Source organism: Pseudophryne corroboree, chromosome 4, assembly GCF_028390025.1.
Source record: "Pseudophryne corroboree isolate aPseCor3 chromosome 4, aPseCor3.hap2, whole genome shotgun sequence".
Lineage (NCBI taxonomy): Eukaryota > Metazoa > Chordata > Amphibia > Anura > Myobatrachidae > Pseudophryne > Pseudophryne corroboree.
The window spans coordinates 225,251,349-225,539,706 of NC_086447.1; the positions used below are offsets into that span (position 1 = coordinate 225,251,349).

The following is a 288,358-nucleotide window of genomic DNA, read 5'->3' on the forward strand; positions in this document are numbered from 1 at the left end:
CTAAACACCTTGGGCCTTATTCTGAGTTGCAAAAGCGCAGGCAGCAGCGTCTATTGGTGGTGGCCCATCTGTGAGTTTATGCAAATGACCTACAACCTCCTTCCCTTGTGTGCATCCGTATGGCCGAATGTGCAAGGCCTGAGACGACCACTCTTAGTGCCCATGGATGCTGGAATACCGATTAGTGCGTCCTTATACGAAACCACAGGTCGCACCGTCGAAACTTGCACCAGCCTCATTGCAGGAGCAGTTTTTCAGTCTGACCACAGGCTACTATGCCTGCGGCTGTGAGTCTGGGAATGAAGCCGCTTGCATTGACAGGCCTGCGACACTTTCACAACACGCCCACTGAATGGACCATGTTTGTGTGAACTAATAGCCACCTCCCAGTTACCGCCCAGAAACGGCACTTGTCTGATACCTCCAGAATCAATCGCAACAGCACCTTTGTGCATTTACTCTGTGTAACGCATGCGCTGTAGGGTTTTTTAGGAAGTGTTTGTGCATGCGCAGTTGCAAAGCAATCTCTCAACTACGTGATCATCGGCAGTACATGCAGATTAACTAACTAGAGACTTAAATATCTTAAACCATAATGGTATGTGCATTTTACTACAGATTTTTCAAAAGACTATATAATAACTCTGTAACGGCTGCCTGTCTCCAGCATGCGTGCGCACAGGGACGTAACTAGGGGTGCGCGACTGGTGCCAGGATCACTGCTGCAGAACCGCAGGACGCTCCCTTTACTAGAAAAATCTAATTAAGTATAATCATTTTACCACACCAGTGTCTTAGAAATTCTATTTTTACTTATAATTTACAAACAATTAAATGTAAACTACAGAAGTCTTTATTTGAATAAGCTACTACAATACAAAAGTGAAAGTGTATATTAGAAATTAGAACAGATATATGAGAGATGGCTATCATTAAAGAAAGTTGTTTTTCCTATATATATATATATATATATATATCTATATATCTAGCTATATATCAGCCTTATGGTCATCCCTGCCAGTTACCATTCTGAACATGAAATTGCTGATTAAAGGACAGTACAGTACTTCAATAAGGTGTCATACAACTCCAGTATGAAGACAAAAGTGATTGGACACTGACAACATATAGATCAGCTAGATTTTATTGACGTCAGTATTTTGTAGGTCCACCACGTGCAGTGATTAATGCAGACACCCTTCTTGGCAAACTGTCCAAAAGTTCCTGGACAACAGCAGGTGGTATGTTTTCGCATTTATGTCTTAAGTTCATTGGTTAACCAGACACTGAAGAAGGTCAAGTTGGATTAGAATGCACCCATCGCTCTAATTTGTCCCAGAGTTTCTCAGTTGGGTTAAGATCTGGACTCTGAGCTGGCTGTACATCCGGGTTACCAAATTTTCTGTACACCAGTCCAGTGTCGCCCTGAAAACATTACATTACATTACACAGCTTGCCATGATCCCCTTTTCAAACTCGTTTAGCTCCTTCCGGCAAGCCATTTCCATAGCAAATGACCTAATTAGTGCCCCTGTACCTATTGTATACCTTTACGAACACTTCTGCTGCAGGAGCACACCAATTTACTTGTGTGCATGTGTGTGTGTGTATGTGAGTACGTGTGTTTGTACGTGTGTGTGTGTGTGGGGGGGGTGGTGGTTTTGAGATATCTTTGCATTTTGATTAGCTTATATTTTAGGTTTCGCTGCCTTTTAAATGACTATGAGTATAGAATTTCGTGTCCTGTATCAATTCTTCTATGCAAACACAACTCTCACCTTGTGGAGTGTTTGTTTTATTATTTATTTATTTTTTTCTTTGTATAAATCAATGTTTTACAGTAAATGTCTCCATGTCTGCAGTACATTGATATTATTACAATACATGTCTCCATAAGCACAAACCTTGAAGACTCATTTGCATAGCTTTAACAGTACTTACAGTTCCAGCACTCTAGGTGGCACTGCTGTTATAGGGACTTAGGGGTATCATTACTATTTTTTAAAATGTTATTTTAAAATGATGAAAGTCCATCTAAACTGATGTTTTTTCCCCAGGGTTAAAACATTACTAACATTTAAAAATGAATATAAAAAAAAATCTGTTAGTAAATATCGATTTATTTTAAATTTCATTGATAGGAAATTGATAAAAATCAATGAAAATCTACCTTTAGTAAATATGTGTCCCCTACCCTAGCCAAGTTTGCTTTAGTCTAATACAAATTTGGATTTTGAGAATACACTACATAATATATCTGAAAATATTATGCTGATATATAGTACATATTTATTTTTCATCTTGTAAAATAGGCTAAATACAGTAATCTGCAATAGGGGAGAGTGGGATAGGAGGGGACAAGTTTTACCTATGTTGTCCCCTAGGGAAGTTGAAATGAGACAGCTGTAAAATGAAAACATCTATCTTTATCAGGATGTCTCCTGACAATCAAAGTGATAAGAATGTCTCTATAACACAGGGCTGTGCAAATATGACTTTCTTTTCTTCTTTGAAGTGGTCTTGTGGCTCAACTTAGTGTTAAGTAGATCTGAGTCATTGGACAAATTGAGCCATCTTGGGGCAAATTGACCAATGTACTTTTTCAAGTTTATATTAGCATAATGAAAATTTACTGTATCTGTATAAGTATATATATGTATGTATGTATATATATATATATATATATATACTGTACATACCTCTCAACTTTCTTCTTTATGAAAGAGGGACACGCGCAGCGAAGCCGGGTGTGCTCCCAAAAAGGGGGCATGGCCTATGAAAAGGGGGCGTGGCTTTACGGGAGGACCCGCAATTGCGAGCCACGCCCCGTTTTCATCACTGAGGGGGCATGCCCAGCGCTCCGTGAGCTGCTGGCATGCCCCCTCTCCTCTTGTCTCCACTGAATAGATGCTGCTCGCAGCGAGTGCAGGAGCCTCCCAGCTGCCCCCCCCCACCACCACCGTGGGACACTGCGGCCCGCCGGTGGGACAGCGGGACAGTCCCAAAAAAATGGGACTGTCCCGCGAAAATCAGGACAGTAGGGAGGTACGTGTGTGTGTATGTATATATATATATATATATATATATATACTGTATATACAGTACTATTCCTTCTGCTTTTCCAAATAGTCTTATTTCTTTTCTTAAAGGTATAATACCAACCAAATAAAGTTTATCATTCAACAATGAAACAATTTTCATAAATCATCTGTTCGGCATTTCAATGAAAATTCAACAATCCACCCATCTAAAATTAGGCGATTTACTTGGTGAGCGACATTGCCTAGTGTGTCCTCCTCCCAGGCCGTCCGACGCTAGCGATATCGCACAGTGACGTCATGCTGCAGCTGGCCAGAACATACAGCTTTGGATGATGAGTCCAAATCGAGCTGCATGCACGGCCGAGACCGAGGGTCATTAATGACCCACAGGGCCGCGCATCGCTCATCATTTAACGCGTACACACTGGTCGAGATAGTAAACAACGTCACTCATTAGGGGTAAAAATTAGCAACATTATTTACTTTATTGACTAGGGTGTACGGGCCTTACGTTGCAGGGAAATATGAAATGTTGCTCCCTTCTTGTCGTTCCTCCAGCCTATTAAGGTTGAGGCAGCTTTTAGGCAAATCACAAAGCTGGAGATTTATCAAAACTCTGGAGAGAGATAAAGTTGACTGTCTGTAATATGGCTGATTGGTTGGTTCTTTATCTCCATCCACTTTATCACCCTCCAAGGCTTAGTACATAGACCCCTTAAGCTTTCTCCAAGTTTGATAAACCTACCCTTTGTGGGAAAAATGCCACATAATTCTTTTTAAATGCAAAATTGGGTTTCTCTTGCCAGTGCTCCCCTGGATTCTTCTGGGAATTCCTGCACTCACGGTGTCACCCTTAATTTCAAACTGGCTCAATTTACCCCACAGCCACCATTTTGAAAAAAAAACTGCTTAGTTTAGTGATTCAGGCTAATCTTTAGCTAAATGATTTACATGGTTTTATACATTGACAAAAATCACCAACATGTATGATACTGTATATATTTTTAGACCTGGATAAATTTGCTTTGACATAACAGTCATGATACCTGACATGTAGAAAATTTACTTTGACAAGCAAAAATCTGTTTTTTTGTGAAAAAACACACACACCACTTTACCATCTCCATCACAGCCAGATAGAAATGACAAGTGCTTCCTGAATTTATGATCACATGACAATAAAAGTGTATAATTGCCTAGATACAGGGGGTGAGTCAACTGACCCCACTCTACCCAAACATGACTAGTGCAAGTCAGTAGTAAAAGGAACTGCCACTGTGCTGATGTACAGAAAGGTGAAAAGTTGCAGATGTCTGCATATGCATACCTCCCAACATTGGGGGTCATTCCGAGTTGTTCGCTTGTTGCCGATTTTCGCAACGGAGCGATTAAGGCGAAAATGCGCATGGTATGCAGTAGTACGCATGCGCTAAGTATTTTAGCTCAAAACTTAGTAGATTTACTCATGACTGAACAAAGAATTTCCATCGTTGAAGTAATCGGAGTGTGATTGACAGGAAGTGGGTATTTCTGGGCGGAAACTGGCCGTTTTCTGAGTGTGCTGAAAAACGCAGGCGTGCCAGGATAAAACACGGGAATTAGCAATTCTGCTAATCTTTCGTTCGCAATTCTGCTAAGCTAAGATACACTCCCAGAAGGCGGCGGCCTAGCGTGTGCAATGCTGCTAAAATCTGCTAGCGAGCGAACAACTCGGAATGACCCCCATTGGGAGAAGAGGAAGAGGGACACTATGGCACGGCTTTGCCGCCAGAAAAGGGGCATGGCCTATAGAAAAGGGGGCATGGCTTCACGGGAGTCCCATGACCGCGAGCCACGCCCCTGTTTTTCAGCACTATGGGGGCATGGCCAATGCTCTGTGAGCTGCTGGCATGCCCCTGTCCCTCCATCTCTAATGAATAACCGCTGTGCGCATGCGCACAACGTCTATTCACTGCTGCTCTGCTACAGGAGCCTCCCAACTGCCCCCCCACCACGGGACACTGCTGGCTGTGCCCAGTCCCCCCAAAACGGGACTGTCCTATGAAAATCCGGACAGTTGGGAGGTATGCATATGTAATGTTTAATGGTCAGGTCATTCTAAAGTAATTGTCAAGTGAACAGTGTGATTTTTATTTTAAGGCAATGTATAATCATCTTTTTATTAGCACTTTCTAATGATGGCAAATGTATGTATACTTGTATGGGACTTTTAGGTCTACCTGCGCTTACTATCTGGAGGGATTGCATTGCAACAGCAGACCCTCCAACGTGCAGTGGTGCCGAGAGGGGGTGGGGGCAGGTCTGTTGGAGGGGCCCCCAGGTCCCCCCCCCCCCGTTTCCCAATGTAGACAGCGCCGTCATGGAGCCGGAAGAGAGAGGACACTGCTACAGTGGCAGCCTCTCTCTCCACCACACATGCTACTGTGTGATACGCTGGGGAGAGAGGCAGAGAGACAGCATTTTGTGCCTAATGGAATGTGTCATGTTGGAGGATATGCAGCTTAGCTTCATACTTCAGTGAATTTGGCTGCAGCAAAATAGGTGGTGTGCAAGAGACACCTGCCTCCACAGTGTGCAGCACTGCAACACCTCCCAACCTATTCAGGGATTGTAAAACAAGTCCTTATAACAGAAGAGACCCCCAAAAGGGAATGGTTGTGGATATGTTGCAAGTGATTACAAAGATACCAGCACACTGAAATCTGAGTCTTGCACTGTCCATCATAAATGAGACACCCAGGTAAGTTGGTGGCACTAGCAGACCAGCACACTTAAATCGGAGCCTTGCATTCTGAGACAAACTGTCAAAAAAAAATAAGAATTTACTTACCGATAATTCTATTTCTCGGAGTCCGTAGTGGATGCTGGGGTTCCTGAAAGGACCATGGGGAATAGCGGCTCCGCAGGAGACAGGGCACAAAAAGTAAAGCTTTCCGATCAGGTGGTGTGCACTGGCTCCTCCCCCTATGACCCTCCTCCAAGCCTCAGTTAGGTACTGTGCCCGGACGAGCGTACACAATAAGGGAGGAATTTTGAATCCCGGGTAAGACTCATACCAGCCACACCAATCACACCGTACAACTTGTGATCAAACCCAGTTAACAGTATGATAACAGAGGAGCCTCTGAAAGATGGCTTCCTAAACAATAACCCGAATTAGTTAACAATAACTATGTACAATTATTGCAGATAATCCGCACTTGGGATGGGCGCCCAGCATCCACTACGGACTCCGAGAAATAGAATTATCGGTAAGTAAATTCTTATTTTCTCTATCGTCCTAGTGGATGCTGGGGTTCCTGAAAGGACCATGGGGATTATACCAAAGCTCCCAAACGGGCGGGAGAGTGCGGATGACTCTGCAGCACCGAATGAGAGAACTCCAGGTCCTCCTTAGCCAGAGTATCAAATTTGTAAAATTTTACAAACGTGTTCTCCCCTGACCACGTAGCTGCTCGGCAAAGTTGTAATGCCGAGACCCCTCGGGCAGCCGCCCAAAATGAGCCCACCTTCCTTGTGGAGTGGGCCTTTACAGATTTAGGCTGTGGCAGGCCTGCCACAGAATGTGCAAGTTGGATTGTGCTACAGATCCAACGAGCAATCGTCTGCTTAGACGCAGGAGCACCCATCTTGTTGGGTGCATACAATATAAACAACGAGTCAGATTTTCTGACTCCAGCTGTCCTTGCAATATATATTTTTAATGCTCTGACAACGTCCAGTAACTTGGAGTCCTCCAAGTCACTTGTAGCCGCAGGCACTACAATAGGCTGGTTCAGATGAAATGCTGACACCACCTTAGGGAGAAAATGCGGACGAGTCCGCAGTTCTGCCCTGTCCGAATGGAAAATCAGATATGGGCTTTTGTAAGATAAAGCTGCCAGTTCTGACACTCTCCTGGCCGAAGCCAGGGCTAGTAACATGGTCACTTTCCATGTGAGATATTTTAAATCCACCTTTTTTAGTGGTTCAAACCAATGAGATTTTAGAAATTCCAAAACCACATTGAGATCCCACGGTGCCACTGGAGGCACCACAGGAGGCTGTATATGCAGCACTCCCTTAACAAAAGTCTGGACTTCAGGAACTGAAGCCAATTCTTTTTGAAAGAAAATCGACAGGGCCGAAATTTGAACCTTAATAGATCCCAATTTGAGACCCATAGACAATCCTGATTGCAGGAAATGTAGGAATCGACCCAGTTGAAATTCCTCCGTCGGAGCACTCCGATCCTCGCACCACGCAACATATCTTCGCCAAATGCGGTGATAGTGTTGCACGGTTACTTCCTTCCTTGCTTTAATCAAAGTAGGAATGACTTCTTCCGGCATGCCTTTTTCCTTTAGGATCCGGCGTTCAACCGCCATGCCGTCAAACGCAGCCGCGGTAAGTCTTGAAACAGACAGGGACCCTGCTGAAGCAAGTCCCTCCTTAGAGGTAGAGGCCACGGATCTTCCGTGATCATCTCTTGAAGTTCCGGGTACCAAGTCCTTCTTGGCCAATCCGGAACCACTAGTATCGTTCTTACGCCTCTTTGCCGTATAATTCTCAATACTTTTGGTATGAGAGGCAGAGGAGGAAACACATACACCGACTGGTACACCCAAGGCGTTACCAGCGCGTCCACAGCTATTGCCTGCGGATCTCTTGACCTGGCGCAATACCTGTCCAGTTTTTTGTTGAGGCGAGACGCCATCATGTCCACCATTGGTCTTTCCCAACGGGTTACCAGCATGTGGAAGACTTCCGGATGAAGTCCCCACTCTCCCGGGTGAAGGTCGTGTCTGCTGAGGAAGTCTGCTTCCCAGTTGTCCACTCCCGGGATGAACACTGCTGACAGTGCTATCACATGATTCTCTGCCCAGCGAAGAATCCTTGCAGCTTCTGCCATTGCACTCCTGCTTCTTGTGCCGCCCTGTCTGTTTACATGGGCGACTGCCGTGATGTTGTCCGACTGGATCAACACCGGTTTTCCTTGAAGCAGAGGTTCTGCCTGGCTTAGAGCATTGTAGATTGCTCTTAGTTCCAGAATGTTTATGTGAAGAGACGTTTCCAGGCTCGTCCACACTCCCTGGAAGTTTCTTCCTTGTGTGACTGCTCCCCAGCCTCTCAGGCTGGCGTCCGTGGTCACCAGGATCCAATCCTGTATGCCGAATCTGCGGCCCTCCAATAGATGAGCACTCTGCAACCACCACAGAAGAGATACCCTTGTCCTTGGAGACAGGGTTATCCGCTGGTGCATCTGAAGATGCGACCCTGACCATTTGTCCAACAGATCCCTCTGGAAAATTCGTGCATGGAATCTGCCGAATGGAATTGCTTCGTAAGAAGCCACCATTTTTCCCAGGACTCTTGTGCATTGATGTACAGACACCTTTCCTGGTTTTAGGAGGTTCCTGACAAGCTCGGATAACTCCTTGGCTTTTTCCTCCGGGAGAAAAACCTTTTTCTGAACCGTGTCCAGAATCATCCCTAGGAACAGCAGACGAGTTGTCGGCATTAACTGGGATTTTGGAATATTCAGAATCCAGCCGTGCTGTTTTAGCACTTCTTGAGACAGTGCTAATCCCCTCTCTAGCTGTTCTCTGGACCTTGCCCTTATTAGGAGATCGTCCAAGTATGGGATAATTAATACGCCTTTTCTTCGAAGAAGAATCATCATCTCGGCCATTACCTTTGTAAAGACCCGAGGTGCCGTGGACAATCCGAACGGCAGCGTCTGAAACTGATAGTGACAGTTTTGTACAACGAACCTGAGGTACCCCTGGTGTGAGGGGTAAATTGGAACGTGGAGGTACGCATCCTTGATGTCCAAGGACACCATAAAGTCCCCTTCTTCCAGGTTCGCTATCACTGCTCTGAGTGACTCCATTTTGAACTTGAACTTCTTTATGTACAGGTTCAAGGACTTCAGATTTAGAATAGGTCTTACCGAGCCGTCCGGCTTCGGTACCACAAATAGAGTGGAATAATACCCCTTTCCCTGTTGTAGAAGAGGTACCTTGACTATCACCTGCTGAGAGTACAGCTTGTGAATGGCTTCCAAAACCGTCTCCCTTTCGGAGGGGGACGTTGGTAAAGCAGACTTCAGGAAACGGCGAGGCGGATCTGTCTCTAGTTCCAACCTGTACCCCTGAGATATTATCTGCAGGATCCAGGGATCTACCTGCGAGTGAGCCCACTGCGCGCTGAAATTCTTGAGACGACCGCCCACCGCCCCCGAGTCCGCTTGAGAAGCCCCAGCGTCATGCTGAGGCTTTTGTAGAAGCGGGGGAGGGCTTCTGTTCCTGGGAAGGAGCTGCCTGTTGGTGTCTCTTCCCCCTTCCTCTGCCTCGTGGCAGATATGAATATCCCTTTGCTCTCTTGTTTTTAAAGGAACGAAAGGGCTGCGGTTGAAAAGTCGGTGTCTTTTTCTGTTGGGGAGTAGCTTGAGGTAAAAAGGTGGATTTCCCGGCTGTAGCCGTGGCCACCAAATCTGATAGACCGACTCCAAATAACTCCTCCCCTTTATACGGCAAAACTTCCATATGCCGTTTTGAGTCCGCATCGCCTGACCACTGTCGCGTCCATAAACTTCTTCTGGCCGAAATGGACATAGCACTTACCCGTGATGCCAGTGTGCAGATATCCCTCTGTGCATCACGCATATAAAGAAATGCATCCTTTATTTGCTCTAAAGACAGTAAAACATTGTCCCTATCCAGGGTATCAATATTTTCAATCAGGGACTCTGACCAAGCTACTCCAGCACTGCACATCCAGGCTGTCGCTATAGCTGGTCGTAGTATAACACCTGTATGTGTGTATATACTTTTTTGGATATTTTCCATCCTCCTATCTGCTGGATCTTTAAGTGCGGCCGTCTCAGGAGAGGGTAACGCCACTTGTTTAGATAAGCGTGTGAGCGCCTTGTCCACCCTAGGAGGTGTTTCCCAGCGCGCCCTAACCTCTGACGGGAAAGGGTATAAAGCTAATAACTTCTTTGAAATTAGCATCTTTTTATCGGGGGCAACCCACGCTTCATCACATACATCATTTAGTTCTTCTGATTCAGGAAAAACTATAGGTAGTTTTTTCACACCCCACATAATACCCTGTTTAGTGGTACCTGTAGTATCAGCTAAATGTAACGCCTCCTTCATTGCCAAAATCATATAACGTGTGGCCCTACTGGAAAATACGGTTGATTCGTCACCGTCGCCACTGGAATCAGTGCCTGTGTCTGGGTCTGTGTCGACCGACTGAGGCAAAGGGCGTTTTACAGCCCCTGACGGTGTTTGAGGCGCCTGGACAGGCACTAACTGATTGTCCGGCCGTCTCATGTCGTCAAACGACTGCTTTAGCGTGTTGACACTATCCCGTAATTCCATAAATAAAGGCATCCATTCTGGTGTCGACCCCCTAGGAGGTGACATCCCCATATTTGGCAATTGCTCTGCCTCCACACCAATATCGTCCTCATACATGTCGACACACACGTACCGACACACAGCAGACACACAGGGAATGCTCTTAACGAAGACAGGACCCCACTAGCCCTTTGGGGAGACAGAGGGAGAGTTTGCCAGCACACACCAAAAGCGCTATATATGACAGGGATAGCCTTATAATAAGTGCTCCCTGTATAGCTGCTTTTATAATATAATTTTTGCCACTATTTTGCCCCCCCTCTCTTGTTTTACCCTGTTTCTGTAGTGCAGTGCAGGGGAGAGACCTGGGAGCCGTCCTGACCAGCGGAGCTGTGTAAGGAAAATGGCGCTGTGTGCTGAGGAGATAGGCCCCGCCCCTTTTCCGGCGGGCTCGTCTCCCGCTCTTTAGTGTATTCTGGCAGGGGTTAAATATCTCCATATAGCCCCCGGAGGCTATATGTGAGGTATTTTTTTAGCCAAATAGGTTTTCATTTGCCTCCCAGGGCGCTCCCCTCCCAGCGCCCTGCACCCTCAGTGACTGCCGTGTGAAGTGTGCTGAGAGGAAAATGGCGCACAGCTGCAGTGCTGTGCGCTACCTTTAGAAGACTGAGGAGTCTTCTGCCGCCGATTCTGGACCTCTTCATGTTTCAGCATCTGCAAGGGGGCCGGCGGCGAGGCTCCGGTGACCATCCAGGCTGTACCTGTGATCGTCCCTCTGGAGCTGATGTCCAGTAGCCAAGAAGCCAATCCATCCTGCACGCAGGTGAGTTCACTTCTTCTCCCCTAAGTCCCTCGTTGCAGTGATCCTGTTGCCAGCAGGACTCACTGTAAAATAAAAAACCTAAGCTAAACTTTCTCTAAGCAGCTCTTTAGGAGAGCCACCTAGATTGCACCCTTCTCGGCCGGGCACAAAAATCTAACTGAGGCTTGGAGGAGGGTCATAGGGGGAGGAGCCAGTGCACACCACCTGATCGGAAAGCTTTACTTTTTGTGCCCTGTCTCCTGCGGAGCCGCTATTCCCCATGGTCCTTTCAGGAACCCCAGCATCCACTAGGACGATAGAGAAAACATGTTTAATGACTGTTATGCTTGTTGTGTCTCTTTTTTGTTGTTGCAAAAACTGTGTTACCATTTCCTCAATAAGAATTAGTAACTGTCAGAGGTGTAACACAGTATGGTTTTGTCTCATAGGAATATTTGGTGGTGGTGGTGACACTGGTAGTCTACCTTACCCAGTTCATGCTCTACTCTTCTGAGCTCATGCAGGACTGGCCCTTGAACATGTTTAGAAGATCAGAGAGTGGAACTGCATGGCACATCCGTATGGGCCACAGCTCCTGTACTGACGGTAGTTTTGCCATTGGTAATTAGAAGCATTCCATTTTCTCATTGGATTACCTATTGTAAATATCACATCATCATCCACAAAACATATGGTATATAGTTTAGAGAGTGAAAGTCAGTCTCACATAAGTATGCTGAACTGCTCATATTCTTTGTATTTACAAATCTCTACAGTAGAAAATAATGGAAATTATTAGGAGCCTATTGTTTTACTCCTTAAACCATATGGAAATTGTTTTTCCACATGTTTAAGGTATCAGACTATAATATCTTACAAATGATAATTGTAGGGGGTATCACAGACAATCTAACTGTGAATACTGCAATGCCCCGGTCCTGCATAGCTCCTGGTCTGGAGTAATTTTGGGATAACCTTTTCACCAGTGACGTGCAGTGAGGTAAATGGCTCAGGAGGCACTGGCTAGTACCAGAGCCAGATTTACACACAATATAGGAGCCCAAGGGTTCACGTGGGCATTATACACAGGTGCAGCAGTACAGTATATACTGCTGGAAATTTGGTGAGTTTTGATCAGAGATGTGCGGAAAGGACCTGTCATAGCCTTTTTACTACAGAGTTTTCACTATAGAAATGATAAGAATAATACAAAGAAGATATTTCTAATATATTCTTTGTATTTTTCATATACCTTATATAGCCAAAACTCTGGATTATACTGGAGCATTACAGGAAAGGCTCTTCCTCACCTGCCTCACCTCAATGCACGTCACTGGTTTTCAGAGCTTGTCCCAGTTAGCTAACACCATCTCAGGGTGGTATAAGCACATCTATCCTGTGTGGACAGCATTGCCACAGAAGGGTCTTGCCGGGCGTAGCTACCATAGGTGCAAGCAGTGGGGCATGGGACCCAGAGCTGAGAGGGGCCCACCTTCCCTGTCAAAGTTACATGTGTTATTTACATTTTTCGCCATTGGGTGGTACGTAGGGTTCCTTTCAGACTTTTTCCTTGGGGCCTGCAATATATCTAGGTATGCCCCTGGACCTGCTGATTATAGTGTGGTATGAAATGAACTGTAGGGCATTTTAATGTTTTATAATATGAACCGGGGCTCTGTAATGATGTACAATATGAATGGGGAGCACTATATAGTAAATAATAATGTGAATTGGGGTACTGTGTGGCATAATGTGTACTGGCAGCTCTGAAATGTGACATAGGGTGAACTTAATCACTACTACGATTCATAAAAAAAATAGGGCACTACTATGGGGCATAACATTAAATAAGGCTCTACTATGGTTCAGAAAATGAACTACTAAAGGACACTATTATATGGCATAAAATGAACAACTGCTGCAGAGAAGTGTCTCTCTAGAAGCATTGGGATGGGACCCCTTCAAAATGTTGCTATGGGGCCCACAAAGTTCTGGCTACACGCATGGTCTTGGGGTTCCTTCACAGCAGGCTGGACTGTGTACATACTCTGCAATGACTGCACATGCACATTAAAGACACTGGATCAGAATCTGACATTTCGCTTTATTGCCTCTCAGATAAATAAGTGATAACAAACTGGGGCAGCCTCTTATCGGATGTGGTGTACTGACATGACATTATTTATAAATTGGTCTTTTACACCATCTCTTATCACTGCAAATAGTTCATACTTAACAGGTAATTTAGGCTAACCTACATAAATGTCCTTGAGAAAAAAAGTAGCTTGTTAGTGCCTCTACCTTCATATACTATATAGATATATAAAAAAAAAACAAATAAATATTATTCAAACATTAGGGGACTTTTTAAAGGGGAAGTATATCCATAATATAATATAGACACTTGTTCCCAAATGTAAGAGTAAGACTGAAAAAAAGATGCAAACTTTGTTAACCTGGGTAATGTATATTATATATTATATATAATTTATAACACAGGGTGAACAAGCCACGTATTTACAGTAGAGGCAGTCATTTTGTGGGCTAAACTAACATACTTGAGACTGCAGCCTCCAAATTCCTTACAAGACACTGACATCATTGAAATACTTTGCTTTGATGTCCCGCTTCCTCACGGACATTGGCTCTGCTCACAAAATGGCTGCCTGCACCTTGAATAAAGGACAGGTGCAATTTAGTGTGGACAGTGATTAAATCATATTTATATCAGTCTACGGAAAGGCATGATATATAAAGTGATGTATCTAAAGTGAAGTCTTATTCCGCTGCGTATGCTAATAAATATTATAAAGCATGGAAACATATATTTTAAAACCCATGTGTATTAACAAATACTGTGTCAGCCATGTGTGGGGGCGTGGCAGAGGTGGGTGATACTAGGAGTTCCTCAAATGTTACTTTGTTAAAGAGTTATATACACAAGATAATCGATTTAGTCAGAGCTGTGACCAGACCCTTCATCCTTAAACGTCCTGCGTTAGCGGTATCCACCAGGGAATCTCCCTTAGAAGGTAATGAACATCAGGTGCTACACTGGTCCATCACCCTGCATGAAAAAAAAGAGATTATTATAAAAATGTTATATGTATATACACTACATTGTTATTTACTCTTGAACAACTCTACATGAAGCTCCATCCCCATATACATTGCTATGGTGGTCTATCTATTTTTACAAATACTGCATGTCCGTTGCCACAAATTAACCTTGTATAATCCATGATTAGACCATTGTGGACCCAAGTTCAATAGGATCTTCACTCACAGCCTGAAGCTAGCTAAACGGCGGTAAGGTGGGTGGGACAGGTATGATAACCAGACAATCTCTCTTTTGTGAACGATAATCGTTTGGAACCATACACAGATCGATGTTTGTTTTAGTTGACTGGCTTGCAGAATTATCTTGCAGCATATGTTCCTCTTAAGTGTCCTTTTCAAATTTTAAAATGGAAAATTATAGAGCAATAAATTCTACATTGACTTGGAGTTAACATCTATAATAATGTCCATTTGTCTGTAACAAAACTGTATATCAAGCAGTGCAGTAACTGGGTGGCACTATGCCCTGTGTCGGCTACTCCCCTGACTAAATGACGTCATGGTGTCATGCCAAGAGGACAGGGCCACAGCAGCGATACTAGCTGCAGGGTGCGTTAAAGGCTGTGGGTCAGCGATAATGCGGTCTCTATAGCCTAGTGCTTTATGGGACAACACAGCTCTAACACTCCTTGTTACGGCTTGATAGCAAGATACTTATTAACATTATCCTCTTGACCTTATTCCCTCTCAGCACCTCCAGTTACTGCCTTCCAATGCCTACTACCATATTGCCAGTACAGTCAACCTATGCCTCTTCCATGTCTCCTTCAACTGAGCCCTGGTCTCCTCCATCTTTCAGAAACCCTGTCTTGACCTCATCTCGACCTCCAATTGCCTCCCCATCTCTTTCCTTCCCTATACTTCCAAGCTCCTTGAGGGGGGATGCACAAGAACCTCACTTCCTTTTTCTAAATCCACTCCCTCTTTGGCCCATTCCAATCAGGTTATAATTCTTCTTACTCCACTGAAAATGCCCTCATCAAAGTAATTGATGATCTCCTCACAGCCAAATCCAAAAGCCACCTCTCTGTTTTTGTACTCCTTGACTCCACAGCAGCTTTCAAACCCATTGACCACCCCTTATCCCTGCAACCCCTTCAGATTCTTTGACTGCTCTATCCCATTTATCTAACCACTCCTTTTCTCCACCTTTACCTCTCCTCTACTTCTCCTTCCCATCAGGGTCCTGAAAGCTCTGTCCTTGGCCAACTATATACCTCCTCCTCTGTGAACATGAAGAATGAGGGTTCAACCTACCCCACAACATCCGGAGCACTTGCAGTCCCCACAGAATGTCCCGATGAGACCATTGATGACTTGAACAGCACAGAGAACAGCCTGGACAGCGCTCATTATGAGAAGCAAGCTGAAAAGTGTCAGATTCCAGGGCACAATGTCAGTGGGTGCTTGACATTTAGTCCACACAGATGGGTTCCCCAGGTAGTTTCTTTAATGAGTTATTTAAAAAAAAAAAGCAAGAAAACAAACAGAAAAAAAACATTAAGATACTTAAAACAATAACTAAATACACTGTAGTAAGAATCTAAAAAAGTAAAACATAACTGAAAATTCAGTGATTACTTATTATTTTATTTATTCAAGTTTCAGTTATAACTTGAGTAAAATGGAAAAACATAATATTATGCATGAGTAAAATACAGATATGTACCATATATATATATATATATATATATATATACACAATTTAGAATGCCAACCCATACATGGCCCTCACATATACCACAACCACAGGTGCCGATTTAGATTTTTGCTGGTGGGTGCTTGGCGGGAGGTGGCAGCGGGAATGAACGGGCAGCCGCAGCAGTGACTAATGCCCATTACACAACATGCAACACACCGTAATGACCATTACACATATGCAACACACCGTAATGCCCATTACACATTATGCAACACACCATAATGCCCATTACACAATATGCCACACACCGTAATGCCTATTACACGTTATGCCACACACCGTAATGTCTATTACACATTATGCCACACACCGTAATGCCCATTACACATTGTGAAACACACCGTAATGCCCATTACACAATATGCCACACACTGTAATGCCCATTACACATTATGCAACACACCATAATGCCCATTACACAATATGCCACACACCGTAATGCCTATTACACGTTATGCCACACACCGTAATGTCTATTACACATTATGCCACACACCGTAATGCCCATTACACATTGTGAAACACACCGTAATGCCCATTACACAATATGCCACATACTGTAATGCCCATTACACATTATGCAACACACCGTTGCATAATTATGCCACACACCGTATTGCCCATTACACATTATGCCACACACCGTATTGCCCATTACACATTATGCAACACACCGTAATGCCCATTAAACATATGCAACACACCGTAATGCCTATTACACATTATGCCACACACCGTAATGCCCATTACGCAATATGCCACACACCGTAATTTCCATTACGCAATATGCCACACACATCGTAATGCCCATTATGCATTATGCCACACACTGTAATGTCAATTACATATTATGCCCCACACAGTTATGGCCTTGACACCATTTTATGCCCCACACACAATAATGACCTTACAAATTATACAACACAGTAAGGCTTCTAATTACTTTTAAATTAATTGCCTGTTGTCAGGGGTCTCATGCTTGTTGCCAAGGGTTTCATGCACGTTATCAGGGGTTTCATGCTCTGGGTTCAATGCTCACAGGGGTCTCCTGTGCATTGTCAGGGATCTCCAGCACATTGCCAGGGGTTTCATGTACGTTGCTAACAAAGTGTGGGAGGGTGGGTGGAGGCATCACTAAGTATACTGCTAGCCAGTAGCGGAACTAACAAGTGGTTGTCCCACATGCAAAAATATGCTTAGGGACTCCACGACACACCTCAGGGAGGGAGGACACACACTGGGTTCTGGGTGGATGACATGGTGACACACACATTGGGGCCCGGGGGGGGGGACAACATGGTGATACACATAACATGGCTTGGGGGGGCATGGTGACACACATACACACACACTGGGTCCTGGGGGGATGACATGGTGATATATACTAGGGCCTGGGGGAGGGGGATGGTGATACACATAGTAGAGCTTGGGGTGGGGGCATGGTGACACACACACACACACACACACACACACACTGGTTCCTGGGGATGACAAGGTGACACACATACTAGGGCCGGGGTGGGGGTCACTGTGACACACACATACAGTGGGTCCAAGGGGAGGGGGGGGGGGCATTGTGATATACATACTGGGGGGAGGTGCATGGTGACACACACAAACACACACATATACAGTGGTTCCCATGGGAGTGGGGAGCATGGTGAAACACATACTGGGGAAGGGGTCATGGTGACACACACACACATACAGTGGGTCATGGGGGAGGGGGGGGGCATAGTGATTAACATATGCAGGGTTTTCCATGGTAACACACACACTGCATCCTGGGGGAGGGGGGGGGGGGGACTTGGTGATAGTTCTGCCACCGTGCCAGGGGATATGAACAAGAATCTGCCCATCACATCACTGCCTGCAGAACGCCTGACTACTAGTTCACTGAGCCAGTGTGCATATGTGTCATAAGTGGAAAATCCTTTCTCAATGACATTAGTAAGCCAGGTTCAAAACACAAGGTACTACAAGATTTACTGCTGCCAGACTCAGAAGTCTAAAAATCACAAGCTACAGTCTACAGGGCTGAAGCTGGATACACACTATATACAGTAACTCAGAGAAGCTCTGAAGATTCCATGAAATTACACATATAAGGAGAATATTTTGTGATAGTCTGAATGTATTATTTGCAGCATCTCACAAACACTGTGCGTACTACCAGCCGCCGCAGCCCCCGCAGTGGATTAAGACACGCTGGGGGCTGCGTAAAGCGCTTCCGTACAGTGCAGTGTAACCTCTTAAAATGCCCGCCGCCAGGGAGACAAGCGCTAGAGGTCAAATGTGACCTTTAGTATCTATCTCCTCCTTGGCGGCGGCCATTTTTGGTGTGTTTCTTTTAAAACTGCACTGCACGGAAGCGCTTCCGCAGCCCACAGAGCATCTCAACCCACTGCGGGGGCTGCGGCTAGCGGTAACTGAGGCAGCGGCTGGTTCTGTGGGTTCTCTTGATTGTCCGTGGGTGCTCGGGCCTGTAATCGGCGCCTATTACCACAACACGTTTCACATGACTCATTACACATGACTCGTGGAATGTATCAATCAGTTAAGACAAAACATGATTCTTTTGAAACCTTGGCCAGTTCTAACGCAATGAGGTTTCTCTCATCACTACAATTAGATATGAGAATCAACTGATGCAAGACAACCCAATTATATTGGATTCAAAGCAATTGCATCAAAGCAGAAATTTATGTTTTGTGTTTTGTGATTAAATTCCTCTGATCTAACACATTTCATATATTGCACATTGATTTATAATGTCTCTAATAATACAAACAATAGTATATATGGGAAGATTTTACTTTGCATTTTATGTTTTTAAAGTCTGACTAAAATGTTATCTTTTTTTCAAAACATATGATGGCACCGTGTGTGACCCAAACATCAGGGCCGTAACTAGGGGTCAGTGCCATAACAGGGCTCAAGTGCACCCTATGCCGGCCCTGCCCCCCCGAGCACACAACATCATAATGTCACACAGAAGGCGCGGGGCTGCCAGCACTTGTAAGTGTTTCGCTGACCAGAGCATCCAGAGGACGCACTGATCGGCTGCACAGATTGCAGGGTGCCTGTCTGGAGCTCCGGTGGCACTGCACCAGCGATCCTGGCTGCAGGGTGCTGTTGAAGGCACCCTGCTAGCTAGAATCAAGGGCTTTGGGGCAGTGACAGTGGCAACCACAAAGCCCTGCGCTCTGTAAACCTCACCGGTCGCACACCCCTACTTACAGCCCTGCTAGCAGTGGCGCACCCAGGGGGGGTTTCCGAGTACCCAGGAAACCCCCCTCCACTTAAAAAAAAAATTTTTTTTTTTTTTTTTTTTAAAGCTGCATGAGTATTATTAATGACTGTCTAGCGTCCTCTGCAGCCTGCTGTCTTCCTGGTGGCACTTGCAAGTGCAATAAAAGTTTACTTTATTTTAATTATAGTACATATATATCCATGTGCATACATATATACACATGTATATACATACATACATACATACATATAAACACACACACACACATGATATATATATAAATGTGTATATATATGTGTACTGTATGTGTGTGTACATATATATATATATATATATATGTATGCTTGTTTAATATGCTATGTATATGTGTATATGTATGTGTGTGTGTATGTATATATATATTTCTCTAACGTCCTAGTGGATGCTGGGAACTCCGTAAGGGCCATGGGGAATAGCGGGCTCCGAAGGAGGCTGGGCACTCTAGAAAGATCTTAGACTACCTGGTGTGCACTGGCTCCTCCCACTATGACCCTCCTCCAAGCCTCAGTTAGATTTCGTGCCCGGCCGAGGTTGGATGCACACTAGGGGCTCTCCTGAGCTCTTAGAAAGTTATAGTCTTAGAATTTGTTCTTTTCAGTGAGACCTGCTGGCAACAGGCTCACTGCAGCGAGGGACTAAGGGGAGAAGAAGCGAACTCGCCTGCTTGCAGCCGGATTGGGCTTCTTAGGCTACTGGACACCATTAGCTCCAGAGGGATCGACCGCAGGCCCAGCTTACAGAGCCAGAAGCAAGAAGATGGTCCGGAAAATCGGCGGCATGAAGACTCAGTCTTCACCAAGGTAGCGCACAGCACTGCAGCTGTGCGCCATTGCTCCTCTCACACACTTCATACTCCGGTCACTGAGGGTGCAGGGCGCTGGGGGGGGGCGCCCTGAGGCAGCAATAAAAACACCTTGGCTGGCAAAAATACCTCAATATATAGCCCCAGGGGCTATATATGAGGTAAATACCCCTGCCAGAAGTCCATAAAAAACGGGAGAATAGGCCGCGAAAAAGGGGCGGAGCCTATCTCCTCAGCACACTGGCGCCATTTTCCCTCACAGCTCCGTTGGAGGGAAGCTCCCTGGCTCTCCCCTGCAGTCTACAAGGGTTAAAAAAAGAGAGAGGGGGCACTAAATTTAGGCGCAGTATACATTATATATATATAGATATAAAGCTATAGGGGACATAACTCAGTTAGTCCCTGCAGTATATAGCGCTCTGGTGTGTGCTGGCATACTCTCACTCTGTCCCCCCAAAGGGCTTTTGTGGGTCCTGTCCTCGTTTAGAGCATTCCCTGTGTGTCTGCGGTGTGTCGGTACGGCTGTGTCGACATGTTGAATGAGGAGGCTTATATGGTGACGGAACAGAGGCCGATATATGTGATGTCGCCCCCTGTGGGGCCGACACCAGAGTGGATAGAGAGGTAAAAGGTATTAACCGACAGTGTCAACTCCTTACATAAAAGGGTGGATGACGTAACAGCTGTGGGACAGCCGGCTTCGCAGCCCGCGCCTGCCCAGGCGTCTCAAAGGCCATCAGGGGCTCAAAAACGCCCGCTCTCTCAGATGGCAGACACAGATGTCGACACGGAGTCTGACTCCAGTGTCGACAAGGTGGAGACATATACACAATCCAATCCGTGACTTGATCCCGGCAATAAAAAATGTGTTATACATTTCTGACTTTAACCTCTATAAATGGGTTTTAGGTTTGGGGAGAAAAAACAGGCAGTGTTTTGTTCCCCCATCAGATGAATAAATGAAGTGTGTGAAAAGCGTGGGTTCCCCCGTTAAGAAACTGGTAATTTATAAAAAGTTACTGATGGCGTACCCTTTCCCGCCAGGAGGATAAGTTACGCTGGGAGATATCCCCTAGGGTGGATAAGGCGCTCACACGTTTGTCAAAAAAGGTGGCACTGCCGTCTTAGGATACGGCCACTTTAATAGGTACCTGTTGATAAAAAAAAAAAAAACAGGAGGCTATCCTGAAGTCTGTATTTACACACTCAGGTACTAGACTGAGACCTGCAGATAGTGCTGCTGCAGCGTGGTTGGTGACCCTGTCAAACAGGGATAATAGTTGGCAAACATAAAAACATATTAAAGACGTTGTCTTATATATGGGGGATGCACAGAGGGATATTTTGCCGGCTGGCATCCAAAATAAATGTAATGTCCATTCTGTCAGGAGGGTATTAGAGACCTGTCACTGGACAGGTGATGCTGACTTAAAAAGCGCATAGAGAGCCTTATAAGAGTGAGGAATTATTTGGGGATGGTCTCTGGGACCTCGTATCCACAGCAACTGCTGGGAAGAAATAATTTTACCTCAGGTTTCCTTACAGAAAAAGGTACAGTCCTTTCGGCTTCAGAAAAGCAAGCGGGTCAAATGGCGCTTCCTTTCTGTACAGAGACAAGGGTAGAGGGAAAAAGCTGCACCAGTCAGCCTGTTCCCAGAATCAAGATTCTTCCCCCGCCTCCTGTGAGTACACACCATGACGCGGGTGCTCCACAGGTGTAGCCAGGTACGGTGGGGGGCCGCCTCAAAAATTTCAGCAATTAGTGGGCTCGCTCACAGGTGGATCCCTGTTTCTTCCAAGTAGTATTTCAGGGGTACAAGCTGGAATTAGAGATGTCTCCCCCCAGCCGTTTCCTAAAATATGCCTTGCTGATAACTCCCTCAAGCAGGGAGGCTGTGCTAGAGGCAATTAATAAGCGGTATTCCCAGCAGGTAATACTCAAGGTGCCCCTACTTCAACAAGGACGGGGTTACTATTCCACACGGGTTGGGGTACCGAAACCGCATGGTTCGGTGTGACCCATTTTATATTTAAAATCCTTGAACATAAAAAAATTCAAGTTCAAGATGGAATCGCTCAGGGCGGTTATTGCAAGCCTGGACGAGGGGGATTACATGGTATCCCGGGACATCAAGGATGCTTACCTGCATGTCCCCATTTACCATCCTCGCCAGGAGTACCTCAGATTTGTGGTACAGGATTACCATTACCAAGTCCAGACACTGCCGTTTGGACTGTACATGGCACCGAGGGTGTTTTATCAAGGTAATGGCCGAAATGATGATACTCCTTCAAAAAAAAGGGAGTTGTAATTATCCCGTAATTGGACAATCTCGTTATAAGGGCGAGGTCCAAGGAGCAGTTGGTAGTCGGGGTAGCACTATTTTGGAAAGTGCTACAACAGCATAGGTGGATTCTAAACAGTCCAAAGTCACAGCTGGTTCCTATGACACGTCTACTGTTCCTGGGGATGGTTCTGGACATAAACCAGAAATAGTGTTTCTCCCGGAGGAGAAAGCCAAGGAGTTGTCATCTCTAGTCAGAGACCTCCTGAAACCAAAATAGGTAGCGGTGCATCATTGCACGCGAGTCCTGGGAAAAATGGTAGCTTCTTACGAAGCAATCCCATTAGGCAGGTTCCATACAAGAACTTTTCAGAGGGACCTGTTGGACAAGTGGTCCGGATCGCATCTTCCGATGCATAGGCTGATAACCCTGTCTCCAAGGACCAGGGTATCTCTACTGTGGTGGCTGCAGAGTGCCCATCTTCAAGAGGGCCGCAGGTTCGGCATACAGGAGTAGGTCCTAGTGACCATGGATTCCAGCCTTTGAGGCTGGGGGGGCAGTCGCATAGGGAAGAAACTTCCAGGGACTTTGGTCAAGTCAGGTTATTTCCCTACACATAAATATTCTGGATCTGAGGGCCATTTACAATGCCCTGAGGCCAGCAAGGCCTCGGCTTCAAAACCAGCCGGTACTGATCCAATCAGACAACATCACGGCAGTCGCCCATGTAATCAACAGGGCGGCACAAAAAGCAGGATGGCGATGGCAGAAGCCACAAGGATTCTCCGATAGGCGGAAAATCATGTGTTAGCACTGTCAGCAGTGTTCATTCCCGGAGTGGACAACTGGGAAGCAGATCTTCTCAACAGACACGACCTCCACCCGGGAGAATGGGGACTTCCTCCAGAAGTCTTCCAATAGGATTGTACACCATTGGGAAAGGCCACAGGTGGACATGATGGCGTCCCGCCTTAACAAAAAGCTAAAAAAGATATTGCTCCTGGTCAAGGGACCCTCAGGCGATAGCTATGGACGCTCTGGTAACACCGTGGGTGTACCAGTCGGTTTAGGTGTTCTCCCCTCTGCCTCTCATACCAAAGGTACTGAGAATAATAAGAAGGCGAGGAGTAAGAACGATACTCGTGGATGGCCAAGAAGAGCTTGGTACCCAGAACTTCAAGAATTTATATCAGAGGACCAATGGCCTCTGCCACTCAGTCAGGACCTGCGGCAGCAGGGGCCCTGTCTGTTCCAAGACTTACCGCGGCTGCGTTTGACGGCATGGCGGTTGAACGCCGGATCCTGAAGGAAAAGGGTATTCCGGAGGAAGTAATTCCTACGCTTACTAAAGCCAGGAAAGTGGTTACAGCAACTCATTATCAACGCATATGGCGAAAATATGTTGCATGGTGTGAGGCCGAAAGGGCCCCAACAGAGGAATTTCAACTAGGTCGATTTCTGCATTTCCTGCAAGCAGGAGTGACTATGGGCCTTAAATTGGGTTCCATTAAGGTACAGATCTCGGCTCTGTCGATTTTCTTTCAAAAAAGAACTAGCTTCAGTACCTGAAGTTCAGACATTTATAAAAGGAGTGCTGCATAGTCAGCCCCCGTTTGTGCCTCCTGTGGCACCTTGGGATCTCAACGTGGTGTTGAGTTTTCTTAAAATCACTTTGGTTTGAACCACTAAAAACCGTGGATCTGAAATATCTCACATGGAAGGTGGTTATGTTATTGGCCTTGGCTTCTGCCAGGCGAGTATCAGAATTGGCGGCTTTGTCTTGTAAAAGCCCTTATTTGATTTTCCATATGGATAGGGCAGAATTGAGGACTCGTCCCCAGTTTCTCCCTAAGGTGGTGTCAGCGTTTCACCTGAACCAGCCTATTGTGGTGCCTGCGGCTACTAAGGATTTGGAGGACTCCAAGTTGCTAGACGTTGTCAGGGCCCTGAAAATATATGTTTCCAGGACGGCTGGAGTCAGAAAATCTGACTCGCTGTTTATCCTATATGCACCCAACAAGCTGGGTGCTCCTGCTTCTAAGCAGACTATTGCTCGTTGGATTTGTAGTACAATTCAGCTTGCACATACTGTGGCAGGCCTGCCACAGCCAAAATCTGTCAATGCCCATTCCACAAGGAAGGTGGGCTCATCTTGGGCGGCTGCCCGAGGGGTCTCGGCTTTACAACTTTGCCGAGCAGCTACTTGGTCAGGGGCAAACACGTTTGCAAAATTCTACAAATTTGATACCCTGGCTGAGGAGGACCTGGAGTTCTCTCATTCGGTGCTGCAGAGTCATCCGCACTCTCCCGCCCGTTTGGGAGCTTTGGTATAATCCCCATGGTCCTTACGGAGTTCCCAGCATCCACTAGGACGTTAGAGAAAATAAGAATTTACTCACCGGTAATTCTATTTCTCGTAGTCCGTAGTGGATGCTGGGCGCCCATCCCAAGTACGGTTTATCTGCATTACTTGTACATAGTTATTGTTAACTAAATCGGGTTATTGTTGAGCCATCTGTTGAGAGGCTCTATTGTTTCATACTGTTAACTGTGTTTCATATCACGAGTTGTACGGTGTGATTGGTGTGGCTGGTATGAGTCTTACCCGGGATTCAAAATCCTTCCTTATTGTGTACGCTCGTCCGGGCACAGTACCTAACTGAGGCTTGGAGGAGGGTCATAGTGGGAGGAGCCAGTGCACACCAGGTAGTCTAAGATCTTTCTAGAGTGCCCAGCCTCCTTCGGAGCCCGCTATTCCCCATGGTCCTTACGGAGTTCCCAGCATCCACTACGGACTACGAGAAATAGAATTACCGGTGAGTAAATTCTTATTATATATGTGTATATATATATATATGTGTAGATATATGTGTGTGTGTGTATATATATATATATATATATATATATATACACACACAGACACACTAGTTTTACGGACCCAGCATATACTGGGTCACCTCAGTCCCCACCACCGTGATTGGCTCCGCCCAGTTCTGGAAACCCCCCCATGCAAATCCTGCGTTTGCCACTGGCTAGGGGTGTGCGAGTGGTGAAAATGCACAGGGCCCTAAGGGTGGCACCTGATTGTGGCTTGCATGGTTTCTGGAACGGCCCCCTGCAGTCAGTAGCAGCCTGGACACCTGCACCCTGTGCGCAACATAATTATGTCACGGGTTTAGGGGCGGGGCGAGCACAGGGAACACTTTCCCTATTAAGGTGATTCCAAATATACTGTATAATACTAATTATACAGAAATTAGAATTCTTTCAGACGTGGAATCTTAATTTATACATTTGGCTAAGATTTACAATGTAAGAAAATTAATACAATACCAGAGTTGCGCAGTGAAACAGAAAAAGCTGCCCAGACACACTGCTCAGTTGGGGGAAAAAACACCAATTCCCACTATTACAGAGAGAAAAGAATGGTGAACAGAGTACCACTGGCGCTGGATCCGTAAGGATGTATATGGATCCCCAATAACGGGATCCTGTACCCCTGTATTAGGATTCAATCCTTAAGGTGGTAAACAGTAACTCAATAACCATTAAAGTAAAATCACATATGAATTTATTATTAAAAACATATTAAAAACATACAATACGTGAACACTGAAAGTGCAAGGTGACCATGGGTAATCCAGAAAAAGTGACTTGTGCTTTTTTCTTTTTAAACCCAAAAAGATGCTCTCACCCTCTTACTGTGGTGCGGTGGACTAGCTTATGAATAAGCTGGTGTGGTCCTAGGCTGAGTTAGCCAAGCACCACCGCAGAAGGATTATCAGCAAGGATTCACTTCCAGTTCACCTGTATTTCTCCTCAGTCCAAAGCAACGCGTTTCGGTTCCACAGAACCTTTCTCAAGTGCATCTTTTTGGGTTTAAAAAGAAAAAAGCACAAGTCACTTTTTCTGGATTACCCATGGTCACCTTGCACTTTCAGTGTTCACGTATTGTATGTTTTTAATATGTTTTTAATAATAAATTCATATGTGATTTTACTTTAATGGTTATTGAGTTACTGTTTACCACCTTAAGGATTGAATCCTAATACAGGGGTACAGGATCCCGTTATTGGGGATCCATATACATCCTTACGGATCCAGCGCCAGTGGTACTCTGTTCACCATTCTTTTCTCTCTGTAAGACTTACAATGTGAAAGGGAAGCTAAGTCAAATATGAGCAGATATTTAAAGCATAATTCCTCCAACAACAGAAAATTAAGTTTTTGGTCCTAAAATATTATTCACCTAGAGTCAAGCTTTCCCATGTGGCAGATGTGGCTAAGCCTTATTCAGAATGGCTTGATATACTCATACTTATGTGCGCTTAGCTCCTGAGCACTGATGCAGTACAACAACATGCAAGAATACAGTATGCGCTGCAAACAGGCATACTGTACGTTCAACCAGTGATGTGTGGTGAGGTCAATGGCTGGGGAGGCACTGGTTAGTATCAGAGCCAGATTTAGACACATTCTGTATATGAGCCCGATGGGTCATGTGGGCATTATACATAGGTGAAGCAGTATCTAATGTGTATTCTATCAGTATCTCTCACACACACACGCACAGTACTGTGCAAAAAGTTTAAGGCAGGTGTGGAAAAAATGCTGCAAATTAAGAATGCTTTCGAAAATAGAAGTGTTAATAGTTTATTTTATATCAATTAACATAATGCAAAGTGGATGAAATTAAGATAAATCTAAATTAAATCAAAATTTGGTGTGAACACTCTTTGCCTTCAAAACAGCATCAATTCCTCTAGGTACACTTGCACACAGTTTTTGAAGGAACTATGCAGGGAGGTTGTTCCAAACATCTTGGAGAGCTAACCACAGATCTTCTGTGGATGTAGGCTTGCTCAAGCCTTCTGTCTCTTCATGTAATCCCTGACATACTCGATGATGTTGAGATCAACTTGTTCTCCTTTATGCTGAAGATAGTTCTTAATGACAATGTCTGTATGTTTGGTGTCATTGATCTTCTACAGAATAAATTTGGAGCCAATCAGATGCCTCCCTGATGGTACTGCATGGTGGATAACTACCTGCCTGTATTTCTTAGCATTGAGCATACCATTAATCCTGACCACATGACTAACTCCATGTGCTGAAATGTAGCCCCAAACTTGCAAGGAACCTCCACCATACTTCACTGTTGCCTGCAGACACTCATTATTGTACCGCTCTCCATCCCTATGGCAAATAAATTGCCTTCTGTTACAACCAAATATTTCACATTTTGACTGATCAGTCCAGAGCACCTGCTGCCATTTTTCTGCACCCTAGTTCCTATGTTTTCATGCATAGTTGAGTTGCTTGGCCTTGTTTCCACATAGAAGGTATGGCTTTTTGGCCGCAATTCTTCCTCTGGTTTCTGGCAGTTCTGAGCAGATGGTACTGAGGGACATTTTCCGATTTTGAAGGGAAGTAAGCATGATGTGTCTTTCATCTGATGCACTAAATTTCCTTAATCGATCACTACATCTATGGTTCTCAACATCGCTCTTTCTTTGTGCTTTGATGCTGAGACATAGGCAGGTACTTATCCATCATGCAGTACCATCAAGGAGGCATCTGATTGGCTCCAAATTTATTTTGCAGCAGGACAATGACCTCAAGCATACAGCCAATGTCATTAACTATCTTCAGCCTATAGAAGAACAAGCGGTCCTGGAAATGACGATATGGCCCCCACAGAGTCCTGATCTCAACATCATTGAGTCTGTCTAGGATTACATGAAGAGCCAGAAAGATTTAAGCAAGCCTAGATCCACAGAAGATCTGTGGTTAGTTCTCCAAATTGTTTGGAACAACCTCTCTGCATAGTTCCTTCAAAAACTGTGCAAGTGTACCTAGAAGAATTGAAGGCAAAGGGTAGTCACACCAAATATTGATTTAATTTAGATTTCTCTTCTGTACATTCACTTTGCATTATGCTAATTGATTAAAATAAACCATTAACACCTCTATTTTTGAAAGCACTTACTTTGTAGCATTTTTCCACACCCGCTTAGAACGTTTGCACAGTAATATATATATATATATATATATATATATGTATATATACACACACACACACATACAGGTTGAGTATCCCATATCCAAATATTCCGAAATACGGAATATTCCGAAATACAGAATTTTTTGAGTGAGACTGAGATAGTGAAACCTTTGTTTTCTGATGGCTCAATGTACTCAAACCTTGTTTAATACACGAAATAATTAAAAATATTGTATTAAATGACCTTCAGGCTGTGTGTATAAGGTGTATATGAAACATAAATGAATTGTGTGAATGTACACACACTTTGTTTAATGCACAAAGTTGTTAAAAATATTGGCTAAAATGACCTTCAGGCTGTGTGTATAAGGTGTATATGAACCATAAATGCATTCTGTGCTTAGACTTGGGTCCCATCACCATGATATCCCATTATGGTATGCAATTATTCCAAAATACGGAATAATTCGATATCCAAAATACCTCTGGTCCCAAGCATTTTGGATAAGGGATACTCAACCTGTATATATATATATATATATATATATATAAAACATAATCCATTTTTTTACCATCTAATAACATGCTAATATAGAATAATGGGTTAATGATATTGGGCAGGGATATGGGCATGCTGTATTGATGGGAAAGGTGTTTTTAAGCTTACAGGTGGGGTCGACACCAGAGTGGGGTATTAACCGACAGTGTCAACTCCTTTACATAAAAGGCTAGATGACGTACAGCAGTGGGACAGCCGGCTTCTCAGCTCGTGCCTGCCCAGGCGTCTCAAAAGCCATCAGGGGCTCAAAAACGCCCGCTACCTCAGATGGCAGACACAGATGTCGACACGGAGTCTGACTCCAGTGTAGACGACGATGAGACAAATGTAAAATCCACAAGGGCCATCCGTTGTATGATTACGGCAATGAAAAATGTGTTGCACATTTCTGACATTAACCCAGTTACCACAAAAAAAGGGTATTATAGTTGGGGAGAAAAAGCATCCAGTGGTTCTTCCCCCATCAGATGAATTGAATAAAGTGTGTGAAGTGGGGTTCCCCCGATAAGAAAATAGTAATTTCTAAAACGTTACTGATGGCGTACCCTGTCCCGCCAAGGGACAGGTTACGTTGGGAGACGTCCCCTAGGGTGGAGAAGGCGCTCACACGCTTGGCAAAAAAGGTGGCACTGGCGTCTCAGGATACGGCCGCCTTAAAGGAGCCTGCTGATAAAAAGCAGGAAGCTATCCTGAAGTCTGTATATACACACTCAGGTATTATACTGAGACCTGCAATTGCTTCAGTGTGTAGTGCTGCAGCAGCTTGGTCCGATACCCTGTCAGATAATATGGATACTAGACAGGGATACTATTTTGCTAACCATAGAGCATTTTAAAGACGTGGTCTTATATATGAGAGATGCACAGAGGGATATTTGCTGGCTGGCATCTAAAATTAATGCAATGTCCATTTCTGCCAGAAGAGTATTATGGACTCGGCAGTGGACAGGTGTTGCTGATTCTAAAAGGCACATGGAGGTTTTGCCTTATAAGAGTGAGGAATTGTTTGGGGAGGGTCTCTCGGACCTAGTATCCACAGCAACAGCTGGGAAGTCGACATTTTTACCTCAGGTTTCCTCACAGCCTAAGAAAGCACCGTATTATCAGGTACAGTCCTTTCGGCCACAAAAAGGCAAGCGGGTCAGAGGCGCTTCCTTTCGGCCCAGAGGCAGGGGAAGAGGGAAAAAGCTGCACCAGACAGCCAGTTCCCTGGAACCAAAATCCTCCCCCGCTTCCTCTAAAGTCCACCGCATGACGCTGGGGCTCCACAGGCGGAGCCAGGTGCGGTGGGAGCGCGTCTCCGGAACTTCAGCGACCAGTGGGTTCGCTCACAGGTAGATCTCTGGGTTCTACAAGGGTATCTCAGGGATACAAGCTGGAGTTAGAGGCCACTCCCCCTCGCCGTTACCTCAAATCTGCCTTGCCGGCTGCTCCCAAAGAAAGGGAGGTAGTACTGGACGCTATTCACAAGCTGTACTTCCAGCAGGTGATAATCAAGGTACACCCCCCCCTTCAACAGGGGCGGGGTTACTATTCCATAATGTTGTGGTACCGAAACCAGATGGTTCGGTGAGACCCATCCTAAATTTAAAATTCTTGAACACTTATATAAGGAAGTTCAAGTTCAAGATGGAATCGCTCAGGGCGATTATACAAGCCTGGAAGAGGGTGTCCCCATGTACCCACCTCACCAGGAGTACCTCAGGTTTGTGGTACAGGACTGTCATTACCAATGCCAGACGTTGCCGTTTGGTCTGTCCACGGCACCGAGGGTATTTACCAAGGTAATGGCCAAAATGATGATACTACTTAGAAAGAAGGGAGTTATAATTATCCCATACTTGGACGATCTCCTGAAAAGGCGAGGTCCAAGGAGCAGTTGCTAGTCAGCGTAGCACTATCTCAGGAAGTGCTGCATCAGCACGGCTGGATCCTGAATATCCCAAAGTCGCAGCTGATTCCCGCGACGCGTCTGCTGTTCCTGGGTATGATTCTGGACACAGAACAGAAGAAGGTTTTTCTCCCGGAGGAGAAGGCCCAGGAATTATCATCTCTGGTCAGGGACCTCCTGCAACCAAAACAGGTGTCGGTGCATCACTGCACGTGAATCCTGGGAAAGATGGTAGCTCTTACGAAGCGTTTCCCTTTGGCAGGTTCCATGCGAGGATCTTCCAGTGGGATCTCTTGGACAAGTGGTCCGAATCGCATCTTCAGATGCATCGGTGGATCACCCTGTCACCAAGGGCCAGGGTGTCTCTGCTGTGGTGGCTGCAGAGTGCTCATCTTTGTGAAGGCCGCAGATTCGGCATACAGGACTGGGTCCTGGTGACCTCGAATGCAAGCCTCCGAGGGTGGGGGGCAGTCACTCAGGGAAGAAAACGTCCAAGGACAAAAACTTCCTTGCATATAAATATTCTGGAACTACGGGTCATTTACAATGCCCTGAGTAAAACAGAATCCCTGCTTCAAAAACAACCGGTGCTGATTCAGTCAGACAACATCATGGCTGTCGCCCATGTAAATCGACAGGGCGGCACAAGATGCAGGATAGCAATGGCAGAAGCCACAAGGATTCTTGGATGGGCGGAGAATCACGTGATAGCACTGTCAGCAGTGTTCATTCCGAGAGTGGAAAACTGGGAAGCAGACTTCCTCAGCAGACACAACCTCCACCCGGGAGAGTGGGGACTTCATCCAGAAGTCTTCAAGCTGATTGTACACCGGTGGGAACGACCACAGGTGGACATGATGGCATCCCGCCTTCATAAAAAGCTAAAAAGATATTGCGCCAGGTCAAGGGACCCTCAGGCGATAGCTGTGGATGCTCTAGTGACACCGTGGGTGTACCAGTCGGTTTATGTGTTCCCTCCTCTTCCTCTCATACCCAAGGTACTGAGGAGAATAAAAAAGAGAGGAGTAAGAACTATACTCATCGTTCCGGATTGGCCAAGAAGAACTTGGTACCCAGAACTTTAAGAAATTATCTCAGAGGACCCATGGCCTCTGCCGCTCAGACAGGACCTGCTGCAGCAGGGGCCCTGACTGTTCCAAGACTTACCGCGGCTGCGTTTGACGGCATGGCGGTTGAACACCGGATCCTAAAAGAAAAGGGCATTCCGGAGGAAGTCATTCCTACGCTGATTAAAGCTAGGAAAGATGTGACCGTAAGACATTATCACCGCATATGGCGAAAATATGTTGCTTGATGTCAGGCCAGAAAGGCCCCAACGGAGGAATTTCAACTCGGTCGATTTCTGCACTTCCTACAGTCAGGAGTGACTATGGGCCTAAAATTGGGTTCCATTAAGGTCCAGATCTCGGCTCTGTCGATTTTCTTCCAAAAAGAACTGGCTTCACTGCCTGAAGTTCAGACTTTTGTTAAAGGAGTGCTGCATATTCAGCCCCTTTTGTGCCTCCAGTGGCACCGTGGGATCTCAACGTGGTGTTGGATTTCCTAAAGTCACATTGGTTTGAGCCACTTAAAACCGTGGAGCTAAAATACCTCACCTGGAAAGTGGTCATGCTGTTGGCTTTGGTGTCGGCCAGACGTGTATCAGAATTGGCGGCTTTGTCTTGTAAAAGCCCTTATCTGATTTTTCATATGGATAGGGCGGAATTGAGGACTCGTTCCCAATTCCTTCCTAAGGTGGTTTCAGCTTTTCATGTGAACCAACCTATTGTGGAGCCTGCGGCTACTCGGGACTTGGAGGATTCCAAGTTACTGGACGTAGTCAGGGCCCTGAAAATATATGTTTCCAGGACGGCTGGAGTCAGGAAAACTGACTCGCTATTTATCCTGTATGCACCCAACAAGCTGGGTGCTCCTGCTTCTAAGCAGACTATTGCTCGCTGGATCTGTAGCACGATTCAACTTGCACGTTCTGCGGCTGGACTGCCGCATCCTAAATCTATAAAAGCCCATTCCACGAGGAAAGTGGGCTCTTCTTGGGCGGCTGCCCAAGGGGTCTCGGCTTTACAACTTTGCCGAGCTGCTACTTGGTCGGGTTCAAACACATTTACAAAATTCTACAAGTTTGATACCCTGGCTGAGGAGGACCTTGAGTTTGCTCATTCGGTGCTGCAGAGTCATCCGCACTCTCCCGCCCGTTTGGGAGCTTTGGTATAATCCCCATGGTCCTTACGGAGTTCTCAGCATCCACTAGGACGTCAGAGAAAATAAGAATTTACTCACCGGTAATTCTATTTCTCGTAGTCCGTAGTGGATGCTGGGCGCCCATCCCAAGTGCGGATTGTCTGCAATACCTGTATATAGTTATTGCTTAACTAAAGGGTTATTGTTTGGAGCCATCGGTTGAGAGGCTCAGTTGTTATTCATACTGTTAACTGGGTATAGTATCACGAGTTGTACGGTGTGATTGGTGTGGCTGGTATGAGTCTTACCCGGGATTCCAAATCCTTTCCTTATTGTGTCAGCTCTTCCGGGCACAGTTTCCTAACTGAGGTCTGGAGGAGGGGCATAGAGGGAGGAGCCAGTGCACACCAGGTAGTCCTAATTCTTTCTTAGATGTGCCCAGTCTCCTTCGGAGCCCGCTATTCCCCATGGTCCTTACGGAGTTCCCAGCATCCACTACGGACTACGAGAAATAGAATTACCGGTGAGTAAATTCTTATTATAACACAGGCTAAAACTTCTGCTAATTCCAAATTGCTTGTGTGTTATACAAACGTTCATGTTTGTTGTTATACACAATTCTATTTAAACAGACATGTAAATGTATACGTGACAAGTGCTGTGCATGTATAGAGATGCACCTGCTCATTTGGAAACAAAAATGATACATATAGTACAGTATGTGTCCAATTTAGATATATGGAACCTGCTGTCACAATAGTCCGCAATCAGCAGTGTGCCACGTATGAGTTATCCCTGTGGAAATGTTCATCTTTCTCTATAACAAATCACATTATTTTGTATGTACTTACTCCCCATCAAAAGCATATGTCCAGTTTCCATTGCCGATGTCACATTTTGGGCCTTTTTGTATTCCAACTATAGAGATGATGAAGCTGTAGCCAGCCCCAACAAACCCAATGGCAGCAAACAGCATAGAAGAAAACATCTGTAACAACAAGAAGAGACAGAAAGAAAAGTTATAGTGAATAACCCATATTACACTGCTTACTGTACATAACATACAGTACTCTCTGCAGCAGAATACATTGTCATCTTCAGCTACATTTTAATAGCAGATAGAATAAACCAAAAAAACAGGTAATACACAAAATATTTAATTGTGTCTTTATGGAAGACTGCCTGGAGGCCCACCTCCGACTCTAGGGATCAGGTTCCAGACTGTGCTGTTACTACTCTAGTACATTATCTTGCATGCACTACAGTATTTACTGTATATATTTATCTAGAGGACCAACACTTGCAAAATGGTTAGGCAAACCAATGTGGTGGCTGGGCACACCCACTCTAGAGACTGGCCACACCCCCAAACATGGGCCCCTACCACTGCATTCCCCCGGTGGGCCCTACATGCCCCAGTCCAACATTGGGTATATCTACTAAAGTGTGGGTTTACAGAAATGGAGATGTTGCCCATAGCAACCAATCAGATTCTATCCATTATCTTCTAGAAGGTGCTAGATGAACAATAAGTAGAATCTGATTGGTTGCTATCGGCAACAGCTCCACTTCTGAAAACCCCCTCTTTAGTAAATATACCCCTGAGACTGGCATCTCTCCCCTCCCTATACAGGCTTTAGCCCTGCGCTGGCCTGGCTGTTCCTGTATGACAGCCAGCATGTATAACCTATTTAAGTTTCCACTGTAGCATGAAATCTCATGCTCATCAGTGTCTATATTTTAATGGAAACCATCCACATTATACTGAGCACTGGGTTTGGTTAGGGAGCTATTTATCATCCATACTGTATATGACGATTTCCAATACATGTCCTATACATTTTAATTGCACATTAATTTCATCTGGGTTTTGTATGTAGCACGCATTCTAAAAATCCCACTGAAATGAGTTGGCAAATCTGCTGATCTGTAAAATGCCAGTGGTGAAATCCTTTTGTATAAGTCAATCAAAATCACAACAATTTGCATGATTTAGGATTTTTTTTAGTTATTACACTAGCAAATGTGGTCAGCATACAGTATGTTCACAATCATGAATGCAAAATGGTGTTGTTGTTTTTTTGCAAGTTGAATTACTGAACAAAATTGATCATTACTAGGTAAATGCCTCACTGTGTTGTTTTTTCTAAATAAGCATGTAACCTTTTGATATAGGACCTTGTGCCATTTCCAAAATTGTCTAATTAATTACACTAAAGAAAATAATATTACAAGCATCTCCGAAATGCAAAGAGAAGACACGGCAAGTAAGAGTATTTAAACTGTTTAAAAAAAATGTAAAATTAAAAATGGATTTTTATCATTCATGAATAACTTTTATTTGGCCATAGACATAGTGGGGATTCAATTGTCCGTGAAAAGTTTTTATATGATAGCCCTGTTAACGGCTGTTAAATGAGCATGTTAATGGGCTGCAGCACGGGTTAATGGGTGTTAACACACAGAATCTGTGAAAAGTTAATGGATTCATGTGTCAACAGGGTCACATTACCTGTACCCGCAACCCAATTATCCCCATTTGGGGCTAATTGGATAGCCCCAGGGGATCAATCACCCCATGGTAATTTACCGTGGCTAGTTGAATTTACCCCATAGGTAGTTTCATGATGAGAGGATAGCCTCTGTGAATCAAGTCTACTCATATACATTTTTTTATAAGGACTAAAGGTGCAAACACACAGTGAGATATTGACTATCTCCGATGTTGACTATGCGATTTCCCTTGAACTCCCCTAGAGCCCAGAAACACCGATTTTGACTATCTGTTCTTTCGATTTTGACTATGTGCGGTTTTAACTAAGTGCCAATTTTGACTATACTTTGTACTCGATTGTACACAATATAGTCAGGATTGACTTGCCTGCACAGTCTTTCCTTGCGATACCTACTCGCGTGAGTGTGCATCGATATCGCAGCTAGCTAAACACAGTGCGATTTGCACTAACTTTCCTTGCGATTTTGACTATATAGTTAAATACGAAAGGATAAATCTGACCGTATGTACACAGCTTAAGTAAGGCATTAAGACTTTGACGACACCTCAAATCACTATTTAAAAAACAACTTTTTTTTATAACACTAGATTTTTAGCCTTGTTTAGTTGGTCATTCTAAAATGTCTCTTTTCTACTTGACATGTTCTGTTACCATTAGGGTTTTGTACACACAAGTAATAAAATCACTAATTAAAGGCGTGGACAAAACCTTGTACTTTGTCCTTCCTCTTTACAGACTGTGACATAGTGTATTATGTACTTAATGAGTGTTCCCATTAAACTCCATTGTGTTTTAAATAGCATCAATCAATGCTTCTTAACTGCAGGCTACGTCGAAATTGATGGTAGTGAGTCAGAGTCATACAGCGGGTGCGGACAACCCCGTCTTCTTAAGTTATTGTTTGTACTGTTAGCATCACCACAATATAAATAGGATTATGTGCCAGAATACAGTATGTGTTAGAATGTGCTAGGATAGAGGCGTACAATGTTCATATAAACATGTCATTAGGGCAATTTGTGGAAGGGTAAATGTAGGTGTGCTATGCATTATGCACAATCTGACTATTCACAGACGTGGATGCACACTCACATTCCAGTTCTGGAAACTCACCCCATAAAGTCGCGGTGTTCTAACATTTTTGAGTTTGTGCCGGGGAGAGGAGACTCATTTTTGGTGTAAATTAACAGTGATCAGCCATCTAGGCTGCCTTTCTTACATGTATTCTAGCAAACATTTTTCTTTTTTAACTTACAGCAAATCTCTGCCCACATTTTTCATTCCCGCAACATCCACAGCAGTCATTGTTCTTCAGCCCAAGAAACACCAGTGCTGGGAAGACCATCTACCAAAGAAACAAATGCTATAAATGAGTTACACACGTAGGCGCACACTCTAAATATGTATACAGGGCCGCCGAGAGCTGAGTGGGGCCGGGGTATTGGTAGAGGGAGTGTGGTAGGGCGCTGGCATGGCCAAATTTTAGAAGCATGGCCACGCCCCCTCTCCAGAAAAAAATATATTTGCCCCCATCAGTAGCACTGCAAAGGGGGACATGTATCCCCCTCAGCAGCTGACCTGGTCCCGCCAACAAGCCCAGGCCCAGATTATCAGTACCTGCTCCCCCCCCCCCCCCACTGTATGTATATTCTGTGCATACATGAAATAAATGTGTATATTATGTACATAGGCGATCACTCTAAATAAATGTCTATATTATGTACATAGGCGATCACTCTAAATAAATGTGTATATTATGTACATAGGCGCTAACTCTAAATAAATGTCTATATTATGTACATAGGCGAACAGAGGAACATGCTAAATAATAATAAATATATTATGCTACATAATTGTTAAATATAATTGTTAAATGTGTTGTTTACATTTATACAAAATGTCATATAGGATATCAGTTCAGTACATAAGTAGTTATAGTTGTATATAAACATTACTACCTTCTAATGAGAGCGTTCATAAAATTACATGATACATAGCTTACAGTAAGTGCAGTGTCGGGGTGGGGCATGAAGGGCCCACCGGGAGAATGCAGTGGTAGATTATTAGACTATTAGAGAGTGCATGGTCTGGGCCTCTTGATAAATACAGTAACATATATATATATATATATATATGTATTACTATATACAGCAATTTGCATTCGGCACTCATGTCCATAATAATCAGCTTGCCCGGTGCCCTCTAAAACAACTGGCAGGTTGTAGATATATCCACAGATAAGCGGCACTCACGGGTTTTGTATAACTAAACGGGTCCAACAGCCCCTAATTTGCTACGTTTTGGTTTTTATTCCAAACCTTCATCAGGCATATATGCCTGACGAAGGATTGGAATAAAAACCGAAACGTAGCAAAGTAGGGGATGTTGGACCCGTTTATTTATACTAGACCTGTGAGTGCCGCTTATCTGTGGATATAAATGTCTATATATATATATACATATATAGTATACATTATACTGCTGGTCCATGTATGATGATATAGTGATGTATCAGATTGATAACAGCAATGCGCTATAGAAAATACACTATAGTCCTGTTCAGTATAGTGTAACATATGTATAATGTATAATTCAAGAGCAGTCTTGAACCTGAGGAGGAGTAGGCCTTTGGGCAGTGGGGCCCACCGGGGGATTCCCCTGTGCTGCTATGGGCCAGCCAGACCCTGAGTAAATTCAATTATGTCCAAGTAATTGCTGATCAACCACAAAAAAGGGAATGGAGTGCTGCATCAGGACAGCTTGGGTAGTTGCGAGTTTATTCAGGAAAACATGATTACAAACAGAAATTGTTACACTGACATAAGAAAATGAATGGAGTGAACAAGCAATGATAACAGGTACAAGTAGGCAGAAAAAACAAACAGATATTTATTATTCTCTTACTACTCCACATGGCACCACTATACAAATCTCTATACTGACTCTCACTCCTAATAGACTTGCTCATGGAGCCTAATTCAGACCTGATCGTAGCATCAAGTTTGTTAGCAGATGGGCAAAACCATGTGCACTGCAGGGCAGGGACGTGCAGTCAGGGGAGGCAGTGCCTCCCCTGTCATTAATGACTAAAATAATATAAAGAAGATACTTATGACACATATTCTGTGTCATAAGTATCTCCTTTATATTAATGTAATCATTATCCCTGTCTAAATGGGGTTAGAGCCCATTGAAAATGCATTGGAAAGCGGCACCATTAGAGGTGCCGCTTTCATACAGGGACGTGCTTTCAACCCATGAAAGCATGCACCTGTCAGTGAGGCCACAGTGATTGGCCAGCAGATCCGTCACTGGATCCGCTGTCAATCACTGTGTGGGCGCGGCGGAGTTGCGGGCGTCGGTGGTGGCGGAGGTGCGGGCGGCGGTGGTGGCGGGATGCAGTGGAGGTGAGAGTATTAGCAGAGTTTGTCAGTGGAGCGGTACCAATTTCAAAAATGGCGCCTCAGCGTCATTTTTTAAATTCAAGATGGCCACCACGAGCCAATCACAGCTCGCTGCGTCATCGCCCCACCCCCTCCGGCTGACTTATATAAGTAAGTGTGAGGCAGCGGTGCATCAGTCCGACGGCGGAGGAGGAGCAGTGAAGAGCTCCTTAAGACAGAAGACGCCGAAAGTCCTGGATGGGCGGCGGCTATGGAAAAGAGCTTAACAGCTGCCGCCCACCAGGTGAAGATGCCGGAAGCCCTGGGGAAGGTGGCTGCCATGCAAAAGAGCTTAAAGGCCGCCTCCCAGGTGAAGACGCCGGAGGAAGACGCTGGAAGCCCTGGGGAGGCAGCAGCCATGCAAAAGAGCTTAAAGGCCGCCGCCCCCAGGTAAAGACCCTGACAAATAAACTAATTTGTTAAAGATAGTGTGGTGTTTTTATTTTAATATTTTCTTTACAGGTGGACTACAGGTGCCAGCGGGCCCATTATGTCCGGGCATGCTGGCACTTGTGGTTCTCCAATTGCCAGCATGCTGGGGCAGGCTTGCTGTGACCTGTAGGCCACCTGCAAAGAACAATATTACTATTCTTTACAGGTGGACTACTGGTGTCAGCGGGCCCATTTTGTCCGGGCATGCTGGCACTTTTGGTTCTCCAAGTGCCAGCATGCTGGGGCAGGCTTGCTGGGACCTGTAGGCCACCTGTAAAGAACAATATTAACAATGAACCCCGCACCCACCGCCACCAGGGGTGCGGGGCATAGCACTGAAGCTATCAGCCCAGTGCTGGTTATTGCTTGGGAGGGGGACCCCATTGTTTAATGTTATGGCAGGGGGACCCCATACCGAGTGTCTCCCCTGCTATGGCATTATCCCCCCTGGCTTGTTCTGCCTGGTGCTGGTTTTAGCAATGTATGGGGGACTACCCCCCCCCCCACTGTATGGGGGGGGGGGTTGGTTAGCTATTGTGTGTTTGTGACTCTGAGAAGGGGGGTCCGGGGCTGGCTCAGCTGTCATGTCATGCAATATATACAGAAAGGGATTATTCTCTGAAGAACAGTGTACGAGCCTTGTATGTTTTGCAATAATACCATATATAAATAGCTATATAAATAAAATGAAGACAATACAATTTATTTATTTTAAAATGTTGATCTGTTGTTTTATGAATGGACTGGCACCACTGGGGCCATATGTGTATCTCGCACCACTGGGAGCATTGTGTAAGGGGCACCGCTAGGGGCATATGTGTATCTGGCACCGCCAAGGGCATATGCGTATCTTGCACTACTGGGAGCATTGTGTAAGGGGCACCACTGGGGGCATATGTGTATCTGGCACCGCTGAGGGCATATGTGTATCTGGCACCACTGGGGGCATATGTGTATCTGGCACCGCCGAGGGCATATGTGTATCTGGCACCACTGGGGGCATATGTGTATCTGGCACTATAGGTGCATATGTGTATCTGGCACTATGGGGGCAGCATGTTTATTTTGATTGTATTTTTTTTTTAAGTTATGTTAACGTGTTACTTAGGTTTGATGCTTTTGGACAAAATATTAAACTAAAGGACTCTTGATCACTTTAAAATATTAGCATCCTTCCGTAAGGATCTGATACTTAATTGCCCATTTAGTTTTCATGGTTAGTGACCATGAAAATAATAAAAAAAAAGGGTTTATTTAATGAGGGTGGTTAGGTACCTGCCTAAAGAATCCACCTTGATGAGGTGGCAGGCTTGATAACTTTTGGCCAAAATATCTGCATAAAATATTTTTTTTGCAAAAGTGTGTGTGTGTGTGGGGGGGGGGGGGGGGGGTGCCTGCCTATTTTGTCAGTCCCGGGCCCCACAATTTCTTGTGGCAGCCCTGGCTATTACTGATAACTAGGTGCACCAGGGCAAATGAAAAGACATGGGGTCACAAAAAAAATTGCACTGCACCTTGCCCATTTCCAGTGACCTCCTAAGAGCTAAGGTCAACATATCTCAGCCACAAATGGAGATGCATCTGAGATGGATACATCTCCAAATCACCCATAGATGCGTACGATCATCTTTGAAGCATGCGCAATGCAAACACATGCAAGATCCCTCCGTAAAACTGACTTGCATTTAACTGGGTGTGGTATTGAAGATCCCAATGTATGTTGACCATATGGTGTCGACCTAGACACTGTCGACCTATCTATTGGAACTCCAACTGTGCATCAGCAGATTTTTGTTTTTACAGATGATGCACAGGGGAGAACGGGTTGGGTATGCGTAACAACGATTGGGAATAATCCCTGCTAGTCGACATGCCTACTGTCGGGATTCTCAGGGGGCGGGGTGTAGGGGGAAGTGTTGTGACCGGCAGGCTCCTGACCAACGGTTACATAACTACATCCCGGGAGAACCTAGGGGCTATTTACTGTTGATTCAGTTTTGTGAATTTTGTGGTTACTATTCCACCAGTTGAAAACACGTTCCGACAATAAGAACTTTGGCAAGTCTCTTTTTATAATATTCTCGCGGATGAAAACCAGGCAACAGTAGAGTGAGGCCATTCGGGTAGGGCTCCATCACTTCATGGCCATACAGTATATTGCTGAATTAGGTGGATCTTAAAGAATAAAACATTTGCCTTGTTGAATATATATATTTTTTTTAATTGGTGTTAATGGTTTTACATTGTGTCAGTAAGGGGGTTGTGTTGGGGGCAAAGCCTAATTCCCTGGAGAGCTCATCCCCACCCCTAAATCTGTCAGTTGCATCTCCTCTCCGGGCTACTCCCAGAACGGAGAAGAACAAAATCAGCAAGTACTGTCTTTAGCATTCCAGAGTCCCGCGTCGCCAGCAGCAGCAGCACTGCACAAATCACTGTAAAAATGGCACAAAGGCCATTTCGCTGGCGATTTTCTCATGCGCCGTAGACTCTAGAGCTGCACCAGAATCTATTCCCTTCACTTTGCACCGCCAGCTAGAGAGGAAGGGGCCCGGATGGAGACTGTCCCTTCTCTCTTAACACACTCCTGAAATATGTCTGATATCTGTGAATACTATAGACCTTCTTTAGACTATGCACTCAATGCACTTAGTTGTTGTACTCATGCTCCTAAATGGTATATCCTGAGTTTCATTCCTGAATCCTGACCAAGTAATATTTGTGGAGTTTGTGTGTTCTCTGCATGTTTGTGTTGGTTTTCTCTGGGTGTTGCAGGTTCCTCCTAAACTTCAAAAACATACTTGAAGGTTAATCAGTTTCTGGTAAAACTAAATAAATAAACATAGTGTGTATGTGTGTTTATGTGGTAAGGAATTGGCACAGTTGGGTAAATGTATTAAGCCTGGGATGTGATAAAGTGGAAGGTGATAATGCACCAGTCAGTCAGCTCCTGTCACGTTACAGGCTACCATTATACAGTTATAGACATGTGACATTTGCTGATGGATGCTACTTTGTTTATATTCAAGCATAGTGATTGGCCTGATTTTCCAGTTACTTTGAACCAACTTGCAGATCACCAAATCTTTACAATTTGTCCAATCTTTTGAATTCAGTCAATTTATTCTAGGGGGTTATTTACAAAGTGTCGGGTTGTAAAACCCGGTGATTCTAATTGTGTTTATGCCAGATATTTAAAAGGGCAATGCTTTTACTTGGCATGTCTTGCTACTAAAAGCATTGCTTTATTAAATAGCAGGCATAAACACGATCAGAATTGTTGGGTTGGGGCTGAAATACCAGCTGTCAGGATGCTGGCGGACAAAATACCGGCTGTGGCATTCCGATGTTTAGAATCCCGACAGGGGTCAAGTCAGTATGCTAACCCCCCAACCTCCTAACCCTCCCTTCCCGCAGCCTAAACCTAACCCTGGCAGTCTAACCCTAATCCTCCCTGGTGGTGCCTAAATCTAACCCCCTTCCCGCTGCCTAAACCTAACCTCCCCCCCCCCATCCCGGCAGCCTAAGCCTAAGCTTCGCTGCCACGTTTTTTAAAGACTTGTCCTGGAAATGACCACCAGGTTTGTTTTGCCTTTAAATTATTCCTTTTTTAAAAAAAAACATTTGGCAGACTTGCCAGGAACTCAGCGTTGCCTGTAAGTCTCAGGTTTTACATTTATCCTATAGTCTCTTCATTTTACTGAAGCCAGTCTGTAGTAAATTCACAGCATATGCAATGAAAAAATTATGACGAAAGATACATTAACACTGAAAGATAAATAAAAATGAAAACGAGAAAAGTCAAAACTATCCATTTTCAGTTGTAACATATTAAAATATTTCAAGTTTAATCTTAGAATGCAGTAAAAAGGGAAATAAAGAATGATAATTTGAAAATGTATGAAACCATTAATTACATATACTGTTACTCACCAAAACTCCGGAACCCAGTATTCCCCCAAAATACCAAACTTCATCTGAGATATGTCCATTGTTAGCAGCAACCTTTCCTCCGGGGAAAAACAGCAATATGTTAGCCAGAATGCATAGGATAGCTAGGGGAATTAGGGCAATGCCCAAGCATTTTGCGCAGCTCCCAGTACACATTATGGCAATAAATGTTTCCTGGAGTGTTTTAAAGAATAGAATCCAAAGAAAAAAGTAATCCTAGGGAGCTACAGTGTAGCTAGACGTATAATGGTCTTCTGGCTTTGATTTCACAATGACCTGCCAATTTATATGGCTACAGCCAACGGAACCCCATTAATTAGATTACGTATGTAACAACCTCAAGTTTTACCATGACAACTAATGTTATCTGTTAATATTCTACTTAAAAGGACAGGATACTTTCATTGATCTGCCTTTCCCTTTCTGAAACAAATACTGAAATGCCAGCACAAAATTTCAACATTCATAACCTTTTCCTACTGCCCATAACCTTTATAAATAATTAACTCTTGGATGGAATCTGTGAGGCACTATTCTCTTTCACTGTTCTGGCTGACTCTGAGAGTATTTTGGTAACTATTTTGTTTATGGATACTTAAGGGTATATTTACTAATGTGCGTTTTTTTTAGATGTTGGCCATAGCAATAAATCCGATTCTAGCTATTATCTTCTGCTATAGAATAGAAGGTGCTATATAAATGATAAGTAGACTCTGGTTGGTTGCTAGGGCCAACATCTTCACTTCCAAAAACCCGTCCTTCCCCCTCCCCTATAATTTGTGCCATCCAAGTAACAGGAAAAAAAAAATATCACTAGCACCCACAGGCTACACTGCTGTGCTACACAATTTAGAATTTCGACCAATTATTATGGAACAGAACACGCAACAAAAAAAGAAAAGAACAAATAATTTGTATTTTGCCCCCATGTTGAGAAATGCTGCTTTTCACGGGTGTAGCATGACTATTCAACCGTCATCAGATCGACATGAGGATGTCAAAAGACAAACTGTCATCATGCAGCATGTCGTCGATAGATATCATGTCAACATTCATCATGTCTACCTGGATGATATGTCAACATGATGAGCTGCTGGCAAACCATACCTGGTTGTCTAGTGATATTTTACCTTCTCCTGGAGGTAGTAGCAGCAACAGTGTCTTCTTCCAGTGGTGTAGTAAGAGCAAAGTATGAGCAACTTCTGTCACGGACCTATGATGCTCCTGCATTCCGGTGAGTATTTCTACCCCTAACCCCCCACCTACTGCCTAGCCCTAGCCTTCCCCTTGCAGCCTAACCCTCACTCTCCACTAGTGCTTAACTCTGGCCTTCAATCTGCAGCCTAACTTTAACCATCCCAGTTGTGCCTAACTCTAACCATCGGCATCCTCAGAATGTTGACATTTCACATGGCGACATTCCAGTTGTTGACCTGTGTCTGTGGACAGTTTGAACATGTCAATATTCATATTATGGTGTCGATATTATCAACATCGACGTGGTTATTGTCTACTGTACTACGGTGGGTCTTTTTGCAGGACCTAGTGCCCACCTAACCAAGGGGGCAAGCTATGCAGGGTCTAGTGTCCAATATACCACAGGCCCAGTGCCTGCCTATCTAGGAAATACTGTATATATGGTACCTAGTGCCCAATATGCCATGGATCTAGTCAGGGCTGGTGCTAAGGTGTTTGGGCTCCCCCTGCAAACTATACATTTACACCATCCCATAACTCATAAAGGGACAGCACATGTCGAAGGCACGTATCACAAAAATGGGTGTGGTCTCACAAGGAAGGGGCGTGGTTACACAATAGTACCACCAATTCAAATTATTCCATATAGCAGCACAATCTTATTCACATTATATTGCATGTACTGCCCCTGATTCATATTACACCACATAGTAGTGCCCATTATTCATGTTATGACAAAAAGCAGTGGCCCTTATTCACAATTTGCTACACAGTAGTACCCCTTATACACATTACGCCACACAGTATTGCCCTTTTACACATTACACTACACAGAAGTGCCCCTTAAGCACATTACGCTATACAGTGTGAACCTTATATATGTTGCACTATGTGGAAGTACTCCTTATACTCATCATGCCACACAGATGTGCTCATTATACAGAATGCCCACAGCAGTGCCCCTTATACCCAATACCCAAAGTAGTACTGCCTCTTACATATAATGCCCACAGTTGTAGTGCCCCTAATACGTATAATGCCCACAGTAGTAGTGCCCATTACACATAAATCCCACCGTAGTGCCGCTTACACACAAAATGCCCACAGTAGTAGTACCCATTACACATAATGCCCACAATAGTTATGCCCCTTACACCTAATGCCCACAGTAGTAGTGCCACTTCCTCCCATAATGCCCACAGTATTCCCTACTATGCATGTACAAAATGGTTGGAAAATTCCACCACACAATTTTCTTAGAGATTTTGCAGAGCAACCACTGCCAATGCTGGACTCTGGAAAGGTAACTATTGAAGAAATGGGTGGGACGCCCTATCAGGGGCCCATGGGCACTGCACACTGTGCACCCATTTTAGATGTACTACTGCTTTTCACATTCTGTGTCTATTGCAGACTGAAGAGGGGTTTCCTCCAAAATGTATCTATATTATTCTCATTCTATATTGCCTTCTATTTTGAGTTTTCCAGTCACTGAAGCAAAGACGCATCCCCTTACTATTACCAGCCAGTATGATTTACACAGTATATATAGTGGTCTTGGAATAATACACAATATGTTTGACTTATGCTGGTGCTGAGGCAAAAAAGTTAACTATTGGGATTATCGTATCCTAGATGATTCCTCCATTCCATACAGGGGACTCCTGCATTCACTAGTCAAATGTTTGGTTCTGGTTAGTACCAGAACCAAACAGTCTTGTAAATAACTATTGGGTAATGGCAAACAAATGGTGACTGTGTCCTATCTTCGGGAGAGACACCCAATCAGGACAAGTACAAGAATAATTGGCATACTTAAAGGGCAGGATATTAATAGAGGTAAGGACCAGAGGCAGAACTCTGGGAGGCAACGGAGTCATCTGCCGCCGGGCTCCTGCTCTGAATTAAGTTAATTGATAGCTGCCGCTGTCTTTTCAGTGGCCGACTTCCTCACTGGTCCCTGCACCTTACAAATCACACCCTCTTTATTATACACATTTTACAAGTGTCACACCCAGGATTAGAAACCACAACCTGTTACACTGGAAGCAGACACCTTACTGATGAAGCTATTTGCTCCTGTATAGGAAATATGAGAATTTTAACTATATGAAGATACTTCTCTGACAATTACACTTAACTTCATATAGTTATCATTCTCATGCTTCCTCTACAGGAGCAAATAGCTCCATTAGTAAAGTGTCTGCTGTTAGTGTAACAGGTCATGGGTTCTAATCCTGGGTATGACTGCTAAGAAATGTGTGATTTAAAATAAAAGACAATTAAATGTATAAATACAGTATATACATTTTTTTCAGAACACTACACACACACACACACACACACACACACACACACACACACACACACACACACACACACACACACTTATCTTGATATAGGAAATAGGGGGGCACCAATATTTATCTTGCCTCCGGGCAACTGGGACGAACTTACGCCACTGGTAAGGACAATTACTTGACTTTTTTGTAAGTTCAAATTTAAATTAATTTCCACACTTTTTCTCTGATTTTGACTTGATTTAGTGCAACATATGAGGAAAAGATACCCATAAACAGTGGTACGTGATCAGAGAAGAGCTCCTAAAATCAAAAAGAAGTGATGCCTCAGAAGAGAGATGACCTAATGGAATGATAGAAGACACTGAAAGACAGAAGAAGGAAAAAGATGCTGGAAAGAAGTCACTCAGACTTTATCTGAAGTCTCCTAGATATCTAAGCCCTGACAGGGGGCTCTTGCAAAAGAGCCTATACTGGCCCCCTTGATCTCTAGGTGAAGTTCATGAAGAGTCAGCCAGAAAAGATCTAGAACTTAGCAAGTTGAGGAGCAGTGCTGATCCCTGTGGGATAGGGCCAAGGCAGAGGATTCTGCAAGGTAAAAGCTCAGTGGGGCACTGCCACCTCAACCATACCATAAACCACCAGGGTTTTACTCCGTGGTTACAGGGTAATAGACAGAGGGCTGACACAACACACTCAACGGAATATACAAAGCAGGGAGGGAGGCGCCAGGCTGGTGAGATGCTCTCCCTGCTCTGCTACCCTGCTGCTGTCAAACTGTATGAAAGGCAGCAGTATAGATATTCTTCAGGTGAGAAATAGGAAAACTACTTAATTACAATTCTAATAAATCTCCCCTTAGGGGGATGAAAAGGGGGATGACATAATGATGTCATTACCGAAGCGCGGCTTGCATTACAGGGAACGATAACGCTCAAATGGACAATCGTATCAAAAATTGGATTGCACCTCCAGTGTGTAGAATTTAATAAACTGCAAAAATGCAAAAGCCCTCACTCACTCACTCACTCACTCACTCACTCACTCACTCACTCACTCACTCATTCTCTTACTGCCCGATATGTTAGGAAGATGAAATGCAACATAGGTATTCTGCAGGTGGGAAATGGGAAAACTACGTCATTAGAATTCTAATAAACCTCCCCTAAGGGGATGAAAAGGGAGATGACATAATGACTTCATTACCGATGTGTGGCTTGCGTTGCGCAAACAATAACACCCAAACAGAAAATCGGATCAAAATTTGGACTGCACCTCCAGTATGTAGAATTAAATAAACTACAAATATGGTCCTGTCACTTTTTTACCATATCTGCGCTGGGTGCTCCTCGGGTAACGCGAAGAACCATGGATTAATATTTACTTACATTAAGATGTCTCAAATTTACATCTCTGCTGATTTACCACATTTTTAACACTCATTTATATTTACAACCGTCAAAAACAAACTCCTGTACGAAGAACCATCAGCGAGCATATGGTCTTTATACTCATGCCTTAGGTTCTCAAGGAGCTGACACCAGAGCTCTTCCCGTACCCTGTTCTTCTTTGTCTAGCGATGCACCACTTGTTGGACCACTTTGGTGATCTCCTCAGGGGACATCCCAGGGACACTTGTGGGCAAAGTGTCCCTGTAATTGAAATTTTCAGCAAGGGGTTGTCCTCTTTTAGCACCCCTTTACTGTGTGCTGTGGCAACTACTGCAGAAATTGGCCTATGTTATCTGATAACCAATCCTCCCAGTCCTGTCCAGCGTCCATGTTGTTCTTCCATGGGTGCACTGCTGCTGTACCCTTGATCATGGGGCAGTGATCCATATTGGCAGTCTTACTGCCCTTGGTCATCACCATATCCATCATGTTGGTCCTGCAAAATACCTAAAAATATGAGAGGTGGCAGAGGGTGTGGTGTGGTGTAGCTGTGCACTTACCTCTCTCCACCCGTGTTCTCCTCCAGGTTGGCAATTTTTTGCCGCCGGTCCTGGATCGAAGGTCAAATTATTCTTTAGTTGGAAGCAGGGCGGTAGCAGAAAATGTGAAAATGGAGGCGTGTCACCACCGTTTAGGCAGTGGGAAGAGGTCAGGGATTTCTGTTATAGGATAGAGATTTCCTGGCCTCTGCGACTGGCAGATGATGGGAGAGTGATCTGATGCGGTGTCCTAGGACGCAGCTCAGATCACTACTGCAGCAGGAGGCATCTACTTGGTATCCGGACTCCAGGTCGACAACAAAAAGGTTGACACACCTTAGGTCGATACCAATTGGTCGACACACCTTAGGTCGACATGGACAAAAGGTCGACAGGAACAAGGTCGACATGGAAAAAGGTCGACATGAGTTTTTCACAATTTTTTTTCTTTTTTGGAACCTTTTCATACTTAACGATCTACGTGAACTATGATTGGAATGGTAATCTGTGCCGAGCGAAGCGAAGGCACCATGCGAGGGGACGCGGTGCACTAATTGGGGTTCCCGGTCACTCTACGAAGAAAACAACACCAAAAAAACATAAAAAACTCATGTCGACCTTTTTCCATGTCTACCTTGTTCCTGTCGACCCTTTGTCCATGTCGACCTAAGGTGTGTCGACCAATTGGCAGCGACCTAAGGTGTGTCGACCTTTTTGTTGTCGACCTGGAGTCCCAGACCCGTCTACTTGTAATAGACACTTACTGTTGCATCACCATACAACGCTATCACTGCTGCTCCCAAGAAAGCAGCAGTGATAGGAACTCCAACCACATCTGAATGAGCCTCACTGTCTGACCCGAAAGCCACAGCGCCATTGTGCGTACACTCTGGGTAAAGCATGCATCACAGGGATTTTCAGAACATTTCATGCATGCGCAGTTCCAAATTATCGCTCAGCTACAGAACATCTGCACTGCATGCAGACTGTGCATGAGTCAGAATCAGGCCTTGTCTAAAGCTGGCCATAAACCTAAAGATGTATTGTCCGATCTGGCTGGTTGGAATGAAAATCTGGTAATGGATGAAAACAAATGACAATTGACCATTCGCTTCAAAATTCCGTAAAACTGATAAAACAGTCGTTCAGACAAAGTAGTTAAATCAAATGAATGTAACCAATTTGTCTGACCATTTTGGTCTGTTTTCCAGTGTGTGGGAGCAAATGGTCAATTGTCATTTGATCTCATCTAAAAAATTACATTATAATATATATATATATATATAATGAAGAAAATCTGGCGGCACTCAGGAGACTTTTCAACCAGTAGTAAATTTAATGGAGTAACATGTTACTCCATTAAATTTACTACTGGTTGAAAAGTCTCCTGAGTGCCGCCAGATTCTCTTCATTATTTCTGGATGTTTTCATCTCATGGAGGGCACCAGAGCAGATGTTACACCAGCAAGGGGAGTGCCGGCTGCTTTGATGCTTTATATATATACACATATATATATATATATATATATATATATATATGAAAAACGACACTCAGGGATCACAACATAATTAACTTATTGTATATATATATATATATGTGTATATATATATATATATATATATATATACACACACAAAGACAAGCGCTGGCACTTCAAAGGCATAAATGTTGAGTACTTGCGTCTGGTGCCCTACAGGTGTATTTGGCCCTGCAAGGTCATTCACCATAGATACAGCAAATAGGCGGCACTCAAGACCACTTGTAAAAGAAGTCACGAACCCCGTGGTTAAAAAATATCAACGTTTCAATCTATATTTCAAGTTTTTCGCCAGGATAAATGACATGCACAGATTCGCACCTTATAAAGGAACACCACGTGAAACACGCCCTGAGCCGGTCGCAGACGCAGCTTCAGTGACGACATATTAATTAGTGCACCTTTCACCAAGGTGGTCAATATCGATCAAAAAAGTACTTTAAGTTACATACAAAATGCACCTTATACAGCAGACATAGGGGCCAATTCAGTAAGGACAGCAAATTCTGCTAATCAACAGAATTTGCAATCCTTTTGCACGCATGGGCCAGTATTTACTAAAAATCCGAGTTTGGCCGATTTGTGTTTTTTTTTCTAAGTCCCAATCCGGGAATTCACTAAGCACCAATCTCGGCAGTGTCTGGTCTGTTCGTAATGGTTTGAATGACAACGTTCCGAAATACGAATGACTAGACCATCGGTCAAATGCGGCTGTTATTTCATACAATACGGGCATTCACTATTCATTCGTATTTGGGTGTTAGTCTCTGAGTGCTCAAGTGCGGGTCTATTTTTTTTCGATTCGTTAAAAAAAGCTGCAAAAAAATAGACCTGCTTTTTCCAGTCGAGTTTGGATAACTATGCACGGATCAGTGAGATCTGTGCATGGTTATCTATGGGAAAGTGTCTGTTTAGTGTAAAAACTGAAAAAAAAATTGCGTGGGGTCCCCCCTCCTAAGCATAACCAGCCTCGGGCTCTTTGAGCCGGTCCTGGTTGAAAAAATATGGGGGGAAAAATGACAGGGGTTCCCCCATATTTAATCAACCAGCACCAGGCTCTGCGCCTGGTCCTGGTTCCAAAAATACGGGGGACAAAAAGCGTAGGGGTCCCCCGTATTTTTGAAACCAGCACCGGGCTCCACTAGCAAGGTACATAATGCCACAGCCGGGAGACACTTTTATAGTGGTCCCTGCGGCCCTGGCATTACATACCCAACTAGTCACCCCTGGCCGGGGTACCCTGGAGGAGTGGGAACCCCTTAAATCAAGGGGTCCCCCCTCCAGCCACCCAAGGGCCAGGGGTGAAGCCCGAGGCTGTCCCCCCCATCCAAGGGCGGCAGATGGGGGGCTGATAGCCTTTTGAAAAAATGTGAATATTGTTTTTAGTAGCAGTACTACAAGTCCCAGCAAACCTCCCCCGCAAGCTGGTACTTGGAGAACCACAAGTACCAGCATGCGGTGGAAAACCGGGCCCGCTGGTACCTGTAGTACTACTACTAAAAAAATACCCCCAAAAAAACAGGACACACACACCGTGAAAGTATAATTTTATTACATACATGCACACCTCCATACATACATACTTACCTATGTTCACACGAGGCTCTGTCCTCTTTTGACCGAAAGTAACCTCACCGCTGACCGCAAAGTTCCCACCATTGGATACAATGGAGCGCATAGGCGCTACATTGTATCTCTGCCGTGTGCTGCCTGACAGACTCTATAGGAGCACACAGCCAATCAGGAGAGTGCCACGACGTGGCGCTCCCTGATTGGCTGAAGGGACCCTCTTTGACAGGAGTCAGGGGGGGTCCTGGCAGTCGGGTAAAGGGGTCCCATGTGTAAACATGGGACCCCTTTCAGTGCGTGGTCGGGTTTCCGTTTTATTATTTTGCCAAGTACGTGGATTATACAAAGGTCTCATTCTACACTGGATTATGTGAGTATAATTTTTTTCACAGGTACCCCAAGGATTCTACAGGGACAAGAGGACAGAGCCTCGTGTGAACATAGGTAAGTATGTATGTTTGGAGGTGTGCATGTATGTAATAAAATTATACTTTCACGGTGTGTGTGTCCTGTTTTTTTGTGGGTATTTTTTAGTAGTAGTACTACAGGTACCAGCGGGCCCGGTTTTCCACCGCATGCTGGTACTTGTGGTTCTCCAAGTACCAGCTTGCGGGGGAGGCTTGCTGGGACTTGTAGTACTGCTACTAAAAACAATATTCACATTTTTTCAAAAGGCTATCAGCCCCCCATCCGCCGCCCTTGGATGGGGGGGGGACAGCCTCGGGCTTCACCCCTGGCCCTTGGGTGGCTGGAGGGGGGGACCCCTTGATTTAAGGGGTTCCCACTCCTCCAGGGTACCCCGGCCAGGGGTGACTAGTTGGGTATGTAATGCCAGGGCCGCAGGGACCACTATAAAAGTGTCCCCCGGCTGTGGCATTATGTACCTGGCTAGTGGAGCCCGGTGCTGGTTTCAAAAATACGGGGGACCCCTACGCTTTTTGTCCCCTGTATTTTTGGAACCAGGACCAGGCGCAGAGCCCGATGCTGGTTGATTAAATATGGGGGAACCCCTGTCATTCCCCCCCCCCCATATTTTTTCAACCAGGACCGGCTCAAAGAGCCCGAGGCTGGTTGTGCTTAGGAGGGGGGACCCCACGCAATTTTTTTCAGATTTTTTAAGACTTTAATCAACTTTTTAAGGTACAAAATGAAGCCCTGCACGGATCTCACAGATCCGGCCGGGATTCCTTGTGTTTTGTCAGGCAGTGTTTTACTCATCACTCCAGTAAAACACTGCCTGATATTACGAATCACATCGACATCGGAAAAAAACGAATGTGCAAAACTCGGCAGCTTAGTGAATGATCGTATCAGGATTCAAAAAGTTGCAGTAAAATGCACCCGATACCATTCGAGTTCAAACACCCTTCAAAACGGCCAAAACACAAATCTTTGTAAATATACCCCATGCTTGGGGCCGCCCAGCGCTGGGCAAGGCCGCCCAGCACGCTGACCGGCACCTCCCCCCCTGCTACAAGCAGAAATTGCGATCGCCTCACAATTTCTGCTTGTCAGCAGAAACTAAGGATGACTCCTGCCAACACAGCTTAGCTGCGGCCGCAGGAGTCCAGCGCCATCTTACCTGTCGTGGTGGCTGTGTGTGACGTCACGCAGCAACCGCGGCCGAGCCCCAGACACGTCCCTATCCGCGCCCCGTCCGTGCCGCAGAGCCCATCGTTCAGGTTGCCCCGCTCCCGCAGCGCTCCGTTTCCTCCCTGAAAATGGAGCATTTCCAGCCACTTCCCGCCCCACGACCACCTTTGCCTGATTGACAGGCAGAGGTGACCGCATTTTTTATGTGGGCCACCCGCAGAAAATGTGGATGCATGCGCAGTAGGGTTCGCTGCGCATGCGCCTGCGGAACCCTCGCAAAAATTCCGTCCGGATCGCGATTTGCGATCCGACCTGAATTCGCCCCATAATTTCAAATTTTTACATACAGAATTATGGATAATAAAACATTGTGTGTGCAGGGCCGTAACTAGGGGGGGCTAAGGGGGCATGCGCCTCGGATGCAGGATTTCAGGGGGTGCCAAGTAGTTAGAGGAGCAAGGGTTTTTGTTTTTTTAAATCGGCAGTGCTGTGCTGCTCCAGTGAGAGAGCAGACAGCTTCCAGGGCAATGTATCTGACCCATCTGTCTGCCCGCAGCTGGCTCCAACACTGTGCGGGCGGTCTCGTGTACCTGTGATCTCTCCTATGTTGGCTACTGTCTTAAACTCTCTTATTTTCCATGCAGTGCTGCGACTAGCGTGCGGTGCACCGTACAAGCTATAGAAGTGCACTGTGCTCCCAGTTGGCAGTATCAACCTCCGCTTTGCCTCCCAGATGGGGGAATTTGGTGTAGCTTATAATGGGGTGTAATGCAGTGATGTAGTGTACCATATAGGGTATGTAGTGTAATAATGTATTGCAGTATATAGGGGCATGTAGTGCATTGATGTGTTGTAACATATAAGGGGATGTAGTGTAGGGATGTAGTGTAGCATATAGGGTATGTAGTGCAGTGGATAGGGGCATGTAGTGTAGTGATGTAGTTCAGGGTGTAGAGGATGTAGTATAGTGATGTAGGACAGTGGATAGGGGAATGTAGTGCAGTGATGAAGTGTTATAATATAGGGGGTGATTCCGAGTTGTTCGCTCGCTAGCTGCTTTTAGCAGCATTGCACACGCTAAGCCGCCGCCCTCTGGGAGTGTATCTTAGCTTAGCAGAATAGCGAATGAAAGATTAGCAGAATGGAGCCATTCCAGCTCAGTCCTTTTCGTTCCTGGTTTGACGTCACAAACACACCCAGCGTTTGCCCAACCACTCCCCCGTTTCTCCAGCCACTCCTGCGTTTTGCAACTCGAACGCCTGCAGTTTTCGCCCAGAAACACCCACTTCCTGTCAATCACACGACGATCAGCACAGCGATGAAAAAGCTTTGTTATGCCGTGAGTAAAATACCTAACTTTTGTGTAAAATAACTAAGCGCATGCGCTCTGCGAACCTTGCGCATGCGCAGTAAGCGACTAATCGCAGTATAGCGAAAATCGGCAACGAGCGAACAACTCGGAATGACCCCCCTAGTGCAATGTATGAGGACACACAGAGGAGCATGTCCTGCCGCATTCGGCATTTGAGGCACATAGGGGAATATTGTCCAGTAGTATCTCCTTTTTAATTTTTTTTTAGCTAATCTAATTATTTTAGTCTGATAGGGCTTCTTTGTTTTGTTTTTTTTGGTTTTTTTATTATTATATATTTATTTATTTCTATATTTATTTTTTATTATTATTATTATTATTATTATTATTATATAAGTATATATATATTATTTTTTATTTTATTTTATTTAATTATTATTATTTATTTATTTATTTATTTTGGGGGGGGGGCGCGCCAAATTACTGCCTTGCCCTGGGTGACGAATATCCTAGTTTCGACCCTGGTGTATGATGTACAACCAATATCAAGGTAATAAAGACAAAAAAGACTATGAAAATGAAAAAACATTCACATCCCTGACTCTGATAACTAATCAACAGAGAACTATGGGCCATAAAGTACACGCTTCACCAGAAGATAGTTATGACACAATGTATCAACGCGATTTGGAATCTGTGTATGTCATTTATCCTGAAATATAGAATGAAACGTTTCTATTTCTAACCACCGGGTTCGTGTCTTCTTTTACAAGTCATCTTGAGTGCGACTATTTGCTGTATATATATATATATATATATATATATATATATATATATATATATATATATAAAAGATCCGTAAAAGGCGGCACTCCAAGTGACTTTCAAATAAGACAATAAGTCAGTGTTGTTTTGTCAACATTTCAGAAGTTATTTATTTCAGTTCTTTTGTCAGGATCCTGACAAAAGAACTGAAGCAAATGACTTCTGAAACGTTGACAAAACAACGCTGACTTTTTGTCTTATTTGAAAGTCACTGGGAGTGCCGCCTTTACAGATCTTTACACTGTATTTACCATTATCCGGCAGAATCATGGTTTGAGGATGGCACTGGCGCACATTGGCCCTCATTCCGAGTTGATCGCTCGCTAGCTATTTTTTGCAGAGCAGCGATCAGATAGTCGCCGCCTCTAGGGGAGTGTATTTTCACTTTGCAAGTGTGCGAACGCTTGTGTAGCCGAGCGGGACGAAAACGTTTTTTGCAGTTTCTGAGTAGGTCTGAACTTACTCAGCCCTTGCGATCACTTCAGCCTGTCCGGTGCCGGAATTGACGTCAGACACCCGCCCTGCAAATGCTTGGACACACCTGCATTTTCCCTACCACTCCCAGAAAATGGTCAGTTGACACCCATAAATGCTCTCTTCCTGTCAATCTCCTTGCGATCAGTTGTGCGAATGGATTAGTCGCTAGAAGCATTGCACAGCAACGATGCTGTTTGTACCCGTACGATGCGTGTGCGCATTGCGGTGCATACGCATGCGCAGTAGTAACCTGATCGCTGTGCTGTGAAAATCTACAGCGTGCGATCAACTCGGAATGACCCCCATTGTCTGAAAGGCAAGTAGGAGTGCCGGCTTCCTGCATACTATGGGGTAAATTTACTAAGATTCGTAATTTCCGAAAAAAGGTCAAAGTTCAATCACGAATGACATCGACAGTGTAAAACTGCAACTTTTTGAATTGATTACGATGGATTTACTAAGCTGTCGTATTCGGGTTTTTCTTTTCTTCCGATGTCGATGTCATTCGTGGTTTTTTACCTATTTTTACGGCAGTGATTAGCAAAACACTGCCGACTTTTTTTACAATCAATCTCGGCCGGATCTGTGTGATCCGTGCTGGGGTTTATTTTTTTTTATTTTTTTTATTAAACACTGTAAAATAATAAAAAAAAATGCGTGGGGTCCCCCCTCCTAAGCATAACCAGCCTCGGGCTCTTTGAGCCGATCCTGGTTGCAAAAATATGGGGGGGAAAATGACAGGGTTCCCCCATATTTAAGCAACCAGCATCGGGCTCTGCGCCTGGTCCTGGTCCCAAAAATACGGGGGACAAAAAGAGTAGGGGTCCCCCGTATTTTTAAAACCAGCACCGGGCTCCACTAGCTGGACAGATAATGCCACAGCCGGGGGTCACTTTTATATAGTGCCCTGCGGCCGTGGCATCAAAAATCCAACTAGTCACTCCTGGCCGGGGTACCCTGGGGGAGTGGGGACCCCTTCAATCAAGGGGTCCCCCCCCCCAGCCACCCAAGGGCCAGGGGTGAAGCCCGAGGCTGTCCCCCCCCATCCAATGGGCTGCGGATGGGAGGGCTGATAGCCTTTGTTGTAAAAGAAAAGATATTGTTTTTAGTAGCAGTACTACAAGGCCCAGCAAGCCTCCCCCGCATGCTGGTACTTGGAGAACCACAAGTACCAGCATGCGACGGAAAAACAGGCCCGCTGGTACCTGTAGTACTACTACTAAAAAAATACCCAAAAAAAGACAAGACACACACACCGTAAAAGTATAATTTTATTACATACATACACACATACATACATACTTACCTTAAGTTCCCACGCAGGTCGGTCCTCTTCTCCAGTAGAATCCAAGGGGTACCTGTTGAAGAAATTATACTCACGAGATCCAGGGGTCCAGGCTCCTCGGGAAATCCAGGGGTAATCCACGTACTTGCATAAAATAAGAAAACGGAAAGCCGAGCCACGAACTGAAAGGGGCCCCATGTTTTCACATGGGACTCCTTTCCACGAATGCCAGAAACCCACTCTGACTGATGTCTAAGTGGGTTTCTTCAGCCAATCAGGGAGTGCCACGTTGTAGCACTCTCCTGATCGGCTGTGTGCTCTTGTCCTCACTGACAGGCAGCACACGGCAGTGTTACAATGTAGTGCCTATGCGCTACATTGTAACCAATGATGGGAACTTTCTGCCCTGCGGTTGACCTAAAGTGACGTCACCGCTGAGCTGAAAGTTCCCATCATTGGTTACAATGTAGCGCATAGGCGCTACATTGTAACACTGCCGTGTGCTGCCTGTCAGTGAGGACAGGACCACACAGCTGATCAGGAGAGTGCTACAACGTGGCGCTCCCTGATTGGCTGCAGAAACCCACTTAGACAGAAGTCAAAGTGGGTTTCTGGCATTCGTGGAAAGGTGACCCATGTGCAAACATGGGTCCCCTTTCAGTTCGTGGTCGGGACACCGTTTTTTTTTTTTTTTCAAGTACGTGGATTAACCCTGGATTCCCCGAGGACCCTGGACCCCTGGATCTTGTGAGTATAATTTCTTCAACAGGTACCCCTTGGATTCTACTGGAGAAGAGGACCGACCTGCGTGGGAACTTAAGGTAAGTATGTATGTATGTATGTGTGTATGTATGTAATAAAATTATACTTTCACGGTGTGTGTGTCTTGTCTTTTTTTGGGTATTTTTTTAGTAGTAGTACTACAGGTACCAGCGGGCCCGTTTTTCCGTCGCATGCTGGTACTTGTGGTTCTCCAAGTACCAGCATGCGGGGGAGGCTTGCTGGGCCTTGTAGTACTGCTACTAAAAACAATATCTTTTCTTTTACAACAAAGGCTATCAGCCTCCCCATCCGCAGCCCATTGGATGGGGGGGGGACAGCCTCGGGCTTCACCCCTGGCCCTTGGGTGGCTGGGGGGGGGGACCCCTTGATTGAAGGGGTCCCCACTCCCCCAGGGTACCCCGGCCAGGAGTGACTAGTTGGATTTTTGATGCCACGGCCGCAGGGCACTATATAAAAGTGACCCCCGGCTGTGGCATTATCTGTCCAGCTAGTGGAGCCCGGTGCTGGTTTTAAAAATACGGGGGACCCCTACTCTTTTTGTCCCCCGTATTTTTGGGACCAGGACCAGGCGCAGAGCCCGATGCTGGTTGCTTAAATATGGGGGAACCCCTGTCATTTTTTTTCCCATATTTCTGCAACCAGGATCGGCTCAAAGAGCCCGAGGCTGGTTATGCTTAGGAGGGGGGACCCCACGCAATTTTTTTTGTAAAAATAAGCACTTTCCCACCCCTTCCAACTGATATACATGCACGGATCTCATGGATCCCTGCATGCCTATCAAATCACGGAAAAAAAAAGCAGGTCTGTTTTTTTTTAGCACTTTTTTACGAGTTGTAATTTTTCACGGCAGTGTTTTGTGTTTTTTTGCTTTGCACTTCTTAGTAAATGACCGAGATTCATACTTAAACAGCCGCGTTTTGACCGATGGTGTATTCATTCGTAATTTTTTACCTGAACTTGGAAAAAATTACGAATGCCCTCATCACTGCCGTGATTAGTGCTTAGTAAATTACCGAGATGACACTTTGATGAAAAAACGCCATCTCGGTCAAAATCGGGAGCTTAGTAAATTTACCCCTATGTACAGTATATGTGTGTGTGTGTATGTATATATATATATATATATATATATCTATCTTTCTCTGCACCCTAACCTCACCCACCTCCTCCTGAGCTCTCTCTCTGCGCCCTAACCTCACCCACCTCCTCTGGGCTCTCTCTCTGCACCCTAACCTCACCCACCTTAAACTGATCTCTCTATCACTTACAGTACATCATACAGTGCTCACCCAGCCCGGTACATCCAGGTAGGCACCAGTGACATGACACGAACAGTAACAAAAAGAACACGGTAAGAACATTACATACATCTCTTTAATGATTCTTATTACACTTTCACAACATATTATTGTTATTTATACACTGGTTACAAAAATTTTAAACACATAATAGTTGAGTGCCGGAAGCCAGCACCCTACCCAGCATTTATCATAGTGTGCATTTGTAATGTAGACGTGATCAGGGCCAGCCAGACGCATATGCCAAGTACGTGGGTGCATAGAGCGCCAGAATGAAGAGGGTGCTGCCAGTGGCGAAACTATCATGTTCTCACGGACCGCTACTTCTACCCCATCTCAAAGCTCTAGTACAGAAGGGGGCACTTCTCCTTTGCTGCAGTACCCCAATCCCCCGCTTACTAATCTGACAATGGTGCTCCATTCCGTGTTAACAACAACTGCCGCTGTGTATTTGGTTCTTATGTAGGTGTCGGGGCTTGCGGTATAACAAGATGGCTTAGTGAGTGTTTAGAGGATATGTGCCCTGAGCGTCGCTGGTGAGGAGGGGGAGCTGTGGCATAATAAAAAGACATGGAAAAGTTTTTTCTTTCTTTAAAAAAACCCCAAGTATTAATTTATTTAAAACATGCAGAAGTAGGCAGACCCTCCTACTTTTATGACATCACAAGTTGGCTGGCCTACTGAAAAAAGTGTGGTCTTCAGTTTGCCAGCTGTCGGGATCCTGGCGCACAGTATACCGGCGCCGGAATACCGACACCCGACATGCTGACACCTTTTCTCCCTCTCGGGGTCCATGACCACCCCCCCCCCCCCCCCCTCGGAGGGAGAATAGATAGCGTGGCGAGCGTAGCGCACCACCGTGCCCGCAAGGGGCTTATTTGCGCTTGCCCAGCTGTCGGCATGCCGGCGGTCGAGATTCCGGCGCCGGTATGCTGGCCGCCGGGAGCCCGGCAGCCGGCATACCATACCACACCCCTGAAAAAGTTGGCTGGTTGGCTGGTCTGATGAAAAAGTTGGTAAGGTATGTGGAGCACTGTTTTAGTTGGACAGACAAGTTGGATGGTTGGAAGTTTGGAGAGTTGGAGGAAGTTGGTCTGATGTATGGCTAGCATAAGCAATTGCACTCAATCTCAACAGTTTTCAGTTTAGAAATAAAATATTACAATTTCAATATCTTTTACAGAGGACAGAGGGAGTTATTCAGGTCACATTGCTAAGTGATGCGACCGCAATAACCCCATTCACGGCGCCAATGTGCATGCGCTGGTCACATCCTGCACATGCAGTAGTAGCCAATGCGATCTGATCACATTGGCTGCTAACGCCTATGCCTGATTGACAGGCAGAGGCATTTGCGGGGTGGGCGGGGGCGCAACAGAGCATTGCGGGGGTGGCACGGGGAAAACGGGGGCGAGTTGGCTGCATTTTCAGAGCAGCTGCGTGTAACATGCGTGTTACACGCAGCCGCTCCAATGAGAAATATGGCAGCTGACCGCCTGCATACGCAGCTTACCTGCGGCTGCAGGGGGTCATCTACAGTTGCTATGACCACAATTAAATTGCGGTTGCGACAGTGGGCGAAAAGGGGGTGGAGCTTTGAGTAGAGGGGTGGGGCCTCTCGGTAAGGCGTGTGGCCTATTGCTGCGACCTCCGTTTTCGTCATTTTGGGGGCGTGTCCATTGCTCCATGTGCTGCTGGACAGTCCCCGGCTCTCCTCCTTGTGCTGATAGATGCCGTGCGCAGCATCTATTCAGTGTGATCACCGGCTGCTTTGCAAAGCAGAGCAATGGTGATCACTACCTCTCCCAACTGCCCTCCCGCCCGCGGGACACTGCCATCCGCAGGAGTGACAGGGGACAGTGTCCAATTAGCGGGACTGTCCCGCTGAAATCGGGACAGTTGGGAGGTATGTTTTTAGTCTACGGTTAATAATCAGTAAAGGTGCACAAGTGTGGATTTCCCTGCTTGTCAGAGCTGATGTGTCCCTTGTAGCTCTTAGCCGGACAGAACTGTTATGGGCCCTACACACATATTGATCCGCCGCCGAGGTGCCCGATGGCGGATACGGCCGACAGGCGACCTGGCGGCGGGGGGAGGTGACGGGGGAGTGAAGTTTCTTCAATCCTCACGTCACCCGGCTCCATAGCACTGCACACTAATATGGACAATATTGTCCATATTGGCCTGCATGCATAAGCGACGGGGCACCAACGATTAACGAGCACGGGGCCGCGCATCGTTAATCATTGGTGCCTACACACAGAATGATATGAACGAGTTCTCGTTAATTTATGAACGAGAACGCTAAAATTGTTCTGTTTTATCTGCCAGTGTGTAGGGCCCATTACTTTACAACTTTCCAGGTAATTGGTGGCACAAAAGTATCTCTTATTGAGCTCTAAAAGTATCTATTCTTGACTGTAAAGTTTACTCTAGGACTGACTTAAGGTGAATACAAACTAGGTGATATGCTCCATGAGCGACATCGCCTGGTGTGTCCCCCTCCCGGCCCAGGCCCCCCGACATGGGCATACACACTGTGCAATATCGCACAATGACATTGTGCCACAGCCAGGCAGTGCATGAAGCTTTGGATGATGAGTCCATATTGAGCTGCATGCACAGCCGACACTGAGGGTAGTTAACAACCTGCGTGGCCGCGCATCAGCCGCCGTCAGCAGCATACACACTAGGCAATATAGTATCGCTCAGGTGGGTACAAATTTGCAATATCTTTTACTATATCACCTAGTGTGTATGGGCCTTTAGGCTTGGTACACACTTGATGATATTAACTTCTCACTGCTCTTGTCACCGGGGACACGGCCACCACCCACAGCACAGCTCTCATTCCACTAAGATGGCCGCCTCAGCTCACAGCAATGGTTTCTATTTTTCTAACCTGGCAGGTAACCGACCCAGCACATACCAGCTTCCTCCCATGTGACTTTCACTAAGTCAGGCATGTCATTGTGCTAGCTGCAACACGGGATATGAATTCAACCCTTTCCCTGCTATAAGTCACAAAGCGTTCAGCCAGGCTATTTTTTTTGTAGAGGGGGAAAATGGCAAAAAAAGTCCATAACACATCCGTGGCAGCCCTCCTAACTTTATACACTTGGAGGCGGGACCTGCGGCACCGAACAGGGGACAGGGCTTCAGAGGAAGGGGTGGGGCATCAAGAGAAGGGGGAAGGGCCTTGCCACATGACCTCCGATTATGAAATTTTGGGGGCATGCACAGCATCCCCTGAGCAGTTGGGCAGTCCCCTACTCACCTAACCGCACTGTTTAGATTCCGTGTGGCATCTAGTCAGTGATGATTGGCGGCTATGCAGAGCAGCGGTGATCACTGGCTCTGCTAACCCCCCCACCCCTCCATACCAGCAGGATACTGCGACCCACTGGTGGGACAGCGGGACAGTGTCCAAATAGCATTGCCTGTATTGCTTGGAAACAGGGCTACAATAGGACACTGAATATCGATAATCTCTATATATTGGTAGCCATCCCTGCTGCAATAAGGAATGCCAGGAAGCTTACCCCTATCTGATGAGAAACCATGTTTGTATAATACGGCTCATACTGTACGGGGTCAATCCAATTAGCTGCGACGGGTGCGATGTGCCGTTTCAATGGCATTTAAATATCGGCAACGGCACCTGATCTCGCACAATTCGCAGGCTCGAATCAGTTCCAATTTGCACAAAATTGCTCGGACCTCTATGGGGTGGCAAGCAATTTTGTGCAAATTTGGCCCGCCGTAAAGTGCGGCCCCTGCCGCGATGATTTGCAGCCACAATGTCGCAGCTAATTGGACTGAACCCAAAGTGTCTCCTAGCGGCTACTCTCTACCCCCTGCAGTGAGTCACTAGAGCTCACACAGCCCTAACACAACGCCAATGAGTTCAGTTACATTATCAAATGAATTTTTGTTATAGTTTAATAATTAACAATTTAAAGGTTAAACATGAGAAAAGATAACAGGATGCTTAAACCATTTATTACACCTGATAGATTGGTAATGTCACATACTTTATTATCATATTTTGAATGTTCACAGTATTTGCTTTGCAATGAGATAAACTCTAACAATCTGCTTTATATAAATATTGTCTATCACCTGGTTTCATACACACACAGCACCCCAAATATTTGGATTTGATGCAATAGATAATGTAAGTGTTAGATGGCACCAATATTAAAACAAGATTGTCACTGAAGTCCCTACCAGTTTTTCCTTCTTATTTCATTTTGTATTACAAAGCACAATGTTGACCATAAACACACTCCACCCCACTCCACCCCTGCTGATGACAGTTATAGGGACATATGTAGGGGCAAATGCAGGATTTCCAGGAGGGGGGGAGTGTTCAAAATATATGTTGTTGTTATTATTATTATTATTATTATTATTAATAATAATAATAATAATAATAACTTTTATTAATATGGAGCCACATGGTATCCACAGCACCCAATTACAGAGTACATAAAGAAAAAAGTAAAACAAGAAAACGGTGACTTACAGTTCAATACAATATAAGACAAGAATAGGGTATATTAACATAGCTGTGTCAGCAGATTACACAGAAATAATTATCAGGGCGGCAAAAAAAACGAGGGATTTGGTGCCGTCGAAGGGAGTATGGAGTACAAGATAGTTTAATTAAGAGAAGGAAAAACACATGTTTGAAAGAAGGCCCTGCTCATGAGAGCTTACATTCTAAAGGGGAGGGGCTTACCGACAGGAGTGACATAGATGTGGTAGACAGTGAGCATGGGACGGTATGAGTGTTTGCTGGGTTTGGTGAAGAAGTGGGTATTGAGAGCCCATTTGAAGTTTTGTAGAGAGGGGGAGAGTTTCAGGGAGAGAGGTAGAGAATTCCAGAGAAAGGGAGTATCACGTGCAAAATCTTGGTAGTAGGAGTGGGTAATCAGAAAGCAGGAGGGGTGTCGTGCATTAGCGGAATGAAGAGGATGAGCAGGAGTGTAGAAGGAGATAAGGTCAGATATGTAAATGGGAGAGGAGTGGGTGAGGGATTTGTAAGTGAGTGTGAGAAGCTTGAATTGCTTTCCGAAGGGGAGCCAGTGAAAGGCTTGTAAGAGAGAAGAGGTGGACGTAGTACGTTTAGTGAAAAAGATGAGCCGGGCAGCAGCATTGAGGATAGATTGGAGTGGAGAAAGGCGTTAGTCAGGGATGTCAGATAGTAGAAGATTATGGTAGTCCAGTCTGGACATGACCAGTGGGTGGATAAAGGTCATCCTGGGTGAGAAGGGGTCTGATCCTGCAAATATTTTTGAGACAAAAACGGCTGGATTGTAAGGTACTGAATGTGTGGTTTGAAGGAGACATTGCTCTTGGGGGCTAGAGGAGATAGTAGTGCTATCAATAGATAATGAATTGTGGGAGGTGAGCTTGTGCGGGAGGGTGGGAAGATGATCAGCTCAGTCTTAGGCATGTTAAATTTAAGATAGTGATGTGACATCCACGAAGAAATAGCAGTGACACAGTTGGAGATACGAGTGAGGAGAGCGGGGAAGAGGTCAGGTGTAGGTTTGAGTATCATCACCATAGAGATGATATTGTAAGTCAAAAGAGTGAATGAGCTCACCTAAAGAGGACGTTTAGAGAGAGAAAAGAAGAGTACCAAGAATACCTTGGGGGATACCAACGGTTAATGGAAGTGGGGGGAGGTGAAATGGGATGTTGAAATTGCCTAAGATAATAGAGGGAATGTCAGAAGAGAGGAAGTGAGAAAGCCAGGAAGCAAAGTTGCTGAGGAATTTTGTGGGACTTGGAGGAAATGCCAGTGGGATGGTAAATGACAGCCACTCATATGTGAACAGGTTGGAAGAGGCGATAGCATGGACCTTAAATGTAGATAATGTAAGGGATGGTTCTAGGGGTATAAGTTGGTAGGAGTAGCTAGAGGGTAAAAGAACCCCAACACCACTGCCTTCGCGACCCCTGGGTTTGGGTGTGTGTGAGAATGTGAGGCCCCCAGCAGAGAGAACAGCAGGGGAAGTGGTGGCAGGGAGGGGTAATCCAGGTTTATGTAATGGCTAGGAGATGTATGGAGTTGGAGATGAAAAGGTCATGGGTGAGGACCAGTTTGCTACAAACAGATCTGGGATTCCAGACGGCACAGGATAATACATACGTGTGACTGTGTATATATATATATATATATATATATATATATACACTGTACACTTTATATATACACTGTACATACATGCTAATATAAAACCATATACAATTTATATGTGTATTCATTTAGGATTGCTTAGCGCCATCGATCCTCCACACTCTCTATAGTTTACATAAGGGGGGACCCTTCAATTTGGATCAGTTTTGGAACAGCGCAGTTAGAAATATATCTTTCACGCACACATGTAGTGTCAGTGGTTGGGATACCGGCGTCTGTATCCTGACCGCCTGGATCCCGACTGCCAGCAATGCAACTGCATCCCATCTATGTATATATAAATGTGAAAGCCCACACTCACTCACTCACTCACTCACTCACTCACTCACTCACCACTGATTCTCTTACTTCCCGATATGTTAGGAAGATGAAATGTAACATAGGTATTCTGCAGGTGGGAAATAGGAAAACTATATAATTAGAATTTTAATAACCCTCCCCTAAGGGGATGAACAGAGGGTTGACATAATGATGTCATTACCGATGCGTGGCTTGCTTTGCATGAACGAAAACGCCTAAACGGACAATTCAGATCAAAATTTGGATTGCACCTCCAGTGTGTAGAACTTAATAAACTACAAAAATGGTCCTGACACTTTTTACTGCATCTCCTACAGGTGCTCCTCGGGTAACGCCAAGAACCATGGATTAATATTTACTTACATTAACACGTTTCAAATTTGCATCTCTATAGATTTACCAAATTATTATCATTTATATGTACAACCGTGAAAATCAGAAACTCCCATGCGAGGTACTGGTAGAACAGCTAGTATATCTATCTATCTATCTATCTATCTATAGAACACAATTCCCAAGAGCGCTATGTTAGACGTATTTACAACAATCCTTCCAAGGAAACCCAAGTGGATGTACAATATGCACTGGAGAATAATATTTCCTGGGGACCTGAAACTGACAACCCCTCACCAGATAATCATCCAAACAAGAGGCCCGAGGCCAATTAGTAGAAAATATTGGTTTAATATCACAAATTAAACACATTAAGAATAATTTTTTACACAGTCTTTACATATAAACTATATAAAATCTAAATGCCAATAAGTTGTATCCAGTAAGTTCAATATACGATGTTAACTTTAAATACTCCCTCACCTTTTTCAAGGTGTGAGCTCAAAAGGAAGTATTTTCACAAACTGGTTTGATAACTTATGACTGACAGACCCAACGCGTTTCGTCTATACAACTTCATCAGGGGTAACTTGTTTGGGGGTAAATGAAAGAAAAGAAAATAATTTACTTTGTTGAAAGACAACACCGAATATAATATAGGAAACTTTAATTGAGGCGGGTACATACCGATGTAGAAATCGGACCTATTTAAGTACTAAAAGGTTTATACGTAAGGGATCAGACCTACAATAAAAAAGGAACACATTATTTAAATGTGTTCATAGACGGGAATTGAATGTCAGAAGACTTTTTCTAAACAAGGGGACAAACCTTGAGAATGAGTAAGTTCATCTCCTATGTCGCTCCTAGCAATGACTTACATAAAGCTCTTCTAGGGAATGGTGACAGCCATATTCCGGTGTCTATCAAGCCACCTGGCAAAAAAGAAAACCAAATATAGGCAAGGACCAAACTGGAATATCCCACTGGAAAGGGGTGGCAGATTTAAAAGCACATACCTGAATACATTGCACGACTCCTACAATCATAAATTGTCTGGCTCAGACTTTGGTACAAAGATATATAAATCTATAAGGATCAAAGTTAACTCATTAGGTGACGTGGGGTATGTCAGTAATTGTAAACTACACCAAAAAATGCATGAACATAAATACCAGAATAATATAGCTGATTTAACAGACATAAAGGTATGAACACTGAAACTTCCCCAGTAAGGCTCACAAATAGATCTTTAAAAATAAAAAACAATATTCAAATTAAATTAAATACACGTAATTTAACAATCATGCCAAGAAGTAAAAGAGGGCAATGAGGTAGCTGTATGACTAAGCTAAGCGACACAAGTGTGCGACACAAACACCTGGCCCATCTAGGGTTGGCACTGCAGTCCAACTGCACTAATGGTGGATACCGGACGCACGTCTAACACCAGCATAGTTGTTATGGCCTCAGTAATCGGCTTTGCAACAGGGTATATATATATACGGCAGTGTCACTGGACTGGATTTATACGCCAGTACCACTGTAATTATACGGCAGGATCACTGGACTTATACGGCAGGATCATTGGATTTATACGGCAGGATCACTGTCATTATACGCCAGTAGCACTGTAATAATACGGCAGGATTACTGGAATTATACGGCAGGATTAATGGAATTAAATGGCAAATTCACTGGAATTATACGTCCAGATCACTAGTATTAAATGGCAAAATCACTGGAATTATACATCCAAATCACTGGAATTAAATACGTCCAAATCACTGGAATTATATGGCAAAATAACTGGAATTATATGTCAAAATCACTGGAATTACACGTCTAAATCACTGGAATTATACTGCAAAATCACTGGAATTATACTGCAAAATCACTGGAATTATATGTCCAAATCACTGGAATTAAATCGCAAAATCACTGGAATTATATGTCCAAATCACTGGAATTAATTGGCAAAATGGAGGTTGAGGGCTTCCATCGTCATGTGAAGCTGAACCACTAATCATGAACATAGGCCAGGGCCTTAGCCGTTTCTTGCCGTGTCGTAAATGGCATATTGGCAAGTTTACGTTTCTCCTCAGACCATTTAAATTTATTTTTTTGGGCCTTTTTACTGAACTTTGGCTTTTTGGATTTTACATGCCCTCTACTATCACATTGGGCATCTGCCTTGGCAGACGACTTTGATGGAATTTCATCATCTATGTCATGACTAGTGGCAGCAGCTTCAGCACTAGGAGGAAGTGGTTCTTGATCTTTCCCTATTTTATCTTCCAAATTTTTGTTCTCCATTATTTTTCTGGCGTTATATAACACAATATGCGGCACAGGAGAGCGTACCCCTACACCTCACAGGGCAAACCCTGTAAAAAATTATTTGGATTAAATATTAATAACCCCTTTATTTGGAGTAAATAATATACAGCACAGGACAGCACCACTGAACTTATATGGCAGCACCACCGGACTGGATTTATATGGAATTATATGGATTTATATGGAATTATACGACAGGACAACTGGAATTATATGCCAGTATCACGGGAATTATATTGCAATATCACTGGAATTATACGGCAATATCACAGGAATTATACGGCAATATCACAGGAATTATATGCCAGTATTCCGAGAATTATATGGCAATATCACAGGAATTATACGATAGTATCACGGGAATTATATGGCAATATCACTGGAATTATTCGGCAATATCACAGGAATTATACGCCAGTATCCCGAGCATTATACTGCAATATCACTGTAATTATATGCCAGTATCACGGGAATTATACGGCAATATCACGGGAATTATACGGCAATATCACAGGTATTATACGCCAGTAACACTGGATATATGGCAGCAGAGGACACCACCACTGTGACTGGTGACTGGACTGATGCTGCACAAGAGAGACACTACCCCTGGTCTGATGCAAGACAACACAGTAAAACTGCAAGGGACTTAAACAGCAGCACTGGGGACATATAGCAGCAGAGGACACCAACACTGTGACTGGCTGGACTGATGCATCATAAGACACTGACTACACTGGACTGAGCAGCACAAGATAGCACTAGAATCACCACCCCACTTTCCCGCCCCCACACAGACACTGAGGAAAGAGACACGTCCTCTCACTACACTCTCCGAGACTGGAGTGAAAATGGGCGCGATGCGCGGCTCCTTATATGGAATCCAAATCCTGCGAGAATCCGACAGCGGGATGATATAGTTTTGCCTCGTTCTGTTTTCCGAGTCAGACGGGAAAACCCGAGCCTGACTTGGAAACGGACTCGAATGGTAAAGTCCGGTAGGATTCGGTTCTCAGAGAACCAAACCCGCTCATCTCTAATAGCTGCACGTTGCCCAGGCAACGAAAACATTGCGGATGTTGTGTAGACAAAAAGCTTGCACCCTGACTCTGAACTTTGGAACTAGACTCGTTAATATAAGTCTAAACAACATAATCACGAATATTCTTGCCGCGTTTGTAAGCCGGCATATGTCGTGTTTTAGATAGACTAATAAGAGATTTGTCTGTCTGGATGATGGGCCAGAAGGTCTTACTAATATGATTCACTTTATTACTGTGTTCATTAAACTGATTTACCCACACTAATCTGTCCTGTGATGTATCACGATTAGTTGTTTGTAAAGTATCTTGTCTCGGGGTATTCAAAATGGGTGTGGCTCATCAAATCGACAGTGTCTAGGTCGACAATGTTTAGGTCGACCACTATAGGTCGACAGTCACTAGGTCGACATGGATGGAAGGTCGACAGGGTTTCTAGGTCGACATGTGCTAGGTCTAAAGGTCGACATGAGGATTTTTTTTTTGGTGTCGTTTTCTTCGTAGAGTGACCGGGATCCCAAATTAGTGCACCGCGTCCCCTCGCATGGCTCGCTTCGCTCGCCATGCTTTGGGCATGGTGCCTTCGCTCCGCTACCGCTTAGCTCGGCACACTTTACCCTTCCAATCGTAGTCCACGTGGATCGTTAAGTATGAAAAAATTCAAAAAAAGAAAAAAAATGTGAAAAACTCATGTCGACCTTTAGACCTGTCGACCTAGCACATGTCGACCTAGAAACCCTGTCGACCTTCCATCCATGTCGACCTAGTGACTGTCGACCTATAGTGGTCGACCTAAACATTGTCGACCTAGACACTGTCGATCTTCAGACCGGATCCCATTCAAAATCATCTGTTTGAGATTCACCAAGACATCCTCCCTATAGCCCATTTCCAGAAACGTATTCACTACTTCATCTAAAGCAGATGGTAATTTAGAATCATCACTTATTATGCCCCTTATGCGTAGCATTTGGGAGTAAGGTAACCCCTTCCGAAGGGACATAGGGTGGTGACTTGACGCAATCAGAAGATTATTTCGGTCTGTACTTTTAGTAAATAAATCAATGGTAATTCTATCATTCTCTATTTTGATAGTTAACACATAAAGAATCGATATGATATGTGAATTTCACCGGTAATTTCGATTCATTAGATTCTCTAGAGCCTGTCCACAGTAGGAGGAGATTGTCTATATATCATTGGTACAACAGTACCTTAGATCTAATCTCTGTATTCTTAAAGAACAGATCCTCCTCCACTTTGAACATTAAACAACTAGCAAAAGAAGGTGAAACGTTACTGCCTATAGAGCATCCTTGCAATTGCAAGTAATATTCATTATTAAAAAATAAATAATTCCGCTGCATAAGCAACTGTAGCAACTGAATAAAGAAGTTAACATCTGGACCCCTATATAAAGTGTTTCCCTCAATCAGAGACCTAACCGCAGCCAGGCCTTCTGCATGAGGGATACGGTTCTTCACATTAATAGTCGCTAATAAACAATTAGCAGGTACATGCTCAATTTCAGACAATCTATTTAGCAATGACGTAGTATCCTTCAAGTAACTCAATTTGCCTTGAACACACGGCTGCAAAAAATGATCACAAAAGATACTCTGGTACAGCAACCCTCTAGCCCAGGCTTTTTCAACCAGTGTGCCGTGGCACACTAGTGTGCCGCGACCAGTTGTAAAGTGTGCCGCGGAGCCAGAGTAGCTTCCTGCACCTTCAGAGTGAACTGTTGGCCCAGGCTCTTTTTAGAGGATCATTCATGCTCTGGCTGTGACCTGTGCCTTGATGAAGCGGCGGTGTCATATCATAGGTCACGGCCATTGCAACTCACCACCCAGCCAGCCCACCCGCCTGCATACACATCTTCCAGTTCCTGCCTGCATATACAGCTTTCCTTACCCACCCACATCCACACCTGCCTGACCACCCGCTGCTCAGTATTCGCAGCAATCCACTATGAACAAACCCCGCCTCTGACGGACAGGGAGGAGGACAGCTTACCGGTAGGGGCTAATATTTGTTATGTTATTTCTCCTGTGGGGAGCAATAGGATTTATGGGGGGAACAATATGAATAATTCATGTGGGGAGCAATAGGATTTATGTGGGGAGCAACGTGATTGTTTTTTCTGTGTAGGCCAATGTATGTGTGGATTTTTTATTACTGTGAGGGCCAATGTGTGTTTTTAGGTTTGTTTCTTCTGTGGGGAGAATATTTGGTGTGCCTTGGCAATTTTAATATATTGTTTGGTGTGCCGCGAGTAAAAAAGGTTGAAAATCACTGCTCTAGCCGAAATAATCGGTCGTGCTGGAGGGTGCTTACTATCTTTGTGAATCTTTGGCAACGAGTACAATAAAGGAACAATAGGGTATGCCAGAGGTTCCCAAACTGTGTGCCGTGGCTCCCTGGGGTGCCTCGGGACACTTGCAGGGGTGCCCTGGGTTGGTGGTCCAGGACCAATTCAAATTATTCATTGTCAATATAATAGGCAAAACCAGTGCTGGTGGTTGCCAGTCATAAAATATGTGGTCAAACAGAAGCAAATCTTGTCCCTCACCAGATAACTGACCCTAAGGATGACATATAAACGTGAGCTACTTAATGTAATATTTCTTTCTACTTTTCTCAATAAGAAATTTTTGGCCTAGGGGTGCCGTGAAAAAAATTCTGATATTCTAGGCCGCCGTGATTCAAAAAAGTTTGGAAACCACTGGGGTATGCTGTTATTGTTGTCTCCATTGTAGATTGCGAGATGGTGTTAATCAATAATGCCTTTCCCCAAAAATCATCAAGTTCCTTTTTGTACTACACTGTCGAATCACAGGGCAATTTTCAGTACGTATTACCATCACTTAATTGGTTATTCAATTCACTAATATAATCAAATTTGTTTTGTACCGCAATCACTCCTCCTTTGTCTGCAGAACGAAATACCACATCATCATAATTACTAAGACACATAAGGCGTTCCATTCCACTTTGAACAAATTGGATCGATGATGTAAGGATTTGCTAACTGCAGACTGGACCTGTGAATCAAGGGTCCTACTATATGATTTTATTGATTAATTGTGCAAGATCGGATCAAATGTTGACTTCTTCAGAACAGCAGGAAAGTTCTCAGAAGGAGGAGGATCTGAAGTTTTGGAACCAAAGTATTCTTTTAAACGCAGTTGCCTTTCCAATTTATATTGCTCAATTTTCCATTCGAAAGGATCCCGCCTATTAGTTGGAACGAAATGTAACCCTTTGGAGAGTACTCTTAACTCAACGGGAGTAAATGTACTATTAGAAAGATTGAATATCACCTCCGTTTCTGATATGGATGATGACCTGTGCCGCGACCTCTGATTTTGGCAACCCCGCCTTGTTCTGCCAACTGTACTCTTGTGCGTACTCCTAAAGGGGGGAGACCCGAGATGGCATCTTGGTTCTCTCCTTCACTAGCACTTGCCATTACCTCAGTTGAAGAATCAGTGTCAAAATGTGTTGTATTATATTGGTTAAGCGGACGTTTCCTAGAATATTTGCTATTAGTGGGGGCACCAGTCAGCCATGGGTATACCTGTTTTTTGCATAATCATTATCCACATTCTCCCGCTTATTCCGTTTGTACTGGATAAGTCTTTGCGATATCTGTCAATCTGATCTGACAATTTCTCATAACAATTGTGTGCAGGATCATTAGATAGGGAGGTTTTATGTGATTCTTCAAAGCTCACAATTTGTGACCTTATTGTAGACAGTTCACGTGTGACCTCTTCGATGACTAGCAAAATAAGGTCATATGAACACTTATTTAGGATTGCAATCCATTTTTTACAGAATGAAGCATTAACTCTACCTATAGTTGGGACGTTTTTTATCTGAAAGCAGTGAGGGATTTTTCCATTGCGGTGATAGACAACGTGACTCCATGGTAAAAAAAAGTCTTGTTCTTTCCTTTTTAATTTAAACATTTCTCTGAATAACTGAATATTGTCACAGCCACCAGCTGTTGCATAAAGATTCTCTTTAAATAGGATTCCTTCTGCATCCGTGTCTGAGTAGCTAAAAGTTTCCGTTTGAGTTAATTTCAAAGTAGATAATAGCACTTCTATATCGCTTTCTGTAGGGTTAACCATCTCACAAGATATACAGCAGTACAAATGTTCCTCTCAGTGCATAAGACAATCACCAAAGGATAACAACCAGGGAAAAAATATATGTATAAGTGCTCATTAAAATACGATCCCAACCAGGAGTTTCATAAAAAATGCAGGATGGGTGCCCACGTAATGTCAAATGTTACAAAGAGCAAATGAACATAAATATGGAAATTCAGTCAGTGGCACTCCTATCTCATATACAGGTATACAAAAAATGACCAGTGCCCTCCAACTACAGCAAAGCTGTCATGCATATATCCCCAATCGGTAGCACTCACGGTACAGCATGAAAGAACGACAGACCATTCAGTGTCTTGTGTCAACATTTCAAAGCTCTTTAAAACATTTTCGTCAGGACAAGTGAACATTATGGGGTATATTTACTAAAATTCGTATTTGTGTCGATTTGGAGGGAGATTAAACACGAATGACATTGAATGTGTGAATTTGCAACTTTTTGAATTTTTTTACGCCACATTTACTATGCTGTCGTATTCTGCATTTTCGTTTTTTCCGATGTTGATGTCATTCGTAATTTCGGCCAGTGTTTTACGGGAGTGAATAGTAAAACACTGCCGACATTAACACAATGAATCGCGACTGGATCTGTGAGATCCATGCAGGGCTTCATTGTGCACCTTTAAAAAAATAATAATAAAGTGTTAAAAATCAAGAAAAAAATTGCGTGGGGTTCCCCCTCCTAAGCAAAACCAGCCTTGGGCTCTTCGAGCCGGTCCTGGTTGTAAAAATATGGGGGTAAAATTGACAGGGGTTCCCCCATATTTGAACAACCAGCACCGGGCGCTGCACCTGGTCCTGGTGCCAAAAATACGGGGGACAAAAAGCGTAGGGGTCCCCCGTATTTTTAACACCAACACCGAGCTTTACTAGTCAGAGAGATAATGCCACAGCCGGGGGACACTTTTATATAGGTCCCTGCAGCCCTGGCATTAAATCACTAGCTAGTCACCCCTGGCCGGGGTACCCTGGAGGAGTGGGGACCCCTTAAATCAAGGGGTCCCTCCCCCCCAGCCATCCCAGGGCCAGGGGTGAGCCCGAGGCTGTCCCCCCTATCCAAGGGCGGCAGATGGGGGGCTGATAGCCAAGTGCAAAAATAAGAATATTGTTTTTTGTAGCAGTACTACAAGTCCCAGCAAGCCTCCCCCACAAGCTGGTACTTGGAGAACCACAAGTACCAGCATGCGGTGGAAAAACTGGCCCGCTGGTACCTGTAGTACTACTACAAAAAAAAATACCCAACAAAAAACAGAACACACACACCGTGATAGTAAAACTTTATTACATACATACACACCTACATACATACATACTTACCTATGTTCACACGAGGCTCGGTCCACTTCTCCATGTAGAATCCATGGGGTACCTGTGAATAAAATTATACTCACACAATCCAGTGTAGCTTCTGTCCTCTCCTACTTGTAATCCACGTACTTGGCAAAAAAACAAACCGAAAAACCCGAACCACGCACTGAAAGGGGTCCCATGTTTACACATGGGACCCCTTTCCCCGACTGCCGGGACCCCCCGTGACTCCTGTCAAACAGGGTCCCTTCAGCCAATCAGGGAGCGCCACGTCTTGGCACTCTCCTGATTGGCTGTGCGCTCCTGAGCTGTCAGTCAGGCTGTGCACGGCAGAGATACAATGTAGCGCATAGGCGCTTCATTGCATCCAATGGTGGGAACTTTGCGGTCAACGGTTGAGGTTACTCGCGGTCAACCGCTGACAAAATTTTGTACTTGTGCAGGATCCGTAGTTTTGACAGCGCCTGCAGGCTTTGTTGTTGGTCACCATGGAAACCTCCCTGCCGCACCGAGCGTCGTTACGTCATGGCCCGGCGACACGGAAGTGAGTTGCGGAGGCTGGTGGGCGGTCGAGCCGTGCGGACAGGGGAGAGTAGTTAGAGCACTGATGTCTTTATCCTTGTATTGTATAAATGTTCTGTTTGTTTCACACCCTGTTTGTTAAGGGTGTGGTTCGTTTTATCGACAGTGTCTAGGTCGACAATGTTTAGGTCGACCACTATAGGTCGACATGGATGGAAGGTCGACAGGGTTTCTAGGTCGACATGTGCTATGTCGACAGGTCTAAAGGTCGACATGAGGATTTTTTTTGTGTGTGTCGTTTTCTTCGTAAAGTGACCGGGATCCCAAATTAGTGCACCGCGTCCCCTCGCATGGCTCGCTTCGCTCGCCATGCTTCGGGCATGGTGCCTTCACTCCGCTACCGCTTCGCTCGGCACACTTTACCGTTCCAATCGTAGTCCACGTGGATCGTTAAGTATGAAAAAAAAAAAATGTGAAAAACTCATGTCGACCTTTAGACCTGTCGACCTAGCACATGTCGACCTAGAAACCCTGTCGACCTTCCATCCATGTCGACCTAGTGACTGTCGACCTATAGTGGTCGACCTAAACATTGTCGACCTAGACACTGTCGATCTTCAGACCGGATCCCGTTTGTTAAGCCCTGAGGACGGGGAGATTCCCCGAAACATGTTGGCATTAAAGGGATACCTATTCTCTTACATTTGAGTCAGTCTGCGTGAGTGCCGCCATACACCCTTTATCCATATTGTTAGCTTACGCCAAGCTAACTAGGAAGGCACCGCAACACAGTTTAATTTGATTATTGGAGTGCCGGAAATACCTTTTGCAACATATTAGGAAGGTCACTACGCTGTGACCATCTTCTTCATGGCACCCAATTATTAACGGTACTCAGGACTGGGATATACAGTGCAGCTGGGTTCCATGCTGCTTTTTAAACAATTTGGTCATCAGATTAGTGCATCAGGAGGACTCCTTATATAATCAAGCACCAAGCCGTATATCAGCTATGGAAGCCAGTACAGATATGGATATGACATTGGAATTGGTGCACCAGGATGCACGTGAACGGTTGAGTTTTTCTGATGTGGAGGCTAAGGCCATCTTGGTAGAAAGAAGACTAATTGATGAATCTGTTACCAACACCAATGAAGAATTATTCCGGATGTGGTCTAAACTGAAACAAAGGGAATGTGATTACACATATCACGGAATCACATTGTCGAATTACTACCGTAGTAATATGATCCCGAGGGGTTTTAGGATTGCTAACTCGCCGACGATCGGCCGTTACAATGCCCAATTCTGCCGTCGGTGGGTAGCAATCCTAAATAAATGCTCTATGGACTTAATTTTATTAGTGGTGGAGGAGTCCACCAGAGAATTGGGTTTAGTGAAGGAGCAGATCCAGTCCTTTGAGCAACAACATAAAGCAGATCTGAGTGCTGATACACCGAATGATTGGATTAATAAACTTAATGTCCAAATTGAGCAGTATCGGCAAGATCTAATGAGATTTAAAAAGGATAAATTAAATAAAGTTAAAAGGGACTATGAACAAAGATAAGTGTACTCCTGGCTGGGTAGCTCCATGCCTAATAAAACGCAACAGGCATATAGACGTCAACAGCAGACGTGGCGACGTAGAGAGCGATCAGGAATGACCTCCTCAGCCAGTGATTCCGATACAACATCAGCTCCCTCGACATCAACAGAAGGGGCTGTCCCTTTAGGGCCACACCAAACAGGTGTACGCACACGTTCCAACCGTACTCCAATAAGCGGACGAGGCAGAGGACGCGGAGGTCGCGGCAGAATCAAAGGATCCTACGTGCCAAGACCACAACGTCCCTAAAAGAACTTGTCTTCAACCTTTCATCAACACCGCTTACTGACCACGAATATGGACTTTTAGCCAAAGGACTTTCTTTTGTCCCCACAACGATCACTGATCCTTTGGAATGGAAAACTGAAGTTTATCATCTTAATAGGACATTAAAACACAAGGAATACTTTAACAATAGACCATCTGTACCAGCACCTTTGGAGACGCCAGTAGCTGAGATACCCCCACAACTATGGAAGATAGCTCCGAGATCTTACTTTGACCCCCCAAGTCAGAACTCTTCCATTAGGACTTTTGTCCGTATGTTGGAAAGGGAGGGTCAACAGGCTATGAATGACCCGGTATACTTTAATTTGAACAAAGAAGAAAGATCAACCCTTAGAGAATTGTCTAACAGGACATAGTAATCCGCAAGGCGGATAAAGGGGGATCTCTAGTTGTTCAAGATATTGGGGATTATGTAACTAAATGACACAACAGTGTATAGACGCCTCAATAAGGATCCAACTAGGGAGTTTAAACTTGAATTGGATTCCTTTTTGTTAAGTTTTAGGAATCAGGGTATCATAACACAAGAAATTTACTCGTCCCTTATGGTTGAGTTTCCTCTAGCACCCCTGTTTTACACCGTACCTAAGGTGCATAAAACGTTGGAGAATCCCCCTGGCCGCCCCATAGTGTCGGCCAGGGGCTCTCTGTATCAACCAATCTCAGTCTTTTTGGATGCATATCTTAACCCCTGTATCCAGGCTTTGCCATCCTTCCTTAAGGACACATCGTCACTATTGTTCCAACTACAACAATTGGGTAAACTGCCCGAACACACATTGTTGTGTACTGCTGATGTCACTAGCCTCTACACCTGCATCCCACATGATGCAGGTGTAGAGGCAGTGAGAAGACTCATTGAGGATGATGTAATTTACCAGGGTCCTGAGATAACCTTCTTTTTACATCTACTAGATTTGGTTTTACAAAGAAACTATTTTGTGTTCAATGGTAGTTTTTATTTACAAATAGCTGTGCAATGGGGTCTGCGGTGGCCCCATCGTACGCCAATGCATTTATGTATCAAGTAGAGAGGGATATGTTTTACCTAGACCCTACTGTAAGTCTTCAAGTGATATACTATAGACGTTATATCGACAATCTCATTGTGTTTTGGAAAGGCTCCAAGGATGATTTGACACTGGTATGGAGCAAACACAATGCAATGTCACATCCAGTAAAATTTACCTTTACTATTGATGAGAATCAAATTAATTACTTGGATGTCAGAGTCCACAATAGGGATTGCCAGTTGAATACGTCCTTATTTGTTAAACCCACGGATAGAAACACTTTATTAAATTACCACAGCTTCCATCCGTTAGCATTACGTAAAGGATTGCCGTATTCTCAGTTTATGCGTGTGCGGCGCATTACCTCGGATCCCGTTGAAACCAACATTGCTTTAGATGACATGCTTAAGAAATTTGCACAGAGAGGGTATCCAATTAGGGAGCTGCAGCAGTCCAAGGAGGCTGTTTTGAAAAAATCTAGAAAAGAGATTTTTTCCACTAGGAATAATACAACCACGATAGTGAATAAATTACCGTAGGTAAGCAAATTTTCCACCAGTTCTAGACGTACAGTTAAAAAAGCGAAACAATTATGGCCAATTATTCAATCCGAACCAGCCCTGAAATGTCTATCTGACACTAGTTTATTGCCTAGTCATACTCGAGGTAATAATATAGGTGATTTTGTAGTGAAGCTTGATGTTACTAACATGACTAGGTCTAATCAGACACATTTCCTTAGACCAAAAGCAGGATGTTTTAGATGTCTTCGTTGCGCTACATGCAATACTCTAATGACGGGCACAACATTTAATCATCCGCAAACTGGTAGGAAGCTACCAATTAAGCATCGTCTCACATGTACGTCAACACATGTTATTTATTTTGCTTACCTGTCCGTGTGCTCTTGCCTATGTGGGCAAGACCATACGACAACTCAGAGAAAGGATGGCACTCCATAGAAGCGCGATAAAGAAAGCGTTTGAGAAAAGGACTAGCGACCAACTGTTTGCCCGTCATTGTTTAGGGGCTAAACATGGGGTGGCTAGTATTAGAGCCATCCTTATTGACCATACTCCCCCCACTCTGAGGGGTGGCAATAGGGATCGGTTGCTCCTTCAGAAGGAGTCTCGGTGGATTTTCAGCCTCGGCACCCTGTTTTCTGGCGGTCTTAATGAAAATTTGGGACTGCAATGTTTTCTATGACCTTCAGTCATTGACCACATATATTTTCCTGGATAGGGAATAGCTCTATATGTAAATAGGTAATATTGGTCTGTCCATTCTGTATAGGCTACCATAATAATAAAAATAAAAATATAATAGTTAAAATAAAAATAATTATACTGATAGTTAATGTATATAAACTTAGTAGGTATGTTTAGGAGTTGGTATATTGAGGTATATTTATGGCTATAATTTTGTACTTGTGCAGGATCCGTAGTTTTGACAGCGCCTGCAGCTTTGTTGTTGGTCACCATGGAAACCTCCCTGCCGCACTGAGCGTCGTTACGTCATGGCCCGGCGACCCGGAAGTGAGTTGCGGAGGCTGGCGGGCGGTCGAGCCGTGCGGACAGGTGAGAGTAGTTAGAGCACTGATGTCTTTATCCTTGTATTGTATAAATGTTCTGTTTGTTTCCCACCCTGTTTGTTAAGCCCTGAGGACGGGGAGATTCCCCGAAACATGTTGGCATTAAAGGGATACCTATTCTCTTACATTTGAGTCAGTCTGCGTGAGTGCCGCCATACACCCTTTATCTATCTATCTATCTATATATACTAGGTGATTCATCGTGCCCTACGGGCGCTCTTCACACCATCGTAAGGGGCTATGCCCCCTTAATCCTTGCACGCCCTTGTGGCGTGCAATGTTTTTATTATATAGAGTATTACCTCAAATCATAATTGTGTGAGTAGTTAAATATTGCATGGACAAAGGGCGTGCAATGGTTAAGGGGTCGTAGCCCCTTGCAACGGTGTGAACAGCGCACACAGGGCCTGATGAATCACCTAGTAGGTTGGGGGAATGGCGGGTGCAGGGGAGACGCGGATGGGGGAGGGGTCCGGTGGTGCCACGGGTGTGGGAGGGGCGGTTACGGGGGTGCCATGGGTGGGGGAGGGATGGGTGCGGGGCTGCTGTGGGTGGGGGTTCGGAGCCACCATGGGTGGTGGAGGGGGGGTGTGGGGGTGCCGCGGATGGGGCCCGGAGGTACTGTGAGTGGGGAAGGGTGGGTAATGCTTCTCCTCCTAGAAGCAGCTAAGCTGCTGTCCTCCCTTTGGCAGTGGCTCTCCCGGAGACTCGCACAGCAGCCAAGCAGCCAATCACTATTGTTAGCATTACAGGGAGAAGATGCACTCGATAAACTTGTTGGGACACCGGTGCTAACAATAGTGACTGGCTGGCAGAACTGACTGACTCACTGAATCAATGTAAAAGGTGAGAGTGCTGTGCAGTGTCAGTGACACTGCACTGCACAGCACTGTCACCTTTTACATTGATTCAGCGTCCAGAAATTAACCTCCACGATATCACCCACTCTATCCGTTACATTAGCCATCTCGGGGCTTCCAGCCCGGCAGCACAGGTGCTGTGTTACGGAGTCAGAGCCTCTGGGGATCTGGGCGCGGCTGTGTCGGGGAGGCACTTCTGTGACATCATGCGCAGAGGCGGCTTCGGGGCTCCTAGAGTATGCGGCGCAGGGAGGGCTATGAAAGCCTTCAGCTGCGCCGCTTTCATACACATCTATGCCGGTGGCAGCAGCAGCTAATGTTCCACCTGTGCCGCGGCTAGGAAGTGGGGATTGTTGATGGCAGAGTGGGCAGGCGGACCGGCAGCAGGACACAGGATGCTGCAGAAAAAGGTCCCCCCCCCTATCTAGAGCGCAGAGACTTGCTTCATACCTTTCAACTGTACCTTTTTGGCAAGTACAGTACCTTTTTTTTATGGTCTGTACTGATTTTTGACTCTCCAAACTTCCATTGAAAGTATAGGAAAAGGGGTGTGGTCACGTCCCTTTACCCGTGGCCACGCCCCCTTTTCGAATTTGAACCTATTTTTATGTGTAAATTGTTGGAGGGTATGTTGCTGCAGATGCAGTGGGTCTATTCTGGGGTGTGCGCCTGGAGCTGCAGCTCCATCAGCCCCATTGTTAATCCTGTTCTGGGAATCAGCTGTGGACACTTTTTCTTAACTAACGCTGTCTATATAGTCATGTAGAATACTCAATTATTTGTAAAATCACAGCGCTGTATACAGGCGGCTTTACAAGGGAGACTGGCCGCATCCATACTCCTAAGATGGCGCCCAGCGTCTCAGCCAGGGAGAGTGGGAGGAAGCTCCAGGGTGGGAAAATCTGCAGTAGATGTCACCCTGGGCCAGGGAGAGGCTACAGGTCAAGCGTCGACTCCCCTGTGCTCGCCCTCACCACCGTTACTACAGAGCCTTATCAATAGGGGCGTTAGTACACCTGACCTGTACTCCTATGCCCTGGAGGATATAGTGGGGTCCCTGCTTGGTGACAGGGTCCACACCAGCGTCGCAGTCCATCTCCCTAGACTGCGATCAGGAACGTGTTTTTTTGTGGCGGGTCCCATCTGGGGGACCCTCTTACCTCCTCCCCGTAGCAGCCACGTGAACCAGGAGAGAGTCTGCGACCGTGTGCTTAAAGTCATAGTGTCTCTGCTGCAAGTACCCGGGAACTGAGCCGCGGGAGTAAGCGACACTGCTCGGGAGGTGATGGAGCTGCAGCACTGAAGTGTCAAAATGACATACAGTGCTGACAGCCCAGTTTTGAAGAAATTTTCTGTCAGAAAAAGCTTTTTCAGGGCTGCCCAGTGCAGCCCCCCTGTTGGGTGACCTGCTGCTACAGGCATCACCTCGAAACTGGGCTCACAGTACCTGGAGGTGGGGTTAAAGAGGAGGCCCCAATGCATCCTGGGACAGCCTAAAGCTTTAGCCTGTTGGTGCCTCTAGATCAAGATCCACTCTACACCCTCGATGTTTTCCTGTGGAACACAGTGTACCCCACTGCAGAAAATATAGATAATCTGGATACCAGCACTCAGCTGTGCTTCTTAATATTGTATTTGCCTTGTGTTCTCTGGTTGGGTGTGAGTTAGCAGCGGTCGTGATGCTGTTGTCCAGTATACCGATGCCAGCATCCCGACAATTGAAATCCCTAACCCTCACTTCCCTGTCCTCCCCCTTTGGTGCCTAACCCCAACCTCCCCCGTTGTTGCCCAACCCTCCCCCCTTAGTGCCTACCCCTAAACTCTCCCCAGTGGTGCCTAACCCTTCACCCATGTGTGCCTATAGACATATCTATGGGCCATTCATGGGCCAGTGCTTTGGCCTTGCCCCTCAAGATAAAATATGCCAGCCAGCCCATGCACCAAAGATTGGTGAGCTTGGTCCACTCCCCACACCTGCCTGCATGTATATTCTGACCAATGGCTCCCATTCAGTGCCGACCCCCAGCCAGCAGCAGCCGTTGCCAGTGAGTTTATACGCGGAGGTGCTGAATGCATGTGAGCTTCGGTGGGGGTGAGATGCAGGGCTCTGTTATTGCACTCTATCTGTAACCTCCCGCTGCTTGGACCCCACTCAACTTACAGCAAGCGGTACTGCTACTGTGGGCATTGTGTATAAGGGGAACTACTGTGTAGCATAACATGAATAAGGGGCGCTACTGTGTGTCATAAGGGACACTACGTATGGGAATAAGGTAGACTATGTGGTGTAATGTGAAAAAGAATGTGCTACTGTGTGTAATATGAAATGTGGGTACTATTGTGTGGTCACGCTCATTTCTTGTGAGACCACCCCATTTTATACTGCGCACCCCTTTGACGCTCTGTTCCTTTATGGGAGTGAGGGCGCAAATTTATAGTTTGCAGGAGGGTGCCAAACACCCTAGCATCGGCCCTGAGTATGTTCATTATCCCTCTGGCCCAGTAATATATACTCAGTATCAGACCTATAAGTGTAACCCACTATATGGCCCACAGTACCCCTTGCCCATGAATTACACATTCAAAACAGTACTTAGTAAATTTAATGGACTCAACACAATTGATAATTTATTTTTTTTATTTCTTTAAACACGAAAAACACAGAGAAAATAGACAATATACATGTTAATTTAGTTCCACAGCAGTACATTATTTAAGTGTTTTCCTAATGCAATGACACTGCCCTCAAGCCACACCAAACTAGCCACAGAGCACAAATGCAAAGCGCAAAAATGTATGCTAGGGATTTATCCCCCTTCTACAGCCCTGCCCACACACCCAGAAATGCCTCCCCAATATTAAAATATGTACATAAGGTGCCAATTCCAAAGATATCTTTCATCTTTCAAATTGTTTGAAAAATTGCTTAGTGTGTACACTCAATTTCGTTTGTCAGGGCTCTGGGAAGTTCAAGGGAAATTGCTCATCTTCCACATTGGTCATCTTTCACATTGGTCATGTCTTCTAGTGTGTATGGGCCTAAGGATGTGTAATGGGCCCTACACATATGGCGATGTGCCGCCGAGGTGCCCGACGGCCGATACGGCCGACGGGCGACGGGGGGGGCAGTGACAGGGGGAGTGAAGTTTCTTCACTCCCCCCGTCATCCGGCTCCATAGACGTGCAGGCAAATATGGACGAGATCGTCCATATTGGCCTGCATGCACAGCCGACGGGGGACCAGCGATGAACGAGCGCGGGGCCGCGCATCGTTCATCGCTGGAGCCTCCACACTGAAAGATATGAACGAGTTCATATCTTTCCAAAAAATCGGCATGTGTGTAGGGCCTATAAGCGGTGTCATCGCACAGAGCACAAGGCTGGCACTGTCACTGCCCCACGGGCTTTACTTTTGGTTAACAGGGTGCCTAGAACATATCGCTGCTGCTGTGCCAGCCGGCAAGCACCCTACAGTCTGTACACCTGCTTAGAAGTGCTGCACTTTCTAGTGCTGGCAAACACACCTCTTTTGTGCTATGTCATGATGTCATGCACTAAGGAGGCAAGGCCAGCATAAGGCACACTGCCTTCCTGTTACGCTTCTGGCTGTTTCCAGTGAAAAATGAGGTGACCAGAAATATGAAATAGACTCAGTCATGAAGAGGGATTCCTTCGCTAATTAAGGGTCTTACGCTGTTAAGGGCTGTACAGACGGGGAGATTTCTCCCAGAGATATGTGCTGAGCGATCTAGCACGAATGCTCAGCACACATCCCGCGATGTGTGCTGAGCGAGGGGGGGGGGCACACATTTCACCGCACCCAGCGGTCAAATGAGCGAAAACCCTAGATTGTGCATGCATGCAGGCTAATCTAGTACCGGCGATAGCGACGCGTGGGACCGCGCATCGCTATCGCAATGGGGCATACACAGGGAGAGATCCGTGCTTAATGGGAATAGCCCTGGGCCCCTTGCCAGCATCCTGGTGGTCGGGTTCCCGGTGTCGGTATGCCTGACCTGACTACATCCCCCCTACAGTATGCTGATTGGTTGCAATGGGAAACTTCCCTACTTGTCTCTTAGAAGACTTGATTTCCCCCTTATTTTGTTACAATCACCAAATGGACTTGGAAACACACAACGAAGAGTCAAGTCTCATTATGGGGCAGATGTATCAAACTTTAAAGAGAGATATAGCAGATAAGTTGTCCATAACAACCAACCATCTTTTGCCATTTTATAGACTGCTAGATAAATGATAGCCAGGGGCATATCTACTAAAGTACGGGTTTATAAAAGTGGAAATGTTGCCCATAGCAACCAACCCGATTCTACTTATCATTTATCTAGCACCTTCTGGAAAATAATAGCTAGAATGTTATTGATTGCTATGGACAACATTTCCACTTCTATAAACCTGCACTTTAGTAAATATACCCCCTAGAATTTGATTGGTTGCTATGTGTACATTTTACACTCTCTGTAAAGTTTGATACATCTCCCCCTACAGGTATCAATACCCAGAGGTTGCAGATTCCATACTTTGTCTATACCATACAATACTTCATGCCATTATATTTAATCATAAACAATTGCCATTAGCTCTGAATATTAAATCTATTGAGAGCTACATTTTATTTCTACTCTCTTTTATAGCAGTAAATCCTTCACTGTTAGTGGGCATTGATAACTGAGGCTGGGAATGCCTGCCCTATATGATCATCTTTGTCCCTGGGGCACTGTTCTGTAATGAGGCACTGCCAAATGTAAAAAGCTAATTCCACACAAAAACAAACATTCAGTTTTGTGTAATTTCCATATGTTAAACATTAATGCAGAATACTTCTTACCTGGGGTCCACCAGCCTTCCACTGGACAGGTCTGCTCTCCCTACATCTTCTGTCGGTGTATTGGCACTGGCCAACATGCTACCTATGTTAAAAGCCCACCCCAAAAGGAGTAAAAACAGTATCCCTGGACCACAGCAATATGGACTCTCCTCATTCCTGCCAAGCCAGCCTTTCTCCTGCCTTCAGGGATGTGGAGAACATCATCAGACCATGGCAGACATAGAAGGGCCCAGTGTAGTGGGTGGAGTGCCGAAGCTCTGGTAACCAATATACTGCAGTAATGTTTCATTGATGGAACTCCACCCAAAACAGTTTATCAAACTTTCATCTTTTAAGTATTAAATATACTCATATTTCACTATGAGCAGGAATTAAATGTACTCATTTCGGGTGTAGTGCTGCTGACCGGCGGTCAGGAGACCGCCGGTCAGCTTATCGACGCTGGGATCCCGGCGGGGAGGGGCGAGTGCAGCAAGCCCCTTGCGGGCTCGGTGGTGACCTGCGGTCGCCACGGGTTCTATTCCCACTCTATGGGTGTCGTGGACACCCACGAGTGGAAATAGTCCCTGTTGGTCGGCATGCCGACCATCGGGATAGTGAGCCGTCGGGCTGGTGGAGGAGGTCATGTGACTGTCGGTCAGCTGACCGGCGGTCACATGAATACCACCCCTCATTTCCACATGCCAATGGATTGCCAGTGCTATGGAGGTAAGATGAATCGCAGAACCAGCACAAACGCAGACTCTCCTGCAGGTTGTTAGTCAAGTATTTATTTTTTTCTTCTGATTTTAGTAACAATCTGTATAAGTCTGTTTCCGGACAGAAGATGCCAATCTTGTGTATATACCGTATCTCAAAAGTAATTTTTTATTAATTCCCCATGTTTCAAAAGCCATGTTAATGTATCACTCCAATTATTTTAGATTTTTCTTAAAAAATCCAATAAAGGCCCTCATTCCGAGTCGTTCGCTCGGAAATAATCTTCGCATCGCAGCGTTTTTCTGCTTAGTACGCATGCGCAATGGCCCTCATTCCGAGTTGATCGGTCGCAAGGCGAATTTAGCAGAGTTACACACGCTAAGCCGCCGCCTACTGGGAGTGAATCTTAGCTTCTTAAAATTGCGACCGATGTATTCGCAATATTGCGATTACTAACTACTTAGCAGTTTCAGAGTAGCTTCAGACTTACTCTGCCTGTGCGATCAGTTCTGTGCTTGTCGTTCCTGTTTGACGTCACAAACACACCCAGCGTTCGCCCAGGCACTCCCACCGTTTCTCCGGCCACTCCTGCGTTTTTTCCGGAAACGGTAGCGTTTTCAGCCACACGCCCCTGAAACGCCGTGTTTCCGCCCAGTAACACCCATTTCCTGTCAATCACATTACGATCGCCGGAGCGATGAAAAAGCCGTGAGTAAAATTACTTTCTACATAGCAAAGTTACTTGGCGCAGTCGCAGTGCGAACATTGCGCATGCGTACTAAGCGGATTTTCATTGCGATGCGATGAAAAATACAGAGCGAACAACTCGGAATGAGGGCCAATGTTCGCACTGCGACTGCGCCAAGTAATTTTGCTATGAAGATAGTATTTTTACTCACGGCTTTTTCTTCGCTCCGGCGATCGTAGTGTGATTGACAGGAAATGGGTGTTACTGGGCGGAAACACGGCGTTTTATAGGCGTGTGGATAAAAACGCTACCGTTTCCGGAAAAAACGCGGGAGTGGCTGGAGAAACGGGGGAGTGTCTGTGCGAACGCTGGGTGTGTTTGTGACGTCAAACCAGGAACGACAAGCACTGAACTGATCGCAGATGCCGAGTAAGTCTGAAGCTACTCTGAAACTGCTAAGTAGTTTGTAATCGCAATATTGCGAATACATCGTTCGCAATTTTAAGAAGCTAAGATTCACTCCCAGTAGGCGGCGGCTTAGCGTGTGTAACTCTGCTAAAATCGCCTTGCGAGCGAACAACTCGGAATGAGGGCCAAAATACATACAAGCATTTCAAGCAATATATTATGCAGTTTAGCACAGCAAACAGACATTATAAGACATGGAAGGTATTCAATGCTTGTCGGATTCTTTCACACAGAACGGATCCGACAATGCAGTATTCACGACAATGGCAATCCAACTTTTTTAAAAGTCAGATTCACATTGGGGTATATTCAATTACAGTAGAAACTACCGTCTTGTCGGAAAGATGGCAGTTTTCAACTTTTTAAGGTCGGAAAGGGGTTCCGACCTATTCAATACCCCCCTCAGTTTTCCGACAAGTCGGGAAAAATTGACTCGTCGGAAAGCACGTGAATAACCACCGATCCGTGTGCTTCTGTCGGAAACGGGGCCAAATCCGACAGGTTTAGTCGCCCATTATGACAATCTCAATCCGACTTTAAAGAAAGTCGGATTGAGGACATGAGACGGGGGAGCGGGGCGGCGGCTATAGAGGCAGCAGGGCACAGGTACCTCTATATTAGGGTGTCCCCCCGGCTGGGCTCCTCACTCCCGGCAACTTTCCCCGTCGCCACAGACAGCGCTCCCTGCCGCCCCTGACCGCGCTCCCCGCCGCCACTGACAGCAGCAGCAGTACGGGATAGTCAGATTTGGATGCTCATTGAATAGGGCTTGTCGGATCCATTCAGACAAATGCATGTCGGAATGGATCCGACTTTACTTGAATATACCCCATTGTCGGAAACGGGGCCAAAATCAGATTTGGCCGCGGAATCCGACAAAACACGTGGATCCACGGCTATTCCGCTGATCCACGTGTTTTACTGACAAGTCGGAATTCCTGATTTGTGGGAAAAAAAGCCAGCCCCATTGAATACAGTAGGTCGGAACACCTTCCGACCTAAAAAGGTCGGAACCTGCCGTCTTTCCGACAAGACGGCAGTTTCCGACTACAATTGAATACCCCCCATAGGATATAAACATTATTAAAACCTAATCGCGTCTTCCACAAGAGGACAACAGAAAGAAGACAACCTTTGACAGGTCAAAGAGTTTAAATGAGATAAATGAAACTTATTAAAAGGACACTCCAACCCACTAAATTATTTTCTTGATTTCTACTTCACAGCTAATAATAAAGAAAATGAGTTGCTGATCATTGTTATTATATTTTTTGTTGCCTTAAGAACGAAAGCAGTTTTTTTTTTATAAATCTGCTTGTGTAAAGGAGAGTCCAACCAACCAATACAAAGTGACATTGAAAATACATATTGGGTTAGGCTTTCCCTGTATTCTGTCATTCCAAGAAACCAAGGCAGGGAGTAAAGAAATTGTACTCTGGTGTATAGTTCACAGCAGAAGCTAATACTGTATGTGCAAGTACTGTATTTCCACCAAAAGGCACCAGATGAACAATGAGTTACAAATCTTCTTATATATTGAAGATTTTATTTCCACTCATAAAATCAATAGCATGAATAGATGACGCAGAGTTTTACTATAAAGTTTCATTTTGTGTGTCTAGTGCCGCTGTCAAATGTTTCATGTTGCAGTCTCTAGCTGCTCTTGTTAAAGTTAGTTATAAGTGACAGCATCTCATAGTCTAGTGTAAAACAAATATTATTGTCATCGTTAACAGTAGGGCTGGACAGGGGTGAGAACCTCCTACTACGTGACACTCTGCATATCATAAGATATATACATTATGAAACGTGTAAAAGTGATTTGTTTTACAGTTTTGTACACAAGAAGATAGAGGCTCTTCATCTCTCGACTTCCTCCTAGTAGTTCACATTGCTAGATGATGAATGGAAGACACAGAATGTAGGAGGACCCATCAGAAGTTAAACAGGTCCATCACTCTAAGTGCAAAAAGAGAAGTATTAATAGTACAATCAATTGGTAGAATTATCAGTACTGGCGACAAAATAATATAATCTGTTTTTCCCAGGACAGTTTTGGTATTAATGTACCAGTTGGATCTCTGTATTAAGTATGCCTGATCTGTCCTGTCAGAGCACATGTACAATTTACAGTGCTGGCCTCTCCATTAGCTAGATGGTCATGCATCTACCTGCTGGAGAAACTGTTATGATGTTGCTCAATAGTGCTTTAGAAAGGGGCTTTTTTGATAGTTTAGGTTGATTATCGGGGACATCATACGTACTATTGTGAAATGCTTTTGACCATCCGAGTACTGCAATCTTTTCTGGTGGTCCCTGGAAAACTTTCGGTCTGGCCCCTTCCCTGGATACAGGAAATGGAGCTTCCATTCTTTGCGATCCCTACTGATTATCAGAAATTACTGGGCAAAGACCTGTGCATTTTCAGGTTTTGGGCAGGATGTACTAACCTTGCGGTGGACATCTCACTACGCACTGCATTAATACTAATCGCATATGCACTAGCATCGCAAAGGCAGCTCTCTTGATAAGAGAGATAAGTCCCTGGACTTCCGGGTTTATCACCCAGAAGTACATCTGGGCATGCACAGAAGGACGTGGCAACCACGGGGCATGCTGGGAGGGATACGTTTGGATCCCTCACACAGCACAATGCAGTAAGAAGCCCAGAGGCATCTATAGGGTATTGCCAGTTTTACCAGACTATAGCTGGTGTTACTCGCTGCGTCGGAGCCCCGACGTCAGGGCTTTAGGACATTTGTAAATACACTAAAAACCCCAAAAGTGGTGTTTTACTGCATTTCTGCGTTAGTGCATCCCGCCCTTTCTTTCCAGTCTAAACCTCTGCTAATTAGCTGGCATGGCATCTGGGGTAACCAGGATTGCCTTGGTGGTAACTGGTATTCCTAAAACTCCCTCACTAAGTGATGCACGTTCTGATGTAAACAGGGCCGGTTCAAGGCCGCTCTGCGCCCCGGGCAGGAAATGGGGCATGGCCTAATACAGGGGGCGTGGTCAGTCACGCCCCCTGTACATTACTAGCGCCGCTTGAATGACGTCATCGCGCACCGCTCAGCAAAGGTACTCTCCACGAAGGGAAACTAGACGCGTAGCGTCTAGTTCCCTTCACAGGAGGCGGGGACACAGCGGGCCGAGTAGCGGGCAGCGGACGGGGGACACAGCGGGCAGCAGTGGCGGATCTTGCCACGGTGCGGCGCCCTCCGGATGGCGCCAGCGCCCTCCGGAAGGCGGCGCCCCGGGCAAAAGTTCTGCTTGCCAGTGGCAAGATCCGCTACTGGATGTAAACATAACAGCAAAGAGGCTGATGTACTGTACAGTATAATGTAGGGCAAGATGTCACTTTCACCAGCGATAAGACTTTTTGGCCTTATATATACAGGTTTACAATATATACAGTAACATGACCTTGAAACACAGCAGGATAACAGCTCTGCAACCATCTGACAGTGGTTTTACATAAACAAGCCCAGTGCAGTGTTATGCACTAATAATGCCACGTGATATCATCATGAACTTGTGTGAAAGGGAAGATGGCATTTCTATTGCGTTTTACTGTTGCACAATTGTTCTTTGTCAGAAAATTGCAGATTTGTATATTTCTATTCACGTTTTTATTTCTCACTCATATGAAGGATGTAATGTCTGTGTTACATTTTTCTTGTTTAATTCTCCATTTTGCCTCACAGGTTTTATCTTTTGTATATTACACCAAGTGGTATATGTTTACAACACTGTTTATGCATTTTGTTAATAGCAATCTAAAATAGGATTTTGGTTCCCTACCAGTAAATCCTTTTCTCGTAGTCCGTAGAGGATGCTGGGGCCCATATTAGTACCATGGGGTATAGACGGGTCCACCAGGAGCCATTGGCACTTTAATAGTGTGGGCTGGCTCTTTCCTCTATGCCTACTCAGTCTAGAAACTGTGCAGTTCCTTTGATAAAGCTGCAGTGCCTACAGCGAAACGTGTCAGGAATTTCTTTGGGTCATCATCTGATACATCTTCACTGCCTGTGTATATCCGGACCAGAACTGGACTTTGATTGGAGCAGAAAAATCGTGGTGATTAAAGTTTCTGAAATCCATCAGCTTATCACCTCCATGAGGAGGACACCGTAACCTAATGAGGAACCCACAATTGTACATTTGAATTACATCAAAGATATCCAAGGGACTTCACCTCTAACGGCTTTGGTAAAGTTGTTTGGTCAGACTGCGCAGCCAGTCTATTTTCATCTAATCCACCCATCTGCATATCCAGTTTATCTTATAGGAACGGACTATAACACTACTGGCAGCTAATTGTGAGACCCTCAGTTTTTAATTCATTTGATTTATGAGCTTGGTATATATGTTCTTAATTGCGGCTTAAATTGCCATTATATTAAAATGTGAAGTTTTTATCACTCAATCCTTCATGTGTTACTACTATATTAGCGCTGCTATTGTTCGTTTTTCTTTCTTTGTTATTGGTTGGGTGTGACTACCCCATCAGGTGTAGCAGCAGCATTAGAGGTGCAGCACCGTTAGCGCCCGATCATATACCTGTTGGTAAAATCTATTCTTGCTCTTCATGGAATCTAACAGGAACCCTGCAGAATCCTGAATATTACGTAAAAATAAATCAACGTCACCTCTATCCAGCGTAATCGATTCATCCTGCAGAGTGATTGACCACCTGGCAATAGCTTTTGCAATCCAAGCACAGGCTATAGTAGGCCGCAATATAGCCCCTGAAGCCGTGTAAATGGATTTTAGCATAGCATCCACCTTTCGATCTGCTGGGTCTTTCAACACGATGGATACTGGGACTGGCAGCACCACCTGTCTGGACAGCCTAGAGACATAGGCGTCGACTATCGGCAGGGACTCCCATTTTTTCCTATCTTCCACTGGGAAGGGAAAAGCAACCAAGACCCTCTTAGGGATCTGGAATTTCTTTTTCGGATTTTCCCAGGCTTTTTCAAAGATAGCATTTCATTCTTTGGATGCCAGGAAGGTGAGGGGGAAGGGAGGGGGGGGGGGGGGTTATTGTCTGTGAAAAAGGCCTCCTCTACCTGCTCTGGAGCTGTGTCAGTAATGTGTAACACATCCCTTACAGCTTCAATCATCAACTGCACCCCCTTAGCAAGTGATGCCGTCCCCCTCGACACATCCCCGTCACCGTCTGCAGGGTCAGAATCGGTGTCCGTGCCATCCTGTATAAGTTCGGCAAGTGCACGTTTGTGAGAATGTACCGCAGGGGACCCCGAGGAAGCAGTATCAGACCATACAACCATAGAGGATTGCAGAACTTGAGTGGCATGCTCAGTACTAGCAACCTTAACAGAAATCTGAGAAATAGTTCCCCTCAGAGAGACTAACCATTCTGGCTCTCTAGCTGGGATCTGCGCTACAACAGTGCAATCCTGATTACATGGTATGGCGTCTTCCTGGGAAGATAAATCCTCTGCAGCATATGAAACAGTGTCCCTAGACATGTTGTCACATACACACCAAACACCCCACAAACACACAGGGTACTGGGCAGACAGAGTTTCCCCCCCCAAGAATGGCAGAGAGACACAGAGATTGGAGCCAACCCACACACAGCGCTATTATAGGTATAGGGAGACCCTAACCAGCGCTGACTGTGTCCCTTAATAGGTGACACAGCCTTTACACAGCCTCCCCTCCCTTCTACAACCCCCTGGTACCGTACAGTTAGCTGGAGGTGCTCTGGAGGGAACTGTTCATCAACTGGCAGTGAACTACAGGCAGGAAAATGGCACTGAACGCTGCTGGATTCGCTCTGAGGAGAAGCCCCGCCCCTTCAATGGCGCTGTCTTCTCGCTCCTGTAAGATTATACTGGCCTGAGGATTTGTTTGCTGGCTGCGATCCGTGGACCCGACAGGCTGGAAATGGTCAGTGTAGGGTTATTTTTTAAACTGAGTCTGGTAGGAGGGGCATAGAGGGAGGAGCCAGCCCACACTATTAAACTCTTAAAGTGCCAATGGCTCCTGGTGGACCCGTCTATACCTCATAGTACTAATGTGGACCCCCAGCATCCTCTAGGACGTAAGAGAAATAATACTTGGTCAGGGCCATACCAAGGGCAGTGTCCGAACCAAGGTCACACAGCTGAGGAGGCAGCATGGTACCAGCTCTGGCAACAACTGTGCCCAGATGTGGGATGCCTGGAGAGGTGCCTGGCATGTCACTAGGTTGCTTTTGATACCTAGCTTCCAGGTGGCATCACATGCACTGGAGGAGGGCCGGACTGCCCAGGGAGCTGGGATGGCCTGGTCTGGCACTAGACTTGTTAGCACTTTTCTATGCTTCTTACTTGATTACAGTTGCACATTATGTAGACTCCACATAAATAAAATAGAAACAATGGTAATAGTAATTACTGGTCAACATACCCCGCCACAGCATCCGCAGCACTTGAAGTCCCCACAGATGGTCCCAATAAGACCATTGATGACTTGTACAGCGCAGAGTACACCTTGTACTGTAGCCATTATCAGGAGCATGGAGAAGAGGGTCAAATTCCAAGTGATAATAATCTCAGTTTTAAAAGAGTTTATCTCTCCACATATGTCCCATATTTCAGGTTTTTCTAGGTATTTCCTTAAAAGAAAAGAAAACGTAAAAACATTTAGAGTATAAATACATTAAAATTGCAATATTATACATTTGGTTGGGCTCAAACTGCATTTCACTTCAGTCTTCATTAACATAAACAAGTCCCAATGACTTGTTTCTTAAAAAAGCTCATGTTTTTAATACAGATGAGCGGGTTCAGTTCCTCGAGATCCGAACCCCCCCGAACTTTACGTGGTTTACACGGGTCCGAGCCAGCCTCGGATCTTCCCGCCTTGCTCGGTTAACACGAATGCGCCCCAACGTCATCATCCCGCTGTCTTATTCTCGCGAGATTCGTATTGCATATAAAGAGCCGCGCGTCGCCGCCATTTTCACTCGTGCATTGGAGATGATAGCGAGAGGACGTGGCTGCGTTCTCTCAGTTTCTGTGTTCAGTGTGCTGCAAATATCTGTGCTCAGTGTGCTGCAAAACGCTCCATATATGTGCTGCATTGTAGTTGTGCGCAGTATATAGCAGGCGGACAGTGCAGAATTTTGCTGACCACCAGTATATATATATATATTGTGACAAGAACACTGGGATAGTGTTTGAGGGCAGGTATATTTGTCCCAGGTTCTTGTCTTACATGTTTTAGAAAATGTTAACTTCTAGGAAAAATGCTTTTTGTTTTGTCTGAACCTTTTCAGTTTGCTGTAAAAGCTGGGAAAAGGCTCTGAGAGAGAGATAAGGCGAGTTCTAGACATTGGGCCCAGTTCGGGTCTTTGGCCTCACAGAGGGCTAATCAGGGTTTCAGCTGTGTAAGAGTGATATAGTGCTTCTAACCTGATTAGTATGGGCAGACTGCCTGGGAAGGCTGCAGGATCTGTGTGTGAGAGACACGCTTTCTGATGCAAGTAAGCTATACAGTATGTACTGAAGAACTCTGTGTTTTGTTTAGTGACAGTTAGGAACATCTTATGTTTAGTTAGTGCCGGACAGGCAAGGTATTTTTATTTTGGGGTTTGTTTTATTTTCTGTTTCAATAAAACTGGCCGGGGACAGTTGTACCAGAAACTGGACTTGTGTTGTTCCTCAGCTGCTGCGGGCTGCCATATTCCCCAGGAAAAGGCACCTTGCACCCCTACAGTGTTACAACTTGGTGGAGAATGCGAGCAGGCCGTTCTGCGCATAAGTGAAAGCAGCAGCTTTGTGAGGCCTGCAGAAAACGGTGGTTTATGCAGATACAGCCCAGTGTGAAGTTACTGAGACTCACCCCTGAGGGTTTGATATATGTCCTGGGTGAAAGCAGCTGCAAAGCCGCCTGAAAAATCTGTTGACATGGAGGATCTGCTTAAAGCCTTGCTGCAAGCTACAGCGGCTCAGCAGGAGGCCAACCGACAGCAGCAGGTGGCAATGGAGGAAAATTGGAGACTACAGCAGGTGGCAATGGAGGAAAATAAGAGACAACAGCAGGCAGTTGTTGATGAACTTTACAGGCAACAGCGTCAGGATAGAGAGGCCTTAACAGAAGTGGTGCAGAGACTTGCAGCTCGGGTTGGAGATGTGGCCGTCAGTGCTCCAACCAGCTCTAGTTCTATACGAGCCAGTCACTTCCTGCAGAAAATGACAGAGGCTGATGATGTGGAGGCCTATCTGACCACGTTTGAAAGGACTGCCGAGCGTGAGAACTGGCCGAAAGCACAGTGGGCCAGTCTGCTGGCACCTTTCCTGTCAGGTGAGCCCCAAAAAGCTTACTTTGATTTAAGCCCTGCTGAGGCTCGGGACTATGATAAACTAAAGACTGAGATCCTGACCCGCCTGGGAGTCACGCTGTCAGTACGAGCACAACGGGTGCACCGTTGGCTGTACGCCATGGAGAAGCCTCCGCGCTCCCAGATGCACGACCTTATTCAGCTAACAAAAAAATGGCTGCAGCCAGTGACATTAACTGGTCCCCAGATGGTGGAAAGAGTCGTCATGGACCGCTACTTGAGATCTTTGCCCATGGTCCTGCGCAAGTGGGTGAGCCATGGAAACCCGGGTACTGCTGACCAATTAGTGGACATGGTAGAGAGGTATTTGGCAGCAGAGGAACTACTGATGACCACCCAGCAACCCATAGGTCCTCGACAGCGCCCTTCAGTAAAGACTGGTAAGACTGTTCCGTGGGAAAACGTTGCTGGGCGGTTAAGAGAACGCAAGGCTGGAGAGACTGTAAACACTGGCCCTGGAAACAGGCCAATGGGGCTAGAACGGTCTATGCTGCCCAAATGGGTTGATAATCGTGTGGTTAAATGTTTTAGGTGTGGTATGCCAGGTCATGTTATTGCCAATTGCCCAGTCACGCAAGAACCCATGCAATGTGATGCTGCCTTTGAATGTCGCAGAATGTCTTTCTTTGCTAGGTTAGCCTGTACTGTGGTACCTTCACCTGAGCTGGAAAAACAAATGTGTGATGTGTTCTTAGAAGGTAACCGGGTAGAGGCCTTGCTAGATTCAGGAAGTTTAGTTACCCTCGTGAAAGCTGGGTTAGTGAACCCCTTAAAGGTCCAGCAAATACCTATTGGGGTAACTTGCATACACGGGGATACCCAATATTATGCCACTGCTGAGGTGAATATAGAAACTTGTTGTGGGTCAGCAAGGGTTAAAGTGGGACTGGTCCCTACCTTGGTGCATGAGGCCATAATAGGGAGGGATTTTCCTCATTTTTGGAAACTGTGGGAATCACGGTTATCAACAGATGTGAGAAGTAAAAAACCAGTTGATAATACCGGTGATTTTACGGATGTACGTGGGTCTTCGGAACTTTCTGTCCCTTTGCCTTTTGCTAGTTTGGCTGGGGAAGTGACAGATGGGGAGTCCAGTGAGGACCCTCTTGCCGGGAACAGAGACATAGTAGTTAGAACTGAAAGCGTGCCTGACCTGGAGGTAAAGAAGGATCTGTTTGCGTCTGAACAGTTAAAGGATCCTACCTTAATAAAGGCTAGAGAGAATGTTAAGATTGTTAATGGGGAACCTGTGGTACCAGGTGACAGGGTTACGTATCCCCACATGGCCATCTGTAATGAGCTCTTGTACCACATTGTCAAAAGGGGTGAGGATGTGGTGGAACAGCTGGTAGTTCCCCAGCCTTATCGGAGAACGGTACTAGATTTAGCTCATAGTCACGTTACCGCAGGACATTTAGGGGCAGAAAAAACCACTGAAAGAGTTTTACAAAGGTTCTTTTGGCCAGGGGTTTATAAAGAAGTGTCTGAATATTGTTCTTCCTGTCCTGAATGCCAGTATCATGCCCCTAGACCCCATTTCAGGAGCCCACTAGTTCCCATGCCTATTATAGAGGTCCCGTTTGACAGAATAGCCATGGATCTCGTGGGGCCCTTGTTAAAGTCTGCTCGGGGCCATCAGTATATCCTGGTAATTATGGACTATGCCACTCGATATCCTGAGGCTGTCCCTTTACGCACTATCACAACCAAGGCGATAGCTAGGGAGCTGGTGCAGGTATTTAGTAGAGTGGGAATACCAAAAGAAATTTTGACTGACCAAGGTACTCCATTTATGTCAAGGATCATGAAAGAATTGTGCAAGTTATTTAAGGTCACTCACCTCAGGACGTCCATCTACCATCCCCAAACTGACGGGTTGGTGGAAAGGTTTAATAAAACATTAAAAAGTATGTTAAAAAAGGTTGTTGAGAGAGATGGGAAAAACTGGGATTGTTTGTTGCCCTACTTGTTAATGGCCATCAGAGAAGTCCCTCAGTCCTCTACGGGGTTTTCTCCATTTGATTTGTTGTATGGTAGACACCCCAGAGGGCTGTTGGATATTGCCAAAGAGACGTGGGAAGGACAGCCCACTCCTTATAGAAGCGTTATTGAGCATGTAACACAAATGCAGGATAGGATTGCAGCCGTGGTACCTGTTGTCAGAGAGCACATGGAACAGGCCCAAAGTGCTCAACAGAGGGTCTATAACCGGAGTGCCAAGATACGGGAATTTGCTCCTGGAGATAGAGTTCTTGTTTTGGTACCCACTGTGGAAAGCAAATTCCTAGCTAAATGGCAGGGTCCATTTGAGATTAGGGAAAAAGTGAATGAGGTTAATTACAAAGTATACCAGCCGGGAAAGAGAAAACCCGAACAGATCTACCATGTTAACTTAATCAAACCCTGGAAAGATAGGTTGTCTCTGTCAGCGGAGCCTTGCCCTTCGGTGTCTTCACCCCGGTTGCTTCCCGCAGTGAAGGTGTCAGAGACATTATCAGCTGATCAGAACAATCAGGTTAAAGAATTTCTCATCCAAAATAGGGAGGTATTTTCAGAGCTGCCTGGCCGAACGACCATAATAAAACATGACATTGTCACAGAACCAGGGGTCAGGGTTCATTTAAAGCCATATAGGATTCCTGAAGCTCAGCGAGAAGCTATTTCTAAGGAAGTTAAAACCATGTTAGAACTTGGAGTCATAGAGGAGTCTAACAGTGAGTGGTCCAGTCCCATAGTGCTCATCCCGAAGCCCGACGGTAGCATACGCTTCTGTAATGACTTTCGTAAGTTAAATGAGGTGTCCAAGTTTGACGCATACCCCATGCCCCGTGTGGATGAGCTTGTAGAAAGGCTGGGAACAGCCAGGTTTCTCACCACATTGGACCTGACCAAAGGTTACTGGCAAATACCTTTATCTGATAGCGCCAAAGAAAAAACAGCCTTTTCGGTTCCGGAGGGGCTGTACCAGTATAAGATGTTACCCTTTGGGTTGCATGGGGCTCCAGCAACCTTTCAACGGGCGATGGATAAAATTTTGAGGCCCCATAGAAAATATGCAGCTGCCTATTTGGATGATGTGGTAATTCACAGTACAGACTGGGGGTCCCATTTGGTTAAAGTACAAGCAGTACTGGACTCAATCAGAGAGGCAGGGTTAACTGCTAACCCAAAGAAGTGCTGCCTCGCAATGGAGGAGGTCAAATACTTGGGCTTCACCATAGGCAGAGGTCTGATTAGGCCCCAATTGAATAAAGTTGATGCTATTCAAAACTGGCCTCGTCCAGTGAATAAAAAACAGGTAAGGGCTTTTTTGGGAATTACTGGGTACTATAGACGGTTTATTCCTAATTTTGCGACCACAGCGGTGCCGTTGTCAGACCTTACCAAAGGGAAGCAGTCAAATGTGGTGAAATGGAACCCTGATGCAGAAAAGGCGTTCCAAGCATTAAAAGTGGCTTTGTGTTCACAACCGGTGTTGATAACACCAGATTTTTCAAAAGAATTTGTGGTACAGACAGATGCCTCAGAGGTAGGGATAGGTGCTGTGCTGTCCCAAACCAGAGATGGGGACGAACACCCTATCATTTATTTGAGTAGGAAACTCAATGAGCATGAAAAAAGGTATGCCATTGTGGAAAAGGAGGCTTTGGCCATTAAGTGGGCACTAGATACCTTGAGATATTACCTCTTGGGTAGACAATTCAGACTAGTGACAGACCATGCCCCTTTAAAATGGATGTATGTAAATAGAGGCAAGAATGCTCGTGTAACTAGATGGTTTCTAGCGTTGCAGGACTTTAAGTTTACTGTCGAACATAGACCGGGAACACAATTGGCCAACGCAGATGCATTGTCTCGCATCTTCTGTTTGGGGGCTACAAGTGTTCCGGCCCCTAGGTCGAAACAGGGGAGGGGGATATGTGACAAGAACACTGGGATAGTGTTTGAGGGCAGGTATATTTGTCCCAGGTTCTTGTCTTACATGTTTTAGAAAATGTTAACTTCTAGGAAAAATGCTTTTTGTTTTGTCTGAACCTTTTCAGTTTGCTGTAAAAGCTGGGAAAAGGCTCTGAGAGAGAGATAAGGCGAGTTCTAGACATTGGGCCCAGTTCGGGTCTTTGGCCTCACAGAGGGCTAATCAGGGTTTCAGCTGTGTAAGAGTGATATAGTGCTTCTAACCTGATTAGTATGGGCAGACTGCCTGGGAAGGCTGCAGGATCTGTGTGTGAGAGACACGCTTTCTGATGCAAGTAAGCTATACAGTATGTACTGAAGAACTCTGTGTTTTGTTTAGTGACAGTTAGGAACATCTTATGTTTAGTTAGTGCCGGACAGGCAAGGTATTTTTATTTTGGGGTTTGTTTTATTTTCTGTTTCAATAAAACTGGCCGGGGACAGTTGTACCAGAAACTGGACTTGTGTTGTTCCTCAGCTGCTGCGGGCTGCCATATTCCCCAGGAAAAGGCACTTTGCACCCCTACAGTGTTACAATATATATATATAGCAGTACGGTACAGTAGGCCATTGCTATTGATATATTACTGGCATATAATTCCACACATTAAAAGATGGAGAACAAAAATGTGGAGGGTAAAAAAGATCAAGATCCACTTCCACCTCGTGCTGAAGCTGCTGCCACTAGTCGTGGCCGAGATGATGAAATGCCATCAACATCGTCTGCCAAGGCCGATGCCCAATGTCATTGTAGAGAGCATGTAAAATCCAAAAAACAAAAGTTCAGTAAAATGACCCAAAAATCTAAATTAAAAGCGTCTGCGGAGTAGCGTAAACTTGTCAATATGCCATTTACGACACGGAGTGGGAAGGAACGGCTGAGGCCCTGGCCTGTGTTCATGGCTAGTGGTTCAGCTTCACATGAGGATGGAAGCACTCATCCTCCCGCTAGAAAAATGAAAAGACTTAAGCTGGCAAAAGCACAGCAAAGAACTGTGCGTTCTTCTAACTCACAAATCCCCAAGGAGAGTCCAATTGTGTCGATTGCGATGCCTGACATTCCCAACACTGGACGGGGAGAGGTGGCACCTTCCACCATTTGCATGCCCCCTGCAAGTGCTGGAATGAGCACCTACAGTCCAGTTCCTGATATTGAAAATGTCACTGTTGAAGTACACCAGGATGAGGATATGGGTGTTGCTGGCGCTGAGGAGGAAATTGACAAGGAGGAATCTGATGGTGAGGTGGTTTGTTTAAGTCAGGCACCCGGGGAGACACCTGTTGTCCGTGGGATGAATATGGCCATTGACATGCCTGGTCAAATTACCAAAAAAAAATCACCTCTTCGGTGTGGAATTATTTTAACAGAAATGCGGACAACAGGTGTCAAGCCCTGTGTTGCCTTTGTCATGCTGTAATAAGTAGGGGTAAGGACGTTAACCACCTAGGAACATCCTCCCGTAAACGTCACCTGGAGCACATTCATCAGAAGTCATTGACAGGTTCAAAAACTTTGGGTGACAGTGGAAGCAGTACACTGACAACTAAATCCCTTCTTCCTCTTGTACCCAAGCTCCTGCAAACCACACCACCAACTCCCTCAATGTCAATTTCCCCCTTAGACAGGAACGCCAATAGTCCTGCAGGCCATGTCACTGGCAAGTCTGACGAGTCCTCTCCTGACTGGAATTCCTCTGATGGATCCTTGAGTGGAACGCCTACTGCTGCTGTTGTTACTGCTGGCGCTGCTGTTGTTGCTGCTGGGAGTCGATCGTCATCCCAGAGGGGAAGTCGGAAGACCACTTGTACTACTTCCAGTAAGCAATTGACTGTCCAACAGTCCTTTGCGAGGAAGATGAAATATCACAGCAGTCATCCCGTTGCAAAGCGGATAACTCAGGCCTTGGCAGCTGTGTTGGTGTTAGACGTGCGTCCGGTATCCGCCGTTAGTTCACAGGCAATTAGAGAATATCTTGAGGTAGTGTGTCCCCGGTACCAAATACAATCTAGGTTCCACTTCTCTAGGCAGGCGATACCGAGAATGTACACAGACTTCAGAAAAAGACTCACCAGTGTCCTAAAAAATGCAGTTGTACCCAGTGTCCACTTAACCACGGACATGTGGACAAGTGGAGCAGGGCAGACTCAGGACTATATGACTGTGACAGCCCACTGGGTAGATGTATTGCCTCCTGCAGCAAGAACAGCAGAGACGGCACCAGTAACAGCATCTCGCAAACGCCAACTCGTTCCTAGGCAGGCTACGCTTTGTATCACCGCTTACCATAATAGGCACACAGCTGACAACCTCTTACGGAAACTGAGGAACATCATCGCAGATTGGCTTACCCCAATTGGACTCTCCTGGGGATTTGTGACATCGGACAACGCCACTAATATTGGCCCTCATTCCGAGTTGTTCGCTCGCAAGCTGCTTTTAGCAGCATTGCACACGCTAAGCCGCCGCCTACTGGGAGTGAATCTTAGCTTAGCAGAATTGCGAACGAAAGATTCTCAAAATTGCGAATAGAAATTTCTTAGCAGTTTCTGAGTAGCTCGACACTTACTCTGCCACTGCGATCAGTTCAGTCAGTTTCGTTCCTGGTTTGACGTCACAAACACACCCAGCGTTCGCCCAGACACTCCCCCATTTCTCCAGCCACTCCCGCATTTTTCCCAGAAACGGCAGCGTTTTTTCACACACACCCATAAAACGGTCAGTTTCCGCCCAGAAACACCCACTTCCTGTCAATCACACTCCAATCACCAGAACGAAGAAAAAACCTTGTAATGCCGTGAGTAAAATACCAAACTTCTTAGCAAATTTACTTGACGCAGCCGCAGTGCAAACATTGCGCATGCGCAGTTAGCGGAAAATCGCATCAATGCGAAGAAAAATAATGAGCGAACAACTCGGAATGAGGGCCATTGTGCGTGCCTTACAATTGGGCAAATTCCAGCACGTCCCATGTTTTGCACATACATTGAATTTGGTGGTGCAGAATTATTTAAAAAACGACAGGGGCGTGCAAGAGATGCTATCGGTGGCCAGAAGAATCGCTGGCCACTTTTGGCATTCTGCCACCGCGTGCCGAAGACTGGAGCAGCAGCAAACACTCCTGAACCTGCCCCGCCATCAGCTGAAGCAAGAGGTGGTAATGAGGTGGAATTCAACCTTCTATATGCTTCAGAGGATGGAGGAGCAGCAAAAGGCCATTCTAGCCTATACATCTGCCTACGATATAGGCAAAGGAGGGGGAATGCACCTGACTCAAGCGCAGTGGAGAATGATTTCAACCTTGTGCAAGGTTCTGCAACCCTTTGAACTTGCCACACGTGAAGTCAGTTCAGACACTGCCAGCCTGAGTCAGGTCATTCCCCTCATCAGGCTTTTGTAGAAGCAGCTGGAGAGATTGAAGGAGGAGCTAAAACGGAGCGATTCCGCCCGGCATGTGGGACTTGTGGATGGAGCCCTTCATTCGCTTAACCAGGATTCATGGGTGGTCAATCTGTTGAAATCCGAGCACTACATTTTGGCCAACGTGCTCGATCCTAGGTTTAAAGCCTACATTGTATCTCTCTTTCCGGCAGACACAAGTCTGCAGATGTTCAAAGACCTGCTGGTGAGACACTTGTCAAGTCAAGCGGAACGTGACCCGCCAACAGCTCCTTCTTCATTTTCTCCCGCCACTGGAGCGGCCAGGAAAAGGATCAGATTTCCAAAACCACCCGCTGGCGGTGATGCAGGGCAGTCAGGAGCAAGTGCTGACATCTGGTCCGGACTGATGGACCTGCCAACGATTACTGACATGTCGTCTGCTGTCACTGCATATGATTCTGTCACCATTGAAAGAATGGTGGAGGATTATATGAGGGACAGCATCCAAGTAGGTAGGTCAGACAGTCCGTACGTATACTGGCAGGAAAAAGAGGCAATTTGGAGACCCTTGCACAAACTGGCTTTATTTTAACTAAGTTGCCTACCCTCCAGTGTGTACTCCGAAAGAGTGTTTAGTGCAGCCGGTAACCTTGTCAGCGAACGGCGTAGGAGGTTACTTCCACAAAATGTGGAGAAGATGATGTTCATTAAAATGAATTATAATCAATTCCTCCGTGGAGACATTCACCAGCAATTGCCTCCAGAAAGTACACAGGGACCTGAGATCGTGGATTCCAGTGGGGACGAATTAATACTCTGTGAGGAGGCGGATGTACAAAGTGAAAAGGGTGATGAATCGGAAGATGAGAAGGAGGTGGACATCTTGCCTCTGTAAAGCCAGTTTGTGCAGGGAGAGATTGATTGCTTCTTTTTTGGTGGGGGCCCAAACCAACCAGTCATTTCAGCCACAGTCGTCTGGCAGACCCTGTCGCTGAAATGATGAGTTTGTGGAAGTGTGCATGTCCTGTTTATACAACATAAGGGTGAGTGGGAGGGCCCAAGTACAATGTCATCTTGCACCTCTTTTTTTTTACTTATTTATCTTTGCATCATGTGATGTTTGGGGCTAATTTTTTTAAGTGCCATCCTGTCCGACACTGCAGTGCCACTCCTAGATGGGCCAGGTGTTTGTGTCGGCCACTTGGGTCGCTTAGCTTAGTCATCCAGCGACCTTGGTGCAAATTTTAGGACTAAAAATAATATTGTGAGATGTGAGGTGTTCAGAATAGACTGGAAATGAGTGGAAATTGGTGATATTGAGGTTAATAATACGATGGGTTCAAAATTACCCCCAAATTCTATGATTTAAGCTGTTTTTGAGGGTTTTTTGTAAAAAAACACCCGAATCCAAAACACCCCCGAATCCGACAAAAAATTTTCAGGGAGGTTTTGCCAAAACGCGTCCAAATCCAAAACACGCCCGCGGAACCGAATCCAAAACCAAAACACAAAACCCGAAAAATTTCAGGTGCACATCTCTAGTTTTTAATATCTGGGAAAAGTACCATACATATCACTATAAAGTACAGCAGTAGAAAACAGTCTGTACTGAAGTACCTGTACTTTTCCCAACACCCATGTCCAGTATTAAAAAGATAAATGTTAGACTTGAGAAGTTTTGCACCATTGTTTGTAGCAAGCCTTAGTAGCCAGAAACTGATTGGCACTTGTAGAACTACACATGCCTGTATACCCAGAGCATATTGACAATTCTAAAACTGCAAGTACCAGTATGCCCTGGCATCCTTGGCAAACTGGAATATGTACAGTAGTGCAATATAGAAAAATGGAAACAAAGTAAAAAAAAAAAAAAAAACCCAATATATTTTATTATTAATAAAAATAGGATTTTAATTACCTACTAGTAATTTATTTTCTCGTAGTCCGTAGAGGATGCTGGGGTCCACATTAGTACCATGGGGTATAGACGGGTCTAAGAGTTTAAAAGTGTGGGCTGGCTCTTCCCTCTATGCCCCTCCTAACAGACTCAGTCTAGAAACTGTGCCCGAGGAGACCTACAACTTCGAGAGAAGGATTTTACACAGATAGTAGCGAGATTCACACCAGCTCACACAAACAAGGCAAACCAAGCTAACTAGCTTGAAAACTCAGCAACAGCTGAATAACATTACTGAACCAAGTAATAACGCAGTACATAACTAAGAACAAAGCAGTACTGAACCAAGTAACCACTGCAGGATAAAGAAGTGCTGGGCGGGCGCCCAGCATCCTCTACAGGCCACGAGAAAAGGATTTACAGGTAGGTAATTAAAATTCTATTTTCTCTAGTGTCCTAAAGGATGCTGGGGTCCACATTAGTACCATGGGGATGTACCAAAGCTCCCAGAATGGGAGGGAGAGCGCGGAGGCTGCTGCAGAACTGAACGACCAAACTTTAGGTCCTCAGAGGCCAAAGTATCGAACTTGTAGAACTTAGCAAATGTGTTCGACCCAGACTAAGTAGCCACTCGGCAAAGCTGTAAAGCCGAGACACCCCGAGCAGCCGCCCAGGAAGAATGGGTTCATCCTGTGCGGTTGCCCGGGGTGTCTCAGCTTTACAGCTTACGAGTTGAGTGGGCCTTAACAGATTTTGGACATGGCAATCCTGCCGTAGAATACGCATGCTGGTAGTGAACCTAATCCAGCGAGATATTGACTGCTTAGAAGCAGGATACCCAAGTTTCTTGGGATCATAAGGGACAAACAGAGAGTACGATTTTCTGTGACGAGCAGTCCTCTTTACATAGATTTCCAGAGCCCCTACAACATCCAAGCACTTTGATGACATTGCGGAGTCAGTAGCAACTGGCACCACAATAGGTTGGTTGATATGAAATGCCTACACAACCTTTGGAAAGAACTACTGAGGTGTCCGGAGCTCAGCTCTATCTTCACGGAAGACCAAGTAGGGGCTTTTACAAGACAAAGCCCCCAACTCCGACACACATCTAGCAGAAGCTAAGGCCAACAAAGTGACAGCCTTCCATTTGAGAAAGTTGACCTCAACCTCCTGTAGAGGCTCGAACCAATCCGATTGGAGGAACTGTAACATCACATTAAGTTTCCAGGGTGCCATAGGTGGCACAAAGACACAAACCTGGAACAATACCTCCAAAGCTTCTTGTTGAGACGGGAGGCCATAATTTCTATTTGAGGTACACCCCAAAGATCTGTCACCTCCGTGAACACCTCCGGATGGAGGCCCCACTCTCCTGGATGGAGATCGTGTCTGCTGAGGAAGTCCGCTTCACAGTTGTCCACTCCCGGAATGATAATTGCTGACAGTGCCACCACCTGCTTTTTTGCCCAGAGTATAATTTCTTGTTACCTCTGACATTGCAACTCTGCTCTTCGTTCCACCCTGTCGGTTTATGTAGGCTACCGTCGTCACATTGTCCGACTGTACTTGAATGGCCCAATCTCGCAGAAGGTGTACGGCTTGGAGAAGACCGTTGCACATGGCTCCTAGTTCCAGAATGTTTATTGGAAGACTGGATTCCAGATTTGACCACTTTCCTTGGAAGGTTTCCCCTTAAGTAACTGCGCCCCATCCCCGGAGACTTGCATCCACGATTAGAAGGATCCAGTCCTGAATCCCGAACCTGCAGCCCTCCAGAAGGTGAGGCATTTGTAGCCACCAGAGGAGTGAAATACTTGCTATTGGTGACAGACGTATCCTCAGGTGCATATGTAGATGATAACCCGACCACTTGTCTAGGAGATCCAGTTGGAAGGATCGAGCATGAAATCTTCCGAACTGTAGAGCCTCGTAAGAGGCAACCATCTTCCCCAGAAGGTGAATGCACTGATGAATCGATACCCGGGCTGGCTTCAGGACATCCCGGACCATTGCTTGTATCACCAAACGCTTTCTCAACCGGTAGAAACACCCTCTGCACTTCCGTGTTGAGGATCATCCCCAGGAAAGACAATCTCCTTGTCAGCTCCAAATGTGACTTTGGAAGGTTCAGGATCCAACCATGGTCCCTCAGCAGATGAGTCGTGAGAGCAATGGACTGCAATAGCTTCTCCCTTGATGATGCCTTTATCAGCAGATCTTCCAGATATGGAATTATGTTCACTCCCCGTCTGCGGAGGAGAACCATCATCTCTGCCATCGCCTTGGTGAACACCCTCGGTGCCGTGGAAAGACCGAATGGCAGTGCTTGAAACTGATAGTGACTGTCTAACAGTGCAAATCTGAGATAAGCCTGGTGCGGCGGCCAAATCGGAATGCATACTTGATATTCAGGGATACCAGAAACTCCCCATCCTCCAGACCTGAGATCACCGCTCTCAGAGACTCCATTTTTAACTTGAACTCCCTTAGATAAGGGTTTAGTGATTTCAAGTTCAAAATCGGTCTGACCGAACCATCCGGTTTTGGTACCACAAAAAGGTTTGAATAGTAACCCATGTTTTGCATATGAGGTGGAACTGGAACAATGACATCCGACTTTTCCAATTTTTGGATGGCTTCCTGTAGGATAGCCCTGTCTGTCAGCAAAGCTGGTAAGCCTGATTTGAAGAACCGGTGAGGTGGGGTTTCTTGAAACTCCAGTCTGTACCCCTGGGACACAATATCCTATACCCAGGGATCCAGGACGGACGACACCCAGACGTGGCTTGATCATCTGAGTCTCTCCCCACCAGCCCGTTCTCTAGGCTGTGTGGTCCACCGTCATGCTGAGGATTTTGAGGTACGAGAAGCTGGCTTCTGATCCTGGGAACCTGCAGGTGCAGGCTTTTTGGATTTTGCCGCCCACCACTAAAGAAGGTGGTAGAAGGCTTGGACTTTTTTGTCTTAGTGGTCCGAAAGTACTGCGATGCAGAGAAAGAAAAGGGTTTCTTCGCAGAAGGCGTAGATGAGGGAAGAAAGGTGACTTACCTGCGGTTGCCGTGGAAATCCACGCATCCAACGCTTCCCCAAAGAGAGCCTGACCTGTATAGGGTAGGTTCTCCACACTTCTCCTGGATTCCGCGTCTGCAGACCACTGGCGTAGCCAGAGTCCCCTGCGAGCTGAGACAGACATGGAAGAAATCCTTGCATTCAGCGTACCCAGGTCCTTCATGGACTCCACCGTGAACCCCGCAGAATCCTGTATGTTACGTAAAAACAGTTCAATGTCAGTTCTATCCATTGTATCTAAATCCTCTAGTAACGTGCCTGACCACTTTACTATGGCTTTATAAATCCATGCACAGGCAATAGTAGGCCTTAAGACCACCGCTGAAGCATTGTATATGGATTTGAGTGTAGTGTTAATCTTACGATCGTCCGGTTCTTTTAACGCTGTAGAATCAGAGACAGGTAAAACCATCTTTTTTGACAGTCTGGAGACAGATGCGTCAGCTTTGGGTGGGTTTTCCCATCTTTTTCTATCCTCGTCAGGGAAAGGAAACGCAACCAGAACCCTCTTAGGAATCTGGAATTTTTTCTCCGGGGTTTCCAGGATTTTTCAAATAAAGCGTTTAAATCTTTAGACGCAGGGAAGGTTAGTGAGGCTTTCTTATTGTCTGTGAAGTAAGCCTACTCAACCTGCTCAAGCATTGTGTCAGAAATGTTTAACACACCTCTAATGGCCTCAATCATGAGCTGCACCCCCTTTGCCAGGGATGCCACCCCCCTTAGCACATCCCCATCACCATCTGCCGTGTAAGAGTCAGTATCCGTGTCATCTTGCATAATCTGGTCAAGTGCAGTGGTTCTGTGGGTAAATGCTAGGGATTTTTGAAGGAATAGGAACAGAACCTAACCAAACTGCCATAGAATTCTTTAAAACCTGAGTTTCAGTCTCAGTGTGAGCTACCCTAGTAGAGATCTGAGCGATCATTCCCTTAATAGAGCTCAGCAATAGGGATTTGAGAAAAGACATTACATTCTTGTGTGCATGGAATGGATTCCTCTGGAGAAGAAATGTCCTCTGCAGCATAATACACAGCGTCCCTGGACATGGCTATGTGAAAAAGTATACACCCACACACACAGGAAAATGTCAGGCACAGTTTCCCCACCAAGTGCCTTCAGAGAAACACAGAGCTTGGGGCCAGCAAAAAAAACACACACACACACACACACACACACACACACACACACACACACACACACAGCGCTTCACTAGGTAGTTATAACAAAAGTACCTGGCGCTGACTGTGTACCTTAATAGACTACACAGTATTTACACAGCCCCCCCCCTCCCTTCTACAACCCCCTGGTACCACACAGGATAGCTGGAGTCGTGTGGAGGGACAGCACTCCCTGTCAGCGTCTCTGTAGCTTGATCTACAGGGAGAAAAATGGAGCTGAATGCTTCTGGATCCGCTCTGAGAAGCTCTGCTCCCTGATGATGGCGCGTTTTCCCGCACTTTAAAATTTTATACTGGCCGGAGGATTTTAACAATCAGCGTTACCGAGGTCCCTGAAAGCCCTTTTAGTGACCAGTGTACTGTATCAAAGTCGCTGGCTCAGGGCGCCCCTCCTGGTGCCGCTGAGCACTCCGGAGCGCAGTTAGTACTGCTCTCCTACCCTGTTGCCGCCATTCACACCGGCTCCCCGCTTGTTGGGTCGCCGGTTACTCACTCGCCACCGGAATCTTCTGGCTGTTAGGAGTTGGCGGCATGCTGCGGGAGTGAGCGGTCGCCTGGGACGGCTAATAATCATCACCCTCAGGAGCTCAGTGTCCTGTCAGCGGAGATAGTGGCCATTAACCTCTCAGGGTTGGACACTACTCCCCCCCCCTAAGTCCCACGAAGCAGCGAGGCTGTTGCCAGCAGCTTCCCTGTGCCTAACTCTTATTTTAAAAAAAAAGACAACCAGGAAAACTCCTATGGAGCTCCCCTAGCTGTGACCGACTCCGTCAGCCACATTTTCTAAACTGAGTCTGTTAGGAGGGGCATAGAGGGAGGAGCCAGCCCACACTATTAGACTCTAAAAGTGCCAGTGGCTCCTAGTTGACCCGTCTATACCCCATAGTACTAACCCCAGCATCCTCTAGGACGTTAGAGAAATTTTATTATTCACTTAAATCCACAGAGATGGTCCTATTTAAGCAAGTTTTTAATCTGTAAGTAAAAAACCCCACAAAAACTGCTAGATGATAGATACATTCTGTTCCTTGTAGAGCCTCATCACGACTGAAAACTCCCCCAGAAAGTTTGTCAGGAATTAATTAACATAGGTGTCTATTTAGTTACTAAGGGGGAGATGTACTAATAAAGAGGAGAGTGATAAAGTGCCAACCAATCAGCTCCTGTAATTTTGCAAGTACAGCCTGTAACATGGCAGTTAGGGGCTTATTGGCTGGTACTTTATCTCAGTCCACTTTATCTCACTCCAAGACCCCACAGAGAGGCTTCAGAGTAATATATAAGAAGTGTTTCAATGAACTACATTATAACAATGCATTTTTCACTGCAGTCAGACGCTAATGAAGTGTAACCACTACTAACCAATCAGAGTGACTTTCTCACTCTTTGACCAATCAGAGTAAAGCCACTCTGTATTAGTTCATGACATGCCACTATATGTTTTTTCCCCTCCTTGAAGGCAGGAAGGAAGAAGAAGCTCCTCTCCATTGGTTCAGGTGAATACAAAAATTGGTAGAAGATGGATTGGGTGATGTCTTTATTTAAGTTATAAGAAAAATATCACATATAATTTTTTATAAGAAAATAATACGTAGTTATGATAGACTTACCATCGATATCTCTATTTCTCCTAACTCCACAGTATCCGCAGGATAAATATTGGGATATGAGGTAGCGTCAGCGGATTGGCACCAACGATCAAAGCTTTCGGCCTCCCAGAATGCAACAGTCCAGTCCCCTAAATCCCCGCCTCCTGGCTCAGGCAATTCAGTTGTTTTCCAAAGCTCAAGGCAGGAGCATCATAGAGAGCTCTAATCAGGCGAGAAGCAAACACATGCACCCCCCCCCCCCCATGCATCCCCCCCCCATACAAGAAGGAAGAGGTTAGTAGGTGTACGGATCCTCAAATAAGGTGTGTCAGGTTGGGATACCTGTGGATACTGAGGACTTAGGAGAAATAGAGTTATAGTATACCATAACTATGTATTTCTCCTGCACGGTTCACAGGATATCTCCAGGATAAACATTGGGGTGTCCCAAAGCAAATTTAGTAGTGGGGACGCTCCAGATTGGACAGAAGATTTCTTCACCCAAATTCAGCGTCCTGAGAGGCAAAGGTATCAAAGGCATAATGTTTAATGAATGTGTTAATGGAAGACCATGTAGCTGCCTTACATATCTGTTCAGCTGAAGAACCACGTTGTGCTGCATATGTCGGACCTACAGTACCTTACGAGTAGAGTGAGTAGAGACATTAGCCGGAATAGGGAGATCAGCTTGAGAATATGCTTCTGAAATCATCATCCGAAGCCACCTCGCCAGTGTCTGCTTATCAGCAGGCCATCCTCTCCTGTGGAATCCGTAGAGAACGAAGAGGGTGTGTCTTTCTGATGGCACTGGTGTGGTCCACGTAGATACTTAAGGCACGGACTACGTCCAATGATGCATCTACCGCAGAAAGGTCCGGCCCTTGGAAAGACGGAACCACAATTTCTTCGTTATGGTGGAATTTAGACACCACCTTAGGAAGATAACCAGATTTGGTTCTGAGAACCGCACTATCTGGATAAAAATCAGAAAAGGAGGGAGACATAATAATGCCCCTAAATCTGAAACTCTTCTAGCTCAGGCAATAGTCAGTAGAAAGAGAACTGTAGCTGTCAGCCATTTTAGATCCACATGCTTCAGTAGTTCAAATGGGGCAACTTGAAGCGCCTTTAAGACTAAACTTAAATCCCAAGGCAATGTAGGAGGAACAAATGACGGATGGATTTGAAGCATTCCCTGGAAAAAATTGCGAACATCCTGTAGGTTAGCAATTTTTTTTTGGAACCATACAGTCAATGCTGACACCTGCACTCACAAGGAAGCCACCTGTAGACCTTTGTCCATTCCTGCTTGAAGGAATGCTAAGACTCTGGAAACTCTGAACAACCTAGGGTCAAATTTCCGGTTACTGCACCACTGAATAACGAGTTTTACACTGAGCTCCACAAGGAATGGACAATGGGGTGTAGAGTAGGATCTTGATACGAGGCACCAACAGGCTCAAAGCTTTGACTGTTCCCAGAATGCATAGCACCGCCTCCTATATCACCCCGCCTCCCTGCATAGGAGCTCAGTTTTTAGTTAACCAGCACAATGCAGTAGCAGGAAAAGAGACGACAACGGTTAGTAGCCACAACACCGCATTCTCACGACAGGAGACGTGTCAGCGGCTAATACCATACCAACCCAAAGAAGCTAAGTGCGTCAGGGTGGGCGCCTTGTGGAGCCCAGTGTACCTCACAGAAAGAGTTTTAACAAAGGTAAGTTCTTACCATAAAACTCGTTTTCTGCTGCGGGGAACACTGGGCTCCACAAGGAATGGACAATGGGGATGTCCTAAAGCAGTTCCTTATGGGAGGGGAGGCACTGTAGCGGGCACAAGAAACCGGCGTTCAAAGGAAGCATCCTGGGAAGCGGCAGTATCGAAGGCATAGAACCTTATGAACGTGTTCACAGAAGACCACGTAGCCGCCTTGCACAATTGTTCAAGGGTCGCACCACGTTGGGCCGCCCAAGAAGGTCCAACAGACCGAGTAGAATGGGCCTTAATGTGACAGGAGCAGAGAGACCAGCCTTCACATAAGCATGTGCAATCACCATTCTAATCTATCTGGCCAGAGTTTGCTTGTGAGCAGGCCAGCCCCGTTTGTGAAACCCAAACACAACAAAAAAAGAGAATCAGATTTCCTAATAGGAGCAGTTCTCTTCACATAGATACGGAGAGCCCGTACCACATCCAAAGACCACTCTTTGGGAGACAGATCAGGAGAAACAAGTGCCGGAACTACAATCTCCTGATTAAGGTGGAACGAAGAAACCACCTTAGGTAGATAGCCGGGACGAGTCCTAAGAACCACCCGGTCACGGTGAAATATCAGATATGGGGAACTACAGGACAAGGCACCCAAATCCGACACTCTTCTAGTTGAAGCAATAGCCAGCAGAAACACCACCTTAAGGGAAAGCCACTTAAGGTCAGCTGAACCAAGAGGTTCAAATGGAGACTCTTGTAACGCCTCCAAAACCACCGACAAGTCCCAAGGAGCCACAGGTGGGACATAGGGAGGTTGGATACGCAACACGCCCTGAGTAAAGGTATGCACATCAGGTAAGGTCGCAATTTTTCTCTGAAACCACACCGACAAGGCAGATATTTGAACCTTGAGGGAGGCCAGACGCAGGCCTAAGTTCAGGCCCTGTTGAAGAAAAGCCAACAACTTGGCTATACTAAACTTGGAAGCGTCATAATCGTTAGATTTGCACCAAACAAAGTAAGAATGCCAGACCCTATAGTAAATCCGAGCCGAACCCGGTTTCCGGGCCCGCAACATAGTTTGAATGACCGCCTCAGAAAACCCTTTAGCCCTTAAGACGGAAGCTTCAAGAGCCACGCCGTCAAAGACAGCCGGGCTAGGTCCTGGTAGACACAGGGGCCCTGAACGAGGTGGTCTGGGCATAGTGGAAGTAGAATTGGACGCTCTGACGATAGGCCTTGCAGGTCTGAAAACAAGTGCCGTCTGGGCCACGCTGGAGCTATGAGAAGCAGAATTCCTTTTTCTTGCTTGAACTGTCGAATTACCCTGGGCAGGAGTGACACAGGAGAGAACACGTCCGGCAGTCGAAACCTCCACGGTACCGCCAGCGCATCCACGAATGCTGCTTGAGGATCCCTTGTCCTTGCGCTGAAGACCGGAACCTTGTGATTGTGTCGAGACGCCATCAGATCTACGTCTGGTAGGCCCCACCTTTCCACTAGGAGTTGAAACACTTCTGGATGGAGGCCCCACTCGCCGGCATGCACGTCCCGACGACTGAGAAAGTACGCTTCCCAATTCAGGACTCCCGGAATGAATATTGCCGATATGGCCGGTAGATGGCATTCTGCCCACTGTAGAATCCGTGAGACTTCCTTCATTGCTAGGCGGCTTTGAGTGCTACCTTGATGATTTATGTAAGCCACTGTGGTGGCGTTGTCCGACTGTACTTGAACAGGACGGTTCTGAATTAAATGCCGTGCTAGGTTCAAGGCATTGAAGACCGCCCGCAACTCCAGAATATTGATCGAGAGGAGGGACTCCTCCTTGGTCCACCGCCCCTGAAGGGAGTGTTGCTCCAGCACCGCGCCCCAACCTCTTAGACTGGCATCTGTCGTCAACAGGACCCAGTCGGATATCCAGAACGGACGGCCCCTGCACAGTTGTTGGTCCCGGAACCACCAGATCAGCGACAGACGGACCTCTGGAGTCAATAAGATCATTTGAGACCTGATCCGGTGAAGCAGGCCATCCCATTTGGCTAGAATCAGCCTCTGGAGAGGGCGAGAGTGAAATTGAGCGTACTCCACCATGTCGATTGCTGACACCATGAGGCCCAGCACCTGCATCGCCGAATGTATCGACACTTGCGGACGAGATAGAAAGCAACGAATCCTGTCCTTAAGTTTCAGGACTTTCTCCTGAGACAGGAACAACCGCTGGTTGTGAGTGTCGAATAGTGCTCCCAGATGCACCATGCTCTGAGCAGGGATCAGGGATGACTCCTTCCAGTTGATGAGCCACCCGTGGGCTTGCAGAAACTGGACCGTCACATCTAGATGACGCAGGAGAAGTTCTGGGGAATTTGCCAGGATTAACAAGTCGTCCAAATACGGCAGTAATCTGACCCCTTGACAGCGGAGTATCACCATCACCGCCATGACTTTTGTAAAGACTCGCGGAGCCGTTGTTAAACCAAAAGGTAACGCCCGAAACTGGTAATGGCAGTTGCCAATCGCAAATATCAGGTATTGCTGATGATATGCAGGTAAGCAACCTGTATATCCAGGGAGACCATGAAGTCCCCAGGTTCCAAGGCCAGAACTATAGAGCGAAGGGTTTCCATCCGGAACCTGGAAACCTTCACAAACCTGTGCTATGCCTTGAGGTTGAGAATGGGCCGGGAGGACCCATTCGGTTTCGGGACTAGAAACAGCGGAGAATAGTACCCCCGGCCCCTCTGCGCAAGAGGCACCTGTACTACGACTCCTGTATCCAGGAGGGTCTGTACCACCGAATGTAGGGTGTTTGCCTTTGTCTTGTCCAACGGGACATCTGTCTGGCAACATCGATGAGGGGGTCGGTTTTTGAAGGCTATGGCGTAACCTCGCGTGACAACTTCCCGTACCCAGGCATCCGTAGTGGTCTTCAATCATTCCTGGGTATACCCAGAGGGAGGCCCGCCCCGTCATGCGGCAGGCTTATCTGTCTTGGAAGCTGGCTGACGGGCCCCCCCAGGCTCTTTTGGGCTTAGGCTTAGCAGGTTTGGAAGTGCGGGCCTGCTTGTTGTACGCCTGACCTTTTGCTTTACCTGAAGGACGAAAGGTGCGAAAGGAAGTACCTTTAGCCTTCGACGCAAAAGGAGCAGTACTTGGCAGACAAGCAGTTTTGGCAGTAGCCAAGTCAGCCACTATCTTATTTAAATCCTCCCCAAACAGAATATCTCCCTTAAAAGGGAGTACCTCCAGGGTTTTTCTAGAGTCCAGATCCACAGACCAGGATCTCAGCCACAATATCCGGCGAGCCAGGACTGACGTAGTAGAGGCCTTGGTTGCCAGGATACCGGCATCAGAAGCCGCCTCTTTAATATAACGAAAAGCTGTGACAATATAAGACAAGCATTGTTTAGCATGGTCAGAGGAGATGTCAGCATCTAACTCCAAGGCCCATGCTTCAATGGCCTCTGCAGCCCAAGTAGCTGCAATAGTGGGCCTTGTGCAGCACCCGTGAGGGTGTAAATCGCTTTCAGACAACCCTCCACACGTTTATCCGTAGGCTCTTTAAGAGACGTGATGGTGGTGACCGGTAGAGCTGAGGAAACCACCATCCTAGCCACATGTGAGTCCACTGGAGGAGGCGTTTCCCAATTCTTAGACAGCTCCGGCGCGAGGGGATAGCGAGCCAGCATCTTCTTTTGAGGCACAAACTTCGTACCCGGGTTTTCCCAGGGTTCCTGACGTATATCAATTAGGTGGTCAGAGTGAGGTAAAACTTGTTTAATCACCTTTTGACGCTTGAACCTATCTGGTTTCTTAGGAGGAACAGATGGCTCGGGATCATCCGTAATCTGTAAAATTAACTTAATAGCCTCCAAAAGATCAGGAACATCCACGTGTGAACCACCCTCCCCATCAGCCGTATCTGAGTCAGAACCTGTGGGGTCAATGTAAGTGCCGTCTTCATCCGACGAGGTGTCAGTGACAGCAGTGGATTGTGAGGAGACAAGCGCTCGCTTAGAGGACCCCTTGGACGTAGGCGAGCGACGGTCAGACTTTTTAGTAGTCAGGGACTGGTTCAACTTCTTTATTTGAGCAGATAACTCGTCTGCCCACGGTGGATTAGCTGCAGGGACCACAAACGGGTGCACCGACATTGGGAGTCCCATAGGGGGTGTTAGTTTATGAACTAGCGTATGCAGAAGCGTGGAAAAAGCGGCCCACGGAGGGTCATTATTTGCCCCCGTTGCCACCGTCCCACTGGGGGGCAAGGAGACCCCAGAACTAGAGCCCAAAGCTGCTATATTCTCCTCATAGGTATCTGCGGCTTCAGCAACACCGGCAGTGTGTTCAGCCCCAGAACCGTTACCCTCAGAAGCAGACATGATATAACTTGCAGTATCAGGTAACACAGTACAATTTGTCAGCAGCACAATACCTCTAGCCCAAACCCCTGCGCAGTGTAGTCAGCACCAGCAGAGATAAAGGAGAGATATGGTGACTAAATCACAGAGAAAAATACGTAATACAGTATCTCTTTGTGAAAATCCTATATTAGATAAAACCTGACGCACCAAGCCCCCTCAGGTTATATAATATAGGGATTGCAAGTTGAGTGAAAGACACGAAATGGACACCACTCAGCTATCAAATGCACACACAAATAGTCACAGACTGTACAATGCAGTGGTTATTACTAACAATAATACTGCACTGGACTAGCTTACACAGCGATATAACAGTACACAGTAAGAACTGGATGTATATCACAGGGTAATTGTACTAGGAAACCCTGACTAAGTGCACTCTTTCTTAACTAACACTGACTAAAAAAGGCAGGTAGAATACTTAAGTGTCTTGTAAAGTCACAGCACTGACAACCAGGCGGCTTTACATAGGAGGATTTGCCCAAGCATTCCCAGGAACAGTGAGCTGAGGGATAATGGCGCCGCAAACACTGCCAGGAAGTGTGGGAGACAGATATACAGCTCCAGGGCGGGAACATTTGCAGAAAATGGCGTCCTGGGGCTGGGGCTTCAGGTCCAAGCTCTATCCCCCTGCTGGCAAAACCACCAGGTACTGCGGACTCTAATAAAACGGTTTATAGAGAAAACCTGACCTGTCTCATGCCCTGGTGATCTAGTGGGATCGCCTGTACTGCCACAGTGTCCACCGCCAGCATGCGCGGCCCGCCTCCCACTGACCGCGCCGGATCGCGATAAAGACCGGGTCCCGCAAGCGGGACACACTTATTACCTCCCGAAGCGCAGCCACGCGATCCCGGAGAGCCCCCATCGTGTGTGCCTGACAAGAAAAAAACCGGAGCCTCCTGCTGTAGTTACCCGGCAACCAGGGCTCGGGAGTGTACAGCGCCGCTGGGAAGAGCCGGAGCTGCAGCCGTGACTGTCCACTTACATGTAACACTGCTGCTGCCCTTGAAGTCTTCACTTTTTTCCTCAGAAAAAAAGCTCTTCTTAGGGCTGCCTGGAGCAGCCCCTCTGTTAAGTGCCTGCTACTGCAGCACCAACTACAAAGCTTTGAGCCTGTTGGTGCCTCGGATCAAGATCCTACTCTACACCCCATTGTCCATTCCTTGTGGAGCCCAGTGTTCCCTGCAGCAGAAATAGGCTTGCCATATTCGGTGATAAATGCGAGCCGAGGATGGTTTCCTTGCTCTGAGCATTGTTTGAATTACCGGTTGTGAGAATACTCCTGCTTTTCAGGATGGAAGTTTCAAGAGCCACACCGTCAAAGACAGTCGATCCAGGTGCTTGTAATAGCAAGGACCCTGAGACAGTAGATCTGGACGTTGAGGGAGTAGAAATGGAGCATCCATCGACAGCCTCTACAGATCTGTGTACCAATGTCTTCAGGGCCAAGCCAGAGCTATTAGTATCACGGTGCCCGTTCCTTATTTTACTTCTTTCATCATCCTGGGCAACAGGGTGATTGGTGGAAACCCATAAGCCAGACGAAAGTCCTATCTTACTGACAGGGCATCCACAAAGGTCGCTTTGGGATCCTTTGTTCTTGACCCTTATGTGAGAACCTTCTTGTTCTGGCAGGATGCTATGAGATCTATCTCCGGTAACCCCTCCTTGTCTACCAGAGTCTGGAGGACCTTGGGTTTAAAGCCCATTATGAATGGCGTGTCGACTGAGAAAATCCACTTCCCAGTTTAGAACTCCCGGAATGAACACTGCAGACAAGGCTGGATGATGAAGTTCTTCCCACTTTAACGTGCGTCTTACCTCCTTCACTGCGTTTTGGCTGAGAGTTCCTCCCTGATGGTTGAGGTACGGCTACTGCAGTTGCATTGCGGATTTGGACTGGTTTCCTCTGCAGGATGTCCTTCGCCTGAATAAGTGCCATATATATGGCCTGAAGTTCCAATATATATATTGGCAGGCAACTCTCTTCCTTGGTCCACTGCCCCTGGAAGCAACACTTCATAATACCACTCCCCAGCTGGCATCCATTGTCAGAATTTCCCAATCTGATATCTAAAAGGATCTCCACTTGTCCAGATGGGATATCTGCAGCCACCAGGCTAATGTCCTCCTTACTTCCAAAGGAAGGACAAGTGTCTGCGTTTTTATTGTCTGATATAACCCATTCCATTTGGAAAGGATCAGACGTTGCAGAGGCCTCGAGTGGAACGGTTACCTTCTGACTGTGTAACAGCTCCTGGATCCTCGACTGAATTTTTCTTCAGAGGTAAAATTACTCTCTGAAGACCCGAATCCAACACAGCCCCCAAATGAGTCATCCATTGTGAAGGAACAAGGGACGACTTTGCCCAATTTATGAGCCAACAGTGTCTCTGTAAACAAGCTATTGTCTATTGCAGATGACACTGAAGCATTTCCTGTGATTGTGCCAGGATTAATAAGTCGTCAAGGCATGGAAAAATGCTTATCCCCTGCTGATGGAGATAAGCCGCCATTACCACCATAATTTTGGTGAACACACTGGGAGCTGTGGCCAGTCTAAATGGTAGAGCCTGAAATTTAAAATGTTGCTGGAGGATAGCAAACCTGAGATAGAAGCATCCTGGATATCCAGGAAAATCATAAAATCCTCCAGTTCCATGGCCAAAATAATGGAACGTAAAGTCTCCATATGAAAACGAGGCACCCAAATGTACTTGTTCAGCACCTTGAGATTGAGTATAGGCCAGAACAACCCATTTAGCTTCTGGACTAGAAACAGGTTGGAATAAAAACATTGTCCTTGTTGCACAAGAGGAACTGGAATTATTACTCATGACTAAAGCAACTTCTGAGCTGCCTCTTGCAAAGCCCTGGCCTTCGTTTCCACTGAAGACAGGCTGGTACAAAAAAATAGCTTTGAGGAGGATGTTTCTTGAAAGCAAACGCATAACTGTGAGATACCGCTTCTTGCACCCAGGCAACTGTGGTGGACTGCTGCCAGATCTGTGCAAAATGAAAAAAATCGGGATCCCACCCTGGGGTCCCCCAGGTGGAGGCCCTCACCATCAGGCTGATGACTTATCTTCTGGCTTGAAAGCCGGCCCTCTGGTAGCCCAATGCTTTTTAGTCTTACCAGACTTGTCAGATTGAGACTGTTTGCCATACCCCTTTCTTTTTGCTTTTCCTTGAGTCCAAAAGGGCAGAAAAGCTGGAAATCTAGGCTTGGATTTGAGTGTGGAAGGAAACTTCACTTTCTAGGAGTCTGCTTTTGACTCCAAAATACTGTTTAATTCTTTACCAAAAAGAATATCTTCAGTAAAAGGCAAAGACTCCAGAACCTTCTTGAATTCTGAGTCAGCTTTCCATGTACGTAGCCAAACCGCTCTGCGAGCTGCTACTGCTGAGGCTGATGCTTGAGAAGCAATTGTACCCATATCCAAGGCTAATTCTTCCATAATAATAGCAGCCTGTTTAATATGTACAATATGGGATTTTTGCTCTCTAGATGCCAATAAAGATCATCCTCCAATGCATCAGCCCAGGCTGCCACTGCTTTTGCCATCCAGGCTGAAGCCATGGCTAGTCTTAAGATTGCCCCAGACAAGGAAAAAATGGTTTTAAAAAAACCATCTATCTTCCTATCCGTGTACATCATTTAATGCTGTTGAAGGCAGAGGTAATGTAGATTTTAGCACCAATCAAATGACATGCATATCTTCTTTGGGAGCCACCTCCATTTTAAACAGTCTCCAGCTGGAAGAAGATATTGTGAATTCCATTTCTTTGGAATTCTAAACATCTTACTGGGTGTTACCCAAGCTTCTTGCAGAATTTCCGTCAGCTGTTCTGAGCCAGGAAATTCAGTCCTGACTGTTTTGGGACGTTTAAACACAGGTGCCTTAGATTTTAACAAACGCTCTGCCGCTTCCTCCAAGGATAGAATGGCTTTCATAGCACTAACTTGCTCAGGTATGTTCATTGAGCTGAAACCTTCATCCTTGTCTCTGTATGCAGACCCGGTGTGTGATGAGTCCTCATCCTCCGACGAGTCCCCATCTGAAACATGTGTAGTCTATGAAGATGTTGTTTCATGTCTATGTGATTTACTTTCCACCGGCCTATTGAGCCTGTTTCTGTTGATAGGCTGCAAATTCCTGGACTGGATAGGGGGAATGTTGCATGTAATGGTTAATAGGGTAACCTATCCTTGGTATAGGCGCTGGCATTTTCCTAGATAATGGCTGTGCAAAAGTAGCCCATGGGGGTTCAACTTGAACCTGTGCCTGCCTTGTAATATTCAGGAGGCTTTGATGAAAGCTAAAACAGTTTGCACATAATCCATTTTGAACCAGATCCTGAGAGGTTAACCCAGCTTTGCAAGACAAACATGAAATTAGCATTGGTGCTGCTGTGGAGAGTATCCTCCTCACCCTTGCCTCTCTTAGACGTGATAAACAAATCACACACCTGTACAGTGTCACTACACAATTTGTGACTGAAATCGCTGTAAACCTTGTTAAAGTGACATACAATCCGATCCCTCCCTGCTTTGCACCAGCACTGAGGATAGGAATACACAGAAATTGACAGAAATAGTAAAGTCAGCAATCCCACTAGCAATCAGTCACAGGTTATACATTAGTACAATAAGCAATATGAGCACATATTCAACTACAGATACATTTCAAGTATGTAGGAGAAACATATTACAGGTTGAGTATCCCATATCCAAATATTCCGAAATACGGAATATTCCGAAATACGGACTTTTTTGCGTGAGAGTGAGATAGTGAAACCATTGTTTTCTGATGGCTCAATGTACACAAACTTTGTTTAATACACAAAGTTATTAAAAATATTGTATTAAATGACCTTCAGGCTGTGTGTATAAGGTGTATATGAAACATAAATGAAATGTGTGAATGTGTACACACTTTGGCCCTCATTCAGAGTTGTTCGCTCGCAAGCTGCTTTTAGCAGCATTGCACACGCTAAGCCGCCGCCTACTGGGAGTGAATCTTAGCATAGTAAAATTGCGAACGAAAGATTCTCAAAATTGCGATTACACACCTCTTAGCAGTTTCAGAGTAGCTCCAGACTTACTCGGCATCTGCGATCAGTTCAGTGCTTGTCGTTCCTGGTTTGACGTCACAAACACACCCAGCGTTCGCCCAGACACTCCTCCGTTTCTTCAGCCACTCCCGCGTTTTTCCCAGAAACGGTAGCGTTTTTTCGCACACACCCATAAAACGGCCTGTTTCCGCCCAGAAACACCCACTTCCTGTCAATCACATTACTATCGCCAGAACGAAGAAAAAACCGTGAGTAAAATACCTAACTGCATAGCAAATTTACTTGGCGCAGTCGCAGTGCGAACATTGCGCATGCGCACTAGGCGGAAAATCGCTGCGATGCGAAGAAATTTACAGAGCGAACAACTCGGAATGAGGGCCTTTGTTTAATGCACAAAGTTATAAAAAATATTGGCTAAAATTACCTTCAGGCTGTGTGTATAAGGTATATATGTAACATAAATGTATTCTGTGCTTAGACCTAGGTCCCATCACCATGATATCTCATTATGGTATGCAATTATTCCAAAATAAGGAAAAATCCTATATCCAAAATACCTCTGGTCCCAAGCATTTTGGATAAGGGAGACTCAACCTGTACTGCATTACCTTAAATAGGACTTTTAAACATATTCAGTTGCACTGCGAAAGAAACAGCTAAAAGTTTACAGACGCATATGCATCAGGCACTTATCCAACTACTTGTACCCAATGGTAGGTAGAGACTTAGGCCCTCATTCGGAGTTGTTCACTCGCTAGCTGCTTTTAGCAGCCGTGCAAACGCTACGCCGCCGCCCTCTGGGAGTGTATCTTAGTTTAGCAGAAGTGTGAACGAAAGGATCGCAGCGTTGCTACAAAAAAAGATTGTGCAGTTTCTGTGTAGCTCGAGACTTACTCCGAGCTAGCGATCACTTCAGACTGTTTAGTTCCTGTTTTGAAGTCATGAACACGCCCTGCGTTCGGGCAGCCATGCCTGCATTTCTCCAGGCACGCCCGCGTTTGTATCTGACACGCCTGTGTTTTTACACACACTCCCCGAAAATGGTCAGTTACCACCCAGAAACACCCACTTCCTGTCAATCACTTTGCGGTCAGCAGTGCGACTGAAAAGCATATCTAGACCTTGTGTGAAAGTGCAATGGCTTTTGTGAAAGTATGTCGCACGTGCAAATTGCGCCCCATACGCATGCGCAGAAGTGCCGATTTTTAGCCTGATCAATGCGCTGCGAACAACGGCAGCTAGCGATCAACTCGGAATGACCCCCTTAGTGCTGTATCACCGAGCTGAGGAGAGTGGGAAACAGGAAGACTTCACCCAGCTTCCAAAATCAATCAATACATTAGTGAGCGCTGAGTGGATCCAGACGCTAATAGTGTACACAAACGACCAATGATCCTACAGTGAACACAGACGCCCAAGTGAACACAGACGCACCAGTCACACAGCCGGCTATGCTTTGACTGGGTCCCTTTTAGATACACAGTGTCTCAGACGGAAGCGGGAAATCAGTTCATGGCGGGAAACTCAAAGGAAACTGATCATGAACTGGAGGGAGGGGCGACCAGGGGAGCGTCTTACTCCCCACTGCTGACATCTACCCCAGGGATCACGGCCTCACACTAATTTCTGTAGCCTATGATCCCTGAGGCCTATTGCTGGTGTACCCGAGGTGGAGGCGCGTCAGCTACTGTTCGGTAGTCTCCTCCCTAAAACAGTGCGGCTGTGTCTTGCGTTTCCTCCGCTAAGCGGAACTGACGCCTTACCATCAACCCATGCTCTGGCCACAGCCTAGTAACGTCCGCTGGACTTGCTAGTACATCTGTCAAAGTCAGAAAAATATCACTATGCACACTACCATATTTGCACCTCATACATGTCCGCTCTGCGCATGCGTACGCTCTCCCGTGCGTGCGCATACCCGCTGTTACGTGCACCCGCAGGCGCACGGGATGTGCATTTACGGTAGAGTTTATGTGTGCGTAGCGTGCGACTCAATCGTTACATATTTTAACCATATAATGTATTTTGTAGATCATGGTCCCTTTGATAGATTCTGAAAGTTTAGTTAATATAGCATGTTCATGGACAAAGAGATCCCTCTTTGTTTGATACGAAGGGTCAGACAAGGATTATACAGTGGTGTTTAGTATCCATCGGAAGAGTATTTAATTAGCAATATTCCGGTGTTGGTTTGAAGCGGATTAATCGCTCGTGCGAATAGTTATGGACATAAGAAGTTTATGTACTTTTACTATTATTTGCACTTACTTATCCATGCGGCGGGAAACCTAGTTTCCCACCCACCTGAGCAGTTGGAAGTAGACACAGCCCACCTGTATGAATCAACCTATGACCTTTTGTTATAATGCGAAGACGAATTCCTGTGTCCAATGAACAATGAGATTGTAGGGACCATTGAATTGTATTGTGTGTGGGGCATAAATAGACAAGCCGATCATATCCAGCTCTCACTCTTCAACGGTTCTCATTGCTGATAATCGGGAGCTGGATATCCAGAGGCGCATGCGATCGTTCCCCTTGTGCGTAAGTTTTCTCCGCAATCATATTGTCTTTCTTGTTATTCTGAGCCATATCTCTCTCTCTTCTCTTTCTCTCTCGTTTCTCTTATATAGTTATTGTACTGATATTGTATTTCCTGTGTAGTTATCTGGTTAGGTAGTCTATGTTATATTGGTAGTGTATGACTTGTATTGTATTATTCTTTTTGAACGTTCATTCATTTCCTTAAAAGGCGTTAGACCCTTAGACCGGTATTGTGTGTTTATTGCAGTGGGTAATAGGAGCGTCTCTATCGCTCAAACAGCTTTAGTGTAAACCAGCTTACACTGTGTTGCATTTTCACCTTATCACTACAAAAGGGTTTACAGTATAAGAATATCATTTCTGTGTGTTACATTCAAGGCCTACTGATTGTTATCTTGTGAGCGTCTGCGCCGCTCGTGATCTCCTCGTGGTCTCGAGCGTCCGCTACGCTGATAGCGTAGCATTACGGTAGTCGCTCACCTATAGTGTGCCCGATACCAACAGCGTATTCTCGCGAGCGTTTGTGTCGCTCGAGCGGCTCGCTCCCGATACAGCGTCCGCTACGCTAAGAGCGTACCCTTACGGTACCTCGTGCGCCGGTTGCGTACAGTGTTTCTTAACCTCTGTATAGTGTGTTATATAGGATAAATATTTGGCTTTATCTAGTCGGCAGCCTATAGCGTGCCTGCGTGTAATCCCTTGGCCGTAAGCGAACGTGACGCTCGAGCGTCTCGACTACGGCTAAGCGATTGTTACGCAACATGCGTACCCTTACGGTATACCATACGTAAATAGCGTACTGTGTTCTTAGACCTCTTAAAGGGTTTTAAGTAAGATAAATATTCAGCTTTGTCACATCCGACACAGACGCCAGCCAAAACAGAATTGTACATGTGGGTAAGTGTTGTTTTGACCCGGCGGAGAGTTGTTGGAGTGACTGTTTCTAAGGTGTGTGTAAGACGCTTTTTAGAAAACTCGCTCAAAAAATGTAAGACTATAAAAATAATAGGATTTTAATACCTACCGGTAAATCCTTTTCTCTTAGTCCGTACAGGATGCTGGGGATGCTTCAAGAACCGTAGGGTATAGACGGGATCCGCAGGAGACATGGGCACTTTAAGACTTTAAAAGGGGTGTGAACTGGCTCCTCCCTCTATGCCCCTCCTCCAGACTCCAGTTATAGGAACTGTGCCCAGGGAGACAGACATTTCGAGGAAAAATAAGATTTTACACTTACCGGTAAATCTATTTCTCGTAGTCCGTAGAGGATGCTGGGACTCCGTAAGGACCATGGGGAATAGACGGGCTCCGCAGGAGGCATGGGCACTTTAAGAAAGACTTTAGACTCTGGGTGTGCACTGGCTCCTCCCTCTATGCCCCTCCTCCAGACCCCAGTTAGAGAAACTGTGCCCAGAGGAGATGGACAGTACGAGGAAAGGATTTTTGGGAATCCCAGGGCAAGATTCATACCAGCCACACCAATCACACCGTATAACTTATGATAGCTACCCAGTTAATAGTATGAACAAACAACACAGTCCCGGTCTAAACCGATGAAACTATAACATAACCCTTATGTAAGCAATAACTATATACAAGTCTTGCAGAAGAAGTCCGCACTTGGGACGGGCGCCCAGCATCCTCTACGGACTACGAGAAATAGATTTACCGGTAAGTGTAAAATCTTTATTTTCTCTAACGTCCTAGAGGATGCTGGGACTCCGTAAGGACCATGGGGATTATACCAAAGCTCCCAAACGGACGGGAGAGTGCGGATGACTCTGCAGCACCGATTGAGCAAACAGGAGGTCCTCCTCAGCCAGGGTATCAAATTAATAGAACTTTGCAAAGGTGTTTGACCCCGACCAAGTAGCTTCTCGGCACAACTGTAATGTCGAAACCCCTCGGGCAGCCGCCCAAGACGAGCCCACCTTCCTAGTGGAATGGGCCTTAACCGATTTAGGCAATGGCAATCCTGACGTAGAATGCGCCTGCTGAATCGTGTTACAGATCCAGCGAGCAATAGTCTGCTTTGAAGCAGGCGCGCCAACTTTGTTGGCTGCATACAGAACAAACAGCGCTTCAGTTTTCCTAACCCTCGCTGTTCTGGCCACATAAATCTTCAAAGCCCTAACCACATCAAGGGACTCGGAATCCTCCAAGTCCCGTGTAGCCACAGGCACGACAATAGGTTGATTCATATGAAAAGAAGAGACCACTTTAGGCAGAAATTGAGGACGAGTCCTCAATTCTGCCCTATCCACGTGGAAAACCAGATAGGGGCTTTTATGTGACAAAGCCGCTAATTCCGAAACACGCTTCGCAGAAGCCAAGGCCAACAACATGACCACTTTCCAAGTGAGATATTTCAACTCCACTGTTGTGAGTGGTTCAAACCAAGGTGACTTGAGGAAACTTAATACCACATTAGATCCCACGGCGCCCCCGGAGGTACAAAAGGAGGCTGAATATGCAGCACCCCCTTCACGAATGTCTGTACTTCAGGAAGAGAAGCCAATTCCTTTTGAAAGAAAATGGATAAGGCCGAAATTTGGACCTTTATGGACCCTAATTTTAGGCCCAAAGTCACTCCTGTATGCAGGAAGTGAAGCAGAAGACCCAAATGGAACTAAATGGAACTCCTCCGTAGGAGCAGTCCTGGCCTCACACCAAGAAACATATTTTCGCCATATACGGTGATAATGTTTCAATGTCACGTCTTTCCTAGCCTTGATCAGGGTAGGAATGACCTCCTCCGGAATACCTTTTTTCGCTAGGATCCGGCGTTCAACCGCCATGCCGTCAAACGCAGCCGCGGTAAGTCTTGGAACAGACAGGGCCCCTGCTGCAGCAGGTCCTGTCTTAGAGGAAGAGGCCACGGATCTTCTGTGAGCAACTCTTGCTGATCCGGATACCAAGTCCTTTGTGGCCAATCTGGAACAATGAGGATTGTTCTTACTCTTCTTAGTCTTATTATTCTCAACACCTTGGGTATGAGAGGTAGAGGAGGGAACACATAGACCGATCTGAAAACCCAAGTTGTCACTAGAGCGTCCACCGCTACCGCCTGAGCTTTTTGTTGAGACGGGACGCCATCATGTCTATCTGAGGCAGTCCCCACCGAACCACGATCTGTGTGAAGACTTCTTGATGAACTCCCCACTCTCCTGGATGCAGGTCGTGCCTGCTGAGGAAGTCCGCTTCCCAGTTGTCCACATCCGGGATGAATACAGCTGATAGGGCGCTTACATGGCCTTCCGCCCAGCGAAGAATCCTGGTCACTTCTGCCATGGCCGCTCTGCTCCTTGTGCCGCCTTGGCGGTTTACATGAGCCACTTCTGTGACATTGTCTGACTGAATCAGAACCGGTTTGTCCCGAAGCAATGCCTCCGCCTGGCGTAGGGCGTTGTATATGGCCCTCAACTCCAGGACGTTGATGTGGAGACAAGTCTCTAGATTCGAACAGAGACCCTTGAAATTTCTTCCCAGTGTGACTGCTCCCCAACATCGGAGGCTTGCGTCCGTGGTCACCAGGATCCAGTCCTGAATTCCGAATCTTCTAGGAGGTGAGCACTGTGTAGCCACCACAGGAGAGATACCCTGGCTCTGGGAGGCAGGGTGATCCCCTGATGCATTTGTAAATGGGACCCAGACCATTTGTCCAGTAGATCCCATTGAAAGGTCCTCGCATGGAACCTTCCGAAGGGGATGGCCTCGTACGATGCCACCATCTTCCCCAGGACACGCGTGCAGTGATGCACTGAAACCTTTTTTTAGCTTTAATAGGTTCCTGACCAGGGCTATGAGCTCCTGAGCCTTTTCCATCAGAAGAAAAACCTTTTTCTGGTCTGTGTCTAGAATCAGACCCAGAAAGGTCAGGCGCATTGTAGGGACTAGCTGGGACTTCGGTATATTGAGAATCCAGCCGTGCCCCTGCAACATCCTCACCGACAGCGACACGCTGTCCAGCAACTTCTCCCGAGATCTCGCCTTTATGAGGAGATCGTCCAAGTATGGGATAATTGTGACACCCTGCTTGCGCAGGAGCACCATCATTTCCGCCATTACCTTGGTGAAAATTCTCAGGGTTGTGGAAAGCCCAAACGGCAACGTCTGAAATTGGTAATGACAGTCCTGTACTGCAAATCTCAGGAACGCCTGGTGAGGAGGGAAAATCGGAACATGAAGGTATGCATCCTTTATGTCCAGGGACACCATCCAATCCCCCCCCCCTCCAGGCTGGCGATGACCGCTCTGAGCGATTCCATCTTGAACTTGAACTTTTTCAAGTACAAGTTCAGGGATTTTAGATTCCAAATTGGCCTGACCGAACCGTCCGGTTTCGGGACCACAAACAGGGTTGAGTAATACCCCTTTCCTTGCTGGAGAAGAGGAACTTTGACTATCACCTGTTGAAGATACAATTTTTGAATTGCAGTCAACACTAACTCCCTCTTTGACAGTAGCCACTGGCACCACAATAGGCTGGTTTACGTGAAATGATTAAACCACTTTTGGCAGAGATTGCTGACGAGTTCTCAACTCCACTCTAGCAGCATGGAAGATTAAATAGGGGCTTTTGTGAGACAAAGCCGCAAATTCAGATACCCGCCTTGCGGATGCCAAGGCCAACAACATGACTACTTTTCAAGTAAGGAATTTTAACTCAACCTTACGTAATGGTTCAAACCAATGAGATTGAAAGAAGATTGATAAGGCCGAAATTTGTATGTTAATGGAGCCTAACTTTAGGCCCGCATCCACACCTGCTTGCAAAAAATTGAGCCAACGCCCCAGCTGAAAATCCTCCGTAGGAGCCTTCTTGGATTAACACCAAGACACATATTTCCTCCAAATACGATGGTAATGCTTTGCAGTTACTTCTTTTCTAGCCTTAAGAAGAGTGGGAATGACTTCACTGGGAATACCCTTTCGAACTAGGATTTGGCATTCAACTGACATGCCGTCAAACGCAGCCGCGGTAAGTCTTGATACACGCACGGTCCTTGTTGTAACAGGTCCTCCTGTAGAGGAAGAGGCCAGGGATCTTCTATGAGCAACTCCTGAAGATCTGGATACCAGGCCCTCTTTGGCCAGTCTGGAACAATGAGTATCACCTGAACCCTTGTTCTTCTTATCTTTATCACCTTTGGAATGAGTGGAAGTGGAGGGAACACATAGACCCTGACGGAAACACCCACGGTCACTAGGGCGTCTACCGCTATTGCTTGAGGGTCCCTCGACCTGGAACAATATCTCGGAAGTTTCTTGTTGAGGCGAGACGCCATCATGCCTATTTGAGGAATTCCCCAAAGACTTGTCACTTCTGCAAAGACCTCTTGATGAAGACCCCACTCTCCTGGATGGAGATCGTGTCTGCTGAGGAAGTCTGCTTCCCAGTTGTCCACTCCTGGAATGAAGACGGCTGACAGAGCACTTGCATGTCTCTCCGCCCAGCGAAGAACTTTCGTGGCCTCCGCCATCGCCACTCTGCTCTTTGTTCCGCCCTGGCGGTTTATGTACGCCACTGCTGTTATGTTGTCTGACTGAATCAAGACGGGACGAGCAAAGATGTTCCGCTTGCAGAATGCTGTTGTAAATGGCCCTTAATTCCAGAATGTTTATGTGCAGACAAGCTTCCTGGCTTGACCATTTTCCCTTAAAATTTCTCCCCTGTGTGACTGCTCCCCAGCCTCGGAGACTTGCATCTATGGTCACCAGGATCCAATCCTGAATCCCGAACCTGCATCCCTCCAGAAGGTGAGAACTGTGCAGCCACCACAGGAGGGAGATCCTGGTCCTGGAAGATAGGATTATTTTCCGGTGCATGTCCAGGTGAGACCTGGACCACTTGTCCAACAGGTTCCACTGAAACACTCTGGCATGGAACCTGCCAAACTGAATGGCCTCGTAGGCCGCCACCATCTTCCCCAGCAACCGAGTGCATTGAAGAATCGACACTCTTGCCGGTTTCAGAATCTGTTTCACCATGTTCTGTATTTCCACAGCTTTTTCCTCTGGAAGAAAAACTCTCTGTAATTCTGTATCCAGAATCATACCCAGGAAAGACAGCCGTGTTGTCGGAACCAACTGTGATTTTGGCAAGTTTAGGAGCCAACCATGTTGTTGCAGAATCGTCAGTGAAAGCGCAACGTTTTTCAGCAATTGCTCCTTGGATCTCGCCTTTATGAGGGGATCGTCCAAGTACGGGATAATTGTGATTCCCTGCTTGCGCAGGAGAACCATCATTTCCGCCATAACCTTGGTGAAAATCCTCAGAGTCGTGGACAGACCAAACGGCAACGTCTGAAATTGGTAATGACAATCCTGAACAGCAAACTTCAGGTAAGCCTGATGTGGAGGATATATGGGGACGTGTAAGTAGGCATCCTTTATGTCGACCGACACCATAAAATCCCCCTCCTCCAGACTGGAGATCACTGCTCGGAGAGATTCCATCTTAAATTTGAATTTTTTTTTGAGGGATTGAGGGATTTTAGGTTCAGAATCGGTCTGACTGAGCCATCCGGCTTCGGGACCACGAACAGGCTCGAATAAAAGCCTTCACCCTGTTGTGACGGGGGTACCGTGACAATGACTTGATTTTGACACAGCTTTAGTATTGCAGCGCATACTACCTCCCTTTCTGGAAGAGAAGCTGGCAAGGCCGATTTGAGAAATCGGTGAGGGTGCATGTCTTGAAACTCCAATTTGTACCCTTGGGTTACTATTTCTAATATCCAAGGATCCAGGGCCGAGTGAACCCAGACCTGACTGAAGAGTTGGAGACTTGCCCCCACCGGTGCAGACTCCCGCAGAGGAGCCCCAGCGTCATGCAGTATTTTGTAGAAGCCGGAGAGGACTTCTGTTCTTGGGAACTTGCCACAGCCTGTGACCTTTTTCCCCTTCCTCTTACTCTCGTAGCAAGGAAGGAGGACCCTCTTTCCATTTTGTATTTATTGGGCCGAAAGGACTGCGTCTGATAGTGGGGCGTTTTCTTTTGTTATGTAGGAACATAAAGTAAAAATGATGACTTACCCGCGGTAGCCGTAGATACCAGGTCAGTGAGGTCGTCACCAAACAAGACACTACCGTTAAACGGTAGAGACTCCATAGTCTTCTTAGAGTCAGCATCAGCATTCCATTAATGAATCCACAATGCCCTCCTAGCCGAGACTGCCATGGCATTGGCCCTTGATCCCAAAAGGCCAATATCCCTTGCAGCTTCTTTTAAATAGGCTGCAGCGTCCCTGATATGACCCAGAGTCAAAAGCACGCTATCCCTGTCCAGGGTATCTATCTCAGATGACAAGTTATCTGCCCACTTTTCAATAGCGCTACTCACCCATGCCGATGCAACGGCAGGCCTGAGCAGCGAACCTGTAGTGACATAAATGGATTTAAGTGTATTTTCCTGCTTACGATCCGCAGGATTCTTTAGGGCTTCCGTGTCAGGAGACGGAAGCGCTACCTTTTTGGACAGACGCGATAGAGCTTTGTCCACCATGGGGGTTGACTCCCACTTTTCCCTGTCCCCAGAGGGGAACGGATATGCCACCGAAATTCTTTTGGGAACCTGTACCTTCTTGTCAGGATTTTCCCAAGCCTTTTCAAAGAGAGCATTCAGTTCATGAGAGGGAGGAAATGTTACCTCAGGTTTCTTTCCTTTAAACATGCAGACCCTTGTATCAGGAACAGCAGGGTCCTCCGTGATATGTAATACGTCTTTTATCGCCACAATCATGTACTGAATGCTCTTAGCCAGTTTAGGATTCAATCTGGCATCACTATAGTCAACACTGGAATCAGAGTCCGTGTCGGTATCTGTATCTGCTATCTGGGTAAATGCACGTTTCTGTGACCCCGAAGGGGTCTAAACTTGCGACAATGCATCCTCCATGGATTTCCTCCATGTCTGGTTCTTAGACTCAGATTTATCTAATCTCTTAGTCAACCGAGACACATTTGCATTCAAAACACTCAACATATTTACCCAATCAGCCGTCGGCGGTGCCGACACGGTCACTTCCACAGCCTTTTCTGTCCCCACTCCAGCCTCCTCCTGGGAAGAGCACTCAGCCTCAGACATGTCGACACACGCATACCAACACCCACAACACACTGGGGCTATAAGGGACAGACCCACAGCAAAGCCTGTTAGAGAAACACAGAGGGAGTTCTGCCAGCTCACAACCCAGCGCCTATCCCAGTTCTGAAGCATGTAATATACTGCCCAGACCTGTTAGCGCTTTTAAATTCAATAAAATAGCTCCAAATCATCTGTGCCCCCTCCCCCCGCCGTTTTGCACCCTGTTACTTGTACAGCAGTGTGGGAGGCCAGGCTCAGCGTCTCTGCAGCTGTGAAGAGAAAATGGCGCTGGTCAGAGCTGTGAAGGCTAAGCCACGCCCCCTTAATGGCGCGCTTCAGTCCCGCTTATTTTTATATATTTATACTGGCGGGGGTCTGTATTTAGTGCCCAGGCACTGTATACTCTTATGCCAGTTGCTATTGAGGTTTTATGCTGCCCAGGGCACCCCCCCTGCGCCCTGCAGTGCCAATTTGAATTTGGGAGCATGGCGCGCAGCGTGGCCGCAGCGCGGTACCTCAAAAGCCGCCACTGAAATCTTCTGATCTTCTACTCACCCGGCTTTTGACTTCTGGCTCTGCAAGGGGGGTGACGGAGCGGCTCCGGGAACGAGCATCTAGGCGTACCTAGCGCTCAGACCCTAATGGTGTCCAGTAGCCTAAGAAGCAGAGCCTTGAAACTCACAGAAGTAGGGCCGCTTCTCTCCCCTCAGTCCCACGATGCAGGGAGCCTGTTGCCAGCAGGTCTCCCTGAAAATAATAAACCTAACAAAAAGTTTTTTTCCTGAGAAACTCTGGAGAGCTCCTCAGTGTGCATCCATTCTCACTGGGCACAGAATCTAACTGGAGTCTGGAGGAGGGGCATAGGGGAGGAGACAGTTCACACCCCTTTTATAGTGTTAAAGTGCCCATGTCTCCTGCGGATCCCGTCTATACCCCAAAGTTCTTGAAGCATCCCCAGCATCCTCTAGGACGTATGAGAAAAATTAAATAACAATCTTATGGCTGCCAAAATCAGCAACCCAAAAAGATTATGGTCCGGCTCCTGCTGCACCAACAAAAAAACTGAATTGGCTGAGCCAGGAATATAGGGGACTGGCCCGTTGTATTCTGGGAGGCTGAAAGCTTTGATCATTGGTGCCAATCCGCTGACGCTACCTCAATGTTTATCCTGTGGATAACCTGTGGATCCTGCAGGAGAAATGAACAGTCTTAGTCTATGTGACATTAAAAGTACCAGCAGGACCTGGATATCACAATATGATGGTGCTTGTAGTTCAACAAAGCATGCTCTTGCAGCTCTAAGTATTCTGGGACTTGTAGTAGTGGCTTTCAGGGGGGTGCTGGGGGCACAGCAGTCCCGGGACCAGCCTCTCTGACAGAGAAGGGAGGGCCCGGGCTGCTAATTAATAGGCCCTACACACTGGCCGATTTTCTGAAAGATATGAACGATCTCGTTCATAAATGAACGAGAACTCGTTCATATCTTTCAGTGTGGAGACTCCAGCGATGAACGATGCGCGTCCCCGCACTCGTTCATCGCTGGTCTCCCGTCGGCTGTGCATGCAGGCCAATATGGACGATCTCTTGCCTGCACTTTAATGCAGCCGCGTGACGGCCGTCGGGCACCTCGGCGGCGCATCGTCAAATGTGTAGGGCCCCTAAGCCATCTGAACGCTACAGCTGTCCCCGTCCGTCAGCAGCACTATTGGTAATATCTCTACCAAAATGTCCGCTGCCTCACAGGAGAGAGTTATTAAAGATACTAGAGGAGGCACCAGTGGCGTAACTACTACTCCTGCAGTCAATGCAGAGGCTTGGAGGTGCAGGGCTGCAGGGGCGCCGGCACTGATCGCTACTGTGCTGTGTGTGAGGGAGTCCGGGAAGGAGGGCACAGCACGCGCCTCTACTGAGTCCGTCCTGACTCCTGTGTCTCTGGTGGCGGCGGCATGTCTGTCAAATAAAGTGCCAGTTCGTGACCCAATCAGAGCTTACGGACCGGCAGCCAGTCAGGAGCCGCAGCTGCCGGTCCGCGAGCTCCGACTGGCTCATGAACCGGCGCTTCATTTGACAGACATGCCGCCGGAGACACAGGACAGACACAGGAGAGGCGCACACTGTGCCCTCCTTCCCGAACTGTGCCCTCCTTCCCGGACAGCACAGCAGTGGTGAGCAGCGGAAGGGTGTGTACCTGGCATATTTGGCACTGGGGGCATGTGTATCTGGCACAGTGGGGGGCATATGTGGCACTGGGGGCATGTGTGTTTCTGGCACTGTGGGGGCATATATGGCACTGGGGGCACACCCCTAGCAACAAGCACTACCCCCCTGGTAACAAGCACGACACCCTGCTCATGAAATCCCTGGCAGCAAGCATTACCTCCTGGCAAAGAGCATGACGCCTAGCCCATGATACCCCTGGCAAAAAACACCACCTAGTGCATGAAACCTCTGGCAACGAGCATGACATCCTGAGCATGAAAACCCATAGCACCGTGCATGGAACAAAGAGCATAAAACCCCTAGCAACAAGCAGGTAATTTAAAATAAGAATTTACTTACCGATAATTCAATTTCTCGTAGTCCGTAGTGGATGCTGGGGACTCCGTAAGGACCATGGGGAATAGCGGCTCCGCAGGAGACTGGGCACAAAAGTAAAGCTTTAGAACTACCTGGTGTGCACTGGCTCCTCCCCCTATGACCCTCCTCCAAGCCTCAGTTAGGATACTGTGCCCGGACGAGCGTACACAATAAGGAAGGATTATGAATCCCGGGTAAGACTCATACCAGCCACACCAATCACACCATATAACTTGTGATCTAAACCCAGTTAACAGCATGATAACAGAGGAGCCTCTAGAAAAGATGGCTCACTACAGCAATAACCCGATTTTTTTTTTTTGGTAACAATAACTATGTACCAGTATTGCAGACAATCCGCACTTGGGATGGGCGCCCAGCATCCACTACGGACTACGAGAAATAGAATTATCGGTAAGTAAATTCTTATTTTCTCTGACGTCCTAGTGGATGCTGGGGACTCCGTAAGGACCATGGGGATTATACCAAAGCTCCAAAACGGGCGGGAGAGTGCGGATGACTCTGCAGCACCAAATGAGAGAACTCCAGGTCCTCCTCAGCCAGGGTATCAAATTTGTAGAATTTTACAAACGTATTTGCTCCTGACCAAGTAGCTGCTCGACAAAGTTGTAAAGCCGAGACCCCTCGGGCAGCCGCCCAAGATGAGCCCACCTTCCTTGTGGAATGGGCTTTTACAGATTTTGACTGTGGCAGGCCTGCCACAGAATGTGCAAGCTGAATTGTACTACAAATCCAACGAGCAATAGTCTGCTTAGAAGCAGGAGCACCCAGCTTGTTGGGTGCATACAGAATAAACAACGAGTCAGATTTTCTGACTCCAGCCGTCCTGGAAACCTATATTTCCAGGGCTCTGACAACGTCTAGCAACTTGGAGTCCTCCAAGTCCCTAGTAGCCGCAGGCACCACAATAGGTTGATTCAGGTGAAACGCTGAAAACCACCTTAGGGAGAAACTGAGGACAAGTCCTCAATTCCGCCCTGTCCGAATGGAAAATCAGATGAGGGCTTTTACAGGATAAAGCCGCCAATTCTGACACGCACCTGGCCCAGGCCAGGGCCAACAGCATGACCACTTTCCATGTGAGATATTTTAACTCCACATATTTAAGTGGTTCAAACCAACGTGACTTTTGGAACCCAAAAACTACATTTAGATCCCAAGGTGCCACTGGAGGCACAAAAGGAGGCTGTATATACAGTACCCCTTTCACAAACGTCTGAACTTCAGGGACTGAAGCTAGTTCTTTTTGGAAGAAAATTGACAGGGCCGAAATTTGAACCTTAATGGACCCCCATTTCAGGCCCATAGACACTCCTGTTTGCAGGAAATGTAGGAATCGACCTAGTTGAAAATTCCTCCATCGGGGCCTTACTGGCCTCGCACCACGCAACATATTTTCGCCAAATGCGGTGATAATGTTTTGCGGTTATATCTTTCCTGGCTTTGATCAGGATAGGAATGACTTCATCCAGAATGCCTTTCTCCTTCAGGATCCGGCGTTCAACCGCCATGCCGTCAAACGCAGCCGCGGTAAGTCTTGGAATAGACAGGGTCCTTGCTGGAGCAGGTCCCTTCTTAGAGGTAGAGGCCACGGATCCTCCGTGAGCATCTCTTGAAGTTCCGGTTACCAAGTCCTTCTTGGCCAATCCGGAGCCACGAATATAGTGCTTACTCCTCTCCATCTTATAATTCTCAGTACCTTGGGTATGAGAGGCAGAGGAGGGAACACATACACTGACTGGTACACCCACTGTGTTACCAGAGCGTCTACAGCTATTGCCTGAGGGTCCCTTGACCTGGCGCAATACTTGTCGAGTTTTATAAACATGTGGAAGACTTCTGGGTGAAGTCCCCACTCTCCCGGGTGGAGGTCGTGTCTGCTGAGGAAGTCTGCTTCCCAGTTGTCCACTCCCGGAATGAATACTGCTGACAGTGCTATCACATGATTTTCCGCACAGCGAAGAATCCTTGCAGCTTCTGCCATTGCCCTCCTGCTTCTTGTGTCACCCTGTCTGTTTACGTGGGTGACTGCCGTGATGTTGTCCGAATGGATCAACTCCGGGTGACCTTGAAGCAGAGGTCTTGCTGAGCTTAGAGCATTGTAAATGGCCCTTAGCTTCAGGATATTTATGTCCGTGGTCACCAGGACCCAGTCCTGAATGTGCGGCCCTCTAGAAGATGAGCACTCTGCAACCACCACAGGAGAGACACCCTTGTGCTTGGTGACAGGGTTATCCGCTGATGCATCTGAAGATGCGACCTGGACCATTTGTCCAGCAGGTCCCACTGGAAAGTTCTTGCGTGGAATCTGCCGAATGGGATTGCTTCGTAGGAAGCCACCATTTTTCCCAGAACCATTTCATTGATGTACTGAGACTTGGCTCGGTTATAGGAGGTTCCTGACTAGCTCGGATAACTCCCTGACTTTCTCCTCCGGGAGAAACACCTTTTTCTGGACTGTGTCCAGGATCATCCCTAGGAACAGAATACGAGTCGTCGGAATCAGCTGCGATTTTGGAATATTGAGAATCCAATCGTGCTGCCGCAACACTACCTGAGATAGTGCTACACCGACCTCCAACTGTTCCCTGGATCTTACCCTTATCAGGGAATCGTCCAAGTAAGGGATAACTAAAATTCCCTTCCTTCGAAGGAATATCATCATTTCGGCCATTACCTTGGTAAAGACCCGGGGTGCCGTGGACCATCCATACGGCAGCTTCTGAAACTGATAGTGACAGTTCTGTACCATAAACCTGAGGTACCCTTGGTGAGAAGGGTAAATTGGGACATGAAGGTAAGCATCCTTGATGTCCCGAGACATCATGTAGTCCCCTTCTTCCAGGTTCGCAATCACTGCTCTGAGTGACTCAATCTTGAATTTGAACCTCCGTATGTAAGTGTTCAAGATTTTAGATTTAGAATCGGTCTCACCGAGCCGTCCGGCTTCGGTACCACAACAGTGTGGAATAATACCCCGTTTCCTGTTGCAGGAGGGGTACCTTGATTATCACCTGCTGGGAATACAGCTTGTGAATGGCTTCCAAAACTGCCTCCCTGTCAGAAGGAGACATCGGTAAAGCAGACTTTAGGAAACGGCGAGGGGGAGACGTCTCGAATTCCAATTTGTACCCCTGAGATATCACCTGAAGGGTTCAGGGGTCTACTTGCGAGTGAGCCCACTGCGCGCTGAAATTCATTGAGACGGGCCCCCACCGTGCCTGATTCTGCTTGTAAAGCCCCAGCGTCATACTGAGGGCTTGGCAGAGGCGGGAGAGGGCTTCTGTTCCTGGGAACTGGCTGATTTCTGCAGCCTTTTTCCTCTCCCTCTGTCACGGGGCAGAAATGAGGAACCTTTTGCCCGCTTGCCCACGAAAAGACTGCGCCTGATAATACGGCGTCTTCTTATGTTGAGAGGCGACCTGGGGTACAAACGTGGATTTCCCAGCTGTTGCCGTGGCCACCAGGTCTGAAAGACCGACCCCAAATAACTCCTCCCCTTAATAAGGCAATACTTCCAAATGCCGTTTGGAATCCGCATCACCTGACCACTGTCGTGTCCATAACCCTCTACTGGCAGAAATGGACAACGCACTTAGACTTGATGCCAGTCGGCAAATATTCCGCTGTGCATCACGCATATATAGAAATGCATCTTTTAAATGCTCTATAGGCAATAATATACCGTCCCTATCTAGGGTATCAATATTTTCAGTCAGGGAATCCGACCACGCCAACCCAGCACTGCACATCCAGGCTGATGCGATTGCTGGTCGCAGTATAACACCAGTATGTGTGTCAATACATTTTAGGATACTCTCCTGCTTTCTATCAGCAGGATCCTTAAGGGCGGCCATCTCAGGAGAGGGTAGAGCCCTTGTTCTTATAAGCGTGTGAGCGCTTTATCCACCCTAGGGGGTGTTTCCCAACGCACCCTAACCTCTGGCGGGAAAGGATATAATGCCAATAACATTTTAGCAATTATCAGTTGTTATCGGGGGAAACCCACGCATCATCACACACCTCATTTAATTTCTCAGATTCAGGAAAACTACAGGTAGTTTTTCCTCACCGAACATAATACCCCTTTTTGGTGGTACTCGTATTATCAGAAATGTGTAAAACATTTTTCATTGCCTCAATCATGTAACGTGTGGCCCTACTGGAAGTCACATTTGTCTCTTCACCGTCGACACTGGAGTCAGTATCCGTGTCGGCGTCTATATCTGCCATCTGAGGTAACGGGCGCTTTAGAGCCCCTGACGGCCTATGAGACGTCTGGACAGGCACAAGCTGAGTAGCCGGCTGTCTCATGTCAACCACTGTCTTTTATACAGAGCTGACACTGTCACGTAATTCCTTCCAACAGTTCATCCACTCAGGTGTCGACCCCCTAGGGGGTGACATCACTATTACAGGCAATCTGCTCCGTCTCCACATCATTTTTCTCCTCATACATGTCGACACAAACGTACCGACACACAGCACACACACAGGGAATGCTCTGATAGAGGACAGGACCCCACTAGCCCTTTGGGGAGACAGAGGGAGAGTTTGCCAGCACACACCAGAGCGCTATATATATATACAGGGATAACCTTATATAAGTGTTTTTCCCCTTATAGCTGCTGCGTTTTTAATACTGCGCGTAATTAGTGCCCCCCTCTCTTTTTTAACCCTTTCTGTAGTGTAGTGACTGCAGGGGAGAGCCAGGGAGCTTCCCTCCAACGGAGCTGTGAGGGAAAATGGCGCCAGTGTGCTGAGGAGATAGGCTCCGCCCCCTTCTCGGCGGCCTTATCTCCCGTTTTTCTGTGTATTCTGGCAGGGGTTAAATTCATCCATATAGCCCAGGAGCTATATGTGATGCATTTTTTTTTTTTTTTGCCATCCAAGGTGTTTTTATTGCGTCTCAGGGCGCCCCCCCCCTAGCGCCCTGCACCCTCAGTGACCGGAGTGTGAAGTGTGCTGAGAGCAATGGCGCACAGCTGCAGTGCTGTGCGCTACCTTGTTGAAGACAGGACGTCTTCTGCCGCCGATTTTCCGGACCTCTTCTGGCTCTGTAAGGGGGCCGGCGGCGCGGCTCTGGGACCTATCCATGGCTGGGCCTGTGATTGGTCCCTCTGGAGCTAATGTCCAGTAGCCTAAGAAGCCCAATCCACTCTGCACGCAGGTGAGTTCGCTTCTTCTCCCCTTAGTCCCTCGATGCAGTGAGCCTGTTGCCAGCAGGTCTCACTGAACATAAAAAACCTAAAACTAAACTTTTCACTAAGCAGCTCAGGAGAGCCACCTAGTGTGCACCCTTCTCGTTCGGGCACAAAAATCTGACTGGGGCTTGGAGGAGGGTCATAGGGGGAGGAGCCAGTGCACACCAGGTAGTTCTAAAGCTTTACTTTTGTGCCCAGTCTCCTGCGGAGCCGCTATTCCCCATGGTCCTTACGGAGTCCCCAGCATCCACTAGGACGTCAGAGAAAAGTAATTAGAAGCCCTACTGTAGGGCTTAATGTGTAATGGGCATTGCGGTGTGTGGCATAATGTATCACGGACATTGCAGTGTGTGTCATAATGTGTCACAGACATTGCGGTGTGTGTCATAATGTGTCACAGGCATTACGGTGTGTGGTATATTATATCACGGGCATTATGGTATGTGGTATAATGTCTCAGGAAAATTGCAGTGTGTGGCATAATGTATGACGAGCATTGCAGTGTGTGGCATAAGGTATAATGGGCATTGCGGTGTGTGTCATGTGTCACAGGCATTAAAGTGTGTGGTATACTATATCACGGGCATTGTGGTATAATGTCTCAGGGGTATTGCAGTGTCTGGCATAATGTATAACGGGCATTGCGGTGTGTGTCATAATGTGTCACAGGCATGGCGGTGTGTGGTATACTGTATCACAGGCATTGTATGTGCTATAATGCCTCAGGGGTGTCACAACTGAGGGTTTTGGCTGACAGGAGGAAGCCTCAGTTGTAGGGGCTGAAATGAATTTAAACTTTGGAGGTTTAATCAGACCCCTGGACATGTAAGTGTAGAAGGATTACCCGAAGGTGTGACCATGACAACCAGGTTTAAAAGTCAATAAAAGTTTTATTAACAGACTCCGTGCAGAAACAACAGTATTCACAGTTGATAAAAAGCAGTGGCAAATAATACAGTTCCTGGATCACTTTAACCAAAGAAGGTATCACAGAGCACTGGTAGGTTGAGGAACAGATGTTAAAGTCCTTTGATGGAATAACCTTACCAGGCCTGGCTGTAGTAGTGGAGATAGCCGAGGAACACGCCAGTAGGTGTATTAGATGAAGCTGGTAACTGGAATAAACTGTTGTAGTTACTGGATGGAACCAGCCAGATGGTAAAGACACGGAGTGGATGCTGAATGGAATTAGCCAGGTGATGAAGACACGGAGTGGATGCTGGATGGAACCAGCCAGGTGATGAAGACACGGAGTGGATACTGTAAGATGCTAGGGAGCGTGGAAACAGAAGAGTTGAAAAGTGGTTACCGGTGGTTAGTGGATACTGCTGGTAAGTAGGGATCCACTGGAACAACACCGGCACTTTAAGGAAGCTGGAATCTGCTGGAAGCTGACTGCTGGAAGCAGATAGGTTAATAGCTGGAAGCTGGAACAGCCACGGAGGACTGCAGAGTCAGGCTGCACCGCAGGATGGAAGGCAGGTGCGGGTCTCTTAGTGGATGCTGGAGACAGGAGCTGGAACCCGGAGAAACAACCACAGGAGAGAGAGACTGGAACAAGGTTTGACAAACAAAGCACTGACGATTTCCTGGCCCAGGCACAGGATACTTATACCTGCTGCAGGGCAGGCATTGGCTGACCAATCATGCAGATTCCACAGTGCAGCAGATTGGTGGAGAAAGAACATGTGACTGGAACCAACATGGCTGCGCCCATGTTAGTACTTGGAGGGAAAGCTGGTTTGGAAAACCATGTGGAAACATAGCAGCAATGGCGGCGCCGGCCGAAGAGGACAGGAGACGCCAGATTGACAACTGTATACTGAGACACGTGGATGACAGCGGAGGCCGCGGCAGGCATGAAGCACCACTCTGACAACCTGCAAACTATAACACAGGAACGGCGGCAGAGGCCGCGGAAGACGGGGGACGCCATGTAGGATTCAAACAGAGACAGCGTCTCAGCGTGACAGGAGGGATATGCAGAATGTAGACACTGATGAGATCCGGCCTTGGAACGCTGAGCCAGCCTCAGGAGACATCTAAAAGGCAAGTAATGGCGTCCAGATACCCGGATCGTGACAAGGGGCATTGCAGTGTGTAGGATAATGTATAAAGGGCATTGCGATGCGTGGCATAATGTGTCACAGGCATTACAATGTGTGGCATAATGTGTCAGGGGCATTATGTCAGGGCCGACTGTTTTTGTGAATCCGTTAACCCTGGACCAACCGACGGTGTAAGTGCTGGAGTATGGCGAAAACAGGGAGGACGAAGAAAGTTCTGTTTCATATATTTATTAAGGACAATTCCAATAATGAGTTAAATGACAATCATTAGTATGTAAACTGACGTACTGCAATGATTGGCATAATAAGCAGGAACAGTATTATAGATGCATTGAACAAATGTTCATACAACGGAGTTTAAGCAGGCTGGAGAATAAATAAAGAATTGTCCAAATTAAGCAATGATTGGTGCCAAACTGTAGTAAGTGTTAACTGGATATTGTAGACATAAATGAATAACTGTAGAGACTTGTACTGAAGCTTAAAGGTTAAACTGGAAGGCTGTATTGAATTGTCCTTGAATGAAGCAACAATGAAGATACAATAATACTTGCAGGTTGAAGATAACACTTGAAGCACTGGGGGTCATTCCGAGTTGTTCGCTCGTTGCCGATTTTCGCTATGCTGCGATTTGTTGCAAACTGCGCATGCGCAAGGCACGCAGGGCGCATGCGCTTAGTTATTTAACTAAAAACTTAGCATATTTGCTGTGGATTCTGCGGCTCTTTTCAGTCGCACTGCTGATCGGTAAATGATTGACAGGAAAGGGGCGTTTCTGGGTGGTAACTCAGCGTTTTTCCGGCGTTTGCAAAAAACGCAGGCGTGTCAGGGAAAAACGCGGGAGTGTCTGGAGAAACAGGGGAGTGGCTGGCCGAACGCAGGGCGTGTTTGTGACGTCAAACCAGGAACTAAACGGACTGAGCTGATCGCAATCTTTGAGTAGGTACGGAGCTACTCAGAAACTGCAAAGAATTATTTATTAGCAATTCTGCTACTCTTTCGTTCGCTATTCTGCTATGCTAAGATACACTCCCAGAGGGCGGCGGCCTAGCGTGTGTAATGCTGCTAAAAGCAGCTAGCGAGCGAACAACTCAGAATGAGGGCCACTGTGTAGCTGCAGCAGACAACAATGGTGAAGAATGTGTTAAACTGGATGATAAGAGAACGAGAACCAGGATTAAGTAGAAACCTCCACATACTGTGTGATTACAGCAGGCAGTCAGTGAACAGGAAAACCTCTCACAGGACTCCGGGAATCCACTTGTTTGCCACTTGGAGAGCGATTAACTGACAGCATAGCAGGGAGCTGGTGGATCTCTTGCGGTGAAGGCTGCAGGCAGATACCTGGAAGCGGAGGCGATATCAGGACCACTGGAACCACACAGGATATCACGGAGAGAGCACAGAGCTAGGGCATAGAGTAGATACAACAAAGCACTAGCTCAGAGTAACATAATCCCAGCCTACTTAAAAGCAGCACAAGCATGGGATTGGCTAATACTTACTCACAGGTGTTTCACAAGTGCTCATTTGGTCTCCAACATGGCCACCTCCTATACTGCAGACACACAGCGGTGCCTTTGGCCATTCAGTCCCTGCACTCCCGGCTCCCGGAACCTGCATCACCTCTGCCACTGACCACACCGCATCCCCACACGGCCGCACAGCACCGCGAGCAACCCTGCCGGCAATGGACAGACCCCAGAACCCGCAGTGATCGGTTCGTGACACATCACGGTGTGTGGCATATTGTGTAATGGGCATTATTGTTTGTGAAATAACGTCTAAGGGCCATTGCAGTATGTGGCATAATGTATACTGGGCATTACTATAATGAGGAAAAATGACAGATAATGTAAGGGGCATGAATCACGATTATTTTTATTCCTGTGGTGGCCAACGACTGGGCGTGCAGGTTGCAAAACTGGGGTATAAGGTCGTCTTTTCCTGCAATGCCACGCCCCCTGTCATTCCGAGTTGTTCGCTCGTTGCCGATTTTCGCGACGAAGCGATTAAGGCAAAATTGCGCATGTGCATGGTTCGCAGTGCGCATGCGGTTAGTATTTTAGCTCAAAACTTAGTAGATTTACTCACGTCCGAACGAAGATTTTTCATGGTTGAAGTGATCGGAGTGTGATTGACAGGAAGTGGGTGTTTTTGGGCGGAAACTGACAGTTTTCTGGGAGTGTGCGGAAAACGCAGGCGTGTCAGGGGAAAACGCGGGAGTGTCTGGAGAAACGGGGGAGTGGCTGGGCGAACGCTGGGCGTGTGTGTGACGTCAAACCAGTAACGAAACTGACTGAACTGATCGCTATTTGTGAGTAGGTCTGGAGCTACTCAGAAACTGCTAAGAATTTTCTATTCGCAATTCTGCTAATCTTTCGTTCGCTATTATGCTAAGCTAAGATACACTCCCAGAGGGCAGCGGCTTAGCGTGTGCAATGCTGCTAAAAGCAGCTAGCAAGCGAACAACTCGGAATCACCCCCAATATTGTGTCAGGAGCAATACTGTAGGGACTTAATATGGTGCTAGAGGTGTAATATGGCGGTGCTCCGTATGTGCATAGAAATTTTATTTATTTTATTAAAATATATTTTCATTTTTTTATATATATCTAATATATAAAAATGATAATTTGTCATTCTGTCCTACTGTATTGTATTTCTATACAAATCCACAGTTTACAAGCGAAGATCGTGAAATTTTACATACAAGCGTATTAAAACATGGCGGAGGCAACTAAAACAATTTGAAATCCCTAGCACCCCTAGGGGGACAGACAGCAGCACAGAGAATATCAGGAGACATCATAACTCTGGAATTGCACGAGCAATGTACTCAAAAATTGGTACACATATGCCTTACAATCTGGGAACAAACACTGTGGGGGGAAGACACCCCTAGCACCCTTAGTGGTGGGGCAGCAGCACTGAGTATTTCAGCAGACAGCATAACTCTGGAATGCCTGCAGCAATTTACACCAAACTAGGTACACATATGACTTACAAGCTGGGAACAAACACAGTGGGGGTAAGACACCCCCAGCACCCCTAGGGTTGAGGCAGCAGCACAGAGTTTTTCAGCAGATAGCATAACTCTGGAATGCCTGGACCAGTTTACACCAAACGTGCGACATATATTACTTACACTCTGTCAACAAACACTTTGGGGGTAACAAACCACTAGCACCCCTAGGGTAGAGAATATAGGGTTAGCACTTATGAGATAGATACACGGAGTAGATATCACACAGCAGCTATATGCACACACACAGTCACATATACAATGCAAAAGTTAAGACAAATAATAAAACTGCACTGGACTAGCAATACTAAGTAATACTGAGTAAAGCTATATATGTCACTAGATATAACAATGCACAGTAAAGACTGGATGTATATCACAGGTAACTTGTACCAGATTACCCTGTCACAATGCACTATTTCTTAACTAACACTGCCAAAAGACATGTAGAATACTTAAGTATCCTGCAAATGCACAGCGCTGACTACAGAAGCAGCTTTACAGAGGAGGTTTAGCCCATGCAGTCCCAGAGCAGTGTGATGGCGCCAAACACTGCCAAAGGGAATGAGGGAGAAGATATATGCAGCTCCAGGGACACTGGAGTATACAGCGCCGCCAGGGGAGGTGATGGAGCCGTAGTATTTAATGACAGACTGACATCCAGCACTTGTCAGTTATATGCTGTGACCCTTGAAGTCTTCAATCTTCAGAAAAAAAAGCTCTTTTCAGGGCTGCTTGGAGCAGCCCACCTGTTACTGATCCTGCCTGCAGGGCGCCAACTTACAAACTGAGCTCCAGTGCCTGGAGGCGGGGATATAGAGGGGGCGCCGCTATGCATCCTGGGAACAGTCAACGCTTTTAGCCTGTTGGTGCCTCGGATCAAGATCCTACTCTACACCCCGATGTTATTCCCTGTGGAATACCAGTGTACCCCACTGCAGAAATACAATTAAATAAGATAAAATAACTGAACATAATGCAAAATGCTTTTGTTAAAATGTCTATTAAGAATTTTTTTGGGTAGAATCTTAGTTTAGAATCTGAATGAAAAATAGAAAGCTAACCACAAAACACATACTCATCTGTGAAAGGATAATCCCAAATCTGTTCACTGCCTATTGATGCTATATAACATTTTGGTCCTTTGGTTATAGCCAGTGCAGCGATGATGAAATTGTAGGCAGCTCCAGCAAAACCAAGGGCGGCAAAGATGACGGAAGAAAACATCTGCAACAACATACACAAAACGGGAATACCATTACATGCATGTCAGAGGAGTTTAATTGACTGGCTGTTTCTTTTAATTTAATAAACAAAATAATCAAAACAAAAACAGCAACTTGAAGACAATATAGGACACGTACAGGGTAAATAAACATAGCTACAGCAGCAGACGACACTGACATAAGTATCAGGGCGGCAGAAAACCGTGGGATTTGGAGCCGTTGAAGACGGTTTAAGTAAGCAAAGTATAAGCACATGAGGGTTGAAGACCCTGCTTGTGAGAGCTTACATTCTAAATGGAAGAGTTTTTATTCATCTATGTATTTATTTTTGAAACAGTTTTTATTGAAGACTATTTTTTTTTCTCTTAATAGCGCCTCCTTACAAATGCAATCTTCTCTCCTATGTCTTACTGTGACTTTATCAGGCAAAAAACAGTGATGTTTAGCTTACATCATCAGCACAATAATAATATACCATGGAATAAGGTATCATCAACAAACTGATCTGGTCAGGGGCGTTTTAAGAGAGGAGAGGGCACCTTGGGAACATGGCACCCACACCTTGTTCCCAGGGGACATCTCCAGTGTGTATGCGCAAATCACATGGAAATTGCCACAGCGGCCATTTTCCAAGTGATTTGTTTCTGCAGTACAGGACCGCAGCCCCGGGACTCCAGAGGGGTAAGTATAACAATGGGTGCAAGGTGTGGGCTCCCTGGACCAAGGGGCCGTGTGCACTGCACACCTTGCACTTATTACAGAAACGCTTATGGATCTGATACTTCCAAATGGTAAATAAGAGTTTTCTTATGGTATAAAAACCTTTTCTACACATTGATGTAAATCATTGGCTTAGCTTAGAAAAATCCCTGACCATTTCACCAAGGGTACAACATTTTTCCTGGAGAACTGTACTTTTCTAGTTTTCCCAAATGTTATATTCTTCATTTTTTCGAATTGCTTATTTGGTTGTAGTCAAGAGCTCTAGTGGTTGATGCAGTGCTGAGTGCAAGTCGTCTTTAATTGCTCCCCCATTGTGTACGTGGAACAAAATGAGTATATCACCCATATGCAAAGATGTAGGTGTCTCTGTCGCTGTAACTTGTTAGCAGTTGGGCAAAACCATGGGGGTCATTCCGAGATGATCCCTAGCTGAATTTGTTCGCAGCGCAGAGACAGGCTAAAAATCATCAGTTCTGCGCATGTGTATGCGGTGCAATGCGCATGCGCGACGTACCGGCACGACGAATGATGTAGTTTTGAACAGGGTCTAGCGATGCATTTCAGTTACACTGGTTTTGCCGCAGAGTGATTGACATGAAGTGGGTGTTTCTGGGTGGCAACTGACCATTTTCAGGGAGTGTGCGGAAAAAAGCAGGCGTGCCAGGAAAAACGCAGGCGTGACTGGGCGAACGCTGGGCGGGTTTGTGACGTCAAATCCGGAACTGAATAGTCTGAAGTGATCGTAAGCGCTGATTAGGTTTTGAGCTACTCTGAAACTACACAAAAAAAATTTGTAACCGCTCTGCTATCCAACCGTTCGCACTTCTGCTAAGCTAAAATAAACTCCCACTGGGCGGCGGCATAGCGTTTGCACGGCTGCTAAAAACTGATAGCGAGCGAACAACTTGGAATGACCCCCCATGTGCACTGCAGGTGTGGCAGATATAACATTTGCAGAGAGAGTTAGATTTGGGTGGGTTATTTTGTTTCTGTGCAGGGTAAATACTGGCTGCTTTATTTTTACACTGCAATTTAGATTTCAGTTTGAACACACCACACCCAAATCTAACTCTCTCTGCACATGTTATATCTGCCCCTCTACAGTGCATCAGGGATATGTGGCAAAGGTAGGCAGGGGAGGCACTGCTTTACCTGTCATAGAATTTTTACACCAGAGTTATGAAAATAAAAAATTATTAGAATAATAGAAAGAAGATATTTATAATAAATTCTTTGTATTTTTCATATACTTTATGGGGTATATTCAATAAGTGTCGAAAGCTGCCGTCTGTCGAAAAAAGACAGCAGTTTTTGACTTTTAAGGTCGAATCGTGATTCAACCTATTCAATCCCAAGCATTTTTATTCGACAAGTCGGGGAATTCGACTTGTCGAATAGTACGTGAATCGGCGGTATAGCTGCCGTTTCACGTATTTTTGAGGGAAACGGGGCCAAATTCGACAGGATTTGGCCCCGTTTCCGACCATCTCAGTCCGACATTAAAAAATATCGGACTGAGATGAGGGACTGTGGAGGAGAGGGGGAGAGCAGCGCCGGAGGAGACGGTGAGGTCTCAGGGGGAGAGCAGCGCCGGAGGAGACGGTGGGGGCACAGGGGGAGAGCAGCGCCGGAGGAGACGGGAGAGCCGCAGGAGGAGACGGGGGAGAGCCGGGAGCGCAGCGCTACAACAGCTGGCAGCGTAGCCGGAGGATGTCACAGCCGCCGCTCACTGCAGCGTCCACCCGGTGCCCGCGGCTCTCCCGTCTCCTCCGGCGCTGCTCTCCCCCTGTGCCCCCACCATCTCCTCCGCCGCTGCTCTCCTCCTGTGCCCCAACCGTCTCCTCCGGCGCTGCTCTCCTCCTGTGCCCCAACCGTCTCCTCCGGCTTTCCCCATCTGCCCGCGGCTCTCCCCCTCTGCCCGCATCTCAATTCGACTTTTTTTAAAGTCGAATTGAGATTGCTTTGAATAGCCCAGGTCTGATCCATTCCGACAAATGAATGTCGGAATGGATCCGACTTCAATTGAATATACCCTTATATAGTCAAAACTCTGGCGTATACATGAGTATGACAGGAAAGGCTCTGCCTCCCCTGCCTCGTCACTGGTACTGGGATTCCATGGTTACTGATGGCAACATTCAATACATAACAGGTACAGTATTTTGGTATCTACTGTATTCCCCACTAACAATATCTAAACCGGTATTTTCATATCTTTGTATGACCTAGATACATGAAAGAAATCTGAAAACACATTATTGGGTTTGTCTCAGAGAGCACACTAACAGTATGGGCCTATGGGGTAATTCCAAGTTGATCGCAGCCGGAAATTTTTTAGCAGTTGGGCAAAACCATGTGCACTGCAGGGGGGGGGGGGGGGGGGGCAGATATAACATTTGCAGAGAGAGTAATAGGCCCTACACACTGGCCGATTTTTAGAAAGATATGAACGATCTCGTTCATAAATGAACGAGAACTCGTTCATATCTTTCAGTGTGGAGACTCCAGCGATGAACGATGCGCGGCCCCGCGCTCGTTCATCGCTGGTCTCCCGTCGGCTGTGCATGCAGGCCAATATGGACGATCTCGTCCATATTTGCCTGCACTTCAATGCAGCCGCGTGACGGGGGGAGTGAAGAAACTTCACTCCCCCCGTCACTGCCCCCCCGCCGCCGGGTCGCTCGTCGGCCGTATCCGCCGTCAGGCAGCTCGGCGGCGGGTCGGCCAGTGAGTAGGGCCCTTTAGATTTGGGTGTGGTGTGTTCAATTTGCAATCTAAATTGCAGTGTAAAAATAAAGCAGCCAGTATTTACCCTGCACAGAAACAAAATAACCCACCCAAATCTAACTCTCTCTGCACATGTTACATCTGCCCCCCCTGCAGTGCACATGGTTTTGCCCAACTGCTAAAAATTTCCTGCTGCGATCAACTTGGAATTACCCCCCTAATTCTGAGTTGATCGCAGCAGCAACTTTGTTAGCAGTTGGGCAAAACCATGTGCACTCAGGGGGGGCAGATGTAACATGTGCAGAGAGAGTTAGATTTGGGTGGGGTATATTCAAACTGAAATCTAAATTGCAGTGTAAAAATTAAGCAGCCAGTATTTACCCTGCACAGAAATAAAATAACCCACCCAAATCTAACTCTCTCTGCACATGTTACATCTGCCCCACCTGCAATGCACATGGTTTTGCCCAATTGCTAACAAACTTGCTGCTGCGATCAACTCAGAATTACCCACTATGTATGTAATGTAATATATTGATTTATGCTTACCGCAAATCTCTTCCCACAGTTTTCATTACCACAACATCCACAGCAATCATTTTTCTTCAAACCCAGAAATACCAGAGCTGGGAAAATCATCTACAAAAGATAAAATCAAAATAAGATTTTTTTCAACAAAATTATTGAATTAATTGCAGAGACCCGGTCACCTTATGCTCATCCAACCCAAATCTCTCCTAATTGGCCCAGCATTGCACCCTGCTAGCAGCAATGAAAGCTGAATCTCTTGCAAAGGCATGTGCTAAGTCCATGTGGCACATACATTTTGAGTTTTAAATAGGGATTCCAGTTCCCTTGCACTTATGTAAGGTAGTAAAGCCACGTCATGCATGTACATATCCATCAACAGTTCAACATTCTACAGTATATATACGCATAACATTAAAACCACCTGCCTAATATTGTGTAGGTCCACCTTTTCCCCTTCTGCAGACAATATAGATCTGACCTGTAGAGGCATGAACTCCACAAGACCTCTGAAGCATACTTGCCTACCTGACCTTCTCCATGAGGGAGAAAATGCTCTGTTCCTGGACTTTCCTGGTAATGTATGATTGCCATCACCTGTGGTGAAACACCTTCTTATCAATTAACTAGCTCACCACAGGTGATGGCAATCATACATTACCAGGAAAGTCCAGGAACAGAGCATTTTCTCCCTCATGGAGAGGGTCAGGTAGGCAAGCATGCTCTGAAGATGTCATATGTTATCTGGAACCAAGATGTTAGCAGCAGATACTTTTGTTACACTGTTCTTAACAAGTGAGATGGTTTATTGAAGTAGCAATTAGAAGTCACTGCCGTACTCCCACCAGAAAAGCGTATACAAACACGTAGCATGGAGAGGAGCTTGTGTGGAGCATACACGTCATCAGCCGATGACTGTATCTATGTAGTGGTGCGAATGTACTGGTACCAGGCTCTCTATAGCAGTTCTCTCTATCAGTATTGGCAGTGATCGCATGGTTTCTCCTGGAGTTAATTGTAAGATGTCCGTCTCCCATTGTGGTGCTCTACCACATTGACAAGATGGTGCTACACAGGCGCAGTAGTAGGTTTGGGGGCCATCTTGGTTAGGGAATGAAGCCTCCCTGTAGGAACCAATATGCGCAGCAGCACTCTCCTGCTCCAACACCTTTATGTCCTGTTAGTTGTGAGGTGTGGCCTTCATGGTTCAGACTTGTTTTTTACAGGACATTCCATATATTGAAATTTGGAGGCAAAGTCAATACCTTGAACTCTTTGTCATGTTCCTCAACAATTTTTGCAGTGTGGAAAGGCACAATAACCTGCTGAAAGAGGCCACTGCCATCAGGGAACACCATTGGCATTAACCAATGTACTTGGTCTGCAACAATGTTTAGGTAGGTGGTACATGTCAAAGTAATATCCTCATGAATGCAAGGACCCAAAGGTTTCCCAGCTGAACATTTCCCAGAACATCACACTGCCTCTGCTGACTTGCCTTCTTCCCATAGTGCATCCTGGTGCCATCTCTTCCTCAGATAAACAATGCACATGCTCCTGGCCATCCACATGTTGTAGAAGTGTGATTCATCAGACCAGGTCAACTTCTTCCATTGCTCCATTGTCCAATTCTGATACCCACATTCCCTTTGTTGGTGCTTTCAGCAGTGGACAGGGTTCAGCATGGGCACTCTGACTGGTCTGTGGCTATACAGAGCCTTCGCTCTTCACATGCATCAATGAACCCTGTCACTGGTTCACTGGTTGTCCTTCCTTGGACCACTTTTGTTAGGTACTTACCACTGCATATTTGGAACAGCCCCCAAGACCTGCTGTTTTGGAGATGCTGTGGCCCAGTCGTCTAGCCATCACAATTTTGCCCTTGGCAAAGATCCTTATGCTTGCCCATTTTTCCTGCATCCAACACATCAACTTCAAGAACTGACTGTTTACTTGGTGCCCAATATACCTTTGACACGTGCCATTGTAATGAGATAATCAATGGCTGATTGAAGAAGTACTGTATGTGAATGTTAAGCCTCACTGTATAGGGAGATCCACTCCTTCTTGTGTTGTTTATACATGATTGATTGAGTTGATTTCAAAGTTTCTTTATTATTATGAGAAATATATTTGATACATTTTAGCATTTATTGGACAGATTCCCTCTTTCAAAATGTTACAACCATGGGTTGAACACAAAGGGAATGTTTCCCAGTTGGACGCAGCACTAACCACGGATGCTTCTTATGGTTATCAGCAGATTGCGCATACAGCACAGAACACAATTACAGACTGTATATGCACTTTGTTGGATACGATATTCCACTCTGGGCATGACTGGATCTTTCCATCGGTGAAATGGGTGTTTTGGGGTGACAACAGGGCAGTGAGTGCACGATAAAGATCAGTCTCATGGGAGTGTCTATGGCTTGTAGCCAGACTTCCATGCTGATATGAGATATGCGTTTGACAAAGGGATGTCTTTCTCAGACAGGGGTAGGTGTAAGCGCTGATAATGAAGATTATTGCTGCAGCGTATGGAAAACAGTGGTTGGTGCTGCCATACACACATGAAGCCATATGGATACTGGCATTAGCATAAAGTAGTAAGGGGGAGATGTATTAAGCAGTGAAAAGAGTGAAGTGACCCATTGGAGAAGTTGCCCATGGCAACCAATCAGCACTGAAGTAACATTTATAATTTGCATGCTAAAATAATACAGAGCAGCTGATTAGTTGTCATGGGCAACTACTCCACTGGCTCACTTCTCCACTCTTTTGACTGCTTAGTACATCTCCCCCTTTGTCTGGTTTGTGCAGCCGTCCCTACTTGCAGCTGATTATAGCATAATAGATACACAGCTAAAAAGCTGACAGTGTCCAGGTCAACACCAAATGGTTGACATGCACAAGGATGACATGGTCAAAAGGTCAACCTGTTGAAAGGGTTGACACAGAAATGGTCGACACATAAAAAGGTCAACATGAGTTTTTCATGGGTTTTTTTGTGTGTCAAGTGTTACCGTGCAGCAAGTAGAACCCCAATTAGTGTACCATGGAGGTCATTCCGAGTCGTTCGCTCGGAAAAAAAATTCGCATCGCAGCGTTTTTCCGCTTAGTGCGCATGCGCAATGTCCGCACTGCGACTGCGCCAAGTAAATTTGCTATGAAGTTTGGATTTTTACTCACCGCTTTTTCTTCGCTCAGGCGATCGTAGTGTGATTGACAGGAAATGGGTGTTACTGGGCGGAAACAGGCCGTTTTATGGGCGTGTGGGAAAAAACGCTACCGTTTCCGGAAAAAACGCAGGAGTGGCCGGAGAAACGGGGGAGTGTCTGGGCGAACGCTGGGTGTGTTTGTGACGTCAAACCAGGAACGATAAGCACTGAACTGATCGCAGATGCCGAGTAAGTCTGAAGCTACTCTGAAACTGCTACGAGATGTGTAATCGCAATATTGCGAATCTTTCGTTCGCAATTTTAAGAAGCTAAGATTCACTCCCAGTAGGCGGCGGCTTAGCGTGTGCAATACTACTAAAATCAGCCTTGCGAGCGAACAACTCGGAATGAGGGCCCATGTCCCCTTGTATTGCTTTGGGCAACGTTACTATTCCCAATTGTAGTCCACCTGGATGTAAAAGTATGAAAAAATAGGATTTTAATTACCTACCGGTAAATCCTTTTCTCGTAGTCCGTAGGGGATACTGGGAATCCATTTAGTACCATGGGGTATAGATAGGTCCACTAGGAGCCATGGGCACTTTAACAAAATTGATAGTGTGCGCTGGCTCCTCCCTCTATGCCCCTCCTACCAGACTCAGTCTAGGAAACTGTGCCTGAGGAGACGGACATACTTTGAGAGGATAGATAAGGAAAGTGGTGAGATTACGAACCAGCACACACAAAACAAGAGGAAAGCCATACTAACTAAACTTGAAACATGAACCACAACAGCTGAACAAACCAGAATACTTAACCAAATAACAGTGCAAGAAGAACGAAGCACTGGGCGGGCGCCCGGTATCCCCTACGGACTACGAGAAAAGGATTTACCGGTAGGTAATTAAAATCCTATTTTCTCAGACGTCCTAGGGGATATTGGGAATCCATTTAGTACCATGGGGAAGTACCAAATCTCCCAAACCGGTTGGGAGAGTGCTGAGGTTCCTGCAGAACTGATTGACCAAACTGAAGGTCCTCAGAGGCCAAAGTATCGAACTTGTAAAACTTAGCAAACGTGTTTGAACCTGACAAAGTAGCTGCTCGGCAGAGCTGTAAAGCCGAGACACCCCGGGCAGCTGCCCAAGAAGAACCCACTGACCTAGTAGAGTGGGCCTGTACAGATTTTGAAACCGGCAAGCCTGCCGTGGAATAAGCATGCTGGATAGTGAGCCTGATCCAGCGTGCAATTGACTGCTTTGAAGCAGGACACCCATTTTTATTGGGATCATAGAGAACGAACAGCGAGTCTGAGTTCCTGTGATGAGCTGTCCTCTTTACATATACCTTCAAAGCCCTCACAAAATCCAAAGACTTTAAAGTATAGCCAAGGTGTCCGTAACAACCGGAACCACAATAGGTTGGTTGATGTGAAACGCAGACACCACCTTAGGAAGAAACTGCTGACGAGTTCTGAGTTCTGCTCTGTCCTCATGGAAAATTAGGTAGGGACTCTTGTGAGACAACGCCCCTACCTCCGGCACACGTCTTGCTGAAGCCAAGGCCAACAGTGTGACGGTCTTCCACGTAAGGTACTTTACGTCAACCTCCTGTAATGGTTCAAACCAGTCCGATTGGAGGAACTGCAGCACCGAACGGGATCCCAAGGTGCCGTGGGTGGCACACAGGGAGGCTGGATGTGCAGAACACCTTTCAAGAACGTCTGGACCTCAGGGAGAGAAGCCAATTGTTTCTGAAAGAAAATAGACAAGGCCGAAATCTGGACTTTTATGGAGCCTAGACGTAGACCCACATCCACTCCCGACTGCAGAAAAAACAGGAAACGTCCCAAATGAAATTCCACCGCAGAATACTGTCTGCTCTCACACCAAGAGACATATTTCTTCCAAATACGGTGGTAATGTTTAGACGTTACCCCCTTCCTGGCTTGGATCATAGTCAGGATGACCTTGTCAGGAATCCCTCTCCTGGCTAGAAATATCCGTTCAACTTCCATGTCGTTAAACATAGCCACAGTAAGTCTTGATAGATAAACGGGCCCTATTGCAGAAGATCCTTGCAAAGAGGTAGAGGCCACGGATCTTTGAGGAGCATCTCGAGAAGATCCGCATACCAGGCCCTTCGTGCCCAGTACAGAGCAATGAGAATTGCTTGAACCTTTTTCCTTTTTATTCTTTTTAGAATTTTGGGATAAGAGGAAGTGGAGGAAACACGAACACCAGCTGGTAGACCCATAGAGTTGTCAGAGCATCTACCGCCACTGCTTGTGGGTCCCTCGACCTGGAACAATACCGCTTGAGCTTCTTGTTGAGTCGAGAGGCCATCATGTCGATTTGTGGATATCCCCACCGACGTGTCAACCACTGAAACACCTCCGGTGAAGGTCCCACTCCCCCGGGTGCAGGTCGTGTTTGCTGAGGAAGTCTGCTTCCCAGTTGTCTACTCCCAGATTGAAGACCGCCGACGACGCCACGGCATGTTTTTCAGCCCAGAAGAGAATTCTTGACACCTCTGACATTGCGGCTCTGCTTTTAGTTCCACCCTATTGGTTTATGTACGTCACTGCCGTCAAATTGTCCGACTGGACCTGAATAGGCTGATTCTTAAGAAGAGATGAGGCCTGCAGAAGGGCATTGTATATATCCCTGAGTTCCAGGATGTTTATTGGAAGGACGACTTCCTGACTTGACCATCTTCCCTGAAACTGCACCCCTTCGGTGACTGTGCCCCAACCTCTGAGGCTCGCGTCTGTGGTTAGCAGAATCCAATTCTGAATTCCGAACCTCCGACCCTCGACTAGGTGAGAAGTCTGTAGCCAGCACAGGAGTGAGATCCTGGCTTTTGGCGACAGACAGATCCTCTGGTGCATGTGAAGATGCGATCCGGACTATTTGTACAACAGATCTAGCTGGAAGTGCCTCGTATTAAACCTTTCGAACTGAAGCGCCTCGTAAGAGGCCACCATTTTCCCCAGAAGGCGAATGCACAGATGCACCGAGATCTGGGTTGGCTTCAGGACAGCTCGAACCATCGACTGGATTACCATTGCCTTTTCCACCTCCTGAGACTCTGTGTCCAGTATCATTCCCAGGACAGGAAGCCTCTGTGTTGGTTCTAGGTGAGATTTTGGTAGGTTCAGAATACACCCGTGATCCAGGAGTAATCTTGTTGATAGGCCAAAGCTGTCCAACAACCGCTGCCTGGATGGTGCCTTTATCAGAAGATCATCCAGGTACGGAATTATGTTCACTCCCTGTTTGCGGAGTAGAAACATCATCTCTGCCATCACTTTGGTGAACACCCTCGGCGCCGTGGAGAGACCAAATGGCAGGGCCTGGAACTGGTAGTGACAGTCCTGCAGTGCAAACCGTAGATAAGCCTGATGAGGCAGCCAGATTGGAATGTGAAGGGACGCATCCTTGATATCCAGAGACCGTAGGAATTCCCCCTCCTCCAGACCTGAGATCACCACTCTCAGAGACTCCATCTTGAATTTGAACACTCGTAAGTACGGGTTCAAGGACTTGAGGTTCAGAATCAGTTTTACCGAACCGTCCGGTGTCAGTACTACAAACAAGTTGGAATAGTACCCCTTGTTTTACAGATGAGGTGGAACTGGAACAATGACCTGAGTCTGTACCAGTTTTTGAATGGCGTTCTGTAAAGTTATACTTGCCTCTTGTGAAACTGGTAAGCCTGATTTGAAGAATCTGTGAGGTAGGTGGGAGCTCCTGGAACTCCAGTCTGTAGCCCTGGGAATAAGATCTATGACCCAACGATTCTGGCACAAACTTGTCCAGATGTGACTGAAAAATTTTAGCCAGGCTCCCACCTGCCAGTCATCCGGGCATCATGGTCCACCGTCATGCTGAAGGTTTTGAGGAAGCAGAACTTGAGCCCTATTCCTGTGAACTGGCAGTTGCTGGTTTGTGTGGTTTACCTCTAGCTCCTCTGGTGGCTGTAGAAGAACCTCTGGGTTTGCCCCTAAACTTGGCAGTCCGAAAGGACTGTAAGTTTGGACCTGAGTAGACCTTCCTAGCTGGGCGTGCTGCAAAAGGTAGGTATGTGGACTTACCCGTAGTAGCTTTGGAGATCCATTTGTCTAATTCATCTCCAAATAAGGACTCGCCTGTGAAAAGGAGGCCTTCTACGCCTTTCCTGGAGTCCGCATCCGCAGTCCACTGGTATAGCCATAGACCCCTGCGTGCAGACACTGCCATAGCCGTAGTGCGTGCATTAAGTAAGCCTATTTCTTTTATGGCTTCCACCATAAAATCCGCAGAGTCCTGTATATGTTGTAGGGAAAAGATAACCTCCTCCTGAGGCAAGGTGTGTAACCCTTCAATCAGGTTACCCGACCATTTGGCAATGGCTCTTGCAATCAACCCACATGCTATAGTGGGTCTCTGGGCCACCCCAGCAGCTGTATACAAGGATTTGAGTGTAGTCTCAATTTTGCGGTCAGTCTTTTAGGGAGGCTGCACCATGGACAGGCAATACAATTTTTCGTGAAAGCCTGGATACTGATGCATCCACTATCGGTGGATTTTCCCATTTTATCTTATCCTCAGGAGGAAAAGGAAAGGATGCTAACAACCGTTTAGGGATTTGAAATTTCCTATCAGGACTAACCCACGGTTCTTCAAACAGGGTACTTAGTTCCTTTGACACAGGAAAAGTGGCTGATGATTTTTTTATATTAAAATAAGATTCCTCACTCTCCTCTATCACTTATCAGGAATATGTAGAACTTCTCTGATAGCTTCTATGAAAGCTTCTATTCCCTGTGACAGAGTACCCTCCCCCACCTCTGAGTCCACCTCACCCTCCTCCATTTCTGACCCCTCATCATCCGAGTCAGACTGCAGGATATGGGCCAAAGTGTGTTTTTGCAGACAAATGGCAGGGGACTCGGACGCTGGTTTGGGTACTGAGTCTCTTTTCATAAACTCAGTCAAAGATTGTCTTAAGTGTTGCGTCTCTTTCTCGGTCCAAGATAACTTAGTAGAAATTGTAGAAATCATTCCCCTAATGGAGTCCAGCCATGCTGGTTCTGCCCCACTAGCCTGGGAAGGGACACTACATTGAGTACACACTAGTGAACCCCCTGGGGAAGAGGAACACTGTGCCTTACATGAAACACACTCTTTGCCTGACATACTGCAACAGTGACAGCACACACACAGGAAAAGGTTAAAAGCACAATTAACCCACAAAGAGCCCTTCAAGGGAGACACTGAGGGAGTATGGAACCAGCAAACGGCGCCCTTAATGCTAATTCTAAGCTTAGCCGGGTCGCAGACTAAGTACCTAGATTAAGGACTTAGTACACTGATAATCGCTCGCCCACTGCTATGACTCGCTGGTACCCAGTGTACCCAGTGCTACAGCGCATATTTTACTCAGCTTTGATTACCGAGGACTCACATTTTCTCACGCACTGCTGCAGCCAATCCTTGGCCTGTCACATTGATTGACGGCTTTGTGGCCCGGTAGCAGGCTTCAAAAACAGGAGGTGGAGCCTTGCCAGTCCAGGCATGATGGCGTAGCTCCGTGGCTCAGCGTGGCAGCACTCCTTGATTTAGTGCGTTGTGCCTCTGTGACAGCAGGTAGTGAGTGACCTCTGTGAGTGTTGCCAGTGTTCCGCGGCTAGGGGAAGGGGGGCGCCCGGGTACTCCGTGATCCCGCAGCCAGCTCCGGGTGGTAGTGTAGCTTTTGCTTTGAGCTGTTACAAGCGGCGGGGGAGGTGGGCATTGACTGTTCACGCGGTGGAGGTCAGTTCAGGGACCTGAGCCGCCGGCATTACAATGAGTCTTACTGACTCATTAAATGCCGCCACCAGCGCTACGCCCGTCCGCCTGCCACCAGAGCCTGTGCATTAAGACCGCCACTGCACAGGTCCCGATTCCCAGCTGTAGAGAGAGAAGGGGCCACTCTCCCCTCTCCTCTCAGCCCCAACCTACCCAGACTCAAATGCTGCCTATGCCCGACCTATTTTACTATTCTAAGCACCCCCTCTTGCTGCCGACACGGACGTCGGACTGGAAGAGGAGGAGGGGCTGCTCTCTCAGCGCCCACCCCTTTCCTACTTCTATTAACCCCTGTCCTATCCGTCCCCAGTGCCAAAAGTCCATGGAAGGGATGCGCAGAGGCACTGGCAGCAATCTCCATATGCAGTAGCAGCCCGATTTTAAACACCACTGACGCCAGGTAGGAAAAAGCAAGTGCTGCTCAGCCTCTGTCTTGCTCACTCCCTCCCTCTGTCTCCCCCCATCCATCTCCCCTCTCTCTCTCTGTCTCCCCCTTCTGTCTCCCCTCTCTCTTTCCGTCTCCCCCTCTCTCTCTCTGTCTCACCCCTCTCTCTCTTGCCGTCTCCCCCTCTCTCTCTCCGTCTCCCCCTCTCTTTCCATCTCCCCCCCTCTCTCTCGCCGTCTCCCCCCTCTCTCCCCATCCCCCCTCTCTCTGTCTCCCCTCTCTCGCTCTCCGTCTCCCCCATCTCTCTCTGCCTCCGTCCCCCCTTCTCTCTCCGCCTCCCTCCCTTTGGCTCCTCTCTTTCTCTCTCCCTCCACCCCTTTCTCCTTTTCCCTACAAATCTCTCCCTTCCTCCCTCCCCTTACATAATTCATCTTCTATCCCTTTACTAAATTCTTCCACTAGCATTGTTTTTCCTTAGCTCTCATGTTATAGCAGCTTGTTTCTTTCTGCCCATCTCCCCACCTTCATGTTTCAGTGAACCCTTTCAATAAAATGTATCCCCTTTTCTCCCTCCTAGACACCTCACATGCCCCCTGCTTCTACCCTTCTCCTAGACACACTATCCCTGTCACCCTCTCAATCCTCCAATGCCTCTCCGTATCACCCACTGCTTCTCCCTCTCACACTTTTCCTGTCACCCATTGCCTCTCCCTGTCACCAGCTCTCCATCTTCTTGTCAATCTCTCCACTTCACCCTGTACCTCTCCCTGTCACCCACTGCCATGTGGCATATTGTGAACTTGGGGTGTGGTGAAGGAGGGGGGCCCAAAGAATAATTTGGAACCTGGGCCCACCACTCACAAGTTCTGCCACTGGACTGAGGGATTTAAAATAAAAAAATTTTAAGACAAGAGCTTAAAATACAGTAGTGTTACAGCATATAAAGAACCATTCACATTAAAAATGCACAGGTTTGTATAGCAGAAATTTGCATTCCCAAAAGAAAAAGATAAGCTGCTTTTGGGAGCACAACTAAACTCTTTCTTGTGACTGTCCCCCAAGTCTGGCATCACTTTAGCAGTGTTTGCCAATCATGTGTTTAAATGGCTCTTTAATAGCAATGCTGCAACTACTGTATTTTAAGCTACGGTCTTTACCTTCATTCTGATGGGACCCGAAAAGGTCAAATAGAACCCCAATTTTTGAAAGTGAGGGGTCCTCTGGAGTCTCTCCGTAGGAGCTGCGCGTCCCTGTCAGTCAGGGTCCCTTACACAGCGGGAGACGCAGTCCGCCCCGCTTAGAAGCCGTACGTCTCCGTACGCTCATGCCGCCATAATGGCCGGCGACCAGCTAACTGGGACACCAGCTTAGTACTCACCACTCTTCTTTCTTCTGGCTCCTTTAGGGGTGGCGATGTGCTGCGGGAATGTACGTTCGCTGTGGTGGGGCTTGTGAATAGATCCCTCAGGAGCTAGTGTCCTGTCAGCAGGGAACGGGACCATTAACCCTGAGAGGTTGGGCCGTTCCCCCCCAAAGTTCCACGAAGCAGGCAGGCTGGTGCCATCTAGTCCTGCCTGAAAACAACAAACACAGAAAATAAATGCAGAAAACTCTTCAACAGCTTCCAGAGATGTGACCGGCTCCTCTGGGCACATTTTCTAAACTGAGTCTGGTAGGAGGGGCATGAAGGGAGGATCCAGCGCACATTATCAATTTCTTAAAGTGCCCATGGCTCCTAGAGGACCTGTCTATACCCCATGGTACTAAACGGATTCCCAGTGTCCCCTAGGACATAAGATAAGAAAAAAAACCCACAACAACTCATGTCGACTATATGCTGTGTTGACCGTTGTCATGTTGACTATTTGAACCTGTCGACCTTTTGAGCATGTCAATCATATGTATGTCAACCATTTGGCGTCGACCTACTCTGCTTGTCATCTTTTTAACTGTTGACTGATCATCCAGATACCCTTGCAGCTGCCTTGTGTCCGACTCAGAATCAGGTCAGTGCAGGAGAACTGTTTGTGCGTATACATATATCCACACAGATATTGCTGCACACATACTGTACATCTTACATAAATTGTGCTATTACTTAAGTATAGTAGCGATTATAGGGCGGGATGTGATAGAGTCCGAGTTCGCCCAACGTGCGGGATGCCGGCCAAACTGATACTATTTTTAAAGGGCAAATAATTTACAAGGCATGATTTTGCCTTTTAAATGGCTGCCCCTGTAAAAAAGCATCCGAGTTTGGCCGGCATCCCTCACATCGGGCGAACCCGGACTCTATTACATCCCGCCCATAGGGTGTAACTCAAGCAGCTCATTAAATAAAATCTGACCTCTCTGTATATGTGAAAGTTTAATTCTGAGTGTTAATAATTAGTGATGAGCGGATTCGGTAATATAAGCCACAGCTTGATTTTATAAACACTAGTCATGATTGTATACGAATGTATGTTTAATGGTGTGTACAAACAGTGAGATATTTTCTTACGATTTTGACTATATAGTCAAAATCGTAAGAAAAGTTAGTGCAGATCGCAAGGTGACAGTCACCTTGCGATCCCGATTCGATGCCGATGTGCTGTCCCGCGCGGTCGGCATCGCAATAGACTGTGCAGGCAAGTCAATTTTGACTACCTCTATAGGAGAGATAGTCAAAATTGACAGTTAGCCAAAATCGCACATAGTCAGTATCGCAAGCACACTCATTATGTGCTTGCGATACTGACTATGTGCCGATCTAGCCCCTGCCGCATAGTGAGAATCGGGCATAGCCCGTATCTCGTCGTGTGTATGGGCCATAAGAGTCTGACATGAATGAGAAAATATAAAGCTCAAATGAAAGTGCTCAATATCCCAGATATCACTAACCACATTAAGTTTTATCCATCATATGAAACAGATGACCTGATTCATGTTTGTAAGTAAAGCAAAAAAGTAAGCCACTGGGCAAACTGGGTAGCTTAGCAAAATCATGTTACCCTGTAGGTGGGGCAGATGTAACATGTGCAACGAGATTTAAATTTGGGTTGAGCGAGTTCAAACTGAAATCTACATTTCAGTGTAAAAATGAAACTAACACGTGTAGGCTACATGCAAAAGCAGCCAGTATTTACCCTGCACAAAAAAAATATAACCCACCCAAATCTAATTCTCTCTGCACATGTTACATCAGCCCCACCTGCAGTCAAACATGGATTTTTCCAGTTGCATTCTTTTTTGCTGTACTTACAAATATGAATCAGGCCCAGAGTCCCTATATGCGTTTGCTGTGTCCCACGTGAAATGACTGACTGCTTATTGTGGTAACAGGATGGTTTCATTTATACTGTGCAGTATAAGTTGTTCAATATTGCACACGATAATAAGAATTTACTCACCGGTAATTCTATTTCTCGTAGTCCGTAGTGGATGCTGGGAACTCCGTAAGGACCATGGGGAATAGCGGGCTCCGAAGGAGGCTGGGCACTCTAGAAAGATCTTAGACTACCTGGTGAGCACTGGCTCCTCCCACTATGACCCTCCTCCAAGCCTCAGTTAGGTACTGTGCCCGGACGAGCGTACACAATAAGGAAGGATTTTGAATCCCGGGTAAGACTCATACCAGCCACACCAATCACACCGTACAACTCGTGATATGAAACACAGTTAACAGTATGAAACAATAGAGCCTCTCAACAGATGGCTCAACAATAACCCGATTTAGTTTGATAATAACTATGTACAAGTATTGCAGATAAACCGCACTTGGGATGGGCGCCCAGCATCCACTACGGACTACGAGAAATAGAATTACCGGTGAGTAAATTCTTATTTTCTCTGACGTCCTAGTGGATGCTGGGAACTCCGTAAGGACCATGGGGATTATACCAAAGCTCCCAAACGGGCGGGAGAGTGCGGATGACTCTGCAGCACCGAATGAGAGAACTCCAGGTCCTCCTCAGCCAGGGTATCAAATTTGTAGAATTTTGCAAACGTGTTTGCCCCTGACCAAGTTGCTGCTCGGCAAAGTTGTAAAGCCGAGACCCCTCGGGCAGCCGCCCAAGATGAGCCCACCTTCCTTGTGGAATGGGCATTGACAGATTTTGGCTGTGGCAGGCCTGCCACAGTATGTGCAAGCTGAATTGTACTACAAATCCAACGAGCAATAGTCTGCTTAGAAGCAGGAGCACCCAGCTTGTTGGGTGCATACAGGATAAACAGCGAGTCAGATTTTCTGACTCCAGCCGTCCTGGAAACATATATTTTCAGGGCCCTGACAACGTCTAGCAACTTGGAGTCCTCCAAATCCTTAGTAGCCGCAGGCACCACAATAGGCTGGTTCAGGTGAAACGCTGACACCACCTTAGGGAGAAACTGGGGACGAGTCCTCAATTCTGCCCTATCCATATGGAAAATCAGATAAGGGCTTTTACATGATAAAGCCGCCAACTCTGACACTCGCCTGGCTGAAGCCAAGGCCAATAACATGACCACTTTCCACGTGAGATATTTCAGATCCACAGTTTTTAGTGGCTCAAACCAATGTGATTTTAAGAAACTCAACATCACGTTGAGATCCCAAGGTGCCACAGGAGGCACAAATGGGGGCTGAATATGCAGCACTACTTTCACAAATGTCTGAACTTCAGGTACTGAAGCTAGTTCTTTTTGAAAGAAAATTGACAGAGCCGAGATCTGTACCTTAATGGAGCCCAGTTTTAGGCCCATATTCACTCCTGCTTGCAGGAAATGCAGAAATCGACCTAGTTGAAATTCCTCTGTTGGGGTCTTTTTGGCCTCGCACCATGCAACATATTTCCGCCATATGCGGTGATAATGCTTTGCCGTAACATCTTTCCTGGCTTTAATAAGCGTAGGAATGACTTCCTCCGGAATGCCCTTTTCCTTCAGGATCCGGCGTTCAACCGCCATGCCGTCAAACGCAGCCGCGGTAAGTCTTGGAACAGACAGGGGCCCTGCTGCAGCAGGTCCTGTCTGAGCGGCAGAGACCACGGGTCCTCTGAGATCATCTCTTGAAGTTCCGGGTACCACGCTCTTCTCGGCCAATCCGGAACCACGAGAATTGTGTTTACTCCTCGCTTTCTTATTATTCTCAATACCTTTGGTATGAGAGGTAGAGGAGGGAACACGTAAACTGACCGGTACACCCACGGTGTCACTAGAGCGTCCACAGCTATCGCCTGAGGGTCTCTTGACCTGGCGCAATACTTCTCTAGTTTTTTGTTTAGGCGGGACGCCATCATGTCCACCTGTGGACGACCCCATTGATTTACAATCATTTGGAAGACTTCTGGATGAAGTCCCCACTCTCCCGGGTGGAGGTCGTGCCTGCTGAGAAAGTCTGCTTCCCAGTTGTCCACTCCCGGGATGAACACTGCTGACAGTGCTAGTACATGATTCTCCGCCCATCGGAGAATTTTTGTGGCTTCTGCCATCGCCGTCCTGCTTCTTGTGCCGCCCTGTCGATTCACATGGGCGACTGCCGTGATGTTGTCTGACTGGATCAGCACCGGCTGGTGTAGGAGCAGGGATTTTGCTTGACTTAGGGCATTGTAAATGGCCCTTAGTTCCAGAATATTTATGTGAAGGGCAGTCTCCTGACTTGACCATAGTCCTTGGAAATTTCTTCCCTTTGTGACTGCCCCCCAGCCTCGTAGGCTGGCATCCGTGGTCACCAGGACCCAGTCCTGTATGCCGAATCTGCGGCCCTCCAGAAGATGAGCACTGTGCAGCCACCACAGAAGAGACACCCTGGTTCGTGGAGACAGGGTTATTAAACGATGCATCTGAAGATGCGATCCGGACCACTTGTCCAACAGGTCCCACTGAAAAATTCTGGCATGGAACCTGCCGAATGGAATTGCTTCGTAAGAAGCTACCATCTTTCCCAGGACCCGCGTGCAGTGATGCACCGATACCTGTTTTGGTTTTAGGAGGTCTCTGACTAGAGAAGACAACTCCCTGGCTTTCTCCTCCGGGAGAAACACTTTTTTCTGGGCCGTGTCCAGAATCATTCCCAGGAACATTAGACGTGTCGTGGGGACCAGCTGTGACTTTGGGATATTCAGAATCCAACCGTGCTGGCTCAGCACTTCCTGAGATAGTGCTACTCCCACTAACAACTGTTCCTTGGATCGTGCCTTTATTAGGAGATCGTCCAAGTATGGGATAATTAAAACTCCCTTTTTTCAAAGGAGTATCATCATTTCCGCCATAACCTTGGTAAATACCCTCGTGCCGTGGAGAGTCCAAACGGCAGCGTCTGGAATTGGTAATGGCAATCCTGTACCACAAATCTGAGGTACTCCTGGTGAGAATTGTAAATGGGGACATGCAGGTAAGCATCCTTGATGTCCAGGGATACCATGTAATCCCCCTCGTCCAGGCTTGCAATAACCGCCCTGAGCGATTCCATCTTGAACTTGAATTTTTTTATGTATGTGTTCAAGGATTTCAAATTTAAAATGGGTCTCACCGAACCGTCCGGTTTCGGCACCACAAATAGTGTGGAATAGTAACCCCGGCCTTGTTGAAGTAGGGGTACCTTGATTATCACCTGCTGGGAATACAGCTTGTGAATCGCCGCTAGCACCGCCTCCCTGTCTGAGGGAGCAATCGGCAAGGCGGATTTTAGGAAACGGCGGGGTGGAGTCGCCTCGAATTCCAGCCTGTATCCCTGAGATACTATTTGAAGGATCCAGGGATCCACCTGTGAGCGGGCCCACTGATCGCTGAAATTCCTGAGGCGGGCCCCCACCGTACCTGGCTCCGCCTGTGAAGCCCCACCGTCATGCGGCGGACTTGGAAGAGGAAGCGGGGGAGGACTTTTGTTCCTGGGAACCTGCTGTTTGCTGCAGCCTTTTTCCCCTGCCTCTTGACAGAAAAGACCCTCCTTTTCCCCGCTTGTTTTTCTGGGACCGAAAGGACTGAACCTGATAAAATGGCGCCTTCTTAGGCTGTGAGGGGACATGGGGTAAAAATGCTGACTTCCCAGACGTTGCTGTGGAAACTAGGTCGGAGAGACCATCCCCAAATAATTCCTCCCCCTTATAAGGCAAAACTTCCATGTGCCTTTTGGAATCTGCATCTCCAGTCCACTGGCGAGTCCATAAGCATCTCCTAGCAGAGATGGATAATGCACTTACTTTAGATGCCAGCCGGCAGATTTCCCTCTGTGCATCTCTCATGTATAAGACTGAGTCTTTGATATGGTCAATTGTTAGCAGGATCGTGTCTCTGTCTAACGTGTCAATATTTTCTGACAGTTTATCTGACCACGCAGCGGCAGCACTGCACATCCATGCTGACGCAATAGCTGGTCTGAGTATAATGCCTGAGTGTGTATATACAGACTTCAGGATCGCCTCCTGCTTTCTATCAGCAGGTTCCTTAAGGGCGGCCGTATCCTGGGACGGTAGTGCCACCTTTTTAGACAAACGTGTGAGCGCTTTATCCACCCTCGGGGGTGTTTCCCAACGTAACCTATCCTCTGGCGGGAAAGGGAACGCCATTAGTAGCTTCTTAGGAATTACCAATTTCTTATCAGGGGAAGCCCACGCTTCTTCACACACTTCATTTAATTCATCTGACGGGGGAAAAACTACAGGTAGTTTTTTCTCCCCAAACATAATACCCTTTTTTGTGGTACCTGGATGTAAATCAGAAATATTTAACACCTCTTTCATTGCCTCAATCATGCAGTGAATGGCCTTAACGGGCATTAAATTTGACTCATCGTCGTCGACACTGGTGTCAGTATCCGTGTCGACATCTACTTGTGCCACCTGAGATAGCGTGCGTTTCAGAGCCCCTGATGACTTTTGAGACACCTGGACAGGCACGAGCTGAAGACTCGGCTGTCCCACAGTCGGCATGTCGTCAAATTTTTTATGTAAGGAGTCTATACGTGCACTCATTTCCTGCCATAATACCATCCACTCAGGTGTCTGACCCCCAGGGGGTGACATCCCTGCTAAAGGCATCTGCTCCCCTTCCACATCATTATCCTCCTCAAACATGTCGACACAGCCGTACCGACACACTCCACACACACAGGGAATGCTCAAATAGAAGACAGGGCCCACAAAAGCCCTTTGGGGGGACAGAGTAAGAGTATGCCAGCACACACCAGAGCGCTATATATATACAGGGACTAACTGAGTTATGTCCCTAATAGCTGCTTTTCAATATAATATACTGTATACAGTGCCAATTTTAATGCCCCCCCTCTCTTTTCCCTCTTACTGTACTGTAGAATTGCAGGGAAGAGCCAGGGAGCTTCCTTCCAGCCGAGCTGTGAGGGAAAAATGGCGCCAGTGTGCTGAGGAGATAGGCTCCGCCCCTTTTTCGCTGCCTATTCTCCCGCTTTTTATGGGATTCTGGCAGGGGTATTTACCTCATATATAGCCCCAGGGGCTATATATTGAGGTATTTTAGCCAGCCAAGGTGTTTTTATTGCTGCCTCAGGGCGCTCCCCCCCAGCGCCCTGCACCCTCAGTGACCGGAGTGTGAAGTGTATATGAGGAGCAATGGCGCACAGCTGCAGTGCTGTGCGCTACCTTAGTGAAGACAGGATATCTTCATGCCGCCGATTTTCCGGACCATCTTCTTGCTTCTGGCTCTGTAAGGGGGACGGCGGCGCGGCTCCGGGACCGAACATCAAGGCTGGGCCTGCGGTCGATCCCTCTGGAGCTAATGGTGTCCAGTAGCCTAAGAAGCCCAATCCGGCTGCAAGCAGGCGAGTTCGCTTCTTCTCCCCTTAGTCCCTCGCTGCAGTGAGCCTGTTGCCAGCAGGTCTCACTGAAAATAACAAATTCTAAGACTATAACTTTCTAAGAGCTCAGGAGAGCCCCTAGTGTGCATCCAACCTCGGCCGGGCACGAAATCTAACTGAGGCTTGGAGGAGGGTCATAGTGGGAGGAGCCAGTGCACACCAGGTAGTCTAAGATCTTTCTAGAGTGCCCAGCCTCCTTCGGAGCCCGCTATTCCCCATGGTCCTTACGGAGTTCCCAGCATCCACTAGGACGTCAGAGAAATATTAAAATGAATAATTATTTTGTGTACATCATGTTATGTTGGTGGCAGAGATCAGTTCACCATCCTCTGTTTAATTCAGATTGGAAGCATTGTATAATGAAATTGTGCAATTTAATGTAGTCATTTTCATAATGTGAGTACCCATGGGCGTAACTATAATGGGTACAAGGGGTACCATTGCTATGGGGCCCAGAGGCTTAGGGGGCCTGGACCAAGGTTATAAAGCTGCATACCAATTTCCCAGATTTGCTTGCTAAGCAATTGGGTCTGATCCACTGGTCAGCCTGAATTGTGTGACATTACATTATCAGTGGGACTGTTTTTAGCCAATTTGGCTCCCAGTGTAAGATTTAAAAATTAGGTCCCCACCCGCATTGACAAGGGGGCGTGACCTCGCTAAAATGGCCGTGGTCTCGCCTGAAAAGACTACCTTACACCCCAGTTTTTGACCCTGCACCAACAGATCACGGCCACCACAGGAAAAAAAAAATTCCACCATATTAAGACCCACACAGTAATGCCCCCTGCACCATATTATGCTACACCGCAATGCCTTTAATACATTATGCCCTACAGTAAAGTTTCTAACTACTTTTAAATTACCTGTTTGTTGCCATGTGTTTCACACGCTGGGTGTCATGCTGGTTGCCAGGGGTTTCATGCTCTGGGATCCATGCTGGTTGCCAGGGGTTTCATGCTCTGGGATCCATGCTGGTTGCCAGGGGTTTCATGCTCTGGGATCCATGCTGGTTGCCAGGGGTTTCAAGCTCTGGGACAGGTGTCATGATCGTTGCCAGGGCTGTGTAATTAATGCTAGTTGCCAGGGGTGTGTAGTGCCAGGAGTGTGTGCTAGTTGCCAGGGGTGTGTAGTGCCAGGAGTGTGTTCTAGCTGCTAGGGGTGTGTAGTGCCAGGAGTGTGTGCTAGCTGCCAGGGGTGTGTAGTGCCAGGAGTGTGTTCTAGCTGCTAGGGGTGTGTAGTGCCAGGAGTGTGTGCTAGCTGCCAGGGGTGTGTAGTGCCAGGAGTGTGTGCTAGCTGCCAGGGGTGTGTAGTGCCAGGAGTGTGTGCTAGTTGCCAGGGGTGTGTAGTGCCAGGAGTGTGTGCTAGTTGCCAGGGGTGTGTAGTGCCAGGAGTGTGTGCTAGTTGCCAGGGGTGTGTAGTGCCAGGAGTGTGTGCTAGTTGCCAGGGGTGTGTAGTGCCAGGAGTGTGTGCTAGCTGCCAGGGGTGTGTAGTGCCAGGAGTGTGTGCTAGCTGCCAGGAGTGTGTAGTGCCAGGAGTGTGTGCTAGTTGCCAGGGGTGTGTAGTGCCAGGAGTGTGTGCTAGCTGCCAGGGGTGTGTAGTGCCAGGAGTGTGTGCTAGCTGCCAGGGGTGTGTAGTGTCAGGAGTTTGTGCTAGATGCCAGCTAGTTGCCAGGGGTGTGTACTGTAGTGCTCGTTGTCATGGGTCTGTACAGCGCCCGCCTGCCAGTCCGTTAACAGCTCCCCTGCTCCCGCCTGGCTGTACAACCATGACAAAGTGGTACTTTCTGATGAAACTGAAAGGAATCATACACACATATATGAACAGATAACCAAAAACATGTTAAAACCCTAGGGGCATGGTGGTGAAAAAATAAAGATGTTTCTTGCTTTCAGCCTGTACCATAAAATCAACAGCCATCCTGCCTAGGCATGTTACGGAGTCTATAGCCCACATGCTCAGATGGAGGAGAGCCTGCACTACACATACTGAGCCAGAGAGTGCCCTGTCCTCCTTCCTCTACAGTACACTGCGGACACTTGTTGCTATTATTTCTCCCGGTGATAGCAGCTTGGGGTGAGCTGCTCAAAGTACATGTTGAGTCGCCCCAAGGTAGCAGTCTTAGGGGCAGAGTCTAGGAAGCCTATGTGCGAGTCCAGCGGACACCCCCCGGAGAGTGACACCATGATGCCTGGGCAGGGGTATGGCAGGAGAGGAGGGGAGAGGGCGTCTGTCCTGGCTGGTCCGGTCACCGATCCCCTCTGCTCAGGCTCCCTAACTGCAGGATCAGCGATAAGGGACTGGGGCAGTCATGTTGCGATAAGGAAATACCGTGTGATTCTCTGCTAAACACAACTTTACACTGTGTTTAGCAGAGAATCACAGTTCGCCCACACACAGCTCCCCTCCATATTATTCCGCTCGGGGGGGGCGAGCGGAGTTTCGTGAAATGATGCGTTGCATCGTGACATCATGATGCAAACGCGTCATTCCACGAAACTCCACCCCCCGGAGTTCTACTGACACCCGGAGCATCACAAAGTGCCATGGTGGGCGCCCCGTGCGACGGCACACCTTGCCTGCAGCAAGAAACGTCACTGATTATCAGTGAGAGCAGTGTGCAGTGGATGTTATAATGGTAAGGCGGAACTGAAATGTGGCATAATTTGAACTAGAGGCCACAGCAATGTGAACTGCAGGGCACTGTAATTTGTCATAATCTGATCTGATCATTGTAGTGTGGCATAATTTGAACTGGGAATACTGCATGTGATAATGTGAATTGGGGATATTGTGTGGCATAATGTGTACAGGCAACTCTACAATGTGACATCATTTGAACTACAGTGGTTCATAAAATAAACTAGGCACAACAATAGGACATAATTTTAACCAGGGCACTACTATAGTTCAGAAAATGAACTAGGGCACTATTATGGGGCTTAAAATTAATAACGGCTGCAGAGAGGTCTTTCTCTAGAAGCAATGGGACAGGGGCCCCTTTAATATGTTGCTATGGGGTCCACAAAGTTTTGGTTGTGTCCCTGTGATTTTTGGCAACATGGAAAGAGCATACACACTCTACAAAGATAGGACCCTTGTTAGACTCAAAACCATGACCCATTGCTAAGAAGCAGAAAAGCTATCCACTGAGTAATTTGGCAACTTTGCTATGGATCCACTTAATGATCCAAGAAATTATTTTAAACCTAATTTCTTGTACACATGTGCAGGTGGGAATATTACAGTAGGATTGGAACTCAAAGAAAGGCTTATATTTTTATTATAAATAACCACTTAGGGTTCTATTTACTAAGCCTTGAACGGAGAGAAAGTGGACGGAGATTAAGTACCAGCCAATCAGCTCCTGTCATTTTTTCAACACAGCCTGTAACATGGCAGTTAGAAGCTGATTGGCTGGTACTTTTTTTTTTATCTCCATCCAAGGTTTAGCAAAGTAACCCCTCAATTGATTTTTCCAATATTTTTTTTTTAGGATTGAATTAGGTTAATAACATCTATTTAAAACTTATCCAACACGATTTTATAAAAAAAATATGATTTTTACATAGGTGAACTATCACACTAAAATCTCTTCGACTTTTGAGGGATTGCAAGCACAACCACGGTAGACAGAGTGAAAACTTCAGCTGTTTAATAACATTTTAGATACATCCTTTATTACATTAAGTTCAACTTTTCACTATTTTCTTGAAAATGGGACAAAAAAACAACATGAGATGAAGACTCAGGGCTGTGAATGTTGTGCATTGTAATACTTGTGTGCGCACATTACAAGTTGCGTGATTGCAAAGAGCTCCTCCTAAGAGATGAGACAGCTTTTTGCAACAGCAGCAAACATTGAATATTCAATAAGGAGATCCCTCCCATTCCTATAAGAACATGTACATTTGTGCAGGGGCGTTTTAAGAGAGGAGGGGACCTGCGTGCAGCCTCCATTGCGGGCCCCTCCTCTCCGGCAGCAAGTGGACTATGGGCCTAATTCAGACCTGATTGCAGCAGCAAAATGTTTCTCTAATGGGCAAAACCATGTGCACTGCAGGTGTGGCAGATGTAACCTGTGCAGAGAGAGTTAGATTTGGGTGGGTTATTTTGTTTCTGTGCAGGGTAAATACTGGCTGCTTTATTTTCACACTGCAATCTAGATTTCAGTTTGAACACAGCCCACCCAAATCTAACTCTCTCTGCACTTGTTATATCTGCCCCCCCTGCAGTGCACATGGTTTTGCCCATTAGAGGAAGATTTTGCTGCTGCGATCAGGTCTGAATTAGGCCCTATGCCTGAGCCTACTGCTCATGCGCAGGTCTCCGGGAACATGGCGCCTGTGCCTTGTTTCCGGGGACATTTAAATAACCGGGGAGGGTAAGGCTGCATGGGTCAGGTTTAGCCTGCCGGAAGGGGGGTTAGGTTTAGGCACCACCATTGAGGGTTAGTGTTAGGCTGCGTTTAGGTTTAGTCTGCAGGAAGGAGGATTAGGGGGGCATAGGGGGAAGATAAGTATACTTACCTAGCCCTTGTCAGGATTCTATGCATGGGGATGCCGCGGTCGGTCTTCTGACCACCGGCATCCCGATCGCGGGCATTTTGTATCCAATGCCTTTATAGGTAATTCAGTTGGTTTAGGCTTACTGGTAGTATTTGTTATCTGTAACTGAATAATTGCTCTTTTAAAGATAAAATACTGAAGCCTAAATATAAGTCTGGAACTAATTGGACCGTACTGGTCAATTTTCGGAACCTTAAACAATACCTCTTAAATCTGTTCTGCTTGCTGTGTTTTGCCGGGTATTGCTGACACTTGGCGTCAGCTATCACTTTACTCACTTTTCATCACCAGGACAGGCACTATTGGCGGCCATGTCCTGATAAGAGAGGATAAATGACACATTAATTATCTTTTTTTTGTTGTGATATGTGGTGATCAGAAATCCTAATTAACCGGGAAATGTCATAATATTGTCATAATATTACCAAACTGCCCCCTTTATAATAGATGCCTCATTGCATTGTTAAACAATGTTTTTCTAGCAGTGCCAATTACTGGTTATAGGGGGTCATTCCGAGTTGATCGTAGCTGTGGTAAATTTAGCACAGCTATGATCATGTTCCCAGACATGTGGGGGGGACGCCCAGCACAGGGCTAGCCCGCCCCACATGTCAGTCCAACCCCCCCTCCCCCCAGCACGAGTACAAAAGCGCCATTTTGTATTTGTGGAGTAATTCCCGGGCAGCGCAGCTCCTGCGGCTGGCTGGGAGTTGCTCATCATTGTCCCTGGTCGCAGCGGCTGCGTGTGATGTCACGCAGTCGCTGCGGCCCACCCCCCACACGGTCCGGCCATGCCTGCGTTGGCTGGACCGCGCCCCCATAGCGGCGGCCTAACGCCGCCGTGCCACCCCCTCCTGCCCAGTGACTGCTTCTGCCTGTCAATCAGGCAGAGGCGATCACTAGGGAACGACGGCCTTTGGCCGTCCGGCATGCGCCAACGCACTGCGGCGCCAGCGCATGCGCAGTTCCGACCCGATCGCTGCGCTGCGATAAACTGCAGCTAGTGATCAGGTCGAAATGACTCCCATAGTGTATATTAAACCTAAATTGGCTATAGCAATAGCAAAGTGATCTGTAGAATATTTCACACACATTTGCGAAGCAGTATGTTTAAATATCGCACAAATGTAATAATATTTGGAGCCGGGACAGAGCTTGTGAGAAAGCTTTTACAAATGGCCCCTGGACCAGAGTGTACTGCACCCAGAACACATTTACATTTTTCTCCCTAGTATATAGTTTTATTTTGTTATGGCATCTTATACATGCTCAGTGAGTTTGGCCTCAGAGAGTTTACCTATTTTATCTGCCCCCATTGCTTATGTTAGCTCTAACTTCTAATATACATACTGGAGCCTTACGCCACATGAAAATAGGATTTTAATTACCTACCGGTAAATCCTTTTCTCCCAGAGCAGCCTTTTACAACTGGTGTGCCACGGCACCAGTTGCTAGGTGTGCCGCCGTCCGCCGCACATACCCACTGCCACCAGCCAGCAAGAAATGCCATCGGCACCAAACAGATCGCTGCCCGCCTGACAGTCCCACAGCATCCGCCAGGCAGGCTGTTCACATCCAGCGCTGCATTTTCGTTCCGCAGTGAATAACAGGTCACGCACCGCATGTCGCCCGTGCTGTCTGGTGCGCTCCTCACTGATATTTAAGTGAGGAGCATGACAAATTATTATGGGGGCTGGGGCAGGTGTGTGGAATTACTAAGGGGGGAGCTGGTGTTTGGAACTACTAAGGGGAGGGAGCTGGTGTGTGAAATATCAGGGACAGGTGTGTGGAATTACTAAGGGGGGCAGGTGTGTGGAATTACTAAGGGGGGAGCTCATGTGTGGAAATAAGGGCATGTGTGTGGCATTACTTGGGGGGGGGGCGGTGTGTGGCATTACTAGGGGGCAGGTGTGTTGCATGTTGCATTAATATGGGGGGGCAGGTGTGTGGAAATATAATGAGGGGCATGGATGTGGCATTACTATGGGGGGCATGTGTGTGGAATTATAATGGGGACATGTATGTATAATTACGCTGGGGTGGCAGGTGTGGCATTACAATGAGGGACATGTGTGTATAATTACGCTGGGGGGGGGGGTAGGTATGTGGAATTACAATTAGGGACACGTGTGTGTATAATTCCACTGTGGGGGCAGGTGTGTGGAATTACAAGGGGGACATGTGTGTATAATTACGATGGGGGGAGCAGGTGTGTGGAATTACAAAGGGGGCATGTGTGTATAATTACGTAGTGGGGCAGGTGTGGGAAATTACAATGGGGACGTGTGTGAAATTACGCTGGGGGGGCAGGTGTGTGGAATTACACTGGGGGGGGGTGACAGCATTTGTTTTATTACAGTGGGGGCCAAGCACAGGTTTCCCACTGATATTCTTATGTAAGTAAAACTTATTTATTTCTACAAATTTTAAGAGAAATAATAACAAATATCAACATATATTAAATATATGTTGATATTTGTTATTATATGTATTATATTTGATTAAAGAAACTGATGGTGTGCCTTGGCAATTTTAAAATCTTGTTTAGTGTGCCATGAGTTTTAAAAGGTTGAAAATCACTGTCCTAGAGGATACTTTGGATCCAGTTAGTACCATGGGGAAGTACCAAAGCTCCCAAACTGGGTGGGAGAGTGCTGAGGTTCCTGTAGAACTGATTGACCAAACTGAAGGTCCTCAGAGGCCAAAGTATCGAACTTGTATAACTTTGCAAACGTGTTCGAACCTGACCAAGTAGCTGCTCGGCAGAGCTGTAAGGCCGAGACACTGCGGGCAGCCGCCCAAGAAGGACCCACTGACCTAGTCGAGTGGGCCTGTACAGATTTAGGAACCGGCAATCCTGCTGTGGAATAAGCATGCTGGATAGTGAGCCTGATCCAGCGTGAAATTGACTGCTTTGAAGCAGGACACCCAATCTTATTGGGATCGTAAAGAACAAACAGCGAATCCGACTTCCTGTGATGAGCTGTTCTCTTCACGTACACCTTCAAAGCCATCGCAACATCCAAAGACTTTGAAGTAACAGAGGTGTCGGTAACAACCGGAACCACAATAGGTTGGTTGATCTGAAATGCAGACACCACCTTAGGAAGAAATTGCTGACGAGTCCTGAGATCAGCTCTGTCCTCATGGAAAATTAAATAGGGGCTCTTGTGAGACAGCGCCCCCAGCTCCGACATACGTCTTGCTGAAGCCAAGGCCAACAGTGTGACGGTCTTCCATGTAAGATATTTTATGTCCACCTCCTGTAATGGTTCAAACCAGTCCGATTGGAGGAACTGCATCACCAAATTTAGATCCCAAGGTGCTGTGGGAGGCACAAAGGGAGGTTGGATGTGCAGAACACCTTTCAAGAACATCTGGACCTCCGCAAGAGAAGCCAATTGTTTCTGAAAGAAAATGGACAAGGCCGAAATCTGGACTTTTATGGAGCCCACCCGACTGCAGAAAAAGCAGGAAACATCCCAGATGGAATTCCACTGCAGAATATTTTCTGCTCTCACACCAAGAGACGTATTTCTTCCAAATACGGAGGTAATGTTTGACGTTACGCCCTTTCTGGCTTGGATCATAGTCGGGATGACCTTATCAGGGATGCCTCTCCTGGCTAGAATCAGCCGTTCAACTTCCATGCCGTCAAAAATAGCCACGGTAAGTCTTGATAGATGAACGGGCCCTGCTGCAGAAGATCCTCGCGAAGAGGTAGAGGCCACGGATCTTCGAGGAGCATCTCCAGAAGGTCCGCGTACCAGGCCCTTCTTGGCCAGTCCAGAGCAATGAGAATTGTTTGAACCTTTTCCCTTCTTAATCTTTTCAGAATTCTTGGAATCAGAGGAAGTGGAGGAAACACGTACGACATCTGATAGACCCATGGAGTCATCAGAGTGTCTTCCGCCACTGCCTGCGGGTCTCTCGACCTGGAACAATACCGCTTGAGCTTCTTGTTGAGACGAGAGGCCATCATGTCGATTTGTGGACATCCCCATCGACGTGTCAAGCACCTGAACACCTCCGGGTGAAGGCCCCACTCCCCCGGGTGCAGGTCGTGTCTGCTGAGGAAGTCTGCTACCCAGTTGTCTACTCCCGGAATGAAGACCACCGAAAATGCCGCAGCGCGTTTTTCTGCCCAGAGGAGAATTCTTGACACCTCTGACATTGCTGCTCTGCTTTTCATTCCGCCTTGTTGGTTTATGTACGTCACTGCCGCCACATTGTCCAACTGGACCTGAATAGGCTGATCTTGAAGAAGATATGAGGCCTGCAGAAGAGCGCTGTATACAGCCCTGAGTTCCATAATGTTGATTGGAAGGATGACTTACTGACTTGACCATCTTCCTTGAACTTGCATGAAACCTTCCGTACTGAAGAACCTCGTAAGAGGCCACCATTTTCCCCAGAAGGCGAATGCATAGATGCACCGATATCCGGGTTGGTTTCAGGACATCCCGAACCATCGATTACCAATGCCTTTTCCAATGGAAGAAAAACTTTCTTTGACTGTGTGTCCAGTATCATTCCCAGAAATGGGAGCCTCCGAGTTGGTTCTAAGTGAGATTTCAGTAGATTTAGAATCCACCCGGGATCCAGGAGTAGTTCAGTTGTGAGGCCAATGCTGTTTAACAACCTACTGTATCCCTGCACGGTGCCTTTATCAGAAGATTGTCCAGGTACAGAATTATGTTCACTCCCTGCTTGCGAAGGAGAAACATCATCTCTGCCATCACCTTGGTGAACACCCTCTGTGCCGTGTAGAGACAAAAAGGCAGGGCCTGGAACTGGTAGTGACAGTCCTGCAGTGCAAATCGTAGATAAGCCTGGTGAGGTGGCCAGATCAGAATGTGGAGGAGCGCCTCCTTGATATCCAGAGACACTAGGAATTCCCCCTCCTCCAGACCTGAGATCACCACTCTCAGAGACTCCATCTTCAATTTGAGCACTCGTAAGTATGGGTTCAACGATTTTAGATTCAAAATTGGCCTTACCGAACTGTCCAGATTCTGTACCACAAACAAGTTGGAATAATGTCCCTTGTTTTGGAGATGAGGTGGAACTGGAACAATGACCCGAGTCTGGACCAGTTTTTGAATGGCATCCTGTAAGGTTATACTTGCCTCTTGTGAAACTGGTAAGCCTGACTTAAAGAACCGTCATGCAGAAGGTTGTGAGGAAGCAGCGCTGGAGCTCTGTTCCTGAGAACCGGCAGTTGCTTTTTTGTGTGGTTTACCTCTAGCGCCTCTGTTGGCTGTAGAAGATCCTCTGGCTTTGCCCTCAAACTTGGCAGTCCAAAAGGACTGTAGAGTAGGTCCTGAGTAGGTCTTCCTGGTTAGAGAAGCTGCAGAAGGAAGATATGTGGACTTACCCGCAGTAGCTTTGGAGATCCATTTGTCTAGTTCATCTCCAAATAAGGCCTCTCCTGTGAAGGGTAGGCCTTCCATGCCTTTCCTGGTGTCTGCCTCCACAGTCCACTGGCGTAACCATAAACCCGTGCGTGCTGACACTGCAATAGCAGTGGTACGTGCATTAAGCAAACCTACTTCTTTTATGGCTTCCACCATAAAGTTTGCAGAGTCCTGTATATGTTGCAGGAGTAACATAATCTCCCCCCAGATAAGGAATCCAACCCTTCAATGAGATTACCAGACCATTTAGCAATGGCTTTAGTAATCCACGCACATGCTATAGTGGGTCTCTGAGCCACTCCAGCAGCTGTGTACAAGGATTTGAGTGTAGTCTCAATTTCTATGATCAGCCGTGTCTTTCAGGGAGGCTGCACCAGGGACAGACAATACAATTTTTAGTGACAACCTGGACACTGATGTATCCCCTATTGGTGGACTTTACCATTTTTTCCTATCCTCAGGAGGAAAAGGAAAAGATGAGAGTAACCTTTTAGGGATTTTAAATTTCTTATCAGGATTAACCCACGGTTCTTCAAACAGGGTATTCAATTCCTTTGACACAGGAAAAGTGACTGAGGACTTATTTTTTACATTAAAATAAGATTTTACTCACCGGTAAATCTATTTCTCGTAGTCCGTAGTGGATGCTGGGGACTCCGTAAGGACCATGGGGAATAGACGGGCTCCGCAGGAGACTGGGCACTCTAAAGAAAGATTCAGTACTACCTGGTGTGCACTGGCTCCTCCCTCTATGCCCCTCCTCCAGACCTCAGTTAAGGAAACTGTGCCCGGAAGAGCTGACATTACAAGGAAAGGATTTTGGAATCCAGGGTAAGACTCATACCAGCCACACCAATCACACCGTATAACTCGTGATAAACTTACCCAGTTAACAGTATGAACAACAACAGGGCATCAAACAACAGATGCCAACATAACATAACCCTTTTACTAAGCAATAACTATATACACGTATTGCAGAAAGTCTGCACTTGGGACGGGCGCCCAGCATCCACTACGGACTACGAGAAATAGATTTACCGGTGAGTAAAATCTTATTTTCTCTAACGTCCTAGTGGATGCTGGGGACTCCGTAAGGACCATGGGGATTATACCAAAGCTCCCAAACGGGCGGGAGAGTGCGGATGACTCTGCAGCACCGAATGGGCAAACACAAGGTCCTCCTCAGCCAGGGTATCAAACTTATAGAACTTTGCAAAGGTGTTTGAACCCGACCAAGTAGGTGCTCGGCAAAGTTGTAATGCCGAGACCCCTCGGGCAGCCGCCCAAGAAGAGCCCACTTTCCTTGTGGAATCTGCTTTCACTGATTTTGGATGCGGCAAACCAGCCGCAGAATGAGCCTGCTGAATCGTGTTACAGATCCAGCGAGCAATAGTCTGCTTTGAAGCAGGAGCTCCCAGCTTGTTGGATGCATACAGGATAAACAGCGAGTCAGTTTTCCTGACTCCAGCCGTCCTGGCTACATAAATCTTCAAAGCCCTGACTACATCAAGCAACTTGGAGTCCTCCAAGTCACGAGTAGCCGCAGGCACCACAATAAGTTGGTTCAAATGAAAAGATGACACCACCTTCGGCAGAAATTGCGGACGAGTCCGTAATTCTGCCCTGTCCATATGGAAAACCAGATAGGGGCTTTTACATGACAAAGCCGCCAATTCTGACACACGCCTAGCCGAAGCCAAGGCCAATAGCATGACCACTTTCCACGTGAGATACTTTAGCTCCACGGTCTTAAGTGGCTCAAACCAGTGAGATTTCAGGAAACTCAACACCACGTTAAGATCCCAAGGTGCCACTGGTGGCACAAAAGGGGGCTGAATATGCAGCACTCCCTTTACAAACGTCTGAACTTCAGGAAGCGAAGCCAGTTCCTTTTGAAAGAAAATGGATAGGGACGAAATCTGGACCTTTATAGACCCTAATTTTAAGCCCATAGTCACTCCAGACTGTAGGAAGTGCAGGAACCGGCCCAGCTGGAATTCCTCTGTAGGGGCCTTCCTGGCCTCACACCAAGCAACATATTTTCGCCATATACGGTGATAATGCTTTGCTGTCACGTCCTTCCTAGCCTTTATCAGCGTAGGAATAACTTCATCCGAAATGCCTTTTTCCGCTAGGATCCGGCTTTCAACCGCCATGCCGTCAAACGCAGCCGCTGTAAGTCTTGGAACAGACAGGGCCCTTGTTGCAACAGGTCCTGTCTGAGAGGCAGATGCCATGGGTCCTCTGTGAGCATTTCTTGCAGTTCCGGGTACCAGGTCCTTCTTGGCCAATCTGGAACAATGAGTATTGTTCTCACTCCTCTTTTTCTTACAATTCTCAGCACCTTTGGTATGAGAGGAAGAGGAGGAAACACATAGACCGACTGGAACACCAACGGTGTTACTAGTGCGTCCACAGCTATCGCCTGAGGGTCCCTTGACCTGGCGCAATACCTTTTTAGCTTTTTGTTGAGGCGGGACGCCATCATGTCCACCTGTGGCAGTTCCCATCGATTTGCTATCTGCGTGAAGACTTCTTGATGAAGTCCCCAATCTCCCGGGTGGAGGTCGTGCCTGCTGAGGAAGTCTGCTTCCCAGTTGTCCACTCCCGGAATGAACACTGCTGACAGTGCTTGTACGTGATTCAACGAAGAATCCTGGTGGCTTCTGCCATTGCCACCCTGCTTCTTGTGCTGCCCTGGCGGTTTACAAGGGCCACTGCAGTGATGTTGTCTGACTGAATCAGCACTGATTGGTTTCGAAGCAGAGGCTCCGCTTGACTCAGGGCGTTGTATATGGCCCTTAGTTCCAGGATATTGATGTGCAGACAAGTCTCACGACTTGACCACAGCCCTTGGAAGTTTCTTCCCTGAGCGACTGCCCCCCATCCTCGGAGGCTTGCATCCGTGGTCACCAGGACCCAGTCCTGTATGACGAACCTGCGGCCCTCGAGGAGGTGAGCACTTTGCAGCCACCACAGAAGAGACACCCTGGCCCTGGGGGACAGGGTGATCAGCCGATGCATCTGAAGATGCGATCCGGACCACTTGTCCAACAGATCCCACTGAAAAATCCTTGCATGGAACCTGCCGAAGGGAATGGCTTTGTATGACGCCACCATCTTTCCCAGGACTCGCGTGCAGTGATGCACCGACACGTTTCGGTTTTAGGAGGTCTCTGACCAGAGTCACGAGCTCCTGAGCCTTCTCCGTCGGGAGAAACACCTTCTTCTGGTCTGTGTCCAGAATCATGCCCAGGAAGGGCAGACGCGTCGTAGGGATCGGCTGCGACTTTGGAATATTCAGGATCCACCCGTGTTGTTGCAACACTTCCTGAGAGTGTGCTAGGCCGATCAGCAACTGCTCCCTGGACCTCGCCTTTATGAGGAGATCGTCCAAGTATGGGATAATTGTAACTCCTTGCTTTCGAAGGAGTACCATCATCTCCGCCATTACCTTGGTAAATATTTTCCGTGCCGTGGACAGGCCAAATGGCAACGTCTGGAATTGGTAATGACAGTCCTGTACCAGAAACCTGAGGTACTCCTGATGAGGTGGATAAATGGGGACATGCAAGTAAGCATCCTTGATGGACAGCCACACCATAAAATCCCCCTCTTCCAGGCTTGCAATGACCACTCTGAGCGATTCCATTTTGAACTTGAATTTCTTCAGATAACTGTTATGGGATTTTAAATTCAAAATGGGTCTGACCGAACCGTCCGGTTTCGGCACCACAAACATTGTGGAATAGTAGCCCCTTCCCTGTTGAAGAAGGGGAACCATCACCACCACCTGCTGGAGATATAACTTGTGAATTGCCGCCAACACTACCTCCCTTTCCATGGGAGAAGCCGGCAGGGCTGATTTTAGGTAACGGTGAGGGGGCGTCACTTCGAATTCCAGCTTGTATCCCCGAGACACAATTTGTATAACCCAAGGATCCACCCGTGAGCGAACCCACTGGTGGCTGAAATTTCGGAGACGCGCCCCCACCGCTCCTGGCTCCGCCTGTGGAGCCCCAGCGTCATGCGGTGGATTTAGTGGAGGCCGGGGAGGACTTTTGTTCCTGGGAACTAGCTGCATGGTGCAGCTTATTTCCTCTACCCCTGCCTCTGGCAAGAAAAGATGCACCTCTGACTGTCTTGCTTTTTTGTGAACGAAAGGACTGTATTTGGTAATACGGTGCTTTCTTTGGCTGTGAGGGAACATTTGGCAAAAAATACGACTTCCCAGCCGTTGCTGTGGAAACCAGGTCCGAGAGACCGTCCCCAAACAATTCCTCACCTTTGTAAGGTAAAACCTCCATGTGTTTTTTAGAGTCGGCATCACCAGTCCACTGCCGAGTCCACAGGACCCTTCTGGCAGAAATTGACATTGCGTTTTCTCTAGAGCCCAGTAGGCAAATATCCCTCTGGGCATCCCTCATATATAACACAGTGTCTTTGATATGTCCCAGGGTCAGTAAAATAGTCTCCCTGTCCAGGGTATCTATCCCCTCAGACAGATTATCGGTCCATGCTGCTACAGCACTACACATCCAGGCCGAAGCAATTGCTGTCCTCAGTAGAGTACCAGAATGTGTATAAACAGACTTCAGGATACCTTCCTGCTTCCTATCCGCAGGATCCTTTAGGGCGGCCGTATCCTGTGACGGCAGGGCCACCTTCTTAGATAAGCGTGTCAACGCCTTATCTACCATAGGGGAGGATTCCCAGCGTAACCTGTCCGTTGGCGGGAAAGGGTACGCCATAAGCAATCTTTTGGAAATCTCAAGCTTTTTCACATAATTCATTTAATTCATGTGAAGGGGGAAAAGTCACTTCTTGCTTTTTCTCCCCATACATATAAACCCTCTTGTCAGGGACAGGGTTTTCCTCTGATATGTGCAATACATCCTTCATTGCTATAATCATGTAGCGGATGGCCTTAGTCATTTTAGGCTGCAACTTAGCATCATCGTCATCGACACTGGAGTCAGAATCTGTGTCGATATCTATGTCAACAATCTGGGATAGTGGGCGCTTTTGAGACCCTGACGGCCTCTGAGCTGTAGGATCAGACATGGGTTGAGACCCTGACTGTCCCAAGGCTTCAGCTTTATCCAACTTCTTATGCAAGGAGCTTACGTTATCATTTAACACCTTCCACATATCCATCCAATCAGGTGTCGGCGCCGTCGTCGGCGACCCCACATTCATCTGCACTTGTTCTGCCTCCACGTATCCTTCCTCGTCAAACATGCCGACACAAACGTACCGACACACCGCACACACCCAGGGAATGCTCACTTGAGGACAGGACCCCCACAAAGGCTTTTGGGGAGACAGAGAGAGAGTATGCCAGCACACACCGCAGCGCTATATAACCCAGGGATTACACAGTAAGTTAGTGTTTACCCAGTAGCTGCTGTTTATGACAATTTGCGCCTAAATGTATGTGCCCCCCCCCCCCCCCTCTCTTTTTCACCCTTTTTCTACCTGGATACTGCAGGGGAGAGCCTGGGGAGCTTCCTCTCAGCGGAGCTGTGGAGAGAAAATGGCGCTGTTAAGTGCTGAGGAAGAAGGCCCCGCCCTCTCAGCGGCAGGCTTCTGTCCCGGGTCTGTGTAAATAAAATGGCAGGGGCTCGTACATATATACAGTGCCAGGCTGTATATATGTGTCTTTTTGCCAAGAGGTATCCTAATTGCTGCCCAGGGCGCTCCCCCTGCGCCCTGCACCCTACAGTGACCGGAGTGTGTGGGTAGTGTGGGCGCAATGGCACACAGCTGCAGTGCTGTGCGCTACCTCATGTGAAGACAGGAGTCTTCTGCCGCCGATTTCGATGTCTTCTTGCTTCTGCCGGCTTCTGACTTTTGGCTCTGCGAGGGGGACGGCGGCGCGGCTCCGGGAACGGACGACCAAGGTTAAGATCCTGTGTTCGAACCCTCTGGAGCTAATGGTGTCCAGTAGCCTAAGAAGCGCAACCTAGCCGCAGTTAGTAGGTTTGCTTCTCTCCCCTCAGTCCCTCGTAGCATAGAGTCTGTTGCCAGCAGAAGCTCTCTGAAAATAAAAAACCTAACTAAAATACTTATTACCGGGGGGCGTGGCCACGGCAGCACAGGAGTAGGAAGCAGATCCCGGGAGCTCCCTGGATTAAACATCCTCCTGTAATATCCTGGCCCCTTTGGTGTGCCTGAATACCCTGCTTTTCTTCCCTACGCTGCAGGGCACAGGCAGGCGATTTCCCCGCTCTCCCCGGGGTCTGTACGGCCGAGGAGACATACTTCCGGACTTGCGGCCTATACCTCCTCCGGATCCCCGGCCTCAATTTTGGAGATTCCCGGCCCCACTGCTCTGGACTGCTGCTTCCAGTCATAGAGGGAACACTCTCACTTAAAGGCTGACTGATATGTAACTGGTGAGTGACTTTTACCTCCTGGGATCAAATTACACTTTGACTTCAGTTGCTGTCTTATTTTACATACTAAATAACTGCATCGCTCCTGCTCTCACCTATATTCTGGGACGCTGCCAGTACTTTCTTTTACATTTGCCTACTACTTTGGAGACCAGCTGCGGATGTGTTTCTGCTTATTACAACCCTAAAATTCACTCATTGCTGAAGTCTCCTTCTACGCTTTTGACCTGAGATTATACCGGAGTGTCTGTTACTACCTATTGTCCGTCATGGTTCGGGACGGCCAGCGCACGGCTGCGGCGAAGCTGGAGAAATTTGCCAGACAACCTAACCCACTAAACCAACGGGCCTCGCAGGCCGCTTCGCAGGGGGCCTCTCCGTCCCACTCCTACTCCCCATCTGCAACAGCTGCTGAATCCCCTAACACACCCGCAGCTCCATCTCTTCAACAAGTGCTGGAGGCAATAGCTGGATCGGAACAGCGTCTTTCAGATAAGATGGAGAAAGTGCAGTGTGATCTCTCACTGCTTCGGCAGGACGTCCAGCGCATACGAGAGAGAGTGGGAGAGGCAGAAACCCGTGTCTCGAATCTGGAGGATATGTGCGGTCCTATGAAACAATCTATTTCCACGGTAACCCAGCAAGTAACATCCCTTCAATCCAAATGGAGGGTCGGCTGCGTAGAAATAATGTGCGATTTGTGGGCCTGCCGGAGAAGGAGGAGGGCTCCCAGCCTGAGGTCTTCCTGGAGTCATGGCTTAAGGAACTGTACGGCGCTGAATCCTTCACGGCACAGTTTACGGTGGAGCGTGCACACCGGATACCATCTCGTCCTCTACCTCCTGGCGCCCCTCCGCGCACCTTCATCGCCAAATTTCTGCATTATAAGGACCGTGACTCGGTCCTCCGGTTGGGACGCACAAAAGGCCCCCTTACTAGAAACGGGGTTACTGTGTCTGCTTTTCCTGATTTTGCCGCGGAAGTCCAGAAGGATCGAGCCCAGTTTTTGCCTATCAAGAGGCGCCTCAGAGACCTGAACGTCTCCTACTCTATGCTATTCCCCTCCCGACTCCGGGTGGTAGCGGACGGGGAAACCAAATTCTTCAATTCCCCTAGAGAGGCGGCCCAATGGCTGGACAGATATGCTCCGGGAGCGCGCCAGATGGCCCCGGATTGAGGCCCTGCACTGTCTAATGATCGGTTGGGACCACCAGAGGCATCTACCCATTGTCCAGGGAGCCCCCCCTTGGTGTTGGTGGCTCAGGACTTTTCTTTTCTTTCTCTTGATCGCTTGACTTTGGTTAAGGGTTTTGTTTAGTATTTAGCCCTTGAGAGATAGAAACGATAGTTTGGGATTTAAGTATGCCGAAGTTAGGGGTGGTATACGGGGAGGGGGGGAGAGTTCAGCGAACAGCTTGTTGCTGTGCCTTACACAAGTTTTTTTCTTTCTATAGTTTGTTATTTTTCTCATGCTTAAATTTGTTTTGGAGTACATTCATTTTGATGTGGGAAGTATGTCTGATGCATTGGATACTGTCGATTAAGAATCAGGGATTGAGTAGTATAGCACTGTTATTACCCTCACTAACAATTTCCAGGAATATTCGCTGGACTGTATCTTTAGGTTACTACATAGAATATTACCAGATCTATGGCTAATTTGAAATTTCTGACATGGAATGTTCGAGGTTTAAATAATAAGATAAAGCGTTCCTTAGTATTAACTACACTTCGGAAATATGGTCCGGATGTTGCATGTCTCTGCGAGACTCACTTGGAGGGGAATAGGTTACTGTCACTTAGAAGACCCTGGGTGGGCTGGGCCTATCACGCTTCTCACTCCTCTTCCTCCAGGGGTGTGTCAATCCTGAAAAAAGAAATCGGTCCAATTTGAGCAGGTATCGGTCAAGACTGACAAATACGGTCGATTTGTGTTCCTTGAATGTAGACTAAGTTCCCAACCCTACTACATACTGGCGGTTTATATCCCCCCCCCCATTCTCGTACGATGTACTATAGCAAGCCGCTTCATTCATAGCCTCCTCTCCGGAAACCCCGGTAATCTGCTTGGGTGACTTTAACAATGTCATGAATTTAGCTTTAGACAGATGGCGCTCTCCGCAGGCTGCTGGGGTCCGCTCTAGTCCTACTAAATTTGCTGATTTTCTGAATAATTTGCAGTGGGTGGATGTGTGGAGAGCTCGGCACCCTACGACTAGACAGTTTTCATGCTTCTCTGGCACGCATGGTTCGTTCTCCAGGATCGATCTGACCCTACTCTCCCCCGTTCTTCTCCCTAGGGTGGTTGACGTCCAATACGAGGCCCGGGGTATATCTGATCACTCCCCTATGGTGTTGACTCTCGCTATGGTGAGCCAGAGGGGTCAATCTTATTGGAAACTGCATCCTTCCTGGCTGCTGCAAATAGGTGACTGCTCTGACCAGGTGACTCAGTGGGAGGGATACTTTACTGACAATGTAGGCTCGGCCCCCGGAACAGTGGTTTGGGATTCATTTAAGGCATTCCTAAGGGGAACGTATATTAGACGTATTTCTGCCCTCAAAATGTCCTGCAGGGAGAGAGAGCGAGCCCTTGAGAGTGACGCCAGGGATTTGGAATCTAGATACTTGGTTGATGGCACCCCTGCGCTGAAGGTACGCTGGCTGGCGGCCCAGTCGGCATGGGTGGCTCATCTGTCTGATAAAAACTCGCGCTCGCTTCTATTTCAGGCTACTAATATTTACATGCAGGGCGATAGGCCAGGTGGCCTGTTGGCTCGATTGGTGCACAGTGACCGCCCAGGTTCTACAATTGCTCAGATGACCGGTAGCGATGGCGCCCTTGTGAACACCACGCCGAAAATTGCGCAGCTATTCCGCTCCTACTATGCTGAGGTCTACAGTTCACAACTGGTAGACTCGACATCAGACCTCTCCGCTTATTTAAGTAATATTCCCCTACCCACACTCCCCCCGGAGGCCTCTGAGATGCTGGAGGCACCATTAACTCTGGAAGAGGTAACGGCGGCTATTGGCTTGTCTCCCAGCGGCAAGGCACCGGGCTATGACGGCATCCCCTCAGAGGTATACAAGACCCACATTGATTTCTTCGGTCCTAGGCTTCACGCCCTGTATTCTGATATTTTTGTTAATGATCAACTTCCCCCCTCTATGGCGGAGGCGATTATTATAGTGATCCCGAAGCCCGGAAAAGACCCTAGATCCCCAGAATCCTATAGACCGATATCATTGATTCCCACTGACGCTAAGATCCTGGCAAAGATTTTAGCAGTTCGACTCAACACCGTAATTACTTCCATTATCCACTCCGACCAGACCGGCTTTATGCCAGGGATGTCCACTTCTATTAACCTACGTAGATTATATACCATCTTACAAATCCCATATGACTTCCCCTCTGACTCGGTAGTGGTCTCACTGGATGCCGCCAAGGCATTTGACAGTATCGAGTGGTCCTATCTATGGGAGGTCATGACAGCTATGGGTTTCGGGCCTAATTTTATAAAATGGATTAAATTGCTTTATCAGCACCCGACTGCCAGGATCTCAGTGAATGGCTATATCTCTCCCTCGTTCCGCCTGTTTCGCGGGACCAGGCAGGGATGTCCTCTGTCCCCAACCTTGTTTGCCCTGGCCATCGAACCCTTGGCCTGTCTAATAAGGTCCCACCCAGGCGTGGTGGGCATTCATACCGGCCCTCGTGAGGATAGGATTGCCCTTTACGCTGACGACATGCTGTTGTTTCTGCAGGATTACACCAGGTCTATGCCTACAGTGTTGCAATTGATTGAGGAGTTCGGTGTATATTCAGGCCTTCATATTAACTGGTCTAAGTCCTCTATTATGCCTGTGATTGGCCCCCCCCCTGCTGCTCCTAAAATCTCCCTACCGCTATGTTGGACGGCGAAATTTAAATATCTTGGGATTCAGGTAACCAATGACCCCTCTGACTTTACACCTTTGAACCTTGATCCGATCATGCAACAAATTACTCGTAAATCCAAGACTTGGTGTAAGCTTCCATTGACTGTATCTGGCAGGGTCAGCCTCGTAAAAATGATAATACTACCTAAGATTCTATATGTGGTTCTGCAATCCCCTGTATATATTCATCCATCCTTCTTTAGAAAATTGAATAGTGTCCTGTCTTCTTTAATATGGGCTAGCAAACGTCCTAGAATACAACTGAACACTCTCACCAGGCTGCGCAGCGACGGAGGTCTGGCCTTGCCAAACTTTCAGATGTACTACTATGCCGCTCAGCTGTCTCATATTAGTGCATGGGTGCAGGATACTGGCGTCACTTCTCTACACTGGGTATTTGTCCAATGCTACTTCCCCGACTTATCCCCCCTGCAGGTGTTGCTGAGTGGGAGCTTGGCCCGGTTCCTCCCTCCTCTTATATACCAAGCCATGAAGGTGTGGCAGGCACTAAAAATTCTTTTGAAATTTGATGGATTGGACCCGGACACCCCCCTCTGGTATTCTAAATGGCTCCCTGAACTGTATGCGCTCGAGGGGAGGGAAGTTTGGGCCCCTAAATCAGTGATTTCCATAAATCACCTTTATACGGATAATACGCTCAAATCCTTCCAACAACTAAAAGATGAGTTTAATTTGCCTAACTCCTATTTTTTTAGATACCTCCAGCTCAGACATGCCTTGCAGTCCCAATTCGCCAATTCCCCCCCTAAAATTATACCATTTCCCATTAAGACCTTTGCAAGTATGCTGGGTCGAGTTAAGATGATTTCCCATGCTTATGGCTATCTACTCGCCAAACTCCATATAGATCCTTTGACACGTCTCCGTGTCAAATGGGAGCAGGATCTGGGCCCCATAGATGAAGAGAACTGGGCCCTTGCTTTGGAAACTCCGTGCACGGTTACCAAATCCATCAGGTATCAACAGATACAATACTTCCTTTTGCATAGAATATATATGACCCCGGCCAGACTGGCCAAATTCGGGACGGGTCGTGTGGGTGACTGTCCTAAGTGTGGGATGACTGCAGGTACTTTTTGGCACCTCATTTGGGATTGTCCGGTGTTGCGGGCTTTCTGGGCGGGGGTCGGATCGATTCTGGGGAACACAGGGGTGGACGAGGCCATGCTTACTCCGCAATTTTGCATCCTGGGAATGGGTAGCTCTGACTTTGTGTCTGGTCCAGAGGGCCTATATGCTCGCAACATATGTGCAATGGCGAAGGTGAGCATTGCGAGGCTATGGATGGCCCCTAAGGGCCCTACACTCCCCGCTCTTAAGGCACTAATAAACGACACTGTTTTTAAGGAACGATACATTTATATGAAACACAATGCCTCCGCTAAATTTGAAAGAATTTGGTCTCCATGGCTGGAATCCATATACTCCGTCCCAGACCCTACAACTTAATGGTGATAGGGTTACTAACAGGTCCTGGATTTGCCAAGTTATGATCTTCTAGGGCCATAGGCTTCCCTCTCACCCAATGGGTTGTGAATGAGAGAGTGGCTCTGAGCCCATCTGGACAGGGTAGGATTTAGAGTGCTAGTATCCCCCAATGCGTCCTCTTCCCCATAATGTTTTTTGTCTCTTTGTTTTTTAAAATTTTTTATTTCTGGGGTTCTCTGTGTTTGGTTTCTGATTGTTTTCTTCTCTTTTAAAGGGTTTTACTCGGACGGATTGTCCGTAAGAGTTATATTTGAGGGGGGGGGGGGAAACAAAACAAAGTATAATGTGATTTCATGAATACTAGAGTGTACGGATAATGCAAAATAATGGTATATATAACTGTACATTCCTATGCGCCTATGAGCAAATGACATAGTTTGAAAATAAGTCGAAAGTGAATGCTGTTCCCCGATGAGGACATGTCATTACGTGTTTAATGTGTTCCTGTTATGCAATGTCTGTATGCAAACTACTCTCCTTCGAAATAAAAATACTTTATTTAAAAAAAAAAAATACTTATTACCAAGCTCAGGAGAGCTCACTAAAAGCACCCAGCTCTGGCCGGGCACATATTCTAACTGGGGTCTGGAGGAGGGGCATAGAGGGAGGAGCCAGTGCACACCAGGTAGTACTAAATCTTTCTTTAGAGTGCCCAGTCTCCTGCGGAGCCCGTCTATTCCCCATGGTCCTTACGGAGTCCCCAGCATCCACTAGGACGTTAGAGAAAATAAGATTCCTCACATTCCTCTGTCACCTTATCAGGAATTTGCAGAACGTCTCTGATAGCTTCTATAAGAGCCTCAATTCCCTGTGACAGAGCAGCGTCCTCCCTTTCTGAATCCACCTCCCCCTCCTCCAAGTCTGACCCCTCAGTGTCAGAGTCAGACTGCAGGTTATGGGCCAGAGGGGTTTTTTTTTGAGGACAAATGGCAGGGGACTGAGATGCCTGTTTGGGGACTGAGTCTCAGTTCATAATCTCATCCACAGACTGTCTTAAGTATTGCGTCTCTTTCTCATTGCGGGACAATTTATTAGAGATATTGGAAAACATTCCTTTAATGGAATCCAGCCACGCTGGTTCAGCCCTGCTAGCCTGGGAAGGTGCACTACACTGAGAACATAAAGAGGAACACTCTGCCATACATGAAACACACTCTTTGCCCGACATATTGTAAACACACACAGGAAAAGGTTAAAAGCACAAGTAACCCACAAAGAGTCCTTCCAGGGAGACACTGAGATATTTTGGAGCCAGCACCCAGCGCCCTTATTGCTAATGCCAAGCTTAGCCGTGTCGCAGACTAAGTTCCCAGACTGGGGACTTAGTACACTAGGGGGGAATTCAAATGTTTGAAAAGTCAGTTGGGTGTTTTTATTTTTCCTATCTAATAGACAGGAAAAAACAGACACCCAACCGACTTTTCAAACATTTGAATTTCCCCCTATAGTCGCTCCCCACCTGCTATGAGCCCCTGGTACCGCTGAGGTACTCTGGAGTCACACCGGAGGAGCTGTGCGTCCCTGTCAGTCAGCATCTGTGTCCACTGCAGAGGGAAAATGGCGCTGGTGAGCTGCTGGATCCGCTCATAGTGAAGCCACGCCCCCTCAATGGCACGCGGTCTTCCCGCTTTTTCTATACTGGCTGAGGTAATTTTGTGCTTAAAATGGAGACAGATCCGTTTTAAGGCTTTGTTTGCCAGTGTGGCTACTGTGTACAGTGTACTGAGACGTAGTTGTGTACTGAGTCTAGAGACGCAATTCGCCCCAGTTAGAAGCTGTGCTTCTACGTACCCTCATGCCGCCATAATGTACTCACCACTCTTCTATCTTCTGGCTCTATTGGGGGTGGCGGTGTGCTGCGGGAATGTACGCTCGCAGTGGTGAGGCTTGCGAAAAGTTCCCTCAGGAGCTAGTGTCCTGTTTCCCCCCCTAAGTCCAACGTAGCAGGCAGGCTGGTGCCATCCAGTCCTGCCTGAAAACAACAAACAGAAAAATAAATGCAGAAAACTCTTCAGGAGCTTCCATAAGCGTGACCGGCTCCTCCAGGCACATTTTCTAAACTGAATCTGGTCGGAGGGGCATAGAGGGAGGAGCCAGCCCACACTATCAAATTCTTAAAGTGCTCATGGCTCCTAGTGAACCCGTCTATACCCCATGGTACTAAATGGATCCCCAGTATCCTCTAGGACATAAGAGAAAAAATAAGATTTTAAACCTACCGGTAAATCTTTTTCTCCTAGTCCGTAGAGGATGCTGGGGACTCTGTAAGGACCATGGGGTATAGACGGGCTCCGCAGGAGACATGGGCCCTCTAAGACTTTAGATGGGTGTGAACTGGCTCCTCCCTCTATGCCCCTCCTCCAGACCTCAGTTAAAGAACTGTGCCTAGAGAAGACGGACAGTATGAGGAAAGGATTTTTGTTAATCTAAGGGCGAGATACATACCATCCCACACCATACACACCGTACAACATGGAATATACCAAACCAGTTAACAGTATGAACCAAACAGCATCAGCCAGAGACTGATCACAACTGTAACATAACCCTTATGTAAGCAACAACTATATACAAGCCTTGCAGAAATTGTCCGCACTGGGACGGGCGCCCAGCATCCTCTACGGTCTAGGAGAAAAAGATTTACCGGTAGGTTTAAAATCTTATTTTCTCTTACGTCCTAGAGGATGCTGGGGACTCCGTAAGGACCATGGGGATTATACCAAAGCTCCAGACCGGGCGGGAGAGTGCGGATGTTTCTGCAGCACCGATTGAGCAAACATGAGGTCCTCATCAGCCAGGGAACTTGTAGAATTTTGCTAAAGTGTTTGAACCCGACCAAGTAGCTTCTCGGCACAGCTGTAATGCCGAGACGCCTCGGGCAGCCGCCCAAGAAGAGCCCACCTTCCTAGTGAAAAGGGCCTTTACCAAATTTGGTAACGGCAATCCAGCCGTAGAACGAGCCTGCTGAATCGTGTTACAGATCCAGCGAGCAATAGTCTGCTTAGAAGCAGGAGCGCCAACCTTGTTGGCCGCATACAGAACAAACAGTGCCTCTGTTTTCCTAACTCGAGCCGTCCTGGCTACATACATTTTTAAGGCCCTGACTACATCAAGGGACTTGGAATCCTCCAAGTCACCCGTAGCCACAGGCATCACAATAGGTTGGTTCATATGGAACGACGAAACCACCTTAGGTAGAAATTGAGGACGAGTTCTCAACTCCACTCGATCCATCTGGAAAATCAGATAGGGGCTCTTGAGAGACAAAGCCGCCAATTCGGACACCCGCCTCGCAGATGCCAAGGCCAACAACTTGACCACTTTCCAAGTGAGAAATTTCAACTTCACCATTTGAAGAGGTTCAAACCAGTGTGATTTTAGGAACCGTAACACCACGTTAAGGGCCAACGGTGCCACTGGGGGCACAAAAGGAGGTTGGATGTGTAGCACTCCCTTTACAAAAGTCTGGACTTCTGGGAGAGAAGCCAATTCCTTCTGGAAGAAAATAGATAAGGCCGAAATCTGCACCTTAATGGAGCCTAACTTAAGGCCCATATCCACTCCCGTCTGTAGAAAGTGGAGAAAACGACCCAGCTGAAAATCTTCCGTAGGAGCATTCTTGGCTTCACACCAAGTAACATATTTCCTCCAGATACGGTGATAATGCTTCGCCGTTACCTCCTTCCTAGCTTTGATTAGAGTAGGGATGACTTCCCCCGGAATACCTTTCCTAGCTAGGATTTGGTGTTCAACCGCCATGCCGTCACACAGGGCCCCTGTTGCAACAGGTCCTCCCTGGGAGGAAGAGGCCACTGATCTTCTGCGATCATTTCCTGAAGATCTGAATACCAGGCCCTTCGAGGCCAGTCTGGAACAATGAGTATTGTCTGCACTCTTGTCCGCCTTATGATTCTCAATATTTTTGAGATGAGTGGAAGTGGAGGGAACACATAGACCGACTGAAACACCCACGGTGTCACTAGTGCGACCACCGCCTGAGGGTCCCTTGACCTGGTACAATACGTCCGAAGCTTTTTGTTGAGGCGTGACGCCATCATGTCTATTTGAGGAAGTCCCCAGCGACTTGTTATCTCTGCAAAGACCTCTTGATGAAGTCCCCACTCCCCTAGATGGAGATCGTGTCTGCTGAGGAAGTCTGCTTCCCAGTTGTCCACTCCCGGAATGAAAACTGCTGACAGAGCGCTTACATGATTTTCCACCCAACGAAGAATCCTGGTGGCTTCTGCCATTGCTGCTCTGCTCCTTGTCCCACCCTGGCGGTTTACATGTGCCATGGCTGTGACGTTGTCTGACTGAATCAGAACGGGTAGGTTGCGAAGAAGATTCTCGGCTTGTTGTAGGTCGTTGTATATGGCCCTTAATTCCAGCACATTGATGTGTAGACAAGCCTCCTGACTTGACCATATTCCTTGAAAATTTCTTCCTTGTGTGACTGCTCCCCATCCTCGGAGGCTCGCGTCCGTGGTCACAAGAACCCAGTCTTGAATGCCGAACCTGCGACCCTCTAGAACAGGCATTCCCAACCACGGTCCTCAAGGCACACCAACAGTGCAGGTTTTAGTGATATCCAGTCTTCAGCACAGGTGACTTAATTAGTAGCTGAGCTATTTTGATTTAACCATCTGTGCTGCAGCCTGGATATCACTAAAACCTGCACTGTTGGTGTGCCTTGAGGACCGTGGTTGGGAATGCCTGCTCTAGAAGGTGAGCGCTCTGAAGCCACCACAGGAGAGACACCCTGGCCCTGGGGGACAGGCTTATTCTCTGATGAATTTGTAAATGGGACCCCGACAACTTGTACAGAAGGTCCCACTGAAAAGTTCTCGCATGGAACCTGCCGAACGGAATGGTCTCGTAGGCCGCCACCATCTTCCCCAATACTCGAGTGCATTGATGAACTGACACTCTTTTTGGTTTTAGCAGGTCCATGACCATGTTCTGGAGTTCCTGGCTTTTTCCGATGGGAGAAAAACCCTCTTTATTTCCGTGTCCAGAATCATGCCCAAAAACGACAGCCGAGTCGTCGGAACCAACTGCGATTTTGGTAGATTTAGAATCCAGCCGTGTTGTTGTAGTACTCTCAGGGAGAGAGAGACACGCTTTTCAGTAACTGAACCCTCGATCTCGCCTTTATCAGGAGATCGTCCAAGTATGGGATAATTGTGACTCCTTGCTTGCGCAGGGGCACCATTATTTCCGCCATTACCTTGGTGAAAATTCTCGGGGCCGTGGAAAGCCCAAACGGCAACGTCTGAAACTGGTAATGACAATCCTGTACAGCGAATCTCAGTTACGCCTGATGAGGCGGATATATGGGGACATGAAGGTATGCATCCTTTATGTCTAGTGACACCATAAACCCCTCCCCCCCCCCCCCCCCCCTCCAGGCTGGAGATCACTGCCCAGAGAGATTCCATCTTGAATTTGAACCTTTTCAAATATAGGTTCAGGGATTTTAGATTCAGAATTGGTCTGACCGAGCCATCCGGCTTCGGGACCACAAACAGGGTTGAATAAAACCCTTTTCCCTGTTGCCCTAGGGCAGGGGTGGGGAACCTTTTTTCTACCGAGGGCCATTTGGATATTTATAAAATCCTTCGGGGGCCATACAAAAATTCTCTACTTAAAAAATTACCCTGTCCCCTAGCAGGTCTGCCCCACAGAGGTACTGTGTGTGCGCGCCGGAGCCGCGCTCGCCCAAAAAATAGGTGTGGCCAGTTAAAATGGGACGTGATACACATATGCCCCCATTAGTACAGTGCCAGATCCACAATTGCCCCCACAGTGCCAGGTATACAAATGCCCCTCACAGTGCCAGGTATACAAATGTCCCCACAGTGCCAAGTATACAAATGCCCCTCACAGTGCCAGGTGTACAAATGCCCCTCACAGTGCCAGTTATACAGATGTCCCCACAGTGCCAGGTATACAGATGCCCCCACAGTGCCAGGTATACAGATGCCCCTCACAGTGCCAGGTATACAGATGCCCCTCACAGTGCCAGGTATACAGATGCCCCCACAGTGCCAGTTATACAGATGCCCCTACAGTGCCATGTATACAAATGCCCCCCACAGTTCCAGGAATACAGATGCCCCCACAGTGCCAGGTATACAAATGCCCCCACAGTGCCAGGTATACAGATGCCCCCCACAGTGCCAGGTATACAAATGCCCCCCACAGTGCCAGGTATACAGATGCCCCCCAGTGCCCCCCCCCCTTCCGTGCTACTTACCGCTCCTTTCGGCGGGACACGGAGGAGAGCGCGGCTATGCTGGGCGGCGGCGTGAAGGACTTGAAACCAGCCGCCGGTTCGAGAGCCAATCAGAGCTCGCGGACCGGCAGCCGCGGCTCCTGATTGGCTACCGGTTCGCGAGCTCTGATTGGCTCAAGAACCGGCGGCTGGTTTCAAGTTCTACACGCCGCCGCCGCGCTCTCCTCCCTGTCCTGACACTGACAGCTGAGACACGCTGCCGCCGGACTGAGCGGCGGCGTGTCTCACTGGGAGAAGTGGGTGGGCTGGAGCAAATGGCTTTGCAGGCCTTATACGGCCCGCGGGCCGGAGGATCCCCACCCCTGCCCTAGGGTAACCTTGATAATCACCTGCTGTTGACACAGTTTTTGTATGGCAGCTGAAACTGTTTCCCTCTTTGGGGGTGAAGCTGGCAAGGCCGATTTGAAAAATCGGCGTGGAGGCACATCTTCGAACTCCAATTTGTAGCCTTGGGATACAATTTCGATCACCCAAGGATCCAAATCCGATTGAACCCAGACCTGGCTGAAGAGACGAAGACGTGCCCCCACCGGTGCGGACTCCAGCAGTGGAGCCCCAGCCTCATGCGGTAGATTTTGTAGAGGCCGGGGAGGATTTTTGTTCCTGGGAACTAATTGTAGCTGGTGTTCTTTTCCCTCTACCTTTACCTCTGGCGAGGAAGGAAGAGCCCCGACCTTTTCTGAACTTATGCGACCAAAAGGACTGCATCTGGAATTGAGGTGTCTTCTTTTGCTGTGGGGGAACATAAGGCAAAAAAGAAGACTTACCCGCGGTAGCTGTGGAAAACAGGTCCGCGAGGCCCTCCCCAAATAAAACTTCACCCTTGTAAGGCAAAGCCTCCATAAGTCTCTTTGAATCAGCATCACCTGTCCATTGACGGGTCCACAGGGACCTTCTAGCAGAAACTGCCATGGCATTGGCTCTTGAACCCAACAGCCCAATATCTCTCGCAGCCTCTCTCATATAAAATGCTGCGTCCTTAATGTGACCCAAGGTCAACAAAATACTCTCCTTATCTAAGGTGTCAATGTCTGTTGACAAGTTATCTACCCACGCTGCAATTGCGCTACCAACCCATACCGACGCTACTGCCGGCCTGAGTAGGGCTCCCATATGCGCGTAAATTGATTTTAAGGTAGTTTCCTGCCTGCGATCCGCAGGATCCTTTAGGGCCGCTGTGTCCGGGGATGGTAGCGCCACCTTTTTGGATAAGCGCGTCAAGGCCTTGTCCACCGTGGGCGAGGATTCCCACCATAACCTGTCCTTTGAGGGGAAAGGATACGCCATAATAATTCTCTTGGGAACCTGCAGTCTCTTGTCTGGAGTTTCCCAAGCCTTTTCAAATAAAGCGTTCAGCTCATGAGATGGGGGAAACGTTACCTCAGGTTTCATCCCCTTAAACATGCAGACCCTCGTGTCAGGGACAGAAGTGTCCTCTGTGATATGTAAAACATCTTTTATTGCAATAATCATATATTGAATACTCTTGGCCACTCGCGGGTGTAACCTCGCCTCATCATAGTCGACACTGGAGTCGGAATCTGTGTCGGTGTCAGTGTCTGCTACCTGGGAAAAGGGACATTTATAGGACCCTGCAGGGTCTTGTGACACAGCCAAAGCCATGGATTGACTCCCTGCTTTGTCCTTGGACTCTGCTTTGTCCAATCTCTTATGTAATAAAGTCACATTAGCATTTAACACATTCCACATGTCCAACCAATCAGGTGTCGGCTGTGCCGACGGAGACACTACCACCATCTGCTCTGCATCCTCCCTAGACGAGCCTTCCACTTCAGACATGTCGACACACACGTACTGACACCCCGACACACACTGGGATATATGAATCTGGGCACAGCCCCCCAATAAGGCCCTTTGGAGAGACAGAGAGAGAGTATGCCAGCACACACCCAGCGCCACAATATACTGAAACCAAAAGTCCCAGCCTAAATAGCGCTATATAAATATACAATTGTGCACCAAATAATGTGCCCCCCCCCCCTTGTTTTCGCCCCGTTACTGTGTTCAGCAGGGGAGAGTCCGGGAGCAGCTTCTCTGCAGCATGCTGTGGAGAAAATGGCGCTGGTTAGTGCTGGAGGATCAAGCCCCGCCCCCTCGACGGTGGGCTTCGGTCCCGCTCATTTATTTATACTGGCGGGGGTTATGTAATATACTGCCTCCGCAGTATCTAAGAATGCTGCCAGTTTCATTTGAGGTGATTATTGCTGCCCAGGGCGCCCCCCCTGCGCCTTGCACCCATGCTGTGCCTTGTGTGTGTGTGGGAGCAATGGCGCGCAGGGCGACCGCTGCGCAGTACCTCAGTGAAGATCTGAAGTCTTCTGCCGCCTTTGAAGTCTTCTTGCTTCATATACTTACCCGGCTTCTATCTTCCGGCTCTGTGAGGAGGACGGCGGCGCGGCTCTGGGACGAACAGTGAGGACGACACCTGTGTTCCGACCCTCTGGAGCTAATGGTGTCCAGTAGCCTAAGACGCAGAGCCTATCAGTAAAGTAGGTCTGCTTCTCTCCCCTCAGTCCCACGATGCAGGGAGCCTGTTGTCAGCAGTGCTCCCTGAAAATAAAAAACCTAACAAAAGTCTTTTCAGAGAAACTCAGTAGAGCTCCCCTGCAGTGCATCCAGTCTCCTCTGGGCACAGGATCTAACTGAGGTCTGGAGGAGGGGCATAGAGGGAGGAGCCAGTTCTCACCCATCTAAAGTCTTAGAGTGCCCATGTCTCCTGCGGAGCCCGTCTATACCCCATGGTCCTTACGGAGTCCCCAGCATCCTCTAGGACGTAAGAGAAATTATTTTTTATTTAAAACTAGCTGAATACCCGTGCTTCGCTATGGAATGTAAAGAATAATGGCAATCTTTTCAGGCCGCACCTCTGGGCTTCCCCGGATTGATGCTATCAAAATGCTGGAGCTGAGGAGAATAATCTGTCTCCTTCCCTGCACTGTCCCGCCTCTGATGCTGCCCTGTTCAGTGCTGTAAAAGCTGGGACAGGCCAAGCTCCGCCCGCTGTATGTTAAATATGTTAGGTTTGCAGGGTGACTCTGTGGCAAAGGGCCCTAGGTCTCCTTGCTTAGCTTCGAAACTAAAGTATGCCTCTGCCCCCACCCATGTGTGCCTGTGCCCCTACCTGTGTGTGCATCTGCCCTTACCCGTAGATGCCTCTGCTCTTACCCGTATGCCTATGTCCCTACCTGTGTGTGCCTCAGCCCCTACCCGTGTGTGCCTCTATCCTTACCTGCGGGTGCCTCTGCCCAGGGCCGGTGCTAGGGTGTTCAGCGCCTCCTGCAAACTATAAATTTGCGCCCTCCCGTACTTTACAAAGGGACAGCGCACATAGGTGGTCATTCCGAGTTGTTCGCTCGCAAGCTGCTTTTAGCAGCTTTGCACACGCTAAGCCGCCGCCTACTGGGAGTGAATCTTAGCATAGTAAAATTGCGAACTAAAGATTAGCAGAATTGCGAATAGACACTTCTTAGCAGTTTCTGAGTAGCTCCAGACTTACTCGGCATCTGCGATCAGTTCAGTCAGTTTCGTTCCTGGTTTGACGTCACAAACACTCCCAGCGTTCGCCCAGACACTCCCCCGTTTCTTCAGACACTCCCGCGTTTTTCCCAGAAACGGCAGCGTTTTTTCACACACACCCATAAAACGGCCAGTTTCCGCCCAGAAACACCCACTTCCTGTCAATCACATTACGATCACCAGAACGAAGAAAAAACCTTGTAATGCCGTGAGTAAAATGACTAACTGCATAGCAAATTTACTTGGCGCAGTCGCAGTGCGAACATTGCGCATGCGCAATTAGCGGAAAATCGCTGCGATGCGAAGAAAATTACCGAGCGAACAACTCGGAATGAGGGCCATAATGCTTATACACACAATGCTCCCTGTAGTAGTGGGACTTACAAAAGTAACGGTATCCGTTCACATGGTCGACCATGTTATGGTCGACAGTCATTAGGTCGACCACTATTGGTCGACATTGACATGGTCGACGTGGACACATGGTCGACACATGAAAAGGTCAACATGAGTTTTTTAACTTTTTTTTCTTTTGGGGAACTTTTCCATACTTTACGATCTACGTGGACTACGATTGGAACGGTAATCTGTGCCGAGCGAAGCGGCAGTGGAGCGAAGGCACCATGCCCGAAGCATGCGAGGGGACGCGGTGCACTAATTGGGGTTCCCAGTCACTTTACGCAAAAAACGACACCAAAAAAAGTTAAAAAACTCATGTCGACCTTTTCATGTGTCGACCTTTCATGTGTCAAGCATGTGTCCATGTCAATGTCGACCAATAGTGGTCGACCTAATGACTGTCGACCATAACATGGTCGACCATTCATACCGGAACCCACTTAACGCCCCCTGCAGTAGTGATGCTTACACACGTAACGCCCCCTGTACCAGTGACGCTTATACAAGACGCAGTGACACTTACACACGTAACATCCCCTGAAGCAGCGACGCTTACACACGTTATGCCCCCTGCAGCAGTGATGCTTACACACGTAAATCACCCTGTAGCATTGACGCTTACACACGTAACGCCCCCTGTACCAGTGACACTTATACAAGACGCAGTGATGCTTCCACGCCTAACGGCCCCTGCAGCAGTGACGCTTACACACGTAACGCACCCGGTAGCATTGATGCTTACACATGTAACGCACCCTATAGCAGTGACGCTTGCACATGTAACGCCCCCCCTGTACCAGTGACGCTTGCTCACGTAATGCACCCAGTAGCAGTGACGCTTACACACATAACGCACCCTGTAACAATGACGCTTGCACATGTAACGCCCCCTGTACCAGTGACGCTTGCTCACGTAATGCACCCCGTAGCAGTGACGCTTACACACATAACGCACCCTGTAGCAATAACGCTTGCACATGTAACGCCCCCCCTGTACCAGTGACGCTTGCTCACGTAATGCCCCCTGTACCAGTGACGCTTACACACGAACGCCCAATGTACCAGTGACGCTTGCACACGTAATGCCCCCTGTACTAGTGACGCTTACACACGAACGCCCAATGTACCAGTGACGCTTGCTCACGTAATGCCCCCTGTACCAGTGACGCTTACACACGAACGCCCAATGTACCAGTGACGCTTGCACACGTAATGCCCCCTGTACTAGTGACGCTTATACACGACGCAACGCCCCCTGAAGCAATAACGCTTACACACATTATGCTGCACAGTCACACCAGTCACATTATGCTGCACAGTCACACAGTCACACCAGTCAGGGGAGGCAGGGGAGGCAGTGCCTCCCCTGTCATAATGACTACAATAATAAAAAGAAGATATTTATAACACAGTCTGTTATAAATATCTTTTTTTTAATTTTAATAATCCCCCCCCCCCCCCCCCTGTGGCTGCGTGTGAGGCAGCGGGAGAGGTGCCTCCCGCTGCTAACACTAAAAGTCCGGGCAGCGGGGGGCGGGAAGGGGGCGGGGCGCAGCAATGGGCTGTGAAATCCCATTGAAAATGAATGGGGAAGCGGCACCTATACTGGTGCCGCAATGACAGGGGCGTGCGATTAATGCACGCCCCTGTCAGTGCCCCAGATGTGATTGGCCCAGCGGATCCAGTGCTGGATCCGCTGTCCAATCATCCCCTTCCCGGCTGCAGCAGGCGCCGTGGGCTGTGTGGGCGCCCGCTGCAGCCAGCGCCGCTACTATGGGAGAGACGTCATGAGTCATGACGTCTATCCCATAGTACAGCAGAGACGAGCCGGCGGCGGACGGACGGAGGACAGCGCTGCAGGAGCGGTAAGTATGTTTGTGTGTTTTTTATTTTTTTTATGTGTTTGTGTTGGGGGCAGCAACAGGGGCACAACAACAAGGGGCACAGCAACAGGGACACCGCAACTGGGGGGGCACAACAACAAGGGGCACAGCAACTGGGGGGCACAACAACAAGGGGCACAGCAACTGGGGGGCACAACAACAAGGGGCACAGCAACGGGCACAGCAACAGGGCACAGCAACTGGGGGGCACAACAACAAGGGGCACAGCAACAGGGGCACAGCAACAGTGGAACAGCAACTGGGGGGCACAGCAACTGGGGGGGGGGCACAACAACAAGGGGCACAGCAACTGGGGGGCACAGCAACAGGGGCACAACTATAAGGGGCACAGCAAAAGGGGCACAACTATAAGGGGCACAGCAACTGGGGGCACAGCAACAGGGGGCACAATAACAAGGGGCACAGTAACTGTGGGCACAACTACAAAGGGCACAACTACAAGGGACACAGCAACTGGGGGGCAAAACTACAAGGGGCACAGCAACTGGGGGGCTCAACTACAAGGGGCACAGCAACAGGGGCACAGCAACTGGGGGGCACAGCAACAAGGGGCACAACAAGGGGCACAACAACAAGGGCACAGCAACTGGGGGGCACAACAACAAGGGGCACAGCAACAGGGGCACAGCTATAAGGGGCACAGCAACTGGGAGGCACAACTACAAGGGGCACAGCAACTGGGAGGCACAACTACAAGGGGCACAGCAACTGGGGGCACAACTACAAGGGGCACAGCAACTGGGGGCACAACTACAAGGGGTACAGCAACTGGGGGGCACAACTACAAGGGGTACAGCAACTGGGGGCTCAACTACAAGGGGCACAGCAACTGGGGGGCACAACTACAAGGGCCACAGCAACTGGGGGCACAATTACAGGGGTCACAGCTACTGGGGGCAAAGCTACAGGGGGCACAGCAACTGGGGGCACAGCTATTGGGGGCAAAGCTACAAGGGGCACAGCGACTGGGGTCACAACTACTGGGGGCACAGCTACAGGGGCCACAGCGACTGGGGGCAAAGCTATAAGGGGCACTGCTACAAGGGGCACAGCTACAACGGGCACAGCTACAGGGGTCACAACTACTGGGGGCACAGCCACAAGGGGCAAAGCTACAGGGGGCACAGCTACAAGGGGCACGGTGACTGGGGGCACAACTACAGGGGTCACAACTACTCGGGGCACTGCTACTGGGGGCAAAGCTACTAGGGGTACAGCTACTAGGCTCACATCTATTGGGGGAGCCTGCTCCATCATCCCAGCTAGCAGCATCACTCTCCCCTGTCTGTGCTAACGTCCTCCCGCGTCAGCGAGTGTATAATATTCATTAATTTCTCTCTCTCCTCCTGTGGATTACTTTGTTTGTAAGTATAATTTTCATTTTTACAGGTACCGGCCCTATTGGATTCTACTGGACAAGTGGACGTGACCAACGTGGGATGTAGGTAAGTAATCTCTCTCTCATTTTTACAGGAACCACCTATTGGATTCTACTGGACAAGTGGACGTGACCGGCGTGGGATGTAGGTAAGTATGTGTGAGTGTGTAAGTGTGTTTTAATAAATTTTTACTTTCACGGTGTGTGTGTTGTGTTTTTATTTGCGTATTTTTTGTTGTTGTAGAACTACAGGTACCAGCGGGCCCGTTATTTCCCCGCATGCTGGCACTTGAGGTTCTCCAAGTACCAGCAAGCGGGGGAGGCTTGCTGGGCCTTGTAGTTCCACAACAAAAAACAATATTCTTTTTTATACACACTTATGGTTATCAGCCCGGCACCCACCGCCCAGGGGTGCTGGGGACAGCCTCGGGCTTCACCCCTGGCCCTTGGGTGCCTGGAGGAGGGGACCTCTTGATTTAAGGGGTCCCCACTCCTCCAGGGAACCCCGGCCAGGGGTGACTAGTTGGGGGGTAATGCCACGGCCGCAGGGACCTACATAAATGTGTCCCCCGGCTGTGGCATTATGTCCCTGGCTAGTGGAGCCCGGTGCTGGTTTTAAAAATACGGGGGACCCCTACATCTTTTGTCCCCCGTATTTTTGGAACCAGGACCGGTCTAAGAGCCCGGTGCTGGTTGTCTAAATACGGGGAACCCCTGTCCAATTTTTTCCCAGTATTTAAACAACCAGGACCGGCTCAAAGAGCCCAAGGCTGGTTATACTTAGGAGGGGGGACCTCACGCATTTTTTTTTTTTTACATTTTTTAACCCATTCAGACCCTTCTCCATTAAGTTAATGGAAGCCCTGGACAACAAAATTGCATTCATGTCCTCCTCCCACTCCCTTCCCAAACACTAATTTTTATTTTTTTTCTATAAAAATGTACAATATATCACAAGTATGATGAGCAGGCAGGCAGCGGGCATTGGCGGCATCGGACTGAGGTGCAAATTAGTGGCGGAGGGCTGGGTCAGTTGATGGTGGGCGAGTTTGTAAGCCATTGGCGGTGGCAGCAGGCATCGGCTCAGTGGCAGTAGAGGGCATTGCCTTGGCGGCGGTAGGGGTCATCGGCAGGATTCGGCGGACATTATGGCTGTAGTGCCTCACCAGCCTCTGACCTCACCGCACGCCACTGAGTCACACATACACATATACATACACACACATGTACATACTGGGGGTCATTCCGAGTTGATCGCATGTAGCAACTTTTTGCTGCCCGTGCGATCAACTCAACGCTGCCTATGGGGGAGGGCTTTTTGTAATAGCAAGGCTGCTAACGCTTGTGCAGCCCTGCTATGCAAAAACATTTTGTGTAGAACTAGAACAGGGTAATAGAAGTTACCCTGTGCGATCGATCCAGCGATGCAGGTCCCAGAAATTGACGTCAGACATCCGCCCTCCAAACGCCTGGACACGCCTGCGTTCGCTGAACCACTCCCAGAAAACGCCCTGGAACGCCTTCCTCCTGTCAATCTTCTTGCGGTCGCCGCTGCAACAACTTTCTTTGTTCGTGGCGTCGCTGCACGGCGACGACTGTCGCCAGGCAACGACGCACCTGTGCAATGCAGCCGCAGCGCATGCGCAGTTCCGACCTGATCGCATAGCTGCAAAGAATGAAGCGTGCGATGGGATCGGAATGACCCCCACTGTACATACATACAGTCACACACACACACACTCTCTCTCTCTTTCCAGCCACTTATACCCCTTTTACACTCGCACTGCCAAGTCACTCTCGGGATGCTTCCCGGGACTGACCCCTTTCACACTGCACTAAGACCTGGGATCGACCCGGGACAGCCCCATTCACACTGATCCCGGGATATTCCTGCAAATGCATATGTATGTCATTAGAAATGGCCTTTTCTGGCTCACATAGATGAGGTCACACTAGTCAACAAAAGGGAGGGGTGAAGAAGAATCAACACAACATGTTTGGCGAATTATTATTTTTTTATTTTTATAGGGTTTGCTGTGTATCTCTGAGTGTTTTGCGCTGTGTGTACTTTGTACCCCCAGCGCGTTTGTGCACAAAGTCCGTACGCAAACGGTGTACAAAGTACGTAGGTTGCGTACAGAGTATAGCGGCCGCAGCGGCTTTCTCTTACGCTTCCTGGACGCTCCCCAGGGCTCTGAAAGGTGACATCATCTTTTCAGAGCCCAAGAAAGCTCCAATCCGAGGCCTTTTAACAGTCCCGGGATAGTGAATCCCGGGACGGGCCCTTTCACACTACACAGCTTCCCGGGACGGTCCCAGGACCAACCCTGGACGAGACCTGGGTTGAAATCCCGGGATGCTCATCCCGGGAAATTGACCCTGTACCCTTTCACACTGAGAAAAATCCCGGGATGATGCGCGTTCACGTGCAAAATCCCGGGATTTTCATGCGAGTGTAAAAGGGGTATTACTTGAAAAAGTCTGGAAACTCGTCCTCCTATGATGCAGGCTCCGCCCCTTCTTCCTATGAAGCCCCGCCCCCTTTTCAGTCCGCCCAGCACACTGTGACTGGCTGGACTGTGAGTATGTGACAAGGGAGGAGGGGAGGGGGAGAGGAGGCTTCATGATGCTGACGCCGCTGCCTGTCATAGAGTGTGACAGGCGCAGCTGCCGGCATCAGCAGGACAGGGAACTCAGCACAGGGATGCAGAGCAGGTAGAGCGTCTCTCCCCCCTGGCGCCTACCTGCACTGTATCCCTTTGCTGAGCGGTATGCGCCGGGCCTGCCTCTGCCCCTACCCATGTGTGCCTCTATCCTTACCTGTGGGTGCCTCTGCCCCGACCTGCGGTGCCTCTGCCCCTAACCATGTGTGCCTCTGTGTAAAGTGCTCCAGGCATTCCAGAGTTATGCCCGATAACTATGGATTTTTACATGTCACGCCCTTCCCACCCTCACCCCTAGGGGTGCTGGGGGCGTCTTACCCCCACGGTATTTGTTTCCAGTTTTGAGGTATATGTGTACTAAGTTTGGTTTAAAAATTGCTCCAAACATTCCAGAGTTATGCTGGAACATACACTTAGATCCATTTATATATAAAGAGAGAGAGAGAGAGTGAGAGAGAAACACAAGTAAATGATGCACTCACCAGAACTCCGGATCCTGCGAGCCCTCCGAGGAAAAATACTTCACGGGAGATGTGATCAGTGCTGCTGGCTACCTTTCCACCAGGGAAAAACAGTAGGATATTTGCCAGGACACACAGTATAGCTAAGGGGATTAAGGTCATGCCCAGGCATTTCGCACAGCCCCCGGAGCACATGATTGAAGAAACTTTTTCCCAATGAAAGATCTTTAGCCCTCAGTAACCAGGTCAGTGCTGGGTGAGTTGGTCCAGTGTAATTATGTAAGCCACTAAAGCTAGCCCTTACTATGGCCTGTGGTTTTATGGTGATGTGATCATTGATGTCACCTAGCTAATGTGAAGAGCAATAATTTGTCATGACAACTAATAACCCTGCTAATATTCTACTGAAGCACACAGAAGACTCCCATCACATTTCCTTATTCAGAGAGGGTATTGTAATATCTCATCAATACCTAGATGCAGGGACGGACTGGGGTCTTAATACTGCCCTGTCATGTGCGTGCACGCGCGCGCCGAGTATGGGGGCGCGCGGGCACTAAAGTCGGGGGCGTGCCTCTAGTCAGGGGGCGTGGACTCGCGGCACGCCTCCGTTTCCATGGAGATGGGCGGGGGCGCGTGGACCAGCACACGGGGGCGTGCCACGAGTCATGGGGCGTGGACTCGTGGCACGCCTCCATTTCTATGGAGACGGGAGGGGAGGCGTGGGAGCGGCCAGTGCAGAGAGCCGGAGGCTGTGCTGCGCGTGTCTTTCCTAGCTCTCTGCCTGACAGGCCTGTCCCACAAGCTCATCGGCCCTTTTGGCATTTGCCAAAGTGCCAGATGGGCAGTCCGGACCTGATGAGCTTGCAGAAACAATACTAATGTTGTCTTCTAGACTAGAAAACAACATTAGTAATGTTTCTGTAAGCTCATCAGTTTTGCACTGTGTTATGGATTAGAGGCAAAACTTTATTCTTTACTTGTTTTAGTTTACAATGTTATAGTTATGTAACGTAGACTTTCGGCTATATTAAAATTATTGTCACCTTGCAGGTTTGCTATATAAAAGAAACACTGTTAGATTATGTTGCTCTTTGATCTTTGCTATTACATTTCAATACAGTACATTACACTTTAGTTTTAAATAGGCTGTTGTGGGAACAATGGAATACTCCATGTATACCAATCATATAGACAAGTTTAATACAGCTGACGGGATTATTGTAATATTTATTTGATTCTCATGCACTTGCTTATCTGAGTTCTGTTTCAATATATCACTACTCAGACCAGCAATTCTGTCAGGTTCCATGGTAATTGTATTGGCTGCTATGCTATACCATACCCTCTCTGACATTTTACACACAAAAATCGGTACAAATTAGAAAAGGGGCGTGTCCATGGGTAAAGGGGGCGTGGTCACGCCCATTTTCCTATACTTTCAATGGAAGTTTGGAGAGCCAAAAATAGGTACAGACCATAAAAAAAAAGTACTGTACCTATTAAAAAGGTACAGTTGGAGGGTATGCTATACTCGTAATCATCTCCTAAATAATAGCCCACATCTGTGACTGTGCCTGTGTGCCTAGCGCTGGGCGGAGTCACAGATCTGGCCAATTATATAGGAGATGGGTAAATGAACAACCAGTCCAGGATTTACTTTCTCTGGTGTCCCAGCATGGCTGCAGGCACGGAGGTCTGAGGCACAGCGCTCTCCCTGGCCGGCGGTCTGCCCGATGCACAGCTCTCCAGGTGCATCCCCTTTCTGTGCACCATGCTGCATGGGGGACTGCTGAGCTGCGTGACCCAGGGATCAGGAACCAGCGCCAGCCCGCTCACCCCACTCACCCCGCCGCACAGCTCAACCGCAGCAGCCGGGCACCGTACTCCACCCTGTACGGGGACAGCACCACCACCATCATGTTTTCCGCTCCTCAGTCCTACACCCTGAGCAGGTTTAGGGCGGAGCAGCTGCTCTCGTCCCTCTTCCACCCATGGTGCACCCGCCCCTCCACCACCCGCAGGCAACCCCTCACCTACCCCCCCCCACACACCCACAGCACCCCCACACCTGCCCCTCCACCACCCGCAGCACCTCCACACCCGCTCCCCCATCCACCACACCTGCCCCTCCCCCACCTGCAGCACTTCCCCATGACACCTCTGGACCCCCTACCCCACCCGCGGCACCCCTGCAACATGCCCTTTCCCCACCTGCATCGCCTTCGGAACCCCTCCCCCATCTGCAACAGCCCCGCACCTGCCCCTCCCCCACCCGCAGCACCCCCTCCCCTCCACCACCCGCAGCGCCTCCGAACCCTCGCCCCTCCCCCACCCGCAGCACCTCCTGACCCCCTCCCAAATACAAATATTGAACCCCAGAAAGGCGTGCAGAGATTATGGGGTCGTATCCCCTTGCAACGGTGTGAAGAGCACCCGTAGAGCGCGATGAAGCACGTAGTGGTACTATAAAAGATAAAGGGGTATATTAACTAAGGTCCCGATTTTGACCGAGATGGTGTTTTTTCTTCAAAGTGTCATCTCGGGAATTTACTAAACTCAGGGCATTCATATTTTTGTTGAAGTCCAAGTGTAAAAATACGAATGAATACACCATCGGTCAGTGGCGTAACTAGAAATTTTTCTCCCCCAAGCCAAAAAATCCTTCGGCGCCCCCCCCCCCCCATACCCCCCATAGTTGGCACTAGTAAAGGGACAAATACGCCGCCAAAAAGGGTGTGTGGCTTCGTTGAAATGGGCGTGGCTTCACGTAAAGGGGCGTGGTATTGCAGGAAAAGACTACCTTATACCCCAGTATTGCAACCCGCACGCCCAGACGTTAGCCACCACAGGAAAGAAAAATAATCCTGATTCATGCCCCTTACATTATTTGTCATTTTTCCTCCTTATAGTAATGCCCAGTATACATTATGCCACATACTGCAATGGCCCTTAGACATTATTCCACACACAATAATGCACATGACACAATATGCACACACTGTAATGCCCCCGACACATTATGCCACACACCGTAATGCCTGTGACACATTATGACAGGAATCGCAATGCCCGTTATACATTATGCTACACACTGCAATGCCCCTGATACATTATAGCACATACAATGTCTGTGACACAGTATGACACACACCACAATGATCCTGAGACATTACACCACATACCACAATGCCCGTGATATAGTATACAACACACCGTAATGCCTGACACATTATGACACACACCGCAATGTCCGTGATACATTATGCCACACACTGCAATGACCCTGAGACATTATACCACATACCACACAATGCCCGTGATATAGTATACCACACACCGTAATGCCCATTACACATTAAGTTCTACAGTAAGGCTTCCAATTACTTTTAAATGACCTGCTCGTTGCCAGGGGTTTCATGCTCTTGGTTCCATGCACGGTGCCAGGGGTTTTCATGCTCAGGGTGTCATGCTCGTTGCCAGGGGTTTCATGCACTGGGTGTCATGCTCATTGCTAGGGGGTAGTGCTTGTTGCTAGGGCCGTGCTCCCAGTGCCACATATGCCCCCAGTGCCAGATATTCCCCCACAGTGCCAGGTATATGCACCCAGTGCCAGATATTCCCCCACAGTGCCAGGTATATGCCCCCAGTGCCAGATATTCCCCCACAGTGCCACATATGCCCCCTCAGTGCCTGCTCCCCCCAGTGCCAAATATTCCCCCACAGTGACAGGTATATGCCCCCAGTGCCAGATATTCCCCCACAGTGCCAGGTATATGCCCCCAGTGCCAGATCTTCCCCCACAGTGCCAGGTATATGCCCCCAGTGCCAGATCTTCCCCCACAGTGCCAGGTATATGCCCCCAGTGCCAGTTCTTCCCCCACAGTGCCAGGTATATGCCCCCCAGTGCCAGATCTTCCCCCACAGTGCCAGGTATATGCCCCCAGTGCCAGATATTCCCCCCAGTGCCAGGTATTTGCCCCCAGTGCCAGATATTCCCCCCCAGTGCCAGGTATATGCCCCCAGTGCCAGATCTTCCCCCACAGTGCCAGGTATATGCCCCCCCCCCCCAGTGCCAGATATTCCCCCACAGTGCCTGCTTCCGCCCCAGTGCCAGATATTCCCCCCCAGTGCCAGGTATATGCCCCCAGTGCCAGATATTCCCCCACAGTGCCTGCTTCCCCCCCAGTGCCAGATATTCCCCCCAGTGCCAGGTATATGCCCCCAGTGCCAGATATTCCCCCACAGTGCCAGGTATATGCCCCCAGTGCCAGATATCCCCCCCAGTGCCAGGTATATGCCCCCAGTGCCAGGTATATGCCCCCAGTGCCAGATCTTCCCCCACAGTGCCAGGTATATGCCCCCAGTGCCAGATATTCCTCCCAGTGCCAGATATTCCCCCCCAGTGCCAGGTATTTGCCCCCAGTGCCAGATCTTCCCCCACAGTGCCAGGTATATGCCCCCAGTGCCAGGTATATGCCCCCCCCCCAGTGCCAGATATTCCCCCACAGTGCCTGCTTCCCCCCCAGTGCCAGATATTCCCCCCCAGTGAAAGGTATATGCCCCCAGTGCCAGATATTCCCCTACAGTGCCTGCTTCCCCCCCAGTGCCAGATATTCCCCCCAGTGCCAGGTATATGCCCCCAGTGCCAGATATTCCCCCCCAGTGCCAGGTATATGCCCCCAGTGCCAGATATTCCCCCCCAGTGCCAGGTATATGCCCCCAGTGCCAGGTGTATATGCCCCCAGTGCCAGGTATATGACCCCCCAGTGCCAGGTATATGCCCCCCCCCAGTGCCTGCTTCCCCCCCTCCCCCCCTACCTTGTGTTGGAGGGACACGGAGCGCATAGCGCGCCTCTCCAGTGATCCTCCTGGCTCTCCCCCGGCCGGTATAATAAAGGAAGTGCCGGTTCGTGAGCCAATCAGAGCTCACGAACGGCACTTCCTTCATTAGATCGGCCTGGGGAGAGCCAGGAGGGACACAGGAGAGGCGCGTGATGTGCGCTCCGTGTCCCTCCAACACAGGAGGCAGCAGCGGAGGGAAGGAGGGAGTGGAGACCGCAGATTGACATGCGGACGCTCGTCCGCATGTCAATCTGTGCAAAGTCAGTGGCGCCCCCGCAGCCCCTCGCCCCCAAGCCACCGCGAGGACTGCATGGGCAGTAGTTACGCCACTGCCATCGGTCAAACGCAGCTGTTTAGGTATGGATCACGGTCATTTACTAACCATTCGTATTTGAATTCTCTACCGTGAAAATGCATTTTCGGCCGTGAAAAAATACAAATCGTAAAAAAGTCCTAAAAAAAAGTAGACCTGCTTTTGATAAGCGTGTTTACATGTGTATTCAATTATACATTAGTCACACCTGATTTGTTGGCCCTTTAAAAGGGTCCCAAGCACATTTTGAGCAACTCTCACTCTGAAATGGCTGCTGCCGTGTGTACTACAGATTTATTTTTTGCTGGGGGATACCTGAGACTGCTCCATGAGGCTTCAATAAATCAGGGCCAGGTAAGTGAACATGGTCAGCAGGTTGTACAGGTGCCGCGGAGGATGCGCAGGCCTTGTGTTTTTAGGGGCCGTTTAAACTTGAACGCATTGTCCGCTGATAGGGTCATACAGATGTTTCGGCTAAATAGAAACAACATTTTCCGTCTGTATGACCTTGTCAAACTGGGCCTAGACCCTGAAACAGCACGCTCTCGCTCTGTCTCAGGCCTGCACAAACTCCTGGCTGTGTTGCACTTTATGGCTACTGGGAGCTTCCAGGCTGTGACAGGCGATGTAATTGGTATCTCCCAGCCCACCTTTTCAAAATATTTAAATCAGGTGAGTTGAATCATACATACACGTCTATGTCTAAGTGTTGCTTCTGTTATGTCTTATAACACAGTATTGTATTGATTACAGATCATGACACTCACCTTATATTTTGTAATGTCCACTCAGGTTTTGGATGTGTTGGAACCCCACATAGATGCCTCTATCTGCTTCCCTACCCAGGAGTCGCAGTGGCATGCAGTCAGGGTAGCTTTCTATGAGCTTGCTGGCATGCCCAATGTGCTGGGTGCCATAGATTGCACACACGTCGAGCTGAGACCACCTAGGGGCAGGCAATATATTTTTACAAATAGACATTTTTGCCAATCCACTAATGTCCAGGTGGTTTGTGATGCAAATCTCAAAATTATGAGTGTGGTTGCAGGTTACCCTGGCGGCTGCCATGACTCCTTCATCCTCAGTCAGTCATCACTCTTCGATAAGTTTGAGGATGGCCAAATGCCTGATGGCTGGCTGCTGGGTATGTTCCAAGTGTGTTGTGTGTATGTGTGGTAACTTCAACCTCCTGATTTTTGTATGTGATTTACCATAAACCACATGTCCTAATGTTGCCTATATCTGTATTTCAGGTGATGGTGGTTATGGCTGCTACTCTTGGCTCCTTACTCCATTGTTCCAACCTGATTCTTCTGCTGAACACAATTATAATAATGCACATAAGTCTACGCGGAATGTGATAGAAAGATGATTTGGGGTGCTGAAATCTCGGTTTCGGTGTCTGGATAAGTCTGCAGGGCTTTTGTTGTATAGTCCCTCAAAGGTGACTAGGATTGTGTTCTGCTGCTGTTTTCTTCATAATCTGTGTTTGAGCCAACATCTGCCACATTTTGGTGATGAAGAAAACACACAGCCAGCAAGTAGGTGAGTTAGAAACATCTGGTGACAGTGTGAGTACAGATATAGGGAGGCAGGTAAGGCAAGAAGTGATTCTGCGTTATTTTAACGGTAAGTATTATTTAGTTATAAATAACCTTGCCTAACCACTTTTATAAAATGTATTGTAGGTGTGAGTGTTGTTTGTGTTGCGTTAGTGTTTGTTATTTATACTGTTCTTTATAGTTATACTGTAATTTGAATAACTTACACTGTCACTCATTAGCACATTAAACCATACACATATTGCGTGTTGAAAAATGATTTGCTTGGACACAGGCATTGTTGGTGTAACAATTCCAAAATCTTTATTTTTTAACAACCATTTGCTGCATCCTTCATTATTTTTTGTGTGTGTGTGCTGGGTGCAGAGGATTGACCTGGTTCGTTGGTCCGTGTTCTGCTGGAGCGTCTAACAGGGGAGGTAACTGGGGTCTGGCTTGGTGTAGTAGTTCCCGAGCTTGAGCTGATTTGTTGGGATGCCAACACATTAATGCTTTGGCTCAGGTTGTGTATGCTTGCAGTCAGTTGGGTATTTGTGGCAGTGTTGCTGGCAATAATTCTGGAGAGGCTTTTGTTTACCAGTTGGTTGTGTTGAATAATTTGGATGAGGGCTTGTTGCTGCCGCTGTTGTTCATCCATGATTCTGAGTAAATTGGCTTGCATTTGACTGTTGTCTGCCCTCATCTGCTCCATGGAATTGGCAATTCTGCCAACCCGAACTATCAGTCTGCCTGAGTCCGACTGAGGCGAGGAAGATGATGGGGCAGACTGGCAAGGTATTGGGTGTGGGTGTTCAGGCAGGCATAGTGTTGTGCCTGTTGTGTGGCCCAACTGCTCCAAAACTCAGGGGCCATTTGTTGCTGGGGTGGTGTTGGCCTCAATTGGGGGCTATGGGATGTTTGGGGTGTTTGTGTTATGTTCTGCTGCGTGGTTGGCTGGGTAGGATCGATGGGCTGCAGGTGTAGTGTGTAGGTAGGCTGCTGGTCACTTTCCTGCTGTGCGTCCTCGTCCATGATGGATGGTTCTGTATGGGGTTGATAACAGCCACTATTTAGTTTTTTTTTATATTTCTTTGCTTGAGGTAAACATGCCTTACTTAATAATATTCATGTTGAAAATGAAACAGTGATTGTGGCCTAAAATTACCTAGGAATCTTACCTTTTTGTAGACATATGTGGCTTCTAACTTTCCATACTCACTTGAAAAATGATTTAGGCAATTGTCGGACTCTGAGCCATAATGAATGTGCAAACACGAAGAACTGTCTCCATTTTAAATTAATGCATTTACTGATTGTGTATGACCCTTCCTTTTGTTAAACACACACAATACATTAAATGTGTTTTGGAACTCACTCATAAATTGATCAAGGCAGTCAGTGTTGTGTGGGAAAAATACACAAAAGAAATAAAGCACACATTTTGCATTAAAAATCAATGTAAATGTCTTAAGGTGGCCTATGTTTAGAAATGGTGATGTTGGCCATGGCAAACAATTGGATTATAGATTACATTTATGTTGCTGTTTCTTGTATAAATTTCATAAATATTAAATGGTTGCTATGGGCAACATCACATCTGAAAATGTAACCACAAAAAAAACGTAAATACCATGTGCTTGTTGTTTGTGATTATTGCCTGGAATAATAATTAACACAAATAAATTAATTTTGCCAGTACACAAACAGTGGTGCAGATGAATTAACCTGGAGAAGACATAAGGATTAGAAAACCCAGTGATATGTGCAAGGTGATAAAGGCACAAGCCAAACAGGGTCAATCTGATTTTTTACTGTTAAGGGGGGTACACACGGAGCGATAATCTAAGCAATCTGACTAGATTGCTTAGATTTTCAGCAACATCGCTCCGTGTGTAGCCCCCTCAGCGATAGCGATGCGCGGCCCCGCACATCGCTATCGCTGCTGCTAGATTGGCCTGCATGCAGGCCAATCTAGCGGGTCGCTCACTTCACCCACTGGGTGAAATGAGCGGCCCCCCGTCTCCCCCCGCACGCTCAGCACAGATCGCGCTGTGCTGAGCGCCAGGAGAGATGTGTGTTGAGCGTTTCGCTCAGCACACATCTCTCCCAAATCGGGCCGTGAGTACTAGCCTATAGGATCTGTTTTGCTTCTGCCTTGATCACCTTGCACATATCAGTGGTTTATCAATTCATTATGCCTTATCGAGGTTAATTCATAGATCACACTGTTTTAAATTTTTGTTACAATTAACTTTTATGTTTACTCACCAGACAGCTGAGGTGATTGTGGATCCTCGCTTTGTGGACTCGCCAAAATTGCTTGTGGTGGCAGGGACAACACTGCGGAGATGCGCCGTTGGGGTGGTGATGATGGAGCAGCAGATTCAGCCTCAAGATGACGTCTCTTGGTTGGCCTCCTAGGCACAGTCACCGAGCCCTGTGATGGGCGCCTTAGTGGAGGGGGGTTTGCAGACGAAGAACCTATGTGATAAGATAAACATTAACATTTTGTGCTTCTATGTGTTTGCTGAATATGTGATTACAGTGAATTCTTACCTGCATTCCCACCATCTGCATCACTTGGCAGTGTTGGCTGTGGCCTGGCTGTGCTGCTACTCTGGCGTACTGTAGAAATATGAAGAATTACCTTATGAACATACTTTTATTTAACAATGTTTTCTGAAAATCCATCTTGTGATGTAAACATCTGGAACCTGATGGTAAGTAAACTAAACGATGCTTAAGCTTTTCTGCCTGACTTCATTGGGTGTGTATACTTTAATTAAGATTCAATTTCACAAAAAAAACCATACACAAAGCCAAATAATGCACAATATTATAATGGTTACAAAACAAATCACATAGCTTGACAAAACCACAATATTGCACGCTAAGGTACCAATTTAAATTCAACAAATATTACACTAGGCACAAATATCTGCACAAAAATGTAAAACACAACAAAAAATATGCCAGAAAAAAACTACAAAAACACAAAGGACAACCCACAACAACACACAATAAACATAAATCCAAAGTTTTTTTTTAGTTACAAAATTATGCAAACATATTCAACACACTTCTTTAAAATACACCTAGAAAGATTTAGTACTGATATCAAATGGAATGAAAAGGCCAAGGCAACCAGATTAAAAAATAAAAAAATAAAAAATGATATTAACACTACATCAGACATGGACAACCTGTGGCTCTCAAGATGTAGTAAAACTACACATATCAGCATGCACTGCAACAGATGTAGCATTCACTAATAACAAAACTAATAACAATAACAATGCATGATGGAACTTGTAGTTTGACAACACCTGTAGAGCCACAGGTTGCCCAGGCCTGCACGACATCACCAACACATTAGAAGAATTAACAAACTGTAAAACACAATTAGCTTGATGAAATTACAAACAACAAAGGACAACACACAGATGTTAACACTTTTAAATGTATAAAAAAACCTGACCATCCTGCCTTGGCCGGTCAGAATCCCGGACATGAGTCGCACCAACCACTTCTGGCGGAATAAGTGCACGCACAGGCTCCTCCCGATCCCGATAAGATGCACGAAAGGGGTGTCCACCCCCGGTTTGGCGGGCTGATTTTGCCTCCTTGGCCATCTTTGCCTTGACACGGCGCTTTATGTCATAAAAGCGCTTACGACACGTGTCCTCGGTCCGCCTCACCACACCCTCACTATTCACAGCCGCAATGACCTTCCCCCACAGAACAGACTTCCTATGTGTCGACACCTTGGCAGCATCATGGCCAAACAACGGCCGATGATGCCTCATCAGCTCCCGCACCAAAGCCATATTTTCGGCGTAGCTGAACTTCACATTGCGCCCAGTCTTTGTAGTGGTGCGTGGCTGCGGAGCCACAACACCATCACTATCACTGGAGGCCGCAGCAGCAGCCATCCCCTCCTCCTCACTAACCTCCTCCACCTCACTCACCTCCTCCCTCTCACTCACCTCCTCAACCTCACTCACCTCCTCAACCTCACTCACCTCCTCAACCTCACTCACCTCCTCAACCTCACTCACCTCCTCCACCTCACTCACCTCCTCCACCTCACTCACCTCCTCCCTCTCACTCACCTCCTCCACCACACTGACCTCTGACTGGGACATAATCAGGACAAACTACAAATAACACTGAGAAAAAAAACCCAGAAAACACACTCCTCCACTACCACTACACACAACACACCCAACACACTCACAAACAATGACAATAGACATGAAAAAAAACAAGGACAAAAAAGTATCCAAACTTTAAAATAACTACACAACAAGTATGACAAGACTACTTACACACACAGTACAGCACTCAACAATCGCAAAAATCCGCAACAAATCCTCCAAAAAATCCACAAAACTCACCAACTCCTAACACACCTTCCTCTCACCTCTCCACTAGCTAAACCCACGAGGTGCTGACGGTTTGGGGCGTTTTTATAGTAATGTGCACAGACACTCCTCCATCACGAATCAAGCCAATCACGGACGAGTGACAAAAATGAAACTTAGGAACAAAAACGCGGCCGGGAACGGAGAAACACTGCCGTGACTAAAATGTGACGCAGTCGTAAAAAAAACCCCATAACACGGCCGCAAAACCACTAAAATCGGCCACATTCTACCAAACAAAACTACGAATGACATCGACATGGGTAAATACGAAAATGAAAAATACGACAACTTAGTAAATTAGTCGTAATAAATTCAAAAAGTTGCAAATTTACATTTTCGATGTCATTCGTGTTAGATCTTTAACCTCATTCAGAAAAATACGAATTTTAGTAAATATACCCCAAAGATCTCTAGTTGTAAATGGCTCATATTGTAGGTATAGTTCCTTTTACAGATGTAGAGTGTGGACCTTGGCTCAGGTCTTCTTCCCCTAAATATATGGTGTTTGCAGGATTTGGTGACTACTAGGCTGATTCATGTTCACATTCTTTAGTGGAAGATGTGGCATATTAATTCCTTATATACAGCCCACAGTTTTACCAGTAGATAGAAATTTTGGCCCTTTGCCATTGTGAATTGTATTATATACATGACATGTTATGTGATGGAGTAATAAGTCCAAATTTCTTGCTAGAGTAACTGGTACCAGGGTTTCATGGCATTAGTTTGTGTATGTGTGTTATGTTTTACCTTCCAAATTGGATTTGCGAAATCACCCTGGAAGCTTCCTAGTCTGGTTTTTAAGAATTAAGCCATAAGAAGAACAACATGGCACCTGTCATTGTTACAAAAAGGAGGCTGAGGCCACTTACAGTGCATCCGGAAAGTATTCACAGCGCTTCACTTTTTCCACATTTTGTTATGTTACAGCCTTATTCCAAACTGGAATAAATTAATTTTTTTCTCTCAAAATTCCACACACATAATGACAATGTGAAAAAAGTTTTTTTTTGGAGATTTTTGCTAATTTATTAAAAATAAAAAGTAATCACATGTACATATGTATTCACAGCCTTTGCTCAATACTTTGTTGATGCACCTTTTGCAGCAATTATAGCCTCAATTCTTTTTGAATATGATGCCACAAGCTTGGCACACCTATCTTTGGCCAGTTTCGCCCATTCCTCTTTGCAGCACCTCTCAAGCTCCATCAGGTTGGATGGGAAGCATCGGTGCACAGCCATTTTCAGATCTCTCCAGAAATGTTCAATTGTATTTAAGTCTGGGCTCTGGCCAGGCCACTCAAGGACATTCACAGAGTTGTCCTGAAGCCACTCCTTTGATATATTGGCTGTGTGCATAGGGTTGTTGTCCTGCTGAAAAATTAACCGTCGCCCTAGTCTGAGGTCAAAAGCTCTCTGGAGCAGGTTTTCATCCAGGATGTCTCTGTACATTGCTGCATTCATCTTTCCCTCTATCCTGACTGGTCTCCCAGTTCCTGCCGCTGAAAAACATTCCCACAGCATGGTGATGCCACCACAATGTTTCACTGTAGGGATGGAATTGGCCTGGTGATCAGCGGTGCCTGGTTTCTTCTTCCAAACATGATGCCCGGCATTCATGCCAAAGAGTTCAATCTTTGTCTCATCAGACCAGAGAATTTTGTTTCTCATGGCCTGAGAGTCCTTCAGATGCATTTTGGCAAACTCCAGATGGGCAGCCATGTGCTTTTTACTAAGGAGTGGCTTCCATCTGGCCACTCTACCATACAGCTAGAGAAATTAATAGAAGCGCTCATGAAATCCACACACCATAATTTCACAGGTTCTGTAACAACCAAAGGTAGTGATGAGCACCGGAAATTTTTCGGGTTTTGTGTTTTGGTTTTGGGTTCGGTTCCGCGGCCGTGTTTTGGGTTCGAACGCGTTTTGGCAAAACCTCACCGATTTTTTTTTGTCGGATTCAGGTGTGTTTTGGATTCGGGTGTTTTTTTCAAAAAACCCTAAAAAACAGCTTAAATCATAGAATTTGGGGTTCATTTTGATCCCAAAGTATTATTAACCTCAATAACCATAATTTCCACTCATTTTCAGTCTATTCTGAACACCTCACACCTCACAATATTATTTTTAGTCCTAAAATTTGCACCGAGGTCGCTGGATGGCTAAGCTAAGCGACCCAAGTGGCCGACACAAACACCTGGCCCATCTAGGAGTGGCACTGCAGTGTCACGCAGGATGGCCCTTCCAAAAAACACTCCCCAAACAGCACATGACGCAAAGAAAAAAAGAGGCGCAATGAGGTAGCTGTGTGAGTAAGCTAAGCGACCCTAGTGGCCGACACAAACACCTGGCCCATCTAGGAGTGGCACTGCAGTGTCACGCAGGATGGCCCTTCCAAAAAACACTCCCCAAACAGCACATGACGCAAAGAAAAAAAAAAAGAGGCGCAATGAGGTAGCTGTGTGAGTAAGCTAAGCGACCCTAGAGGCCGACACAAACACCTGGCCCATCTAGGAGTGGCACTGCAGTGTCACACAGGATGGCCCTTCCAAAAAACACTCCCCAAACAGCACATGACGCAAAGAAAAAAAGAGGCGCAATGAGGTAGCTGTGTGAGTAAGCTAAGCGACCCTAGTGGCTGACACAAACACCTGGCCCATCTAGGAGTGGCACTGCAGTGTCACGCAGGATGGCCCTTCCAAAAAACACTCCCCAAACAGCAGCACATGATGCAAAGAAGAAAAAAAAGAGGCGCAATGAGGTAGCTGTGTGAGTAAGCTAAGCGACCCTAGTGGCCGACACAAACACCTGGCCCATCTAGGAGTGGCACTGCAGTGTCACGCAGGATGGCCCTTCCAAAAAACACACCCCAAACAGCACATGACGCAAAGAAAAAAAAGAGGCGCAATGAGGTAGCTGTGTGAGTAAGCTAAGCGACCCTAGTGGCCGACACAAACACCTGGCCCATCTAGGAGTGGCACTGCAGTGTCACGCAGGATGGCCCTTCCAAAAACACCCCCCAAACAGCACATGACGCAAAGAAAAATTAAAGAAAAAAAGAGGTGCAAGATAGAATTGTCCTTGGGCCCTCCCACCCACCCTTATGTTGTATAAACAGGACATGCACACTTTAACCAACCCATCATTTCAGTGACAGGGTCTGCCACACGACTGTGACTGAAATGACGGGTTGGTTTGGACCCCCACCAAAAAAGAAGCAATTAATCTCTCCTTGCACAAACTGGCTCTACAGAGGCAAGATGTCCACCTCATCATCATCCTCCGATATATCACCGTGTACATCCCCCTCCTCACAGATTATCAATTCGTCCCCACTGGAATCCACCATCTCAGCTCCCTGTGTACTTTGTGGAGGCAATTGCTGCTTGTCAATGTCTCCACGGAGGAATTGATTATAATTCATTTTAATGAACATCATCTTCTCCACATTTTCTGGATGTAACCTCGTACGCTGATTGCTGACAAGGTGAGCGGCTGCACTAAACACTCTTTCGGAGTACACACTTGTGGGAGGGCAACTTAGGTAGAATAAAGCCAGTTTGTGCAAGGGCCTCCAAATTGCCTCTTTTTCCTGCCAGTATAAGTACGGACTGTCTGACGTGCCTACTTGGATGCGGTCACTCATATAATCCTCCACCATTCTTTCAATGGGGAGAGAATCATATGCAGTGACAGTACACGACATGTCCGTAATAGTTGTCAGGTCCTTCAGTCCGGACCAGATGTCAGCATCAGCAGTCGCTCCAGACTGCCCTGCATCACCGCCAGCGGGTGGGCTCGGAATTCTGAGCTTTTTCCTCGCACCCCCAGTTGCGGGAGAATGTGAAGGAGGAGATGTTGACAGGTCGCGTTCCGCTTGACTTGACAATTTTGTCACCAGCAGTTCTTTGAACCCCAGCAGACTTGTGTCTGCCGGAAAGAGAGATCCAAGGTAGGTTTTAAATCTAGGATCGAGCACGGTGGCCAAAATGTAGTGCTCTGATTTCAACAGATTGACCACCCGTGAATCCTTGTTAAGCGAATTAAGGGCTCCATTCACAAGTCCCACACGCCTAGCGGAATCGCTCTGTGTTAGCTCCTCCTTTAATGTCTCCAGCTTCTTCTGCAAAAGCCTGATGAGGGGAATGACCTGACTCAGGCTGGCAGTGTCTGAACTGACTTCACGTGTGGCAAGTTCAAAAGGTTGCAGAACCTTGCACAACGTTGAAATCATTCTCCACTGCGCTTGAGACAGGTGCATTCCACCTCCTATATCATGCTCAGTTGTATAGGCTTGAATGGCCTTTTGCTGCTCCTCCAACCTTTGAAGCATATAGAGGGTTGAATTCCACCTCGTTACCACTTCTTGCTTCAGATGATGGCAGGGCAGGTTCAGGCGTTTTTGGTGGTGCTCCAGTCTTCTGTACGTGGTGCCTGTACGCCGAAAGTGTCCCGCAATTGTTCTGGCCACCGACAGCATCTCTTGCACGCCCCTCTCGTTTTTTAAATAATTCTGCACCACCAAATTCAAGGTATGTGCAAAACATGGGACGTGCTGGAATTTGCCCATATTTAATGCACACACAATATTGCTGGCGTTGTCCGATGCCACAAATCCACAGGAGAGTCCAATTGGGGTAAGCCATTCTGCGATGATCTTCCTCAGTTGCCGTAAGAGGTTTTTAGCTGTGTGCGTATTCTGGAAAGCGGTGATACAAAGCGTAGCCTGCCTAGGAAAGAGTTGGCGTTTGCGAGATGCTGCTACTGGTGCCGCCGCTGCTGTTCTTGCGGCGGGAGTCCATACGTCTACCCAGTGGGCTGTCACAGTCATATAGTCCTGAGCCTGCCCTGCTCCACTTGTCCACATGTCCGTGGTTAAGTGGACATTGGGTACAACTGCATTTTTTAGGACACTGGTGAGTCTTTTTCTGAGGTCTGTGTACATTTTCGGTATCGCCTGCCTAGAGAAATGGAACCTAGATGGTATTTGGTACCGGGGACACAGTACCTCCAACAAGTCTCTAGTTGCCTCTGCAGTAATGATGGATACCGGAACCACGTTTCTCACCGCCCAGGATGCCAAGGCCTCAGTTATCCACTTTGCAGCAGGATGACTGCTGTGATATTTCATCTTCCTTGCAAAGAACTGTTGGACAGTCAAATGCTTGGTGGAAGTAGTAAAAGTGGTCTTACGAGTACGACTTCCCCTCTGGGATGACCATCGACTCCCAGCAGCAACAACAGCAGCGCCAGCAGCAGTAGGCGTTACACGCAAGGATGTATCGGAGGAATCCCAGGCAGGAGAGGACTCGTCAGAATTGCCAGTGGCAGTGACATGGCCTGCAGGACTATTGGCATTCCTGGGGAAGGAGGAAATTGACACTGAGGGAGTTGGTGGGGTGGTTTGCGTGAGCTTGGTTACAAGAGGAAGGGATTTACTGGTCAGTGGACTGCTTCCGCTGTCGCCCAAAGTTTTTGAACTTGTCACTGACTTATGATGAATGCGCTGCAGGTGACGTATAAGGGAGGATGTTCCGAGGTGGTTAACGTCCTTACCCCTACTTATTACAGCTTGACAAAGGCAACACACGGCTTGACAAATGTTGTCCGCATTTCTGTTGAAATACTTCCACACCGAAGAGCTGATTTTTTTGGTATTTTCACCAGGCATGTCAATGGCCCTATTCCTCCCACGGACAACAGGTGTCTCCCCGGGTGCCTGACTTAAACAAACCACCTCACCATCAGAATCCTCCTGGTCAATTTCCTCCCCAGCGCCAGCAACACCCATATCCTCCTCATCCTGGTGTACTTCAACACTGACATCTTCAATCTGACTATCAGGAACTGGACTGCGGGTGCTCCTTCCAGCACTTGCAGGGGGCGTGCAAATGGTGGAAGGCGCATGCTCTTCACGTCCAGTGTTGGGAAGGTCAGGCATCGCAAACGACACAATTGGACTCTCCTTGTGGATTTGTGATTTCGAAGAACGCACAGTTCTTTGCTGTGCTTTTGCCAGCTTGAGTCTTTTCATTTTTCTAGCGAGAGGCTGAGTGCTTCCATCCTCATGTGAAGCTGAACCACTAGCCATGAACATAGGCCAGGGCCTCAGCCGTTCCTTGCCACTCCGTGTGGTAAATGGCATATTGGCAAGTTTACGCTTCTCCTCTGACAATTTTATATTAGATTTTTGAGTCCTTTTTTTTACTGATATTTGGTGTTTTGGATTTTACATGCTCTGTACTATGACATTGGGCATCGACCTTGGCAGACGACGTTGCTGGCATTTCATCGTCTCGGCCATGACTAGTTGCAGCAGCTTCAGCACGAGGTGGAAGTCGATCTTGATCTTTCCCTATTTTTGGAACCTCAACATTTTTGTTCTCCATATTTTAATAGGCACAACTAAAAGGCACCTCAGGTAAACAATGGAGATGGATGGATAATAGTATACTTATGGATGGACGAGCGACTGCCGACACAGAGGTAGCTACAGCCGTGGACTACCGTACTGCGTCTGCTGCTAATATAGACTGGATGATAATGATATAAAATATATATATATATCACTACTGCAGCCGGACAGGTATATATTATATAATGACGGACCTGCTGGACACTGTCAGCAGCACTGCAGACTCCTAAAGTAAGCTACTAGTAGTATCAAGAAGATAGAAGAAAAAAAAACACCACAGGTAGGTGGTATACAATTATGGATGGACGAGCGACTGCTGACACAGAGGTAGCTACAGCCGTGGACTACCGTACTGCGTCTGCTGCTAATATAGACTGGATGATAATGATATAAAAAATATATATATATATATATATATATATATATATCACTACTGCAGCCGGACAGGTATATATTATATAATGACGGACCTGCTGGACACTGTCAGCAGCACTGCAGACTCCTAAAGTAAGCTACTAGTAGTATAAAGAAGATAGAAAAAAAAAAAACACCACTGGTAGGTGGTATACAATTATGGATGGACGAGCGACTGCCGACACAGAGGTAGCTACAGCCGTGGACTACCGTACTGCGTCTGCTGCTAATATAGACTGGATGATAATGATATAAAAAATATATATATATCACTACTGCAGCCGGACAGGTATATATTATATAATTAATGACGGACATGCTGGACACTGTCAGCAGAATGCGTTTATAGAATAAAAACACCACACGACGAGTGTTTAACTTTTTCAGGCAGACAATCACAATATACTGGTGGTCAGACGGTGGTCACTGGTCAGTCACACTGGCAGTGGCACTCTGGCAGCAAAAGTGTGCACTGTTAAATAATATGTACTCCTGCTACTGCTCCCCAGTCTCCCCCACAATTAAGCTGTGTGAGCACTGAGCACTCAGCACAGTCAGATATACATAGATGATGCAGCACACTGAGGCTGAGCACAGATATGGTATACTGTTACTGTGTCACTGTGTATCGGTTTTTTTCAGGCAGAGAACGGATTATATTAAATAATAATATAATAAAACTGCACTGGTGGTCACTGGTCAGTCACTAGTAAACTCTGCACTCTCTGAGTACTCCTAAGCTCCAGTAAATCAAGTGTCTCACTCTCACTCTCTCTCTTCTAATCTAAATGGAGAGGACGCCAGCCACGTCCTCTCCCTATGAATCTCAATGCACGTGTGAAAATGGCGGCGACGTGCGGCTCCTTATATAGAATCCGAGTCTCGCGATAGAATACGAGCCTCGCGAGAATCCGACAGCGGGATGATGACGTTCGGGCGCGCTCGGGTTAGCCGAGCAAGGCGGGAAGATCCGAGTCTGCCTCGGATCCGTGTAAAAAGGCTGAAGTTCGGGGGGGTTCGGATTCCGAGGAACCGAACCCGCTCATCACTACCAAAGAGTCAAATGAATTTATAAAAAGTATATGTATTTAATATTCACAATAGTCTAATAAAAATACCATTCATAGGTAGTATTGATTGTAGCTTTCTAGTTTGCCACATGCATGAATTTAAAAACACATGAATTATCTAAGCTATTGCAATTGTTGTTTGTAACGTTAGAACTTCACTGAACTGGCTGATTGAAAGTTCAAATGTAACAATGTGTTACAATCCTTGGGAAACACTGTTGCCACAGCTGCTGAATGTGATTCCTGAGTAAGACACAGTTACTGCACGTTTGAGAAGTGAACTTCAGTGCAGATTAACGGCATATGTTGGTTGTATATGAAAGAAATTACCTCTCCATATGGGCTGGCGGACCCGAGCGGACCCGAGCGTCCCCGGGTGAGTCCAGAACTTGCCCAGTAGATTGTAAAGCTGGAGGGTACGTGGCGTATCTGGATGTGTAAACCAACCGCTGAGTCAATTGACCTGCTGATGTTCACCCGGTATATGCCGTGTAGACAAGTGCGGAAGGCAGGCGTGAGGCTGCTGGACAAGACACCGCCACAGAGATCCGGCTGCACTGGAAAGCCTCCTCTCAGACTACCTGGACGTGCACCGTCCGCCGGTGGTCAGCGGGATGGAGGATGCTGAGGCCGGTCGTAGCTGCCGCACAGAGCCCACGGCTCGATTCCGTGCCAGATGGTAGCCACCCGTCACTGCCGCAGATAAATTTCAGGTGGAGTAGCTGTATCCTGGAAGATGCAGGTGTTCAGTGAAAGAAAGGGGGAGGAGTTCTGACGCGTTTCGTCACGTGACCCGTGACTTTTTTAAAGATGACTCCTGTTTCCAAAGTGTGTGTTATTTAAAGGGCTCTTAATTGAGCCTACACATATGTAATTAATCAATTTGATGATACACCAATAATTGAACAAACACTTATACATAGCATCTTTGGTTGTTTGAATGATGATTATGTCTAAGAACATAATAAGAACATTTATAATAGAAAGGTGGAATTATCTTTCCACACATACATGCTTAAGAAATCCTTAAATAAAATATAATAAAATAAAATAAAATATATTATACTGAAGGGCAATGGCGGAGCTAACGAATGAATACATAAATAAACTATCATAGACAGAAAGGATGGGAATGATATAGTGTGTTGCGATACCTATCCCAGCTCTAATTGTCAATGCACGATGTAATTACTAAAAACGTTTATATATGTTAAAGATTTTGGAGACTTTTATAAAAACTGGAGACTTATGTATATAATGGAGAATCCAAAATGAGGAAATATATGTATATAGAGAAACAATTTATCAGTAATATATCAATAGCAATTGTTTGCGTATTGCATATCAGGAAAAAAATAAAAAAATAAAAAAATAAAAAATATATAAAAATATATATATAATAATATTAATAATATGTCTAAAATATATATATATATATATACAAACAAATATAGAAAACCACAGCACTCGCCACCCCAGAAGTGGGGTGCAGTGTCTGCACTCACCACTCATAGGGTGGGGTGCATGCAGCCCATGGCCACCTACCCAAATACATACAAATAGAGAATTCAGCACTCACCATAGCAAGCTCACTTGTCCTCACAACATCAATAAATAAATGATGGGGGTTTAGTTAGTGAATCGGCCAATGCACAGAAGCCTGCATACCGCTCCACGGTACCCCACCTACATGCAGGTCCTACACTATCACAAAGCCTTAAGAATTAAAACCTGGCAACTGTATCATATAATATAACTGCAAATATGCCCACTAAGTTTAATGTATGCCTGCCACATATCTAGTGGCTTTTAAAGGCATATGTTGTGAGGACAAGTGAGCTTGCTATGGTGAGTGCTGAATTCTCTATTTGTATATATATATATATATATATGTGTATATATATATATATATTAGTCCATAGCAGCCGGCACTCAAAACATTTAAGCAGCAATGCGTCCCGTGCCAGTGAAAAAACAGCATACACCCCTTCACAACTCACGGCACTGGAGACAATTTTCAAATGCAGTAAACAGCTTGTATTTTAGGTATGAAGGTGGGGTACCTTGAATCGGTATACAGGCTTCCGTGCATTGGTAAGTACAGCTGTGTACCCCGCTTCTGTGGTGGAGAGTGCAGTGTTACATGCACCCCACCCTGTGAGTGGTGGGTGCATAGCTGTGCCCTGCTTCTGGTGCGGTGAGTGCTGTGGTTTTTACTTTGTGTGTATATGAAGGGGTTAATCTATGGTTAGCTCTTATTAACCGTGGCCACTAGCTTTCTCATGCACCCCTGTGTGGACTTTATTATCCTGAACCTGTCTCAGCTGTTTTTTTAGCAATCATCTTTGAGCCAGTGCAATAGGTGACTAGTGTGCCTTTAAAAGCCATAAAGTCTGTGGCAGGTACACATTACATCTAGCAGGCAGATGATGCAGCAGTGTGGTAGTCAGGTTTTAAGACTCTGTGATAGTGTAGGACCTGTATGAAGGTGGGGTACCTTGAATCGGTATAGAGGCTTCCGTGCATTGGCCAATCCACCAACTAAACCCCCATCATTTATTTATTGAATTGTTGAGGATAAGTGAGTTTACTTTGGTGAGTGCTGGGTTCTCTGTTTGTATTTATTAGAGCGATGTGATCATGGGCTTCATGCACCCCGCCCTGTGAGTGGTAAGTACAGCTGTGTACCCCGCTTCTGTGGTGGAGAGTGCAGTGTTACATGCACCCCACCCTGTGAGTGGTGGGTGCATAGCTGTGCCCCGCTTCTGGTGCGGTGAGTGCTGTGGTTTTTACTTTGTGTGTATATGAAGGGGTTAATCTATGGTTAGCTCTTATTAACTGTGGCCACTAGCTTTCTCATGCACCCCTGTGTGGACTTTATTATCCTGAACCTGTCTCAGCTGTTTTTTAGCAATCATCTTTGAGCCAGTGCAATAGGTGACTAGTGTGCCTTTAAAAGCCATAAAGTCTGTGGCAGGTACACATTACATCTAGCAGGCAGATGATGCAGCAGTGTGGTAGTCAGGTTTTAAGACTCTGTGATAGTGTAGGACCTGTATGAAGGTGGGGTACCTTGAATCGGTATACAGGCTTCCGTGCATTGGCCAATCCACCAACTAAACCCCCATCATTTATTTATTGAATTGTTGAGGATAAGTGAGTTTACTTTGGTGAGTGCTGGGTTCTCTGTTTGTATTTATTAGAGCGATGTGGTCATGGGCTTCATGCACCCCGCCCTGTGAGTGGTAAGTACAGCTGTGTACCCCGCTTCTGTGGTGGAGAGTGCAGTGTTACATGCACCCCACCCTGTGAGTGGTGGGTGCATAGCTGTGCCCCGCTTCTGGTGCGGTGAGTGCTGTGGTTTTTACTTTGTGTGTATATGAAGGGGTTAATCTATGGTTAGCTCTTATTAACCGTGGCCACCAGCTTTCTCATGCACCCCTGTGTGGACTTTATTATCCTGAACCTGTCTCAGCTGTTTTTTAGCAATCATCTTTGAGCCAGTGCAATAGGTGACTAGTGTGCCTTTAAAAGCCATAAAGTCTGTGGCAGGTACACATTACATCTAGCAGGCAGATGATGCAGCAGTGTGGTAGTCAGGTTTTAAGACTCTGTGATAGTGTAGGACCTGTATGAAGGTGGGGTACCTTGAATCGGTATACAGGCTTCCGTGCATTGGCCAATCCACCAACTAAGCCCCCATCATTTATTTATTGAATTGTTGAGGATAAGTGAGTTTACTTTGGTGAGTGCTGGGTTCTCTGTTTGTATTTATTAGAGCGATGTGGTCATGGGCTTCATGCACCCCACCCTGTGAGTGGTAAGTACAGCTGTGTACCCCGCTTCTGTGGTGGAGAGTGCAGTGTTACATGCACCCCACCCTGTGAGTGGTGGGTGCATAGCTGTGCCCCGCTTCTGGTGCGGTGAGTGCTGTGGTTTTTACTTTGTGTGTATATGAAGGGGTTAATCTATGGTTAGCTCTTATTAACCGTGGCCACTATCTTTCTCATGCACCCCTGTGTGGACTTTATTATCCTGAACCTGTCTCAGCTGTTTTTTAGCAATCATCTTTGAGCCAGTGCAATAGGTGACTAGTGTGCCTTTAAAAGCCATAAAGTCTGTGGCAGGTACACATTACATCTAGCAGGCAGATGATGCAGCAGTGTGGTAGTCAGGTTTTAAGACTCTGTGATAGTGTAGGACCTGTATGAAGGTGGGGTACCTTGAATCGGTATACAGGCTTCCGTGCATTGGCCAATCCACCAACTAAACCCCCATCATTTATTTATTGAATTGTTGAGGATAAGTGAGTTTACTTTGGTGAGTGCTGGGTTCTCTGTTTGTGTGTATATATATATATATATATATATATATATATATATATACTAAACCATTGTTGGTTAGTAACTGCTGAAATAATGTTATAGAATGCAGTTCAGTGATAATAATGGTAAATATAGAAAACATAGAAATAATAATAATAATAATAATAATAATAATAACATTCCTCCTAAATCTAATGCTACTATAAAGGGCCACATTCTTGCTATGGGCACTTGTTTTTCCAGGGTTTTCAGCGATATTTCATCAGAGTCCCAATTTGGGCCCTTTATAGTAGCATTAGATTTAGGAGGAATGTTATTATTATTATTATTATTATTATTATTATTATTATTATTATTTCTATGTTTTCTATATTTACCATTATTATCATTGAACTGCATTCTATAACATTATTTCACCAGTTACTAACCAACAATGGTTTATTTTATATATATATATATATATATATATATATATATATATATATATATAATCTCGTAGGAGAACAAACAGTGGCACTCAGGAGACTTTCTTAGAGATAATAAAGTGCAAAAAATTTAATCCATGTTGCAATCAGGTGACCAACGTTTCGGGGCCGTGGCGCCCCTTTGTCAGCATCCTCCATCCCGCTGACCACCGGCGGACGGTGCACGTCCAGGTAGTCTGAGAGGAGGCTTTCCAGTGCAGCCGGATCTCTGTGGCGGTGTCTTGTCCAGCAGCCTTACGCCTGCCTTCCGCACTTGTCTACACGGCATATACCGGGTGAACATCAGCAGGTCAATTGACTCAGCGGTTGGTTTACACATCCAGATATGCCACGTACCCTCCAGCTTTACAATCTACTGGGCAAGTTCTGGACTCACCCGGGGACGCTCGGGTCCGCTCGGGTCCGCCAGCCCATATGGAGAGGTAATTTCTTTCATATACAACCAACATATGCCGTTAATCTGCATTGAAGTTCACTTCTCAAACGTGCAGTAACTGTGTCTTACTCAGGAATCACATTCAGCAGCTGTGGCAACAGTGTTTCCCAAGGATTGTAACACATTGTTACATTTGAACTAGTTTCAATCAGCCAGTTCAGTGAAGTTCTAACGTTACAAACAACAATTGCAATAGCTTAGATAATTCATGTGTTTTTAAATTCATGTATGCGGCAAACTAGAAAGCTACAATCAATATTACCTATGAATTGTCTTTATTAAATGGTATTTTTATTAGACTATTGTGAATATTAAATACATATACTTTTTATAAATTCATTTGACTCTTTGGTTGTTACAGAACCTGTGAAATTATGGTGTGTGGATTTCATGAGCGCTTCTATTAATTTCTCTAGCTGGTTATGTTCATAGGAGTATCGCACAACTCCTTATAGTGGCGAATGTGCTCCAGTTCCAGGTTCACCTTTTTGTGATTGATTAGTTAATTATTGATAAACACAGGCACAGCAAAAATCTCTTTACTCTACCATACAGGCCTGATTGTTGGATTGTTGCAGAGATGGTTGTCCTTCTGGAAGGTTCTCTTGTCTCCACAGAGGAATGCTGTAGCTCTGACAGAGTGAATATAGGGTTCTTGGTCACCTCCCTGACTAGGTCCCTTTTACCCCAATCACTCAGTTTAGACGGCCGGCCAGATCTAGGAAGAGTCCTGGTGGTTCAAACTTCTTCCATTTACGGATGATGGAGGCAACTGTGCTCATTGGGACCTTCAAAGCAGCAGCCATTTTTCTGTACTCTTTCCCAGATTTGTGCCCCGAGACAATCCTGTCTCGGAGGTCTACAGACAATTCCTTTGACTTCATGCTGGGTTTGTGCTCAGACATGCACTGTCAGGTGTGGGACCTTATATAGACAGGTGTGTGCCTTTCCAAATCCTGTCTAATCAACTGAATTTACCACAGGTGGACTCCAATGAAGCTGTAGGAGCATCTCAAGGATGATCAGTGGAAACGGGATGTATCTGAGCTCAATTTTGAGCTTCATGGCAAAGGCTGTGAATACTTATGTACATGAGATTTATTTTTTTATTTTAATAAATTTGCAAAAATCTAAAAAAAAAACTTTTTCATGTTGTCATTATGGGGTATTGTGTGTAGAATTTGGAGGATGAAAAAATAAATGTATTCCATTTTGGAATAAGGCTGTAACATAAAATGTGGAAAAAGTGAAGCGCTGTGAATACTTTCTGAATGCACTGTATTGCAATGAACGGAATCTTCCTGTCAATCCCCTCTGTATCACTGTGTCAAAAGCGGGGTTGACGAATTAAGCAGTGAAATGAGAGGAGAAGTGGCACAGTGAAGACGTTGCCTAAAGTAACCAATCAGCTTTGAGAAAGTATCAAAGTGCATTCTAAAAACAATTATAGGTAAAGGCTCATTGTTTGCCATGGGTAACTTCTTTATTGGCATATTTCTTCACTGTTTTCACGGTTTGATACATCAACCCCAGTGTCACAACAGAGAACTATATTATAATCAAATTAACTGATTCACAATTAGCTCCAGTTTTCCAAGTGGGATAATTACTGACCCAGGAAAATAGATTAATTCACTGGTGCATAATTAAGGAAATCCACAAAACATGACCTGTTGGTGGTAATTGAGGACTGGAGTTCAGAACCATTGATCTAATGGGCCATACACACTGGCAGATACCAGTGAAAGATATGAACAATCTAGTTCATTAATAAATGAGATATCGTTCATATCTTTCAGTGTGTAGGCACCAGCGATGAACGATGCGTGGCCCCGCACTCTTTCATCGCTGGTGCTAACTCGTTTAAACATGCAGGCCAATATGGACAATCTCGTCCATATTAGCATGCAGTGCTATGGAGCCGGGTGAAGGGGGGAGTGAAGAAACGTCACTCGCCTCATCACCTCCCCCCCACCGCCAGGTCGCCCATATGCCGTATCGGCCGTTGGGCAGCTCGGCGGCGGGTCGCTATGTGTGTAGGGCCCTTTAGGGAAATATGGCCAAGTTAGGTGATTAGAGGCAGGAGGTTAGGGAGAGAAGGGGTGTTATAGTGTGAGTGAGGTTTTGCTTGTTAAGGGACTTCAGGTTTTTACCGGAGGAGCAGAAAAAAATAATAATAATAATAATAATAATATTGTCAGCTGCTCCTGGTTGGGTGCTGGGGAACTTCCAGGATAGGTCACATGACACTGCATTAAGGCCCGCTCTCTTAGTGAAGCATATCTCCTCCCCTTAAGCTGTTTTTTACAGAGGGGAGGCTGAGCTCATAGCTGCCTCATCTCTTGTCTCTCCCTGACAATTTCTGTGCTTCTAGCCTAGCACTGCAAATTTGGTGAGGTAGGTTTGACTATAAAAATGATTAGAATAATACAAAGATTATATTTATGAGTTATACATATCTTCTTTGCATTATTCTAATTATATTTACAGTTAATACTCTGGAGGAAACTGGAGTATGTCAAGAGAGGCTCTGCCTTCCCTGCTTACCACTGAAAGTAAGCAAAGGTAGAAACTTTATTTAGGCACCTACTCCCTGTTACATTATTTCCAGCTGGTTCATTTAAATTATAAAAATCTGAAAAATCATATTTCTCTTACGTCCTAGAGCAGAGGTTCTCAAACTCGGTCCTCGGGGGCACACACAGTGCATGTTTTGCAGGTCTCCTCACAGAATCGCAAGTGAAATAATTAGCTCCACCTGTGGACCTTTTAAAATGTGTCAGTGAGTAATTAATACACCTGTGCACCTGCTGGGTTACCTGCAAAACATGCACTGTGTGTGCCCCCGAGGACCGAGTTTGATTGCCATCACCTGTGGTGAGCTAGTTAATTGATAAGAAAGGTGTTTCACCACAGGTGATGGCAATCATACATTACCAGGAAAGTCCAAGAACAGAGCATTTTCTCCCTCAGGTAGGCAAGTATGCCGTAAGGACCATGGGGGGTAGAAGGGCTCCGCAGGAGACATGGGCACTTTAAGAAAGACTTTAGATCTGGTGTGCACTGGCTCCTCTCTCTATGCCCTTCCTCCAGACCTCAGTTTGATACTGTGCCCAGTGGAGACTGGGTGCTTTTCAGAGAGCTCTCCTGAGCTTTCTGACAGAAAGTATATTTGTTAGTTTTTTTATTTTCAGGGAGCCTGCTGGCAACAGACTCCCTGCATCGAGGGACTGAGGGGAGAGAAGCAGACCTACTTCTGTGAGTTTCAAGGCTCTGCTTCTTAGGCTACTGGACACCATTAGCTCCAGAGGGAGTCAGAACACAGGTCTCACCCTGGAGTTCGTCCCGGAGCCGCGCCGCCGTCCTCCTCACAGAGCCGGAAGATAGAAGCCGGGTGAGTATGAGAAGAAAAGAAGACTTCAGAGGCGGCAGAAGACTTCATGATCTTCACTGAGGTAACGCACAGCACTGCAGCTGTGCGCCATTGCTCCCACACACCTCACACACGGCAGTCACTGTAAGGGTGCAGGGCGCAGGGGGGGCGCCCTCGGCAGCAATATAAACCTCATTTCTCGCAAAAGAGATATATATATACAGCTAGGCACTGTATATATAAAGAGCCCCCGCCAGTTTTTATTATATTTAAGCGGAACAGATGCCCGCCGCCGAGGGGGGCGGGGCTTCTCCCTCAGCACTCACCAGCGCCATTTTCTCCATAGCACAGCTGAGAGGAAGCTCCCCGGACTCTCCCCTGCTTATCCACGGTGAAAGGGGGTTTCAGAGAAGAGGGGGGGGGGGCACATAATTGGTAGCAAATAATAGTATTACAGCGCTACTGGGTAAACACATTGTGTGTTTTTCCTGGTGTATTAGTGCTGGGTGTGTGCTGTCATACTCTCTCTCTGTCTCTCCAAAGGGCCTTGTGGGGGAACTGTCTTCAGATAAGAGGATTCCCTGAGTGTGTGGTGTGTCGGTACGTGTGTGTCGACATGTCTGAGGTAAAAGGCTCTTCTAAGGAGGAGATGGAGCAAATGTGTGTGTGTGGTGTCTCCGTCGACAATGCCGACACCTGACTGGATATTTGGACTAAAGTGCTGAGGTTAATTTATTGCACAAAAGATTAGAGAACAGACAGGGAATCTACCCATGTCTGTCCCTATGTCGCAGGGATCTTCAGAGTCTCAAAACGCCCACTATCCAAAATAATAGACACTGATACCGACACCGAGTCTGACTCCAGTGTCAACTACGATGATGCAAAGTTACAGCCAAAACTGGCAGAAAAGTATTCAATATATGATTATTGTAATAAAAGATGTTGTGCATATCACTGATGACCCATCTGTCCCTGACACGAGGGTACACATGTTTAAGGGGAAGAAAGCTGAGATAACATTTCCCCCTCTGATGAACCAAATGAATTGTGTGAAAAAGAGCAGGAATCTCCAAACAAGAAACTGCAGTTTCCCAAAAGAATTCTCATGGCGTATCCTTTCCCTGCTAGGGCCAGGATACGATGGGAATCCTCCCCTAGGGTGGACAAGGCGTTGACACGTTTACCCAAAAGGTAGCGCTGACATACCAAGATACAGCTACCCTCAGGGATCCTGCAGATAGCATGCAGAAAAGTACTTTGAAGTCCATTTACACACATTCTGGTACACTACTCAGACCGGCGATTGTGTCGGCAGGGGTTTATGGCGCTGTAGCAGTGTGGACAGATACCTTATCAGCGGAGATTGAAACCCTAGATAAGGATACCATGTTATTGACCCTAGGATATATAAAAGATGCTGTCTTATATATAAGACATGCTCAAAGAGACATTGATCTACTGGGTTCTAGAGTCAACGCTATGTCAATTTCTGCTAGACGTGTCCTGTGGAACATGCAATGGACAGGTGATGCTGACTAAAAGAGGCATATGGAGGTTTTACCTTACAAGGGTGAGGAATTGTGTGTAGAAGGGCTCTCGGACCTGGTCTCCACAGCTATAGCTGGTAAATCTGATCTTTTGCCTTATATTCCCTCACAGCCTAAGAAAGCACGACATTATCAAATGCAGTCCTTTCGGTCGCAGAAAAACAAGAAAGTACGAGGAGCGTCCTTTCTTACCAGAGGTAAGGGCGCAGGGCACAGCTAGTTCCCAGGAACAGAAGTCCTCCCCGGCCTCTACTAAATCCACCGCATGACGCTGGGGCTCCGCTAAGGGAGTCCGCCCCAGTGGGAGCACGTCTTCGACTCTTCAGCCACATCTGAGTTCACTCACAGGTGGATCCCTGGGCAATAGAAATTGTTTCTCAGGGTTACAAGCTGGAATTCAAAGAGGTGCCTCCTCGCTGGTTTTTCTTATCGGCCCTGCCGGCTTCTCCCCCAGAAAGGGAGATAATATTAAATACAATTCACACATTGTATCTCCAACAGGTGGTGCTCAAGGTTCCCCTCCTTCAACAAGTAAGGGGATATTACTCAACCTTGGCTGTAGTCCCGAAACCGGACAGTTCGGACAGACCTATTTTAAAATTAAAATCTCTGAACCTATACTTGAAAGGGTTCAAATTCAAGGTGGAATCGCTCAGAGCAATCATCGCCAGCCTGGAAGGGGGGATTTTATGGTGTATCTAGACATAAAGGCTGCATACCTTCATGTTCCCATTTATCCACCCCTCAGGCGTACCTGAGAATTACGGTACAGTATTATCATTACCAATTTCAGGGTAATTGGCGGAAATGATGGTGCTCCTACGCAAGCAAGGAGTCACAATTATCCCATACTTGGACGATCTCCTAATAAGGGCGAGATCAAAAGAGCAGTTGTTGAACAGCGTGTCACTTTCACTGAAGGTGTCACAGCAACTCGGCTGGATTCTCAATATCCCGAAGTCACAGTTGGTTCCTATGACTCGTCTGCCCTTCTTGGGTATGATTCTGAATACGGACCAGAAATGGGTTTATCTTCCGATAGAGAAGGCCCAGGAACTCAAAAAACCTATTAAAGCCAAAACAGGTGTCAGTGCATCACTGCACTCGGGTCCTGGGAAAGATGGTGGCATCTTACGGGGCCATTCCCTTCGGCAGGTTCCATGCAAGGACTTTCCAATGGGATCTACGGTACAAGTGGTCTGAATCACATCTACAGATGCATCAGTTAATCACCCTGTCCCCTTGGGCCAGGTTGTCTCTCCTATGGTGGCTGCAGAGTGCTCACCTTCTGCAGGGTCGCAGGTTCGCCATCCAGGACTGGATTCTGGTAGGTGTCTCGGCGCTACAGCTGTGCCGAGCTACTACTTGTTCGGGTTCAAACACCTTTGAAAAGTTCTATAAGTTTGATACCCTGGCTGAGGAGGACCTCCTGTTTGCTCAATCGGTGCTGCAGAGTCATCCGCACTCTCCCGCCCGTTTGGGAGCTTTGGTATAATCCCCATGGTCCTTATGGAGTCCCCAGCATCCTCTAGGACGTAAGAGAAAATAAGATTTTAAACTTACCTGTAAATCTATTTCTCGTAGTCCGTAGTGGATGCTGGGCGCCCGTCCCAAGTGCGGACTACTTCTGCAAGACTTGTATATAGTTATTGCTTAAATAAGGGTTATGTTATAGTCTCATCGGTCTTGGACTGATGCTATGTCGTTTTCATACTGTTAACTGGATAGTATATCACAAGTTATACGGTGTGATTGGTGTGGCTGGTATGAATCTTGCCCTTGGATTAACAAAAATCCTTTCCTTGTACTGTCCGTCTCCTCTGGGCACAGTTTCTCTAACTGAGGTCTGGAGGAGGGGCATAGAGGGAGGAGCCAGTGCACACCAGATCTAAAGTCTTTCTTAAAGTGCCCATGTCTCCTGCGGAGCCCGTCTATCCCCATGGTCCTTACGGAGTCCCCAGCATCCTCTACGGACTAGGAGAAAAAGATTTACCGGTAGGTTTAAAATCTTATTATCACAAGCAGTCCTGCATCAGCTAAGAGCAGCATGACCAGCACATGCACTCTCCAACACCTTCATTATCACCTCCTCATCAGCAAAGGCAAACTAAGTTCTCCCCTATCCAGCTTTTCCAAGAAGAATCCTTGCGTATAACGGCTGCTGCTGCTGCTGGGAGTGAATCGTCAACATAGAAGGGGAAGCAGAATAGCAGTTTCACACAATTGTCTGTGAAACCATCATTAGCAAGAATAAAAAAGTATGACAGCCACCATCCTGTTGCATGATGGATCACTGAAGCCTTTATGGCTTTGTTAGCATTAGATCTGCATCCAATATACATCAATACATCTGGTTTTAGAGGCTTAGTTGAGGTCATGTGTCGATGCTACCAAATTTAATTTAGATTCTATTTTACCAGAGCAGCAATTCCTCTACTGATACGTTAAACAAAAAGTTATTATCAGCCTAATAAATGCCATTGTTCTGACTATCCACTTAATTACAGATATGTTGACTAGTGGAAGGGGAGATTGGGGTAAGACGAGCCAGTGGAGTAAGTTTACCCACCCCCTATATCTAGGCAACTGTACACTTTTGTTGTCATGTGACCATAAATTTAGGAAACACTTGTCATTTATTTCTTGCTGTGATGGCAAGGAGCAAATGTTGTTTTCACTGCAAACAGTTTTGCTCGTCAAAGTAAATTTTCCACATGTCACATATAATCACTGTTATATCCAAGCAAATTGAGCCAGGTCTAAAAATATGTATTATACATATTGGTGATTTGCCAATGTAGAAAACTATTGAAATTATTTCGCTAAAGATTATCCTGCATTACTAAACTAGGCATCTTTTTCCAAAATGGTGGCTGCAGGGTAAGTTGGGCCACTCTGAAATTGAGGGCAACAAAGTGAGAGCAGGATTTCCCAGAAGAATCCGGGATAGCGCTGGGAAACAGAGACCCACTTTTTGGAAAATGATGTGGCTTTTTTTCCACGAAGGGGGAGATTTATCAAGGCTTGGAGAGAGATAATAAAGTACCAACAAATCAGCTTCTGAAAGTCATTTTTCTAAACACAGCCTGTAAAATGACAGAAGCTGGTTAATACAATTTCTCTAACGTCCTGGAGGATGCTGGGGTCCATTTAGTACCATGGGTATAGACGGGTCCACAGGAGCCTTCGGCACTTTAAGTCTTTTTTACAGTGTGAACTGGCTCCTCCCTCTATGCCCTTCCTCCATACTTCAGTTTAGAAAATGTGCCCGGTGAGACTGGACGCACGCTAGTGGAGCTCTACAGAGTTCTACTGGAAAAGACTTTATTAGGTTTTTTATTTTACAGGGAAGCTGCTGGAAACAGCGTCCCTGCTTCGTGGGACTTAGTGACAGGACACCATTAGCGCCGGAGGGGTACTGAACATAGCCCAAGCCTGGCTAGCACTCACTCCCACAGCACTGCCACCACCCCCTAACACAGGCAGAAGTCAGAAGAGTGGTGAGTATATCACCGGAGACCTACAAGAGAGAGGTTATTGTTGGCGGCAAAAAGGTACAGCGCAGTGGCGGGATGCTGCACGAGCATGCATCTCAAAACACACAGCCCTTCACAACACAGGGTGCAGGGCGTAGGGGGGGGCACCCTTAGCTGCATGAAAAATCCTTACTCTCACTGGCAAAACGGTAAATACATGTGTAGAATCTGATTTACAAACCCCAGCCAGTATAAAAAATCATTGTTGCTGAGGCAGAAGGGCGGGGCTTCTCCTCAGACTTGCCAGACACTCACTCTGTGCCATTTTCTCCTGCACACAGGTGGTCATTCCGAGTTGTTCGCTCGCTAGCTGCTTTTAGCAGCATTGCAAACGCTAGGCCGCCGCCCTCTGGGAGTGTATCTTAGCTTAGCAGAATAGCGAACGAAAGATTAGCAGAACTGCTACTAAATAATTTCCTGCAGTTTCTGAGTAGCTCCAGACCTACTCCTAGATTGCGATCACCTCAGTCCGTTTAGTTCCTTGTTTGACGTCACAAACACGCCCTGCGTTCGGCCAGCCACTCCCCCGTTTCTCCAGCCACTCCTGCATTTTTACCTGGCACGCCTGCGTTTTTTAGCACACACCCGGAAAACGCTGAGTTACCTCCCAGAAACGCCCCTTTCCTGTCAATCACTCCCCGATCAGCAGTGCGACTGAAAAGCGCCGCACGGACACCAGCAAATCTACTAAGTTTTGTGTTAAATAACTTAGCGCATGCACGCTGCGTACCATGCGCATTTTCCACCTAATCTTTGCGTTGCGAAAAACGTCAACAAGCGAACAACTCGGAATGACCACCACAGAGAGAAGCTGGCAGATGCTGTTTCCTCCTCATAACAACGCTGAAACAAGTACCAGGGTGTTATAGAGAGGGGGGGGGGGGGGGTGTTTATTACATTGGGTGAGCATGCCTAATATTGAAATAAAGCGCTGAAGGTTTTGTATAATAAATATACATATACAATTTTCTTCATATAGGGCGCAGTGTGTGAGCTGGCAAATCTCTCTGCATTTCTCTGACAGATTTTAGTGTGGGTCTGTCACCGATAGCTCCTCTGTGTTATTGTGGTGTAAAGTGCACGTTTGTGACATGTCAGACAATGGAGAGAGCTCTTCCCCTGAGGAAGCCATTTTAGATACGCAGGAGTGTAATGTGGTGGCCCTTCCCTCACAGAAGGAGCAAGAGTGGGTGAGAAAATTACAAAGTAATATGTTAAAGCTTTCTAGAAAATTCTCTGAAGGCCCATATAGACGGGCCGATGCAGGAGAGATGTGTGCTGAGCGAACCGCTCAGCACACATCTCTCCCGCCGCTCAGCACAGCGCGATCTGTGCTGAGCGTGCGGGGGGAGACGGGGGGGGGGGGGGCACTCACTTCACCCAGCGGGTGAAGTGAGCGACCCGCTAGATTGGCCTGCATGCAGGCCAATCTAGCAGTAGCGATAGCGATGTGCGGGGCCGCGCATCGCTATCGCTGAGGGGGCTACACACGGAGCGATCATGCTGAAATTCTAAGCAATCTAGTCAGATTGCTTAGACTATCGCTCCGTGAGTACCCCCCTTACGTCTGAACAACAGACAAAATACTGGAGAAAGTCAGTGGAGGATGTACTATTTGCTGATCCCTCCACGTCATCCACACGGGACCCCTCACGTTCCCAAAAGAGGTCACTTGCTCAGATTACGCAAGGTGACACAGACACAGATTCCGACACAGGTGTCGACACTGGGGATTTGAGAGAGGTGGACCCCAAGTTAGCAAAAAGCATTCAATGTATGATAATTGCTATTAGGGAGGTGTTAGAGATTACAGAAACAATACCTGAACCTGAGGAAAAGCCTTATTTTAATTTAAATAAGAAACCGTGATAACTTTTCCTCCTTCAAAGGAATTGAATACATTCTTTGAAAAATCCTGGTCTAACCCAGAAAAGAAATCTCGTGTTCCTAGAAGAATACGTTTAGCGTACCCCTTTCCTGAAGTAGACAGGAAAAGAAGGGAGTCAACCCCCATGGTAGACACCTCAGTTTCTAGGTTGTCTAAGAAAATCATTTTACCTGCCCCAGGGTCGGCTTCATTAAAGGAGCCTGCTGACCGTAAGTTAGAGACAACCTTAAAATCCCTTTATATTGCTACCGGAACATTACTCAGGCCCACCATTGCTTGTGCATGGGTAGGTAACGCTATTGGAAAATGGTCAGACAACTTGCTAGCAAATATCGTTGATAACGATGAAATGGTCTTTACTCTCGGTCACATAAAGGATTCTGCAGGATACTTGGTGGAAGCTATGAAGGATATTGGGTTATTTTAGGATAAAAATCCTCAGCTATGGCGATTTCATCTCGCAGAGCACTGTGGATTCGCCAATGGAATGCAGATGCAGAATCAAAAAGGAATATTGAAGCGCTCCCCTACGAGGGTGAGGCGCTATTTGGGGACCAGCTGGATGCCATGATTTCAACGACTACCTCAGGTAAATCAGCATTTCTTCCTTATGCAGCGGCACCTGCAAAGAAAGCATCTCATTTGCATCCGATGCAGTCCTTTCGGCCCAACAAACACAAAAAAGCAAAAGGTACCCCCTTCTTCGCAGGAAGAGGGCGGGGTAGAGATAGGAAACCTACAACAGCAGCAGGATCGCAGGAGCAGAAGTCAGCCGCTACTTCTGCTAAAACCACAGCATGACGCTGGGGCTCCCCTGCAGGAGTCCGCTCAGGTGGGGGCGCGTCTAAAACTCTTCAGTCAGATCTGGGTACAATCAGATCTGGATCCTTGGATACTACAAATAGTATCCCAAGGTTACAAGTTAGAGTTTCAAGATCTCCCCCATGCCGATTTTTCAAATAGCCTTACCAGTTTCTGTTCAAGACAGAAGAAATATAACGGAAGCAATAATGAAATTATGTCAGGACGAGGTAATTACCTTAGTCCCTTGGCTACAACAGGAAAAAGGATTTTATTCAAGCCTGTTTGTGGTACAGAAGCCGGATGGCTCGGTCAGACCAATTTTAGATCTAAAATCGTTGAATCTTTACCTAAAAGATTAAAATTCAAGATGGATTACCTGAGAGCAGTAATCTCCAGCTTGGAGGAAAAGGATTTTATGGTGTCGGTGGACATCAAGGATGCTTACTTGCATGTTCCCATTTACCCTCCACATCAAGCATACCTGAGGTTTGCGTTTCTGACTGCCACTACCAGTTCCAGACATTGCCATTCGGGCTCTCCACAGCACCGAGAGTATTCACCAAGGTGATGGCAGAGATGATGGTTCTCCTTCGCAAGAAAGGAGTCAACATAATTCCTTACCTGGACGATCTCCTGATAAAAGCGAGATCTAGGGAGAAGTTTGTGCAGAACATTGCACTATCCCTGACAGTGCTTCAACAGCACAGTTGTATCATAAACTTTCCAAAATCACAGTTGGAACCGACGATGAGATTATCATTTCTGGGAATGATACTAAACACTGAGGTACAGAAAGTATTTCTACTGGTGGAAAAGTCTCTGGAAATCCAGAAGATGGTCAAACAAATTTTGAAACCAGCACGTGTGTCGATTCATCAGTGCATCCGCCTGCTGGGGAAGATGGTAGCAGCCTACGAGGCTCTACGGTATGGCCGATTTCATGCCAGGGTGTTCCAGTGGGATCTACTGGACAAGTGGTCCGGATCACATCTACACATGCACCAGAGGATACTCCTGTCAACAAAAGCCAGAATCTCGCTCCTGTGGTGGCTACGCAGTTCTCACCTCCTAGAGGGATGTAGGTTCGGGATTCAAGCCTGGATCCTAGTGACCACAGATGAAAGTCTCCGAGGTTGGGGAGCAGTCACGCAAGGGGAAAGCTTCCAAGGAAGATGGTCAAGTCAAGAAACACTTCACATAAACATTCTGGAGTTGAGAGCCATTTACAACAGCCTTCTACAAGCAGCGCATCTTCTTCAAAATCGTCCCATACAGATCCAGTCAGACAATGTAACAGCAGTGGCTTACATAAACCGTCAGGGCGGAACGAAAAGCAGAGCGGCAATGGCAGAGGTGACAAAAATACTCCTCTGGGCAGAAAGACATGCAAGAGCTCTGTCAGCAATCTTCATTCCAGGAGTGGACAACTGGGAAGTGGACTTCCTCAGCAGACACGATCTCCATCCAGGAGAATGGGGCCTCCACCAAGAAGTCTTTACAGAGGTAGCAAGTCATTGGGGCGTTCCTCAAGTAGACATGATGGCATCTCGTCTCAACAAGAAGCTTCAGAAATATTGTTCCAGGTCGAGAGACCCACAAACAATAGCAGTGGATGCACTGGTGACCCAGTGGGAGTTCCAGTTGGTGTATGTGTTCCCTCCACTTCCACTAATACCAAAAATTCTCAAGTTCATAAGAAGAGAAAAAGTTTGGGCGTTCCTCATTGTCCCAGACTGGCCAAGGAGGGCTTGGTATCCAGATCTTCAGGAGTTACTGATAGAAGATCCTCGGCCTCTTCCTCTTCGCGAGGACCTGCTTCCACAGGGGCCATTTGTTTATCAAGACTTACCGCGGCTACGTTTGACGGCATGGCTGTTGAGCGCCAGATCCTAGCCCGAATGGGTATTCCCAACAAAGTCATTCCCACACTTATTCAGGCCAGGAAAAGAGTAATGTCTAGACATTACCATCGTATTTGGAGAAAATATGTATCTTGGTGTGAATCCAAGAATTCTCCAACGGTGGAGTTTCAATTAGGACGTCTTCTCCTATTTTTACAGGCTGGCGTGGATGCAGGCTTAAGATTGGGATCTATCAAGTTCCAAAGTTCGGCCTTGTCCATTTTCTTTCAGAAACAGTTGGCTTCCCTTCCTGAGGTTCAGACGTTCGTGAAGGGGGTTCTGCGCATCCAACCACCATTTGTGCCTCCTACGGCACCATGGGATCTTAACATGGTGTTGCAGTTCCTTCAATCAGATTGGTTTGAACCTCTGCAAGAGGTTGAGTTAAAGTTTCTCACTTGGAAAGTGGTCATGCTGTTGGCCTTGGCATCCGCAAGGCGGGTGTCTGAGTTAGGCGCCTTGTCTCACAAGAGCCCTTATTTAATCTTTCACGAAGATAGGGCTGAACTAAGAACACGTCAGCAATTTCTTCCAAAGGTTGTGTCTCCTTTCCATATGAACCAACTTATTGTGGTGCCAGTGGCTACTGACCCCTCAGCTGCTTAAAAGTCCTTGGATGTGGTCAAAGCTTTGAAGACTTATTTCACGAGAACAGCTCGTATAGGGAAAACAGAAGCATTGTTTATCCTGTATGATCCCAACAAGATTGGGTGTCCTGCTTCTAAGCAGATGATTACACGCTGGATCAGATGTACGATTCAGCATGCTCAGTTCGGTAAAGGCCCACTCTACGAGGAAAGTGGGTTCTTCCTGGGCGGCTGTCCGGGCTGTCTCGGCTTTACAGATTTGCTGAGCAGCTACTTGGTCAGGGGCAAACACGTTTGCTAAGTTTTACAAGTTTGACACCTTGGCTGCTGACAACCTTAAATTTGGTCAGTCAGTTCTGCAGGAACATCCGCACTCTCCCGCCCATACTGGGAGCTTTGGTACATCCCTATGGTACTAAATGGACCCCAGCATCCTCTAGGATGTTAGACAAAATAGGATTTTAATATACCTACCGGTAAATCCTTTTCTCGTAGTCCGTAGAGGATGCTGGGCACCTGCCTAGTGCTCCTTTTTCCTGCATTATATTTTTTCTTCTTACACAAGTTATCACGTGTTAAGTTGTTATTCAGCAGTTGCTGTAAAGTTATTCATGCTCGTTGGCATGTTTTGAGTTGTATGCCATGTTGTGCGGCATGGTTGAACGGTGTGAGCTGGTGTGAATCTCGCCACTAGCTTAAAGTAAATCCATCTCTCGATGTTTGTCCGTCTCCTCGGGCACAGTTCCTATACTGAGGTCTGGAGGAAGGGCATAGAGGGAGGAGCCAGTTTACACTGTAAAAAAGTCTTAAAGTTCAGAAGGCTCCTGCGGACCCGTCTATACCCATGGTACCAAATGGACCCCAGCATCCTCTACGGACTACGAGAAAAGGATTTACCAGTAGGTATATTAAAATCCTATTATCTGTCTATATTTTATCTCATTCCAAGTTTTGATAAATCTCCCCTAAAGTGATTTTCTGAAGAAGCTACTTCAACCTCAAAGGCAGGCATAATGGAAAAGATAGAGCAACACCTCATATTTCCCTGAAACGTTGATGGATGGAATGTTGAATAGTCATTGAAATGCCGAATAGATGATGTATGAAAATTGTTTTATTGGTGAATGATACATTTTGTTTGGTTGGTTTTACATTATGTAAAGTTGTCTTTAAGAAGAGAAATAAGAGTATTTGGAAAAGGAATTATTAAATAGGTTTTTTGTAATTATGTTCATGTTTAAACTTGAAAAAGGGTTCAGCATTCAGCAGCAGCAGCAGCAGCAGTATCTAACACACAATGGGGGTCATTCTGAGTTGATCGCAGCAAATCTTCGCATCGCAAGCAGCGGAGTTTAGCCAAATGCGAACGCGCAAAGCACTGAATGCACATGTGCAAAGTCAGCCGTACGACGAATGTGCAGAAATACAAACGCTTTTTGTGTTCGCAGCCACGCAACGACAAAGAGGCGTGTTGAAGCCAGTGCGGGGGAATGGCTTCGCTAGCTAGCAAAAAGGGGTGTGAAGGTGGGTATCTTGTGGGGGAGTGTGCTAAGGTTAGCAGGTGTGGTTTTCGCACCACTGCAAAGTTGCTTGTTGCCGGTACACACCAGGCGTTTGCAGCACAGGAGTAGATCTAGGGCTGCGCACAGCTAGCGAACACTTGCTAAAGGTGCCTGACAAGGCGTAGCTAGCTAATCATTGGCAATAGAACGCAGCTGATTGAGATGCTAACGCATCAACACTGCAATTGTAGCTCTAGCACTCTCACAGATGGTCTGTACATTTACACTCCCCGGAAAAGTTTTAATGTTAGACTTTAGCAAATTAGGTTACAGTGACAAGCAGCACACATGTGTATTATTAGCAAATACATGTGTATTGCCCATGTCCCACATGTGTGCTTTGTGTAGAAATTATGGCCCTCATTCCGAGTTGTTCGCTCGCAAGCTGCTTTTAGCAGTTTTGCACACGCTAAGCCGCCGCCTACTGGGAGTGAATCTTAGCTTATCAAAATTGCGAACGAAAGATTTGCAATATTGCGAAAAGACTTCTCTGTGCAGTTTCTGAGTAGCTCGAGACTTACTCTTCCAGTGCGATCAGTTCAGTGCTTGTCGTTCCTGGTTTGACGTCACAAACACACCCAGCGTTCGCCCAGACACTCCTCCGTTTCTCCAGCCACTCCCGCGTTTTTCCCAGAAACGGTAGCGTTTTTTCAAACACTCCCATAAAACGGCCTGTTTCCGCCCAGAAACACCCACTTCCTGTCAATCACATTACGATCACCAGAACGAAGAAAAAACCTCGTAATGCCGTGAGTAAAATACCAATCTTCATAGCAAATTTACTTGGCGCAGTCGCACTGCGGACATTGCGCATGCGCATTAGCGACTAATCGCTCCGTTGCGAAAAAAAAAATAACGAGCGAACAACTCGGAATGACCACCTATGTGTATTTTTTAAGTGTTCAAACACAATTAAGTGCCTTAAAATGCAACATACATGCCAACATTAGTTTTGTGTTTCATATAACATCATACCTAATTGTGTAAGGAGCAACATACATGTTTGTTTGTTTTTACCATCATTTTGATATAAGCAAGATGCCCTGATTTTAATACATTTTACCACCCATAAAAAATATATAAAAACCCCATTTTCTTTTTACACACACCCACAATAATAAACACACCATTTCACAACAAAGTATTTTTTGTAAAACTCATTTTGCTATTTGTACAAATTATTTATTTCAAACAAAATAAACAAACACGGCACAGCAACAAACACCTGCCAGTGCAAAAAATAGGAAGACAGTACCCATTACTCAAGCACCCCCATCTACTGCCCATCAAACACAAAAAGAGACTGGTGTCATGACCCTGCCTGAGGAACATGTGGGTCAAATTAAGGAAGATTCTGGCCACAATACCCAAAACAAACTATCCAGGCCCCAATATGAAGAGGTAGGTGGAACAACGTCACAGGTCAATGCATCACTGCCTAATACCAAAAAGATAAGCCAGCAAACCACATTCAGCAGGATGGAGTTTTGCATTCTAGTCCCACAAGCCATTGATAATCTATTTTGGAACAGATTCAAAATGGGTGCTGGGAAATGTGACCACACCTGGAGAGAAATTATTTCTTTTTCTTTTTCCGGCCCACCTGAAGTGGATGTTGTTCACTGCTCGTTCTGCGAACTGACCTTCGAGGGCCATTCCCAGTGGGATCTGTTTCCTGGGCAGGGGTAGGGGATGGGCCAAGTGTTGGATCCTCCCTGACACTGTAGGCAAGGAGGCCAGCAATGGTCTGTATTCCTTGGCCTGTTGTGGTGTTTATTTGTCCAATTGTGTTGTTCAATTGTTGGACCGAGGAGGTGAGGTCAGCCATACCTTGGCGAACACAGGTGGCCAGGTCAGTGAGCAGTAAGGACATCTCACGTACCTCCCGGGTCATCACGTCATGGAATTGGGTGTTTATAACTCCATGACTGGCTATTTCACTAAGAATCGCCGGGAGAGAGGGTTGGGTGGGGTGGTATTTCCTGCCCCACACTGGAGGTGTCACTATCTCTCCCGTCTCAGCCTCAGTGCGATGCCCCTCCTGTGACTCTCTGACATGCCCCTCCTGTGCTGTGTTTGGAAAAAAATAGTCTCAATTAAGACAATTATACAGAAAACACTTCACAATATATGTTTTGAAACTTACCTGCCAAGTCATGTGGCCATAGCATGTCAGGTGTGTCGGTGTCCATTTCTGACACACCTGCCACCTCCTCATAGGACACACAGACCATTGCTCGCTCCTCTAGATCTGTATACTCCACAGTCTCAGGGAGTGGTCCTCCCCCTGTTGCCCTCGAAACATTCCAGCTCGCACCCTTTTTCTGCTTCAGGCGGGACTTGAAGTCGGCCTAACTACATATGTTTTTTGGTTTTGGGGAAAGGAGAGTAAATGAAATGTAAGTAGATGTGAAGCATACTTTTTTTTAACACATGTTGTGGTTTGGGTTGCTATAGGCAACCACACTTGAAAAATGTTGCTTAAATCTTAGTTAATACATACTATAGTGTTTGCCATTGTGTCTCATTATGTACTTACCATCTTCGGACTTCCTGTGGTGTGCGGACAATTGGACCAACTTCATTAATCCGGTCAGTAATTTCTCTCCAGAGACGCTCTTTGGCCGCAGCACCCATGTTTTTGTTCCCAAAATGGATTTTATCAATGGCTTGTGGTACCAAAATACCCAACTCCCTCCTTGTGAATGGGGGCTGCTGCTTTCTCTTTTTGGCTGCTTCCTGTGAAGCATCAGCCTGCAAATTGTCTCCACCTTCCTCTTCAGTTTGTGGTTGGCTTTACTGTGTTTGGGTAATTTGTGACCAGAATCTTCATCAGTTTGGCCCACATCTTCCTCGGGCAGGGCCCTCACACCAGCCTCTTATCTTGTTTGTGGGCCAGTAGATGGGGGTTGTTGACTACTGGGTCCTGATCCTTCCTCCTCTACACTGGCAGGTGTTTGTTGCATCCGTTGTTGTTGCAGCCTTCTTCTCCTGGCTACCATGTCACGCATCTGCTGTTGCAATAGGTTTATCTCAGCAGTGATTTGCTCTGTCTCTGGATCCATGATTTTGATAGGATGTGCGTATGAATCTGTGGTGTGTTTTCATACCTGCGTTTGCAAGATGTTGCGGGAACCTGCACAGGTGATGCATACACAATTGGTCGCGTACTTTAATTGCATACACTATTTAAACAAATTCCATGTGGTCTGTGTTTGTGGGTGTATGCAGGAGTTGGAGAGGAGAGACAGAGAGAGTGAGAGAGAGGGTGGAAGGAAGAAGAGGAAGAGTAGGATTGTTTGAAAGTTGTGTGAGAGGTAAGATATGTTTGTGTATGCTTTCTCAGTGTTGCATTGCGGGTATTTATTGTCTTGCGGATGCACAGCATTTGTATTTTTTTATTTTCATTTTAATTTTTTTATTGTTTACATTTGTGGTGGGGATGTCCTTCATTGTGATTGTAATCTGTTTTCCTTTATTCTAATTGGACCAACAGTATATCTATATCTGCTGGTAAATATCTGCATGTTCTTTGGTGTGTTTTATGTGGTGGGGTGTAGTGTTCTCTCAGTATGCATCTTATTCTTGTGTCACTTTTCCTTCTCCAGGGATCAGCTTATTTTTCAGTTTATTTAGCCAAAGTAGGCTTCTTTTATTTTCTTGTATCCTTTTGCCTTTTTGTGTACTCTTCATATCTATCTGCTGGTAAGTATCTACATGTTCTTTGGTGTGTTTTTGGTGGTGGGGTGTTGGCTCATTTTTGGTGTTTCTACTTACCCATGTAAGTATATTTGTGTGTTAAGTGTATGTTTAAGGTAAGTATATGCATGCTAAGTGTGTTTTCTGCTGCGAGGTACACTGGGCTCCACAGGGAATTACATTGGGGGTGTAGAGTAGGATCTTGATCCGTGGCACTAACAGGCTCAAAGTTTTGACCTTCTTCCCAGAATGCCTAGCCCCACCTCCTCTATAACCCCACCTCTGTGCACAGGAGCTCAGTTTTGTAGTTGGTGCCATGCTGTAAGCAGGCATACAACAGGGGGGCTGCTCCAGCAGCCCTGAGAAGAAGCTTTTAAAAGAAAAATGAAGACTTCAAGGGCTGCAGCAGAGACACTGACTGTGTTAGATGTCAGTCAGACATCTCCTGCTGCAGCTCCATCACCTCCCCCAGCGGCACTGTACATTCCTGCACCCTGATTGCCGGGCATCTACAGCGGAGGCTCCAGTTTTCTTCCAGTTAGTTACACACACGACTGCTGTTCTCCTGGATCGCATGGCAGCACTCAGGGAGGACATAAGTGGGTCCCCCTGGCAGGACCCGCTGTAAATCGCGATCCCGCGAGGCCGGTGGGAGGCGGGCCGCGCGCGCTGGCGTGGACACTGTGGTAGTACACGGACCCCACTAGACCACCAGGGCAAGGGCACATGTTTGTTTTTCTCTCATAAACCTTTTATACAAGCCCACAGTACCCAGTGGTGAAGTCCAGCAGGGGGATAAGGCTTTGACCTGTAGCCCCTTCCCCAGCCCCAGGGCGCAAATTTAGAGTAAATGTTACCACCCTGGAGCTGCATATCTCTCTCTCCTTCACTCCCTGTCAGCGTTTGGGCGCCATTAGGACAAGCTGAGCTGATCCTGGGACTGTTTGGGCAAATCCTCCTCCGTAAAGCTGCCTGCATGTCAGTGCTGTGCATTTTACAGGACACTTAAGTATTCTACAGGTCTGCTGACATGTTAAGAAAGAGTGCATTTAGTAAGGGTTATATAGTACAAGTACCCTGTGATATACATCCAGTCTTTACTGTGCATTGTTATATCTACTGAGTGTATAGCTATTAGTGATGTGCATCGAAAAATTTTCGGGTTTTGGTTTTGGATTCGGGTCCGCGGTCGTTTTTTGGATTCGGACGCGTTTTGGCAAAACCTCCCTGAAAATTTTTTGTCGGATTCGGGTGTGTTTTGGATTCGGGTGTTTTTTTACAAAATACCCTCAAAAACAGCTTAAATCATAGAATTTGGGGGTCATTTTGATCCCATAGTTTCTCTGACGTCCTAGTGGATGCTGGGAACTCCGTAAGGACCATGGGGAATAGCGGCTCCGCAGGAGTCTGGGCACATCTAAAGAAAGCTTTAGGATCACCTGGTGTGCACTGGCTCCTCCCCCTATGACCCCCCTCCAAGCCTCAGTTAGATTTCTGTGCCCGACGAGAAGGGTGCACACTAGGGGCTCTCCTGAGCTCTTTGTGAAAGTTTTAGTTTAGGTTTATTATTTTCAGTGAGACCTGCTGGCAACAGGCTCACTGCAACGAGGGACTTAGGGGAGAAGAAGTGAACTCACCTGCGTGCAGGATGGATTGGCTTCTTAGGCTACTGGACACTAGCTCCAGAGGGACGATCACAGGTACAGCCTGGATGGGTCACCGGAGCCGCGCCGCCGACGCCCTTGCAGATGCTGAAGAGTGAAGAGGTCCAGAAATCGGCGGCTGAAGACTTCTCAGTCTTCATGAGGTAGCGCACAGCACTGCAGCTGTGCGCCATTGCTCTCAGCACACTTCACACCAACGGTCACTGAGGGTGCAGGGCGCTGGGGGGGGGCGCCCTGGGCAGCAATGAAAGTACCTATGCTGGCTAAAAATACATCACATATAGCCTCTGGGGCTATATGGATGTATTTAACCCCTGCCAGGTTATCAGAAAAACGGGAGAAGAAGCCCGCCGAAAAGGGGGCGGGGCCTATTCTCCTCAGCACACAGCGCCATTTTCCCTCACAGAACTGCTGGTGGGAAGGCTCCCAGGCTCTCCCCTGCACTGCACTACAGAAACAGGGTTAAAACAGAGAGGGGGGGCACTTATTTGGCGATATTATTACATATTAAGATGCTATAAGGGAAAACACTTATATAAGGTTGTCCCTGTATAATTATAGCGTTTTGGTGTGTGCTGGCAAACTCTCCCTCTGTCTCCCCAAAGGGCTAGTGGGGTCCTGTCCTCTATCAGAGCATTCCCTGTGTGTGTGCTGTGTGTCGGTACGTTTGTGTCGACATGTATGAGGAGAAAAATGAGGAGGAGACGGAGTAGAGTGTCTGTAATAGTGTTGTCACCCCCTAGGGGGTCGACACCTGAGTGGATGTACTGTTGAAATTGCGTGACAGTGTCAGCTTTGTATAAAAGACAGTGGTTGACATGAGACAGCCGGCTACTCAGCTTGTGCATGTCCAGACGTCTCATACAGGGGCTCTAAAGCGCCCGTTACCTCAGATACAGACGCCGACACGGATACTGACTCCTGTGTCGACGGTGAAGAGACAACCGTGATTTCTAATAGGGCCACACATTGCATGATTGAGGCAATGGAAAAAGTTTACACTTTTCTGATAATATGAATACCACCAAAAAAGGGGTATTATGTTTGGTGAGGAAAAACTTCCTGTAGTTTTCCTGAATCTGAGAAATAAAATGAGGTGTGTGATGATGCGTGGGTTTCCCCCCGATAACAATTGATAATTTCTAAAAAGTTATTGGCAGTATACCTTTTCCCGCCAGAGGTTAGGGTGCATTGGGAAACACCCCCTAGGGGGGATAAGGCGCTCACACGCTTGTAAGAACAAGGGCTCTACCTTCTCTTGAGATGGCCGCCCTTAAGGATCCTGCTGATAGAAAGCAGGAGGGTATCCTAAAATGTATTTACACACATACTGGTGTTATACTGCGACCAGCAATCGCCTCAGCCTGGATGTGCAGTGCTGGGTTGGCGTGGTCGGATTCCCTGACTGGAAATATGATATCCTAGATAGGGACAGTATATTATTGCCTATAGAGCAATTAAAAGATGCATTTCTATATATGCATGATGCACAGCGGAATATTTGCCGACTGGCATCAAGTATAAGTGCGTTGTCCAATTATACCAGTAAAGTGGTCAGGTGATGCGGATTCCAAACGGCATTTGGAAGTATTGCCTTAAAAAAGGGGATGTACCCCAGGTCGCCTCTCAAAATAAGACGCCGTATTATCAGGCGCAGTCCTGGTTGGCAAGCGGACAAAAGGGTTCCCTTTTTTTTTCTGCTCGTGACAGAGGGAGAGGAAAATGGCTGCAGAGATCAGCCAGTTCCCAGGAACAGAAACCCTTTTCCGACTCTGCCAAGCCCTCAGTATGACGCTAGGGCTTTACAAGTTCAGGCACGGTGGGGGCCCGTTCTCAATGAATTTCAGTGCGCAGTTGGCTCACTCGCAAGTAGACCCCTGGATCCTTCAGGTAATATTTCAGGGGTACAAATTGGAATTCGAGACGTATTCCCCTCGCCGGTTCCAAAAGTCTGTTTTACCGACGTCTCCCGCTGACAGGGAGGCAGTTTTGGAAGCCATTCACAAGCTGTATTCCCAGCAGGTGATAATTAAGGTACCCCTCCTGCAACAGGGAACGGGGTATTATTCCACACTATTGTGGTACCGAAGCCAGACGGCTCGGTGAGACCGATTTTAAAATCTAAAATCTTTGAACACTTACATACAGAGGTTCAAATTCAAAATTGAGTCACTCAGAGCAGTGATTGCAAACCTGGAAGAAGGGGACTACATGATGTCTCGGGACATCAAGGATGCTTACCTTCATGTCAAAATTTACCCTTCTCACCAAGGGTACCTCAGGTTATGGTACAGAACTGTCACTATCAGTTCAGACGCTGCCGTAGGGATGGTCCACGGCACCCCGGGTCTTTACTGAAGTAATGACCGAAATGATGATATTCCTTCGAAGGAAGGGAATTTTAGTTATCCTTTACTTGGACGATTCCCTGATAAGGGTAAGATCCAGGGAACAGTTGGAGATCGGTGTAGCACTATCTCAGGTAGTGTTGCGGCAGCACGATTGGATTCTCAATATTCCAAAATCGCAGCTGGTTCCGACGACTTGTCTTCTGTTCCTAGGGATGATCCTGGACACAGTCCAGAAAGAAGGTGTTTCTCCCGGAGGAGAAAGCCAGGGAGTTATCCGAGCTAGTCAGGAACCTCCTAAAACCGAACCAAGTCTCAGTGCATCAATGCACAAGGGTTCTGGGTAAAAATGGTGGCTTCCTACGAAGCAATCCCATTCGGCAGATTCCACGCAAGACTTTCCAGTGGAACCTACTGGACAAATGGTCCGGGTCGCATCTTCAGATGCATCAGCGGATAACCCTGTCACCAGGGACAAGGGTATCCCTCCTGTGGTGGTTGCAGAGTGCTCATCTTCTAGAGGGCCACAGATTCGGGGTCCTGGTGACCACGGATGCCAGCCTGCGAGGCTGGGGAGCAGTCACACAGGGAAGGAATATCCAGGGCTTATGGTCAAGCCTGGAGACATCACTTCACATAAATATCCTGAAGCTAAGGGCCATTTACAATGCTCTAAGCTTAGCAAGACCTCTGCTTCAAGGTCAGCCGGTGTTGATCCAGTCGGACAACATTACGGCAGTCACCCACGTAAACAGACAGGGTGCCACAAGAAGCAGGAGGGCAATGGCAGAAGCTGCAAGGATTCTTCGCGGGGCGAAAAACCATGTGATAGCACTGTCAGCAGTTTTCATTCCGGGAGTGGACAACTGGGAAGCAGTTTTCCTCGGCACGACCTCCACCCGGGAGAGTAAGGACTTCACCCAGAAGTCTTCCACATGATTATAAATCGTTGGGAAAAACTCGACAGGTATTGCGCCAGGTCAAGGGACCCTCAGGCAATAGCTGTAGATGCTCTGGTAACACCGTGGGTGTACCAATCAGTGTATGGGTTCCCTCCTCTGCCTCTCATACCCAAGGTACTGAGATTGATAAGATGGAGAGGAGTAAGCACTATATTAGTGGCTCCGGATTGGCCAAGAAGGACTTGGTAACCTGAACTTCAAGAGATGCTCACGGAGGATCCGTGGCCTCTACCTCTAAGAAGGGACCTGCTCCAGCAAGGACCTTGTCTGTTCCAAGACTTACCGCGGCTGCGTTGACGGCATGGCGGTTGAACGCCGGATCCTGAAGGAAAAAGGCATTCCGGATGAAGTCATCCCTATCCTGATCAAAGCCAGGAAGGATGTAACCGCAAAACATTAACACCGCATTTGGCGAAAATATGTTGCGTGGTGCGAGGCCAGTAAGGCTCGATGGAGGAAATTCAACTGGGTCGATTCCTACATTTCCTGAAAACAGGAGTAACTATCTATGGGCCTGAAATTGGGGTCCATTAAGGTTCAAATTTCGGCTCTGTCAATTTTCTTCCAAAAAAGAACTAGCTTCAGTCCCTGAAGTTCAGACATTTGTTAAAGGGGTACTGCATATACAGCCTCCTTTTGTGCCTTCAGTGGCACTTTTGGGATCTCCAGGTGGTTTTTGGGTTCCAAAAGTCACATTGGTTTGACCCACTTAAATCTGTGGAGTTAAAATATCTCACAAAAAAAAAAAAAAGTGGTCATGCTGTTGGCTCTGGCCTGGGCCAGGCGCGTGTCAGAATTGGTGGCTTTATCCTGTAAAAGCCCTTATCTGATTTTCCATTCGGACAGGGCGGAATTGAGGACTCGTCCTCAGTTTCTCCCTAAGGTGGTTTCAGCGTTCACCTGAACCAAACCTATTGTGGTGCCTTCGGCTACTAGGGACTTGGAGGACTCCAAGTTGCTAGACGTTGTCAGGACCCGGAAAATATATGTTTCCAGGACGGCTGGAGTCAGGAAATCTGACTCGCTGTTTATCCTGTATGCACCCAACTAGCTGGGTGCCCCTGCTTCTAAGCAGACTATTGCTCGTTGGATTTGTAGTACAATTCAGCTTGCACATTCTGTGGCAGGCCTGCCACAGCCAAAAATCTGTAAATGCCCACTCCACAAGGAAGGTGGGCTCATCTTGGGCAGCTGCCCGAGGGGTCTCGGCTTTACAACTTTGCCGAGCAGTTACTTGGTCAGGAGCAAATACCTTTGTAAAATTCTACAAATTTGATACCCTGGCTGAGGAGGACCGGGAGTTCTCTCATTGGGTGCTGCAGAGTCATCCGCACTCTCCCGCCCGTTTGGGAGCTTTGGTATAATCCCCATGGTCCTTACGGAGTTCCCAGCATCCACTAGGACGTCAGAGAAAATAAGAATTTACTTACCGATAATTCTATTTCTCGTAGTCCGTAGTGGATGCTGGGCGCCCATCCCAAGTGCGGATTGTCTGCAATACTGGTACATAATTATTGTTACCAAAAAAATTTGGGTTATTGTTGTAGTGAGCCATCTTTTCTAGAGGCTCCATCTATTATCATGCTGTTAACTGGGTTCAGATCACAAGTTGTACAGTGTGATTGGTGTGGCTGGTATGAGTCTTACCCGGGATTCAAAATCCTTCCTTATTGTGTACGCTCGTCCGGGCACAGTATCCTAACTGAGGCTTGGAGGGGAGTCATAGGGGGAGGAGCCAGTGCACACCAGGTGATCCTAAAGCTTTCTTTAGATGTGCCCAGACTCCTGCGGAGCCGCTATTCCCCATGGTCCTTACGGAGTTCCCAGCATCCACTACGGACTACGAGAAATAGAATTATCGGTAAGTAAATTCTTATTATTACTAACCTCAATAACCATAATTTCCACTCATTTTCAGTCTATTCTGAACACCTCACACCTCACAATATTATTTTTAGTCCTAAAATTTGCACCGAGGTCGCTGGATGGCTAAGCTAAGCGACACAAGTGGCCGACACAAACACCTGGCCCATCTAGGAGTGGCACTGCAGTGTCAGGCAGGATGGCACTTCAAAAAAATTGTCCCCAAACAGCACATGATGCAAAGAAAAAAAGAGGTGCACCAAGGTCGCTGGATGGCTAAGCTAAGCGACACAAGTGGCCGACACAAACACCTGGCCCATCTAGGAGTGGCACTGCAGTGTCAGGCAGGATGGCACTTCAAAAAAATAGTCCCCAAACAGCACATGATGCAAAGAAAAAAAGAGGCGCACCAAGGTCGCTGTGCGACTAAGCTAAGCGACACAAGTGGCAGTCACAAACACCTGGCCCATCTAGGAGTGGCACTGCAGTGTCAGGCAGGATGGCACTTCAAAAAAATTGTCCCCAAACAGCACATGATGCAAAGAAAAACAGAGGCGCACCAAGGTCGCTGGATGGCTAAGCTAAGCGACACAAGTGGCCGACACAAACACCTGGCCCATCTAGGAGTGGCACTGCAGTGTCAGGCAGGATGGCACTTCAAAAAAAATTGTCCCCAAACAGCACATGATGCAAAGAAAAAAGAAAGAAAAAAGAGGTGCAAGATGGAATTGTCCTTGGGCCCTCCCACCCACCCTTATGTTGTATAAACAGGACATGCACACTTTAACGAACCCATCATTTCAGCGACAGGGTCTGCCACACGACTGTGACTGAAATGATTGGTTGGTTTGGGCCTCCACCAATAAAGAAGCAATCAATATTTCCTTTCACAAACTGGCTCTACAGAGGCAAGATGTCCACCTCATCATCATCCTCCGATTCCTCACCCCTTTCACTGTGTACATCCCCCTCCTCACAGATTATTAATTCATCCCCACTGGAATCCACCATCTCAGGTCCCTGTGTACTTTCTGGAGGCAATTGCTGGTGAATGTCTCCACGGAGGAATTGATTATAATTCATTTTGATGAACATCATCTTCTCCACATTTTCTGGAAGTACCCTCGTACGCCGATTGCTGACAAGGTGAGCGGCTGCACTAAACACTCTTTCGGAGTACACACTGGAGGGTGGGCAACTTAGGTAAAATACAGCCAGTTTGTGCAAGGGCCTCCAAATTGCCTCTTTTTCCTGCCAGTATACGTACGGACTGTCTGACGTGCCTACTTGGATGCGATCACTCATATAATCCTCCACCATTCTTTCAATGGTGACAGAATCATATGCAGTGACAGTAGACGACATGTCAGTAATCGTTGCCAGGTCCTTCAGTCCGGACCAGATGTCAGCACTCGCTCCAGACTGCCCTGCATCACCGCCAGCGGGTGGGCTCGGAATTCTTAGCCTTTTCCTCGCACCCCCAGTTGCGGGAGAATGTGAAGGAGGAGCTGTTGACGGGTCACGTTCCACTTGACTTGACAATTTTCTCACCAGCAGGTCTTTGAACCTCTGCAGACTTGTGTCTGCCGGAAAGAGAGATACAACGTAGGTTTTAAATCTAGGATCGAGCACGGTGGCCAAAATGTAGTGCTCTGATTTCAACAGATTGACCACCCGTGAATCCTGGTTAAGCGAATTAAGGGCTCCATCCACAAGTCCCACATGCCTAGCGGAATCGCTCTGTTTTAGCTCCTCCTTCAATGTCTCCAGCTTCTTCTGCAAAAGCCTGATGAGGGGAATGACCTGACTCAGGCTGGCAGTGTCTGAACTGACTTCACGTGTGGCAAGTTCAAAGGGTTGCAGAACCTTGCACAACGTTGAAATCATTCTCCACTGCGCTTGAGTCAGGTGCATTCCCCCTCCTTTGCATATATCGTGGGCAGATGTATAGGCTTGAATGGCCTTTTGCTGCTCCTCCATCCTCTGAAGCATATAGAGGGTTGAATTCCACCTCGTTACCACCTCTTGCTTCAGATGATGGCAGGGCAGGTTCAGGACTGTTTGGTGGTGCTCCAGTCTTCAGCACGCGGTGGCTGAATGCCGAAAGTGGCCCGCAATTCTTCGGGCCACCGACAGCATCTCTTGCACGCCCCTGTCGTTTTTTAAATAATTCTGCACCACCAAATTCAATGTATGTGCAAAACATGGGACGTGCTGGAATTTGCCCAGATGTAATGCACGCACAATATTGCTGGCGTTGTCCGATGTCACAAATCCCCAGGAGAGTCCAATTGAGGTAAGCCATTCTGCGATGATGTTCCTCAGTTTCCGTAAGAGGTTGTCAGCTGTGTGCCTCTTATGGAAAGCGGTGATACAAAGCGTAGCCTGCCTAGCAACGAGTTGGCGTTTGCGAGATGCTGCTACTTGTGCCGCCGCTGCTGTTCTTGCTGCGGGAGGCAATACATCTACCCAGTGGGCTGTCACAGTCATATAGTCCTGAGTCTGCCCTGCTCCACTTGTCCACATGTCCGTGGTTAAATGGACATTGGGTACAACTGCATTTTTTAGGACACTGGTGACTCTTTTTCTGACGTCTGTGTACATTTTTGGTATCGCCTGCCTAGAGAAATGGAACCTAGATGGTATTTGGTACCGGGGACACAGTACCTCAATCAAGTCTCTAGTTGACTCTGAATTAACGGTGGATACCGGAACCACGTTTCTCACCACCCAGGCTGACAAGACCTGAGTTATCCGCTTTGCAGCAGGATGACTGCTGTGATATTTCATCTTCCTCGCAAAGGACTGTTGGACAGTCAATTGCTTACTGGAAGTAGTACAAGTGGTCTTCCGACTTCCCCTCTGGGATGACGATTGTCTCCCAGCAGCAACAACAGCAGCGCCAGCAGCAGTAGGCGTTACACTCAAGGATGCATCGGAGGAATCCCAGGCAGGAGAGGACTCGTCAGACTTGCCAGTGACATGGCCTGCAGGACTATTGGCTTTCCTGTGTAAGGTGGAAATTGACACTGAGGGAGTTGGTGGTGTGGTTTGCAGGAGCTTGGTTACAAGAGGAAGGATTTAGTGGTCAGTGGACTGCTTCCGCTGTCATCCAAAGTTTTTGAACTTGTCACTGACTTATGATGAGTGCGCTGCAGGTGACGTATAAGGGAGGATGTTCCGAGGTGGTTAACGTACTTACCCCTACTTATTACAGCTTGACAAAGGCAACACACGGCTTGACACCTGTTGTCCGCATTTGTGTTGAAAAAATTCCACACCGAAGAGCTGATTTTTTTTTGTATTTTGACCAGGCATGTCAATGGCCATATTCGTCCCACGAACAACAGGTGTCTCCCCGGGTGCCTGACTTAAATAAACCACCTCACTATCAGAATCCTCCTTGTCAATTTCCTCCCCAGCGCCAGCAACACCCATATCCTCATCCTGGTGTACTTCAACAGTGACATCTTCAATTTGACTATCAGGAACTGGACTGCGGGTGCAACTTCCAGCACTTGCAGGGGGCGTGCAAATGGTGGAAGGCGCAAGCTCTTCCCGTCCAGTGTTGGGAAGGTCAGGCATCGCAACCGACACAATTGGACTCTCCTTGGGGATTTGTGATTTAGAAGAACGCACAGTTCTTTGCTGTGCTTTTGCCAGCTCTAGTCTTTTCATTTTTCTAGCAAGAGGATGAGTGCTTCCATCCTCATGTGAATCTGAACCACTAGCCATGAACATAGGCCAGGGCCTCAGCCATTCCTTGCCACTCCGTGTCGTAAATGGCATATTGGCAAGTTTACGCTTCTCATCAGACGCTTTCAATTTTGATTTTTTGGTCATTTTACTAAACTTTTGTTTTTTGGATTTTACATTCTACTATGACATTGGGCATCGGCCTTGGCAGACGACGTTGATGGCATTTCATCGTCTCGGCCATGACTAGTGGCAGCAGCTTCAGCACGAGGTGGAAGTGGATCTTGATCTTTCCCTATTTTAACCTCCACATTTTTGTTCTCCATTTTTTAATGTGTGGAATTATATGCCAGTATCAATAGCAATGGCCTACTACTATATATACTGCGCACAACTGAAATGCACCACAGGTATGGATGGATAGTATACTTGACGACACAGATGTAGGTAGAGCAGTGGCCTTCTGTACCGTACTGCTATATATTATATACTGGTGGTCAGCAAACTGTGCAAAACTTAAATGCACCACAGGTATGGATGGATAGTATACTTGACAACACAGAGGTAGGTAGAGCAGTGGCCTACTGTACCGTACTGCTTATATATTATATACTGGTGGTCAGCAAACTGTGCAAAACTTAAATGCACCACAGGTATGGATGGATAGTATCAGGGGCGTATCTACCCATTGGCCGGGATGGCACTCGCCAGGGGCGCCAGCCAAGGAGGGGCGCCGCCCAGCGGTGCCATCCGAGCCATGGGGTAGATTCACTTTGCAGAGGCTGCGGGATCACCTGTCTGCCGCCGCGTGCGCCCCCCCTTCCGCTCCCCAACCTCTCCTCACCCGCAGTGAAGTTAGTGACAACAGCAGCAGCGGCAGCCACTGTTCTTGATGCTGGTGTCCGGCACTTGCACCGCACTACAATCAAGAACATGTGTAGAAACTACAACTCCCAGCAGCCCTTCCTGCTGAGAGCTCCCGGCCGCAAAGGCTGCTGGGAGCTGTAGTTTTTGCAGAGCTTTCTGATTGTAGTGCGGTGCAGTGTTTGGACGGACACCGGCATCAGGAACAGTGGATGCCGCCGCTGCTGCCTGCTGTGTATCACTGTAGGTGAGCAACTGCCTGGAGGGGAGTGGGGGGAAGACAGGAGAGAAAAAATAATAAAAAACAACAACAAATATATATATATATATATATATATGTGTATATATATATATATATATATATATATATATTATATATGTGTGTGTGTGTGTGTGTGTGTGTGTGTGTATATATATATATATATATATATATATATACAGTATATATACAGTGGTCGAAGTGGGGTGGTATACGGCGGTATGGTATACCGCCACTTCTTCCCCTGACCCAGAAATTAAAGTGCAGCAGGAGGCGAGGGAAGTGGCCATCCTGCTGCACATGGTACTCCCGTCCCTACTCGGTGGCTGTGTAGAGCGCTGTACTAGCTCACCGCCGCCCACCACTCACCGCCACCTGCAACAAATGGCGGTCAGAGGGACTTCACCACCGCTGCCCATGGGTGCCTCCGCCGACCACAGTCAGGTAATGGTCCCCTGCTGTCACCCTCTCTCCTGTCGTTACTGTCCCTGCTGTCACTCTCGTCACTCTCTCCCTGCTGTCACTGTCGTCACTCTCACTCTCCCTGCTGTCACTGTCGTCACTCTCACTCTCCCTGCTGTCACTGTCGTCACTCTCTCCCTGCTGTCACTGTTGTCACTCTCTCTCTCCCTGCTGTCACTGTCGTCACTCTCTCTCCCTGTCATCACTCTCTCTCTCCCTGTTGTCACCCTCTCTGCCTGTCCCTGCTGTCACTCTGGCTGTCCCTGCTGTCACAATTTCAGCTCATTCACTGTGCTATAATGTGAATTTCGGCTCATTCAGTGTGCTATAATGTGAATTTCGCCTCATTCAGTGTGCTATAATGTGAATTTCGCTCGTACTGTGTGCTATAATTTGAGTTCCGGTTAATTCAGTGTGCTATAATGTGAGTTTCGACTCATTCAGTGTGCTACAATGTGAGTTTCGGCTCATTCAGTGTGCTACAATGTGAGTTTCGGCTCATTCAGTGTGCTACAATGTGAGTTTCGACTCATTCAGTGTGCTACAATGTGAGTTTCGGCTCATTCAGTGTGCTACAATGTGAGTTTCGACTCATTCAGTGTGCTACAATGTGAGTTTCGCTCATTCAGTGTGCTACAATGTGAGTTTCGGCTCATTCAGTGTGCTACAATGTGAATTTCGGCTCATTCAGTGTGCTACAATGTGAATTTCAGCTCATTCAGTGTGCTATAATGTGAATTTCGGCTCATTCAGTGAGCTACAATGTGAATTTCAGCTCATTCAGTGTGCTAGTATGTGAATTTCGGCTCATTCAGTGTGCTACAATGTGAATTTCGGCTCATTCAGTGTGCTACAATGTGAATTTCGGCTCATTTAGTGTGCTATAATGTGAATTTCGGCTCATTCAGTGTGCTATAATGTGAATTTCGGCTCATTCAGTGTGCTATAATGTGAATTTTGGCTCATTTTGTGTGCTATAATGTGAATTTCGGCTCGTACCGTGTGCTATAATGTGAATTTCAACTCGTACCGTGTGCTATAATTTGAAAGGGGCACCAGTACTAGATAGTATAAGGGGTTCTACTACACTGGACATGCCCCCTTCTGGGTGACGCGTCCTTAACTTTTCCATACCCCCACTTCAAAATTTCCACTTTGACCACTGTGTATATGTATATTATATATATATATATATATATATATATATATTTATTTGTAGAAATTTTTTTTTTTTTTGTGTGGATGTTCTGCACTCAGCGAAAATACGATTAGCTGCCGGTGCCAGGGGGCCCTCCTTGCATAATGATATAGCCTGGTATGGTTTGCTGTGTGAGGTTTGCACCTTCCTGACACACAAAAAGACACAGGCGGAATTCGACAGACTTATATATAAATATATTAGTGCAAATACAGCATCAAGGATCCCAACGTTTCAACACCATGCAGGGTGTTTTTTTCAACCACATTGTTTACTTGAAAAAAACAACAAAAAACACCCTGCATGGTGTTGAAACGTTGGAATCCATGATGCTGTATTTGCACTTTATATATATATATATATATATATATATATATATATAAAGTAGCAGATATACTCGGCACTCCGCTATTACAATTGCAACATCTTGCCCGGTGCCCTCCTTCTATGTGAAGTATAGGTATTGTTTGCAGGCGGCACTCACGGACTTAACTGAAATAAATGACCCGGACACTCCTGGGTATGATACAACATTTCGGTTTTTATAAACCTTCGTCATACCTGACGAAGGTTTATAAAAACCGAAACGTTGTATCATACCCAGGAGTGTCCGGGTCATTTATTTGAGTTAAGTCCGTGAGTGCCGCCTGCAAACAATACCTATATATATATATATATATATATATATATATATATGCAATGGTGTACAGGTGTGCTGGTACATCAAAATGAAAGCATCCAGTCCACAGGTTTAAACTCCGGCTGTAGCACAGGTAGTCTTAATTACCGCAGCTACTCTCCCAATAAGTAGCTCCGAACTCATGGAGCCAGGGGCGGATTGGGAACAAAAAGCGGCCCTGGAAAAATTTGTACCAGTGGCCCCACATGGGCAGCACCAGAGGTGTAAGGTCTAGCCATGGGCCATGGCAGCAGCACCCTCCCCCCAAAGCTTTCCAGATAGTGGGCATGTCCAGCATCAAGGGGGAAGTTAAAAGGAAATAAAATTAAATATTATGAGCACATTATATGATACACCTTCAGAATTTAGGAAACTATATAATTCTTTAGAAAGATATATTTTCTTGCTTATTACACTTACCGTATCCCAATCACTATTCACTCAATCTTATATGTCAGCCAAGCAGGCAGACAGAGCATACACTAGATCATCTGCAATCACAGGCTAAGTGGCAAAGTAATTTTCATATATGCAAATTATTTTGCATCTTATTCATTATGTCTATAAAAAGGACACAATGTCCTCAAACAATACAGGCCCCACAGGTGCGTCGGCCCACCGGGAATCTTCCCTGTAAACTCTATGGCCAATCCGCCTCTGCATGGAGCAAATGGATTTCTAAACACAAAGGTGAAAGGAGAATGCGCTTATAGTGCAGATTCTTTTTATTATTATAAAAACAATATTTCAGGACAGGCCAACAGTATTAGTAAGACTTGTACCATGAATACCCCCACTGTGGGCTGGTTACCACATGAAAAAATCTTGCCTTTTGTATTGTATTTTATCATGTGGTAACCAGCCCACAGTGTGGGTATTCATGGTACAAGACTTACTAATACTGTTGGCCTGTCCTGAAATATTGTAATGCTCTTATAATAATAAATATAATCTGCACTATGAGCGCATTTTCCTTTCATCTTTGTCTTTAGAAATATATATCTGACGACAGTAAGTATTGCGTGGCTGCGCCCCTATTTCAAATATGTGTGTGTGGGGGGGGGGGGGGGGGGGGGGGCGCCAGTCCCCTACTTTGCCAGGGGTGCTCAGACCCCTAGATACACACCTGGATAGTATACTTGACGACACAGAGGTAGGTACAGCAGTGGCCTACTGTACCGTAATGCTATATATTATATACTGGTGGTCAGCAAACTGTGCAAAACTTAAATGCACCACAGGTATGGATGGATAGTATACTTGACGACACAGAGGTAGGTACAGCAGTGGCCTACTGTACCGTAATGCTATATATCAGTGGCGTGCGGTGAGGTCAGTGGCTGGTGAGGCACTGACTGGTGTGTGTACAAAATGTGTAGTGGTCGCCGTGGGTGTGGCGCTAACTGAATAGAAGAGCGGGACAACAAAATAACCATGGTGTTGTGTGTGTAACCATGGACGGATTGGGATGGAAGACCTGCCCGGTAAATGGATGCAAGCAGCAAGGTTGCACAGTGTAAGCCCCTGCTGCCAGGTGTGTGTGTGTGTGTGGGGGGGGGGGGGGGGTGTGGGGGGGGTGTGTGCAGGGGTCACAGTGCAAGCCACAGCCTGTTCATGCCGGGACTAAAGGAGATGTATTTGACTGCTGCTAGGTCCTAGTGCCTGCCGACTGCTGCGGCGATGGCTTCTCTTCTATATGGAGGCAGTGCAAAGAGGGAGGACTGTGGCACTAAGTACCCGCTGGCCTTCCGATGGGTCCTAGTGCCCAGTTGCAGCGCTGTAGGGAGGACTGGGGCACCTCTAAGCTGGCCTAGTTACGATATAGGTGTGTGTGTGTGGGGGGGGACAGGATGATGATTTGAGTAGCGGGTAGAAGGTGGCTTTAAAACATGATAGGGGTAGTGGTGGTGGAGAGCAGGGGCAGGATGGAAGTATTGGGGCAGAAGGCAGGATGAGTTAAGTATTAAGTAGCAAGGTGCAGGATGGGTGTGGTAGTGGACAGCAGGAGGCAGGATGGGCATAACGGTGGACAGCAGGGGTTAGGATGGGAGTAGTGGTGGACTGCCGGAGTCAGGATGGGAGTAGTGGTGGACAGTAGGGGTCAGGATGGGAGTAGTGGTGGACAGTAGGCGTCAGGATGGGAGTAGTGGTGGACAGTAGGCGTCAGGATGGGAGTAGTGGTGGACAGTAGGGGTCAGGATGGGAGTAGTGGTGGACAGTAGGGGTCAGGATGGGAGTAGTGGTGGACAGTAGGGGTCAGGATAGGAGTAGTGGTGGACAGTAGGCGTCAGGATGGCAGTAGTGGTGGACAGTAGGCGTCAGGATGGGAGTAGTGGTGGACAGTAGGGGTCAGGATGGGAGTAGTGGTGGACAGTAGGGGTCAGGATGGGAGTAGTGGTGGACAGTAGGGGTCAGGATGGGAGTAGTGGTGGACAGTAGGGGTCAGGATGGGAGTAGTGGTGGACAGTAGGCGTCAGGATGGGAGTAGTGGTGGACAGTAGGGGTCAGGATGGGAGTAGTGGTGGACAGTAGGCGTCAGGATGGGAGTAGTGGTGGACAGTAGGGGTCAGGATGGGAGTAGTGGTGGACAGTAAGGGTCAGGATGGGAGTAGTGGTGGACAGTAGGGGTCAGGATGGGAGTAGTGGTGGACAGTAGGGGTCAGGATGGGAGTAGTGGTGGACAGTAGGGGTCAGGATGGGAGTAGTGGTGGACAGTAGGGGTCAGGATGGGAGTAGTGGTGGACAGTAGGGGTCAGGATGGGAGTAGTGGTGGACAGTAGGGGTCAGGATGGGAGCAGTGGTGGGCTGCAGGGGAAAGGATGGAGTGGAAGAGACTTACCCTGAACGCTGCAGTCTGTCATCCCACTCGTGCCTATGCTGCTGGGGGTCACCTCCTGTCTGCTGCTGCCGGGTCCCAGACGCTCTGCCTTCCTCCTTGGACAGCACGGACGCTGACTGCAGCCATACACTACAGAGGAAGACGCCGGCCGGGTAAGTAAGCTCCAGCGTCCCCCTCCTCTTGCTCCCTTTCACTCTGCAGCAGCCACAGGGGACGGCTCATTCTGAAGATAGGCAGCAGAAGCTGAGGGCCGGCGCGGCGCGACGTGGCGCGCGCGGGGGGGGGGGGGGGAGGTGTACGGGGACCAGACTATTGGGGTTTTTTTTAAATAAAGAGACATAAATTCCCGGGGAGGGGGGGGGGGGGGGCAGGGGGTGCGCGCACCTGACCCGCGTCCTTCCTCCGATCCACATGTGATAAAGCTGCCACTGTAGCTCCCGTCCTGTACAGCACTGACAGTGACTGGTTACAGTCACTGTCAGTGCTTAATCTGTTGCCCAATCACATCTGCCTTCAGTGGCAGGGGCGTGCTTTCATATATGCTGAAAGCACGTCCCTGCACTGAGGCACTCACACTGGTGCCGCTTACACTGATTTTTTCAATGGGCTTTTACAGCCCTCTGCTTGGTCCCGCCCCCTACCCGCCCCCTGCTTCCGGACATTTACTATTGACAGCGGGAGGCACCGCTCTTGGTGCCTCCGAAATCAATTTAAATACCTATTTACACCGAAAATTATTACCATAATATAAGGAAGATAGTTATGACACAGAATATGTGTCATAAGTATCTTCTTTGTATTATTTTAATCATTAGTGACAGGAGAATGACAGGGGAGGCACTGCCTCCCCTGCCTCCCCTGACTGCACGTCCCTGCTATATATTATATACTGGTGGTCAGCAAACTGTGCAAAACTGAAATGCACCACAGGTATGGATGGATAGTATACTTGACGACACAGAGGTAGGTAGAGCAGTGGCCAACTGTACCGTAATGCTATATATTATATACTGGTGGTCAGCAAACTGTGGAAAACTGAAATGCACCACAGGTATGGATGGATAGTATACTTGACGACACAGAGGTAGGTACAGCAGTGGCCTACTGTACCGTAATGCTATATATTATATACTGGTGGTCAGCAAACTGTGCAAAACTTAAATGCACCACAGGTATGGGTGGATAGTATACTTGACGACACAGAGGTAGGTACAGCAGTGGCCTACTGTACCGTAATGCTATATATTATATACTGGTGGTCAGCAAACTGTGCAAAACTGAAATGCACCACAGGTATGGATGGATAGTATACTTGACGACACAGAGGTAGGTAGAGCAGTGGCCAACTGTACCGTAATGCTATATATTATATACTGGTGGTCAGCAAACTGTGCAAAACTGAAATGCACCACAGGTATGGATGGATAGTATACTTGATGACACAGAGGTAGGTACAGCAGTGGCCTTCTGTACCGTACTCCTATATATTATATACTGGTGGTCAGCAAACTGTGCAAAACTGAAATGCACCACAGGTATGGATGGATAGTATACTTGACGACACAGAGGTAGGTACAGCAGTGGCCTACTGTACCGTAATGCTATATATTATATACTGGTGGTCAGCAAACTGTGCAAAACTTAAATGCACCATAGGTATGGATGGATAGTATACTTGACGACACAGAGGTAGGTACAGCAGTGGCCTACTGTACCGTAATGCTATATATTATATACTGGTGGTCAGCAAACTGTGCAAAACTTAAATGCACCACAGGTATGGATGGATAGTATACTTGACGACACAGAGGTAGGTACAGCAGTGGCCTACTGTACCGTAATGCTATATATTATATACTGGTGGTCAGCAAACTGTGCAAAACTGAAATGCACCACAGGTATGGATGGATAGTATACTTGACGACACAGAGGTAGGTACAGCAGTGGCCTTCTGTACCGTACTCCTATATATTATATACTGGTGGTCAGCAAAATTATGCACTGTACTCCTACTATATACTACAATGCAGCACAGATATGGAGTGTTTTTCAGGCAGACAACGTATACTGGTGGTCACTGGTCAGCAAAACTCTGCACTGTACTCCTCCTATATAATATACTGGTGGTCCCCAGTCCCCACAATAAAGCAGTGTGAGCACAGATTTATGCAGCACACTGAGCACAGATATGGAGTGTTTTTCAGGCAGACAACGTATACTGGTGGTCACTGTCAGCAAAACTCTGCACTGTACTCCTCCTATATAACACAGCTGCTCCCCAGTCCCCACAATTAAGCAGTGTGAGCACAGATATATGCAGCACACTGAGCACAGATAAGGAGCGTTTTTTTCAGGCAGAGAACGGATAAAACTGGTGGTCACTGATCAGCAAAACTCTGCACTGTACTCCTCCTATATTATATACAGCTGCTCCCCAGTCCCCACAATTAAGCAATAAGCAAGCACAAATATTTGCATCAACAATAAACGGAGAGGACGCCAGCCACGTCCTCTCCCTAACATTTCCAATGCACGAGTGAAAATGGCGGCGACGCGCGGCTGCTTATATAGAATCCGAATCTCGCGAGAATCCGACAGCGGGATGATGACGTTCGGGCGCGCTCGGGTTAACCGAGCCATACGGGAGAATCCGAGTATGCCTCGGACCCGTGTAAAATGGGTGAAGTTCGGGGGGGGTTCGGTTTCCGAGGAACCGAACCCGCTCATCACTAATAGCTATACATAGTTCTACTCTGTATTGCTAGTCCAGTGCAGTTTTATTGCATGTCATAATTTCTGCATTGTACAATGTGACTATGTGTGTGTGCATATAGCTTCTGTGTGACCTCCATTTTGTGTATCTCACTCAGATTGCTATCCCTATATTCTATTACCTGAGGGGGCTAAGTGCGTCAGGTTTATCTTTTAATATAGGTAGTTCACAGGATATACTCAGTGTGTATTTTTCTCTGTGATTTTTAGTCACCATATACCTTTTGAATTCCCTGTTTGTGCTGTTACACTGCACAGGGGGTTCTTATCAGGTATTGTGCTGCTGATATTGTACTGGGTTGCCCTGCATTGAGCTTTTGAATATGTCAGCTACAAAGGGCAATGGTGCTGGAGCTGATCCCACATTGTGTGGTTGTGATTCTGCAGACACATTTGAGTCAAACATAGCAGCTGAGGGTTTAGGTTCTGGGGGATCCTTACCCCCAAGTGGGACTGTAGTAATGGGGGTTCATAATGACCCACCTTGGGCTACCTTCTCCACGCTATTGAATACACTGGTAACTAGCCTAACGCCCCCTATGGGACCTCCTGTGCTGGTGCAACCGCTTATGGTCCCTGCGGTTAACCCGCCATGGACAGATCAACTGTCCGCTCAGTTACAGCAGTTGAACCAATCACTGAATACTCAGAAGTCTAACCCTCGTCTGCCTAAGACCAAGGGGTCCTCTAAGCGGGCCATTACTTCCTAACAATCCACCAACGTCCCAGACTCCTCATCTGATGAGGATTGTGTTTATAATGACCCCACAGATTCTGATCCTGACGCTTCTGATGGGGATTCTGTTTCACAGGTGGATGTTCCTGACATGTTGGAGGCTATCAGGACCATTCTGCAAATTACTGATGATCCGGAGCCTGTTGCTGCCCCTAAGAAACCGGACAGGTTTAATCGTCAGAAAGTGGTTAAACAAGTTTTACCTCATTATGACCATTTGGTTGACATACGTCAGGAGTCCTGGGAAAATCCAGGAAAGAAATTCACGCCTCACAAGAAGATGCTGGCTCGCAACCCCCTCGCTGCAGAGCTAAGTAAAAATTGGGAGACACCCCCGCCAGTGGATTTGCAGGTGGCGAGGCTGGTGGTTTCCTCAGCTCTGCCGGTAACTACCATCACGTTTCTGAAAGAAAACGATGGATATGCATGTGGAGGGTTGTTTAAAGTCAATTTACGCCCTAACTGGTGCTGCGCATAGGCCCACCATTGCAGCGACATGGGCTGAAGAGGCTGTTGAAGCGTGGGCTCAGGAGTTGCCTTCCAACGCTTCTGATCATGCTAGACAATGTCTGTCTTACAGTATATTGTCACAGCTTTTCATTACATTAAGGAGGCGGCTTCTGATGCAGGTATTCTGGCGGCCAAGGCTTCTACTGCGTCCATTTTGGCTCGCCGGATTCTCTAGTTACGGTCCTGGTCTGTGAATCTGGACTCTAAGAAAACCGTGGACGTACTCCCTTTTAAGGGAGACATTCTTTTCGGAGAAGATCTCAACAAGATAGTGGCTGACTTAGCCTCTGCTAAAACAGCATGTCTACCTAGTACTGCTCCTTCGGTGCCAAAGGCTAAAATTACTCCATTTCGCTCCTTTCATACTTCAGGGAAAGCAAAAGGTCAGGCGTACCCGAAACAGGTTCGCACTTCCAAACCCAATAAGCCCAAACCCAAAACTGACAAGCCTGCCACATGACGCGGCGGACCTCCCTCTGGGAGATCCCAGGGTGGGGGGCCGACTTCTAGGGTATACCCAGGAATGGTTGAGGACCACTTATGATGCCTGGGTATGGGAAGTCGTCACTCGAGGTTACGCCGTATCCTTCAAGAATCGTCCCCCTCATCGATTTTGCCTGACAGACGTCCCTTCAGATCAGGTGAAGACAAAAACTCTTCATTCAGGTGGTACAGTCCCTCCTGGACACAGGAGTGGTAGTACAGGTGCCTTTGGTTCAAAGAGGCAAGGGGTTATATTCACCGCTGTTTCTAGTCCCGAAACCAAATGAGTCCTCCTGGCCCATTCTCAACCTCAAGCCCTTGAACAAATTTGTGAGGGTCTCCAAGTTTCGTATGGAATCTCTTCGCTCTATTGTTCTGGCCTTGGAACCTGGGGATTATATGGTCTCTCTGGACATACAGGATGCTTAGCTGCATATTCCCATAGCAGTGTCACATCAGCAGTACCTGAGGTTTGCGGTTGGCAACCTCCGTTACCAATTTCGGGCATTACCTTTTGGTTTGACCACCGCTCCACGAGTCTTCACCAAGGTCATGGCGGTAATGACGGCTGTACTCCGCCATCAAGGGGTCAGAATCTTACCGTACCTGGACGACTTGTTGATCCTGGCAAATTCCCCAGAAATTCTCCTATGCCATCTGGATCTGACTATCCAGTTTTTGCAAGCCCACGGGTGGCTCATCAACTGGAAGAAATCTTCCCTGGTCCCTGCTCAGAACATGCTGCACCTGGGGGTGTTGTTGGACACTCACAACCAGTGGTTGTTCTTGTCTCAGGAGAAAGTCCTGAAGCTTCAGGACAGGATTCTATGCTTCCTATCTCGTTCACAAGTGTCGATACATTTGGCAATGCAAGTGCTAGGTCTCATGGTGTTGGCTTTCGACATGGTGGAGTACGCTCAATTCCATTCCCGCCCTCTGCGGAAGTTGATTATTGCCAAGTGGGATGGCCTGCCTCACCGGATCGGGTCTCAAATTATCTCCTTGTCTCCAGAGGTCCATCTGTCACTGAGCTGGTGGCTTCAGGACCAACGATTGAGCAGGGGTTGTCCCTTCTGGATCTCCAACTGGGTCCTTCTGATGACGGATGCCAGTCTGAGAGGTTTGGGCTGCGGTGTTGGAGCAACACTCCCTTCAGGGTCGGTGGACCAAGGAGGAGTCTCTCCTCCCGATAAACATTCTGGAACTGCGGGCGGTGTTCAATGGTCTGAACTTGGCCCAGCATTTAATACAGAACAGACCTGTTCAAGTACAGTCTGACAACGCCACCACAGTGGCGTACATCAATCATGAAGGCGGCACTCGAAGCCGCATGGCAATGAGGGAAGTATCAAGGATTCTTCAGTGGGCGGAATGCCATCTGCCAGCCATATCTGCAGTATTCATTCCGGGGGTCCTAAACTGGGAAGCGGACTTTCTCAGTTGTCAGGACATATACGGTGGAGAGTGGAGCCTCCATCCAGAAGCGTTTCAACTCCTCGTGGACAGGTGAGGCCTTCCAGATGTGGACCTGATGGCGTCTCGACACAATCACAAGGTTCCGGTCTTTGGAGCAAGGACAAGGGATCCTCTAGCAGCGTTCGTGGATGCACTGGCAATTCCATGGAACTTTCAACTGCCATACGTGTTCCCTCCGGTGTCACTCCTGCCCAGAGTAATAAGGAAGTTCAAGCAAGAAGGATGAATCCTACTTCTGATCGCTCCCACATGGCTCAGGTGGCATTGGTTCTCAGACCTTCAGGGCCTCTCGATAGAGCGTCCCCTTCTACTTCCGCAGCGCCCAGATCTCCTCATTCAGGGCCCCTGTGTATATCAGGATTTAGCCTGGTTGGCTTTGACGGCGTGGCGCTTGAAACTTCCGTCTTGAGGGCCAAAGGTTTTTCTGAGGCGGTCATTCAAACTATGTTGAAGGCCTGGAATCCGGCTTCTGCTCGGATTTATCATAGGGTCTGGAATTCTTACTTTGCTTGGTGCGCATCTAACAATCATGATGCTTCCAAGTTTAGTACGGCCAAACTTTTGGCCTTTCTACAACAGGGCCTGGACTTGGGCCTTCGTCTGGCCTCCATCAAGGTTCATATTTCTGCCTTGTCAGTTTGGTTCCAGAGAAATATTGCGACTTTACCGGATGTTCATACGTTCACTCAGGGTGTGTTGCGGATTCAACCTCCTTATGTCCCGCCTGTGGCTCCTTGGGGCTTGTTGGTGGTTCTAGAGGCGTCACAAGAGTCACCGTTTGAGCCCCTTGAATCTGCAGACCTTAAGTGGCTTTCTCTTAAGGTTTTGTTTCTGGTGGGTATTGCCTCTGCTAGACGGGTGTCGGATTTGGGTGCCTTATCTTGTAGGTCACCATATCTGATTTTTGACCATAATTGGGCGGTTCTTAGAACACGTCCCGGGTATTTACCTAAGGTGGTGTCTTCTTTCCACCTTAATCAGGAGATTGTGGTTCCGGCCTTTGCCTCTCTTGAATTGTCTCCAAAGAGCAGTCTTTGGATGTGGTACGGGCTCTCCATATCTACGTGAAGAGAACTGCCTCCATTAGGAAATCGGATTCTCTCTTTGTTCTGTTTGGTTTTTCAAACGTGGCTGGCCTGCTCACATGTGTAGCCAGATGGATTAGAATGGTGATTGCACATGTTCTACTGTCTGAATGTGATGGTTGTTTGTGGCCCATCCCTCCAGATCCTGTCCCTGAATGCAAAGTACCCCGGCAGTGCACATGATGCCCACGTCATTAGGCAATCAGGGATCTGGCAAAAATTAAGACAGATGGAAGGCCAAGACACGTGGCTATTGGGTGAGTTATATTGGCATCTTTTTATTGTAAAAACCCAACTTATGTTTTTTTGTTTTTTTTTACAGGAGATCGTGGATACCCTTGCACCCCCTGGCTCATGACTCCTTACAGCACACCCACACCAGGGCCACAAGCCACATTTAATTCCACGCTTACCACCACTAGGCAGCTGGTGGAGTGCACAATTGGCGTCCTGAAAGGACACTTCCATGTGCTCCACCGCACTGGTGGCGACCTCATGTATTCGCCAGATATGGTAAGTAAAATTGTGGTCCTGTGTGCAATCCTGCACAATATTGCTGTTAGGAGGTGTGTCGAGCTGCCTGATAATGAGGCATTGTCCCGAGAGGATGAGGAGCCAGGGGTTGGGCGGACAAGGATCTGGGGTTCGGAGGCCCAGCGGGGACATGCTGTTAGGGCACGAATAGTCAAGCAATATTTCAGGTAGGCCTAGGTCAAGAACACGTTAAACACTTTTTTTTGGCATTTTCAAAAATGTTATTTGTGTATGGTAGAACATATGTGGTTAAAGATTGTTAATTTTATATTTATGATTTTAAAAATATATGGGCCAAATAAAATATGTGTATGTGTTTCGAGTAGGTACTTAACTTACTGTGAAATGGATCTGTCTGCAAATGTAAAAAGAGCATCAGTATTGTTTGTGGAAAAGATCTTTTTTTTTAAATATCGTAATGTTACTTTATTTTGTCCGATACTTTGTGTTCCTTGGTCATTATAAAATGGTACATTGTTTATTGTAAATGGTATTTTAACATGTGTTTTTTTTATTTTTTATTTTTACTTTTTGTAAAAAAAACAACAACAAACCTAACCACATCTGACCACACTAATACAACAATCCTGGAATGTTTAGCTGAATGGTGCAGAGAAATTTGGTGAGTTATGTTTTGCAAAATTGAGGATATTAGCAATGCAAAATGCAAATAGTCGCATATGCGAATGCAATTGGAACACACAACACAATGTAAACATACAGCAATATTAATAAAGTTTATTAATGAAGATTACACCATCACAGGTTTGGACCAATCATCAGTTAGCACACAGTATAAATATTAGGCCATGTGAGCAAAACTCCATTGGCACCATGCGAGCTGCAACTTTCACCATAAGTGAGCTGCGGCTTTTAACAGCCATTATGGACCGCCGCGTAGGCCGTACGGGACCATGGCCTTCATTCCGAGTTGTTCGCTCGCTAGCAGATTTAGCAGCATTGCACATGCTAGGCCGCCGCCCTCTGGGAGTGTATCTTAGCTTAGCAGAATAGCGAACGAAAGATTAGCAGAACTGCGAATAGAAATTTCTTAGCAGTTTCTGAGTGGCTCCAGACTTACTCCTACACTGCGATCAGCTCAGCCCGTTTCGTTCCTGGTTTGACATCACAAACACGCACTGCGTTCGGCCAGCCACTCCCCCATTTCTCCAGACACTCCCGCGTTTTATCCTGGCACGCCTGCGTTTTTCCGCACACTCCCAGAAAAGGGTCAGTTTCCGCCCAGAAACACCCACTTCCTGTCAATCACACTCCGATCACTTCAACGATGAAAATTATTCGTTCGGACGTAAGTAAATCTACTAAGTTTTGTGCTAAAATACTGCGTACCATGCGCATGCGCATTTTTGCCTTAATCGCTCCGTTGCGAAAATCGGCAACGAGCGAACAACTCGGAATGACCACCCATATATCCTTAATACCAGGAAATGTGTACCCTATGTGGCAGTCCGCAGAGCACTGCGGGTGAGGCTACACACCAGGTGGACCATCGTGCAACTTGAGCAGCGGTGGTCCGACCTCCGCCACCGGCAGATACGCGCAAGTGAGTAAGCCACACGAACAGCTGTTTGCATTAGTGTGTATTTTCAAAAATAAATTCTAAACAATATTAGCAGAAATCGTTACACATAAAGGTATGCATACAGACTGTGTGGGGGTAGGCCAGGCAGGACACACTGGGTAATGCAGTGGTAGGGACCCATGTGTAGGGGTGTGGTCAGTCTCCTTTGAGGCTGTAGGCAGACAACACTTTGGGTTTTGAAACTTGTTTAGAGTGCAAGGACTGTGGCCATTCAGATATATATGCCGTAAACATTAGTAATGTTAGCATGTTAATAGCAAACAAATGGATCCAAATAAACAGAGACCAGCATAGGCAATGTTTACATATGTGTCCTGTCTAACGAAAAGTCACACAAGCTATAGCACTATCCCTTGAGGGGCAGGTAGAGGGCCAAGGCACAGTGATTCATCTATGTATGTGAAATTCCATTACTTGTGTTGCCACGAAAACAAAAAAACACACAATAAAATGTAGTTTACAACAAGATAAAACATTTTGAAAAACAACTATATAACGTTTAAAATAAAAAAAAAACACAATGGTATCATATAATACTATAACATAAAATAAATGGGTTAAAATAGTATAGTAAACATAATTACACATTTGTGTGTTTCTGTCTCTTTAGGGAGAGCACAAAGGCAGGCCGCAGAAGCTGTGGGATCCGCACCTTTTCCGCAACCCTCCCCCCATCAATCCTCCTCCCCCTCTCCACAACCCTCCCCATCAAGCCTTCTCTCACTATCAAGAACCCTCCCCCATCAAGACTCCGCCCACTCTCAAGAACCCGACCCCCATCAAGACTCCTCTCCCTCTCAAGAACCCGACCCCCATCAATCTTCCTCCTCCTCCTCCTCATCCACTCAAGCCCCTGACCTACCTCATTCACTCTCCTCTTCCCCATCTCAAACACCCTTCCCCAATCCAAACACCCTGGAGTTTCCAACACCTTCCCATTCCAATCCTCCTTCCCCCATCCAACCGCCAACACCCATCCAAGACCCTTCCCCCATCCAAACTACCCCCCTTTCAACACCCATCCCCCATCCAAACTGCCCCCTCTTTCAACACCCTTCCCTCATCCAAACTACCCACCCCATTCAACCCCCTTCCTCCAACCAAAGCTACCCAGGAGAGTGGGCAGCTGAGGCTGCTGAGGAGGTGGAGGGTGCTCTTCCGGTGTCAGGGGAGAGTAAGTAATTTCGACAAAAGAAATGTATTTGTAAGCTGTTTGAAATGTAGATACAACAACATGTGTTTTAAAAATGTGTCCCTGCAAATACTGTGCTGAAACACATTCCAACATTCCCTGTCTCAACTTAGGGATTAAGGCATGCTATCACTGAGTCAGGACATGCATGGATATGTAGTTCCACAGCAGATGTAGAGACGCAGTTTGCTGAGCCTGGGCCTACACCCGAAATGGTGAGGGCTGGCCACTCCAGATGTGGGTGAAGTACATATCCAAGCATGCTGGTATGTATAGTTCATCAACAGCTGGAGAGTCAAACGTTCAACATCCCTGACCTAGGTAGTGACCGGTTAAAATGTGCTTTGTGCCTTGCTTCTATATTGCGTAATGTGAGTAAATAATATTGTATTGTTTACATTCATTACAGATGCTGCATTTGGAGATCCCAATGTGGGAATGTCTCAAATATTGGACAGGATGGAGCACCACAGGCGTGGCCTCCTGGACGAAATCCTTGCCTTAAAACAAATGTTTCACTAATTTTTTTGTTTGTATAAAAAATAATAAGATACCAAGCATGTTTTCAAAATAAAAAGTTCAACTCCAAAATTGTTGTGTTGTGTTATGTAAAAGGTAAATAACATATATTTAGAGATGTTTCATCACTTGTAAAGGGTTAAAATTAAGATTGAGAAATGACTAATCAACTACTAACCAACACTTAAAATCCAAAGGCATGACAGTTATGAGCTGATTGTTTCGTACTTTATCACTCCCCATTTTAACACAGACTAAACCAAAAAGCATATATGGTAAACTGTGTAATGTACATTATGTCAGTCAGGGATTACACACATTTAAATTATGTGGGATTGAGCAAATAGGGCTACAAATATTTTTTTACAAATATATTTGAAGCCTTAAATGAGGATTGTTATTGGCAATTAGGTTGCCAAACTCTTCATTTTGAAGACTGTGAACACTTAATTGGACAATCACATTACAAATCCTTAGCCTAATTGGTTTCTTAATTTAGAAAGTATGGAATGAAATATTGAAAAAGAAAACAAGCACTGTACGAATATTTGCAAACTAATGATATCATGTGCAAGCCAACAGAGGAATAGCACATATATATGACAGTCTCCGTGTTTATAGCAATGGCACTCATGTGAATGTATCACTGCCATGTGAAGCACAATAGTAAACACCCACTTTGTGCATTGCTGCACGGTTGTTTGCAGTTGTACGTGGTGGGCGTTTGTTTGCATTCGTGTGATGTGTTTGCGGCTGTGCGAATGCTGCTTGCATGTACATCAAATAGCGATCAACTCGGAATGAGGGCCAATGGGCCTAATTAAAATTGAGGTTATGCAGGAGGGAGGAAAAATGATCAGCTCAGTTTTAGACATGTTAAGTTTAAAATAACGCTGGGACATCCAGGAAGAGATAGCAGAGAGTTAGTTGGAGACATGAGTGAGGAGAACAGGGGAGAGGTCAGGGAAGGATAGGTAGATTTGAGTATCATCAGCGTAGAGATGATATTGTAAGTTAAAAGAGCTAATGAGTTAACCTAATGAGGATGTGTAGAGCGAGAAAAGGAGAGGCCCAATTACAGAAAATTGGAGGACACCTACTGGTAGAGGAAGTGGGGGGAAGATGGAGTCATGAGAGGAGACAAAGATGGAATGGTCAGAAAGGTAGGAGGACAGCCAGGAGAGAGCAGTATCTCGCAGACCAAGGGAGTAAAGGATTTGCAGGAGGAGAGGGTGGTCCACTGTGTCAAAAGCAGCAGAGAGGTCAAGGAGAATAAGCTAAGAGTAGTGGCCCTTGGATTTAGCAGATAGGAAGTCATTGCAGACTTTTGTGAGGACAGTTTCAGTGGAGTGGAGAGGACTAAATCAGACTGGAAATGGTCAAGAAATGAGTGGGAGGAAAGAACGACAGTGAGGCGATTGTAGACAATACGCTCAAGGAGTTTGGAGGCAAAAGGGAGGAGATATATGGGTCAGTAGTTGAAGAGATTGGTAGGATCAAGGGTAGGTTTTTTAAGAATAGGGAAGACAAGTGCATGCTTGAAGGCAGAGGAGACAGTGCCTGATGAGAGTGAGAGATTGAGTAGATGGGCAAGATGGGAACAGGCAGAAGAAAAGAGGAAGCGGAGAAGGCGGGAGGGAATAGGGTCAAGTCGGGAGGTGGAGGGAGGGGATGACCGAATGAGCACCATGACTTCCTCTCCAGATACAGGGAAGAAAGATGTCAGAGTTGGTAGGAGGGAAGGAGAAGTCTGGTCGAGGAATGGAGGAGGGGAGTTGCTAAGGTTCTGGTGGGATGTCATTTCCTGACGAATGCAGTCAATTTGGATGTGAAGTAGGTGGCAAAGTCAAGAGCAGAGAGTGAAGAGGGAAGTTGAGGTGGGGGTGGGCAGAGGACCGAGTTGACAGTGGCAAAGAGGCGCCGGGGGTTTGAGGATTGGGAGGAGATGAGGTTTTTGAAGTAAGATTGTTTAGAGAGGAAAATGGCAGCAAAGTAGGATGAGAACATAAATTTGTAGTGGAGGAAGTCGGCCTTAGAGCGTTATTTCCTCCACTGTCGCTCAGCAGTACGTGAGCATTTTTTGCAGATATATGGTGCGTTTGGTGTGCCAGGGTTAAGGTGTCAATCTGCATGGATGAATAGTGGTCGGTGGGGCAACAGAGTCAAGAGCAGAGATAATAGATGCATTGTATAGGGAAGTAGCTTGCACAGGGTAGGAGAGAGCGAGAATAGGAAAGAGGAGTGAGTCAAACAGGGATGATAGGGAAGTGATATCAATAGCCTCAATGTTACTCTTAGTTATGGTAGTCTTAGGAGCTAGAGATGGAGAAGCAGAGAGAGATAGGTTAAAAGTAAGCAGGTAATGATCAGAGAGGGGAAACAGGGAGTTAGAGAAATCAGAAAGATCACAGCGCTGAGTGAAGACCAGATCCAGTGAGATCCCATTCACATGCGAGGGGGAGGAGGTCCACTGGGAAAGACCAAGTGAAGAGGTGAGGTGAAAGAGTTTAGATGCAGGTGATTATGTGGGGTTATTGATAGAGATGTTGAAATCACCTAGGATAATGGAGGGAATGTCAGAAGATAGGAAGTGAGGAAGCTAGGAAGCAAAGGAATTTGGAGGGCATGCCAGGGGGGAAGGGGGCAGTAAATGACAGCTACTGGAAGATGATTAGGTTGAAAGAATTGTATAGAAAATGTAAGGGATGGTTCTGGGGGTATGAGTTGGTGTGAGTAGCTAGAGGGTAGTAGGGGCCCAACACCACCACTGTGACAACTCCTAGGTCTGGGGGTGTTTGAGAATATGAGACCCCCAGCAGAAAGATCAGCGGGAGAAACTGTGGCAGAGGGTGTAATCCAGGTTTCAGTGATGGCTAGGAGATGCAGGGAATTGAAGATGAAAAGATCATGGGTGGGGACCAGTTTATTACAGATAGATCTGACATTCCAGAGGGCACAGGAGAGAGGGAGAGAGACTGAGGAAGTGATGTGAATGAGATTATCAGGGTTGCTGTAGCAATGAGGTGAGATGGATTTAGAAGGCAGTGATACAGAGGGTGTAGTGAGGGTGCTGGCCAGGGGCTGGCTGGCAAATTTCAGCCTGGGGGCAGACTCAAGCAAGTGGCTCAGCTTTTCACAGGGAATGCAATGCAAAAATGGCCCTGGAACACTTAAATTGCACTGGCCCGGGGGGCAGATGGCACCCTGCCTCCCTGGCCAGCCAGCCTCTGGTGCTGGCTCCTGATCTACTGTAGAGGGACACTGCAGCAGTTGAGCATGGAGGGAGTAAAGCATGGTACAGAGGGAGATGAGGGGAGGTAGGGAGAGGAAGGAGGGAACAGGGCTCAGTGGTAGAGGATAGGGTAGAGGTGAATGACAGTGGGGTGACAGGGGAGGAGTAGAAAGGAAACAGTGGGGTGGATAGGAGACAGAGGAGGGGAGAAAGGAGGTGATGTAGGAGACTAGAGGAGAAGGATAGAGGTGGGAGCAGGGGACAGAGAAAAGGATAGGGTAGACAAGGAGTGTTGGGGGGTGTTAGCGACAGGCTGGACATGCTATAGTATGGATGAGGTAAATAGGATTATAAGTATGTAAATAGGAGTGGTGGTTGTATGATGAACAGAGCAGTAGGATTGCAGAAATGCAGGTGAAATGACAGTGTTGGAAGTGTTCAGTGGCAGTAATTTGGTTAAAGCAGAAAGTTTATGTAGTTGCAGAAATTGAAGTTGGAGGTGTTAGAAATGATAGGACATGTGAGGGTAGGCAAAAAATGTAAAGGAAATTCAGACTGGATTTGCAAATATGTAAAGACAAAATGTTATAGGTGCATGAAGATGTTTGTGAATCCTGCAAATAATCATACTAGTAACTGAAGGGGAAATGGAAAGTTGTAGATGTGTCAATAACATGGATATACAGTGCTCATTGTCCAGGATACACAGACAGGAGTTGTTTGGTGTGGTGAGAAGGTGAACTCACAGTTGTGTCAATGAAGATCTATGTGATCCTGATTATGAATAGAAACTTCATCTAACAAATGTTAGTTTCTACAAATGGGTTGCATAGTGTTGGAGGGAGATAAATATGTACATACAACTGATATTGGTAAGTAGATCATCTGTTGTATGTGTTGTCAGATCTTTTCTTTCAGTTTTCATCCATTTTAAGTCCAGGCTACTGTAAGTGAGGCTTTGATATTAAAATTATTTTTTCTTCACCCTTTGAGCCTACACCTTTAGTGTCCTACACCCTGGATCAATCAGCCAGAATAATCAATCAGCCTACTATACTCTGATATGAACTAATATGAACATGTGTAAGGTATAGGTTAACTGAATCAAAACCCCACCCATTGCCCCACACCCACTTGTGGGCTTAAAAATCTAAAACAAACAAATAATGATAGGGGAGGAGGCCATCACAAATGCCCCAAATATCAAACAATTAAACAGGCAGTCTGCTAATAATAATAATAATAATAATAATAATAACAACTCCACTTTACCTAAGCAATACAGAAAGTGCTATGCAATAGTATCCTAGTTCACTGTGCAGCTGGTGAGAGTTGGAGTAATTATTCTGTTTACCTAAGCAATACAGACAGTGCTATGCAATAGTATCCTAGTTCACTGTGCAGCTGGTGAGAGTTGGAGCAATTGTTCTGTTTACCTAAGCAATACAGACAGTGCTATGCAATAGTATCCTAGTTCACTGTGCAGCTGGTGAGAGTTGGAGTAATTATTCTGTTTACCTAAGTAATACAGATAGATTGACAGGCTTTGGGCATTTGGGGGCGGGGAAGGGGTCATGACTTGCTCTGTTCCACAAAATCAAGGCATGTTGCCTCTGTTTTGTGGGAGTGCCGAGGTCATTTGCGGGTCAGAGATAGTCACCTGAAGGTTACTTAAATAACCTATGGTCTCGTGTGATCCATTAGTGTGGATCACGGAAGCAGTCAGGAGGTGTCTATTTACACCAGACACCTCCTGCTGCATTTGTGTCAGCGTCCGGAGTCTTACCGGTATGCTGGGGCAGCGGGGCTGGCTTCCTTGGCGTTGTGCGTGCAGCGGCGGAGGTGGGCTGCTGCGCCGGATCCGTGGGTAGCAGTAGCGGCGGTGAGGGGGTCCGCTCGTGGTGGCGGGACGCCGCTACAGCGGGTTGCACTTGTTGAACCGTTGCTTGGAGACCAGGGGCAGTGAGCAATGTGGCTTTGCAAAAAGGTCGGCATTACTGGGCGCCGCCATGTTGGAGACCAAGTTTTAAGCATAGTTCCTGTTTCCTGTTTCTTCCAGCCAATCCAGGGGAAGCTCTCCCTATAAAAGGGGGCTGGTTTAGGACAGGGACGCCAGTGCTTCAAGTTACAACCCTGTTGTAGGTGCTTTAGCCTGTGCTCCCAGGATTCCTGCTGTATTTTGGTTCCTCCTGATCCTACTTGGTCGGTTCTCTGTTGCTGCTGCAGCCCTGCCGTTTCTTGCCTGCTACTGCCTGTGGAAGCGCACCTGGAAAACCCGGTCCAGTAAGACTCTTTGGGCACAGTCGGTCCCGGGTCTTCTGCCTCGTCTTTCAAGCCACACTCCACAGATCTCCTTCACCAGCCACGCCTTTGTACCACTGTCCACAGCCTGCAGATTATTATCTTCAAGCCTCGTTTTCCAAACCACAGTCCACAGTCCTTGTCTCCAGCCACGTTTTCAACCCCCATCCACAGTTCCACAGTTCATCATCTACAGTCTCGTCTTTCAAATCACAGTCCACAGTTCTTCACCTCCAGCCACGTCTTTAACCATTGTGCTTCAGCCTCGGTTCTCTACCTCAGCCCTGTACATAATAAATACTTTCCATTGACTCTCAAACCCCGCCTACGTTCTTCATTGCTCCGTGTCCCATGCGAAGGAACTATATCCAGGCCCCTCATCTGGTTCATTCACAGCCTGCTACCTCCTCGGGCAAATCTCAGCTGCCGGATCCTCAAACCCTGCCAGACGTGACAATTTGCATATGAGCTGTAATGCACAGCCGCTTTCTTGTGGTTGTGTAATATTGTACAACTCTGAATCAGGCCCTTTGTCAGCTCATTCACAGACAGGCTACATGCTATAATTGGCTTAACTAAGAGACATAACAGTGTCAATTTGTTGGAAACTCAGGGATGTGATAGCAAAATGCCTCCCCCCCCCCCTTAGACTCTCCTCAGGATTTGTAATTTCAAATAATGCAAGTAACATTTTACAAGCATTATTCCTGGATGAATTTCAACACATTCCATATTTTGGCACACACTTGACTTGGTGCTTCAGAATTTCTTTAAAAAAAATGAGTGGTGATGCTGGCCATATGGCTCTGTTCTTTGTGCATTGGCAATGCATGCACACACCTAGTTGTACACCTGGATGATGACATCTTCCCACTGTGATGATGATTCAGGACCCTGTTATTCGTAAGCCTATTGGTAGCTTGGTTTGTGGTATAAAAAAATCTAGGACATCAGTACCTGTCGCTGAAGTGTTTAGTTTGTTAAACTGAGCTTGTCATTTTTAATATACAACATAAGGGTGGGAGGAAGGGCCCTTCATGATCACTTTTCATTATGGGCATTGCCAAGATTGTGTGTGTTTGACAGGTAGCATATATTACTGTACTTTCCTGGGGGTTTTGGCATCAAATCAAAATTATATTAATATAAAGGGAAACTGTGACCACATGAAGAAATCAAGGTTACAGGTCTTCATGTGAATATCACCACACTATGATACCATACAACAGGCCTGATTTAGAGAGATTAACACTAACACAATAGCTGCTGCATCTTTGTACGCCATAACTGTGGGTATATATGCAAATGTCGCAGCTGGCTGGATATGTATTGAGACACCAACTAGCGTTTTTTTTTAAGTCCAGCTGACTGCATACAAAGATACAGCATTGCATACAAAGATGTAGCATTGGATGCAAATCAGTCGATAAACAGCCTTCTGAGTTACCCAATGACTACTCAGAATATTATGGGAGTTTTTGCAGAGGAGCAAAAAAAGACTGTTTTTTTTGTCTCTCTGGGGAACACTTTAAATCAATTGATATAACTATAGTAGAATATAAGTATAAAGTACACTGTGTGTATAAAAATTAAAACTTAATATTGGGACGTACTTGTACGTTCCAACATGACAATGATCAAAAACACAAGGACAAGTCGAACTGTCATTGGCTACAGCAGAACAAAGTGAAGGTTCTGGAGTGGCCACCTCAGTCTCCTTACCTCAATATCATTGAGCCACTCTGGGGAGATCTCAAACGTGCAGTTCATGCAAGGCAGCCCAAGAATTTACAGGAACTGAAGGCTTTTTGCCAGGAAGAATGGACAGCTTTACCATCTGAGAAAATAAAGAGCCTCATCCACAACTACCACAAAAGACTTCAAGCTGTCATTGATGTTAAAGGGGGCAATACACGGTATTAAGAACTGGGGTATGTAAACCTTTGATCAGGGTCATTTGGGTAGTTTCTGTTGTCATTATGATTTAAAAAGAGTAAATACAGTTGTTTGACAATAAATGGCTTCACTCAACCACTAACCATGAGTGAAAGAAAAGTTTGTGAGTTATCATTCATATTCTCTGACAAATGGCCAGAAAATCACAAATTCTGCTAGGGTTTGTAAACTTATGAGCACAACTGTAAGTATTAGACGTGATGAATCAGGGTGGGAATAAGTAGGTAAGTATTGCACTTCTACTGTCCACTCGGGCGCCCCTGTTACTGTAATAGCATTGCAGAGAACAATCCTTAAGTCATGGATGAGAGGGTGCATGAAAAAGAAAAAAAGAAAAAGGGGGAAAAAGGGGGAAAAGGTGGAAGAGGAGAAATGTAAGTTTCAGGGCGGACTGGTCAAAATGATGAATCCACAAAATATATCCCCATAGAAGGAGAGAGAATATATGGTGATTAATATCTAATGTAAATCTTCACATATACATATCCATTTTACAGTATAAATGTTGTAATTCTTAAAAAAAAGGGAGAGCAGAAAGATATATACACGTATATTACATTTAGAAAGTCTGATGATACACCAAGAACTGTGTATCTCTGTTGTGGCCAATTTTCTGCGGTTAATTGGATTGCTCAGAGCAATAGAAACAAACTGGAAATCCTACGGATAATATCCATATAAGGAGAGCAAACACAAACCACAAAATCAAAAACAAAAGAAAATTCTTCATGTCAATGCCCCAATATTTCAATATAAATGCATTTATTTTCCCTTAAACCACAATGAAGAGAGCAAATTCAGAGAAAAACTCAAAATTGGTTACCGTAAAATGACACAATCCTTATGTAAAAGATAAAAAAATGAAGACTATATAGCTTCTATTATATCCTGATCGGGTGAACAAGCTCCTCCCAGCAAAACGCGCGTCACTTCCGGTCCGGCGCCCCCACTACCGGGACTTCCGTGACGGGACTTCGGCAGGCTGACGGTTGATTCTATATCGGAGTGGGAGAAGGGACCTTCTGACGTATCTAGGGGAGGAGACACGTTACCAGGAGGAGGAGCTACGGGTGAACAGGGTACCTGAAAAGTACCCTCACGGGGTCGCTTCGCTCGCCACGCTTCGGGCCTGATTACTAAAGGTAATAGTTGGTGGCGTGGATAGTAGAGGCACTATCCTGCTGGCAAAGCTCCTCCCCCTTGTGTCGTGGCTCCTCCCCCTGACAGAAAAGGTCCCTTAGCCCACTTCATTCTAGCATCTACCGCAGGCTGACTCCTCTCCTCAAACGTACGGCAAGTAACACATTATGCTCCCCAGCCACCATGCACAGCGCTTCAGGTAGGATCCTTATCTCTGGCTCCTTCCAAGGTACTCAGTGGCAGCAGGGACCCGCCCACCGCACTCTGTGTATGCACACAGACCAGGTGTCAGGTCACAGGTCCCAGCAAGTATCCTAAACTGCTCCCCATTACCGTGGCAACGCTGTACACAGGATCCTTACCCTTATCCTTACCAGCAATATACAGCGGGGACCCGCCCACTCCACTCTCTATTTGCAACTACACATAGACAGAGCTGTTAGGAGACAAACAAACAAACAGCTCTTTGGGCAGGGTATACCCACACAGGATCTTTTTTCATAGCCCAATAGCAGCAAACAGCTGGGACCCGCCCACCTTACTCTGCATTTATACACAGTCAGAGCTGTTAGGATATACAAATAACGACTCCCTGAGCACAATATATCCATACAACCAAATTGCAGTATATAGGACCATAATCCGCTGTTGATCCTTTGTAATACTTGGGGACTGTAACTTGCGTAATAAGCACAACAAAATGATGTATTAATAACCATTAATATTTATGTATAAAGATATATTAGAAGCTATAAAGTCTTCATTTTTTTATCTTTTACATAAGGATTGTATCATTTTACGGTAACCAATTTTGAGTTTTTCTCTGAATTTGCTCTCTTCATTGTGGTTTAAGAAAAAATAAATGCATTTATATTGAAAAATTGGGGCATTGACATGAAGAATTTTCTTCACACCGTTTACATTTGATTTTGTGGTTTGTGTTTGCTCTCCTTATATGGATATTATCCGTAGGATTTCCAGTTTGTTTCTATTGC

General features: G+C 46.8%; 2 protein-coding genes across 3 annotated transcripts; both read right to left on the reverse strand.

The window, feature by feature from the left end:
• Nucleotides 1–13,276: 13,276 nt before the first annotated feature.
• On the reverse strand, nt 13,277–43,810 carry LOC134909250 (transmembrane 4 L6 family member 4-like). 2 transcript variants are annotated; one of them, XM_063915943.1, is made up of 5 exons: nt 43,372–43,806; nt 36,822–36,911; nt 33,902–34,038; nt 15,570–15,759; nt 13,277–14,259 (listed from the first exon to the last, which is right to left on the reverse strand). In XM_063915943.1, the coding sequence occupies exons 1-5, from the start codon at nt 43,543–43,545 to the stop codon at nt 14,242–14,244; spliced, it is 609 nt and encodes a 202-aa protein (XP_063772013.1). In that variant the 5' UTR covers nt 43,546–43,806; the 3' UTR covers nt 13,277–14,241. The 2 variants fall into 2 exon arrangements, with proteins under 2 accessions (XP_063772013.1, XP_063772014.1); XM_063915944.1 differs by lacking the exon at nt 36,822–36,911 and having other exon boundaries at nt 43,372–43,810.
• A 45,512-nt stretch (nt 43,811–89,322) lies between these two features.
• On the reverse strand, nt 89,323–208,369 carry LOC134909251 (transmembrane 4 L6 family member 4-like). Its single transcript, XM_063915946.1, has 5 exons — nt 207,839–208,369; nt 151,197–151,286; nt 147,050–147,198; nt 94,223–94,430; nt 89,323–89,755 (listed from the first exon to the last, which is right to left on the reverse strand). Exons 1-5 carry the CDS (start codon nt 208,010–208,012, stop codon nt 89,738–89,740), a joined length of 639 nt encoding a protein of 212 aa, XP_063772016.1. The 5' UTR covers nt 208,013–208,369; the 3' UTR covers nt 89,323–89,737.
• Between the last annotated feature and the right edge of the window lie 79,989 nt (nt 208,370–288,358).

What these genes read in the sequence shown, in the direction of transcription:
- LOC134909250 (XM_063915943.1), bottom strand. Translation starts at nt 43,545, where the DNA reads ATGTGTACTGGGAGCTGCGCAAAATGCTTGGGCATTGCCCTAATTCCC. An exon ending in AATGTGGGCAGAGATTTGCT is followed by an intron (nt 34,039 to 36,821) that starts GTAAGTTAAAAA and finishes TTGTTGTTACAG; the next exon opens with ATGTTTTCTTCTATGCTGTT. An exon ending in ACATATGCTTTTGATGGGGA is followed by an intron (nt 15,760 to 33,901) that starts GTAAGTACATAC and finishes AACTCATTAAAG; the next exon opens with AAACTACCTGGGGAACCCAT.
- LOC134909251 (XM_063915946.1), bottom strand. Translation starts at nt 208,012, where the DNA reads ATGTGCTCCGGGGGCTGTGCGAAATGCCTGGGCATGACCTTAATCCCC. An exon ending in TCGCAGGATCCGGAGTTCTG is followed by an intron (nt 151,287 to 207,838) that starts GTGAGTGCATCA and finishes TATCTTTTGTAG; the next exon opens with ATGATTTTCCCAGCTCTGGT. An exon ending in ACTGTGGGAAGAGATTTGCG is followed by an intron (nt 147,199 to 151,196) that starts GTAAGCATAAAT and finishes ATGTTGTTGCAG; the next exon opens with ATGTTTTCTTCCGTCATCTT.